The 239,474-nt window shown below is 36.6% G+C and overlaps 1 protein-coding gene across 1 annotated transcript; it reads left to right on the forward strand.

Annotated features, from left to right (window-relative positions):
• Positions 1-1,818: 1,818 nt before the first annotated feature.
• Positions 1,819-150,108, forward strand: LOC149790382 (uncharacterized). Its single transcript, XM_089972429.1, has 4 exons — positions 1,819-2,314; positions 145,132-145,252; positions 146,868-147,154; positions 148,244-150,108. The coding sequence occupies exons 1-4, from the start codon at positions 2,194-2,196 to the stop codon at positions 148,318-148,320; spliced, it is 606 nt and encodes a 201-aa protein (XP_089828555.1). The 5' UTR covers positions 1,819-2,193; the 3' UTR covers positions 148,321-150,108.
• The last annotated feature ends 89,366 nt before the right edge of the window (positions 150,109-239,474 follow it).

The raw sequence follows: 239,474 nt of genomic DNA on the forward strand, positions 1-239,474 counted from the left end.
TTCAGTTATAATGAGCTACGTATTACTTGTCCAATAAAGATTTTGTTTGAATATGGGACATGATAAAGTACAAAATTATTTTCAATATTGAAAATTATAATTCTCTCTTCTTTTCACTTCTTTCCTGGAGCGGTGGTAACTCATTTGGTAGAACGCTTAACTGGTATTGCAAATGACGCGGGTTCAAAACCTGCCAGGGTCGGCTAAGTCTGTGTTGTAAAGCGCTTAGAGTTTCTAAAAATTAGGCGCAATACAAAGTCCTCATATATGTATCTATATGTATATATATGTGTGTGCATATATATATATATATATATATATATATATATATATATATATATATATATATATATATATATATATATATATATATATATATATATATATATATGTGTGTGTGTGTGTGTGTGTGTGTGTGTAAATATATATCTATATATATGTATATATAGATATATATATAGATATATATATATGTATATATATCTATATATATCTATATATATGTATATATATATATCTATATATATCTATCTATATATATGTATGTATATATGTATAGATATACATATATATATCTATATATATATATATAGATATACATACATATGAATATATATATATATATATATATATATATATATATATATATATATATATATATATATATATACATACTTTACATTGACATATATATACATATACATATGAGATTGTTGTGATAATGTATATAATGTATGACGTGATGTATATATATCACTGTATTGAAAAATTGCACTAAAACAGTGTCAGAAACATGAGCTCATATTTGAAGCACATTTGTACAGATCTGAAGGTGTGGTAGCACCTGTGTTATTTACAGCTTCTGGAGGCCAGCTGATCTAAATGGGTAGTACGACTACTTCTGACTATAAATACATCGATTTTATGAAAGTTAAAAAATAATAAAGAATTTAAATGCAATTGTAAAATGCATAACATAAATTATTTAAACGGAACGGAGAAAATGTATGATCTTCAGACAGAAACTGATAAAATTAGATCACTCACATCTATGAAGTATAGTCTCGACAATCGTTAGTATGTGAGAAAGTTGAAAGTAGCTTCCCGTGGGTCTGAGGTTCTTCCCGTAGGTCTGAGGTTCTTCCTTCATCAGATACACTTGCCGGCATGTATAGCTTATCACGTGCTGAACAACTGCGTTACACCTTAACAAACGAAAACCAGACCCTTACAACTCGGTCACTAAAAGTAAAAGGAAAGCGATATTTGAACTGATAAGGAAAACAATTAGCTCCAATAATTGCATTTTTAATTGACTAGTCCTGCAGAATTATTATCAGCAAAAACGTATATATGTCTAGTAAACAAAGCAATATTTATGAGAGCCAAACTGACAGATCTTTGGGATAGCCTTTGTGGCTTAGCTTGAAGGCATTCCACTCGTGACGAGTGCGGTACGGTACTGGTTCGATTCCACTGTAGGATCAGTCAGTTTATTTCAGTAAGGCATTTTCATTGCCTCGGTATGATAGAACATTCAAAAAAAATTTCTTCTTCGTCATACACACACACACACACACACGCTCATACACACACACACACAGGCTCACACACACGCACACGCACACACACACACACACACACACTTACACCCCCCCACACACACACTTACACCCCCCACACACACACACAAACACACCCACACCCCCACACCCCCACACATTTGTGTAAGTTCCACTTGGATTTTTAAAAATAAAAAAACCCAGTAATTCCAGCTCCAGTGCATTCTTCTATTACTCTAAACACGGGCTCAAACTATATATGAAAGTGCGTCCGATTAACATAGCTGCAAGGAAGGTCGTCTGCTACTGTCACGTTCCAAGCGGGAAGCTGATGTGAACTGAAGCGAATAACAAAAATTGATCGGTTTTGGCGAAACTATTGAACATGAATGTATCAGGAGATGAAATTTTCCCCATTGCCAGTTGTAACATTTGTTGCAATCCACTGAGACAACCTCGATGGAATTAAGTCATAATGGAATTTGTTCATGATTGAAGCATGAACAGCGAATTTCTCGCATAGAAAAGACATACGCAAGGCTTTGACATATGCTCGATTTATCGCGGAAAAATATTCGCTCTCTGTTTGATCGTTGGTAGTTTATATCTGTGTTCCCGAGAAACTGGCGATATGAAAATGAGATATCATGGTGATAATGTATCCATAAAACTAAAGATGTATTCTTGTTTCACCTTCTGGACACGTGCTGTATTGATTCTAGCGATTATTTGGAGTCCATCCTTATATCAAGGTAAGATGTTTTTAACGTCATTTGTCATTTACAGGTGTGCCGATTGACCCCTTAACGGCATTATTTTCTTTTGTACAGATAAATAGTTTACACTGCGTTTGGGATAGGTTCTAGCATATTTTCATGTCATTTTAAATTATCAATTTGCAGCTTTCTTTCAGAAATCACTTAAATGCTGCATACAATAAAATTATTTTTGTTACCAATTAAAAATGAAACAAGATGTGCTTGGTTTGTAAGCGATTTATTCTGTAACAAGTAGAATCACACTTTAAGGAATGTAGAACGAGGGTCAAGATAATGCAATGGTTCAATTACTCGCTTTGCACATCTCAGTTACCTGGCAGCGTCATGTCTGAGGTTTACCGGTCACTCATGAATGAGCGCAATTTCGTTTTTCAAAGCATTCTGGATTCCTTCAGTGAAAATATTGTGGAATGTTATCGCTTGTTTCCTCTAAAATTTTGAAAGAAGGTTGGCAGAATCTGTACAATCAGTTTATTTTTTTATTATGAAATCCCATCAAGAGGGAAGGGATATATTTTTTTTTAAAATTTTATTTCAACCGATCTTTGTCGAATGAGAAATGGGGCCATACCTATCCATTGGTCACCGGGTGACACCATCAGAAGGGTTGACACGAAAATGACTGTCTATAAAAATTTTGAATTCTTGTGCAGGAAGGAGGTCCATGGGGGTGACAACATGAGTTACCGCACATGGCTGTCTATATAATTTTAGAATTTTTTTGCAGGAAGGGGGTCCATGGGGTGACACCATGAGTTACCACACGTGACTGTCTATAAAAGTTTTGAATTTTTGTGCAGGAAGGGTGTCCATGGGGATGACACCATGATTTACTGCACTGGGTGACTCCAACCCTAGTGACGCCACTGTCTACCAATAATGAATGAAAATGAGGTGAAAATGGACTAACATAAACCCATCATACTCAAATGTTACACGACCCTATCCCCAAATAGAAAGAAAAGGAGCTGTAAAAATAAAATGATTTTATGACTGACAACAGGAATCTAGGACCAGCTGTTGAATATATGTGGGTGGTCTTCATCTACCCACTCCCCCACTACACAAAACAGTAATTTCATTCGTCAATTTTTAATATCTAACCTATCTTATGTCACTTGCTTTGGCTAAAAATAAAAAGTAACACAAGAAAGAGTGAAACAATAAGCTTTAAAAAATACAATAATTTATTTCCCTGGAAAAATTCTGTAAAAATTAAAAAAATGTGAACTTATGGTTTTATAGAATCAAATCCAAAAATAATCCAAAAATAATCCGAGAATACAATTTTAGTAGTCCTAATAACAAAATATTCTACTGATTTCAAGTTCGAATCCCGACGAAGAATTCAAGATGGAAGACGATGACGTATGCTGCAATCTATAATGTTGAAGTCGACAGTTCCTTGTAGAAATAACAATTATCACTCCAGTTTCTGATAGCTGAATAACTTTTTATTAAAAAACTGTCCTTGTTTCACAATATTACATGAGCACACGTATTTTCCAGAAAAATAATGGAATTAATCCTTTTGAATCGAAGTAATTTGAAATAACTCCAAACAAAGTAATTTGAAATAACTCCAAACAGCACAACATACAACTGACAGTTTAACATCCCAGCCTCTACTGAGATTAATTCTCTAAAACATGGGTTATATGGGCTTTCTAAAACGTAACGAAGAGTCACGTGATCATCTTCTGGAAGTTTATAGAAGCAAGTACTTGTCACAACTCACGTTTACCCAGTGTGACCCTGACGAAAACCAATCATTTTTACTCTCAGAAAAAAATGTTTATATCTTAAAGAAAAAGTTCCATCATGACCTTGGAAACAACCAATCGTTTTAAAAAAAATATAACTTGTTTACGAAGGTAGCTACAAATTCTGAAACAAGGTCAGGATTTAGATCAACATCTGGTGTTTATAAACTAACAATCAAAGTCAAACTATTTTCTAAAAGAAGTTTCATCTCTAGTGAATAAATTTACATTACAATATCATTAATTTAATTGAAATAAATATATATTAAATCAGATATAATTAAATCAAATATACGTAACACCTGATCGTCGCCATGGGTTCAATAACATTGTCATCTTGTTCAAACCAAACAGGAGTTTCTTGACTGGCATGGTCGCTATGTTTGAGTGGATGAGTTCATTTTACAAACAACAGATGCAATATAGTTTACCATCTTCGATAAGCTCCAAAAGTACTAAAAAGTAATATGTGTAACTTGGGCACGGCATAGAACTTCACATTACGTCGTAGGTTCACATGAAGCGAAACTGTGGGAAAGTTATATTAAAAATGTCCATAGGTTTAATATGATGGGGTCCTGATTGCTTAGGTATTTTCCACCTATATTTAATAAAATTGTATTTACGTTTGATTTTCCTCATTATGCTGTCGGACCTAATGGTCTTGGGGGTTTTGATTGCATAATATTTCTAAGTTTGTGTTCAGTTATTGGCTACTACTCCTAATTACTTTAGTGAGTTGTAGTCTTGGACACTTTGTGTGGCGGGGTCTGATGGCTGTAATTTAAGCCACCGTATATTATCTACGTGTGTCGAAACAGAGTTATAGAACGTAATTTATATGCTTTTCCCCATTTCAGTCATGCAGTAGAATGGGAGTAGGGTAGGGTTGGCTAGACACGGTGTTAGTAATTTATTTACTTATTCTGATATGGCATATTTAATTACATTAAATAATTTCCGTAAGGAGTATGGATATGTGTGCTTGGTATGATTTACATGTTAACTATTTACGTTGCTTAGATATAGTAAGATAAATGACCTATTTACTATTGACACTGCTTGATGTGTGTTATTGACCTTTTTCCTATTGACATTGCTTACGGTGCATGTTATTGACCTGTTTCCAGTTGACACTGCTTGCTGTATGTTATTGCCCTGTTTCCTATTGACAGTGTTTCTGGTGTGTTATTGACCTGCTTCCTATAGAAATTGCTTGCGGTGTATGATATTGACCTGTTTCCTATTGACATTGCTTTTAGTGTATGTAATTGACCTGTCACCTATTGACATTGCTTGGTATATATTATTGACCTGTTTCCTATTGACATTGCTTTTAGTGTATGTAATTGCCTGTTTCCTACTGACATTGCTTTTAGTGTATGTAATTGACCTGTTGCCTCTTGACATTACTTGGTATATATTATTGACCTGTTTCCTATTGACATTGCTTTTAGTGTATGTAATTGCCTGTTTCCTACTGACATTGCTTTTAGTGTATGTAATTGACCTGTTGCCTCTTGACATTACTTGGTATATATTATTGACCTGTTTCCTATTGACATTGCTTAAGGTGTGTGTTATTGACTTGTTTCCTATTGACATTGCTTACATTATATGTTATTGACCTGCTAGTTGATTGCATTGCCTGGTGTGTTAATGACTGTTTCCTTGGTCCGACGTACGAAACTCTGGAATTCGTTCTTAATGTGTCCAATACGCGTGAGCGATAATAAGCCGAAATTACCAGACTGACTTCTTTTTCTTCATCAGCCGATCTGTCTTCCCCGCTGCTCTCATCAGGTCTGACCGCAGTTATACATCGTAAGATTATATTGAGTTAGAAGAGTATAGGATGCCTGTATCGGGCGTCTTTGCATATATTTAGCTGATTGTCGATATTTGTTCCGGTTACTTCCATTAAATTTGAAGTTTTCATTGTTTGACAATTTCTTTGATAAAGTACAATATGTTGCTGTAAGTCGTGTTAATGCTAATATTGCTTTCCGGAAATTACTGGTAAATAGGTGGAATTCCTTTTTTCTGTTGTTCTGTCTTGAAGATGTTCCGTTGTCCTTGATACTAGGGGAATATATTACATAGTTACTACATAGTAAAGTTCCATACGAAATTGGTGCCATTTTATAAGGTGGAAATATCGGTCGTCTCTGTCTGGAGTGAAATAAAAATATCACAAAGCATATCCTCCTTTTCAAACAGCTTAAAGTAAGATCTCACGTAATTTTCCTGGGTAAGGTTATGTTCATGGGGTTTGGTACACAACGACATATCATCTTGGGTGAATTCTGTCTTGGTCACGTTGACGTATTGGAACTCGAAACGTTTTTGATAGACGTCTGAGTTAAGATCCGCAGAGCTGACGATGGCGATAAGCAACTGTCTTTGTAGTTGACATTCGAGGACGTTATCTTTGATCTTGTTTGGGAGTCCAGAGTCAATAGTGAAGGTTTTGACTTCCATTCGTTGTAGAGAATGCATGGCTGTCCTTCTGCTGAGAGTTTGACTGATGTCGTTTACCATCATAGGTAAGAGCTCCACACGCGGAACGAAAAGTCTGACTTCTTCGATCATAGTTTTGTACTCGTAAGCATTCGTGATCAAATGGTACACGGTACTACATCGATTTAGCTTCAGAAATACAACCACTCCGTTCAGCAGCTACTTGTTTTGCAACCACATGTCTAAATGCAAACGATACATCATTTCTGAACTACTTCATAGTTAGATTCTCATTCGACGTTCATTAAATCAAACATTGTGAGGACCATCATCGGAAGTCAACGCTTTGTCGTTGAGCTAGTTTGCGTTCGAAGAACACGCCCACTTCGCTGAACAACGAATGCAAAAAATTATTGATATGAACTACTCTGGCATTGTTCCCTGGATATGTATTGTCCTTTTCGAGAGCTTTCACAAGAAAGTATAAGAAACGGTTGAATGTTGATTTTAATATGGTGCTACCGTACAAACAATCAGATTTTAATACATCTAAACAAAGTCCTCGTTGTCGAGCGATTTTCTCGATACAGATGATACATGTCATAATTCACAGCAGAACCATGTAGTTTCACGGTGATTTTCCTTTGGAACATATAATATTTAGATCTCCTTTTATACTAATATTGACACTTTCAAAATACGATTTACTGACTGGAAGCTAATGAGGATGTACAGTTCTCGATGAACGTGATACGTGTTTCCTCCTTCATCCTAAGCAGCGATGGCAGATTCCACTTTGAAAGGAATAACTTTCGGCAATGGAGCTCGTGTGATTCTCACGATGACGTTGCACTCAGCAATATTAGAATACACAAACAACAAATTCAGTAAGTCGCTCAGTTCAATTGTGGTAGTTTTTTTTGTGGCTTCTTTGTTTGTTTGAATATCGATTCTTGGATTATCGAGTTGTTATAAAGCTACTTTATGTTTATTAAATAAAACGTTTTGTTTGATGTTGTATGTGAATAATGCTTAATTGCAATTGACGTGTTGTCAGAGTCAACCATCGTAACACTTCATAGAGACTAGTTTCTAGCAAATTTGAACGTAATTGTGCCTTTTAGCGCCTGATGGAATACAATGGAAGTAGGAGGAGACTGAATGGAAGTCACGATGGATATTGTTTGTTATGCAATTTTTATCGAACAACTAGTTTGTAAACATGGGGTCTGTTTTTGTGGATATTACAAGATATTGGCGATGTTGATTTATTTATTGTGCACTTTAGAGGACGGTTATTAATTTGTAACTTGCATGAGTGGGATGTAAAGGGAAATGTATCAGCCCCTTTAAAAAGTTATAGGAATTATAGAATAGGACCAATATATGTTCCTAACAATAACAAAATAAGACGGCCGTACAGTCTATTTCCATTAAGAGAACTTTCTATTAATAGATTATCTGATATCTACGAGAGTGGGGAAATCAAAGATGAATTCCATATTTCATTAAAACACCAAAACTATTCAGAATTACAATTTAAATATTTCTAAATTACTTTTACGAATACTTTTAGCTGATGTAATACTTTGTAATAAATTTGATGAAATACTTTGAAATAAATCTGATGAAATATTTGGTAATAAATCTGACGAATTACTTTGTATTAAATCCGACGAAATATTTTGTAATAAATTTGATGAAATACTTTGTAATAAATCCGATGAATTACTTTGCATTAAATCCGATGAAGTACTTCGTAATAAATCTGAAGAGATAATTAGAAGAACAGCACATTTCATATAGTTTGCCTATAAACAACGAAATATCGTTTGCGTCTTCACTAATTATGTATATTCTGTCACATATATGTGATAATTTGACTTGCTAAATTGCTACCATATAGTGTGTGTGTGTGTGTGTGTGTGTGTGTGTGTGTGTGTGTGTGTGTGCAATTTTGTACTTGGGTGGATTGGTCTACACAAAAAATAGTTTTTCTTCCTGTGGTGTTCTATGAAGGGTCACAAGTACGTATCCATGAATTGTTTTAGCTATAACATAATTATTGCACCAAACGATGATATAGACAGTCAAAGAGAAAGAAGAAAAAAGAAAGCAAGAGATAACGGTAACAAAAATGTTACATTGTACATTGTTGATTTCAAGTAGCTTTAGTGTAATACAAAATCATGTCGGATGCAAACAGTGTCAATACAGTCATAATTAAAATATGTATAGATCTAACATCTATTTCATAAGAATAAGATCAAGAGATTCGGATGTCAGAAGACAGAAAAGAAAAAAATAAATAAAGATGAATGAGATGCAGAAGGGCATAATGAGGGAGAGTGCTTATAGTATTTCCGTATTTTAAGTAATTAAATTTTACATTAAAAAAGGAATCTCGATAAGTCGAGACTGAACTTTGACACACATCAAAAATTATTTTTACGAACAAAGGATGCTCCTATTGCACTCAGAAGCAGAGAACGCGCGAACATGTTAAGACTAAACAGTCCATATAAAGACGAAAGGTATGTATTTTTCCTTAGAGTATACATAGCTTCTTCTTGAAGACGGCTTCGACTGGGACCGTCCGTGTATCCGTATACAAAATACAGACAGCATCGACTGGGTCTGCCCATTTATCCTTATACGAAATACAGACGGCATAAGCTGGGTCTACCCAAATATCTGTATACAAAATACAGACGGCATCAACTGGGTCTGTCCGTGTATCCGCATAGAAAATACGACGGCATTAAATGGGTTTGTCCGTGTATCCGTATACAAAATACAGACGGCATCGACCGGGTCTGCTCATTAATCCGTAAAGAAATGCAGACGTCATCGACTGGGTCTGCTCATTAATCCGTAAAGAAATGCAGACGGCATCAGCTGGGTCTGCCCATTTATCCGTATACAGAATACAGACGGCATCGACTGGGTCTGGCCATTTATTCGTATACAAGACACACACAGACACACACACACACACACACACACACACACACACACACACATATATATATATATATATATATATATATATATATATATATATATATATATATATATATATATATATATATATATATATATATATATATATATATATATATATATATATATATATACTGTTGATGCCGTCTGTGGGTGGAAACTGATGATAAACTTGACTCATAATCTGATAGTTGTGAGTCCGAGAGATGCTCTGGCGAGCCAGAGTCGGCTGCGTCGGCGTCTCGTTGTGAAAGAAACTTAACTCCTATTTGATCTGGGATGATAAATTTAAACAATCAACCCATTGTTATTATATTTCATATTTGTTTTATTAATATCGTTGGAGATGAACAGTGGCTAATTGTATTTATGACTGAAAAATGGTTTGAAAGATAAAGTCAACGATTCATTTTACGTACAAATCGGCATTCCGACACTTTGATTATCCTGGCGGGGAAAATATTTCAAGAATGATGTCACTCGATTAGTCAGATCAAGGATAAATAAGAGAAAACGTATGCTGCACTTGATTTCTTTAGCAGTAATATAATTTACGACAAAAACAGTCGATTTACTTTTAAAATCGGTACATGTCTTCTGGAAATTATTTACCATGAGCTTATTTTACTGATAACAATTCGCACCAATTTGCCCCCTCCCCCCTTTTTAGTTTTTGTATGATTTAGTATAATAACTGAGATTTTATTGTTAGTAATGGAGCAATTTTGGTTATTTTTGAAAGATTATTTTCATATTTAAATTGAATAAGAAGATGGGGTCGCCATTTCTGATCGTGGACAATGATAGGACCAAAAGTGACTTCTTTAAAACAAAAACCATTCCAATTAACCGGCTTTATCTGGAGTTTAATCGCTAGTATCTAATTGAACTCTAATGTAAACGGCACACATTATTTTAAACGTAAGTGTCTAATGCAAACGGCACACAGTATTTAAATCGTTAGTATCTGGTTGAACTCTAATGCAAGCGGTATGCAGTATTTTATTCGTAAGTGTCTAATGCAAACGGCACGCTGTATTTAAATCGTTAGTGTCTGATTGAACTCTAATGCAAACGGCACACAGTATTTAAATCGTTAGTATCTGGTTGAACTCTAATGCAAAAGGTACACAGTATTTTATTCGTAAGTGTCTAATGCAAACGGCACTCTGTATTTAAATCGTTGGTGTCTAATGCAAACGGTACGCTGTATTTTAAACCCAAGTGTCTAATGCAAACGGCACGCTGTATTTAATTCGTTAGTGTCTGATTGAACTCTAACGCAAACGGTACACATTATTTTAAACGTAAGTGTCTAATGCAAGCGGTACACAGTATTTAATTCGTAAGTGTCTAATGCAAACGGCACGCTGTATTTAAATCGTTAGTGTCTGATTGAACTCTAATGCAAACGGTACACAGTATTTAATTCGTAAGTGTCTAATGCAAACGGCACGCTGTATTTAAATCGTTAGTGTCTGATTGAACTCTAGTGCAAATTGAACACTGGATTTCAATCTTCAATGTCTAATTGAACTCTTATAAGATAAAAATTCTCTTTTTTCAGATTGCATATACCATACATCTAAATTAAAGTATAAATATAAAATAAAAACATTTTAAACATAACAAAAATTCATAGATCTTTTATGCACAAATATACAGACACATCTACAATTACAGACTGTTGGCATTGTTCAGAATGAAATTATGTAAGACATTTTACGAGTACTTTGTTTCATCTATCAGTAATCCGAGAATTTAATATCATAGTTCAACAGATATTTCAAGATACAATTATTACTATTATATATTCTTGTCATCATTGAAAACACATAATTTCTCATTAATTCTTCAAAACTGAATACGCGACAGATTACAAACATACTGGAAGCACGGTTCCATCTTGGAAGGCTTAATGGAAAATTGTTATAACCAATAATCCATTTTTATTTCATACATTCACTAAAGTTTGTCCACAGAGGAACACAGTTCATTGTGCAGCAATAAGATTTAAATAATCTGATTTTTATACTGAAAGAAAAATTTCAAACTTTACTTAGAAGCATGTTTAATTAAATAAACCGAAGCTGTAATATCTGATCATATCTTCATGATCTGACCGATTGGAGCTTAAAATATGATCCAAATAGCTATCACGGTTGGTATATACACAAACATGGCTGTTAAAATGTACAGAGAAATTAGATGATAATTTGAAAAAAGTTGACTGAAAGACTACGCATACCGATTGTTTTCATTATTATAGATTTTATCATTCCCGAATGCGTATCGTTCACGTGTATTTGATAATTTCCTTAAACCTGCATCAAAATGATTAATCAGTGATATATCATGAGAAAAACTAACATTGTTAAGAAATAGCAAATTAGGTGTCAACTGTAACCCCACGTGACCCTGACCCAGCTCATACAATGGGCAAGAAACCTCCCTGCCTCACCCCATTGGTTATATGGAAGGAGCCATATTTCTCAGTTCCCGAAAGCAGGTAGAACGACTGGTTGCTATACCAGATGACTATAGTATGACAGGTATTTGAATATCAAGTAACCTTTTAAAGAGTGTCCAATGACTGAGGCAATCAAATGCTTACTTGGGTCTAAAACATGCAAACACAAAGCAGCTGCGTTCTACATAACAGCTGACATATTCCTTTAAAGGATTTGTCTGTTGTTTCTTGCCTTTTTATGTTTTTTTTTCTTCAAAAAATCAAAACAGCAAACAAACAAACAAACAACGGATTATCAGAGATTCTGATTTCACATCGTTATATTACACTACATTTAAATATTTTTGAAAAAAATGTCATAAGAGCTTTAGGTCTATAATTATTTGTGTCTTTGTGACCAATTTCCCTTTTCAGTAGCGAGATAATTGTAACTTTTCTGTAATTATCTGGAGCAAAGTTTATGTAAACACATAATCAAAAGAAATCATCAAAAGGACATGAAGTCTACTATCTGAAAATGTAGTCTCTGTCTGTCTGTCTCTCTATCTATCTATCTATCTATCTATCTATCTATCTATCTATCTATATATATATATATATATATATATATATATATATATATATATATATATATATATATATATATATATATATATATATATATATATATATATATATATATTCCCCCACATATTTCATACACAAACTGCACACATAATTTCTAATGCAAACTGCACACTACAAATCGTTTCATTTAAATCAGAAAAAGATCCTGACTTTTGTCGTTACAGTTTACCTTGGCACTTGCTTATCCGTCACTTTTCCAGCAACTGCATAGTCACCGTTAGCAGGTTTTGGTTTCAAGATTTTCATTTGCACATATTGCACAGACATATTCTAACCGTACTTAACATGAATCATTATAATACTAACACATTTCATTCTGTGACTCGCGTATTTCTCACTTTGACCTTGGGATCAAGAGCACATTCATAGAAAAGGTGAGATAAAGTTTAGCGAATAGTTTTTTAATTATATTTATTTCCTAAACCCCTTGTGATCAGGCTTTTGTTTATAGTTTTTTCTGCTTATTTTTTTGAACGCATTAATTGCTTTTGTTGATAGTTTCGTTGAATCACCGTGAAGCTAAGACTGTTCTTCGGAAATATATTCGCTTGCCTCTTTGATCTTGGGATCAAGGTCACAGTCACAGAAAAGGTGAGACAATGTTTAGCGTACAGTTTTTGTTATTTTTATTTTCTAAACCCTTTGGTGGGTTTTCTTCGTTTTAAAGATGAATCATTACGAAGCTGAGACAATTCATTCTGCGATATGCTTGTGCAACGTTTTGATCTTTGGGTAAGGTCACTCATTTTATAGCAATACTTCAATGTATGCTCGCCATGTAAACACTGGCCTACTTGTTAATAATTTGCGAAGCGTATGCAATGATAAGCCTAGGCATTGTAGGACAACATCATTTTCTTTGTATAAAAAAAATCCTGATATTTGAAAGTAAAATTCAACCAGTATAGAAGTGCATTTGTAACATTATATTGCACGTATCGCGATACAGCGGTGGAGATACGATGTATCTCATCACGAGTAATACACTGTATGTACCTGCTTATCAGTTTGAGTCCCATTGCAAACTGCACAGTCCCATATTTCTGGGTCTATACAGTTTGCTATGAGTAGTTGGTAGAAAACAAAACACAGTCCCTATCTGTCAGCGAATTATGAGACAGCAGATAGGGGTCTGTTTCTCTTGCACATGGACTCGACTTATAAGCGAGTATATTGGTATGCCATATGCGCATTCTTTCGTATGGTAATAGGAGACATTTAACCTTTCGTAACACCGTTTGTGGAACCCAAGAATCATGGAAGACAAGAGGAAACAAGTGTTTTCTTATTATTTGTGTTATTAAAGAATTATCAATGTGTATGAAAAATGAACTTTCGTCCAAACAGAATGTACAAAACAGAGAATGTAATTTATTGCATTAATGCAGTATCTGTGGCCTTTAGTATGTCGGAGAAACTAAAAAGCTACACAAAAGGACCAATCCTCACAGATCTGACTAGATAACAAAGAAGCTGGACAAAAGTCCATTTGTAGAACACTTCTTTTCCTCAGGCAACACTTCCAGTGATATAGCACCAATTGCAATTGCTCACAACCCCAACTAGAATTCCGAAACTAGAAGAGAAAATGAATTTTACTGGATATGCCGCCTTAGAACATTGAAATCATGAAGACTAGATAAAGAATATTTTCTTTTTCATTTTGTTCACCTGTAACTACTAATAAAACAATGAAGTTTCTGGGATATAATTTACGTTTACACCTATTTAAATAAAAGATATGGTGTTCCTCATCCATTTGTCGATAGAAAGAGACACATCATCGTCAGTCAAGCCGAAGCCAACTAGTCAAAAGTTAAAACATTTTCAAACTTTGATTCTAGCAGAAATAGTTTTATAAACATTTATAATTTCAACGCTTTTTTGTGTTTATTGTTTTGTCTTGTCTCATCTCAGTTTTATCTTTGCCTGTGACAAAGCGCCCAGGCTAGTGAGAAACTGGTTTTGCGCTGTTTGCGTTCAGTTTATTACTTATATAGAATACTTATCTATCATTATGGTTATTATTCTAAGAATAATTGTGAAAAATAAATATTGTTTAATAATGACTCATGTTTTATAAATTGTATTCTTTATAGTTGAGTTAATTAAAGAGGAATATTTAGGTCACATTGCGCCCGGAAAGTAATGTCTTCATTCATCTACTTGAATGGAACTTGACTTGAGACCTTCAGTGTTGGTACTTTTATCATAAAAATAAAATATTTCTTGCATAAACCAGGATAATATTTCATATCCATCGTCTGTGAAGTTCGCAGTGTAATAATGACTCAGTGTATTTAATTGTGGGAAATAATTCAATGTCAAGTACTTACTTTAAACATGGATGGATTAGACATGGGGATAATATAGATTCTAGGTTGATTTTTGCGACAGTTTCCATTCGCAACCAATGAAAAATTACCAGTCTGTAGAAAAGTTTCTTGTGACTGGCTGGTAAGAAATTTTAAACTCGAACTCTGACTCGAACGTTTTAAGATCTATGGATAGATTTCCAATCTTTTTCTTGTTATACAGAGTTCCATGAAACAAGTAACTTAAACATTAAGCAGACATTAAACCAGTTTAAGCAATATAAACTTCAGCACAACTTGACGATGGAGGAGTAACAGTCTATACTGTAGACAAGGGGTTGGCAAAATCCGGCCCGCGGGCCAGATCCATCCAGTGCCCTAGTTTTATCCATTAAGTTACATCATGGGGATTTAAAAAGCACTTATCCGGCCTTCAAACTAGAGAATGTTGCCCATACCTGCTTTAGACCTTACCTGTAGATAGGTCACAGAGTTAAGTTCCATACAATCTGACTTAATTTATAGCTACAAAGTTGTATTATCATTTTTTAGTTAATCTTTGTCCATCGGATTGTTATAAAAATTGTCAGTAATATTGATTAATTGTGTTACATCATTGTGTACTGAAGCGGATTCGAGTTAAAAATCAATCATTTTGATATTGAAGTAATGCCATAAGTAAGAGGATTGGATCCTTCCAACTTGATCAGCTTCCTAAATGACATCATTCGAGTACTACTCAATATGGAGGAAGTGAAACTTGGCTCGAAGCGTTAGAATAACAACAACGAGTTTAAGACCTTATCTTCTATTTAAGTATGCTTTTCGTTACCAGTTCCGCGCACTTCTGCAAGTAGCTCTCTTTTAAGATTTCAATGTAGCGGCTGATATTTGATTTAATTTGTCCTATTTTATTATCTAGAGTTGCAAAGAGAAAAACGAATAGAAAAATGAAATAATCCATTCCAAGGCTATGATCTTCACGCCACTTATGAACTCCCTCAATTTCTCGGTGTTTCCGTGTTGTTTGTTTGTGACTGCGCCCCGTATATATACCGTATATATACCCCTTGCTGTTTTCTGTCCCGCGGCTACCATTGTGGAATGGCAGTTTTCTGCGACATCGAAAGTTTCACGACCACCAACGTCAAATGTCAGTTTTCTGCCATACTGAAGATCCCGCGACTACCATCTTAGAGTGGCAGGATTTTTTACACATTGTAGGCTCTACGAATACCATCGTCGAATGGCAGTCTTCTGCCACATTAAAATTTTCACGACTTCTATTGCGGAATGTCAGTTTTGTGCACATTGAAGGCTCTGCGAGTGTCGTCGTAGAACAACAGTTGTCTGTACATTGAAGGTTCCAGTACTACAATCGTGGAACGGCAATTCTCACATTTAAGATCCAAGTTGACCATGCATGATAGCAGGTTTCTAAACAACGAAGTTTCCCAGGCTACCATTTGAAACTGCCTTTTTCTGTTACAATGAAGGTTTTACAACTACTTTAAAGAAATGGCAGGATTTAGTTTACAAAGTGAAGGTTCCACCATTAGAATTGTGGAATTGCAGTTTTCTACAGATCAAGGGGTCTAAGACTTTCATTTGTAGAATGACATACTGTCGCAATGAATTGTCAACAATAGCATCGTGGTCGCGCAGTTTTCTGACACATTAAAGGTTCAAGGACAACCATCTCTTAAATTATCACAGTTCTCTAAATGTACTAATTCTAGTCGATTTTCTTGTCTCCTAAGAAAACAAACTTGCATAATTTTGTAGCAATTATTTCTAATCAGTTATCGAGGCATGGATCAATCATTACTTTCTTTGTAGAACCTTACAGTCATTGGTTGGTAATTTACGCACGATTATTTGTGTACATTACCGTTGGCACATCATGTTGTCTGATCAATTTATGATTTACTTGCTGCGCTAAGTCGATGTATTTGTTGTTGCATTAGAACGTGATCATATTGATTTCCACTAGAGATAAAGACATGCTATATTTTCAGATACGCCACCGTTAGTATGAATGGACATCACAGGATGATGTAGTTCAAACTTCATATTAATAACTTTGCACAGAAGTGTTGACATTTATTTAAAATTATTTTTTGTCGTAAATGTTGATTCTTTTCTTCTTTTGGTTTACAAAATGTAATCAGTATTAATTTACCTAATATAATTTTCATTTTGTTACAGTTTATAAACCTATTAGTTTATAATGTTCTCACATTTGAAAATTGAATGCGCTTTCTGATCGGTTTAATATCAATATATCTGGCAATGACTTCCACGATACACATTACAATACGTATTAGACTCCATGGCTTTCTATGCCTGGTGCACTCATTTGTTATTTATATTCGAAAATAAATATACCAAAATCAGTTTGGCCTTTTCCCCAATTGGATACTCGCATTCTACAATAATAATGGCTTGCCTGTTTAATAAATTTTGTGTATTTCTTTAACTAGGTGATCATCCCCATTATGTTTAGGCATCTGAGATCAGCCCATATTATGCAAGTCCTGCAGACTGGGATAAAACCATATTATTCAAGCCTTGTAGACTTGGATCAGCACATAGTATACAATTCTTGTAGACTGGGACCACTGTGAACTGGTACCATAGTATTCTGATATTTAGATTAGTTTAGTTTGGATACATGTAATTGGAAATCAGAATATTTTCTTCATGCTTGGAATAGCCTAACACAATTCTGCTTAATCATTGATCAACCGAAATACGCTATGATACTGGGATCAGGATAGTACAGATTCTACTTAAAAAAGGATCAAACCAGAATAGACTCTTAACGCTGGGAACTACTTAGAATTCAACTAAATCTGAGATCAATCTAGAATAGACACTTAACACTGGGAAACACTCAGCATTCAACGAAATTTAAGATCAACCTAGAATAGGCACTTAACACTGGGAACCACTCAGCATTCAACGGAATCTAAGATCAAACTAGAATAGACACTTAACACTAGGAACAGCCTAGTACATATCGGCATAATCTGGTATCAACAACACTCTTATACTGGGAATCATGATAGACACATGCAGTGTGTTTCATGCTGGCTATATATAACGAGTAGTACCAACCACAGAGAAAGGCATTTTGTTTTATTTTACGGAAGTGAAATTGTTTTTATTTCAATTTTATCATCTTGGTAGAATATTTGCAATGATTGAATAAAGACGTACGGTGCATTGATCTTGACGGAGAGAGACAGAGAGAGAGAGAGAGAGAGAGAGACTCGTGTATTTTATTGTGTTTCGTCTCATATAAAACATGTATTAAACATTTATTGTTGCATGTATGAGGCTATTTTTCGACTAAAGGTTCCAAACAGCTTACAATAGGAACACGTTTACAATGTATCCTGATTTTTTGGCCTATATATACTAACTTCCAAGTTTATGCCTTGGTTATATCATGTTATCTGTATATCAAGATGCAAGCATCATGGAAACTAATGAGCTTTGAAAGTCAAGTGTTTTGTATCTGATAACGAGCTTCATGCTCCAATTCACACGTTAAAAAACAGTAAACCCATCCACTTGATCAATAACCTCGCCATCATTTTGTAGTCGGATGGTAACATACATCAGTACTATGGGTGCTGTAACTGTCTTCCTCATTGCTTCATTTCATGTACTCATTAGCTCCTGTTACTAAATAAATCCTAAGCCATTCATTATATTTTCACTTATCACCAAGTCTTGTTTAATAATGATCCCTGCATCGAAGTATTGATAATCAATCAACCTTTTCCAAAAATAGACACTTTAATAAGAATGTACGCCAAAATAATGCTTAGTGTCACTCCGAAGCTTGACTGCATCAATTTCCTGTTACAGACTGCTTTCCAGGTGGCGCTCATCTCTTCTAAAAACCATTGCTACCGCGTGCTTATTCTTGCTTTTCCACATATTTCAACGAATTAGTAAAAAATAACGGGAAAAAACAGAAATATTAAGGCTAACACCAGACGTTCTAGTACTGTAAGGTTTAATTGGTAAACATTTCACTTCAAAACTCAACGCATAAATTACTTATATGTGAAAATTTCAAACGAGGCTGACATCGGGCCAAATGGTGTGCGCAGCCCATATCGTTGTAAACATAGGTCAACAGGGTAGAAGCTTATTTTTAGCCACAATGACTAGTCCCTTGTCATACTTCTACATATAATTACATATGGGTGGTAGCTACACACAGTACAGGAATTGGACTATTAGCCACCCCGCTTATCATTCGGACCCCCTCTGCCTTTTTAGTGAGTCAAAAGATATTACTCCAGTATATGTCGGCAAAGTAATTTATAAGAAGAATCATCTATTTTTGCTTCCCCGCAAAATAATAAACCACAACTATCTGTACCACTTAGGATATTTCTAGGATTGGATTGAACATAGTACTGACTGAGAGGCTAGAATAGCAAACAGTTAGACGCGTTCGCAACTTCCTGCTCTATCCTTGTTTCGTAAATAGCCGAAGAAACCCGAATGGTAGATATCGGCATACATTCGAGATCTGATTTGTTGAGATGACCTTGAAGTTGCGAAAGACTTCTTATGTGAGGCTGGAAATTGTCCTTGACGGAATCCATACTTCCCCTCCAAAACCATTTAACTTTTTGCTTAGTTGCTTCACATAATATTCTTTATATACTTTCAGTTTTTCCTAGAATCGTAAGCAACCACGTTCTTTTCAATATGGACGTTGAACTAATATATATATATATATATATATATATATATATATATATATATATATATATATATATATATATATATATATATATATATATATATATATATATATGCGCGCAGGAATGTACATAAATCTGATGAATTGTGATGTTTCGATGATGGTCGTATTATCATAGTCTCCTTCAGCCGTCATATATGTTCCATTTAATCGAATAAAGTCAGGTTGGACCTTATAGTTTGCGAAGCCCAATTCGCAGCGGTGCCCGGCGGGTGCAGTTACTGTGGTACGCCTAAGCGAGCACGGGAACCCGATGGCGCAGGGCCCAAGGAAACTGCCTTGCTAGGCTTGCCCAAAGACCTGTCCTGAAAGAAGTTCTCAAATTGTTGTAAAGACGTTGAATAACATCTAAAATGTTTTATTTTTCAATTTTCTTTTCTTTAGATCTCGTTTGCTTGCATTGAGCCGATTGGCAGTTCGCAAGTATATACATGTACATTTTAGTCTGTTACATAAATTGACGTTGGCACGGTTGATAAAATTAATATTGTATCAATCAGATGTACATAAATGTATGTATGTATGTATGTATGTATGTATGTATGTATGTATGTACGGATGTATGTGTGTATGTGTGTGTGCGTTGTGTGTGTGTTTGTGTGTGCGTGCGTACGTACGCATGTATGTATGTATGTATGTATGTATGTATGCATGGATGCTTGCATGCATGCATGAATGTATAGGTACGACTCTATGGTTTTAAACTAAGTAACAGGAAAAGCAAAAGTAGCATGTTTAGCAAAATTCAGCTAACATTTTATTTCCGTAGAATACTTAAAAGGAGCTTACTGTGTTGTGAATTAAATCACAAATAATCCTAAATGTTCAATCACTAACTCTAACAGTATCAAATGTATTGAATGAATTCCAATAAATTTGAATGTACTGATATACCAATATGTTTTAATTAGTTTACGCACCTACCGTCTTGATGCATCAAAATGATATAATCCAGATTGGTATTGAATGAATTCACTGTAATCAGGACACAGTATTTCATTTCGAAAAGTCAATGAGCACCTTGTAATTCCAATGAATAATTCAATAAATAATTCCTCTAAAGTTATATCGGAACACAACTAAAAGTGATTCCATAAAAATGATATTAAAATATTATGAATAAGTTTGTTTATCACAACCTTATATGAAAACCTAAAAAACAATAGGTTGACCAGGATATGGGTCATAAGATTGCTTCACCTCAGCAATTTCTGATTCTTGATTTCATTATGTTAAGGACAATAAGGGTGTTTTGAACACTGACTACAATACATAAAGAAGGAGCTGAAATAATATACACTTCAAAGTGTTGCAAAGCCAATACCAAAGCCAAACATTCCTTTTCGTTTGAGGAATAATTTCTTTGGTGCTCGTTTAGTGTTTTAGCCAAATAGCACGCTGAATGATCTGCGTCATTTTTATCTTCTTGAATCAATACTCCAACTCCTACATCATGAACAGACCTCTTAAATGATTGGCTAAAATTTGGACCTGATATAACCGGTATACCTCTAAGTACGGCTTTTAATTTCTCAAAAAGCCTCCTGACGTTTATCAGACCAATAAAACTTGCATTTCTTACTAAACAAATTGGACTGGGGTTCATCAATTGTGGAATGTTTTCAGCAAAATGTCAAATAATATCCAGCCATATCTGAACATTGTATTAGTCCCCTGTTTACTGAAAGGCACTGGGAATTCAAAGATATCCTTGACATTAACTTCTACAGGTTAAATTGTCAGAGTCTCACAATATGTCCTAAAATGTAAGACAAGCACGGCAAAATTAACTTTTACCGAAATTAAGTGTTAGATTTCTTTGCATCTCTGAGTCCAACAAAGAATTTCAGTGCGGTTTCCAAATGATCTTTCAACGTATCTTAGTATATGATAGCATCATCGACGTAAGTGTCACAATAGACCAGATGTTATCATATTCATTAAACGCTGGAATGTTGAAGGAGAATATTTCGTACCAAACGGCATCACTTTATATTCAAGAGATCAAACTTAGTGACTTTATTGCATTTCTATTCTTATCAATGCATTCATCGATTTTTTGCATTCGAAATGAATCTATTTTTGTGACACTGTTGACGTTTCGATAGGCAGTACACAAACGGAAACGTTCGCTAGTTTCAACGCAAGAATACACGGTGAACTCTTGTTACTTTTACTTGGTTTTATGAAATCATTCTACAGCAAATAAAGAATTTCTTTTTTTCCCCAATTCCTGCTTAAGCAGGTTCGTCCTGCACGGATGCACAGATGCAGTTTCATAGGTGTAGAATCTAAAATTTTAGCGTCATCGTACATTGTGTTTGATCTTGTTGGATTTTCTAGAAACAAGTGCTATATTCACTTAGTTGCTGTTTTAGTTCACTCTTCCCTTGTGGCTTTATATATGAAAGTTTCTGGTCCAGATGTTTAATGTTTCTAAATTCTTAAGACTGGATAAACCAAATTGACCATAGTCGGATTGAATTCCATCGTTTACATCTTGATTGTATTCGATAGGTATAGTTAAATCGACTGATTGATAAACATGGCTATTTCTATCAAATTGCTGTGTAGCATATTTATATGACAAAAATGTTTCTGTTTCTCCCCCTCCTCCCGAGTGTTATTGAAATAATTTAAGTCACCGACTTTCTTTTCAATTGTACAAGGACAATTTTACATAGCCTGGATCATCAGGTTGTAAATGTCTTTCCTTTGCAGTTCTTTCATACCTTCACTTCATTTTTGACTGCGTAGAGTGACGTTTTTGACGGGGTACAGTGGATATTAGTTCTTGGTACTTTCACAAACCTTTGACAACTTATATTTGAAATCAGAGATATAGTCAAGACGACTAAGTTCTGAATCTTTGTTTGAAAGAATATTTTCTTTTTTCATAACTTATTTGGTCCACGTACACTATTTCCGAAACTAGTCCGAAAGGACTAAAATCTAATAATTCTGAAACTGATTAACTAACAGCAAATGAATACCCTCATCCCAATAGTGTCTTGTATCAAATCAATATAAAAAATCATATTCTTCAAAGCCTGATGAGATCTTCGTAAAGCTTGTTGACTTTAGGGTGATTGGCAGAAGACAGACATACACTGTTGGGTGTCTAATTTATTTAAATTCCAGACATAGAATTCGATCCTTTGATCAGATTGGATAGATTTGGGAAGGTCAGATTGTAAAAACAAAAAACTTTATTAAAGTTTTACTATTGTTTTGGTTTTAATATTCCTCAAATGAACTGGCTCTGGAAATCGTATGGATGCAAACATTACGGTAAACTTTAGATTGTAATGTACCTGATTGTTCTATTTTTGTTAGTGACGTTTAGTTGGAAAGACGACATTGACGCCGAAACATCGGAGGAGGGACAGGCATGCACGTTTCAAACATTGTAATATAAAAGAGAGGATCTGATTTCGAAATATCACTGTAGATTCAATATGGATAGATTTAAGTTTCTCCACTAGTTAATATATTTATATATGTTCCCTCTCATCATGGACTGAACAATTTGAACACGATCTAGAGGTTGATTCAGCTTTGACAATGAATTAATTATCATGGGAAACTACAGTATTGATTTCCTCTCCGATGCCAACAGTAAATTGCTATATATGATACACCTTCACAACCTTGCACAGATAAGTGCGGCTCCAACAAGTGTAACAGCCTGTAATTCTATCCTGATCAACTGCATCTACACCACCTACCCTAACAACCTCTACTCGATAACCTATCCTGTTTCTCTATTAGTAATCGCAATCTCATATGTCCAACCCGTAAGCTGCAGAGCGCAGAGAAACAACACAACAACAATTAACACTCTTATATGTAATTCTGATGCTTTAGAAATGGAGTTCGTTTTGAACTATCTCAAAATATTAGCTCATTAACGTTCTATAATATAGACCTAGATTATGACGTGTCTTTCTGGTACCAATGTTTTCTTACTATATAAAATAAACACGCTCACATATAAATTAAAAGAATTAAACGATCAAAACAACCAGAATGGTATACTATTGAAATCACTATGGCGCTAAGTAAATGAATCTACTATCATAAATATAAAAAGCTTACAAATTACCGTTTATGGAGGAACAAAGGCAAACTAATCAGTGCAAAACGCAATCACTCAGCTGCTCAAAAGAAGCCATTGCCTCAAACTATGAGAACAGATCCATCTGGAATCACATGCGAGAACTAACTTCAACGAAACAACTACCTCTAATTCAATGTGAAATTATGGTTCATAACTCTTGTTATACCGATGAGGTCGATATTGCAAACCAAGTGAACCTCTTTTTAACAAATATTTCGCAAACACTGGACATGTCTTATTTTAAGGAGCCTAACATAGACAAACGTACTGCCTTCAGAAAGGATACCCGATCATGTTAGTTTCGATATCTCTCTAATTACGATAAATAATACCATTGATATTCTCAATAAAATAGACACTAAAAATCAGTGGGTATAGATGGAATTCACCCCATATTTATGAAAATGACGGATTTATCAATTAGTCAGGGTAAGAAGTAATTAACTGTAGTATCACTTCCCATAAATTTCTAGTCATTGAAATTAGCGAACGTATTCGCAGTTCATAAGGGGAAGGAACAGAAGGACCCATCTAACTATCGACGCACATCTATTCTGTCTTTGCTTTCAAAATTAATGAAAAACATGTCAGCAAGTAAAAATTATCAGATGTCTTAATAATTAAAACCTAATCCGTATATATCAACTAGGTTTTCGACAAAAATATTCAGGTCAAACTGCACGGACGAAAGCTATAGACCAGTGGCTACTAGCTATCGTATCAAGTGAACTTACTAGCAAAATTGATTGTAAAAAAGCATTCAATCTGGTTGACCATTATGCATTCTATCTGGTTCACCATAGTGCATTCCACCTGGTTGACCATTCTGCATACCACTTGGTTGACCATTCTGCATTCCACCTGGTTGACCATTCTGTATACCACTTGGTTGACCATTCTGCATTCCACCTGGTTGATCATTCTGCATACCACCTGGTTGACCATTCTGCATACCATTTGGTTGACTATTCTGCATTCCACCTGGTTGTCCATTCTGCATACCACTTGGTTGACCATTCTGCATTCCATCATGTTGAACATTCTGTGTCATTAAAAGACTTTCTGCGCACAATTGTTTTCTTCAAACTCAGTTGTTTGGTTCATGGCGTATCTTACTAACAGACCCCATGTTGTTTGCACCTTGACACTCTATGCATCTGGTAAATCTCTCGACTCCATTAAAAATAATCTTGAAATTGACCTCAACAACATACCGCTTTGGTGGCAACAAAACAGAATGCAAATTCATGTCTCTAAAACAAAATAAATGGTTATCCACTAACATGGATCTACTTGTAACTTGAAATGGTTTAGACTTGCATGGTGTTAAAATTACAAAACCTTCTTAGTACCTACATTGATCAACATCTCAGCTATGATTCATTTATAAATCACATACAAAGAACAACTCTTAAAATTACTGTCGATATTTCTACCTTCCCCATTACTTGAAATTTTATTATTCGGGATATGTACTGCCACTGATAGAAGAAGGTTATACCATATGTGGAAACACATCTAAATAAGACCTATCCATAATTGAAAATTCCAGAAACGGACATAAATGATATTGTGAAAGTTTCTTGGTTTGACTGAAGAGTTTTGTTTAAAATGTGTTAAATTAAATATTTACCATAGACAATTAAAAATCGAAATTAAATGGAATTTAATTTCAAAAGACAATTTTTAACATCTTAAATCCAATTTCCCGAACAAGCCTCTAATTTCTGTTACGACTATATGGTCTAAAAAGTAACTAACAGAAAGAAAGCAAAACCAAAAGGTTTTGTAGAATTTAATAATGTTTTTATTTCCCTAGAATGTAAAGTGAAAATTAAAAGGAACATATAATTTTGTAGAATTCAATAAAAAATGTATTTCTCTAGAATATAAAGTAAAAATTAAAAGGAACCTATAGTGTTGTGAAATAAATCCCATAGAATCCTAAATGTTCTATCAGAATCCAGATATATAGAATGTTCTGAATAAGTTCCAATAATTTTGAATGTACTGATATACCAATAGTCTTGAACGAGTTTACGTACCAACAATCTTCATTTATCAAAATGATATAATCCAGAATGGTTTCGAATGAGTTTACAATAATCTCAAAATAATATTTTAGTCCGAACATTAAACGAGCATTTTGTAATTCCAACGAATAAATTGAATAATGATTCCTCTCAAATGATACATGAACCCAATTAAAAGTCATTCCACAAAATGTATGTATGTGTTTAATCAGTGTATCCCCCAGGGGTGTAAAATTGAGGGTATAAACAAAACCCTAGGTGTAAAAACTGGGGGTCAAATAAAAAATGTGGGGGTCAAAAATGTACTTACAAATTTTCATACGACTCGTACTTTTTCAGCTTGAAATAGGATATTGCAACTTGCACAGCATACTCTCTCTCTCTTCCTCTAAACATACAAATACACCAACATGCACAATTAACAAACAAATGCATTGTCCATTCAAAGAATAATTTTATTAGTTCATTTTTCTTTTAAAGTCGTACGTTTAACAGTCTCCTCAACAATATTATAGCCCAACACATTACATATAAGCCAATACAAAAAGCCAAATAAATATTTTTAACCAAATGGGAGTTAATTTACTGCCTTTCATCAAATGGACAGGCTATTTAAGCATATAAGTAAACTCATTTAAACATTAGGTACATATCATTAGAGAGTTAATTTAAGCATATCATTAAGAGCCATTTAAACAGTATAAACCTATCATTGAGAGGCTATTTAAGCATATGATTTAAAATGATTAAACAGTATCGTTCGTACGCCTTTAAGACGGTAGAGCAGCGCTTTTGTACTGGTCCAGAACTGCAATTTTACGAATATATAAATTACTTTTAAATAAGGCCAATCATTCAACAGCTTTTGCTTGAATATATCGACACTTTTGAGATCCATAATTTAGATCTGGTAAAGTTAATATGTCAAACATTTCAAATTTTATCTTTCGGAGCACATTTACAAGCTAGTATAAACATTTATATAATGTAAAAAGTGCATCTGAAGCTTGTTCAGCTAATGTTTGCTGCGCACGTGTGAAGAACCATAAATGTAAATGCAGTTCCAAGTAACACAATTTTATTAATAATCTCTAATACTAAGTGTTTATAAATAAAAATTATCGTCTGCTTTACTTCATCTTTTACGGAAAGCTACACATTTTCTTATGCTTGCATTGCTTTTAGGGTGCTACTTGTCACAACATGTACGAGGAGAATGTACGCCATTATAAAGACCACATTTGACTCGGAAGTATAATCAGATTATCTGTGTATGCAGAATACCTATGTTAATACCTTGAACAACGCTGTAAATAAATTCTAGCCTCATTGATCTCAAGGGTTAATCCACTTGGGTGTAATTTGGTGTTTAACACTTTTTGTTTTAATTGGGGCATGCTTGTCTAAGGCTGCATGGAACATCTGATACCATTTGTCTAAGGCAATGTTGACATTAGCTATATTGCATACTGATTTGAAGGGTTTGCAAACTAAATCATTTAAGAACATTTCCTCATCAAACTGTTTAAAGTCCCTCTATTATATTTAAATGTGTTGACCATGTTTAGATGATTTCAGAACATGTCTAGTTATACAGACTGGGTAGTGGTCACTCAGTGCATACACTGGCACATTAATTTCACTTATGTTTTCAGGATTGTTAGTATAGACATGATCAATGATAGTAGCACTTTTATCTGTTACTCTAGTTGAGGTATTAATTAATTGAGCAAAGTTGTAAGTTTCAAAGTTACTTATCCATGTTAATGGTGGAGTTTTCATGTAGTCAGTGTTAAAATCACCTAATATTATAGTTTCTAAATCACTTTTCATAATGCTTTTTGAATTTGCACCTCAACTCTATCAATCCAATCAGCTGTGAAACTAGGTGGCATGTAAACTGAACACCAGAGTATTGGCTTTGATTGGGCAAGGGATACTTCAATCCAGATACTCTCTACCCCAATAATCTCTAGATCAAAACGTCTGTTATAACTAATGGAACTGTCTACATAGAGAAGAATATCCTCGCCCCCATGGATTCCATAATTTTCCTTTAAAAGTTGAACCCCTGTATTTGGAGAGTTAAGTCATCAGTATCATCAGAAAGAAAGGTTTCACGTAGACCTAGAATACTGACTGATCTAGTTTGCTGTAATATTAACTTTATCTCATTCAATTTAGGGAGGATGTGTTGAATATTTAGGTTGATTACTTGCAGACCTCTTTTGAGGAGGTCAAAGACATGACGATTTTGATCAGAGGATTGATTTTTAGACAAGGTAGTATGCAATGTATTGTTTTTAGACTTGACAGATTTCTTTTCATCGCTTGATTATTTACATAAGCACATGAAGAAGATAACATACAAGATGTGTCTGTTGTACCACGTGTAGTGGATACATGAAAAGGTTCAATATGAGACTGATTTACATACATACAAGAAGACATTGATATATTAGACACTTGAGGAGGGAGAAGTAAATTGAACAGTATCACATAGTTGTTTACATGTTAACAAGTTGCACTTTGAACAAAAACCAGATAGTGCCTGAAACCTGTTTATATAATTATAATTATGACATTGAAAAGTATACACCTACTCTAATACATTTTGTTGCTGGATATGTGTTTCAAAGGCATGTAGATCGTTGGCTTCTACCTATTTGTATGTGTACAACCTTTACTTATGTCTTAGTTCGTTACAAACATGGCAACGAATCTGTTTTCCATGCAGACACCGCTATGTTACATGACCGTGCTCTTCACAATACAAGCAGTTGTCTGACTCATGCCTAACCCTTTTTATAAGTCTAATGTACTGGTCTATATTCTTTACAAGCATAACAGTACCGATGTTGGACAAGTGGATTCGGTCTCGCTGGTATAACTGTTGGTTCACTCGATTGTCTTTGATGAAGGTCCTGTATTGTGGAACAAAGTGTATTTGGAAATTTTCACAGAATGTACTTAGTGTATCCTTTAGTGGAGTCATAAGTACATCCCTTCTTGACCGTAGACCTGAGGTGATTATTTTACACTCTATGTTTTTGGACCTGATGGCATACAACAAGCTTTCATTATCATCCTCAATGCCGTTTAAAGATTGGCCATTGTTGTAATTATTGGAACCAATGAGAAGAATTAAAATATGATATGGTGACATATCCATTTCCAATATTTGTCTGTAATAGTGTTAATAGTTGCACCCCTGTGGATTTATACGTCAGTTTTGTATAATCCTCTTGTTCTTAGTCCTTTGTTTATTGATGATCCTATGAGAACCTGTCTTTAATTATGTTGCTGATTTTGACAAGTGGGTGATTCAGATGCATTGCTTGGACTTCATGATTTCCATGACTAGACTGACTGAGAGTTTAGTGACTGTTGTATTTAGTTTTTGTATTTAATTTAGCTTCAGGCTATGGGTAATTGGAAGTTGTCTTTAGAGCAGTTCCTTCTGTTCGTGGATTTGATTTTGAGTGAGACACGTGATGGTCAGTGCTTACAGTATGTGCTTTGACTGATTTTTGGCTCTGCCCATCTAATACCTGTAGATGAGACTCATCTTGTTTAATTGGTGTGGTTGCATCTGTTTGTGTGTATAATGATTCATTTCTAATAGCTGGCTTTGGTATGGTCTGAGTGCCCTGACATGCTCTTGTATTTTGGTTTATTAATTTCAAACTCGTGCTATCTACCATTTGCTGAAAAGTGTTGATACAATAATTTACCCATTCTGTGTAGCCTGGCTCTTGTACATGAATTTTACCAGTTATTATGTAGAGAGGTACTATGGTAGAATCTGTATCCATAGATTTATAGACATTAAATATTTAGCAGCTTATCCAAATTTAAGCAATATACCAGATTTGCAATCAAACTAAACCCTTTTATCAAAATAAACAAAAACACAAAATATCTTTTCAGGAACTAATATAATGTTTGAACAGTTTGTGTCATGTAAAAAGGTTATAACGTCCAATATTGGCTAACACCAACCTGAGAGTCGAAAACATACCGCAGGCTACGCAGTAGCCTGATGTTTCTAATAGCTGGCTTTGGTATGGTCTGAGTCTAAGTTATTTTAAGTTTTATTTATTTCATTTTTTGTGTGTTTTTTTTCCGCTGTTTTTTTAAAGGACGTAAATGTGTTCTGATTTCTACTGCATGTAAATATTCCTGCTGGCGAAAGCTCTTCTCAGGGCATACACTAATTAAAATGTGGATATTGATATTCTGTATCAAAACAGCTCGCTATCATTGCCTAGACCAACGGATGCAGGATAAGAGATCTGCTTGTGCCTCTTGTTCATCTTTTATGACACAACTGAACATGGTCTTGTCTTGTATGCCACCCAGAATCACGATATTCATCTTGATTTTAGCAACTAAATGGCTCATCAAGTCACCATCTTAATAATATCTATGCCAAGGTCAGTCTGATCCCTAAAATTAACATAAAATGTTGACGATAACGTGTGTATCCATTTCATTTATACTTCATGGTCAAATGCAATGTTGGCAACCACCTTCACATCACAGCCAATAAGAACTTCATAGTTCTGGAACTCTTACCGTCTAGTATATTAATGGCATTAAAAATGCACTTATCTTCGATAATACTCACGATATTAAACAAATACTATAACACTAACCCTCGTCGATGCTAATGATATGAAACATCAATTATAGGACTTACCCTCGATGATGCTAATGATATTAAACAACAATTATAGCATTTGCCCTAAACGATGTTAATGGTATTAAGCAACAACTATAATACTTGCCATCGACAATACTAATAATATTGAGCAACAACTGTAACACTTGCCTTCGACAATGCTAATGATATTTGGCAACAACTATACGACCTTCGACTATATTAACGATATTAAACAACAAATGTAGCACTTACCCGCGACAATACTAAAGACAAACTACAACTTTACAACTTGGTTTGACAATTTTAATGGTATTAAATAACTATGACACTTACCCTAGGCAATGCAAATGCCACTAACAATAACTATAACACTTGCCCTCCACAATGCAAACAACAACACATACCCTCGACAATATTAATGATATTAAACAACAGATATAACACTTGCCCATGACAATATTAATGATATTAAAAGACAACTATATCACTTGCCCATGACAATATTAATGATATTAAAAGACAACTATAACACTTGCCCTAGATGATGCTAATGATATGAGGCAGCACATAGAACACTTGAACTTGACAATATTAATGACAATAAACAATAATAATGACACTTGGCTTCGACAATATGAATGATATTAAACAACTATAACACTTGCCCTTGACAATATTAATGACAATAAACAATAATAATGACACTTGCCTTCGACAATATCAATGATATTAAACAACTATAACACTTATCTTCGATAATACTAATGATATTAAACACATACTATAACACTGACCCTCGACGATGCTAATGATATTAACAACAAAATTATAACACTTACCCTCGACAATGCTAATGATATTAAACAACAAAATTATAACACTTACCCTCGACAATGCTAATGATATTAAACAACAAAATTATAACACTTACCCTCGACAATGCTAATGATATTAAACAACAAAATTATAACACTTACCCTCGACAATGCTAATGATATTAAACAGCTGTAACCCTTATCCTCGACGATGACAATGATATTCAACGACAACTCTAACACTTACAATCGACAATGCTAATGCAATTAAACTGTATGTATGTATGTACGTGTACGTATGTATGTATTTGTGTGTATGCATGTATGTATGCATGTATGTGTGTATGTATGTATGTATGTATGTGTGTATGTATGTATGTATGTATGTATGTATGTATGTATGTATGTATGTATGTATGTATGTATGCATGTATGTTGTTCTAGGGTTTAACGCCATTTGTCAGCACAAGATAGGCTATACATGGCGGCCAGTGTAACTGGTGGAGGAAAAACCCTGGAAAACCCAGGGAAGAACCACCGACCCAAGGGAAGCTACTGACAGACTTTCCCACGTACCCACGCTAGCCGAGCCTTGGACTCGAACCCACGCAGACAGAGGTGAGATCGCAGTGATCCGGAACGCATGAATGTATGTATGTATGTATATATGTATGTATGTATATATGTATGTATGTATGTATGTATGTATGTATGTATGTATGTATGTATACTTTCTGGAGAGATGCAGACAGCAGCACCGCTCCGGTGGTCTAAAAGTTAGAGCGTCCGCCTCGGAAGCGGGAGGTCCTGGGTTCGAACCCCGGCCGAGTCATACCAGAGACTTGCAAAAATGGTACTAACGGATGCCTCGCTAGGCGCTCAGTATTGAGAGGTTAGTGTTGGGACTGGTCGGCCTGTGTCAGGATAATTAACTGTGTGGGACATAATGCTACATGTCGAGAGCATGATGTCCCAGTGCTAGACATCACTGTAAACTACCCCACTGCAAACATCGTAGCGATATGACTGAAAACTTATTAAAGGTACGTTAAAATATCCTAATCACACACACACACACACACACACACACACACACACACACAGACGCACACACATAGACACAAACACACACACACACACACACACACACACAGAGTAGCATCAATCTGTAATCGTTAATCAGAATGTGGTATGCTATTCTGTGCGGAAAAGGAGAAATGAGAATCATAATGTAGATATGCATTCTATATACTTGCATTGATAAGTAAATAATATTGTTACAAAGGTTTAAAATTAATTTGAAAATGATGAATACAAGCCAAAATTGGACTATGGTACAGGCATTGTATCTAGTGTACATATATAGTAGTAAAATAAGTATCCAAATAATATTTGTTAAAATTTATATATATCTATATATAATTTTGAGGACTTTTTATAGCACCTAATCTTTAGAAGCTCTAGGCGCTTTACAACATTACACAACACCTATAATATAAAAACATATATAATGATATTATTACAGAAAACAAACACCATGAAATTAGAAAACATTTAAACATGCTGTAAATATTTAAGGTAGGTAACATTATTAGGTCTTTAAGTTTGTTCTTGCAGTCGAAATAAGTGAGTTTTATGAGCACTCTTGAATGGGATCACTGTGTATTTGTGTATAAGTTCAGTGGGCAATTCATTTAACGTTGCTGGGCCCTGATACACAAAAGAACGTTGTCCGTATGACTTCGTTTTCGTAGTGGGAATAATGAGTATACGATTGTCAGAAGAGGAAGTATCTTGCTGGTGTGGATACATGTGTGAGGTTGGATAGGTATGTTGGACTAGAGTCCGTCAGTGAAACGTAGCACAGAGAACAAATTTTGTGTTTGATTCTGGATCGAATAGATAGACAGTGTAGGGTACAGAGCAGCCGGGAGGTGTGCTCTGATCGTGGTAGTCTAAGTATGATCCGAGCAGCTGTGTTTTGAACTTTTTGAAGTTTCTGAGTTGATATTGAGATGAACATGAAAGAACTGAGTTACAATAGTCCAGTCTTGAAAGTACTAATGAACATATAAGTGTTTTAGGGGCATCAACTGAAAGATATTTTCGAATGGGGCTGATGCGTCTCAGCTCAAGATATGCAGCCTTGCATATATTCCTGACATGTTGGTGCAACGTGAGAGTACTGTCCAGAGTGACACCTAGGTTTCGTACTGACTGTGTGAATTTAATGTTGGTGTTACTGATATTTTTTGTTTGAGGTAAAGGATGTGACTGAGAAAGTCTTTATGTTGTGATCAGAGTGGCCTCAGTTTTATCATCATTCATATGTAGCTTGCTACATGTCATCCATGATTTCACATCAGAAATGCACCTCTCTACACATTGGATGGTAGCATCAACTTCAGTTGGGTGGCTAGATTTGTATATTTGGGTGTCGTCAGCGCACATTTGGTGAGACACTGGATGATGATTTATGACACTTGAGAGCGGCTAAGTGTACACAATGAAGAGAACAGGTCCAAGAACAGACCCCTGTGGAACACCACAACATAGATCAACTTGGCTGGAGTTTATTCCATTGGCAGATACAATTCGTGTCCTGTTGACCAAGTATGACTTGAACCACAGTAAGGATGTATCATTAATGCCAAATACATGCTGGGGATGGTGAAATAATATATCATGGTCTATTGTGTCAAATGCTGCAGACAAATCAAGGAGGGTGAAGACTGTAATCTTTCCGCTATCCAAAGCAGAGCTAATATCATTAACTACTTTTAGAATAGTAGTTTCAATACTGTTTCAAGAGCGATATGCAGATTGTACATTGCGAAAAAGACTGTTTGAATTCAGATGAGATACGCGTTGAGATAGAACAACCGTTTCTAAGATTTTTTATATGAATGGGGGATTAAAAACTGGGCGCCAGTTCTTTAAATCGTTATGGTCGAGTGTTGGTTTCTTCAGCTGAGGCTTTACAATGGCGGTTTTGAAAAATGAAGGGAATTCCCCGGATGAGAGAGAGGTATTACTAACATCAGTTAGTGAAAGCAATACTGGATCTAAGCACTCAAGCAGCAGTGATGTTGGAATTGGATCATGTTCACATGACTTTGGTGCACTCTTCATCAGAATTGTACGTACTAAATCCATAAAGACAGGTTCAAATGCTGTTAATGACTGTTGCTGAAATTCTGTATCACAGCTGTATGGTGACGACGAGTCAATTGAAATTGTGTTGTCATGCTTATCTCTAATGGTTTGTACTTTGTCACGAAAGAAATTTGCAAACAGATCCGGAAGGTCAACTAGAGAGAAGATAGTTGGAAGTGGTGTACATTTGTTCCATGACATTAGCTTGTTAGTAGTCTCGAAGAGCTCTTTGCAGCTGGAACTTTCCATGATCATAGTACTGTAGTGGGCTGATTTTGCTGCATGGACTGTTTGTGACGTTCTTCTTAGTGGCTTCATAGATTTGCTTATGAATAGTGAGTCTGGTGGAAAGCCAAAGAACTCTTAGGTTTACGGCGGTCTCTTTTAGCAGTGCGAAGCTGGTCCCTAACACTGCTATACCATAGAGAAAACTATTGAATGGATACTCTGCACTTGGTGGCTGGGGCATGTTTGTCAATCAATGAACGCAGGCAGTTATCGAGTTGTTCTGCTGTAGGAGGTAGGCAAGTTATTTGGTTTGCTTGGATGTCATGCATTAGTTTGGTTCTATTTATCATACGGAGGTTTCTCTTAGTAGCAAATAAAGGTGGAGGGTTAGGGACTGATACGTCAAGATGGCATATAATGCAGAGGTGATCTGAAGCAAGTTCGTGGGATACCAAGGAGGAACATATAATATTGTCATCAGGTCTTTGAAGAATCCAGTCTGAAATGTGACCATGTTTATGTGTGGGTTGGTTAACTGACTGTTTGAGGTTGAAAACATTAATAGAATCTAGAAGCTTTTATGTGTTTGGGTTTCCGGGACAGTCAAAGTGCAAGAATAATCAGGTTGCCACCTATCAAATTTCCATACTCCAGGAGATTCGGAAACTGCTCCAAAAAGAGAGAATCAGTCAGCTTGATTTTTCTACTAGGAAGAGGGCGGTATAGGCAGAAAAAATGGACTGACCTTTGTTCCAGTGTATGTGTAGTTTGGGATAGTTCAAACGATGTGTGGTAGAAACTGAAAGTTGTGGTGTGGTTAATACGTTTGATCATGGAGTTCTTTGTGAGCACAGCAATTCCACCTCCGCGAGAGTTACGGGGAAACGACTTGATGGAGCAACCGGTGGGTGTTAGATCCTCTCACTTGGGCTCATCGCCTGATATTTTTAGCCATGTTTCTGTCAGGAAAAAGACGTCGATATTCTGATTGTTGGTAAAATTAACTATTTCTGTGCTTTTTTTTTCCGGTTGTCCTACTGACTGGGCATTGAATAATGCAATACGAAAAGGTATCTCTTGGATAGCTGACACAAAGTTTGACGAATTAATAGGGATTTGAGATAGGTTATCTAACTTAACGGTCGAATTTTTAAATTGTCGAGCCGGAAAGGGCTTAAGGGAGAAAACTGGAATTATACGTCCTGTTCTACGCCGGCCAGATTTGAAACAACTTTTCTTTTTTTTCGCTTCTGTTTACATTTAAGTAACGATGAATGTAGTCCCAGTTCGTTTAGTCTAGATCAAAGTGTAGTGTGAAGAGCCAAGGAGTGACAATTTAAAGAAATAAATAAGAGTCCTTCATAGCATAAACGGGTTGACTGGCGAGAAGCACGTGATGGCGGTTTGTTCAACAACAAAGGAAGTTGTTGCAGTGGAGCAAGACAGCTGAGAAAAAGCCTAATTGTTCTCGTTTCCAAAACAAGGAGATGAAGAAACACATACGAACTGAACAGCCAATGCATGACGAACACAATAACATAGGCGAAGACAGGCAACAATCACATATATCATGATAAACAGCACAAAAAATCCAACAGCTGCTTCAAGCCGGTTAAGCGATAGCGGCCATCTTGTAATATGTGTGTATGTGTGTGTGTGTGTGTGTGTGTGTAAATCAAGCAACTACGTTGAAGTTTGTCAATAAATTTGATTTTCTATTTTGTAAATCTAGTATTTAAAGTTTTCTTGTATAAATTTTACTCGTATAATAAGTAAAAATAATTTATAATGAAGTGTAAATTAACGTATCTTTTTATTGCCATAAGCATATCTATTAAATATCTATTAAATAATTAAATAATTAAATGTTTGTTAATTTTTTTTCTGGCGAGGGAAAAGGATTATATCCAATAAGTATTTATAATGAAACCAACAAAAATATTGATGTTATTAATTAAAAGAAGATAAGCACCATCATTATGTATGAATATTTTCTTTTTGTTATATATCTTTAGTAAATATGTATACACAATATATATGTAGAATATGATTGGATATTGCTAGTAATGGTGAACTTTTGGAACAACATTATACTATTTACCATGGGGTTGACTGGAAATTACAAAGTACAATGTAATCTGATTGAAAACATAATTTTTTATGATGTGCGCTGGTTTTGAAACGATGAAAAGTTAATGTTAAAAAAGGTAGACATACAGAACAAATTATTGAGCAGCGCTATGTAGTTTCTTATATAATGTTGTTATATGCGGTGGATAAGTCGTTAAACAAGTATTACATGGGGTGATAATGCGGTTTAAATTTTCTTTAATTCAGAGATGAGCAATTTTAACAAATGCAGCAGGAATGTGAACAACAAATGTTGATAAAATTAACTTTACTAATGAAACAGTTTGCCGTATTTGTGATAAGAAATTAAAAGTCGATGATAAGGTTAGAGATCATTACCGTATTGTTGGTAAATTTAGAGATCTCGTACATAAATCTCGTTACACACAACTTAAAATATATCCATATGTAACTCTAGTTCCTGTAGTATTTCATGAGTTACACTGACATGATTTAGCAATTTCTGCTTTGGGGCATCTGCTCCGAATTTGTAAGAAGAAAAATATTATGAGATCACCTAATAGCCGTTCAATTACTTTGACAAAAGATAGTTCTAAATCGACATGTAAACACAGACCAGACAGTGTGGAATTTAAGTAACTTACTTAAGTGTGGCTTTTCTTATCATAACTTAAAAATACATATTGTAAAAATGTCGAATTGTAATATACGGATGCTGATAGCCTTGTACTATACTTCAGCAGAAAATATACAAGATGACATGAAATGGAACCATGGATTATATATGGGTGATTGACAGAGGGAATGCCTGTTATATCATACATACAATAAAATAGTTTTTAGGAAACTTTAAGGATAAATGTAATGGAAAAATAAAAAAAGATTTTGCTGAATTGCGGCCTTAAACACGCTTTCTAATGCATGGTGATAAATTAATATTGCAAAAAGGTTAGCAAATTAAGTTCCTAAAAATGAGTTACAGATTACAATGAACATGAAATCATTATTTGAAAAAGAAAATAGGAGAAATGTGCTATAGTATGTATTGTATGAGAAACGAATGCCATGACGTGGGATTATATAAAATGAATTAAGTCAATCGTCTCGGGGCACAAAAGAGTACGTCAGAGAGGATGGAAATGGCAACATTTGCTTATGCAGATAAAAATATAAATTAATGTACACACATCATCTAAGATTATTTTTAATGGATATTTTGATCGTCTATTTCATTAAAAAATAATGCATATGCAATAAATACAGAAAATCAAATTTATTGAAAAGCAATAATATAGTACTGTGATGAACATCCATTAATTAATTTAAAACTATTTTATATGCATTTATATTACAACTATATAAGTACATTAAATAAATAAAATCATTATATATTTGTATATCTTGAATTGCACTTTTATTATTTTTAAATTTATTTTGTAAGAGCAATATTTAACTATTTATTAGATTGATTTTGATTATAATATGATAGGAAATTTTGATTAATATGTCTTTGAATTTAAATTAGCTGTATTTGGTACCTGTTAACTATAGTTGAAGATATTCACATAGCTTTGTTTTGAATCTGTATTGACTTTACTAGAGTACAGTCAACTCCGCTTATATGCATAACCTCGGGACCGGACCCAAGCTATGCATATAAACGGAGTATGCATTTAAGCGGAATTCATTTATATTTACAAAGAAAAATGGACCATACTTTCGCTATGCACTTAAGCGATTTCTGCAATTAAGCGATGTGCATTTAAGTGGAGCAGACTGTATTTTAAAATAGTCTTAGTACTGTATGATATTATTTGAAAATACTTTTAAGATATCGCAATAAAACACTATAAGCATATTATTGGACAGGATATTTAAGCATATAAGTAAACTCATTTGAACATTAGGTACATATAATTAGAGAGTTAATTTAAGCATATCATTAAAAGCCATTTAAACAGTATAAACCTATCATAGAGAGGCTATTTAAGCAGATGATTTAAAATGATTAAACAATATCATTCGTACGCCTTTAAGACGGTAGAACAGCGCTTTTGTACTGGTCCAGAACTGCAATTTTACGAATATATAAATTATTTTTAAATTAAAGGCCAATCATTCAACAGCTTTTGCTTGAATATATCGACATTTTTGAGATCCATAATTTAGATCTGCTAAAGTTAATATGTCAAACAATTCAAATTTTATCTTTCGGAGCACATTTGCAAGCTAGTATAAATATTTACATAATGTAAAAAGTGCATCTGAAGCTTGTTCAGCTAATGTTTGCTGCGCACGTGTCAAGAACCATAAATGTAAATGCAGTTCCAAGTAACACAATTTTATTAATAATCTCTAATACTAAGTGTTTCTAAAAAAATTATCGTCTGTTTTACATCATCTTTTACGGAAAGCTATACGTTTTGTTTTGTTTGCATTGCTTTTAGGGTGCCACTTGTCGCAACATGTACGAGGAGAATGTAAGCCATTATAAAGACCACATTTGACTCGGAAGTATATTCAGATTATCTGTGTATGCAGTCATAAACAGTCGCAGCATACCTATATTAATACCTTGAACAACGCTGTAAATATATTCTAGCCTCATTGATCTCAAGGGTTAATCCATTTAGGTGTAATTTGGTGTTTAACACTTTTTGTTTAAATTGGGGCATGCTTATCTAAGGCTGCATGGAACACCGGATACCATTTGTCTAAGGCAGTGTTGACATAAGCTATATTGCAGACTGATTTGAAGGGTTTGCAAACTAAATCATTTAAGAACATTTCCTCATCAAACTGTTTAAAGTCCCTGTATTGTATTTCAATGTGTTGACCATTATTAAATGATTTCGGAACATGTCTAACTATACAGACTGGGTAGTGGTCGCTCAATGTGTACACTGGCATATTAATTTCATTTATGTTTCCAGGTTAATTGGTATAGACACGATCAATGCTAATAGCACTTTTATGTCTTACTCTAGTTGACTTATTAATTAATTGAGTAAAGTTGTAAGTTTCAAAGTTACTTATCCATGTTAATGGTGGAGTTTTCATGTAGTCAATGTTAAAATCACCTAATATGATAGTTTCTAAATCTCGCTTTCGGAATGCTTTTTGAATTTGCACCTCAACCCTATCAATCCAATCAGCTGTGAAACTAGGTGGCATGTAAACTGAACACCAGAGTATTGGCTTTGATAAGGTAAGGGATACTTCAATCCAGATACTCTCTACCCCAATAATCTCTAGATCAAAACGTCTGTTATAACTAATGGAACTGTCTACATAGAGAAGAATAATCCCGCCACCATGGATTCCTTAATTTTCCTTTAAACGTTGAACCCCTGTATTTGGAAAGTTAAATCATCAGTATCATCAGAAAGAAAGGTTTCACGTAGACCTAGAATACTGACTGATCTAGTTTGCTGTAATATTAACTTTATCTCATTCAATTTAGGGAGGATGTGTTGAATATTTAGGTTGATTATTTGCAGACCTCTTTTCAGGAGGCCAAATACATGACAATTTTGATCAGAGGATTGATTTTCAGACACGGTAGTATGCAATGTATTGTTTTTAGACTTGACATATTTCTTTTCATCGCTTGATTATTTACATAAGCACATGAAGAAGATAACATACAGGATCCGTCTGTTGTACCATGACCACATGTAGTGGATACATGAAAAGGTTCAATATGAGACTGATTTACATACATACAAGAAGACATTGATATATTAGACACTTGAGGAGGAAGAAGTAATTTTGAACAGTATCACATAGTAGTTTACATGTTAACAAGTTGCACTTTGAACACAAATCAGATAGTGACTGAAACCTGTTTATAGAATTATAATTATTACATTGAAAAGTATACACATACTCTAATACATTTTGTTGCTGGATATGTGTTTCAAAGGCATGTAGATCGTTGGCTTCAACCTATTTGTATGTGTACAACCTTTACTTATGTCTTAGTTCGTTACAAACATGGCAACGAATCTGTTTTCCATGCAGACACTGCTGTGTTACATGACCGTGCTCTCCACAATACAAGCAGTTTTCTGACTCATGCCTAACCCTTTTTACAAGTCTAATGTACTGGTCTATATTCATCACAAACAAGACAGTACTTCTGTTGGACAAGTGGATGCGGTCTCGCTGGTATAACTGTTGGTTCACTCGATTGTCTTTGATGAAGGTCATATATTGTGGAACAAAGTGTATTTGGAAATTTTCACAAAATGTACTTAGTGTATCATTTAGTGGAGTCATAAGTACAACCCTTCTTGACGGTAGACCTGAGGTGATTATTTTACACTCTATGTTTTTGGACCTGATGGCATACAACAAGCTTTCATTATCATCCTCAATGCCATTTAAAGATTGGCCATTGTTGTAATTATTGGAACCAATGAGAAGAATTTAAATATGATATGGTGACATATCCATTTCCAATATTTGTCTGTAATAGTGTTAATAGTTGCACCTCTGTGGGTTTTTACGTCAGTTTTATATAATCCTCTTGTTCTTGCTCCTTTGATTATTGATGATCCTATGAGAAGAGATCTGTGTTTAACTATGTTGCTGATTTTGACAAGTGGGGGATTTTGATGCATTGCTTGGACTTCTTGATTTCCATGACTAGACTGACTGAGAGTTTAGTGACTGTTGTATTTAGTATTTGTATTTAATTTAGCTTCAGGCTATGGGTAATTGGAAGTTGTCTTTAGAGCAGTTCCTTCTGTTCGTGGATTTGATTTTGAGTGAGACACATGATGGTCAGTGTTTACAGTATGTGCTTTGACTGATTTTTGGCTCTGCCCATCTAATACCTGTAGAAGAGACTCATCTTGTTTAATTGGTGTGGTTGCATCTGTTTGTGTGTATAATGATTCATTTCTAATAGCTGGCTTTGGTATGGTCTGAGTGCCCTGACATGCTCTTGTATTTTGGTTTATAATTTCAAACTCATGCTATCTACCATTTGCTGAAAAGTGTTGATACAATAATTTACCCATTCTGTGTAGCCTGGCTCTTGTACATGAATTTTACCAGTTATTATGTAGAGAGGTACTATGGTAGAATCTGTATCCATAGATTTATAGACATTAAATATTTAGCAGCTTATCCAAATTTAAGCAATATACCAGATTTGCAATAAAACTAAACCCTTTAGCAAAATAAACAAAAACACAAAATATCTTTTCAGGAACTAATATAATGTTTGAACAGTTTGTGTCATGTAAAAAGGTTATAACGTCCAATATTGGCTAACACCAACCTGAGAGTCGAAAACATACCGCAGGCTACGCAGCCTAATTATCGAGTCTAACTTATTTTAAGTTTTGTTTCTTTTTTTCCGCTGTTTTTTTTAAAGACGTAAATCTGTTCTAATTTATACTGCATGTAAATATTCCTGCTGGCGAAACCTCTTCTCAGGGCATACACTAATTAAAATGTGGATATTGATATTCTGTATCAAAACAGCTCGCTATCATTGCCTAGACCAACGGATGCAGGATAAGAGATCTGCTTGTGCCTCTTGTTCATCTTTTATGACACAACTGAACATGGTCTTGTCTTGTATGCCACCCAAAATCACGATATTCATCTTGATTTTAGCAACTAAATGGCTCATCAAGTCACCATCTTAATAATATCTATGCCAAGGTCAGTCTGACCGCTAAAATGAACACAAAATGTTGACGATAACGTGAGTATCGATTTCATTTATACTTCATGGCCAAATGCATGCAGTGTTGGCAACCAACTTCACGGCACAACCAATAAGAACTTGATAGTTCTGGAACTCTTACCGTCTTGTATACTAATGGCATTAAACATGCCCTTATCTTCGATAATAATCATGATATTAAACAACAACTATAACACTTATCTTCAATAATACTAATGATATTAAACAAATACTATAACACTGACCCTCGAGACGATGTATATCATATTAAACAACAATTATAAAACTTACCTTAAAAGATGCTAATGGTATTAAGCAACAAACTATAACACTTACCCTCGACGATGCAAATGATATTAAGCAACAACTATAATAATTTCCATCGACAATACTAATAATATTGAGCAACAACTGTAACACTTGCCTTCGACAATACTAATGATATTTGGCAACAAATATAGCGCCTGCCCTCGATGATGCTAATGATATTTGGCAACAAATATACCGCCTGCCTTCGACTACATTAACGATATTAAACAACAAATGTAGCATTTGCCCGCGACAATACTAAAGACAAACTACAACTTTACAACTTGGTTTGACAATACTAATGGTATTAAATAACTATAACACTTACCCTAGGCAATGCAAATGCCACTAACAATAACTATAACACTTGCCCTCGACAATACAAACAACAACACTTACCCTCGAAAATACTAATGATATTAAACAACATATATAACACTTGCCCATGACAATATTAATGATATTAAAAAACAACTATAACACTTACCCTGATGATCCTAATGATATTAAGCAGCACATAGAACACTTGCCCTTGACAATATTAATGACAATAAACAATAATAATCACACTTGCCTTCGACAATATCAATGATATTAAACAACAACTATAACACTTGCCCTTGACAATATTAATGACAATAAACAATAATAATCACACTTGCCTACGACGATATCAATGATATTAAACAACTATAACACTTATCTTTTAAAATACTAATGATATTAAACAAATACTATAACACTGACCCTCGACGATGCTAATGATATTAAACAACAATTATAACACTTACCCTCGACGATGACAATGATATTCAACGACAACTATAACACTTACCCTAAACGATGCTAATGATATTAAACAACAATTATAACACTTACCCTCGACAATGCTAATGATATTCAACGACAAAATTATAACACTTACCCTCGACGATGCTAATGATATTAAACAACAAAATTATAACACTTACCCTCGACGATGCTAATGATATTAAACAGCTGTAACCCTTATCCTCGACGATGACAATGATATTCAACGACAACTATAACACTTACCCTCGACAATGCTAAAGATATTCAACAACAACTATAACACTTACCCTCGACAATGCTAATGATATTAAGCTACAACTGTAACACTTACAATCGACAATGCTAATGCCATTAAACTGCAACGATAAAGCGACATCCCGTGCCATTCAATGCCATGTAAAAGATTGTGACTCACAAAATGGTGATGTCAGCTGTCAAGATGCAAAATTATTCTTTGTAATTTGAACCCAATACCGACTATGGGTGTATGTATGTATGTATGTATGTATGTATGTATGTATGTATGTATGTATGTATGTATGTATAGATTTAACCCGATCCTTATTTATTTTTCATCGCGAAAAAGTGAATCAAGGAAGAGTTAGTAAAGATATGGGCTTTTCGTCGTGACACGTGACACATAGAGGTGTGATTACACGTATTTACCTGTAGGACGGGGTTGGGGTGACGAAGTTATTTCCAAATCATGTTGCATTCATTTTCGACCGCTTCCCTCAACGCCGTGAAATAGAATATTGTACTCTATCATGGGGCATAGAGTTGAATCCTTCTTTAGTTTTGCATAAATATTTTTACAATTTTTTTCGTTGATCGAAACATCAATGCACACTGACCCCACATTCCAGTGCCTCCTTAGCCCCAATAAATATTACTCATTAGAACAGCATCCTGTCCTTCGGCATTTAGAGGTCATGAAAAATATGTGGCAACCTTAATTGTATTCGTTGTTCAAAACCAAAGCTTAGAACCTTGTTTGTAACTTCCAGTATGGAACAAACAGAGCAGTTATTTAAGTAAAAGATGACGTAGCTTAAAGAAAACACTTTAAATCAGTAAAATACAAATTGTTTAAAATGAAATCAAATATAATTAGGTACAATGAAAATGATGTATCAACACATTTCATGAATATTATGTAAGTATCCGTAATAATACATATACTACTGTAATGGTAACGTATTTAGAGTATATCAATAATGAAAGCGGGTGTAATAATAGGGATGATAATAGAATGTGAAAGATCAGGCGCCAAAAGGATGAGGACATAATACGTCTCCCAACCCTGCTTTCGATTCGTCCAGGAACTAAATTTGTTCTGGAAAAAGAGCCAGTACCGTATAATTGCATAGGCCGAAGAGAGTTTTGCATGTGAAGTGCTAAGAGCTCATGCATATATTATGAATGTAAAAATTAACTTGTGCCTTTAGCGTCTTTCCATCGATTTACCCATTAGAAGGACTAGACCAGGAATCGTATGTCACTAAATAAATCGTGGCCATGGTATTGCAATGATTCAGACACTAACGCTATGCCTGAATAATGAGAGATAAAGTATGTACCTTCAATCTCGCTGAAGGGTAGACTGTGTTTCGCTTACATTGCCTTTGATTTAAAGTAATGAAGTGAGAAGACTCCGACCTGACGTACGTGGTTCAGATTCTTATATTAAAGGTTCGGTGCATCAGTATATTTTTCCAGTTTGATATTTATAGAGGATGTACAACATTCCTTATGTTAACGCGAATTGGAATCTCATTTCATACGAGTCAAGTTTGGCACTTCCGGTAAAGTTAATCGCAATGATGACTCAAACATGTGAATAGATCCAGCCAAAAAGGGAAGAACCGTTCACTTAAGCTGATTAATTATAATTATCTAGACCTTGCATATTTTGTTTTTCTCCCGGAAAGAAGCCTTTTATAAAAATGAATGATACCAATTGCAGAAAGGCTGTACGAAAATGTTTGCATGTCCTTAAAACTGAGTTTGCATCTGTACAGTGCAGGTACCGTTTGCTGTTTTATTTATACATATAACATAAAACTTCCACACGCAGTTCTGATACTTTACAGGCTTATTAAATAGACGAAAAACCAATAGCAGAGACAAAACCTGCATATCACAAGTATTGTGTGATATCATGTGCACACGATGAACAGACACCGCGTTACGTCATTCAGATTTGTGGCACTACGCCACGTTCTCCCTCTAAGGCACACATCGTTCGATCAGCTGAAAGTAAACTCTCACTCCTTTTTCTATAAACGATTTTTTCCTCTGCAATAATATCTAAGTACAACATTGAGCACGTCTGCAGACTTATAACAGGAACACAATAAATGTGACTGACTCCAAAATCGGATTGAAAGGATTACTCAGTTCTCTCTTTTTATGCACACTCAATTGCTCAGTAGACCCAACGTAACAGAATACACTAATTATTTTGCGTCCAACTTGCCTAATCATGTGACCTAGCCCAACCAATGGGAAGTTGATGTACTCTTCTAGAAACGTCGAAGCCATAGGCGTCATTCAAGTGTTGTCATTAAGAGCATCATTAATAATTGTCAACACATATGTAAGCATCTATTTATAGGTCCTATGCAATACTATGCTCTTAAGAGATTCAGGTCATGTAGACAAAATTAACTTAAGATATTTTGTACAATTTACCGCAAAGAATACATTTAAAAAATAGATAAAATCATGTACGAGGAGTTAAATTACAGAACTACGTAACAACTTATATTTTTACTGTGATGACCTAGTTTTGTTCAGTCATTGTTTACACCCGTTGTTTTGCACACCTAAGTGTGATTTGTACAACATCCACGACGATCTAATGACTTATGATATTAGCCATAACATCCACTTAATAAGTGTAAATACATGTATAATACTTCGGTGCAAGTCGCCGACATATGACCTGCGATTTGCTTTAAAAATAATCTTTTCAGTTTTCTCAGAAGTTCAAAGAGCTAATTCATTATTTACAGAGAGTGCATGAAAGTAACAACTAGCACGTTTTCCCATAATTATACTGAATCTAAAGACTTCTGCGCTTGGTAGAAGTCTAAAATTGCGACACCTCAGATCCTTCCGGAAACAGAAAAATCGCTTTAAATTTAATAAATTTAATACAGAATTGGACATATTTGAACTGCTATAAATCACATGGCACAAAATGGCTGCACATGAGTAGGACGATATATAATTCACAGTTTGGTTAGTGCGGAAAATCATACGAGTTTACGATTTACGACCACCTGCAAATAATAAAAAATCGAGTATTACCAATCCACCTCAAACGCATCACATCTGTCGTTGACAAGGTTAACAAGTGATTTCAGTCAGTCTCGCTGCCATATTGATTTACAATAAAAGATACAAGACCGTTCATGGACATTTCAGTATTTCATAGCCCCTAGGTATCGATTTTAATATGTGGACTGTTCATTTAAATGCTGTTTGAAAATTACGTTTATTTTCTCTTTAATTACAGTGTCTTTCTCAAAAGTGATTGTTCTCTTTGAGTACATCGACTGCTTTACTAAATGATGAGAACTGCTCCATAGTAAATAATTATTCATACCAGAAAACTGTCAAAGACAAGTAGTTGGACCGATATGCATGACTACTACACGATATGATATTTTACAAAAATTGATGGTTCTAGACGACGCAAATTGTCGCTGGAGTGATTGCATCATAGCGGTTTGTCCGGTACCACTCAAAGCTCCAAAGGTGTACTTTTTGTGCCAATTGAATCAAATGTTCAAACCTCAAAATTAGTGTTCAGAAATAGAAAACTACTTCCTAGTTTTACGGTGACTAAAACCTGGAAACGAATAATCGTTCCCAATTAAAACATCTAAAAAATGTGACACTTCTCCATAATCTGTTTAGCTTTAGATCGCTTTAATCTTGGATCGGATGTCTCTAAGCAATCATTGAGGTGTTACGAAAGACTTTGTTTCTCCAAGCATACATTAAAGTTTTATGTAAGACTCTCGTGTTGTATTTTAATGAAGTTTCATCTAAAACTCAGATAAAGGAGAGCAGACCTGATCATATGTGTAATGGAGGGAATGACTCATGAATACAAGCCAATGTCAAACCCTTATCGACCTATCAATACTGGAAACAGAATCCAGCACTTACTCTGAGTGCCGTATCAACTTTTTGAGTATTAAGCTTTGCTTCATCAAAAGAATGTTTGCATAAGCTGTGTTTCAATCTTGCGTTTAAAACTCCAAACTTTCAGCAATGTTTTCTGGCAGTATTGCTACTTGTAACGAAAACGATTTCTGTATGTATCATATGTTTATTTAGGATTATTTTATTCCATGAATTTTCTCTATTCTCATGTTAGAACAATTGGTTTTACTATTTGCGTGAATTTTGAACGCGTTCTGTGTATTATCTCTGCTACCAGGTACTTGACTTCTTCAACGTTTTCTGCGTATTATCTTCGTTACCAGGTACATGATGATTTGTTTTGAATTCGTTCTGTTTATTATCTGCGTTACCAGGTACATCATGATTTGTTTTTCAACACGTTCTGTGTATCATCTTTGCTACTAGGTACTTGATATTTTTTCTCAACGCGTTTTTTGTATTATCTTCGCTACTAGGTACATGATTTGTTTCTGAACGTGTTCTTGGTATTATTTTCGCTACCAGGTGCATTATTTGTTTTTGCACACGTGTGATTCAGTATGAATAGAACTTGTGTCGCTTTTAGGTATTAATAAATGTTCGTACGCTTTTGTTTACAGATCGGCCTTAACATTGTTTGTTTTCTAAGGTGTTTATTTCTTTCAATTGCGCCTGGATCAATCAAAAATTGACATTCCGCCTAAAACGTGACAAAAAATGTTAAATTTGTCATTTTTTCTTAATGCTAGAACTTTGCAAAATTCACTTTAACATTGTATACTTAACATAAAGCTCATACCTTTTATTATGAATTGAAAGGCAAGTAATTCTCTACAGATTTCAAAAATCAACGAAACACGTCAATAGTCTTTTTAACTCAATGCGACTTCAATCACTACGATTTGAATTGTACCCTGGACTCATCGATAGTGCATATAAATACTTCATGCAAAAAAATATTAGCATATAGTAAAAAGTTCATTCATATTTTCCTTTGGGCCCACGAACCATTAACTTGTAGCTACGATTTAATCAAGTATCGTATGCGTGACTTAATGTCTCGTCGATTCGAAAATAGTATACCACACTATACTTACAGTATACGGGCCCTGAGGAAGGTGCATACTTGCAATGGAAGGCAAGTTTCATCATGACTGATTGCTTCATTGTTTATCTATTGATTGTATTTTTTTAACGTCTAGTTCTTTTTACAGCTTTGCGGAATATATAATTTGCTACTCCCTCTCCCATTAAAATAAATTACTCAAAATAGTGTTATTGGATTTGGCATTCCCGGGACTGGTATTTGCTTCTTGTTGCATGTCTGTTTCAGTTACATCATTCTCACACACAATTAGTTAGCAGTTGCATCATTTGCTTCGTTGATCAACAGTCTTTATTTGATATTGTTTGTGTTGTATTCAATCAAAGCTCACTCAAGCCTCTAGATCGCGAGCGAAAATCAGACCAATCCGCATTTCGCACAGGAGGCATTGTAATTGATGCAGCCATAACATGCAAGAAAGAAATCAGAAAAAGAATTCCGCAAATTTCGAAATCGCATGTATATGTCATACCGAAATAACACTATTTGATGTAATAAAGAAAAGAAAAACAATGTAAGCAAACATTCTCCCATACCCAATTAACCCTAAAACCATTTTGATCTCACCCGTCAAGGCCTCAAACATTTAAAACTTACTAGGGGTTGTCGATGCTGTGAAATATTTATTATTGACATTACGATAAATGTAGGGAGATACTGTGCTGAGATACGTACGCTAGCTGGCAAGGAAACGAAACTGTTCTAGAACCAATTATTGACGGGCTAAATAAGGCTCTAATCGTGTTTTATTTTCATGAAATTTCATCTAATGCTGAGATGAGTGAGAACACGAAAGGGTGTGCGTGTTATATTTTTTCGTAATTGATGATTCATGATCACAGATTAAGGTCTTCTCCATACTGACCTGTAAAACATACAAACAGAATATTGCACTTGATTTTTGTCTTAACAATGAAATCTCAGCAACTTTGAAGCAGCAATCATTGTACTGGCTGAAAACTATATGCCTATTTGCAGATTATACGTTTAACTCTAGCCATTAATATTTTTTGTTAGACTTGTTCACTATCTATGAAACGAATAGTCAAGAAAAATTGACGAGTAAGGTACCGGCACTAACGTCTTCTTTTAAGGATTGTATGCATGGGAATTACGACATCCATCTGAAACCATTCTGCAGATAAGCAGGCTTAGATTATTCTGCAAAATGCAAAACCTTACCGCCAGACAATTTTTTTTCTTTTTAAAAATACTAAAAACAGATATTAGAAAACGTCTTAAAAAACAAGAATACAATCTGGCGTTTTATGTGCATACACGTGTGTTGTTATATATGGTGTTATTTAACTGAGAGAAGCACATACGTATGTGTCTTCATATATGGTGTTATTTAATTGAGGGACTCGTATCAAAGTTAATAAACTATTACAAAATTGTACAAAACAATTATGATATAAGTGTATGATCGATGCGATTCTACTAGTATCTCGCCGTTATATCAGTGTCAAGATTAATATTACGTACCATGTCTAGACAAAATCTAGGCAAACCACAACTGATCAATACTGATACCAGATTAGGAAATATTGATCGAACGACCAAGTCTGAGTCACAGAAAATGACATGGTCATGAAGTATAAATATAAAGCCTTTGTGCATATCAGTTGTTCAAAGCGTCATCATCATCTAACTGTTGGCCGCTTTGTTGTCTTTAGCAATATAACTACGTGCATGCCCCCCCCCCCCCCGCCTTTCTGTCTATGCCAAGCGTCATCTAAAAATGGTAAAATCAATGCATGAGGCAACGTCTTAAATAACGTCTTAAATAAATCTCATGGTCATGTATATTACGATCATCTTTAAGCAGGACGGGTTCTCAATAAACTGGATGTTCTCCAAAAATTGGATGAATGCCCATTTAAGAGCATGTCACTTCCGATGATCAATATCGAGCTGTCGCTTTACGAAAATATTATGTAAAACATTTGGATTTGAGAGTCAGATGTAATCTGCTATTGATTTACTGTCATGTTTTCCTGAGTTTTACTGTCACAATTTGTCATTTTGAGATCATTTCACTTGTTGCAGAACTGCTAAAAAACGAAATAACTCGTAAACAGTATCTGTAAAAAAAATAGTCATATTGTTATTTGTATGAGCCAGTTGAAGCATGGTTCAAAACACCTAGAGCAGGTGCAGAATACGTAAACGTTTAGAATAAAGCTGGGGAACGTTTTGGGGGGAATTAATTATTTCCAAAGCAACCGATTATATTGCATTTAATTAGTTAAAATTCTTTATTCCTTTCTTTGAGTTTTCAAAAGTTTTGCTTAAGAAGAACTAAGATTTTGGATAAATCATTTTTGAAAGCGAGATTCACACTTAATTGAAATCGGAACAGTTAAAGGTAATATTTCAAGCCTGAAAATGAATATACCGATTCCACAGATTCTTGGATGCCCGTATAAAAGTATATATGTGGATTTCAAAAATTTTCTTTGATTAAGGGACGAATGTCATTATGCTTTATCTAAAAATTCTTGGATGCACGGATGCAAGTCACTATGCTGATTTTAAAAATATTCTTAGATGCACAGATGAAAGTCACTTTGTCGATTCCAAAGGATTCTTGCTTGCACGTTTGAAAAGTGAAAATGCGATTCTCCAAACATGTATACAATGATAGTTATATGCGCACGAATTTCGTCATTCTTTTGTATCATATCAACCCTTGTCAAATTGATAGACCATTTGATTGGTACAGTGTTCAACGCAAAATTATTGTTCTTGAAATAGAATTCAAAATGTCTATACATTTGTTGTTTAAATAGAATTCAACGTGTCGGTATATTTAGTGTTTAAATAGGAAAGTAGCAATTACATTTTTGTTAAAAAGCATTTTAGTTCAAGAGTGTTGTGGAGGTACGTTCTATTACATAATAGAACAAAAATAACAGTCGGTGCAACAATGGGGCAAATTAAACCCATCCGTTTCAGAAGCAGGAGGTAAGCAAAGGGTTTCCTTCAGTGGCTTTCTATCCTCATAACATGCTCGAATTGTTATTAAGCCTTACCTATGAGTGTTCTTCGTATGTAGCAGATACAAATGGTAAATTAGGCAGATTAGCATTCTAGTGGGCGGGACAATTTTGCTTACCGTTTTTGCAAAATATAGTGGACATTTCTTCATATTTTGCAGAAGCCAGTTTCAAATGAACTCGGCAAGATGTTAAGATGTATGCTATGGCATATACGTGTGTGTGAAATAAGTGGCGATAGAATGAAAGAATGACTACAAATGAAATATTGGTATCAATTATTGCACGCACTACAGTTATAGAAATTAATTCCAGCTAATTATCTTGTCGCAGAATAATCCTTAATTAGACTGGAATCTGTTATTAGAGTCTGTAAGCCGTCGACAATTATCTCGAAGACTGATCGAAGGTCAGCAGGTGTTCTCTTTATTATATGCCCTCAATTGCTGAGCCAGAAAATTAACGAAGCTGTTAACACTGGTAAACTTAATCCATTTGATTTCCAATAATACTACAAACTTGCATGTTATGAAGTTTATTATAATGCTACGACACGGCCATAGTCACATGGCCAATTCGTTAACAACTTTTCATCACTTTTGAGATTGTCGGATTTTGGGTTTTAATGTACTTCCCGAATCTTGTCACCCTACCCTCCTTTGTATTTCCTTGTTTGATCATTATTCTTGACTCTTCTATGTGAGGAATTTGACAGGCTGGAAATGTAACATTTATCACATGATTGATATGCTATTTTGGTTAAAATCTTATGTAGTAAAACGCCGTAACGTAAACAAATGACGTCATGACATCATCTGCGGCGAAAGCATAATGACTGAGTTATCCAAATGTGTTATCAAAACATTTTTCTACAGTATTTTGAGGGTTTGTGAAATAAAATCCGTCTTTTTCACCACGTGATAATAAAATCTATCAATGCTTGTTTCGCAAATTCCATTTGAAATCTACACTTCAGGAAACCCTACTTAATATATATTTTGAATCTTGACTTTTGAATATATAATGTATTTTCGGAAGTGGAGAGAGTTCCTTGTTAGAACGTGTATTTCCGTACAGGGCCAAAACTTCTTTTCGGACCTCAATGTCTGAAAATTAGAACATCAAGATATAATAAATTTACAGGGATCCCATAGTAGGGAGCGAATACTAAAACACCTTTTTCACATGGTTATTTTAGGGAAACGCATAGTACTAGTTTAAGGTGAATTTCAACTCAACAGCTTGGAAGTATACATTGCGACGGACAGACAGAAGGGCTAAAAGAAAAATATTCATTAGTTTGATTTTTGTTAGTTGAGTAAACCGTAGAAATGTTAAGCAATAACTAATATAACAGTTAGAGACATGATGGATAAACGCTCATTAAAGGTTTTGTCTGACACAACTTGAACTTTGATTAAATGAAAGTTAAAATTGGAACAGGTGCTTTAAGATCAACTATTTTTTACTTTAAGATTATTTTCATTTAAAAACCTATGCTTAAAGAGACTTTGAGAGCTCAGTAGAATAGTTTATAAATAGTATAGCTGATAGAAGAAAATTATTGATGATGTTATTGGAATTATTCTATTAAAATGATCACGTCATCGAAATATAAAAGTTTTTCGATTAAAATAAAGTATAGTGGCAGTGTATTCCTTACGCGTGCAAGCTTGAGAATCAAAATCCCCTTGAACTGGGTGTCAGAATGAGTGAAGAAAGCAAACACTGGTGTCCAAACTAGGGTGAAGTTAAACATTTGGTAGTCTCTGATGCATAAATAACTGTAAAGGGAAACACTGAGTATCATCATTAATCGCACCACTGTAAATATTGTAAATACTATAAGCTAGATGGAAAAGCGTTATTTTTTATCACCGATATCAACAATAAGCGTTGAAGCATAACAATGATCATGTATATACAATGGCTAAGTATTATATATTGGAAATAATTGAAGAGAAAACGTTTAAATATAAATCTAGTGGCCCTATAACATTTATTTGTTCTCCTTCTACATGCGTTGCAAAACAAAGGTACACAAGAGGTATATGAAGAAAATTATGAATGTATAGAAAAGGAAATCGATACTTACGTGAATAAATATAAGAAGCGGAGAGATAAAGAAGATATAGGCGTTATTAAATGATTGCGAAGCTATACATGCACGATCAAAACAAATAGTAAATTTGAAGCAATGTCTGATTTATTTGATGCATGCAATTTGGTGACATGTAAGCAATGGAACTGAAGTTTAAAACAAGCGGTTACCATATCCTTCTCCTTCAACTCAATTGAATGCGTCAGTTAGCATTGCACGCAGATCAAAAAATAAAATAAAATCAATTCAACTAAAGAAAAGATTATTTTAAATACAATGTGCTAACAGTTTTGGCTAGCTACACTATAAGATTTGGCACTGATGACTCCGTTAAAAGAAACAAAACACAGTGTGACATAGTATTTTGGCAAAGTAAATTAAAAAGGCAGTATGTCATCGACTGAATAAAAACTATTTTTCGGGATTTAATAGATCAGAGTGCACCAGGGTTAGTAAAATCATTATATTTAAAAGATCCATGTGTACCAGGGTTGTAAAATTGGTATATTTAACATATCAGAGACTGCCACAATGAGTAAAGTCGGTATATTTAACATATCCAAGTGTACCAAAATGACCACAGTCGGTATATTTAACATATCCAAGTGTACCAAAATGACCACAGTCGGTATATTTAACATATCCAAGTGTACCAAAATGACCACAGTCGGTATATTTAACATATCCAAGTGTACCAAAATGACCACAGTCGGTATATTTAACATATCCAAGTGTACCAAAATGACCACAGTCGGTATGTTTAACATATCCAAGTGTACCAAAATGACCACAGTCGGTATATTTAACATATCCAAATGTACCAAAATGACCACAGTCGGTATATTTAACATATCCAAGTGTACCAAAATGACCACAGTCGGTATATTTAACATATCCAAGTGTACCAAAATGACCACAGTCGGTATATTTAACATATCTAAGTGTACCAAAATGATCGCAGTTGGTGTATTTAATCGATCTTTTATGTAATTCGCATTTTTTTTATGTAAAAGTGTTGTTATTGTGATTTTGTTACTTGTTGGAGTATATTTATTAATGGTCACTCTCAGATCGAAAGAGAGATAATAGAGGTGTCATTATGGACCCCATCTGCAGAATTACTGGGTTTGAACTGCAAAAGGACGTCAGAATCTGCAGCAGCGTGATGCATTATAACCTACACATTAGAACTACACATCAATCATATATTTATATTACTGTATCCAAAGTTATCAACTTAATACGATTCTAAAAGTTTTCATTTGAGCTTGATGCAAATAGTTGAATATCAAATGAAGTAAAGACAGACAGACAAAATATACTAAAATATTGAGAGGATTAAGTATTTCTAACTAATACCTCAATCATTATGTCGTATGGACAATTTATTAAATGTTGGGTCCACGTCAGTCCGTTGCGTATTTATTCAATTTATGAGCGCACACCTGTGTCTGTAAATGACAAATTTTGTTATATACGCCTTTATTTCTCATATTTGTTAGACAATTCAATAAACATAAAAACCTGTCTCCCGTCTTCTCTCTCGTTGGTTTACATTAACAACCTAAACGTGATGTGAATGCATCTCAGTTTTCTGATAATGTTGTATGGTATTAACCGCGTATTGTATGAATATAATTGCTAATGCGTGCGGCTTGAAATGTCGTTTCCCAAGCGTTACATACAGCTGGGAACCATAATATTTTTCTTTAATGTGAGAATTAAAAGCATTCACTGAGAATAAAACACAGATTAATTTTATGGAGAATATAAATTTACATTGTAGTAATATAAATTGCATTTTATAAAAAAATCCCTTGAAAATGTAATGGTTACAAATCCGAGAGTATTAGGATGAGCAAAGGCTGTATATTTTACAGAGTAGGAAATAACCGGTATACTAGTTTCACATCGCCTTCAAATATGAACACTGTTGATAGAATGTAAACTACGCTTGCCTAATGAACACATATTTAACAGTGCGGATGAGGGAAATGGCTGTGGATATTGCTTTTTACAAGACAGTAATATTTTCTCGTTTCACGAGACAGTATGTTTTATGTTTACTGGTCCTCTCTTATAGTTAATGTTGCCCGGATGTCGGCAGTCGACTCATCGTTTCCCTGAAGATTATATCAATAGCGTAGCAAGTAAACTGTAGGCTATGTAAACACTTCCTATTTTCATCAACTAGCTCTCTAATGACGGCACAATGTCTTTCACATGGTCTCAACTATACTGAATGTGCAATCACTCCGTTTTACTTATAGTTTTTAGGTGGCAACTTATACACCACCTAGAATACATATAGGAAATTCATCTACAATAAGGTATAGGCCACGCTTCGTTCGAGGCCGAGGTGGGAGGGGTCAAAAATATCTTCCTAGTCGAGATATTTTACTTCCTTTCATCTCAAGATAAGTAATTTGTTTACAATCTTATACTGGATATAGTACGGTGGGATTTTTTGCTATGAATCGGAACAACATATTTTTTTCAACTCTTTGAGGACGGAAAAATCAAAGAATCTTAGGCCACTGCTCCATAAAATTAAATTGTTGGTCTCTAATGCAAATGCGTTATATCGTGTACGTATCGCGGTATGGTCAGAAATATCGCATTAGGCCGTGGTACAAAGTTTTCGTAGTACAAGTTCTAGACACAAGGATGTTTTAATGCCAGATGGTCCACGTAACGTTGAAATGCACATGAACAAATTCAAGGACGGTATGAAAGCAAATAACGACCATTGTATAAATATTGATGATGAGTGTTTAAAATACAATTAACAATTTATGTTTCTTCGAGCAAAGATTACTTAGTGTAAATAACCAACTTCATCTTTATCTTGTTAATTTGCAATAACTAGAAATATGTACGGGCATCTACTGAATCAAGTACTCTTTGTGGATCTAGAAACTTAAAGATTTACACAATATCAGAGGTTAAACTGATGGCATCAAAGTGTATTCTGATAGATGTCGTGTCTATTAGTCTTTTTGCATGTCAAAAAGCTTTTCATGGTAACTTTGTATTAAACAAATATAACAAGTAATTATCGTAGTTACGGTAATAATGATTCCCAGACGCTTTCAGTCGGAAAACTTTTATATTTTATATTGTGTAATACCGTGTAAGAAAATAGTTCCATTCGCTACATTATTGTCTGGTCTTTGTCGATAACCCTACCACAAATGATTCAGTTGTAATTCTCGTCTTTTTTCGATAGCCCTACTACAGCTGATTCAGATGTGAGTCTGGTCATCGTCGATAACTCTAGTGCAGATGATTCAGATGTGAATCTGGTCATCGTCGATAACTCTAGTGCAGATGATTCAGATGTGAGTCCGGTTATCGTCGATAAACCCACTTCAAAGGATTCAGATGTTACTGTATCAAACTTAAAACTCATCTTAAAATAAGTAATAAGCATTGAAAGCTTACTTGCGTCGTATTCGTGATAACTTGCGTCGTATTCGTGGTAACTTTCGTCATATTTATGGTAACTTGCGTCGTATTCGTGGTAACTTTCGTCATATTTGTGGTAGCTTTCGTCATATTTTTGGTAACTTGCAAGCTGTTTTTTGAAACATAATTCATAAAGATCATTTCAATTAGTACATCAATAGCTGATATTAATTTGTGAAAATTCGTAGGATTTGTATCACGTGCATGGATCAAAGTTCTAAATGTTACACAACCTTCGTTTTAGGGTATATCGGTTGTGCATACAGTTTTATGTCTAACATGATAAGTATTCTTTCAAATCTTAAGATTCTTGCTTTAAGTTTCATGAAACTATTTCTGATTCTTGAACAAATAGTCCCAGTGTGAAAATTCCAAAAATTCTAGAGTGAGACCTGTACTTGATGGGTAGCAAACCAGACTAGTGTTGTTTGCTTTTCTTTGTTAGCCGTGAAGACCATTCGCTTGCCAATAGAACATAAAAGTCACGTGTGACGAATGGAGAATCTTTGCAGGCGACATATTGTCATTAATGCTTTATTAATTCAATGTAATGGCCCAAGTGACCTACACATAGCCATTATTATAATTGTAGTTTAAGACAGATTTGGTGCCGCAGACCCATGGGTGTAATTATATGACGAACCCTATAATGACATGGTGTACCAGTAAACTCGGATACTAGTAACTGATGGCAAGTAAAGAAAGACTGAATGTAAAATCAAAATTACGGCATCACTATAAACTCAAATCTTAAGTTTTTTGTTTAAGAGTATACTAAACAAATAAGGGTAACATTTATTTCTTTTTAAAAAAATTCACACTTCTTTACAATTATATTTTCCCTTGTAAATGGTAAGCTAGATGTATTTTTTCTTTGAGTTAAACAACTCTTTTCGTTAAAAATTAGTTGTCCTTCCACTGATCGATTCAATGACAGAATGGGCAGATTTAAAGGTAAACGTATCACCTAGGTCATGTTCAGTAAATGTTTTATGCAAGCAAACTGTCTTTTCAATCAAGATATACGGTGCATATTAAACATCCGGCAGAATGAAATATCGAAGGGAAGTTTATACCGTAATTCTTATGAAGTTTCAATCGATTAGGTCTGCTTAATTAGCGTTAGTGGCTGATCGATTTTGTGTGCATTACAGATTTTGCAAAGACTGGCGTTATAAGTGCAATTTCGGTATTTTGTCCCTCATAATTCTTGTTGAAATTTCATGCAATCTCTTTGAATTGCATTAATATAACCGTTCATAAATTTTCAGTGTTATATATGCATGCTGTTTATAATGTTTAGGGAGATTTGTGCTAATGATGACTGCCCCGTTAGTGAAGTTTTTGTTTATTGTTTTGACATTAACTAGCTACTTTGGTATGTGCATATTACTGCCAGATCCATCACTGATATAAGTATATCACTACCAAGTCTATCACTGATATTTGTATATCACTGCCAAGTCTATCAATGATATATGTATGCCACTACCAAGTCCGTCACTGATATATGTATGTCACTACCAAGTCTATCACTGATATATGTATATCACTACCAAGTCTATCACTGATATATGTATATCACTACCAAGTATGTCACTGATATATGTATATCACTGCCAAGTCTATCACTGATATATGTATATCACTACCAAGTCTATCACTGATATATGTACCAGGTCTATCATTGATATATGTATATCACTGCCAAGTCTATCACTGATATATGTATATCACTGCCAAGTCTATCACTGATATATGCATATCACTGCCAAGTCTATCACTAATATATGTATATCACTACCAAGTCTATCACTGATACACGTATGTCACTGCCATGTCTATCACTGATATATGTATATCACTACCAAGTCTAACACTGATATATGTATATCACTGCCAAGTCTATCACTGTTATAAGTATATCACTGCCAAGTCTATCACTCTTATATGTATATCACTACCAGGTCTATCATTGATATATGTATATCACTACCAAGTCTATCAATGATATATGTATATCACTACCAAGTCTATCACTGATATATGTATGTCACTACCAAGTCTATCACTGATGTGTTTATATCACTACAAAAGTCTATAATCTATACTTGTATATCACTACCGAATCTATCATTGATATATGTGAATCACTACAAATCTATCATTTATATATGTATATATCACTACTAAATCTATCTTAAAACAAGTTCATATCTTTAAATGATTGTTTTTAGGCAAAGTAATGCCTTTATTGAGATAAAAAGCCCATATTTGATGCCAATAAATTTACGTTCGTCTTTGCAACCATTCTTTTTGTCCATTTGTAAATTCCGAAAGAGACTGAAGTAATTGAGAAGTCTTAAATTTCCATGAGAATAAATCTGCTGGAAAGTCATTTATTTGTTATCCATTCTTATTGTAAATGCCAGAAAGACTGATATGACCCAAACAGAGTCAGAAGATTTCAGTCGGTTCTAATCGCTGTAAATATACAGATACAGACATGGAAGAAAATTGTTAGATTTGAAACCTAAAATCACATAAAGTTATCTGTAATGAGAAAAATTCACGAACTAGCCGATTTTACCTTGAACTGCTGAACTTATATATTACAAAAAAATTTAATGTTTATGATAGAGTGTGGGAATGTTTGTCTCTCTTGCAGCTATATAAACACATCCCAATTAATTCCTGGCATGCAACTCGCACGATCTGTAAATATGCAATTATGATGAAATTGCATTGTTTTTAAAAATCCTTTTGCGAAGTTAAAATAAAAATAGGTGATGGTGGAATATTACGCTTCCGAACTTCTGACAGTCATTTCAAAATATTGTTGGCACAGTCTGGTATGTAACCTATGTAATTTCTACTGGTTATATTTCACAGTGCAGGGTCTTTGCATGACACAATGTAATGCAATAAGGTAGTCCTTAAGTCAAGAACATGTCATGTAAGAAAGAAAGCGATGCAAATGGGGTAAAAAAATAGGATAGACTTTCACGATCCGAACAATTAATAACGTGTTTATATCAATTCTACTTTCAAGGTTGTTATTTTAAACTGTATATGACACTCCTAGAAGATAGAGAATATAGGGGTAAAGCCGAATTAAAATTGTTTGGGTAAAATTCATACAATTAAAACATTTAAAATCATCGCCAGTAGGCTATGTTATAATGACCAGTTTTGGAATCTTCATAACTGATGCACAGTTTTCTGAATTACATTATAAAAGATGACGAAACAAATTCTTTCAATGTTTATTTTAAATGGATTTCTTCTGCTTTTATATGCTAATTTTCAAAGTGATTTCGTTACCGAGTGAGTGGATTAATAGATATCTCTTCTACAAATTTTAAGGAGGAAGCTGATATATTTTCTTCGTGACCTGGATCTATCCATGTACCTATGTACCTACCTATCTATCTACCTATCTACCTACCTACCCAGCTATCTACATACCTACCAATTTGTCTACTATTGCTATACCTATATATTTAATTAGTTTATAATGCTTTAGAATTTTGAAAAAGGTTAAGAGCGACTTGACATTGCGAACTATTATTATTTTTGACGATGAATATAAAAACCATATGACGTAGCGGATTCATTTTGCACTTTTCCAATCGCATACAACTGAAACCCGCTACATGTACACTGTTCATCAAAGAGAGCGATTGTTCATTTTTTATTGAAAACATTTAATATACATGTGGTATATATTATGCAATTATTTGAGGATATTTCAGAGATAAAAACTCATTTTCATTTGAATTTAAAAGACATATCACTATTTTTGAGCATTCCTTTTTTAGAAACATGATGTTCAAGTAGTGAATTTGTTGTTATTAGCCCATGCTTAAATCCGGGTTGGCCAAATCACTAGATATATTAAGATCGCGTGAAATTAGGAAGCTTACCAAAAGTTCATACCAGTTCCAACATTCGATTTGAATGTACTTGTCTAATCAAGTTTGGTATACCCAGATCGCAGTAAATAAACTGCAGTAATAAAGACATTCAAAATTTCTTAAATTATACATTTCTTGGTCCCACCATAAAACACTCACTGAACTTAAACTCCGTCATGAAATATCAACATCCACAGCTGGTGATAGAATTGGAGCTAGACAAGCATTCAAAAGTTAAAATGTTCTTACTTCTATTAAAACTGCATACTCACAAACACAGTCTTAAGGGGAAACACAGGTTTTGTTTTTGTTTTGTGTTTTTTCGGCACTGCAACACAAGCAATTATTTAGTGCCAAGGCAATTTGAAGTAAACTGCCTTGTACAAAGTAGCTGGAGTAAAGTGCTTTACCCAAGGCACCTGAGCTGATCCAGAGGTAGGAATCGTATCCTCACTCATATGGTTCCAGCCGCCATTAGTGGCCTTGTATTTAAACTATTTATTCGCTGGAATATAACGTCCTTTTATAAATATTCTTGGACATAATCATTAATTGGAATTATAGAGAATTCTGACAAGGCCATCTTCCATTATATTATTGTGATTAATTGGAAAACTGTTCGTACAACACATCGTTGTTGTTGTTTTTCTTGTCTTTTTAATTGTTCATACCTTATGAAATACTCGTCTGTCCATTTCATTATTACATTCAAGACTACAGACACATCAACGCTTTCAGCGCTGGATCTTGTTTCGAACACTACTGGAATTTAATTAGGACTTTATTCGTGAAGGCTTGGTGATATAACCTTTTATAATATTTGAGATTTAATTTGCAACACTGTAAGTTCTGTTTTAATTTTTACTTTGTGTTCTAGGGAAATAAATTATTTGTTGAATGTTCAAAAAAAACATGTTGGTTTTCGCTCCTTTCTAATACTTAGTTTAAGATCAAATAATCGTAATTTCGTTTGTGTGTGTGTGTGTGTGTCTGTACGGTTGGAGAGCATTTTGCAGATGGTATAGTCAGTTTTGCACTGAAAAATTTGTCCAGCAATAAGGTATCCGTCAGTTTTATAGGGAGTGTTATATGGAACTAATGTGAACTTAACACGATAGATGTCATCATGGGGTTCATGTGAGTTTAACATTCGTGTTTGGATTCGTATGGGGATTACGGGAATTTAACATTATGTTCGAGACATGTGGTCCACTGTGTAAATTTTAACAGGATATAGAAGGACAGACAAATCCATTTAATAATAGATAGACACCTTTTTACACATTGGCAAACAGTGATAACGCTAGGTATGGATCTATGTTTGGTGTGTATTACTGAACTAAGAACGTACAATTGAAATTACGATTCTACTTCTTTAGACCAATAGGAAGTTTACTTGTGAAAGCCTTGTTCAAAATGAATTCATTCTTATTCCACTTTATGGACATTGTTTATTTTATTTTTGGAGAGAGAGAGAAAGAGAGAGAAGAATCACAAAAGACTAAAACATTTATTTTCAAAATGAACGCATAAATAGTCTTTTCTTAACTTATATATTTAAGAACGGTGACGACTAGTACAGTCCATCCACTTCATGGACAATGCTTAAGTTAGAATTCACACAATCAGTGAATGGATAAAAATGTACACTCTACAATACCGACAAAAGATTTAACAGCGAACATATTTAACGACTTGATGTCGTTGATGAGAGATATATGGATTCCAATGTTCTATCACGGTTTTGTCTCGCAATCGACTTAAACCATGTTGTGGAGCTTAAAGAAAAACAAAAATGGCGATAATTACGAAACCACTATTCAACGTTTTCGTATGCAGGGTATGTGGTGACCAAAACAAATCAATACATTGGCAGAGTGTATCAAAGACATCTTTGATGAAGAAAATGCACACAATAGTGTCTACACACAGTTGAGTCAGGTACTTGTACATATTGTACACACAGCTGAGTCAGGTACTTGTACATATTGTACACACATTTGAGTCAGGTACTTGTACATATTGTACACACAGTTGAGTCAGGTACTTGTACATATTGTACACACAGCTGAATCAGCGTCTGGGAGGAACGTCAGTGCACCAAATGATTTCTAAAAAGGGCGAAACCCCAGCCTTTCATACTACTCTGCTGTGATTTTATTAGGCAAGCATATGGTGGCGATCAATACACACTGCGAGTAAATGTGCTTTTGATTGATAACAAGAGTTTTAGTTTTAATTTACTTTCTTTGCTTTAAATCCACGCTGTTTCTTATTTGTGTTCGTAACTGTCTGTGATTTTCCATTTCCACCAGCACAATCTCCAACTCAACCGTACTGATTATTTTGTCTCCGATTGCGACTGAATACAATTTTTTGATCGGTTTGAGATTCCCTTGTATGGCCGCAAGTAATTCGGAATAGACGTGTACGCGTGAGCGCAGATGCATTGAAATTATTTGCTAGCACCACCAGAGTCACCAGTTATTATCGGTTTAGCTCCAAGAATAATACCGATTGGTACACCTACGATGGTTTTTGTTGTTGTCGTGATTCCATTCAAGCCAAGAGCAACAGTTGCTGATTCGGCAAGAACACAACTATTTCTGGTACATAATCAGAATCAAAATATCGCTTATCATTTATCAACATTCCCATTTAACCGCCTGCGCCTTTAGTCCCCGGTTAGGATAAACAATAATGAACCGGACACGCGCATGTTTAAGATGTGACTTTAAGGTCTGTCAAAAGCACGAACAGCAACATATGTGAAAATAAGATATTAGTTTGTTCTTTTCCTTCTTTGATTAATATTCTCGTAACTGAATTTACCCCACATGATGGTGCGGGCTCCTTAGCAATATGCTGTCAGTGAACTCAACCAAGTTCTTTACTGCACAATTGCCTTGGAGCCTGACAATGGCATCTTAAATGTCCATGTTAGACGTTTTCAGTTTAACAGTGTGATCTTCAAACATCACACGCTCACATGGACACAACAACAACACGGCTTGAAAACTCAGAAAAATCCGCTCAGATCCACTTCAGCACTGTGTCGTGACTAACGCCCGTAAATGTTAATATACATTTATTGTATAATGCCACACGTATGTAAAATCAAAAAGTACTCGCAAGGTCGGTGACCGCTCCAGTGCATGCAACGCTTTAATATTTAGATGACCGCATATGGCACCATCCAATTCAGTTTGTACTGGTAAATTTGAATAAAACGGTTTTCATTAACTGTGCAGGCTACTAGTGCACCGGGATAAATAATTAACAGCAACAACTGGCGGTGCAAGTCCATGCGAGTCAAAATACAAACTATGTTGTGATCTTATCACGCATGCGACCCAGTGAGTGGCAGGGACTGTTGATGAATTCAGACTGACGATGCCAGTTTCATGTGTGTGTGGCAACATCAATGCAAATTAACCTCGCATAAAAAGACCACGAAAATGTTTGATTGATTTTGTCATCACGAATAAACCAAGATTGGTCAACAGAGGATTCAACTATGTGATATTCTGCGATCGGGTATTTTGTGACTATAAGTTCCAGTCAAATCAATGGTGAGAAACTTATATAGGTCCGATGTGAACTGCGCAAACCTGTCACTAAATTGATCACACGTGTGGTCGGCAGCACACCAAATACAATGAATTTTCCCAAGGTTGTGTGCGTCAAAACCTCGAAATATCATCAGCATGTGACTGTTATCAAGGATCACTTTAGCCACAAGGGGCTCTCCGTAAGTCAAATAATTCATGTCCATGTGTTTATACTGCTCTCGTTAAAGTATTTGTGGGATTGACTTGATTTTCAAGAGTTACATCGTCGTACAAAACACGATTGTTTATGTTTGCATCCAAAACGTTAATAGTTAGGGTTTCGTCAATGGTAGAAATGAAGTGGATAGAAGCGTTGTTACCACTTCTCAACGATCTTTTGTTAGTCAACACTTTCTGAACACATTTAAACATTATAACACGGTTGATCATTAGCCAATGATCAAGTACAAACAAATAATCCCAAACTAACCGTCGTCCAACCATATTCAGCAACAGTTGTTTCTTTTTTACGGATCCAGCGGGGCCAATAATTAGCACCCGAACTGAGTTTGGAAACTTGGTTTCGTCACTTTGCTTGGATGGTTTAGTTTTTGTTTGTGCGACAAAATCAATGACAGAAACATCTTCGATATTTCTCAAATATTTGACTTTTTCAAAATCATCTGAGAATTTTCTGTTGCGTGAAGCCATTGAATATATAATACAATATTTATTAATACGATCATGTCTTCATATTGTGTGTTTTGTCGCACGAAAACACGTACCGAAAATCCGACTCGAGTTCAAAGAGATAATGGACAAGCAGCGATTACTGGAATTTGTACTCGATGTGGAACACAAATGTTCATGTTTATCAGAGAAGTTTCAAGCGGTAAAAAAAAATAAAAACGTCTGCGGGGGTGAAATCGCACCTGAATTACCAAAACTACCAGGGACACCATCGAATAAATATCTGGGTAGAAACAAGTACGCACTAACCATTGTCGTTGTGGCCAGTGGATACAAAGAAGCAGAATCATTGACATTAACAGATTCTGCATGTGTCGCAGGTACACTTGAGTGCATTTATGCGTGCAGCCAAATCACATGGCCACGATTGTTACAAGTGGATCCTGACAAGGAGTTTCTCGGATTTGTGGCTGTGATGGTGGCCAAAGATCAAGTTAGAGTACGTGTCGGACATGCCTGTGTACGTCGTGACCAAGGTAATGTGAATCGGTTTAATAGCACACTCGCGGTACGGTTATTCGATCGCTGGAATTGTTGATGAGGCCGTAGCGGATTGGGTAGCACGATTTCCATCAGTCATATCAGCATTGAACAATGAATTCACACGCACGACTGGATTAAAACAAGCCAATAGGATTTGAGAAAAGGCTGTTACTGATACTTAGAAAATGATGTCAGAGCCAGCACCATAACAATCACTCGGCGACAGGTTTGTTCAGTATTTTGTATACACCTGGAGAGCTGGAAGGTGGGCAACAATGCCGTGCAAGTGATCCCGTATGATGCTTGAACGTCTTTTCGATTTCGGAACGGATTGATACTGCAAAACAACAAACACGTTACTGACCGAGGACATCACCTAGTAGACCAAAACCTAGTGGACTTTGTTCATATAGCTGTACATTTGTGTGCGGGGAATTACAAACTTTATTCGCATGATTCATAATTTTTTCCTGATATTCCTTGATGGAGCAACTCTGAAGAAAACGCTTCGATTAGTGGCAACTGAGTTTCAGCAAATTTGTTCCAGTCGTTCGTGTGCAATAAATATTACACATGATGACATGTTCTGTGTCAGAGTTCGTATTTTCCAAGGCAGGCAACGTTGAATTTGCTGTGTACCAATCCCATGGAGCTTCATATACATACAGGATATTATCTAATTTTCAGAAAGTATCGTTAATTATGTGTTTAGCCTTCTCCGGTAATCTATCACATTAGCCTTTATTGGATAATATTGGGTAATATTCCATTCATCAATCGCAATGATGATGCTCCACAAAATGTAATTTTGCAACTTATTTAGTGTCTTGCAAGTAAGATATTTTGCCACGCAGGATCGTTCGAATTTTAATACTAAAACGATCTTCCTGTGCAAATAAAAATGTCTTCAAAATAACCATTCACTGAATGCTGCCATTTCCATGCATGTTAGTAGTGAAGTGGGATAATATAGGGTCTAGGGGACTTTAATGTTAAAATAGGGTCTTTGTACCGTAGGGTCTATGTAAATTTAACATGGAGAGCACAGAGTTTGTACCGTAGGGTCTAGGGGCATTTAACATGGGGAATGGGACTATTGAGGGTCTAGGGGAATTTAACATGGGGAATGGGACTGTTCATGGTCAAGGGAAATTTAACATGGGGAATGGGACTGTAGAGGGTCAAGGGAAATTTAACATGGTGCGACTGTATAGCGTCAAGGGAAATGGAACATCTTTTTTTTTTTAAAAAAATTGTAGGCATGAAAGTGAATTTCTTTTCGAGACATTGGAGTGGCCCTGAAAAGGGCCTTTGGTTTTTTTTTCTTCTTCTTCTAATTTCTTCTATTCCTCCACCAGTTTCTTATTTTTTTCTCCTACACTTTTTCTCTTCTTTTCTTTTCTTTCTTCCTCCTTTTTCTTTTTTTTCCTCCTCTTTCTGCTTCTCATACTTCTCTTTCTTCCTCTTCTCATTTTCTTCCTCCTTTTCAATTTTTTCATTCCAAGCTCTCATCCTTATCCTTTCCACTTCATCCTCCTTCTCCTCCTTCATTTCTTTCAGCAGATCACTGATTATTTCCTTTAGCTTTTTTATGTTGTTGATCTCCATCTTTATTCTATGTGGACTATAAGAATAGCGATCCTCGTCCAGTTTTACTAACATTTGCTCAATTATGCCCAAATTGTCCAAAACGTCTTGTAACTTCTTCATTTTATCAAGGTGGTTCGAAGCCATCTTCTTTATTATTCTTTGTAGAATGGCTCGAATGACGAACGTTGTGGGTTCTTATATAAAAAGCGCGGATGTGAAGGAAAACACCCCCTACTTTTCTCTTCTCATATTATCTACTATCCACACTAACGTAATGAGACAGAAAAAACGTAACCATAATCTACTATCCACACACGGTAAGCAGCAAAATTAAACCCAAAATATACTATCCTCACACGACAAGCAGCAAAATCAAACCCAAAATATACTATCCCCACGCGTAAAGCAGCAAAAAAAAAAACAAAAAAAAAAAAACATAACCATAATCTACTATCCACACAAACGTACGATAGCACTTACAAAATCCAATAATCTACTATCCACACCCTTGAAGCAGCAAAAAACATAGCCATAATCTACTATCCCCACATACGTACGTTAGCGCTTACAATCACACACATACATAAACACATACAATTATACCAGGAAAAAGGAGTCAGTGTTTATTTTCATACTACTCCACATTCACACATTGGCAAATAGATTACTATTTCTTTTCTAGAGTATTGGGTAGCCCTGAAAAGGGCTGTTTGTTTGAACTCCAGATGCACGGATCTAATACTGGCACCTTCCTGGTCTGGCACCGCACACGCATCTCCGACTCCAGTCTCCTTGCCAATTCACCCGTGTCGCTGGAAGCGCAGAGGCGGGTTGAGTGGCTTCACTATTCCAATCTTCTGTCTCTGGAATAGTGAAGACTTCCCTTTCTCTTCTTCTATTTCTAATTCTAGGATGAATTGGCATGCTTACCTCCTGTTGTGGTTGTGGCTGTAGTGCAGCTACAGGCTAGGGAGGTGTCCTTGCCTCAGGTGTAACCTTGCACACAGGGTTCATCATAGGGTGACAACTGATCTCTGTCTTTTTTCCTCCTCTTCCTTCTGTCTTCTCTCCTCCTCCTTCTTTATTCTTTCCTCTTCCACAATAGCCTCCGCGGCCAGTTCATTCAGTAGGCGCCTGGCATATTCCAGGTGCATCTGGAGTTCTAACAGTTTAGCTAGTCTTGTGTTCATTGTCTTGCTGTTAACAGGTCAACGATGGGTAACCAGACTGCCGACTAGTTTTGTATTTATACGAAAAGCACGGACGTGAAGGAAAACATCCCCTAAGACACAAAACTTACTTAGATCATGACCATAAAAAAGCGCGGACCTAAGAGAAACACTCACTCACTTCTTATGCTACCCATCACTATGCTAAAAAGTTTTGACAAGCCACTTAAAGAAAATACTTACACACACACACACACACACACACACACACACATACACACACACACTTTTTTTTAAATAAGATAAAGAATTCATGTGCTTATACACGAACTCCAATTTTTTAACTTATTATAGGCAATCGATTGTTATTTCTTTTCTAGAGTATGGGGTAGCCCTGAAAAGGGCTGTTTTTTGGGGGTTTTTTGTGTTTTTTTGTGTGTGAACTTGAAGCTATGGCCATCTTTTAGGTTCTAAGTTTGCGGCCTCCTCTGACGATAGGCTTTCTCCCAGGATAAGGTCTGCTTCTTCGGAAAGAGAAGAAGAACTCTTTGGTATCGATACGACAGTCGACAAAGCCTCTGTCAGGTTCAGGTTGCTGCTGCAGCTGTTGTTGCTGTTTCTGCTCTCTCTGCTGTTTCTGAAGTCTGTACTTCTCTGTCCATTCTTCTTTCTCCCTGTTAATTTCTTCTCTGAAGAGCTCTTCTATCAGGTCTTCAGTGACTTTTAACATTCTAACATTCTCTATCTCTTCTGGCTTCGGTATCAGACTGTGTCTGACCCTATGCAAATTCACGTAGGCTTCGTTTAGCTTAGCTAGTTTGGAGCACATCTTCGTAGGAGGATGAGTCGACAATAGATGTTCAGACTGGAGATTTCCCCGGTTTTTATGGTCAAAGCGCGGACGTGAAGGAAAACATCCCTACACGGTTTTCGAGTTGGAACGTTCAAATAGTGTCATGGAAGGGATAGAGAGAAGTCAAAGAGCATGAATCATGATTCCTATTGCAAAACAAACCACAAGCACATTTTTTTCTTCAAAACACAACATTTTTATTCAAAATCACTTAACACTAACATTAACCAAACAATATAACATTAAACATTTTTTTCAAATAACAAACATTTTTTTCTCAAATAACACTCTATTTTGAACAGGGTTGACAACGTTGTCAATGAAATTGGAAGTCATTAGGCCATTGATGGACACTACGTTTCCTAGCTTGAGACAAAAGATAAGCATAATGGTCACAAAACCATCGATCTACTTTCACATCGTTTCTAGAAGAAGAACAAGGATCAAAATGAGTCACTAAATGTTCTAAAGAATAGTCCAGACTGCGATGATACAGAAAATACACACAGTACTGTCCACACACCAAGGAATCTGTGCCTTGTAATTTCACATTATTGAATCGTGTGGTCTGAGCATTTCTTCTCATAAAGTCAATGATATCGTCTTCCAAAGGAGGCAATCCATACGAATCAAAATATTCCACACATCCTTCTTGAGGAAAGTAGACGGCTACCCAGTGTCGTCCGTGTTGATCACATAAGCTTGATGGTCTTGAGGTTTGCGATGAGGGAGTTCATCTTTAGCACATACGACAGGATTCCAAGAAGCAGTGTACGAACTGTGGTTCAAAAGATAATAAAGTTCCCAGGTATCCATGTTTTGTGTGATTTTTTTTCTTCACAGGTGATAATAAGTGATCAATTCGATCCTGATTTTTTCTTGGAAAATGTCTGTCAAGTAAAGGGGTACGAGCTCCGACTTCGGACCCTGGTTCACGAGAGTTTCGATGCGACGGATCTCCAGAGGCGTTAATGGAGGAGAAGAATATTGACGCAAGCCTTTATACCACTGATCAAACACGAATTCTATCTCTATGAGACCCCAAGCTTTTTCCAGATACTCGTCCAATTTTTCTTCTTGATTCAGCATCAGACATTGATCGTGTTGAATTTGACTGGGATGATCGTTTTGACATCCATACCAATCTTTCTTCATCAATTCCTTTATTTTATCTCCCAGGACTGTAGCAAAACAGGAGACTAAATGGGCTTCTTGTTCTGACCATCTCGACTTCATCATAACTTCGTCGTCTTTGTCTTGGGATTCTTCTTCCACGGTCTCCTCACATTCCATGTCCAAAGTTTCTCCACTAGGTAAAGAGGGATAACAGTCTTCCATGGCTTCTAATAATCTAGAATGACTTCTCTCAAACTGTTGATTTCTATCATATTATCGAATTCTGCATACGGGAGGACGTTGACCGTCTGGGCTAGAGGATCTGCAAACTGAATTTCCACACGAATCTGACCGGATTTTATAGGGTGCCTTGGTCTGGAGTGAAATCAAAAGCCCACAAAGCATAGCCTCCTGCATAATCTTCGTATGTAATACCGTGACTGGTGTTGGTTCCTAACTGTTCGGTGGCTTCGTACAGGGACAAGTACGACCTCAAGTAATTCTTCTTGTCAAAGTCAGGTTCGAAAGGTCGGGTACACAAGGTCTTGCCATCGCGACTGACTTCGATCTTAGACACGTCAAATTGTTGAAAGTGGAAAGGATTTTGATTGTGGACTACGTTGAAAGCTGTATTCTTGACCATACCAAGGATTAAACGTTTGGGTAACTGTCCTTGGAACAGATGATCTTCGATCATGGATCGATGTCCAGTGAGAATGGTGAAGGTTTTCACTTCCACGCGTCGTATTGGACACTTGGCGGTCGTTCTGCTCAACGTGTGACTGATGTCGTTTCCCACTTTAGGTAACACTTCCACACGTCGTACGTAGAGTCTGGCTTCTTGGATGATGGTTTTGTAATCGGCACTATCACCCACTAAATGGAAAGCGGTACTGCTCAGATTCAGTCTCAGTCGGACATTCACCCCGTTCAACAAATACTTTTCTTGCAACCACATGTCCAAATGCAAACGATCCATCAGTTCTAAACTCTGTCCATTTTTGATTTTGTCTCCTCGTTCTACAAATCCCTCATTGTGGTCTTTCTTTGTATCAATTTCGGTTTCGTCAAACTTGTCCACATCGTCAGCTTCCCATACCACACAAGCATTGAGATGAGTGTTCTTGGCATTTTCCAGGTAGGCACGATAAGGGTAAGTATCCATGCTGCTACTGACTAGTTTGTTATTCAAGTACAAGTCCACTCCGCTCAACAAGGAATGCATGAAATTGTTGACGGGAGCTACTTGATCGTCATCTATAGCACCTCCTGTCTTATCTAGAACTTTGACTTTCAGGTACAAGTAACTGCTGTTCAGATCGATATAATCTGCGGGCTGTCCTTTGATTTCAAACTCGATGGGAGCGTAATCCGTCAAAGAGGAGACGGGATAAAATTCCACTCACTGAGATTCTTGCATAGTCATCATGGTGGGTGGCATGGCAAACAGATCAAGTTCCGACTTGGAACAGGCGCAAGACTCTCGGTGCATCATTTTTTGCTGTTTCTCAATATTTTAATAATCAAAAACGTCTAAGTCTCGAACGGTTCTTCTTTTCTTTGTCTTTCTAGCTTTAGAAGTGTGAAATACGGTCAAAGGGTGTTTTCTTCGTCGTCTCTTTCTGCCTTGTCCTTGTTGTGGCGTCAGGGAAGTATGAATGCCTGACTCGGCAGCGTGCAAGGCATTTATAGATGTTTCTCGGCGGCCCAAAGGTCTTTGCCCGTTGTAGCAAGACATTTTTGCCTGCTCTCAAGAAGGCTTCTTTAGGGTTTTGTTTGTCGATGATGGCATTTTGGAGAAATTCTTTGCCTTGCGTCAATGCCGCATCTTTCAAGGCATGCAATCCGCGTGTCACCATCGGTTTCAACACGGGGGCCACCGAACGAAAGGCTGATTTTAACATATCTCCTAAACCGTGTCCTCGCTGTCGAGCAACGCCTCGGTACACTGGATACATGACTTACGAATCGTTTGAGAACCGCTTTCGAAAAAGGAGTTTCACCGTGACTTTCCCTTTGGTGAATGGAATATTTTGTCCCAGATCTCCTTTTATAGCAATGTTGACAGTGTCCAAATAAGACTTGCTGACGGGCAAATAATGAGGATGTACAAATTCGCGGTAAACGTGATAAGTGTTTCCACCTACCTCGTCAGCGTTCGTGGCAGAATCCACTTTGAAAGGAATGACACGCAGTAACGGTACGGAGGTGTGTCCCACCACGTTATACTCCACCACATCGGAGTACACAAAGATCAAATTCAGTCCTTGGTTCAGTTCTACCGGGGAACGAAAAAACTTGGTAAAAGAATCGTTGTCGGAAATGACTGGCAATTCATTTTTCCTGATCATTTTCATCCTCATCTCCATTTCTCCAAATAGCATGTCAAACAATTCAGGACAAAATAAGAAAGACATGATTTTACCTCCGTCAGATTTCATCAGGCAGCGACGAGCTACTTTGTGGTACTCCAGGGTGACACTTTTTTGACACTCTCCAAAGCTTTAAGAAACACGACATTAAACTTGGAGGCTGTTTGAATGCGATTTTTTCGTAGGGGTGGAGAAGCTTTGGACAGGACAGATACCATGTCCCCATGTTTGACTAAACGAGGAGGCAGTCCTTTCCTTTTCTTTCCTTAGGGTTTAGAAGAGGGATGTTTTCTGGAGGGTGACATCTTTGAGTCTTCAGGAGCACCAAAACACTGATACCCTACTTTGTCACAGACCTTTTTTATACTGGAACGCGTCGCCACTGATTGTCTTTACGTCGTATTAACTTGAGGACAGGCATGACACGTCGTGCAGGGGTATGTAACTGGCTAAATCGAGCCAGTTTTTGCTTGGACAAATCCAGTAAACTCTGTAACATGCCCGATCTCTCTTGGACTTTGATTTTGGGAGAAGGTACTTTGTGAGCAGCGGCCACTGCCGCTAAAGAGGAGGGTGCTGCCACTGGAGAAATTCTTGGTGTCATGAACGGAGAAGTTCTTGGTGTTATCAACGTCTCCAAGTACTTATCAGTTCTTGGTGTCGTCAACGGAGAAGTGAATGAACCTGAGGCTACCGGAGACGCGGTCACTGTCCTTGCAGGTCATGGTTTGCGAGTGTAAGGTTGTGTCCTGGCCGAAGTGCCTCTCTTGCGACTAGTTTTCTGTGGGCTTTTCTTTTTCTGTGGACTTTTTCTCTGTTTCTTTTTCTGGGGACTTTTCTTTTTCTGGGGTGGTGACCGGAAAGAGGAGGGTCCCGCCACTGGAGACGTTCTTGGAGACACGGGTCTCCTTTGGGACCTGGTCTTGACACCGTGGCTCTTTTATTTTTGGAGCTTAGTTTGGCTTTTTTCTTGGGGAGAAGTTTGGGAGCATTAGGATCCCATCTTAAGAGAGAGCGAATGATGACACCTCCTAGAGTACCGCTCCCTCCAGGTTTCAAAATGATTTGTTTTCGGGTGACGTAACGGATGCAATTGTTCTTTACGTTTGACTTGTATTTTGACCAGTTCCCTGTAAATGCGTTCTCTCAACTCCACAGGCAAGCCACGAATGTTCTCTTGTAAAGTATCCATTCAGATATATTGTCCTACTAAAAAAACTTTTTTTCTCGTAGACAATAAGTGTACTGTCTACACAGACATGGTTTTACTTCAGTGTCGAATCTAAATGGTTTAGTCACCAATTCGCACATCACAGTTCGTTCAGAAGTTTTCTCTTCCACTAAGGTGCCATTCTGTGAAAGATGTTGGTATTCCTTTTGCTCTTCTTCCTCTGAAATTCGATTCAGTAAGTTTTCCTGGTACCAAATAGAATCATCAATAATAAACCAATCGTTTGAACCAAGGGGTAGTTGAGCAATGTCTGACCACTGGAACACTTTCTGATGAATCAGTCCTCTTATACCATTCAGGTACCAGTGATTTAAACACCGGCGACGTAACGGATGCAACTGTTCTTTACGTTTGACTTGTATTTTGACCAGTTCTCGGTAAATGCGTTCTCTCAACTCCACAGGCAAAGCACGAATGTTCTCTTGTAAAGTATCCATGAATAGGTCAGTCAGTCAGTACAACTGAATTTACAATCTTCTCCCAGAGTAAAAGTAATCCACATAGTAAGTGATTTCTGACCACTACCACTCAGGATAACGTCCAAGAATCTCACTGAAATCTTTTGATGTAAACGGTCTAAAGCGGTATAATAGGATGAATGTACCCTTGATCCAGAGAAATCTAACACATTGATTGACTTTTTTTACTTTCCTCTTGTGAATTTCTCGGCACAAAAGTTCTACAGTTACCCATTGAGATTTCACTCTGGCAAGTCCCTGCCAAACTTCCTTGTAGATCTTCTCTTGCAGTTCCTTAGGCAATGATTCAATATCATTTTTGAAATGAAGTTTAAATACTGGTCTCGGTGATGTCTAACATTTGACTCCTAGCCAATCTGGTTTCTTCAACGACATGGTAAGTTACTTCAATGTCTCGGTCCCACTAAGGGTAAGTAATAACAATTCGGTGACCATCGAGCATGTTCTAGGTAGGCCGAATCTTGCGGTTCCCAATGGTGAAGTGACACACCAAAACTGAAACACTTGACTTTATCCCCTTCGCCCAAGTAGAAAAATCCGGCTCTGGCTAATTCTTCGGGGGTCGGTCCTCCCAGATACTTAGGCCATTTTCCTTTGAACGATTGAAGACGATTTTCAAAGTCGCAGTATTCAGACAAACGCACAGGAAAAGAATATTCGTCTTTCAAAGGATCTCGATGAGGGTAGGGTGACATGGACAGGAGTTTGCTCAGGGCTGGATGACATCCGTAGGGTGGTAGACGTGAAGGTTGACATCCACATTTAAAATGATATCCCATGATGCTTTACGGCATCAGTAAGGTCACAACATACAGCATCGCTCCCATCGCAAGGCTCACAATCGCACTCGTCTGCAAACTCCGTTACGCAATTGCAATGGTAACCGTATGGACACTTGCAGTTTCCTTCCGGACATTTTGCGTCGCAATGCATGGGTCTTATCCATCCAATATTAGTAACACTATGGGGAGGCAAAACGTTTTTATAATCCCCAAAACTGGAATGTTGTCTCTTTCAAAGGATTCATCTTGTTCGCTTGATCTTGGTAGTCACAATGAACTATCGATCTTGCCTATGGTTCCTTTTCATACTAGTCGCAATGAAGTCTCAAGCTTGTACATCGTTCCATTTTTATGTCTTGTTTTGGAAGGTACCGTCTCTAAGGTGCCGTCATAATTGTACTTAGTGTAATGGGTGGAAAGGCCATAGAAAGGTAAGGACAGTGCGGAGACCATCGAGTATATTCCAGAATAGCTGAATTTTTATAGATACATAGATCCATTCGTAACTTGAGGCCACAACTGAAACACTGTACTTCGTATCCCAATCCAGTCTCAGGTCCCAAGTAGACAAATCCTGTTCTAGCTAAAACATTCGAAGTAGGTAATCCTTCCCTGTCCGTGGGCCATTTTTTAAACTTTTCCAATCGACGGGCACAATCACAATAGTCAGGCAAGATGACTGGAAAATAGTTGGGTTTTAACTTGGAGTTCTCATTGGGTTTCTCACTCGATTCTTGCTGTGGCGAAGTCATTCTTCTGGTGAGTGGCTATCCATTTACAACCAATGTTTTATACCAACATGTCCATACGGTAAAGTAAAGTGATTGGAAAGTCGCACTCGCTTCTGGTACACGATTTGATAGACTTTTTCCAAGGGTCGACTGACGATGTGGTGATTGGGTAAACGTACAATCTTGTTTGGTTGATAGGTGGTCACTTTAAAGTTGTCATCTTTTCCAGTGTGCAAGGCTTCTTTCAATACGCCAAAGTTCACCACTCAACTGGTACGATAATTCAGAGTCAATCCTTTCACTTTACACTTCGTGTGCACTTCTCCTTGTTTGTCCCGGTATTCGTAGCCGTAATGTTTAGGACCGCCACTTGCGAAATTTAAAATTTTCTCGTCGGGGTGCTCGTCTGTCCAGGCTCCTAAACGGTCTCCTTCAATGTCAGGGTGCTGTTGACTCGGGTGATCGATGTAAATGCAACTGTCCGCGTCAAAGTACAGGACGCGTTCCCCTAACAGTTCTAAAGCTTCGTACAATTTTAAGCGAGCATGAGCTGTCACGTAAGCCGCAATGATGATATTTCGAAATTCGTCGGCTTCTACAAAGTCCAGCTCTTCTTCGTAATTCACTAAGATCAAATCCTCGCGAACGACGTCCACGTGTTTCATGAATTTGGTTTTGTCGTGAATCATCTGGAAGTAGCGGGAAGGTTCTGTCAAATATTCCGTCTTGGGTAAACACGGTCGTTGTGCCATTTTACCCCACAAGCAAGTTAACATCACTTTGGCAAACGATCGCCTGCCTGCGTTTTTCTCGATGTGGTCTAAAGTAATGCCTTCTTGTGCCCAGTATTTCTCTTTGAATGTCTTTTGGTCTTCGGGAGTGTGACACCAGGAAGGATAGCCACTGGCTTCTTGCTTCAGTTTCAAAAAAGCATCCACGTAGTCGGCGAAAATGCCTTTCTGAGTTGGGTCACCCTTGTGGTATTCTTGTGTCTTGGGGAAGTGACAAATTTCATACACTTGTAACAGTTGGTATCCCATGTCCAGAGCTTTGAACAATTCCACGCTAACCCACGTACCCGTCAAGGCACGTTCTTCCTGGGTGTGCTGACAAGGCTGGTCTTGGTTGCACGTTTCGGCACAAGTACGGCACAAAGTAAACATCAGTTTATCTTGACAATGGTGAGGTAACACGGGACGGTACAAGTCGGTGGGAGGCAAAACTTTACATTTGATCAAGCCTTCGTATTGTCGAATGTTTTTCATGTCGATGTGTTCCGTTAAAAATTGCGGGTGCCCTGCAGGAAAGCGATAATATTTGCACACGTAGGGATACAGCGAACACACGTCCAAATATCTGATTTCTTCTCCTTTCTCTTCGTCGGCTTGGTACAGCAAACAGGTGGCATTGGTTCTTCCTCCGTACAAACTATCCCTCGGGTTCAGCGGGTCCACGAACTGGTAGCTTTCCACGATACGTTTAAACACGGGATCGGTTTTCAAACGGTGATCGTATTCGTGTTCCCACATTTCCACCACTTGGTATCCTTCCTGTTCTAACTTTAGGCGTCGCTGACAAGTGGCCTGGTACAAGTCTTCCATGGTTCGATGTAAAAACTGATTTTTAGTGCCACGGTTAGGGTAACAGACGGGACATCCGTGAAATAAGCAACCGTTTAACTCGTACACAATCTTGGGGTTTTCTAAGTCCCAGCCATCGACCGAATACGTTCCGATGGTCTTTTCGCCCCCTCCGTTGCGGGCATGCTGAATCCATTTGTCTTCCTTGTCGCACAAGTAATGTAACCAGCGTAGGGCTTTGACCGAATATTGACGTTTGACATAGTTGGTCGTTTGAGGACTGATGACAGCTACGGTGTTTTCAGGCATGAATTGTTGTCGGTAAACTAAGAAACATGCTTTGGCAATGGTACAAGGTTCTTTCAAAGCATCGACCCCTCCGTGTTCCATGAACAGTTCTCGAAATTTTCCACAGCAACGCCGTAAAATGTCCACGTCGGAACGACAATACTTTAGCATTTCTTCCTGAAAGTCAAAAGGGTCCAAGGAGTGAGCCTGGTACCAAGCGTAGAAAGCTTCTCGTTGTTCGGTACGCATGTTGTCGGGGTCGTAGTCTTTAGCCTCAGGCAAATGGGGTAAAACGGCATGTTGATTGGCATCGATATTGAAAAAGTGTGGAAAGTACCCTTTAGCCATTTCTGTCATTCCAAAAGTTTTAGGCATTCGACTCAAAGGCATGGCCAAGTAACTCATCGAATCTTTAAACTGTACTTGTCCGACTTGCATGAAAATGATTTTGGCTCCGTTCAAAGTGACTTTAGGACGTTCGGTGCCATGTTCCGTATAGTATCTGAGAAGAAACTGTCCATCGTATCCCGAGAAATTGTGAGCCATCACCGTGGCATGACGATGACAATCTCCGTAACGTTCGATGTCCTCTTGGCTCCACGTCTTGTCGATGGGGTCTAAGACCCATCGGGCAAAATCGGCTAGCGTGTTCGGTCCCCGAAAGATTTTTTAACGTCCTCCAGGAATCTTACTGCAGTGAGGGCAATGACTAAAGATAGGCTCTTGAATGCACTTCTCACACGCTCGATGAGCCACGCAGAAATTAGGAATATGAATGCCGGTATCTTGCATGCATTCGAAATCGAACAATATGAAATTGCCTTTCTTCTTTTGACCATCCTCTTTCTCTTGTTGGGGTTGGTATTTTTGCATGTAGCATTGATGTTCCAAGTCCACGATTCGGTGACAAATGTGATATTTTTTCTTTCCTGGACATACGTGTGTCTTGGCATTATTGGTAAGTATGCCTTGTCCCCACGTGGGGCACAATCTCAAGAGCTGAGAAGGACATTTCTGCTGTGAACCTTGCGTCTTGAGATGTTGTTAGTAACAGGTAGGACTGACAAACGTGCGCAGACAAGCAGGACAATGCAATCGTTCTTGTCCTGGGTCCAGACAGGGTTGAGAAGCCAAACATCCTAAGCATTTCGATCCACAATGTTTGTGTTGTTCTCGATTGTTATAGCCATAGTCACATTTCTCACAGTAATAACCATATCCCAGGAATGCGGTGATACTGGTAATGGCATCGAAATGTTCATCGTGATGATAGACGTGAATGTATTTTCCATCTTTAAAATCTCGGCCTCGAAACAACAGAGGCCCGCGTACTTCATGAGGGTGCACTTTCAAAGTGAAGCGTGGAGCTAGGGCATCTTGCAATTTTTGCATCTCAGGAATGCCGCAGGGTGTGTCTTTGGACAGACCGGCTTGTTGTAACAGAAGTTCTGCTTCATTTCGTTGTTTGGCTCGGTCCGATTGTCGAATGTTCTCCCAGGCTCTTTTCCATTCTGCCGTGTCGTTTTTGTCGGCATAGGTTAGTCCCACCACGATAGCCCTGGCTAAACACATCTGGTCTTGAGATTTGTGAATTTGGACGAGGCTATGCTTAATGCTGCGAAGACCGTTCACCAATAAGACCTTTTTGCGTCCAGTTCCTTGAGGAGGAGAGACGTGGGTCATGTCCAGTGTGGCTTTTCCATCGGTGATGTCAAATTGGTCATTAGATTGTTGCACGTGTTGAATCTTGTCCATGACTTTGGAAGGGGTCAATTCTGCAGGGCTGCTAAACTCGATCCAAACAGCGGATTTCAAGCCGTCGTGTTGTATGGAAAGTCTCAAGCGATCGTATTCTTTGGGTTGACATTGGTGTTTGAGTGTGGTGAGCAAAGAATCCCACATCTCGGTGATGAAGCCCTCTGCTTTCTCTAACGGTACGTCGGACTTGAAATCTTTAAACTTCACCTTGTATTTGTAAGCCGTGGTTCTAAATTTTCTAGAGGAGCGCTTTTCCGTCTCTCAAATGTAATAGTACTTTTCAGGGTTGACTGGTGAACTTGGGCTAGGTGCAGACTCTCTGGGTTTGGATTCTGGTTCACTCATGTCCTCTTCAAAATCACTGGCATGAATTTGTGCCAAGACTTCATCAATGGTACGAGGCGATAGATCACGTTTCTGCCTCTTACTTTCTTCTTCTTTCTTCTCGATTGGATTGGATCGTTTCATCTTGACTGCAAAAAGTCAAATGACTAAAGTTTAAACACCATGGGTCACTTTATAGCCATGACAGACCCTCGTATATAAAGGGTGTGTGTCTTGTCCTTCCACTATTCATTTCACTCTCAAACCGAGCAGAACGATGGACGAGACTACACAGATCGAACTTTTCATCAGAGCTTTGCGAGGGGTCATCAGAATATTTTCTTCAGACCAACCGAGGGACTACTCACCCTCCTTTCGAGATAAAAGTCAAGATACTTGCTATATATGTCAGAAGAAAGGGCATTGGTCTTCAGAGTGTCCAGACCGTCAAAAAGCAAAACAGGGGCTAAAAGAGACAAAAGTCAAGATACCTGTTATCATTGTCAAGAAAAAGGACATTGGTCTCCAGATTGCCCTAAGAAACAACAGGAGCAAGAAGAAGAAGAGGGGAGTTATGGAGAGGAAGAAAAGGAAGAAAGCAAACAGGTGAAGAAACAGAAACAGGAGAAAAAAAGAAGGGAAGAAAGTGAGGAGGAAGAGGAGGAAAAAGCTGTGAAAGTGAAGACATTTTAAAAAAAGAGAGAGTGAAGACAGAAAGAAGAAGAAGAAGCCTATGAACGTTTTAAAATGTTATGTGGTGTTGTGATTTGGATTGTAAAATGTATATCATAATAAACAGTCTATAAAACGTAAGTGTCTCTTGGTTTTGATTTTCAGAATAAGAATCTACACTAACGCACGCACACATTCACACGTACTATAGGGGCAAAAAAGGGATTTTTGAGTTGTAATTGATGTTGGCCATTGAAATATTATCTCTTTTCGAGAGATATGGGTGGCCCTGAAAAAAGCCTTTGGGTCTTGGTGGGTTTTAAACAACAAAATTTAGGAAGCAATCAACTTTAACTGCCTTAAGCCTTTGCCACGGCCAAGGCGTACTTCTGGACTGCGTACTGTCGATGATGATGATTTGGTAGAAATAATTAAGGGTGGTATGGTAGGTGATGTCACAGGGTTGGGTTGTTTAGCTCGGGAAGGCCTTTTTCTCTTCGGTCGTAATAAAGAAGTCTGATGCATTTGTTTCAGACTCCTTAACTCCGCTAAAATGTCTAACAGTATCGTAACCGTTTGACTTTCACCCTCTTGTTTCTTGGCTGCTTCTTCTTGTTGTTTCTTTCTTACCTCTTCTTCTTGCTGCTGTAGGAGAAAAGCTTGTTCCGCTTCCTTTTGCTGTTTTATAAATTTTTCCAATTCTTCTTTCTGTCTCTGTTTAAAATTCTCCACGTGTGTTAAAGAAGGAGAAGGTGGCGAAGATACTGGTTCCGGAACAAATTCTTCCGAAAGAAAATCCACAAAATCCCAATTCACCTCTTCTGGAAGTAAGTCCGGGTTCTCTTGGGTAGTCTCCACGGTCGGTGCACCCCAATTAATTGTCTTCTGAGTTTGCGCCATGTTTATGCTCACTGTGTCGCATGGATTGACTGCACACAAACGCTAGTGCCTCTATATAGGGAATGTGACGTCACGGACTTCTCTTTTCCGATTGGACGAATGGTGACAGAATTATTTTGTAACGCCTGTTTGGATTGGTCAATGAACTCAATCCGTTTCGATCCTCCCTCTCCCTATAAATACTCGCAGTTCGCTGCATATCTTCACCTGTTCTCGTCACCAAGATGTGGACCGACGTAGAATCCTCAACTCTCGTCTCGTCAATGCTGTTTAGAACGGACTTACCCATGTACGTCCGATCCTCGTGGGTCATTGTCAAGAGGACGGATACCTGTGTGTGGAAAAGAAGAATATACGTAGAAAAACAAGGTTGTTTAAAGAGAGTGATGATCTACGGTCCAGAAGTAACACAGAGTTTAAGGACAAGAAGAAGACCTCAACGATGCCCTCTATGTTAACAGTATGGTATGTTAACATAAAACCAAAGCCCTTTTCAGGGCCACTCCAATGCCTCGAAAAGAAATTCACTTTCATGCGTACATTTTTTTTTAAAAAGATGTTCCATTTCCCTTGACGCTATACAGTCTCACCATGTTAAATTTCCCTTGACGCTCTACAGTCCCATCCATGTTCAATTTCCCTTGACCCTCTACAGCCTTATCCATGTTAAATTTCCCTTGATTCTCTACAGTCCAATTCCCCATGTTAAATTCCCCTAGACCCTCAATAGTCCCATTCCCCATGTTAAATTCCCCTAGACCCTACGGTACAAACTCTGTGCTCTCCATGTTAAATTTACATAGACCCTACGGTACAAAGACCCTATTTTAACATTAAAGTCCTCTATACCCTATATTATCCCACTTCACTACTCATATTTCTCATTGTAAAATATGGATAATTTAGCAAATTAAAGTCCAAAAGCATTTGCCAGCTCTTGAACATTCTTGTCACTGACGTCATCAAACATTTCACTAGTTTCAGACATAGCTGGCGAGTTTTTTTTCATTTGGGCATATAATCTTTTATGCAAGATATTTTATAGATTCCTTTTGGTTTTATTTGCCTCAAAAATCTGTCCCAATTTATCTCGTTCTATTTCTAAGGTCACTCCCAAGTTAGCCAATTTATCAATGTGCTCCGGATATTTATCCATGAATGCATATAGCATCTTCTGGGCAAGAATGGTAAACCTGTATGATGCATTCAATCTATACAGCTATCTCAGTTTATCCGTCACAGTTTTGATATTCAAATGATTTGGCAGGTTTATGCCACTGTTTGAAACTTCCATAAATTATTTCAGCATACGCTCTAATTGAATGTCCTGGCTACTGTTTGGCATTTGTATATGAACCTCCACAGGCATTTGTATATGAACCTCCACAGGCATTTGTATATGAACCTCCACAGGTACTTGTATATGAACCTCCACGGGCATTTGTATATGAACCTCCACGGGCATTTGTATATGAACCTCCACATGCATTTCTTCAAGTCGACTATATATTTCTCTCTAAAATCATTGCTGTCGAAGCTTTTCCGCACTGTGTTGTTCTGTTCCAATCTCTGCTCATATCTCCATTTATTCCATCTATGAATTTCATATTTTATTTCATTATTTACTCGATCCGAGCAATTCTGTACTACTTGATTAGAAATATATGGGGTATATGTTCGTTAGTTTTCAAGGACGAGTGTTGAATTGTAACCATGGGTGTTTTTTTTGTAAGAGTGACATACCCTCTTCTCCCTTGGACATCAGTTTTAAGAGTCAAATGTGTGGAATGATAAGAACGTGTTTTTGCTGAGTTACAGATAGGCTAAACATTCACCATGCTGAACGATAGTTTCTAGTATAATACTAGTATAATAACTTAGTGTCACTATGTGTCTTCCTCTGTCAAAATAATGTTTTCTAGGGTGAGTTATCAAAGTTGCAGAGGCCTTGAGTAGCTTTATGGGTGAACATATTTTTTGCGTGTGATATATATATATATATATATATATATATATATATATATATATATATATATATATATATATATATATATATATATATATATATATATATATTGTTGTTGTTTCATTTTAAAAGAACTCCATTTGGCAAGGCAGAAGACAATAAGGGTTTCTACTTTTCAAAAGTGGTTCCTAGTGCGTGGACTGAGACGACCTGACAGTAGTAAAGTGGGCCACCCTAGCGACAATGGAAATTAGCATTACAGAGACCCCTGGGCCACTCTAGCGACAATGGAAATTTAACATGGAGAAAAATCGTGGGCCACTCTAGCGACAAGGGAAATTAACATGGGGAATAGACTTTGGGCTTGTCTAGCGACAAGGGAAATTGAACATGGGATTTTTTGTTTGTTTTTTTTTTTTTTAAAAAATTTTTTAAAAAAATTTAAAAAAAGGGGTAGGCAATGGAAAGGCTATCTCTTTTCGAGAAATATGGCTGGCCCTGAAAAGGGCCTTTGGGTTTATGTTAATATTAATATTAACATAGATGGCATCTGTCACATCTTCTTCTTCTTCTTAAACTCCTTCTAACTGCCGGTCCATACACAAGTACTCTCTTGAGACATCCTTGTCTTTCTATATAAACTCTCCTCATCCATAGACTAGTATCTGTCCTATCAACAACAGTCCACTTGGACCGGACATACATCAGCATGTCCGTCCTGAACATCATTGTTGACACAAGGGTTGAAGATTGAACGTCGGTCCACATCTTGAGGCTCCGAGAACAGGTGAATCAATGCAGTGAACTGCGCTTATTTATAGGGACAGAAAGGATTGAAACGGATTGAGTTCATTCACCAATCCGAACACGCGTTACAAAATTCAGTCAGCCCGCATCCAATCCGAAGAGAGCAGTCTGTGACGTCACGTGGCCTATATAGATTCGCTAGCGCTTGTGTGCAGTCAATCTATGCGACAGTGATTCAACATGACGGAAACTCAGAAAACGATCCATTGGGGTGCAACAACAGGGGAGACCGCCCAAGGGAACCCGGACTTACTTTCAGAAGAGGTGAATTGGGATTTTGTGGATTTTCTCTCCTCGCAAGAATTTGTTCCGGAACCTTCGTTACCTTCTTCATTACCGCAAGTGGAGAATTTTAGACAGAGACAGAAAGAAGAATTGGAAAAATTTATACAACGACAAAAGGAAGCGGAACAAGCTTTTCTCCTACAGCAACAGCAGCAAGAAGAAGAGGTAAGAAAAAAACAACAGCAAGAAGAAGTAGCAGCAAAGAAACAAGAGGGTGAAAATCAAACGGTCACGGTACTGTTGGACATGGAGTTAAGAAGTCTGAAACAAATGTATCAGACTTCTTTATTACGACCGAAGAGAATACGACCTTCCCGAGCTAAACACGTCAACCCTGTGACTAAGCCTACCGTACCACCCTTAGTGATTTCAACCCAATCATTATCATCATCATCAACATTACGCAGTCCAGAAGTAGGCCTTGGCCGTGGCAAAGGCTTAAGGCAGTTAAAGTTGATTGCTTAAACTCACCCCTTCACCATGAAGAAAAAGGCCCTTTTCAGGGCCACCCACATTTCTCGAAAAGAAATACAATTTCAATTTGCCAATAACTCAAAAAAACCCCAAAAAACAAACAGTCCATTTTACCCCTATAGTACGTGTCTTTGTATGAGTGCGTGAGTGTACGTTCTTATTTTAAAATCAAAACTCAAAGACACTTACCTTATATCATTAATTTATTCTTTTATCCATTTTTTACAATCCAATTCACAATTCACAACACAACACTTTAATAAAAAGTTCATTGACTTCTTCTTTCTCCTTGTTTAGTCTCTCTGTTTTTTGAATTTCTTCACCGTTTTTTCCTCATTTTCTTCCCTTCTTCTTTTCTTCTTCTCCTGTTTCTTTGCCTCTTGTAAATAGAATTGCCTTCTTTCTTCCTCTTCTTCCTCTGAAGAATCCCTCTCTTCTTCCGAAGAATCCCTCTCTTCTTCTGAAGAATCCCTCTTTTCTTCTGACTCCTCTTGTTTCTTTTTTGGGCAATCTGGAGACCAATGTCCTTTTTCTTTACAATAATAACAGGTATCTTGACTTTTGTCTTTTTTAGTCCCTGTTTTTGTTCTTTTCTGACGGTCTGGACACTCTGAAGACCAATGCCCTTTCTTCTGACAGATATAGCAAGTATCTTGACTTTTATCTCGAAAGGAAGGAGAGTAGTCCGTAGGCTGGTCTGAAGAGAATTTTCTAATGACCCCTCGCAAAGCTCTGACAAAACGTTCCATCTGGTTAGTCTCTTCCATCGTTGTGCTCGGCTTGAGAGTGAAATGAATAGTGAAAGGACAAGACTCACACCCTTTTTATATACGCTGGTCTGCTATGACTATAAAGTAGCTCATGGTGTTTGAACTTGAGTCATTTGACTTTTTGCTTTCAAGATGAAACGATCTAATTCATTCGAGAAGAAAGAAGAAGAAGAAAGCAAGAGGCAGAAACGTGATCTATCGCCTCGTACCAGAGCTGAAATCTTGGCACAAATTCATGCCAGTGATTTTGAAGAGGACATGAGTGAACCAGAATTTGAAACCTCTAAACCAAGTTCACCACCCTTAGTCAACCCTGAAAAATACTATTCCATTCGAGAGACGGAAAAGCGCTCCTCTAGAAAATTTAGAACCACGGCTTACACCTACACGGTAAAGTTTAAAGATTTCAAGGCCGACGTACCCTTGGAGAAAGCAGAAGGGTTCATCACCGAGATGTGGGATTCTTTGCTCACCGCACTCAAGCGACAATGTCAACCCAAAGAAGACGATCGTTTGACACTATCCATAGATCACGACGGTTTGAAATCCCCTGTTTGGATCGAGTTTAGCAGACCCGCAGAACTAACCCCTTCCAAAATCATGGACAAGATTCAACACGTACAACAATCTAATGACCAGTTTGACATCACTGATGGTAAAGCCACACTGAAAATGGCCCACGTCTCTCTTCCTCAAGGGACAGGACGCAAAAAGATGTTATTGGTGGACGACCTTCGCAACACCAAAACAAGTCTCGTCCGAATTAACAACCCTCAAGACCAGATGTGTTTAGCCCGAGCCATCGTGGTGGGACGAACCTATGCCAACAAGAACGACACGGTAGAATGGAAAAGAACCTGGAAAACTATTCAACGATCCGATCGAGCCAAACAACGAAACGAAGCAGAACTCCTGTTGCAACAAGCCGGCCTGTCCAAAGACACACCCTGTGGCATTCCTGAGATGCAAAAATTGCAAGATGTCCTAGCTCCACGCTACACCTTGAAAGTGCACCCTCAGGAAATGCGCGGGCCTCTGTTGTTTCGAGGCCAACATTTTAAGGACGGAAAATACATTCATGTTTATTATCACGATGACCATTTCGATACCATTACCAGTATCACTGGATTCCTGGGATACAGATATTATTGTGAGAAATGTGATTATGGTTATAACAATCGAGAGCAACACAAACATTGTGGATGGAAATGCCCAGGATGTTTGGCCTCTCCACCCTGTCTGAGCGAAGAACCAGTGCCTTGTTCGACTTGTCTGCGCACGTTTGTCAGCCCTACCTGTTACCAACAACATCTGAAGACACAAGGTTCACAGAAGAAATGTGCTTGTCAACTCCTGAGATTGTGCCCTACGTGTGGACAAGGCATACTTACCAACAATGCCAAGGCACACGTATGTCGAGGAAAGAAAAAATGTCACATTTGTCACCACATCGTGGACTTGGAACACCAATGCTACGTGCAAAAATACCAACCCCCGCCAGAGAAAGAGGACGGTCACAAGAAGAAAGGCAATTTCATCTTTTTCGATTTCGAATGCATGCAAGAGACCGGCATTCACATCCCTAATTTCTGCGTGGCTCATCGAGCGTGCGAGAAGTGCATTCAAGAACCTATCTTCAGTCATTGCCCTCACTGCAGCAAGATTCCTGGAGGGCGTGAAAAAATCTTTCGGGGACCGAACACGTTAGCCGATTTTGCCCAATGGGTTTTAGACCCCGTCGACAAGACGTGGAGCCAAGAGGACATCGAACATTACGGAGATTGTCATCGTCATGCCACGGTGATGGCTCACAATTTCTCCGGATACGATGGACTATTTCTTTTGAGGTACTATACGGAACAAGGCACCGAGCGTCCTAAAGTGACTTTGAACGGAGCCAAAATCATTTTTATGCAAGTGGGACAAGTACAGTTTAAAGATTCGATGAGCTATTTGGCCATGCCTTTGAGTCGAATGCCTAAAACGTTTGGAATGACAGAAATGGCTAAAGGGTACTTTCCACACTTTTTCAATACGGAAGCCAATCAACACGCTGTTCTACCCCATTTACCTGAGGCTCACTATTACGACCCCGACAACATGCGTACCGAACAACGAGAAGCTTTCTACGCTTGGTACCAGGCTCACGCCTCGGACCCTTTCGACTTTCAGGAAGAAATGCTAAAGTATTGTCGTTCCGACGTGGACATTTTACGGCGTTGCTGTGGAAAATTTCGAGAACTGTTCATGGAACACGGAGGGGTCGATCCTTTGAAAGAAACTTGCACCATTGCCAAAGCGTGTTCCTTAGTGTACCGCCAACGATTCATGCCTGAAAACACCGTAGCTGTCATCAGCCCTCAAACGACCCACTATGTCAAGCGTCAATACTCGGTCAAAGCCCTACGCTGGTTACATTACTTGTGCGACAAGGAAGACAAATGGATTCAGCATGCCCGCAACGGAGGGGGTGAAAAGACCATCGGAACGTATTCGGTCGATGGATGGGACTTAGAAAACCCCAAGATCGTGTACGAGTTTAACGGCTGCTTATTTCACGGATGTCCCGTCTGCAACCCTGACCGTGACACTAAAAATCAGTTTTTACAACGGACCATGGAAGACTTGTACCAGGACACTTGTCAGCGTCGCCTAAAGTTAGAACAGGAAGGATACCAAGTGGTGGAAATGTGGGAACACGAGTACGATCACCGTATGAAAACTGATCCCGAGTTTAAACGCCTCGTGGAAAGTTACCAGTTCATGGACCCGTTGAACCCGAGGGATAGTTTGTACGGAGGAAGGACCAATGCCACCTGTTTGCTGTACCAAGCCGACGAAGAGAAAGGAGAAGAAATCAAATACTTGGACGTGTGTTCGCTGTATCCCTACGTGTGCAAATATTGTCGCTTTCCTGTAGGGCACCCGCAATTGTTCACGGAACACATCGACCTGAGAAACATTCGACAATACGAAGGCTTAATCAAGTGTAAAGTTTTGCCTCCCACGAACCTATACCATCCCGTCTTACCTCACCATTGTCAAGGCAAACTGATGTTTCCCTTGTGCCGTACTTGTGCCGAAACGTGCAACCAAGACCAACCTTGTCAGCACAGCCAGGAAGAACGGGCCTTGACGGGAACCTTTGTTAGCGTAGAATTGTTCAAAGCTCTGGACATGCGATACCAACTGCTAGAAGTGTACGAAATTTGCCACTTTCCCAAGACACAACAATACCACAAGGGTGATCCCAGTCAGAAAGGCATTTTCGCCGACTACGTGGATGCCTTTTTGAAACTGAAACAAGAAGCCAGCGGCTATCCTTCCTGGTGTCACACTCCCGAAGACCAAATAAAATTCAAAGAGAAATACTACGAACAAGAAGGCATCACTTTAGACCACATCGAGAAAAACGAAGGCAGGCGATCGTTTGCCAAAGTGATGTTAAATTGCTTGTGGGGTAAAATGGCACAACGACCGTGTTTACCCAAGACGGAATATTTGACAGAACCTTCCCGCTACTTCCAGATGATTCACGACAAAACCAAATACATGAAACACGTGGACGTCGTTCGAGAGGATTTGATCTTGGTCAATTACGAAGAAGATCTGGACTTTGTACAAGACGACCCTTTTGGAAATGTCATCATTGCGGCTTACGTGACAGCCCATGCTCGCTTAAAATTGTACGAAGCTTTAGAACTGTTAGAAGAACGCGTCCTGTACTTTGACATGGACAGTTGCATTTACATCCATCACCCGATTCAACATCACCCTGACATCGAAGGAGACCGTTTAGGAGCCTGGACAGACGAGCATCCCGACGACAAGATTCTAAGTTTCGTCAGTGGTGGTCCCAAAAATTACGGCTACGAATACCGGGACAAACAAGGAGAAGTGCACACGACGTGCAAAGTGAAAGGACTGACTCTGAATCATCGTACCAGTCGAGTGGTCAACTTTGGGGTATTGAAAGAAGCCTTGCAATCGGGAGAGGATGGAAACTTTAAAGTGACCACTTATCAACCGAACAAGATTGTACGTTTACCCACTCACCACATCGTCAGTCGACCCTTGGAAAAAGTTTATCAAATCGTGTACCAAAAGCGAGTGAGACTGCCCAACCACTTTACTTTGCCGTATGGACATGTTGGTATAAAACATTGGTTGTAAGAGGATAGTTACCCACCAGAAAGATGACTTCGCCACAGCAAGAATCGAGTGAGAAACCCGATGAGAACTCCAAGTTCAAACCCTACCATTTTCCAGTCTTCTTACCTGACTATTGTGATTGTGCCCGTCGATTGGACACGTTTCAGAAATGGCCTACGGATAGGGAAGGATTACCTTCTTCGCATGTTTTAGCTAGAACATGATTTGTCTACTTGGGACCTGAGTCAGGATTGGGATACGAGGTACAGTGTTTTGCTTGCGGACTGAAGTTACGAATGGATCTATGTATCTATAAAGATTCAGCTATTCTGGAACATACTCGATGGTCTCCGCACTGCCCTTACCTTTCTATGGCCTTTCCACCCATCACACTACGGTACAATGTTGACGGTACCTTAGAGACGGTACCTTCCAGAACAAGACATAAAAAACGTAAAAAAAGGAAAGATGTACAAGCTGGAGACTGCATTGAGACTAGTATAAAAAGGGGGCTATGGTCAAGATCGATAGTTCATTGTGACTACCAAGACCGAACGAACAAGATGAATACTTTGAAAGAGACATCGTTCCAGTTTGGGGATTGTAAAAAAGTTGTATCTTCCTCTAGTGTGACTAATACTGGATGGATAAGACCCAGGCATTGCGACGGAAAATGTCCGGAAGGAAACTGCGATTGTCCATGTGGTTACCATTGTAATTGCGTAACGGAGTTTGCAGACGAGTGCGATTGTGAGCCTTGCGATGGATACGATGCTGTACCTTGTGACCTGAGCGATGCCGTAAAGCATTATGGGAACTTTGTTCTCACTGCCCCTATCATGGAAAGTGATGCTGTGCGTGTCAAACCTGAGGGATGCGAAAGCGATGCCGCTCGTCCTCTTAGACATTTTACCGGGTTTAAAGGGAAATGTCGACCTTCACGTTTACCTCCCTACGGATGTCATCCAGCCCTGAGCAAACTCCTGCCCATGTCACTCAACCCTCATCGAAACGAACCTGTGAAAGACGAATATTCGTTTCCTGTGCGTTTGTCGGAATACTGCGACTTTGAAAATCGTCTTCAATCGTTCAAAGGAAAATGGCCAAAGTATCTGGGAGGACCGACCCCCGAAGAATTAGCCAGAGCCGGATTTTTCTACTTGGGCGAAGGAGATAAAGTCAAGTGCTTCAGTTGCGGTGTGTCACTTCACCACTGGGAACCGCAAAATTCGGCCTACGTAGAACATGCTCGATGGTCACCGAATTGTCATTACTTACCCTTAGTGGGACCGAGACATTGAAGTAACTTCTTACCATAATAATCTGTTCATGGATACTTTACAAGAGAACATTCGTGCTTTGCCTGTGGAGTTGAGAGAACGCATTTATCGAGAGCTGGTCAAAATACAAGTGAAACGTAAAGAACAATTGCATCCGTTACGTCACCGGTGTTTGAACCACTGGTACCTGAAGGCTATACAAGGATTGATTCAATTGAAAGTGTTCCATCGGGCAGACATTGATGAACGATCCTCTAGTTTTAAAAAGGATTGGTTTGGTATGGACGATTCTACCTACATCATTGTAAACGTACTGCATCGAATTCCAGAGGAAGAGTTAACGAATTACCAACATCTTGAACACAATGTCAACTTGGTGAAAGAGGAAACTTCTGAACGAATTGTAATGTGTAGATTAGTGACTCAACGATTTAAATTCGACACTGAAGTAAAACCATGTTTGTGCAAACAGTACATTTCTTGTGTCAGACCAAAGAGGATTTAGTATGACCTATTCATGGATACTTTGCTAGAGAACATTCGTGCTTTGCCTGTGGAGTTGAGAGAACGCATTTACCGAGAACTGATCAAAATACAAGTGAAACGCAAACTCAAAGTGATTCGTCCGTTTTTAAATTATGCTATGTTCCAAAGTACAAGAAGACTGATCATGAGTGGATATTACATTAGGCACAAAGGTAAACGAGGCTATTGGACACCACCCAACGATTCCAAAAACAGTGTATATACTTATGGATACTTTACAAGAGAACATTCGTGCTTTGCCTGTGGAGTTGAGAGAAAGGATTTACCGAGAGCTGGTCAAAATACAAGTGAAACGTAAAGAACAATTGCATCCGTTACGTCACCAGATCTTTAACCACTGGTACCTGAATGGTATAAGAGAACTGATTCGTCAGAAATTCTTTCAATGGTCAGACATTGTTCAACACTTTGAGGTCGCTAATGATCGACATGTTCATAATTATGGTTACTTCGAGATTCACCTACAGCAATACATTGAGGAAGACAAGTTAAAGGATTAACAACATTTGTTACGTGGAATCTACTTTGCGGAAGAGGAAACTTCTAAACGAACTCTGACGTTTCGGTTACAGTATGCAAGATTTAGATTCCCTACTGGAGAACGAAGATCTCTGGCTAGAAAGTACGTGTATTGCATCCAAAAAAAGAGAATATAAAAACAGGCTGCCATGCCACGGTTTATGTCACATGTCATCCAACAGATTCCGTGGAAGGAACTCAATGACCATATTCAAACCGTGGATCATTACCATCAATTATTACAAGAATTTTATCCATTCAATTTGGGACGACAAGTGGTGTGTGTCTTAGTGACTTGTTTTCTGGGATTTCGTTTACCAGCCGATTCTTTGTGGACTCTTTACGATCAGTACTTACCACCTCAATGGCCTTAAATGGTCACGAAAAACTCCTTTTGCTCAAAGCCTTGCGTTTTCATCTGGATACTTCTCGACCTCAACAGGAAAAAAAGATTCGTCAACTTTTAGCTACCCAAGACGTGTATGACGATGTGTGTGTAGCTTGTGACTTACATCCCCATTGGACAGATGTCCGTGCCTGGAAAGAATGGGGTTTTGAGGCTTGGACCCAAGAAGTGGCCCAGTATGCACGAGAGTTGTTCAAGGAAAAAAGTTACTTTTCAACCCGTGTTCGTGACGGTGCCAGAAGAACCCGTCACCCAGGACAGGACTGTCGTGGACAGACCTGAAAGACCCTTTCGGGAGGACACTTGTGTGACCTTACCCCCTACTATAGAACTGGTTAGAACATTACCCAAAACATGTTGTACAGACACTTGTGTTTATTCCACGTTCATCGTTATCATGTGCCTTTTATCCTTGTACTTAAGCCTTTGGCTTTTATGTATTTTTGTCTTTCGTATTCATGTTTGAAAAAAAGAAACATTCAATAAACGTGTTCTGAAAAAGTATATAAACTCTTGTCTTGTTTGTTTTCGTGTCACAAGTGACATTTCTCACACCATGGCTACCTCTACTGTCTCTGCTCCCTCTTCCTCTACTGTCAAAGTCATCGACGAACACTTAGATCGTGCCAGTTGGGAGGCTTTGTATCTTCGCCATCCCTTTAACATGCTCATTGCTGGACCTAGCGGTTCAGGCAAAACCGAATTCGTCAAACGTTTGATCGAACATAAACATCATTTGATCGATCGGCCACCTCCACGGATCGTGTGGTGTTACAAAGAGTGGCAATCGGCGTACAACCTCTTGCGAGAAAGTCAAGGCGATTCCATCGTGTTTGTGGAAGGCATTCCTAAAGAAGACGACGGCATCGTCTCTGATTCCCGTCAAACCCATTTGGTCATTTTCGACGACATGTTAGGAGAAGACGAAGAAGAAATTAAATTGTGGTTCACGCGCAAAGGGCATCACCGTAATGCCAGTGTCGTTTACATCACCCAAAATTTGTTTCAACAAAGTAAAGCCCATCGCACCATCAGTCTCAATGCTCATTACGTGCTCTTGTTTAAAAGCCCTCGAGATAAATCGCAAGTGCAAGTCTTAGCCAAACAGTTAGGAACGCCTTGGCTGACTCAGGCGTACGACGATGCCACTCAAACACCACACGCCTATTTACTCGTCGATTTGAAACCTACGACCCCCGAGGATTTGCGATTTCGTACCCACTTGTTTCACCACTGGTGCCAAGACGGAGGGCCTGTCCTGTACACGTCTCCGTCCTCGACTTCATTTCACTCCCCATGAAAAAATCTATAAAAACCTCAGACCCTTTTTCGTCTGTCTCACACAGTGTGAACATGACGCCCCTTCAGTCGCATCTTCCCGTCAAATTGATTCGTGCCTTGTATGGCATCAGTCGAGAAAAAGATCCACAAACACGAGCTCCTGTCTTAGAAGCTAGTCTCAAAGAAGTCTTACGATGGTTCACGGTGACGGCACGTCAATTACTCCAAGGAATCATTCAGATTCCTCATCAAACCAAACGCTTTTTCGATCGAAACAAAGTCGCTTTGGTCCAACTGGCTGATCCCCGCATCGACACTCAAACCAAAAAACAAATCATTTTGAAACCTGGAGGGAGCGGTACTCTAGGAGGGGTCATCATTCGCTCACTCTTAAGATGGGATCCTAATGCCCCCAAAGTTATCCCCAAGACAAAAGTCCAACGAAGCCCCAAGAAGAAAAAGAAAAAGACCAGGTCCCCAAGAAGAATAACTTCTCCAGTGGCAGGACCCTCCTCTTACCAGACACCACCACCCCGGAAAAAGAAAAGAAGCCCCCAGAAAAAGAAACAGAGAAAAAGTCCTCAGAAAAAGAAAAGTCCACAGAAGAAAACTAGTCGCAAGAGAGGCACTTCGGCCAGGACGCAACCTTACACTCGCAAACCACGACCTGCCACAGCGGTGACTGCGTCTCCGGCAGCCTCACGTTTATCCACTTCTCCGTTGATGTCACCAGGAACTGAAGAGTACTTGGAGACGTTGATCACACCAAGAACTTCTCCGTTGATGACCCCCAAAAGAACTTCCCCAGTGGCAGGACCCTCCAATTTAGTGGCAGTGGCTGCTGCTCACAAAGTACCTTCTCCCAAAATCAAAGTCCATGAAAGATCGGGCATGTTACAAAGTTTACTGGATTTGTCCAAGCAAGAACTGGCTCGATTTAGTCCGTTACGTACCCCTGCACGACGTGTCATGCCTGTCCTCAAACTGATACGCCGTAAAGACAATCAGTGGCGACGCGTTCCAGTATAAAAAAGGCCTGTGACCGAGTAGGGTATCAGTGTTTTTTAGGTGCTCCTAAAGACTCAAAGATGTCACCCTCCAGAAAACCCCAAGGAAAGAAAAGGAAAGGACTGTCACCACGTTTAGCCAAACATGGGGACCTGTTATCTGTCCTGTCCAAAGCTTCTCCACCCCTACGAGAAAAACTCATTCAAACGGCCTCCAAAGAGGTCATCGATACCGTGTGCGAATGTTGTTTGAACGTTTTGAAAGGCACGATCCCTTTGTCCAAACACCAGAAACAATGCTTAAGCAAACATCGTCACGTTCTTCGCCAAATGGTTCGAAAGAAAATTCCCATTCGTCAAAAAAAGAAGATGTTAGTGCAACGTGGAGGCATTTTGCCCCTCTTGCTAGTCCCCATACTGAAAGGAGTCTTGGGAACCATGTTGGGAGGACTGGTGGGAGCAAGATAAAAAGGCCTTCGAAAGTCCCAAGATCTCAGAATCGACCCCTGACAAACCCATGGAAGGACGAAAACTAGCTTTAGTGCCTTACAAACGATGGATGGAATACCATCGGTGGCAAGAACAACGCACCCCGCATTTACCTCCCAATCCCAATTTGAGCGAGATGTCCCAGTTACAACACGAATTGCAGTCCTTGATGGATCGCCAAGATTTGTCCGAAACAGAAAAATCGCAAAAGTACGGTCAACTCTTGCAACGACTGCAACTCTTTCACCAGAAAGCTTTAGACGAAACAGCTCTACCCACTTTGAAAGATTTTAAGACCTTGATGAAAAGTCCAGCACCATCACCAGTACCAGCACCAGTACCACCAGTACCCGTGACCAAGACAGAAAAAGGAGAAGAAGAGGAAGGGTTTCAAACTCCACCAGAAAAAGTACGCAAGTTAACAACACCACCTACCTCCAGAATTGGATGGATTAAAAAGATGATGGCCACCCCTTCTTCCTCACAAGAGAAAAAGAAAGTGAAGACAGAAGTGAAGACAGAAGTGAAACAAGAACCGATATCCCCCGCTCAGACATCCTTCTCCTCTTCGACACCTATTGCCGGCCGCACACGCAAAGCATTGCAATCCAAGAAAGTACCCCAAGAGAAAAAGAGTAGCATCCTCCAAGAGTGGGTGTCTTATTAACACACCAACCAACACAAAAAATGGAAAAAGTCTTAGCCAGCATTTACTACGATCCCTCTCATCCTGCAGGTTACGCAGGAGTTCAAAAATTGTATCGTGCTGCCAAAACTCGACTGAAAAGTCTCCGTTTACCTCAAGTGCAACGATGGTTACAAGAACAAGCTACCTACACTTTACACAAACCCATTCGACGCAAGTTTGCCAGAAGTCGCACCCGAGTGGAAGGCATCGATCATCAATGGCAAGCCGATTTAGCCGATGTCTCTCACTTGGCCAGCTACAATCGTGGTTACAAATATTTGTTTTGTGTCATCGACGTCTTTTCCAAATTTGCCTGGGCCGTACCCTTGACTTCCAAATCGAGCAGCGAGTTAGTGCGAGACCTGCAACGGGTGTTGAAACAAAGCGGTCGTCACCCTTTTCGATGGCAAACGGACAAAGGCACCGAATTTCTGAACCAAGCTTTCCAAAAAGAATTAAAGAAACGTGACATTCATTTTTTTACCACCGAGAATCCCGAAACCAAAGCCAGCATCGTGGAACGTTTTCAACGCACTTTGAAAGAACGCATGTGGAAATATTTTACGCATCACCACACTCTGAAGTACATCGACATCTTACCGCACCTGGTGCAAGCGTACAACCAATCTTACCATCGAAGCATCGGACGTGCCCCGCAAGACGTGACTCCCGACAACGAAGTGCTGGTGTTTGAGCGTCTGTTTGGTACGTCCCCGACGAGGGCTGTCCCCAAGAAAAGTGGAGTGTTGGCCGTAGGAGATTGGGTGCGCATTGGCAAAACCAAACGCACTTTCGACAAAGGTTACTTACCTAATTGGACGACCGAATTGTTTCGCGTCACTGGACGAGTGCATGGCCGTCATCCTGCCGTCTATAAATTGGAAGACATGAACGGAGAAGTGCTCAAAGGAACGTTTTATTTGCCCGAGTTACAACGTGTCACCAAAAAAGAAGACGTGTACGACATCGAAAGCATTCTCGAACGCAGAACCCGTAAAGTGGGCAAACGACGTGTCAAAGAAGTCAAAGTACGTTGGAAAGGATATCCACCCAGTTTCGATTCTTGGATCGACGCTTCGCAAGTCATCGACTATAAAAAGAAGAAGTGACCATCATGCCCTTTCATACAGCAGACGCAGCTACGTCGACCAGTCCTTCTTCACCCAGTTCTTCTGTGCAAGATTTACAAAAACAACCCTTGTGGGTGTGGTGTGGAGAACGTGTGCCTAAAACGCAAATCGTCTTTTTCTGCCAAATCTTCGTGGTGTATTGTGTCATCGGGGCAGCCATTGCCAATTTGAGTTTGCAACAAGGAGACAAACAATTGTGGACCATTTTATTGAGCAGTTGCATCGGCTACCTGCTTCCCAATCCCTCCCTGAAATTCTCCTCGAACGGGAACGTTGTGTCCAGTGCCAGTGCCAGTCACCACTCCAACCACAATCAGAACCCCATTTTGGGCGGAGACACGCCTCTGACGTCCATTAATAACCCCTCGGACAGCCACAGAACTCTGGAATTATGAGTCACCAAAACCAATTTTACTTAACCTTACCCAGTGACAGTTCCATGGAGGTATTTCCCCACAACACGTTGTGCTGTTACACGGTCAAATTACCTCAGACCATCCCCTTAGATCACGAAGCCCATTGGGAAGTGGCTTTAGTGGAAATGATTCACCCGACCCAAGTCCTCAATGTCCTTCCCAATCAAAATGTTTTTGATGTGGAAGTTCATGACGAACAATTGCAACAGTACTTGGATACCTATGGCAAATATGACAAGAAAACCCCTGGCACAAAAAATCAAAAGTACACCACCTATCACTTGTTCATTCCCCCAGGGTATTATTTTAGTGGTCAACATTTGGTGAGCACCATTACCTCCAGGTTTAATGTCGTGTTTCTGAAAGCTTTGGAAAGTGTCAAAAAAAGTGTCACCATGGAATACCACAAAACAGCTCGTCGCTTCTTGATGAAATTTGACGGGAGTAAAATCCTGTCCATTTTATTTTGTCCTGAATTGTTTGACATGTTGGGCGGAGACATGGACATGAGAATGGCCATGATGAAGAAAAACGAATCACCCATCGTTTACGACAACGAGTCTTTTAGCAAGTTATTTCGTGCCCCGGTAGAACTGAACCAAGGACTGAATTTGATGTTTGTGTACTCCGATGTGGTGGAGTATAACGTGGTGGGACACACCTCTGTACCGTTACTGCGTGTCATTCCTTTCAAAGTGGATTCTGCCACGATCGCTGACGAGGAAGGTGGAAACACTTATCACGTCCACCGTGAATTTGTCCATCCTCACTATTTGCCTGTCAGCAAGTCGTATTTGGACACGGTCAACATTACTATAAAAGGAGATTTGGGACAAAATATTCCATTCACCAAAGGAAAAGTCACGGTGAAACTCCATTTTCGAAAATGGTTCTCTCACGATTCGTAAGTAAGTCATGTATCCAGTGTACCGAGGCGTTGCTCGACAGCGAGGACACGGTTTAGGAGACATGCTGAAATCGGCCTTTCGTTCGGTGGCTCCGGTGTTGAAACCGATGGTGACACGCGGATTGCACACCTTGAAAGATGCGGCACTGACGCAAGGCAAAGAATTTCTCCAAAATGTCATCATCGACAAACAAAACCCTAAAGAAGCCTTCATGAGGGCAGGCAAACATGTCTTGCTGCAAACGGGTAAAGACATTTTGGGCCGACGAGACACACCTATAAATGCCCTGCACGCTACCGAGTCAGGCATTCAGCAAGGACAAGGCAGAAAGAGACGACGAAGAAAACACCCTTTCACCAGACTTCAAGCGAGAAAGGCCAAGAAAAGAAGAACCGTTCGAGACTTAGACGTTTTCGATTATTGAGAAAGAGAAAAAAATGATGCACCGAGAGTCTTGCGCTTGTTCCAAGACGGAACTGGACCTGTTTGCCATGCCCCCCACCATGATGACCATGCAAGAATCCCAGTGGGTGGAATTTCATCCCGTCTCCTCTTTGACGGAATCAGCTCCCATCGAGTTTGAAATCAAAGGACAACCCGAAGATTACATCGATCTGAATAGCAGTTACCTGTATTTGAAAGTGAAAGTGATCAAAACGGACAACACCAATCCAGGAGGCGATGCTAGAGTAGCTCCTGTCAACAATTTCATGCATTCCTTATTTAGCGAAGTGGACTTGTACTTGAATAACAAACTGGTCAGCAGCAGCATGGATACTTACCCATATCGTGCCTACTTGGAAAATCTCTTGACGTACGGAAAAGAAGCCAAGAATACTCATCTGGATGCTTGCGTGGTATGGAAACCTGACACAGCAGGTGTAGGCACGTTTAGCGACACAGTACTGACAGAAGATGACAATCCTCACAATGTGGGGTTTAACGACCGTCGTAAGAAAATTCTGCAAGGGCGAAGTTTAGAACTGATGGATCGTTTGCATTTGGACATGTGGTTACAAGAAAAGTATTTGCTGAACGGGGTGGATATCCGTCTGAGACTGAATCGCAGTAGTGCTGCTTTCCATTTGATGGCTGCTGCTGATGCCACTTACAAAGCCATCATCCAAGAAGCCAGACTCTACGTGCGTCGTGTGGAAGTGTTACCTAAAGTAGGTAACGACATCAGTCAGACATTGAGCAGAACAACCGCCAAGTATCCGATACGACGCGTAGAAGTGAAAACGTTCACCATTCCTGCTGGACAGCGATCCATGATCGAAGATCATCTGTTCCAAGGACAGTTACCCAAACGTTTGATTGTTGGTATCGTCAAGAATTCAGCTTTCAATGGTGTCTACAACGAAAATCCTTTTGAGTTTAAGCATTACAATGTGTCCAAGATCGAAGTCAGTCGCGATGGCAAGACCTTGTGTACCCGACCTTTCGAGCCTAACTTTGGTGCCGCGAAGAATTATTTGAGATCGTACTTGTCCCTGTACGAAGCTACCGGACAGTTAGGAACCAACACCAGTCACGGCATTACGTACGACGATTATGCAGGAGGCTATGCTTTGTGGGCTTTCGATTTCACTCCAGACCAAGGCAGCGACGAGGGACATTTCCACCCTATAAAATCCGGCCAGATTCGTGTGGAAATTCAGTTTGCGAGTCCACTGGATGCAGGGAACACAGTGAACGTCATCCTGTATGCTGAATTCGATAATACCATAGAAATCAACAGTTTGAGAGAAGTCATTCTAGATTACTAGAAACCATGGAAGACTGCTATCCCGCATTACCTAGTGGAGAAACTTTGGACATGGAATGTGAGGAGACCCTGGAAAAAGAAGAAGTAATCATGATGAAGTCGAGATGGCCAGAACAAGAAGCCCATTTAGTCTCCTGTTTTGCCAAACACTTGGTCGACAAAATAACAGAATTGATCAAGAAAAATTGCTATGGATGTCAAAACGATCATCCCAGTCAAATTCAACACGATAAATGCCTGATGTTGAGTCAAGAAGAAAAATTGGACGAGTATCTAGACGAAGCTTGGAGTCTCATCTCGGACAAAGACGTGTTGCACCAGTGGTATAAAGACTTGCGTGAACATTCTTGTCCACCATTAACCACTCAAGAGATCCATCGTATCGAAGCTCTCCTGAATCAGAGTGAGGAAACAGAACGAATAACCGTTTATTCGTCAGACATTTTCAAGCAAAAAGTCAGGATCGAATTGACAACTTATTATTACCTGTGAAGAAGAAGAAAAAACACACACACAAAACAATGGATACCTGGGAACTTTATTACCTTTTGAACCACAGTTCGTATACAGCTTCTTGGAATCCTGTCGTCTGTGCTAAAGATGAACTCCCTCATCGCAAACCTAAAGACCATCAAGCTTACGTGATCAACACGGACGACAGTCATCTCCCAGGAACCCACTGGGTAGCCGTCTACTTTCCTCAAGAAGGATGTGTGGAATATTTTGATTCGTACGGATTGCCCCCTTTGGAAGACGATATCATTGACTTTATGAGAAGAAATGCTCAAACCACCCGATTCAATAATGTGAAATTACAAGGCACAGATTCCTTGGTGTGTGGACAATATTGTGTGTATTATCTGCATCATCGCAGCCTAGTGACTCATTTTGATCCTCGTTCTTCTGCTAGAAACGATGTGAAAGTAGATCGATGGTTTTGTGACCATTATGCTTATCTTTTGTCTCAAGCTAGGAAACGTAGTGTCCATCAATGGCCTAATGATTTCCAACAGTGGAAATCACAATTTCATTCACAACGTTGTCAGCCCTGTTTAAAGTAGGTTGTAAAATGAGAAAAAAATGTTTGTGATTTGAAAAAATTGTTTGATGTTATAGTGTTGGATTATTGTTAAAAAAATGTTAGAGTTGTTGTTGTTTAGTGTTAAGTGATTTTTGAATAAAAAATGTTGTGTTTTGAAAAAATGCTTTTGTCTTTTGTTTAGCTATAAGAATGTTGGATTGATGCTCTTTCATTTCTTACTATCCCTCTCATGAACGTTGCGGCTCGAAAAACCGTGTGGGGGATGTTTTCCTTCACGTCCGCGCTTTGACTTTAAGAACCGGTTTGTTCCCAGTCTAACCATCCATTGTCGACTCATCCTCCTACGAAGATGTGCTCCAAACTAGCTAAGCTCAACGAAGCCTACGTGAATTTGCATAGGGTCAGACACAGTCTGATACCGAAGCCAGAAGAAATAGAGAATGTGAGAATGTTAAAAATCACTGAAGACCTGATAGAAGAGCTCTTCAGAGAAGAAATGAACAGGGAAAAAGAAGAATGGACAGAGAAGTACAGACTTCAGAGACAGCAGCAACAGCAGCAACAGCAGCAACAACAACAACAGCAGCAACCTGAAGCTGACAGAGGCTTTGTCGATTGCCGTATCGACACCAAAGAGTTCTTCTTCTCTTTCCGAAGAAGCAGACCTATCGCCAGAAAGTCTATCCTCAGAGGACATCGCATTCTTAGAAACTAAAAAAGAATGCCATAGTAAACAAAAAAACAGCCCTTTTCAGGGCTACCCAATACTCTAGAAAAGAAATAACTATTAATTTGCCAATGTGAGTAGGTAGAGTAGTGTGAAAATAAACACTAACTCTTTTATAAAAAATGTGAGGGTATGTGTTTGTGTGTTTGTGTTTGTAAGAGCTAACGTAAGTTGGTGTGGATAGTAGATTAAAATGATGTCTTTTTTGGTGTTTGAGGTGTATATTTGGGGTTAGATTGGATTGCTTTGCTTATGTGGATAGTCTATTGAAGTGATTTATAAAAAATTTTACAATAGTGATGGGTAGCATAAAAAAGTGAGTGAGTGTTTCTTTTAGGTCCGCGCGTTGTTGTTGTTTTTTTGGTCATGATCTAGGTAAGATGAATTTTATGTTTTTAGGGGATGTTTTCCTTCACGTCCGCGCTTTCAGTATAAATTGAAACTCGTTCGGCAGTCCAGCTACCCTTGTTGATTGATCAACACCAAAAATGAACACGAGACTGGAGAAACTGTTGGAACTTCATGTGCATCTGGAATATGCCAGGCGCATATTAAATGAACTGGCCGCGGAAGCCATTGTCGAGGAGGGAAGGATAAGAGAGGAGGAAAGAAGAAACAAAGAAGAGGAGGAGAGAAGATATAAAGAAGAAGAAGAGGAAAGAAGATACAAAGAGGAGGAGAGAAGATACAAAGAAGAGGAGGAGGAAAAGGAGAGAAGAAGAAAAAATTTCAGAATCCCAGAAACCGAAAATTGGGATTCTGAAGCCACATATCCTGCCTCTGCTCTCTCCCCCCAAAAGGTAAAAAGTAACTGGGGGATAAGATGTGTATGTGGCGCCAGGCCTGGAAGGTGCCACCATTAACCAGGTGTCCATGAAGTTCCAAACAAAACAGCCCTTTTCAGGGCTACCCAATACTCTAGAAAAGAAATAACGATCGATTTGCCAATGTGTGTAGGTAGAGTAGTGTGAATATAAACACTAACTCTTTATTAATAGTGGAAGTGTATGTGTTTGTGTGTTTGTGTTTGTAAATGCTGAAGTAAGTTTGTGTGAATAGTAGATTATGGGTTTATTTATTGATTCTTAGCGTATGTAGAGAGTATAGTTGTGGTTATATTATATGAAATGAGAAAGTAGGGGATGTTTTCCTTCACGTACGCGCGATGTTAGGTCATGATCTAGGTAAGATCAATTTTATGTTATTAGGGGATGTTTTCCTTCACGTCCGCGCATTCACTATAAGAACCCACAGTGTTCGTTGTTCAAACCATTCTGCAAAGAATAAAAAGAAGATGGCGTCAAACCAAATGGACAAAATACAAACCTTGAAAGACGTTTTAGACAACTTAGGAATAATGGAACAGATGCTAATAAGACTCGTTGAAGACCATTATTCCTATAGTCCCCATCGTGTAAAGATGGAAATTAATAACTTAAGAAAAGCAAAGGACAAGATTAGTGGTGTCATGAAAGAGATAAAGGAGGAGAAAGAGGATGAAGAGGAAAGAATAAGAATATACAAATGGAACGAAAAAATTGAAAAAGAAGAAGAAAATGAAAAGAGGAAGAAAGAAGAGGAGGAAGAGAAGAAAGAAGAGGAGGAGAAGAAAAAAAAGAAAGGGAAGAAGAGTGTAGGAGATAAAATAAGAACTTGGTGGAGAAAAAGAAGAAATTAGAAGAAGAAGAAAACCCAAAGGCCCTTTTCAGGGCCAGCCATATTTCTCGAAAAGAGATAGCCTTTCCATTGCCTACCCCTTTTTTTAAATTTTTTAAAAAATTTTTTTTAAAAAAAAAAAAAACAAACAAAAAATCCCATGTTCAATTTCCCTTGTCGCTAGACAAGCCCAAAGTCTATTCCCCATGTTAATTTCCCTTGTCGCTAGAGTGGCCCACGATTTTTCTCCATGTTAAATTTCCATTGTCGCTAGAGTGGCCCAGGGGTCTCTGTAATGCTAATTTCCATTGTCGCTAGGGTGGCCCACTTTACTACTCCTGACTGAGACAACCATACTGAGAAAAGTGAGGTTAGCAAAACAGCTAGATTTCTCTGTTGCATGAATGAGAACCATAACGTATATGGTTGATTAATACAGCTGAATTAATAAGGTGACAAGATAGAAAGTTGCTGACAAACATGCAAGGGCTAGGCACTCTGTCGAGGATTAATCGATGTTCTCGTTCTGTGCATGATTATATACCAGATAATCAATAATTTATATATTTGGAGTTTTTCACCCATCTAATTAATTTCTCTATGTATTATGCACGGAACGTGGTTTGGGCTGCAAATGTTCCATCAGCCGTAGGTGAATACCATCATATGACATGTAAAGCATGTCATCATTCTCCTTTCGAAACCATATGGTATGTGAAGCAGAGGAGGGAAATAGATAATCAAATGTAAGGACTTAAAACCAGCAGGGATAGCGTATGTAGTTGCGTATATGTCGAACCTAAATGCAAACAGAATACATCCTGATCTGCCATCGCATACTGCGTCTACAGATTTGTGTCAATGCAGTTTGTTAGGAGTACAAAATACAACAAACAGCAGAGACTCTGGTCGGCCGCGCCATTATGCGGCGGCAGATCAGCGTCTATGCTGTTTGCATTTCGACTCGGCTTATATCTAGGTCTATGCAATTTGTAGTTGAACTTGATTTATAGACGAGTGCATATGGTGTGCAACGGTATGTAAACCAAGTGTTTCCTCTGTGCAACGTATGTGAAACATATTTACATATATATATTACGCTTCAAAATATTTACTATTTCAGTCTTTCAGTACAAGTAAAGCGTTTAATTTGCGTATGACTGAATTATTCCTGTTTAAAACACAATCACGCATACAAACGAGTAAAGACATCTGATCAGCGTGTGTGGTACACACAATATGCGAAAGATTAAAATATGCTGAAACAAAACATATGCTCGTCATACGTGGCTACTCTTACTCTAAATATGTTTTGAATTTTACTTCTAGTTGGCACCAGCCACGATTTGTGCCGATGTACCGTTAAACGCTACCACGAATACATTTATACTATGTGTTGGTTCAGAGCGATCTGATAGATGCAGAAAATCAGTGCATCTGGTAATGATATTTTTTATGCATTAATGTTAAACGTAGACTGGTTACAGCCATTTAAACATACAAGCTATTCTGTTGGAGATATATATATATATATATATATATATATATATATATATATATATATATATATACATATGGAATTTGCCTAGAGAAGAAAGGTTTAAGCAGGAAAATATTATTTTAGGTATTTTAATAACCAGATATGAAATCTGAGCCTCCAACAAACACCTTTATAGAACCAGTTGTGGAGAAGTTAAAAGTTGCTTGGAATGGTTTTCATTTGAGAAGTTACCAATCTCCAGATGCGCCAGTTCTTGTCAGGTTAGCATTGTTATGTGTCGGTTGTGATAAACCAGCAAGTAGAAAATTATGTGTCTTTTTAGGCCATTTTGCCACAACGGAGGGGGGGGGGGGGTAACAAATGTACTAACGCATTTTTAGGTGGGGTTGGAGAGAAGACTTATGGTGGCTTTAATTTATCGGAGTGGAACTTGAGAAATAACTCATCACATTGAAAATTAGTGCAAAAGGTCATGAAAGCAAAGACGAAAGGTTCCAGAGAAGAGTTTGAAAGGAAATATGACTTACGTTGCTCTGTTCTCCTTGAATTACACTATTTAGATCCAGTTAGAATGACCATTCTTGACCCTATGCATTACCTTTTCCTAGGAAGTGCTAAACATATGTTGAAAATTTGGAATGCAACAGAAACAATGCGTGATGAACATTTAGGCATGATACAAGAGAAAATAGAGCTGATTCAATGCCCCTCTGATGTTGGAAAACTTCCACACACATTTGCATCAAGTTTTGGTAGTTTTACTACTGCAGACCAGTGGGAAAAACTGGACTATACTTTTCTCAGTGTTTGCTCTAAAAGATGTGTTGAAATCAGAGGATCTAGAATGCATGCGAGACTTTATGAACAAGAACACCGACAAATTCAAATATCCAGCTTGCCCAGAGACTGTTGTTGTCGTTTTGTGAGAGATTTGAAAGGATATACGGGGAAGACCGAGTAACACCTAACATGCATATGCATGCTCACTTAGATCAGTGTATTAACGACTTTGGACATATATATTTCTTTTCGTTTTTCAGTTTTGAGAGAGAAAACAGTGTATTGGGTTCAGTGCCCACAAACAGAAGAAATACAGTGGATATTGTTTGCAATTTGAACATATTGAATGACTTTGGATCAGAATTTAATAAACTGTTTGGCTTAGATGAGTCACGAGACCGTAAATTTCTAAGTGAAATGGGTCGAAAACCAGATTTTGAATATATAAAAATGTCGTCTAGGAATGTATACTTTCAGAATGCAAATTGGAGATTAAATGATGGAATTATCAATCCCTATAGACTTGAACTGAGGTGGAAGTTAAGTATCTGTTACTAATGTATGGTGTACTGTATCCAAACAGTATGATTTCTACAGAGTCTGTGTGCAGTTCATACAGATCTGTTAGACAGGAATCGATATATGGTAGTATATTGGGTACTAAACATGGAAGGAGTTATAGATCATCAATGATACTGGCTCATTGGTCTGATGGAGATGGTAAGATTGCTGGTTGTAATATGGTTGACTTGACCCCAGCCAGGTCAGATTGACAAACTTTTGATACACAATGTTTTTGGATGGGAAATTGTGTTTGCATTTAATAGAAAAATTTATTTGGTTTGCAGAATTAGATGAGTCACTTAAAAATATGTATGGGAAGTCACCTGAAGTTTGGAGAAGTGATACATTTGAAAGAAAGGGACCAGCAATATTTATACCTTTGCAAATAATTAAGTGAAAGTTTTTTATGCATACAAAACAATCAAAAGCAAGAAAGTCATAATTGTCTGCCCTCGTGATAGATATATTGTGTAAGATAAAGGGATTTTTAGGTATTCAAATTAACAGGACATTATTACCATTTATATGTTTAATGGACTAGTGATCCGTTTCTAAGTGTTTGCATTTTTCTTTTAATTGTGACCACATAAACTGATAAGTGTCATGAATTAAAACATCGTGATGTAAATGACTAAACATGTATGACTTTCATATTCAGGTCCTGATTAAGTAAATGAAGTATTATTCAGCTGTAAATTTGCTGATGTAGATGATATGCTTATTGTTGGCTTCTTAAAGGCAAATTGTGCTTTTGATGGAAATACATTTCTATATCTGCTTTTTACATGAATAAACCAGTGAACAGTTAAATGTTAGTTGTTACAAGCAAATTCTTATTAAATCGTACACACACAATATTTGTGTGAAACCATGCGAACGCAATACTTTCATGGAACTGGTACTCAAAATCGTGTGTGAAATCATGCACATGTACAACTTACATGAAGCCGGTACACACAAAGCTTGTGTGAAACCATGCACGTGTGTAACTTACATGAAGCTGGCACACATAAGGCTCGTGTGAAACAATGCACATGTATAACTTGCATGAAGCTGGTACACACAAAGCTTGTGCAAGACTGACATGTATAACTTGCATGAGGCTTGTACACACAAAGCGTGTGCAAACCTGACATGTATAACTTGCATGAGGCTTGTACACACAAAGCGTGTGCAAGACTGACATGTATAACTTGCATGAGGCTTGTACACACAAAGCGTGTGCAAGACTGACATGTATAACTTGCATGAGGCTTGTACACAAACTTCTGTGAAACCGTGCACGTTTATAGTTTACATGGCACATAGCGATGTGCGGGCCATTGGTCATAATAAAAATATCAGTTGATAGCAATGAAAAACTAAGCACTTGACCTAAAAAAAAATGTTCAGTTAATCGGAAATAAGAATGAAAAAAGTCAGAAAATAGTTTTTAGAAACCAGTTGTTCACTTCATTCGCCATTTATGATAAGATAACATTTTCTGAACAGCTGTAGATTTGTATTATGTCAAGCAATGATTTTTGATAATTTTCTTTCTTTCGTTTGAGAAATGTTTGAAAGAATGTGTCAGCATTTTTTTTCTCAGAAATTGTGACAGTGGATCATAAAAAAATTATTCTTTTCGAACAGATTTTATTATGTCATGAAAAAAACATATGAATAAATTTATGTCCGTCTGACTAGTCAAAAGATGTCAGGTGAACCATTGCATTCCTATCCTAGAAAAAGCCCTGTCATGCATTTGGACTTTTTTGGGGTTCAGGAAATTAATGAAGGATGGTCCAGCATCCAAGGGAAACTTGCATATGTCTAAATCTGTGTGTAAATTGTGCTACAAAGAGTACGCATACAAAGGTTAGAAAAAATCATGTGTGAACAGAGACTATTGTCAGTTTCCAACATGTTATGATTCATACCCGACCATCTACGTCACAAAATATTTACCTGCCATAATGAGTACAATAAAAAGAAAGGGAGATTAGAACACATTGACTACATTTTCTCAATCTTAAAAAATGTCCTGGCCGTTGAGTATATATATATTTTATCTTTTTTATTATATTATGTACAGATCGGAAGCTGACTATAGTAGATCTGCTTTCAGATAGTGGTTGTTGTTTCGGCTAATATAAACGTTTCTTGAACTTTCTGTCACGGAATTGTATAAATTCTTTTATCTATTAAATACATGTACTCGGGTTTCGTTTTTTTTTGTGCACAACGATACCCGATGGTGATTTATGTATATTGGGTTGTATTTCAAAATAGTGAGTTCGGTTCATCCTATGCCGCACGCGTGAAGTGCTTTCGATAGGAAGAACCGAATGCCTTCAGTACACAGAAGATATCTGTGTATAAATACCTCACCGTAGGTAAAACTCTTTTCATTACGGATAGTCTTGTCAGTCAGCGGTCTACTATAAGGACTTGCACATCTTTAGCTGTAGAGCTGTTCGGAGTGTCCGGAGTGTGTAGAGCTGTGTAGAGTTGTCTGGAGTGTCCTGAGTATCTAGGGTGTCTAGAGTATCTAGAGCGACCCGAGCGTTCAAAGTTATCAGAGTGATCGGGGGTCGACGTGGCGCAAGCTGTAAAGCCAACCACTAGAATTAACCGTAGCAGTCATGGAGCTGAAATAAAGTGTTCTGATGACGGATTGTATCTCCATACATATGGATCTACTTCAGATATGGATCTACGTCAGATATGGATGTACAATCTTAGTAGCAAGTTCCTAACAGCTCTTTCCTTTCAGAGTATTATTGTTGCAATATAAACAAATCATCATCGGGTATCATTGTACACAAAAAACGAAACCCGAGTACATGTATCTAATAGATTAAAGAATTTATACAATTCCGTTAAAATTTCAATATCTAAAACTTTAAAACCTAAGTTTTATAGTCATGAAATCATGTGTTCAGTTTGAGGATGTATCTTATGTAACAGCAAATAAAAGAATGTTTTATGTGTGTCGCAGTAGTTCAAATTATTTTCCAATTATCAGTGTCATGTTTGACACATATCAATCATCAGAAACTTAACCTACTATTAGGCATTTATGATTTTGTGGTTGTTGAGTTAATATCTATGAACATTTTTTTGTTTGTTCCAATTGAAATGTAAAATCTTTTGATCGGAATATTAGTAAAAACTGACTAAACAAGCAAAGCATGTTTTTATATACTTTAGCGATGGAAAAGCCACATACGAATGAATGAATGTGTTTAATTAAGGGCTTGCAACAGTATTTCAGTTTCATAAAGCCAATCAGCCATAGGCAACTGATTTCATTTAACGAAGTTGTGGAACACAAATAACATAAAACAATAAAAGGTAACAGTTTTATTTGGTTAATCGTATGTATATCGATAAAAGATTTTTCATGTTTATTTATTAACATTCTAACCTATAGATCAAAAACATAGCTGTATAACTAACAAAAATGAAACTTTGCTATCGGCAACTGAATTTAATCGATTATTGTTTGCGTAAAACTGATTATCAGCTATGAAATTAAGACCGATTCCCATCACTAATAGGACTGGTGCGCATAAAGCTTGTGTGAAATCATGCACGTGTATAACTTACATGAAGCTGGTACGCACAAATCCTGTGTGAAATCATGCACGTGTATAACTTTCATGAAGCTGGTACGCACAAATCCTGTGTGAAATCATGCACGTGTATAACTTTCATGAAGCTGGTACACACAAAGCTTGTGTGAAACCATGCACGTGTATAACTCACATGAAGCTAGTACGCACAAACCTTGTACAAAACCATGCACGTGTATAAGTTATATGAAGCTGGTACACACAAAGCTTGTAAGAAACCATGCACGTGCGTAACTTACATAAAGCTAATGAACAAAAAAACTTGTGTGAAACTATGCACATGAAAACACAAAACGTAATAAAACTGTGCATATATATAACTTGCATGGAAGAGGAAGAAGTAAAGGACCATTATTAATATTTAAACAACAGGGCTAATAGTCAGTGAGTTTTGCCCGTCACCCCTGCCGGGGTATAGACCGAACGCAAAAGATCGTCAGAGGCTTCTGTCTTGTGCCATCCCCTCGAGCTGACTCCAGGTGTGACCCATCTTAGTTATGCCTGCCTCGTTTCTACATCATGTTACTCTTTATTGTAACATATGTTTGTAGCCTTATAGTTTAAATGTTATCATTTACAATCGAGTTCATGTAACTTGTTTTCCATAATGGTTATGCTAAGGCAGTGCTTACGTTGGAATATAAAATCTAAGAATCACATAAATATTCTCTCAATGAAGTTTTCACCAAGCAAATTACTCATTCAGAACTTACAGAGAAAATACATTGATTTCAAGAGATGGAAGTGATTAATGTGTCATCGATTAGTTGTTAGATATTTTTGGAAATATCAGGATTCATAAAATGTATTTCCCAAACTAAGATTTTTTTTTTAAAATAGCTATTTAACTCCTTTGTTGTTCTTTTATAAATGTTTAGTCATTATCACGTATAAAGATATATTGATTAAGATACTGTTTGATTCTGATGTTGACAGTACATTTTGATGTAATGATTACACTACGTTTTTTAAACTATTGATCATTTGTTATTGTTATCATTTTTCACTTTGATCGGGATTTATTGTAGCTTTACTGGAAAAGTCAAGTCCCATTAAACAAATCTGTCCATAAGTGAAATGAAGCCAAGTGGACAAACTATTTAAAGTCTGTAAGCATGTGGCAAAAAGCTTGCAGTTTAGTTTGGATTTAATATCTGTAAAGCCACACTTTCAATGCCTTTTATTTTTGTTGTTGTTGTAGGGTTTAAAGCCATTTTTCAGCACACGATCCCTGGAAAGAACCACCGACCCACGAGAAGCTACTGGCAAGCTTTCTCACATACCCACACTGGCCGAATCCGAGACTCGAACCCACGCAGACAGAGGTGAGATGGCAGTGATCCGTAACGGAGAGCGCTTTGGGCCCCTTTATTTTTGTAAAGACAACTCAACTACATTTCAGAGCGATCTGATAGATACAGGAAATAGGTGCATCTGGCAAAATTCGTTCGATTTTATTAATGGAGATCTTGTATTCCATCTCGGATATATCCAGGATAAATTATAACAGGTCTTTCTTCTATCCCCAATTTAGTTGTTCTTAAATCCCCACCCCCCACCCCATTATGTGTCTGAAACTTACAAAATGCATGTATCAAATCGAGTCCGTTTTATTAGACCCAATTTGATGAAGATAATGTAGATAATGGTATTGATCTGGAATTCAGATGACTGACCATGCTATGTATGTATGTCTATATGCCATTCTGATTTATATACGTCATTCAAGCTACGTAAGTGATTACTCTGCATCCTATAGTTCTATACTGGGAAAGGATTTGTAGATTGAGAATCTTTTCCTGTGTAATTTCAGCTATAACGTAACATCTCATAATATTTGAGATGCAGCTTTACATAATTTTACAGCGTGTGAGTTAGATTAATGGTGCCATCAATTAGGCATAGTGGAATCGATCTTTTCAGTGCATATGTGCAGTGGCGTGATACAATCCATCAACCGTTGAATCAACTTGAGTAGCTTAATACCGTCCGTACCCGTGTATAAAACTCATTCACTTGTACTCAAGGTGGGTGACTCCCCCCCCCCCCCCCCCATGTAGAATAATACCAGATCCACAATGCTGTAAATTCAGATGTAACATGCTACCTGAAGAAAATCGTTCACTGATGATTTTATAACACTTAATTTAGGTTATATTTAGCTGTAATTTAAACTCGTGTGTCTCGCTTGAACAGGAACTAAAACTTGTATAACATGTCTGAGATAAAATTGTGTATTCTTTAATTTCATTAATGGAACTCACGGACAATAACGTTTTAAATTAGTATGTAAACAGGTGTAATATAATCACATAGTTGGCACACTTTACGTACAGTTTATGCCGTTTAATATTGTTCATATGTCAACGTGTTAGCATATCACTTTATATGAACCTAATTGGTAAAAAAAATGAAATTCTTACAGTATTCTCATTAATGATTGGATTCAACAGTGTACATTTTCGTAGCCCCTCCTTCCATAACCATTTCTTTTTTTAGAATTATTATCATTAATTTGGTGGCCATCTTCCCAACCGATTGCACAATGGGCACTGGGATCAAAGGTTTACGTCTGTCGGAATATGACTAATGCACCCCACAGGGACTCGTTAGAAATGAAAGGAAGAGTATCGGTCAGTGGAGAGGAGGATTAGTGTTTCCAGACTTGTTACTTGCACGCCACTCCCATGACAGGAGTAGCTTAAATGTCAACCTATATGAATAAACTCATCTCTCTTGAGAAAAGAATATAGACAAATGCCTTTCCCCCAACCGACAGGAAGTTATCGAACAACAATATTCTTCCAAATCAAATAATGCAAATATCCTGTCACAAATACATTAAATATAGAATTACTACACTTAGCAAAATGCAAAATCTTTGGTGCAGATTTAGTACAATTACTGCAACTAGTAATCATCCCTTCATATGAATATCCATCAACTGGAGTACTACACTTTCCTGCCATATCCAGTAGTTCATTTGAAATGAAAGTTCAAGTGGAATCGATACACTTTAAGTGCAAACATTGTAAAAAAATTTAATCGAAATCCATGTATATGGCACGTCAACTACTCTAATCTGACCCGAGTGAGCTATATGACTCAACACAAGAATTTCCATCTGATGTCCAGTATTAAAAAATGATGTTGTTTGTGTCAGATGTTCTGTTGATTTGGAAGGACAGTTGCTCTTCGAATTATCCTTTGTTTAATATCTAGTTTAAAATGCTTCTGGTTATAGATTTACATAACGTTAATTCAATTCAAGTCTTGAACTATTTTGTTTACGCGCAAGAATTGAAAGATGTAGCGCCTGACCCAGAATAAGCTAAATAAATTCACCTTCTTTATTTCTAAACTCTTTCCAGTATAAAAAAAAACTTGGTGATCAACATGATCTCAAACGGTAACGATTTAATGTTAATTTGTAACTGGAAATTATTCAACTCGTTTCATAACAGTGAATATAAATATTATCCATTTGAGGTTATATATATATATATATATATATATATATATATATATATATATATATATATATATATATATATATATATATATATATATATATATATAAAACTGATGTCACAACGTAACGCTCTGTACCGACACTTAGGTTTGCTATGGTTCCCTAACCCTTGTTCTTATTAGGATTGATTTAAATGGGTGGAATATAAGTAGTTCTTGTAACCAGTCAAGCTACTTTTGTACAGATTCACGAAGACGATGAGCAAAGGCTTAAATGCTCTATAGGTTAACATATTTTTTCTGAAAGGAAAGAGCCGTTAGGAACTTGCTACTAAGAGGGTACATCCAAATCTGAAGTAGATCCAAATCTGACGTAGATCCATATCTGACGTAGATTCGTATCTGACGTAGAATAATACTCTTAAAGGTCAGAATCTAAGCGTTCGGATTGAAACCGCGAGTACGACGAATAACGTAGATTCAGAGATTCCTTTGTATTATGCGCCAACAGATCTGGGTCTATTCTGTTCTTAGTTGGATGCGTGCTGTATTGGTTATGCACAACTCACACAATATATAGTATATGTGGTTCAACACTTTAGTGGGTTGGAAACCACTGTGGTCATGTTCACCATGCAGAAAATGATTTAAACCTTATTTCTCACAGATGCCCACCTAAGGTGGAATTTGCTCAGATATTAAGTTAGTTTTAAAAAGGAGCCACGCAACGCCTGTAGATGCCACAGTCTCTCTTAAATATCACGCCACGCAACGCCTGTAGATGCTACAGCCTCTCTTAAATACCACAAGTGACATTTCTAATTTTTGAAACGATATCTTTTTAACAGTTTGGTTTAAACGAAATAACATTTGCGCATTTTACTCAAGGATCTCTGTATAATTGAATATTATCATTGCTATTGATCATGTTCGTAGATAGTACATTATTTACATCTGTTCAATTTGGTACAATTAAGTAATATACTTTGCATCGTTAGTTGGCACAAAGGGCCGGTCACTACATGTATTTAATGGAGGTGGAGGGAATGTTAGTGCCAGAAATAACATTTAAATTCGATCAGTCATACAATGTTGTTCTCAATCACGAGACGAACACATTGCTCGAAAAAGTTGACTAAATCTTTTTGAGTACGCTAAACATAATGCCTTGCACTGATAGTATATCCCACACTTCTCCCACCAGCTGTAGCGTATCCACTTCTTTACAAACCTCCAGTCTCAAGCTGTGGACAAAATGACAACCAAAAGGTATAACAATGACACTGAGCACATTTTAACCTGTGACCACACAGGTCTTTGAAACTCCAAGGGTTTTAACCTATGACAATCCAGATCTGTGCAAACCAACGGTTGTAACTTATGACATTGCAGGTCTTTGGAAACCATGGGTCGTTCTTCTTCATGTTGTAGAGGTTCTTGATGGTATTAGTGGCGTTTTCACCGTCGTTTGCAATGTTTATCGTTCAGCTCTGTTTGTAATATATTGCACACACACACACACACACACACACACAGAATCCACAATCGTTTGCGTCGGAGTTGATAAGTCTTTTCCAAGCCTCTAATCTACTCGGCTATCGGTGGTCAAAAATCCAAGGGCATCCTATTTGTACTGATCATCAGTCGGCCAGAGGAATGGAGAATCTTTATACTTTGTACCTCTATATCCAGAGAGTTGGCTTTAAACATGGCATGCATGGCGTTCCGTCTAGATAACTGTTTATTTGTATTTATATTGCGTATAAACGCATTTGTATAGATTGAAAGAAGTCTTTGCATTTCATTCAGAGGTTTGAAAACTTACGTAACTACCCCCCCCCCTCCGTACTTAAACAAGATAGTAACCCAAGTCTTTCAATAAAATGTACAATGTATACTCTTTTGATCGCTCGCAGGTAGCGTTAATATGTTATGCAATTTTGTGAGGCTAATTTAACTTTGACACCTTTGATCTTCCGCTAATAGGCACGTTTCCATTGTACAATACTTTATGGAATGGTTTTTAATTCGAAAGGCAACTCTTGGAATGCTTCTCGTTGAAATTTTAAAAAAAGTATTCATAGAAATTTCGAAAACTTCGCAGAGTATTGAAAATCTCATTACAGAATCCGCTATTTTCTATTTTAAAAGGAATGCAACAAGAGAAAGAAACGTCGTTGAACAGACAAGACACGGTTTTTCCTTTCCCATTTAAAATTTCCTTTTTTGTGATCAGAAGAACAAATTGTAAAAGCCGTACAAATGACACCATTAGTGTGTGTGTGTGTGTGTGTGTGTTCATGCTAAGTTCGGTATGTTTAGTATAATTACTTACTAGTTTTTACCAGGTGTAAATAATACTGTCATTCAGTACTGAATCATTTGTCCCCTGTCTTCACATAAGCTATATTGTTTTTGATCATACTGCTGATACACAAGAGCGTGTGCATTAACAAAGAAATAAGCATGCATATTTGTCTAAATCAGACATTTTTATTTTCATCGCTACGATCGTATTTTGAAAAGATCGATAACCGCAGTAATACCTTATATAACTTTATCGATCACTCCTTACTACCATAAATCCGATCTAAGATGCCTGACGTATATTTGATAAGTAAATTCCTTGTCTGTATACAGATGTCCTGTTTGATAACGAACCATAATTGTAACCATTAACGAATTCCTACGTTTCCAAAATTTGCATTATTACGAATAGTTGAGATGTTTGAACGGCTAATCATTCAAGAATGTGGGTGGTAATATTTATATATTTGTTACATATTTCTGGTGGAAACTGAGGGCATTAGTAGCTTTATTTTGAAACGCAATCACACATTTTAACATATTCAATTTGAACAGTTAAAATTCTTATAAACTTACATTAGGCCGACTTCATAAATTTATCATCCATACTTACAGCTCGAATACTATTTTGCATTTTCATTGTTTTGTCAAGATTGTACATCTCAATAAAATTTAACAAGCGATACGAGTTTTGAATGCACAGTTACACTGGAAATCAATGAAATGTTGGGAAGTGGGAACTCGTGTATAACCACCAAATGTATATATATATGGAGTGCGATTACAGCCATAATTCTATGCATGTATTTTCTAATCTTCCTTGATGCATTATTGTAAATGGCTGCTTGCAAATGCTACTTTCTTAATTATATCAATGAATATTGTATTCTTTATGGATGCAAATTGTGCGTGGCAGTTTGCAAGTGCTTCTTTCCTGTTGCATTATTGTCAATGGCTGCTTGCAAGTGCTACATTCATAATTCTAGTAATGAATTTTCTATTCTTCATTGATGGAAACTGTAAATGGCTGCTTGCAAATGCTTAGATCTACTTTCCTTCTGCGTCATCGTATCTTGCAGTTTGCCAATTACTGAACTGGTTCTGTAGTGTGTCGTATGGCAAATGCTATGTCAGTTATTACAAGTTTTAGTATTTTATTTATAAGTTTGCTATATGACAAGTTACACAGACTGCACCTTCTAAAATCATGATTATAATGTAGCATAAAGCACGTTGCAAGTTAGCATCACGTAAGTTAGCATAAAATAATGCCTCATTACAACAGATGGCGCTGTGACACGTCAATTTTTTTACTTTACGACTACTCCCTTGACCCTAGCAACAAGAGGTTGTACCACTTTACGGCATGTTTTGGGCATCTTATATAAAATATCATTCATATTATATTAGAGCATTACGGTCAGCTGATTTATCAGAGTATTAACATTCAGAAGATACGTGGCATGCAAGAAGCACAAAACAAATTAAATGTATCAAACTGTATGCAATTAGATTAATTTAAACAATGTTATAATTCCGCTGATCCTTCCCTCTCCATTTTATTTGAACATTTTGTGGGTGTAATTTACCGCTGCCGCACGGTAGCATAATAAGGTAGCCTCGTACAAGCAAGGTTTAAGGTCCTAATTTGTTTATATATTCTCATTCACAATGTAATCAGTTTAGAGCATGTTTATTGTTTTAGAGTGCAGTGCAAATTCTGGTTTTTGTAGCAGTAAATAAAGACCTTTTTAGGTTTGAGCAAATTGCAGATAATTGTACCTCAAACCCATGCTTTCTTTCTTGTTTATTCACAGAGAGAGAGAGAGAGAGAGAGAGAGAGAGAGAGAGAGTGATTTTTGGATTTTTTTTAACGTAGCTCTAACAATTTTTCAGTCATATCGCTACGATGTCTGCAATGTGGCAGTTTATAGTGATGTCTAGCACTGGGGCATCATGCCGCAGACATGTAGCGTGATGTCCCACCCAGTCACATTATCCTGACACCGGGTCGACCAGTCCTAACACTAACCTCTTAATGCTGAGCGCCAAGCGAGGCAGCTGTTAGTACCGTTTTTGTAAGTCTTTGGTATGACTCGGCCGGGGATCGAACCCACGACCTCCCGCATCCGAGGCGGGAGAGAGAGAGAGAGAGAGTACATTACAGAGATGATGATTTTGTGTATTCTCTTATCCCTTTGTAATTATTTTTTCTACTGTTAAGCTGCAGTTTATAGTGGCAGTTTGATTATAAATATAACGTAAATAATCAAATTATACAGAAGTCTTATATATGTATGACATGGATTAGTATGAAATAGCCAGCAAGTATTGTCACTAGTTGTCTGTGACAAGTATCTCATATCTCCAATTTCATTTCAAATATCCAATTCCAATACAATAGCAAGAGGCAAATGACTTGAAACAAAGACATCACACACAAAGCATATACTGTAGCATAGTTATATGCTATGAAATATATTTTCTTTATCTAAACATCAAGAACATTTCCATATAATTATGCGATGCTTTGTTTCCACAGATATCAAACTGGAAACTACATTTTTTAGTATTTAAAATCGTATTCATCTATCTATGAAGCGATATTTATAGTAGAGATAAGATGATTGATTTTAAGGTACTTCACTCATAAAACATCAGACTTCTTTGGCAGCAATTATAAAAATATAATATACTGAATATAATTAACGTTGCTACCGCTACCAGTAACCAGCTCATTTTGTTATTATTATTACTGCTGCAATACAGTACCAAACTTGCTTGATACATTTAGATATGAACTTAATGTAGTAGTTAAAAAGATTAATACAAATTTTACATTTATCTTCTACAAATGTGATTGTTCTCTGTTAAAAGAGTAACCCCCACCCCCACCACATACTTTTCTAAAAACTTGTAAAGTTTTTAAGGCTACTCACAGCTCAGGCTGTTGTAGCATCCATGCCCCCACCTCCACTTAAACATCTTTATGTGTCTGTGATTTTATCATTATTATTAAATATAAGTTAATATTGTTATGCCACACAAAATATCAGCACAATACAATGTGCAATAAAATACTATATACAGTCATGTGTTTAACTTTTCAAAGGAACTATAAGAGAAAAATAAATATTTAATGTAAACTGACATTAATATAAACAATATTGTTAGATGAATTAGTCTAAAACAAAAATTATCATACAGGTTGGCAATCATAAGGAACAAATACCATGAATTGTCTCGTTACATTGTTTTTATAGATTTATTTGCCAATCTCTTTTGTTTTTCCACTTCCACATGAATAAAACATGAATAACGACAAGCTTTTCACACAATCTGGCCTTTGGATTGGACATACACTCACAATTGCAAATTCTGAGGAATTAAAACCGTACATTCTGGATTGGCGAGACACAATTTATTTTATATACCACATACATTTGTAAATTATGACTTAAGAACAGTCAGGTTGTATTCCTTAGTGCCTGTTTCAAGTATTAATTCCCAGAAACACTCTATTACTAGATCTGTATTAATTGTACAAACTGTACAAATATGTTCACTTTTTGGAGAATGTTTTGCGGGCAATAAAATAAGTTGTTTGTACTTGCTATAAACAAAAAACCATGAAACGGATTTTATTGTATTTCCTAATTTGTTATTTCGGATACTTTGACCTTCACAAAACTATTATATGTATGAACCTGAGATGAAATTTTAAATTTGGCCTGTTATCCATAATATATGTGCCTCGGAACAATGAATAAGTTAAATTCCATAATTTAAATGACTTAATCACTAAGCAGAGAGAGAGAGAGAGAGAGAGAGAGAGAGAGAGAGAGAGATTCTTAAGTTAGTTTCATCACATAATAATAGAAACCACTAGCTAAATTCTGATTACAATTGTAAGATATATAGCAGAAAGTAGCTGCTACTTTATAAGCATGCAAGACGTTTTAATGTGAGCTAAAGGCCCCCATGTACTACTATTTCTCAGAGAAGACAGAAAACTGGGTTTCAGAAATTGAAGTTTGTGAAAACTGGGGTCATTATGAGACAATGGAGACACCTCATGTACCAGCTGGTGATGAGTAGTCAGTGAGCAATCAAATTGTTGTTGTTCCTAATTCGTATAGACAGGAAATTCACAGTCTAGCCCATACACCTCGTAAGATGGTCGTTTTGGTGTCAGTAAGACTTATCCCAAAATCCTGAATCATTATTATTTGCCGAAAATTAAAAGTGATGTTTATAAGTACCATATATCTTGTCACACTTGTCAAATGGTAGGAAATACCAGTCAGAAGAAGTCTAAGGCACATCTACAACCTATTCCTGCATTTGACCATTTGACAAGCCATTTAACAGAAAAATGGTAGACTGTCGGTTCCTTACCTAATACCAAGTCAAGCAACCAATACTTGTTGAACATACAGTGTGCGTCCTCAAAATTTCCACAGGCTATTTCTTTGAAGAATATCAAAGCAAAAACTGTTCTAAAAGTTTAGGCAATGTTTTATAATACTTGTTTGCCTCCCAAAATCTGCCCAGCTAATTTTATGTTTGATTATTTCCAACAACTTATGCATGAATTAGACATCCAACAGTTCATTTTTTTTTTCACCCTGAAAGTAATGGGGCTAGCACAAGACTGTCCAGAAACACTCTCACCTACCCAGAATACACGTATACAATTACCGGTATATTGAATCAAACCTAAAAAAAAAAATACAGTGAACAGTAACATCCTGCATTGTATAATTATCGAGTAAGATCAGGAGGGTGTGTTTTCATACTGGGAATTATCACCAAATGAAAGACCCAATGATTACCCTAAAACAGCATGAGACTATCCTAAAACACCCTCAACTACCAAGGATACATGTAGGTAATTAAATAGAATAAAACCAAATTAAAAAGACAGCGATCGCTAACATTCTACCCTGTATAATTATCGAGTAAGATCAGTAGAGTTTTTTCTCTTGTTGATACTTGCTGAAGGAAAGACCCTAAGACTCTCCCAAAACACGTTCATCTACGCAGGATACATGTATACAATTAAAATAACTTAATGAAATATGCAGTTTTGGTGCATTCTCTCTCTCTCTCTCTCACTCTCTGATCATATCATAGATAATTCACTAAAACAATCGAGTTCAGCATCATCTATAATTAATATTGTACAATATCGTTTATGATCATATGACCCTCCTTGGGTAAATTTGCCAATTATTTTTCTGACAAGAGCTTTCGGGAGTTTATTCTCAACATCAGTTTTATAAGGATTTTCATCATCAGAATATTTCTTTTGTTGTGGTAACCAAACTTGTTTCTGCGGATACTATTATATAATTGTTTCACTTACAATCGATGATATCAATATTTTTACATCAAGCATATGCCGTAATAAACCTATTATAGCCCAATGTTTTTTCGGAAAAATGTTTTCCAAACCAAACAGCGACAATTGGATAAAGGGTTTTCGGTGCAAATTCGAATGACTCAATGCAAAAAAAATCCAGTTAGGTCAAAATCTGGTAAGGTTCCGTTTATAGCAACTCTGGTCATCTCGTGTGTTGGATGTCTGAATCTCTTAAAGTATTTAGAACACTCTCCCATTGCAAGAAAACATCCAGGATAACATGCAACCATATCAACCGATATAACATCCTTATAACTGTATCCTTATATTCCATAAACCACCGTGACCGTATTCGACACAACTCGATATTATATCATCGAGAAAATCAAACCGCATAGGCTTACACAACTTATTCTCTATAGCAAAATGAGCCGCAACTGACGGAATCATAAAACAATTACTGAACAACTTTGTATAATCGTGAAATGGGCCTAATTTGGTCCTCTTCTAAATTTATACTCCTTGGCATAGAAGTTTCTCCAGATTTGCAACAACTGGTGGAAATTAATTATATGAAGAAATTAACAAAGGCAAAACGAATACTGGCAAGCTGGAGTCAAAGACATCTGTCAATAGTTGGCAAAGGAATTGTTGTAAAACCTCTTGTTCTGCCCATATTTATGCATCTTTTTTCAGCACTTCCAAAACACATCAGTAAAAGTTGAAGCAGAACTAAATCGGACATTATTTAAGTTTGTATGGGTGGAAAAGTAGAGAGAAAAAAACGTGATATACTAGTTTCCCCAGAAAACGAGGGAGGACTAAATATGATACACATATTTAATTTATTAGGTATATTAAGATAAGATGGGTTAAAAGATTGCTGGAAACGAAAAATGGAACGTGGCAGAACTTAATACAACTATACTCAAAAATAAAAAGGATATTTGGATTTTAGGGAGAAGGAAATTAGAAGAATTTAGTAAGTTCCTGAAAACACAGTTTTTGGAGAGATGTAATTTTGGCAGTATCTAATTGGATAGAGGAACCACGAAGTCCTAACGAGTACCTATCTATCCATGAGTATTTTAAATTTTGTCTCCCCTAAAATGTTCTATCAATACAAATCCTGGACAGAAGCCGGTTTTGAAATTGTGAATGATTTAATAGATGATCACGGTAATTTAATACCTTTTGAAATACTAAAACAAAAAACGATGATTTCTTGAAATATTTCTACTAAATATCCAGGGCCCCGAGTGGCCGAGTGGTCTAAAGCGCTGTCCGTTGCGGACCACTGCCATCTCACCTCTGTCTGCGTGGGTTCGAGTCTCGGATTCAGCCAATGTGGGTATGTGAGAAAGCTTACCAGTAGCTTCTCGTGGGTCGGTGGTTCTTTCCGGGATTTTCCCGGGTTCTTCCTCCACCATTAATACTGGCCGCCATATATGGCCTATCGTGTGCTGAAAAATGGCGTTAAACCCTACAACAACAACAACAACAACAACTAAATATCCAAAATTTCAAAAGCATGGAAAGACGCCAGAAGAAACCATTTTGTACATAATAATTTTGATAAGCAGGAGGATAAAATAATGAACTTGCAAAAACAGAATTCACTCTAGCTTGTTTACAAACTTCTTTTAAAAAATCTAAAAGGCAACATACTGCGAAGCAAGAAACTTGGATGCAAGTATTTAATAAAAATATAAGTAGTGAGGAGTGGTCTGACATTTATAGCCGCTCGAAATACTGTACCAATGATACCAAGTTGATCTCTTTTAACTTTAAATTAATTAATAAAATAATCGCTACTAATGATTTTCTGAAAAGAATAAACATATTAGATGACAACAAATGTACTTTCTGTAATAGTGAAAAATGAAATTATTGAGCATCTCTTTTATGACTGCAGTATTACTTCACAGTTTTGGTACCGTTTTATTAAGTTTTCGCACCTCTTTGCCCAACTATTGTACATTTGTCCAAAAAATAAACATTCTTAGGAAGTGAACAACTGGACAGTTTGGGTAATTTCCTGCTTATTTTGGCAAAATATTATATTTATACTTGCATTTTCAATATAAAAAATCTTTCTATTTTTGATTTTAAACAAATAGTTTCAATGCATAAGAACATTGAAAAATAACTGCTAAGGTAAATAAAAAAGAGGAACAATTTCTTTAAAATTGACATCAATAATGAACATAAAACTTGTACCTGACTTGATGGTAAACAGAAACAAAATACTGTAATATCACAAAGTTTATGTCACATTGATTGTGTGCCATATGCATGTGTGTATGCGTGTGTGTGTGTTTTATTTTTCTGTAGATTATATTTATTATCCCAAGATTATCTGATAACCAGAAATGTTTGATCGTAAGGGTGACATTGTAATGTTTCCCTGACCCACTGGTCAACCTATTGCGGGGTTAATGAAAAATCATGATCGTTGGTGTATATTATACGCAAGATCTTTCATTTTTGTATGAAGAAATTCTGGTCGATAGATCTCATCATTAGGTCTTACAAACTGATCAAATTTATTTTCTTCGATACAGATGCTGCCATCAGGTTTAAGTAATTCGTCGTGATTTTCATCAGAACTCGGAGAAAACCATACTGATACATTATCTTTCTTACTTAAATCAAATATATCTAACGGATCTACCACTTGGAGATATTATTATAGCAGAATTCCAAGCATGAGTATTATGATCAACAATATTTATCGGAGCTCCTTTCGATAAATAGTTTGACTCGTATAATACTTCTCCTGTTATTGTTTTTACCATTAATGAGAATTTTAGTATTTCTTCTAACTTACCAGCATCATTTATTGTAGCTCCTTTATCTTCGACTGATTCAGCCCATTTGTTTATCTTTTCACGTCGTAGATCTGTTAGCTGATTTCCACGTATCGCGTGTGTGAAAAGTTCTGTATCTCGTTCGGCTTCAAAATTTATTTCCCAAAATTTCATAAGATTGAGATCATGAACGCTAGGTTTATCATTTATCGGATATATTGCATACATAACTGCAGTCACAGGATACGCTTGTTCATAATTTATCAATGCCAGTCAACATTCCTGGTTTGGAATTTGTATTTAACGTAACAATATTTCCATTGTGAAGACGGACAGGGTTACGTTGGTCACGGATAATCCAAGTATCGTTTTCCGCGGTATCTACCGCTACAATAAATTTTACTCTAAAAAAATATCTTTCATTGTCGAGATAATTAATAATCGTCGCTGCTCGTTGGTCATTAATTTTAAGCTCGCCAACAATTTCTGCGTCGCGTATAGTTCTGAATGTTGACCACACATGAGCTCCACCATAGTCGCGAAATTCTTTCTCGGCGCCACGAATACTTTTAATCAGAGTTTCCGTCGGATCAACCAGAGCTCGGCAACGCAAGTCAGGGGTTCTTCTGTGAATACTGAATCTAGCTTTAGAAGGTTCGATTGTAGATAATCTCTCAAACTCTTCCATATTATAATTATGGTAAATATATATTTGAAGTGAAGTATAATTATATATTATAATTTAAACGAAAAATAACTATAAATGGCTCATGATTGGTTCTACAACTCCATGTAACAAATCCTGCGTAAACAAATTCTGTGGACTTCACCAACAAAGCGTACGAAGAGGGAGTCGAGGACCAAAACCGTGTTTGAAATGTGGTGTTGGGGTTAGAGGAGAAATGCAGTTATGTGTGCAATGTGGTTGTAAAAAATACAGAGAGCTGAAATGATATTATGATTAAAAAAATAACGCCGGCAATGCCAAGGTCATAAAAAGCGCCTAAGACTATCTCCCCAGATTTTCAAAATAATTATTTAGACATATAATATTATATAAAATGAAGATGAATTTCTGAAACATCCAATCATCAAGAATTATAAAGCATCTCGTGATGGTATTATCAGGAACTGTCGACCAAAAAATCAAGTCGGTAATGTCATTAATACTGGTTATCTCATATTCAGTGCTGGAGGTAAATAAAATGTATCTTTGTCATAATTTTATCTATGAATGTTTTCATGGACTAATCGAAAAAAGTTTTGTGATCAATCATATTAATTCCGATCCGAAAAATAATTCTTTGGGTAATTTAGGAGCTATACCAAAGAGTCAAAATAGCAAATTTGGAAACACTTGCTGTAATGATAAGAGCGCCAAAGCAGTTATATCTACAAATGTAGAGACAGGTGAAGAAATAATATTTAAATCAATGAATGAAGCTGGAAAATATTTTGAAGTTTGCAGGAGTTCAATACACTTTGCCGCAGATAATATAACCAAATCGGCGTTTTCAAAGAAATATAAACAAAAAATATTTCGGTATCTTCCATTGTTAGATACAAATACTCCTGATGAAGGTAGATAACTATGTCGGATAAAAGATAGAGCGATTAAATAGTTATCTGGTCTGTTTTTGACAATACTATTCGCTTATAAATAAATTATCAATTTTTGGTTCTTTTTGCAAATAATGTAACCAAATCGGTATTTTCAAAGAAATACAAACAAAGGTATCTTAGTTCAGAGTATGACTCTATTGTAAGACAGACAAATTCAACGTCAATGACTTTGTCATTCGACAAAGTGAATGTATATAACTCTATTAGGTAAAATATTTCCATAATATGCCGTGAAAACAATTTTTCTTACGTTGATAACATGAATGGGTGTTACAAGTACGTAAACGTATGACGTTCATTATATTAACTATTAGGTCGATCTCGAATCTCCAGTTGTATCTTCAGTTTCCATCCAGAGGTCTAATACGTGCCAGAGGAGAAACCAAGATGTGTGGAAGATGTAGAGGCGCAGTCGGAGAAGTCGACAGCAGATCACCTTGGAGTATATTGGAGGGAATCCGAACATTATGTAAATGTGGAAGGCTCGCGTCGTCGAGGCTGAGGCACTGTAACTGTCACTGATGGCATCACATATTAAACTAATCTGCATCTTTGATATCTTGACATTGTATGGCGCGATATTGTATCCGGACTTTCTTGAACATGCTCGTATGATTCTTTGATCCGGAGGATCCTCACTGATATCGGCAGGCCAACCTGAGAACCGTTCTCAGCGACCGGCACTCAATATTAACCGTGTAGTGTACATATTTAATCGAGATAAGAGAGCTGAGTATGGGCTCATGTTCGCTTATATAGATTTTAGTCTTTCGTGGTCACCAACGAAGTCCACTTTCAATATCGGAACTTATCATTGATTGAATCAATTTCGTACGCACCAGTGGGAAGTTCGTCAGCATTCCAGGTACCTTCTCAACCGCCTTCAGCCGAGAACAAGAATGAAGCCTCCAAACGGTCGTGATCGAATATTAATCCAGCTGTAATAAACGCTCAACGACGATAGTGTGATCTCGAGTGTGGAGATTCCTCTCCGGTAAATGTCGGAAAAACCGCGCAGAATTCCAGTTTGGTTGACGAGATTGTAATCATTGAGGTGACGTTCTGGTTTCTATTTGCAACCACACGCTGCATCGCAGCATCCAATTTATCTAAGACTCAAATTATTTTAACAGAAAATGCCTAAGAACTCATCATCAGTGTTATATACATAATTGATGGATTCAATGAGTTTGTGAATTATCGAGCAAATTGTCTTTGCGTCCACGGTGTCGTCGGTGAGCAGCTGCTGTAAAATCGATGTAGCATCATTGATAACTTCTTCTGGTGTGTTTCGCCTGCGTGAATCGATCCCACAAATATTTCGAACATATCTCAAGTTCATGGACATGTTGCTAGTCAGTGACCACACAGTGTCAACAACGGGTAAATATTGCGCTTTGCCGATACCATCACCTTCCCTTATTAGGCGTGGCCTACGATGCTGATATTTGTAGTCTTCAACGGCATGATTCAAATTTTTCCAGTGCTTACCTAGATGCCGCATATTGATTAAACCTATCCCGAAATACGACAACCCACTTTTCAAATTCTGTGTCTCTGCACTGAATTAACTTTGCACAGAAATGTCACCATTTTTCATTGCTGCGTATCCTTTACAAATAGTCTTTGTCACTGCCAATGAATGTATTGTCGTGCATACAGGTAAGTGCCACTGATATTTCCATATACTGTACAAAGAAGGTATCTCTCTAACTGAATCAACCTTAACGGTGATCACTAATCAAAATATGACTTTCCAAAAGCTACGGTCTTATGTGATTGATTGACACTATGTGTCACGCTCAGTAGTTGAAATCATCTCGAGTCTTCGATACGTTTGGAGCAAGAATCGCAAAGTCCTAAAATTTTGTAGGTCTTTTGTTGGAATTAATATAAAGTCACAGAACTTTAGATCTTAATTTAGGTCCATCTACAAGACTGCCGTATTTGATAGCGAAGCATATATTATTTTGGATTTTGACCTTGATCTTGAGTATCTTGCAAATTGCTTTAAGAATACAGGGTTATAAGTTTTGAGAAATATAACAATGCTGGGTGCAAATAATTTATCGGTTTTCAGAGGAACCATTATTTTTTGGGATATCTATGCAAAAATGAGTCCCTAAATAACGTAATATAATAATGCAGATGGACTGTTCAATCGATGGTTGGAATATGACAGTTGTGATTACATTATTAGATCTGGTGGTCCCGACATTTATTGTTTATACATGAAAATATTCTACAATCCTTGCTAGAGGTAAAATAAAATGTCCTCCAACGTGTTTTGACTTCCTGTAGACATACTGATTTTTCTGTACTAGGTAGTCACTTCTATGTTGTGAATGTGTGCTAAATAAATGATGGGTTGCACAGGTGATGCATTATTTTATGCAATATATAAATCCCTAGGGCTGAACAGAAGTTTGATTCTCAGTAGACTCGTTTACATATAAAACATAATGCATATCGAATTGGTTTAGACAAAGTAATTTTGTACGCTAAATTTAATTCCGTACAGAGAATGGGTCACTCCTGCTGGCTGCATATGATAAACTGGTTCAAACCAAAGCACCATTTGAAAACAGAAATCTAATCGTTTATTACAGCGAGGGGTGTCAATGCGAATTAGGCTTGTACCAAACTTCAGGTACTTTATGTCCGTACCAAGTGATTGGTTACGACCATCCGTTTACATATAATTTGGTCCGTACCAAATTAAGGAAAACAAATTGGTTTATACACTAGATTTTAAACATTATTTATTTTCTGAACTCGTCATGGAATATGATAAAATCGAACAAGACATATCGAAAATTGAACACCAAACATAAGCTTATTTTGAGGTCTCTCTCTTATAAACGAATCCTATTTAAAACGTGGATCATGTGAGCATAGGATTGCAAACACTGAAATATGAGATATTAAAAATTAGTTGAACATACAATATTGTAATATTATCAAAACAGCAAAATTATAAGCATTGTGCAGCAGAAACAATGTCACTGTATACTTGCAAATAAAGAAATTATGAAGAACGAAACGAAACATATCAAAATGCTAGCACTAATAGAGACGGGTATTAGGTAAAGAACTTCAACTTCAGCTCAGGAGGTATGTATGTAGTAAATAAGTGTGAAGTCATAAGTAGTGATTAAACACATCTCTTAGTTGTAATTATTTGGACCGCCTTCAGATTTTCCTTCTTGATCTCAAGCGATAGCAAAGGGTTTCCCAATGATATCGAAGTTATATAATATGGGGTAACGCTCCTGTTGCTCTTGTTTGATGGTAGCATATTTCGTGCAATCCAAGAGAAAAGGCTTCGTGGTTTAAGGTGAACATATATTGATAAATGACAAATTGTTTTTTTAAACGCTCGCCGTTTACTAAACTTCAACACAGTTGAAGTCTTGTGTGCATAAACTGTGCTTTTCTTTCACATTGTTAGTAATACATCCGGTCCTTTTCTAGATTCCGTTTAAGTGTGTTGTTAAAGATGCACAATGAAGGTTTGTTTCAAATTTCCAAAGAGAGAAGCTTCCTTTCTGCAACAGACGGTAAAAATAAACCTGGCATAGAGTTGTCATGGCGAATGGCGTTTGCACGTTTGTTCTATCACAAAGTTACCAACTATTTAGCTGGTCGACACTTGCCTCTTGCACCGTATTGAGGGTCTTTTTGTCTCCTCTTAAACTGTAATATATGATGTAAATTTTTTTCCCTCGCAAACTATCCTACCTGCTTTAGATTGTATTTTGTCTATTACATCTATTTTCATACTGTGTGCAGTTACCCTAAATGATATCTCCAACTCTAAAAGAGGACTTATTAAGGTGAAATAAAATGCTCTCCTACTTTTCTATCACGCTTGAATTTAAAAACTTGGTAACATGTCTAACCGTTTCTACGTTTTGGTAGTTATTTCATATATATATATATATATATATATATATATATATATATATATATATATATATATATATATATATATATATATATATATATATATATATGCCAAGATCAGATTCGTCCAGTGTTAGTAAGATATTAGTGTTTTGGATCTGTCTAATAAGGTCAAAACTAAATCAGATTCAACACGGATGCACAATGTTTGGTTCATTAAACCGAGGAACGAAACCCCATGTGAAGCATATCTTCAGATATATATATGGTGTAGACAATATCATCATCATCATCATCATCATCATCCATCGTTTTGCAGGCTTGCCAATCAATCGTTTCAAACTCCTCCCCAAAAATCCTACAGCATATAACCGATCAAATTATTTATCCGGAAGATCTTATCAAATAATATCTTACTTTGACATTAAACGACAAGCAAACAAACTGAAGATATCGTCAAATAATACCTTACTTTGATATTAAACGACAAGCACGCAAATTAAAGATAACGTCAAATAATACCTTACTTAAATAACAAGCAAACAAACAAAAGATAGTGTCCAACAATTCCTTACTTTGACATTAAACGACTAGCAAACAAGCAAAAGATAGTGTCAAATTATACCTTGCTCTGACATTAAATGACAAGGCAACTAAAGTTAGTGTCAAATAATGCCTTACTTTAAAATTAAATGACAAGCAACCAAACTAAGATAGTGGCAAATAATACCTTTCTTTGACATTAAACAACAAGCAAATAAACTAAAGATAGTGAAGGAAACAAAATACCTTACTTTGACGTTATGTGACAAGCAAACAAACTAAAGAAAGTATCAAATTGTACCTTACTTTGACATTAAATGACAAGAAAACAAACTAAAGAAAGTATCAAACTCTATCTCACTTTGACATTAAATGACAAGGAAATAAACTAAAGATACAGGGTCGGATCTTGGGGTGATGTCCGGTCCAAAATGTATCAACTGTCCTGACTTTCTTCGAAAGGGCACCAAAACAAAAATGTACATGACTGTCTGTTTACTCAAGTGTTCATAATACCCAATAAATGTGCCCAAGAATAAAACAATGATCAAGTTTCACGTGACAAGTGTTTGTAACTTTGTGATTGTCTACGTTTATTTTAGCCTGGAAGAATCAGGAAAGTCAGGAACCACCCCCACCCACCGATCCGGTCCTCAGTATAAATAATACCTTTTCTTGACATTACAGTTACTAGTGTTTTATTCTGTGTCAGCACACATATGAAACGTATTCAGCCGACTTCGACCAACAATAATGCAGCTTGCATTGCCAACTATGCCAGTGCAGCTTCGCAGTAAATCACAGGACAAGATAGAGACTTCAGATAATTGTAGCCCCACATATATATGAGAGAGAGAGAGAGAGAGAGAGAGAGAGAGAGAGAGAGAGACAGGAGGTTTCAAAGAAAAATTACTTGACATTCAATTCTCATTAGATTTATTGCCGATCAATGAAGTCGTGCATTTCTTTTTCTAGGCTGAATATAAAGTCAGATAAGGTTGATTCTAATTCGCTAGTTGTTTTTTCCTTACGTGTTTTTGTTTCTTAGTCTTTTTGGTTCTTACGGTGTCTTGCAAAATGCAATTCCCATTCTTTATTCAAGTCAAACGGACGTACTCCCAAAGTACGTGCTCGATTTATCATTTCTTTCTTCCACGAGAAGACAAAGAAAATAGCTTGATAACAATCATTTATATCGATATGATATATGGTGCTTATGGCATGACCTTGAACAGGACGCTATTATTGTCACCATAGTAACGTCAGCAGATTTGATTTGTACCGCAAATGTATGAAAAAGACTGATCTGCAGCGAATCTTGAAATTTATGCTTGCAAGACATGAACGAGGATGTAGCTAATAACATTGTGCAAATATTAAATCACGTGTTTTAAAATATTCCGTCAACCGACAAAATCAATTCCAATATGAAAATCTATGTCTGCATTTATGATAAGATCCCAAAATGTCCAGATTGGTTGGATCCGCGACGTTACGAGTTGGGCCAGCTATTATTTACTATGTAGATACAAGGTTGGAAAACAATAATTTCTCCATCAAACATGAACAGCAGCAGCCAAAATAACAATAATTACTAATACTATTATTACTACTGCTAATAATAGCAACTACTATTGATACTATCCCATATATACCATACTACTGCTACTACTACTTCATATAGTAACAACAGTACTACTACTATTACTACTACCAATACTACTACTAATACTAATACAATGTTATTTATCATGCAAAATACGATGATAATGGTAACTTTGATTCTTTTAATGCGTTTATATCTGCTCTTCATTCGTTTCACTTATCTCACATGATTTGAAAGAGAATTTTGTATTCATTGGCGGCAAATGTAGGAACGTTCGGCAAATTATTCGGAATTCTCCAAGCAAATGCCATCTTTGACCAATGTTGATCACACTGGCGCTTATAATGAGTTCATTTATTAGCATTATATATGTAATATGCTCTTTGAAACAGATTTAGTTTTATTTGATTAAAAAAAAAAACACAAACAAAGGAAGTGACGAGAGGAAAAATTGGAAGACGGGACCTGAAGGAAATAAAGAAGTTAACTGGGCTAGAGGATTATATTTTGTAATTATTTTAAATTTTCAATTTACTATGTTCCAGATTCAACTAATATTTGTTGAAAATTCAATTTATTGTTTAAGCATTCGACTTGAAATCTTAACTGTAAGGATAAGACACACAAGCCTAATATCCAATATGACGTCTGTATGAAAGAAAAAGGTTGTTAGTGAAAAATGTAACGGATCTGTTCTAATATTAGATCATATGAAAATGTTTAGCTCTAATTTCTTGGCCTGGGTCAGTTAACATGGTGTGTTCTTGGGCAAGGCAATTTAGTCCAATTGCCTTAGTACTAGTTAATCTGCTTGTGTTGATGTGCGATACAGCACCAAACTAAACCATTAATGTCTTAATTTTAAGGTTCATTGCTATTTTTTGATGAAAAGTCGCTACTGCCTAAATCTGATCCAACATACGCTGTAAAAGTATTGTTCTAAAAGGAAATAGTAGCTTTCGTTTTAGAATGTACCTAACGTGCTTCTTGCCTCTACTTTATGAATGACGAAATTACTGCCAGAGAATGGTTCATGGAGAGTTGATTTAAAAGCAACGTGGTTTCCTTGTTATTAGCATTCAACTGCACGTTAAGTCCGGGCCGCTAGCCGCTGAGTTGCCTAAGGCGCTCGTTTGTGCAGACCACTGACATCGCTCCTCTGTCAGCGTGGGTTCGAGTTTCCCGGGGGTAGCTGATTCCTCCCGTGGTAGTCCCGGGTTCTTCCTCCACCAGATATACTGGCCTCCATGTATAGCCTATTATGTTCTGAAAAAATGGCCTTTTATGTTTCAGAGGGTCAATATTTATTTGAAATAGATTATGATGATAAGGAAGTTCCTAAATATATGACCGCTTTCGGTCTACCTCATGCACATATTTTTTCGCTCCATGCCCCATAGTCCCCCCACGCTCTCTCTCTCTCTCTCTTTTTTTCTCTCTCTCTCTCATCTATTTATCACTCATTCAGCCACGTAAAGTCTACAAATCGATATTATCAGAGAATATTAATGTTGATCACATGATATCAATCTCATATTAAGGAGAAAAGCTGTACTTTTTTGGCAGCATTAAAACGAATTCTATCTACTTTAGCGCGTTTTATTTGATTATCATCCTACAATCTGATATATTGAGGCGTCCACTCGGTTAATGGACATATACTAATGTCTTCATTATTAATGCATAAAATAAGATAGTCCAATAGGACATTATCATACTTACATCATCATCTTTTTATGACAACCTCGAAGGTTTAAGAAGGCATATATGGTTATCCGTGTCCGTCTGTCCACTTTCAGTCCCTTCGTCACAAACTGGTTAAGTAAAGGTTTACGGTCCAAAGAACGGGTATGGCTGGGCATTCGTGTTGTATTAAGAAACTTCTAATGAAATGGGATTTACTATATAGAAAATTGGAGTTCTGGGAAGGGAATCTACTTCACATTCAAGGTTTCGAGCTCACAAACTGCTCTGTTTGAGCTAAGTTTTCTACCAATATATGATGGTTTTCCAAAAAATGTCAGCATCTGAACACTGTACTTTTACAAGACCAAATAACACGAGGTTGTGACAAGGTGGATTAAACTAGAGCAGATTCTTCAAAAACACCCTGAGAGATGTTGCTCTACGTGCAAAGCTGTCGGATACACTTTCCTCGAAACTCTTGAATAGGGTGTTAAAAATGGGTCTTTTTTGATACTATGTTTACAGGAATGAAATGTAAATGACATTAGCATCGTATAAGCGGAGCGGTACTGTCTGTAGATATCATTGCCTACATCTATATTGAAATACAGAAGTCTGAGTTATACGTACAATGCTGTCAGATACATCTTGGTTAAATCAGGATTCCCGGACACAGTACATCCCAGTCCAGTTAATACTGACATGGCCATACCTATAGCACTTTATTTGGAAAGGGGGGTTCAACAATGCAACATATTGCACAGGGAGCAAGTCAGCGTAAAGCAGCCAGCTGTCTAATACTCATTCGTTATGGAAATATTGTTATTATATCTTCAGTTACAATCAATCACAATCATGGAGATGGGAAATATGCCGTTGTATTCTACAATTTACATGTAATTGCTGTATAAGTCTAGATGAGTAGAGATCGAAAACATGGTCAAAGCCCATGTCCATCAGACCCATGCGATCTTAAAGGAATATAACGTGTAAATGCTGAACGATTATTCAACGTTTTGTCCTGGTGTTTAAGTATAAACTATAGTTGATAGGTTGACACTTACATGTGTAGCAAGACAAAATTAAAAGAACAGTCATATGGAATGCGCTCTTGAACGTAATCACTATATTCGCGAGTTTTCTTGAACACCTGTTACATGGTCGAGGATTATAGACTTGTGCAACTGCAATTTTTCATGCAAATTAAGCATCTATACAGCCATCCTGCTTTAATTTTATATATGTGTTGAAACTAATTCCATAAAATGCTTTTGCTTATAGTATTCCCCAATCTGTCTTTTCCACCACTGTGAAGTTGTGGCTAGGCTTTCTTCTTGAAAACTGCTAAGCTACATATTAATATTAATTTATACCCATGTTTTCCTTCCACGTGCTTTGCATGTCCATGTCAATTTGTACAATGAACATTTTAAGGCCTATGCCGTAGATGAAGTATTCGTCTGTTAAGTATCATGTCTTCTGCATTTTGATTTACTGGTAAATGCAAGCCGACAATTGCAAAATCATGCATCACGTTTTGCATCTGGTGTTCGCTTTCCATAATTACTGCCATTACTAGCACGTTTAATGTTTTCTTTACCATCATCAAAAACAAAAACCTGATTTATGTTGTATTCATTTGTAGCTCAAAATTTGAACTTAATAGGATCCATTTTCCCTTTTCTTTCGATTTAAAGCATCCTGTGTGGGATAAATGTATTATCTATTGAATTAATGACTAGATACAATCATTTCTTGGGTCATGCAGTACGATTACATTGACTACAGATGTTCCTTTCCCCGTATCTGCTAATGAACAAGCTACGTTTCTAATAATTACAGTACCTGGCAGTATCAAAGGGTTATCGATTAACCTTGTACCAGACCTTCCAAGGTAGAAGGAGGCTCGGGTTATATCAATACCGCGATCGAGGACTACTTCTCATTCAGTCTGTATACATGTAAATGCAAGCTCTATAAGTAACTAATATAGCTCAAATATTCGTTGAAAAATTTTGGGCTGTAGCAAGTGATTGCATTTGTCTGTAGTCAAGGATTGAGATGTCACTAGCGGGCCAGGTGTATTTGTCTACAAATTTCATATATTACCATTTTAATCAAAGTATAAAAATTATTACATATATCACAATTACTGAAACTTATAATAAAAGTCTATTATTTTCTATTTATTTATGTCACGTATGTGTCATATAATTTGGTTGTCATTTAAATAATTTATTTCAAATACCGAACGCGTCAATAGCCTTATCTGCCACATGTCGTCCAATATGACTTTTGGACGGCGTCATTTCAAAATTTCTCATAAGGTCTATATAAAGACACATCTGAATGACCATAGTACAGGGATAATGTATGTGTTCGATAACACTGCTCTAGCTATAGTACAGGGATAATGTATTTGTCCGATAGCACTGCTCTAGGCATGTTATTGTGTACGTCCAATAACACTGCTTTAGCCATAGTAAAGTGTTAATGTGTACGTCCGATAACACTGCTTCTAGCCACAGTAAAGATAATGTGCGTATCCGATAGCACTGCTCTAGCCAAAGCTTTCTCCAACGCCATTAATTTATTCGGAAATCTTGGATTTCAGCACCTTAAGTTTCTTTATTATAGGCAATAACGTAATCAGGCAGAACCGCCTGTGTGGTTTTGATGTCCTTTAAATTTTTTTTTAAATATAATGACCATAAGGTCCATTTTGAACAAAAGCTGGCATTTGTCTGGCACTCCAAACCCTGCATGTGACACAGATTCCTACCCACGAAAAATTTAAAAGGCTTGACAGTAAAACAAATCAAACCCTAGAACTTCTATGCTTAAAACTTCTTTTTAAACTTCGTAAACCGTATATATACCAAAGTTGTCCTTGTCATATTATGAGATACCTTTACTGGAATCTATGGAATCCCTTTTCATTCCATTAATACAAACTGGTCATGCATTCGCTTCGTTAAAATACTTGTTATTGGCCCTCTCTGGTAGCTAGCCTACAACGTTGGCAAGATAATGTCCGAGGCCGGTGTATGATCATATATCTGAGTACGTGGAATGGAGAATATGAAACAGTGAACCAGACTTTCACTCATATGGAGGAAAACAGTTGTATGCATTCTAACGACGCAATTATCAGCGGACATTGGTGTTGCTGTCTGTGGTACGGTCATCAGTGCGCTCAAGATGCGGATCTCTACTATACCGAATCGACATGGATTTGGATTCTGTCAACGTTACTTATCACCAATATGCACGCCTGGTGCTAAGTTGTCAAGTGGATCTATACCATTCTTTTTCCATAGTAATTTACTTTTGAAACAGCAGTCATTATTAAGGTAAATTATTACCTTATTCAACCTATAAATTCGTATGCATTCCTTACAACTGTCGTTTTCAGGCGCATACTAATCAGGAGTAGAAATTTTGCCTCGGGTATTCCTGAGTTATTGTTAATGATAGAAGATTATATTTGTGTGTCACATGTGACTAATGTTTCAATCATTAATTTATGTAAATATCCATTCTGCCCCCAATAGCTCTGTGTACTAAGGTCATATAGTAGGGTACAACAATTATTGTCAGTGTAGGTGCATATATCTACATAACTAGACCCAGAACACTGATCCAGTCTTCATCAATGAAAGAAACTCAGTTACGTTATTTGATCTAAAAAATACCCAATGTATTGTAGCTCAGTGAAAATATAGAGACCAATAACTGTGCTGTAGATAAGATTGATGAGATCAGCTGTTCATGCATGGTATTGTCTTGCTTTTGTGAGTTGGCTGTGTTTTGTATACTAATTTCTTCTTTCGAGGTGAATTTTTCCATGTTTTACGTGATTTTATTCATATTGAAGGGTCGTAGGAATACTCCACCCATTATAATACGAATTTTGCGTCAGACACGAGTCAAAATGTGTCCAACACAAAACTATGATTCTGATGGTGGAGTTTTCCTGTGCTTTAACAAAGCACAATTGAATGATTATTTGTTCTCACATTTCTGAAAGGAAAATGGGGATCAAAGTTACAATGACGTCGTAACTTCTGAATCAACGTTAAAAGAGAAAAGAACCCATTGAAAGAGCCCTCACCTTAACATAGCGCTCAAACACGTTATGTGTAAACTGAAGATTACGTAAAACATATAGATACTATAAAAGAACAGCGGAAGAGACCGTCGAATTGATAGGAATGCACAGGGTCCGAATTGTGTATTGAATATATATTGTGGATTAATATAAATGTGAACACGTCAAAGCTAAAATACACTCTTAGCTCTTAGATTAAACAGGCCAGACATCGAAATAATACAGTGCTCGATTCAGCTTTGATCTTGAATTGACTTGAGTCAGAATCAGTATCTAGGTCAGTGCAATATAGCCTGTTTGCTGGACACAAACTTCAACTGCTGCACGTTTGATGATAAAAATGTATTGCAATTAATTATCAACTTGATTGCTGTGAATTAATGTTCAAGTGTTAAGGTGGACATTAGGGAGTTTTTGTCAGTTTGTGTGCACTATGATCACAGTAAAATGTTATGGATTGAAATACGGCATTCACATGTTGAAAGACAGAAATTCTTCATCGTCATTTTACACTGGATCCAGAACGCAATCACGCAACGTAAGGATGTGATAAGTGACAGAGTTTCACGACGAGACCAAACAAATAATTCGAGTTGTGAGATTAGACAAGGTTCCACGACGGGACCGAGAAAATAATTCAAGTTGTGTGAAGAAACACGATCCTACGATGGAACTGAGAAAATAATTCAAGTTGTGAGAGGAGACCAGGTTCAACGACGGGACCGAGAAAATAATTCCAGTTGTGAGAAGAGACAAGGTTCCAGGACGGGATCCAGCAAAATAGTCTCGTTGTGAGACGAAATGGTTTTCCATGACGGAACTGAGAAAATAATTCGAGGTATGAGAAGAGACAGAGTTCCACGACGGGACCGAACACATAATTCGAGTTGTGTGAAGAAAACGAGTTCTACGACAGGACCGAACAAATAATTCTAGTTACGCATTCAAGTGATTGAAATTCAAGGTATCGAAGTTTCACTGTAGTTCAAGAAGATAATTCCATCTACGTTTTCAATTAAACGTTTGTGGCCAAATAATAGAATTTCTGCTATATCTGATTATACAGTGAATAATACCTACTAATGCAGTTCTCATCAAAGTGAATTCACTGGCATATTCTGACTGAATACACTGGACAACAAATTTTTACAAAAGTCATGTTACTGAAATAAAATTAGTCAATTCTTATCAATTTTTATGTGCTGAACACGAATATGACAGTCAAATTGCAAAATTGGCTCTAGTTTTTTTGTAACCTGCAAGAAATTAATGTTTACATAACGAAATGCATTCCAAAAGTAAAAGGTCAACTGTAATAGCCTACCTATAAAAAATCAAGTCATTGACTACATCTTAGATTTCTTCGCCTGTCTCTTGTACAGCTGTTCGGGAGCATCTCTGAGGAGTGTCCAGCAGTAGTCAGCCAGCATTGTAGTGGACCATTTTCCCTGGTATCTTTGTTCCATTGTTGCGATATCTTGATGAAAACGTTCGCCGTGTTCATCACTAACAATACCACAGTTGCTAGGAAAGAAATCCAAATGGGAATGAAGGAAGTGAATCTTTAGAGACATATTGCAGCCAAGTTTCTTATACTTCATCAACATGTCTTCTACTAGTTCCTTATAGTTTTCTGCCCTAATATTTCCGAGGAAGTTTGTAGAAACTAGGCGAAAAGCATTCCATGCTTGTTTCGCGTCACCTTCCAGCAAGTTGTTGAACCGGTCATCTTTGAAAAGCTCTCGAATCTGAGGACCCACAAAAACTCCCTCTTTAATCTTTGCTTCGCTGAGTCGAGGGAATTTTTCATGCAGGTATCGGAATGCTGGCAAAGTCCGGTCAATGGCTTTCACGAAGTTCTTCATCAAACCTAGTTTGATGTGAAGGGGTGGTAGCAAGATTTTCTGAGCCTCAACCAGAGCTGGGTGTTGGATATTCTTCTCTCCAATGGCTACATTCTGCCTGTGAGTCCATTCCTTCCTCATGTAGTGCATTTCCCTTGCTCGGCTATCCCACTCGCATAAGAAACACATGTATTTTGTATATCATTGCTGCAGTCCCATTAAAAGGGCAACTACCTTCAAATCACCACAGAGGTGCCAGCTGTACTTGTTATACTCAATGGAATTCAGTAGCTGCCTTAAGTTATCATATGTCTCTTTCATGTGGACAGCATACGCTACTGGAATAGATGGAAGAATGTTTCCATTGTGCAAAAGCACAGCCTTGAGACTCAGTTTCGAAGAGTCCACAAATAGTCTCCATTCTTGTGGGTCATGAGTGATTTTTAAAGCATTCATGAGGCCCTCAATATCGGAACAGAATATCAGATTACTTTCCTTTCTGAAGAAAGGCTCCAATTGCTGGTGGCGCTTTCGATATGCAGTAATTGTGACATCTTCTTCTAGAAGATTCCATTGTTGGAGTCTTGATCCTAGCAATTCTGCCTTGTTCTTTGATAAGTCCAAATCACGAATCAGGTCATTTAGTTCTTCCTGTGTTATTCTGTGTGGGGTTGATGATGCACCACAGTGAAAATCTGGATCACTGCATGCTGATGGACCAGGAGAAGAACAGGTCGACTCACCTTTGTCTTCGTCAGATGAATCAAGAGAATATTCTGCTGGAGGTTCTGGAATAGGAAGTCCCTCACCATGTGGAACTGGTCTCAATGCAGACGGAATGTTTGGGTAGACTATTCTCGACTTCTTTCGCTTCGTTATTCCGCCGGAAAGAGGAGGAACCAAGCAGAAGTAACAGTCATTTAGGTGGTTGCTTGGCTCTCTCCACACCATTGGGACTGCAAACGGCATTGATGACCTTTTGCAATTCAACCACTGTGAAAGCTGTGTTGTACATGTAGCACATCATATATGCGGAGCCCAAGGCTTGTCTTGGTCACCAACCTTGCATCCGAAGTAAAGATGATATGCCTTCTTCACTTGAGAATTGATACTTTTCTTCTGGTTGGCAAATGTCACTTCCCCACAAATATAGCAAAAATTGTCCGCGGTATTAACACACTTTCGAGGCATTACTGTTCTTTATTGTACGTAAATGGATAAAATAATAAGTTTTATGTAACAGTAGCTTGAATTGTCTCGCACAACGTCTAAAATATTTTAAATGCTGAACCTATCTGATTGGGCTTTATATAGTACACTGCTTACGTCAGCTTCAGCAGCCGCCTGGCATTAGTATAATAGGCCTACACATGTATAGTACACTGCTGACGTCAACTTACTTCAGCAGCCGCATGGCATTAGTATTGCATTGCATCAGAAAATGATGCAATCAACTGTGGATGATGTGAGCATGATGGTATTATGCAATGTTACATCATTATTCCGGATGTTGCTGCAGTCCTACTGGAGAAATTTACACAGTGAAACATAGAAAATGAGGTATATGAATATCTTCAAAACGAGAGCCAATACAAATTTTTCACGGTTATATTCGTGTTCGGCACACCAAAATACTACAGATTAGGGCCTTTTCAAGTCAGTAATGATTTCACTGTTGACCAGTGATATACACAATTTCGCTCGATGCCTTCCTTGACAGAGTGAAACTTGTAATGGCTTGCACGATGCCTTCCTTGACAGATCGAAACTAGTAATGGTTTGCTCGATGCCTTCCTTGACAGACTGAAACTAGTAATGGTTTGCTCGATGCCTTCCTTGACAAATTGAAACTAGTAATGGCTTGCTAGATTGATGCAGAGGGGATTAAATACAGCGTGTATTATGTTCCCAAAATGAACGGTTTATTTTCAAGAATGTTCCTTCAGAACTCTGTTGGTTGAAAGACTTGTGTAAAAATACCTTGTAAGTGAAGTCCACAAATTTCAGTGTCAAGAGCAGGTTATAATTATACATCGTGTGAGCGCAAAAGAAAAGTGTTGGCTATTATTACTGAATTTCTATAATCCGCAGTACTTACCTATGACTGATTGTAATTACTAAACGAAGCTCAATTCATGACCAGACTTAATCTGGAGGCACTCTAAGAACGAAATTCTATTAGAAATGATAGAAAATGGTTACCCAGAGAAGAAAAGAATATTCTGTTATCATAGATAATGAAGCACATTGATACGTATCTCAACTTAGTTTTTGAGTAAGTTTGGTTTAACATTTCCTGGTTTGATTTAATATTTCCTGGTTTGGTTTAATATTTACTAGTTTGGTTTAATATTTCCTGGTTTGGTTTAATATTTCCTGGTTTGGTTTAATATTTCCTGGTTTTGGTTAAATATTTCCTGGTTTGGTTTAATATTTCTGTTCGCTGCTTTTGTTGTCTGCTTTTTAAAATTTTTGTTTTTTGAGGAAGTAAAAAAAAAAACATGATATTACAAATCGTGATCCGACTTTATAATCTTTGAAGCCGGTTAATCTAATGCAGTGTTTCTCTTAGTAATTATTTCATTATAAAAAGAGAGATCTGTCGGTGTTTCTTTATGTAAACGATCTATGTTTAAGTTCAAATTTGCGTCCTCGTTAGTTAATCTTTCGTTGTTTGGATAAATGAAGTCTTCCGTATGAGCAATATTACCTTTGCCTGTTCTGTTGGTTCAAATAGGTTTTAAAAAAGTCGTTCTAAAAGTTGCGAAAATTTGCTATGCAATGGACGTCAAACTAAATGACATTCAAACTGAACAATCCAGTCAGACCCACCGATGTTTGAATGACGATCTCGTTCACATGTTGGAATAGGGCAGGAACCACATAATTGCAATGCGAGCTCACTACCACTGCGCGCTGGGTTCTCAATTGCACTTGTCATTTAGAGGCATTAGCTTTTCTCACCCATGCAAATGATAAGTCTAGCTGTTTTGTTACGTTCGGTTTTGGACAGAGACAAGGAAATCCCAGTCGCGGGGTTACATTATGTCTCCCCCCCCCCTTTTTTTTTCCGGCAAGCATAAAAGAAGAAAATGCAACCTTCAGCAAAATAACGGACACAAAGACTGCTTTCAACGCCTCTTGATTTCAGCGATATAGCACAACTGATGATTCATGCCGAGCTGATCAATTATTTAGAGCATGGATTATTACTGATTCATAATGCTTTTATGGGCTTGTCTAGACACTGCCATGCAATATGTAAGAAGAGGATGATTGATTCTACATAGCAGCTTAAGAAATAGGGCTGGCTGTGACTTTAGAACCTTGATAAATCTGAATCACTATCGCCGGAGTGAATGTATCTAACCAGGCGAAACGACTGCATTCTTTGTAACGAGAACCTTCATCGATCTGTCTTCATTTCATAAATCTAAGACAGTTTTTTTTTCTCCAATCATCTCGACTTTGTTTTCAAGCTGAGATTACAAATATATTTCTTAGTTGCTTCTTTCAAGTAGATAAAACTTGTAATGGGGGGGGGGGTACCCTCGGCGCTTGTGTTAATTCCCAAACTTCAAAAGTCCGGTTCTTTAAAAAAATACCGATCATTTTAATTTAGACTGTATGGGATTGCAGACTACAATAACGCTTTACTTACCTCTGAAATTGAAGAGCGTGGCAACGTGCAAGTGCTACGCACCTTCGAAATTGAAGATATACCAAAACTTATGTTAACACACCTTTGTGAAGAATTTGACGTACTTCAAATTACAATTAAGACAGGTTAACCTTAGCAAGCCATCTAAAATAAATAAAGTAAAGGGGCCAGGTGTTTGGAACTATTTTGTAAGACTCAACATAGTTTTGTGTCCGCAAAGCTGGTCTTAGCGGCGACGGTGCAGAGGGTGATAATCCATTGATACTTTTGAAGACAAATGCAGAGATATTCCGTGCGATCCATTCATTTACCAAAGCTATTGACTTGTTTTCTATTACATTTCCCTCAGTGTCTTACCATACTATTAAACGGTTGGATGGATATGCGGCTTCATTTACAATTGTCATATAACTGGGTGCAGGATTTTCATGTGGTTTGCTTTCTGTATTGTAGTAATATAATACTTGGCCCATTGGCAGCAATGAGGTTTATTTGACAAATGAATCCTTAAATGGTATATGAAGTCTGGCAGCAAGAGAGGAGAATACGCCAGGGAATGCTGTCATTAGTTTCGCATTTAATTATTGCTGTGTCATAATGACAACAGCATTTTCGAATCCCTCAGGAAGACGAATAGTGATGCGTCTGCCTTACTCTCCGATCAATGTCACTGTTCTAATGTTTATGGGTTTTGTATTTGCATATTGGTAAGAATTCCATGAAACCAGAGCATTGCATACCTTTTTATGCGTTATTCCGAAATCCCATAAAACCACACTATTGCATACCTTATATGAGTTGTTTCGAAATCCCATAAAACCACAGTATGTTATACCTTTTATGAATTATTCCGAAATCCCATAAAGCCACAGCATTGCATACTATTTTGTAAGTTGTTCCGAAATCCTATAAAACAACAGTATTGCATACCTTTTATGAGTTGTTCAGAAATCCCCCAAAACCACAGTATTGCACGCTGATTTTTAAGTTGTTCCGAAATCCCATAAATCCACAAAGGGAGAATGGTAAGATTTGACCAAATGTGAGTACCTTGTCGAATGAAATGACTTTAGCTATGTATGTATGCATGGATGCATGGATGGATCAACCGATCCATCGATGGATGATAAAGTTACACCTATCATACAAGGGAGTGTGAGATTTTTCCTTATAATAATAATAATAATAATAATAATAATAATAATAAAAATAATATTTAATAATTAACGGGTCATTTCCAGCCACTCGGAAGCATTTTAGTTTGTGGTGTTGCCTTGTTTTCTTTTCAATTCTTGTGTTTATTTCCTTTCGTCAGTGCGCGGAATCGGTGCTGAGCACGACGGGGACCCTATAGCAGACATACAAGTCACGTGTAAGAACGAAGACGAGGCCCTGAACCAAGCGGAATCTCGCAATGACAGCTCGAGTGTCTGCCGGTAAGTCGAAGACTAAAATTTAAAAAATGTACACTAATTTCGACATTTACTATATTGGCGCATGCAATCACCAAAGTAGCCAAAGGCGATTAAATCCTGCAATGGCGATTAAATCCTGAAAAGGCAATTAATTTAGTAAAAACAACATAGCTAGCAATTGATTAGTTAAGAACGAGTGATGACTAAAATTGAATAAGAGCAGATCCAGAGCGGAAGAGTCCATAGTGCTACCCTTTTCTCATGCACGATTTGGTGACAATGTTAGAAACTTTTTGTCCGACGTTGCATCATTCGAAGCATCTTTGGTAACAAAGGCAATTTATTTGATTGCAAACCTCTGTAAAATTATAACAAAATGTCAACAGTGTTTATCATTTTAATCAGCAACTAGAATTTAGATAAGCACATGCTAAAAGTGATATACTATACACTTAATTTCCAACTAATAATAACTGGACTGTGGGAAAAACGAATGTGCAACATATGCTGTTGCTGCAGAACATTTCCAGATGGCGAAAAGAAACTAAATTTCAAAAATAAAAAAATGCTTCAACCAATGTATGGATACCCATCACCATGCCATATATGTGCGTTTGTTTGATGTTTGCCTTTTATGATCTTTTTCATTTCTTTTAACACTTTTATTTTGCTGCAAGTAACATATGCATCGTCCACCGTCTTGATCTGTTTCACGTCCTTGATTCGTGCGCCATATCTTTCTCGACATCACGCAGTTGTTTCAAGAACATGACGTCAGAAAAATTGTATCATCATCATCTGCTTTGTTTGGACAGGAACTTGGAATGTTGATTAAGAAATATCTGAAGAAATTAGACTTCAAAAACTTATTTAAATTTTTTAAAATATGTAATGAAGATGTCGAATTTACTTAATGCCATATATTCTTCACTTTTATGGCCCTGGAATCTGTGCTAGCTGTTCAAGCCAGGGTCACTTCTGATGTCAGGATAATGTGACCGGGTGGGACATCATGCTACATGTCTGCGGCATTATGCCCCAGTGCTAGACATCACTATAAACTTCCATACTTTAGACATTGTAGCGATATGACTGAAAAAATTGTTAAAGCTATGTTATTAATCCAAATCACAGACACACACAAGCACGGGCCGCTTTTCACAGATTGGCTTTTTGCCATTACTGTCAACAGAAATCCTAAATCCGGGTCTTTTGAGACAGCAAAGGCAATGCAAACCTTTTTTTTATGTCACGCGTGTTTCATATCTCATGTTTGGAAAGAGATCGAATGGATTAGTATATAAGTTTACAATTTGTCAACTAGCATATTTTAAAAAATGAAGAAAAAATCTGTTGTCAAATAGCCTATAGTACAAGTCACACGGGTCATATAATATTAGTTTAAGTGGCCTTTACGTCAGGGCCACGAACCATAGACGAACCTCCGGATATAAGCAAACTTTGGCACGCTGCGTAAAATGTTAAATTGTAAAGGATTTAGAAGGATGCGAAGCAATTGTCAGCGATGAATCGACTTAGATCATTTTATTATAAATACGATGTTAAAGTTGGATGATAGCTTTGCTTCTTTTACAAAGATGGAGTCTCAATCTGACAATTAAATGATTTATTGCAGAAGTTTTCACGATTTCGTTCAATGTGTGGGAAAGAACGTTCCAGAATGTATCGAAAAGGTAGCAGACCAGTATCACATCTTCACTCTTCCACCCTGGAGCTGTAACATCACGCATGAACAGATAATTCAGTATCAAGAACTAGCCACAAAGGGATGTGGGCAGGTAGATGCACAAGCGACCAATTCCACTACAGGCGAAATTGTCCCGGGCGAGTCTAATGACAAAACAGGACATCAATCGCACCAAGGACCAAATACTAAAGATAGTACCTCTGACACCAATGCATGTACGTATTTAAATCTCTGGCAAATATCTTGAAATTAGACTCGTTGTATCTGAATCAAGACCTAAATCATCCATATTGCCATCATGAAGAACCCGTCTGATGACGACATCAATTTATAATGGTTTCAGGCTTTGTTTACTAGTGACTAAATATTTCCTTCAGCCTATACTTATGAACGTGATAGCTAGCCGTGTGTTTACTACGGTTCGTATTACACGTTGTGCAGATATAAATTTGATTTAAAATACCTTGGTGTATCTAAGATTCATTCCCACCGTAAAAGTAGACCTTGTTAAGTTTCAACTAAATAATAAATTGTTAGTATATATATATATATATATATATATATATATATATATATATATATATATATATATATATATATATATATATATAATGTTTCTGATCAACATCTTGATTACAAGAAGTTTAACGTTATCGTCTGGTTTCATAATGGCAAAAAAAAAAAACCCGTGTAATGCATTATATCTTAATTTTGGACCCTGTATACCGCCAATTAAATTATACTAAACTAAATCAGCATTTACTTAGATTTGGCAGTAGGATGATATAATGCTGTCCAAGTTGGGTGAGTTGTTCTGGGATTGAACATTTTCAGCTGCATGACCAGTGGATCGATCTATGATCAATTTGGATCTAATTCTGAGGCATTCCAGCTATTTTGTTTATGTTATATGTTTTATTGATAAATCAGACAGCCTATCAATCATCCGACGGGAACGGTCCAGTAAAAATATCATCGGATCATGATGCCATACCTAATTTTATACAATTATTAGTGTTTTTAAGTAGAAAGTTAACATGAGATGAACAGACAAAAATTATTCGATGTTAGTATTGCTTTGTGATTTTCTTCTTAAAAGATTATATATATTTGGAACAGAATCGATTATCATATACCACAGGACTATATAAAAATTGATGGATTTAACAACATTGCAGGTGCTAAAGTGAATAGATATTTCATCTATCAGTAATCGGCTCAAAGAAATTGATTCTCGGTTATAAAAAAAAACAACAGCCGATTCTTGACACAACTACAACATTGTTGTTTTCTCTGTGTTTCAGATTCACCATCGCCAGTGGGTCTGATCTGGATTCCCTGGATAATATGCCTATGGACTATACGTCTTCTACCTTCTTAACCATGAATACCTACTAATGTGTGATAATGTAAACCTCTGATTCCAATTATCTCTTTTGATGCAAAATGACACATCTCTGAGAACAATAAGTACGAACACCATTTAGATTAGGTCAAATAGTAACTTATTTACCATGAACACTGGACTCGTTCAGTCAGATTCTCGCATGGCTTTGTGCAGTCTCCGGCACAGCGAGAGGTCTGGTTGAACAAGACAATAATAATGTAGTTCCGCTTAGACGTTTTTTGGGCACCGCTGCAATAGCGGAATGTATAGAACAAAACTAGTTGCTTTACAAGTTAAACAGTGTAGTAAAAGTCCACATAAACCTGCATGTCTTTCATTTACTTGGGTCGACAGTTATTTGTTTGTATCATCATTTGAAATTCCATGGGATGTCTGAAATAGACAACCTATGAAAATTAATACTTCTGTATGATCAGAACATTAACTTAAAATGCCACAAATCACACACAATTGCTCAATCTTAAAATATAGATAAAAATCACGATTTAGAAGTTACTTTTTTCCAAAAGTTCACTTAGGTAATTTTAACACATAAAAATCCCCAAATAATGGCTTCTGTTTTGTAATTTAAAGTTCAAAAAGAGACATTGGTTATATTGATTTAGTAATCTTCTGAGATGAAAGACCCCAGTATGGTACTCTCAAAATCAAATCATTCCATATCATTCTCAGAAGAAAGACAAAGTTTGGGGCTCTCAAACCCATATCTATCCATACCATTCTGGCATAATAAATACATAAAACTGTAGATTCTTTACACCCGATCAAATAGACAACACATTCTTTTTTATAAGTTAGAGTTACTGCTGGGTAAAATCTCTTTGAATTCTTATACCTCTTGAAAGATGCGACATTCATTTACAGAACCACAGTTATAGCTGTTTCTCTACGTATATTGCACATCGGACCGTGAACGATGTCAGCCCAGAACTGCTCTCTATAATAGGTTGATAGGTCAGTGTGCGAGGTTCCAGTGAAATCATATGTAGATCGGTGTTGATGCTGGTTGTGTGATGCGTTATGTTGGTCTCTATTCTAAAGAGACAATCTGTTCAGACCCATAGCTGCCGTCGCATAATGTGCTAATAGATCTGGGTCTATCCAGTTTGTTAGGAGTAATCATTGAAACAAAAACAAAAAAAAAAAACATTTACCCTTATCTACCAGCGAATTTTGTGACGGTAGATAACGTTCTACGTTGTTTGCAGCTTGACTGACTTATAAGCGAGTAAAGTCGATGTTTGACTGACTTATGAGCGAGTAAAGTAGGTGTTTTTCACCTAAGGAGTAAAACTATTTTGGGTGTCTGCAATTGAATTGAGTGTTCTTAGAGCTAATTTGCTTGTTGTGATAAACATGTGTCTGAGTGTCGGAGGTTAGGTTAATATTGTGCCGTCATTTGAAAAGCTTTATATGATAGTGAAAGTAAGTGCAAGTACTTCTGATTTATTTACTGCAAATGTTACTCGCTTTAATCCTTAGATAAACCCATCTGCTTCATGTATGTGCAGATAAGCCTCTCGTGTTTGGAGCGCAAGTGCAAAAAAAGATGTTTGCTTGACTACAGTAAGCAAATATTTTACTTATAATTCAGCGGGGGCTAGTATCATCAAAGACTGTATGTAGGTGTAAAGAATTCCACTCCATCTAAACTTTCTATAGACCTCTGCTTTTCTTGGCATGAAAGAAACAAACATCTTTAGAATTAGATTTCCAGCGCACCAGAAAATATAATTAAAAACGAAAGAGCCAGTTTCTCTTATAACATATCCACGCAAACTCCACTAATTGGCTGTCACAGTTAAATAAATCCAGCAGTTTCGAAATTATCCATAATCTCTCCACACACCTTTTGATAGTTGTAAGATTTTTGTACAGACTTGAAACTGAGTGCTTAGCTCCTAAATTTATCTCTTACCTATCTCCTCAACATTCTTATTCTCCAGAAATAATGAATCATAAATAACGTACTTTAGATGTTTTCCTCTTGTATTTTCTATTCGCAGAAATGTTACTGTTCAAACATAATTTCCCTTATGATGGCAAAAAGAACGAGTAATCAAGAACGGATTAAATGTAAGATCCTATTTTAAATCTACAAACCTTTTCTTTTCTGTTTGAACCACTTTAAAACTCAAATTAGACTATCGTTTCGGATTGAGTGTAGCGGCGGCATTCCTCTTTAATCTTAATATTGAACAACTTGGGATGACTCGCCGCGCACAAAAAGGTCACCAGCAAATATATTTTCGCGTATTTGATCTAGTTTTGCCTGATTATTACAAGTTCTGTGCTACTGTTATGTCCAATTAGTACCTTACATACGTACGATGTTCTTGCTGAATCGGAACTTATAACTAATCTATTCGATTTCAACATACATGTTGAAACATGCAGAAAATATATAAGGTGCTTAAATAGTCATACGCAAGAAAGACAAATACGACTGTCAATCCGAAACAGTAATACTATAAACATGCCCTTTCGCGTGTTATTTATCATTCTTGGAATTAGTGATATTAAATAGCTATATTTCTGATTTGGCAAAAAATTATATTTTCGTCTGTTGTTAATGGTGGTCTAATTCTTTCCATAGAGTGATCATTATTCTTTTGTAGGAACACAAAATCCACGAAAAGTAGTAAATAGTAAATTCACACGATTTTATTTTAAAATAACAAATACAAGAATTCCAAATAAGTTGATATGTCATAGGACGTCCATAAAGTGTTAAAATAATTTGATTGTATGAAAAAAGGTATTACTTTGTAATTTGTGTGTGTAAAGTTTAATCACTATCAAGTTAGAACTTTGACTTTCCTTATGGTAAATGGATTACATTAAACTTTGAATATATAAGTGAACGATTATGCACTAGAAATAGTCACATTTAGGTGATGTATATTCTATTGATGTCATCAAAACATTGCAAGACATCGTTATAATAGAGCATTCGGATTTCTTTTGAAGGGAAGTCACTCCTAAGTCGTGGTTGTTCCTAGGTGGCGCGAGTACACTGTATTTTCTTGACTCTTTATGTTTCACAAGATTCTGCTGATGGGCAAATCGTGTGAAACACGAATCATAGTGCAGATGCCATTGTAAAACTGGCAAAATGCCAGATCTTGGATAACCACGCCTCCTCAGTAGTACACGAGTGTCTGTAAAACTTGATCTTTGCTTTCAGAAAATTTTATAACTTTGTTACAGATAATTTTTTGGTAAATAATTAAAATATCATGCACGACGGATACAAAAATAACGTTATTAATCACTGAGTTGATGCATCTTGTACAGAACACACTGTTTATATGTTTAGCCATTAGGGCAGTAAACGTCCTCTTACACTGTCTGTATGTCTTTCCATTCGGACAGCAGACGTACTCTTATAATGTCTGTATGTCTATCCATTAGGACAGCAGATATCATCTAACACTGTCTGTATGTCGTTCCATTCGTACAGTAGACGTCCTCTTACACTGTCTGTATGTCTAGCTGTTGGGGCAGTAGACGTCCTCTTACACTGTATGTCTAGCCATCAGGACAGCAGACGTTTTTTTACGCTGTCTATATATCCAGCCATTAGGGCAGTAGACGTCCCCTTACACTGTCTGCATGTCTAGCTCTTAGGGCAGAAGACGTCCTCTTACACTGTTTGTATGTGTAGCCATTAGGACAGCAGAAGTCTCCTTACACTGTTCATTGTCGATATATCCAGCCATTAGAACAGTAAACGTCCCTCACACTGTTCATATGTCTAGCCGTTAGGGCAGTAGACGTCATCTTATACTGTCTGTATATGTCTATCCATTAGGACAGCAGACTTCCTCTTACATTGTTTGTATGTCTAGCCATTAGGACATCAGACGTTCCCTTACACTGTCTGCATATCTAGCCATTAGGGCAGTAGACGTCCTCTTACACTGTCTGTATGTCTAGCCATTAGGACAACAGACGTCCTCTTACACTGTATGTCTAGCCATTAGGACAGCAGACGTCTTCTTACACTGTATTCTAGCCGTTAGACCAGCAGACATCCTCATACACTGTATGTATGTCTAGCCATTAGGACAGCAGATGTCCTTTTAGATAAGCCATACACATTAGATGTAATTATGTAACTGGTCACAAATTGCACGGAACAAGGTTGGCGGCCCATAGGTAAAACCTGACTGGTACCTGGATGAAGATAAGTGGAATTTAGAGATTCGTCAATTAATAAATGATCACCATTTCACTTGACTGAGTCAGATGTTGTACACTTATCCATTGAATGAATGAAGGTCTAGATTTAGGAATAATAAGCTGAAATATGTGATGATTATTTGTTCTTTCTGTGATTATTCCTTTCAATTGTGTAAATAGCATGCACAGATTCACACACACACACACACACACACACAAACACACACACACACTTTTTCTCTCTCACATACACACATATACAAACATACACACGCCTGTCAGTATGTTTAATTTCCCAAAAACATTTATAGCAGTTCATTGATTAGTTGTATATTTATGTACACGTGTAATTTTATAATTAGAAAGCTTCGTGTGTGAGAAAGAACGGTAAACGTGTTAACGTAAACATTTGCATGTGGGTAAAATTATGTTGTCGCTTTTCATGATTTGTGTCACCGAGTTAGTGGTGTTAGAATGATATTCCCTCTTTTCTGAAGAGGATCTAGCATTCCAAGTGCAGACCGGACCCAACAAATCTCTCAGTGTTCCATGTTAGTCTTACTGACTTGTGATATTTTGCCTATCCTCTCAAAACCTTTTTGGTGCAAGGTTTTCGTGCATTTAGATCATTATAAAATCAAATTTATATTTAGTAATAATTTTGTCCCCTTCCTTATTCTTGTCTTAAATTTAACCTGTTCATTTTTGCTATCTTCAAAACGTATTTTCACAGAATCGAACATTTGAATCACACGGGATGGAAAATGGACGTGACGAAACACTTTCCAGTGCTATAAATATGCGGTTGTTACTTTCACTTGATTTGCGAAAAATCTGCAAAAGTAAAAGTGTCAGTAAATGTTTATAGCCAAGACAATTTTTGGAATGGAAACAAATATGAGAGAAATTTGTATGTGCTGCAAAAATTCATCCAATGGTGTGTATATTTATGGGAGCATTTTCAAGTTTCTAACATGTCATATGCACGTTAGGAAATATACGGAGATTTTGCTGTTATTTATAGTTAAATGTATGCGCATTGTTTGACTAAGAAAAAGTATTGTCTTAAATGTTGGTTTCAAGTCACCCACAGTCTAATATAAACGAGGAACATTGAAACAAAAGTCGTGAAATTATGCTGCACACACACACACACACACACACACACACACACACACTATTTTATGTGCGTTCGATGTTATATTTGCCGTTATTATTAAAATAAAATCAGCATTTCATGTGATAATTTGTGCATATAGTGAATATCTCTTTATAATATGACACAGCTATCATTGTCAATATTTGTACTGTAATTTGAAAGAAAAAGAGCACAGCTTCAGTATTTTGATAATAATAAAAACTTCATGAACCATAATGACTACGGCATTAGTTTTTCTCATGGTAAGCTCATAACAGAAACGTGCACTATTCGTTATTAAATCCTTCTCTGTTCCTTTTCTATGTCTGTCTGTCGAGCCATATATATATATATATATATATATATATATATATATATATATATATATATATATATATATATATATATATATTGAATGCATGATAAGGAAATTAACCTGTATTAATTGATACAGTAACACTTCAAAATCGGGATCCATGGATAGTTGTTGCAAAGCATAAGCACAATCGTTACAAAATATAAGGAAGACATTTTGGAATCTTGCGATTTTCTTTTTCTAAAACTTTTGCGATAAAACAAATTGTGGGGCAGGGAATGGAATGATTAAGATTCAGACTAAACAGTATACATAGGAATTACTTTTATTCTAACATGAGATAAAAATCAAAATAAACATTGTTAGAAGTTCCCTTTCCCAAAAGGTTACGTTTCTTATTCTTAAATCACAAAGCATATGCCGTTTAGATTTCTGTTTTGTCTTGTGTTGAATGATGCAAGTTTAGAAAATATACAAACACTGCCTGACATATTAATTTAGATGAAATATACAAACAGAAACTAACCTCTTATTTTACAGCAGGAAATCAATATATTTCGGATTTCTGATCACGTGTCTGAAAGTTCAGTTTAACAGATTATTGTTTTGCAGACAGCCATATCGCGGTAACAACAAAGGTGTCTCAAATCACCATGTTAGCAATCCGTGCGGTTCACCAGTATTCAATTATCATTGGAAATTATTATACGTATCATATCGACAATAAATCCATTACGGTTAAGGTCATCAGGTACAGCATTAGTGTGCCTTTGTTTAAACGAAAGGCATCTATTAAAACCTAATGGATTTAACAATGTGCTCTATTTAGCATATTTAAACGGAACGAATCATTGGTTTTGAATTATTTAGAAATATGTCGAAGTGTAGTTCAACAAGGCACTTGGATCAAGTATAATCATATCGAAATTTTGTAATATTGATATAATAAAAACATACACATAACATCGATATTCACGAACACATATCATCGGTATACACATACATGTAACATTGGTACACACATACAAATAACGTCAGTATTTACATATCATCGGTATACAATTAAGTATTAGAGACAAATGGGGCTTCTGGATCACCTGTTTATCACTGCGTAATAAACGAGTGAGCAGTAGAGCCTCAGTGACACTCTGCTGCTGTGTTGTGGGGTTCTGGCTCACATTTTTCCTTCTGTATCACTTATTTCGTCACTGCGTGCAATAATGTTCATGTGCGAGTGCGTGAATACCATCGTTGGAGTAGCGTTTATCGTTGAAGGAGTCTAACTCTTTTTTTTTTAATGAGTAGGATGATGAGTTGATATCATTGTGATCGGACAGTTCTCATGGAATAGTAACGTAAATGTTCTTGTAATGACTGCCTGTAATGATTTATTTTGGCAATGTGTCCAGTGACCTTTTCTTTTTACTCCTTTGGATTTTGTTTTGATAGTACCATCCTCGAACGTAACGCAATACATTTTGGATCGAAGTCCTATGAATTCTGTGATGGGTATTCAACAAGCTTGATCTTTGAACTTTCCATGTTTCTTTTATTATCTTTACAGTGAATTGGGATTGTTTCTGGATAATCGCTAAGATCGAATAGATCTCGATGGAGATCTGAGTTGACGTCGTCCGTGTGAATTTCATAGAGAAGTAAATTGGTATATGTCATCAGTAGCTTGAATTTATCTCCATAGTATCGTTTGATGAAGTCGTAAAGAAAGCATTTTAGACAGATCGCGAACGACTGGACCGACATAGATGGGTTTATCGAGAATGTGATGCGTTTTTCTAGATTCGATGGTGACCACTTCTTCGTCAAAGATTTTCTAGCTGACGAGGCATCGTTGGCCACCTGCTTACATCGTCGTCGTGGGTTATTGACGATTTCGATTTCCTTTCTGTGTTTGATGTTTTCCATGTTTTTTCCAAAGATGCTGCTGTTCATGAGTTTAAAGAACTTTTTATCGAAGTCCGTAGTGTCTTTTGCACGTTGTTAGTCACTGAAGTCGACGTAGGATTTGATTTCATCCATGGAGATTGTTTCAACTTGAGAGTTCGATGAACTTGTTTAAGAACGAATCCATGTTGAAGAGCTTATTCGAACAGACGATAATATAACTTGTTGTGTGTTTTGTGATTGAGATTAGGCACAAGCTTTTTGATCTTGGCGTTTCCGATTCCGAATTGTGCATTTTGTTCTAGTTGTCGGGACGAAAGCATCGAGGGTGTGATGAGGAGTGATTCAGCGCAGAAGGGATAATAGTTATGATCGTTGTGGAGACGGGATGGATATTCCAGACTGACTTCGGCGAAATAGCCCCATGAGTCCTCCTGATATCCTGCATGTCTTTCCGGGAGGAATTGTTCTCCGGTGATCCAGCTGAACTCTCCTACGGGAACGGATTGTGACATAACCCATCCTTAGAGATTAATGTCATCGTGGAAGCGTGCGTGGAGCGTTGGGTGGGATCATGTCTGGATCTTTAAAGAGTTCAAGTTGTACTTGACTCTTCATACGAATGGCATCCAATGAGATGCCTGGTGAGGAGAAATACCGAAGTGGATCGAGTTGACAATGATCTAGACAAATATGTGTGACATCCGAGATCGTTACACATCTTGTTCGCGTACTGGTATTATTCCTCTGTGATGTGGGAAAGATATAAGTGAAAATAAAAGGCCTCAGGAGCGGGTAATGAGGTTTCATCACGCATCGATGAACTTTTTTCTTGATGCATGAACTTAGGGCATGTTTTAGCTAGTTATCCTAGGGACGACTCCATAAACTGGAACATTTCGATGAAACCAAAGGAACCAATCGAAAACGACGTCTTTTTCGAAACCGTTGGGGATGCACTTGATTTGAGTTCCCACTTCAGCGAGAAGTGTCTTGACTCCTGGTTTGCTAAGCGCAGCGATGATAATGTGTCCATCGTATCCTCGTAGATTATGAGAGATGACTGGAAGGAAGTCTGGATCTTTGAAGCGCAGATTACAATCGACATAAGCGGCTCCTCGATAGTGATAGGCGATATGACAATGATCACTGACCTCTTATCATAAGGTTGAAAGTACTCTTCGCAGATGTTGCATTGCTGTGCTGAAGTGTTATGTTTTAGCTGTGAGGAGGTGAGTGGATTGAGTGACGTTGGATATTTTCATTCAGTGACTAGTTGCTCAAAGAATGAAACGACAAAATCCTCACTTCGTTGTTGCTGATATGACGAAGGCAAACATTCATCAGCAGAACAACAGGTTTTATATCCGATCGCTTATGTTATGATTGAGTAAAGGAATGGATTGGATCTGGAGAAGGTCCATGTACTTTTTCAAGGATCTCTTCTGAGTCAAAGACGATGTAAAATGTGTGCACTTATTTTTGTAGTGGTATTTGAACTGTTTTGTTCCATTACGTGGCATCTGAACGACTTGTATTTCTTGACAGTATCCTTACGAGTTGTTGTTGTTGGGATTGTGGAAAGAATTGCAAGCAGCGATAGCAGAAATATCCGTGATATTTATGCTGCGTGTATTGAGATCGACATAACCTGCTAAAGTTCTTGAGGTACGCGAAAAGGTTTTCGTAATACAGTAAATTGATGATGAACTATGAGGCTGTGGGAGAGATCATCAGTTGATAGAGCACGAGCTGCTTATCGCCTGTTTTCTTGTCATCGAGTCCAAAGACTTTGAGGGAGAGTCCCTCGTTAAGCGCTTCTAGTTTACAGACGTCTTTGACAGACGCAGGAAAGGCGATTTCCGTGATTTTGAGGGCATCAAAATACGGCTTGTCCTTAGAGACTCCATCAGCATTGTCCTCAGCGGAATGTAGTGCAGAAAGGATAGCCCGTACGAGACAGTAGTCATCGTTGTTTTTAACATTGTTGAAGACTTTTATTAGATAGGAATTGTTTGGGTAGTGAATTTAGAAGTTTGAAATGAGACAGAATTGACTCCAGCGAGACCTATACTTATTCTAACTTTTGATAATCTTCGGTGCGTCGCCGGATAAACGACCAGGTGACGTCAACGATAGGACTAAATTCATCAACGCGATGCATGATGGGAGATTTGGTTCTGATCCACACATCAATGCTTTTGTGTTCCTTGACCAGATGGACTTTGAGAACGATTGCAAGTCTGATGGCCGTTTGTGCGCGCAGTTCTGTTTAGATGGTAGGCTACAGCATGCGCTGCAGGAGTGTTTGGTTGACTCCAAGCTAATGGATATGGAAATGCTCGAAAATGAATCCTTTGTCACCTGTATGTCTTTTCAGTACCTCTGGGTGGTGGAAAACGCATGATCGTATCTCGTTGTCTTTGAAGGGATTGTAGGCCGATTTTGGATTTTTTTCTTCTCGATATCAGCTAGACGTTATCGACTTAGGAGTGGATGCTGAGTTTTTAAGTCTGAACGTTTTTTTTCCGCGAGTGCTTTGTCTTTGTCTCGCAGTTTATTAAGGTACTGTTGATCGGTGAGGATCTCTCGTCCTGCTATCGCCTTGAACTCGTTAACGAGCTTACGATGGACAGTTCCTCTTTGCGTCTTCTTAAGGTCTATTCTGACTCGTTCGATGAGCTCATGACAAGCGGCATTCGATCTTGGATAGGGTACTGGAGTACCATGCATCTACTGAGCAATGCTCCTGAGTCGACGAGCAATATCATTGCGAAGGATAAGCTGTCTTCCTGGATCCGATTCCACAGGCAAGATTTTAGTCTATCCTTGAAATGACAGAAATGCTTTATAATATAATTCTGTCATTTCTTCAATTGCTATTATTTCCACAGACAGATGAGAGCTTGACCTCGTGATCTTTCCATTGCTTGTACGCCTCTTTCACAGAGAGGATTTACCCACATTTCATACTTTGTTTAGGTTCTCGTGTATTCCCGTTGTCTGCTTAAGCACATGCTAGTCGTTGTCTGCATACGATACGTCCTTTCTATACGTATCGTCGAACGGCAACTGGTACAGCTCCGTAGCTACGTGCACGATTTTCACAATGATCTATACTAGACGAGATTATCCAAAGTAAATATCTGAAAGTAACTCAAGCCATGATTGGTAGGTTCTGCCATCAGTCCCACAAATTTAAAAGCGACGTACTTGGTATGTTTGATCATCCTCGTGAACTTCATCAGATTACTTCCAATTATGGTGCTTTCATTATACAGCACTTAGGTAGTAGCATCCGATTTAATGTCATTGATTCTCCAGGTCAACTCACGCTGAGTTTCTGTCACATGTCCACCCAGCCGAAATTTGAAGATCGAGACTGGCACAGGAACTTGCACTTGCATCCTAAAATTGGAGGTCATTATAGCCGTGGCGGTATTATTCGCAATTAGGTTCTGAGCACATAGAATATAAGTCATGTGAGAGGTATTGTGATGCGACGACTTTGAGACAGAAATTCCACAACGATTTATCATCGCTGCTGGTAACACGGGAACGTGGCCATCGTTTTCTTGACGCGTCGTTTGTACATGTACTATTTGGGAGTCTCCTCAGTGTCAATCACTGAAGGATAGTCGGTGATGATCAGTCGTGCTCCCGTGGCCCTAAACACATTGCCCGTGACCTTATCTGCGCTTTTTTATAAGCGTAACTTTTCATATTTCCAAAATCGCCTAGGTATCATCACTCGAATAAGTCACTGTGGGAAGGGCTTTGATGCTGTTTCCCGAGAAGGTGATGACTTCCGTCATGGTACCTCCCGTCGTGAATAATTTAGTGCTTCCAAACGAATTGAGCTTTGAATAAGAGATAGTCTCAGTGTTATTGGTGATGGGCCTCGTGGTACGAAGCCCGTACAACTTTTGATTTTGCATCATGGTCGCTCGGTACAGAATAATTTGGCTATCATTGACATCCATTAGATCGTATTAACTGGAGTTATTGGCGCAACATTCTTCTTAACGGAGATGGGTGTGCAATTTCCAGTCGCATTTCTATCAATCCAGATGGAACGATCGGAAGTTTCGAAATGATAGACTCCCCCACACCACGTGGATTCTGAGCCGTCGTTCCAGACGTCTGAGAAGACATCATCATATCGCTCGTCACGTGACCTGCTACGGAAAATGTTTGCCACTGCGACATTGCCACTGATCGTATCATCCGTTTTATCGTATCTACCAGGCAGCGATACCTTATTGTCAGAGGTTCTCACGGGGTGAGAAGACCCAGGACCTGATGAAGGAAGTCTATATAAGCTCATGTCACCCAAGCTGAGATTCTCAGTCAACGTTCCACCCGTCAGAGACAATTTAGTCTACGCGAGGAGGTTTACCTGAGACCATCACGGGACATGTCCGGATGTGGATAACTCAATTCTTCGAGATTTGAGATTGTGACCGCTCATGCTGAGATGACCCTGTATGGATCTCCGGAGCGACTGAGTTTACCATCTTAATTGACTGAACTTCCCGATTCAATCAGCGTACCAAAGAGGTGTACGACATGGTATATAGAAAGTGAACATCATTAACATCGACACAAAAGAAATATCCAAAATATCATCCGCATCATTTTTTATGCCGGACTGATATTACATGGTCGTGGGTCCGACCGGTCGAGGTAAAACTAATCAACTTCTGAATCTCCTGCTCAGTGTTATGCTCAAATACGATCGCGTCATGATTTACACGCTTAATCCTCATCAAGACAAATATCACACGCTGCATGAGTTCGGAACTACCGTGGTAAGGATAGCCAATCCAGACAACATCCCACCCGTAGAAGAACTCGATTCGGATAAACATAAGATGACATTACTCAGTCGTACTACGATGTACCCAAGGACATCCGATGGCATATGGGATGTTTCGTGCTTTGTTTAGGACTTGATAATCGTGACATCGACGAGATCGTGAGAGAACACTGCCGTGGCATCACCGCCCAACAATTCGAAGATTACTATGCCGCGACAAGGTTGGGTTCTAAACATGATTTTGTGACCTTTCATCACGATGTGGCAACTGTCCTGGAACCCTATCGCAAGGGCTTTGGCGAATTTTACCTTGCTGATTAGTATAACGATATCGTTCGAGAAGATCACCAGTCATCGTCATCAGGAGGATGTTCTCAGCGCATTCTCCAACACAAAGTAGGACAACAATCCTTTCAGCACGATGTGGTTGGAAAATTGTTCAAGCCTATTCTGGCCATACTCGACGAGGCCAAGTCGACATACGATGTCAAACAACATCAGTTACTGGACACGGCCAAATCGACTCAACATCAGCAGTAAAACTTGCCGGAAGAGCTGGTGAGGGCAGCTCCCGAAGTTAGTGTCTCCGCGATGATTGCACAAACCGAGGCCGAACTAAAGCAAAACACCAAAAATGAAAAGGCCAAACTGAGGAAACTCAAGCAAGAAGAACAAAACACGAGAAAAGATTTATCGCAGATGGGAAGAGTGTTGGGAGCAGGAGAAAAAAAAAAGACCTATTACCGAGAGCAGGTGATTCATGCTGAAACACCTCATACGAAAGAGACGATAGAGAAATGGAAGGCAGAAGCAGACGCACCGACTTTTCCAGAGTTGTTAAAGATAGCCAAACAACGGCAGGAGGAGGAACAAGAAAGGAAGATCCATCGTCTCTCAGAGAAGGACTCCGTTATGGAGGTAGCATTCACTACTTTCGCACTTCCGCCTAGATTGTCTCGCGACTCAAGGTGATAATCGCTTCTAAACAAGCGTGTGACTCGATAACGAAATAGTAGAAATCCTCTTCTGGATCAAAAGCTGGTCACGTCAAATCAGTTTCTCATTTTGTATGAGGACTTGATATAGACCTGGACGATACTACACTGTTGTTCGATTCCCATCGGTCACGTCCACGGTGAGGTACAATCCTCCGCTAAAACTCGACCAGCAATAGTCGTACGAAATCGCATTGATCTCCCCCGATAACTGGAACATCTTCTTTCACGTGACCGCGAAAAACAATAGATTTCCCTAGGCGGATACAACATCATGGACATCGCCACGGAAACCTCCCGACTGATCACCGTGAACCGAGACGTGTCGGCCAACATTAAAATAAAAAAAATTACTCTACGCTCGTACTAACATCACCCTCTCGGGAAATTACATCGTGCGATTCGTCATCGCTAATTCGATCTGATCTCTCCTGGGGTTTAGCGCGAGTACTTCTCTTACACAATGCCTCCTCATCAACTGCTCTATCGCACATGCATCGTTGTCAAGGTGGGATCAGCCTTCGACGTATTTTATTCCACATCGATGAACGTGCATCCAGGCACACTCATGCAAATTCATCCTAATCCTTTCATTTACTATCTCATCACGAACACGTACGCCCATCTAGGAAATTACCATGAGGCTGACCGATCAGTTTGGAAATACCGTCGATAATAACCATGAAGGAATCAGCTACTACCTGCATGTACGTCGATAAGCGGAATAAAAAATGTTAGAATATAGAATAAGCAGCGATGAGACCTTCACGTGTACATCGACGTAAAATCGTAGGTAAACTTTTATATACGCTGTTTTCTTCCGTATGAGTAGCCCTTCCAGGCATTGCCACCAATGCAGCTCCAATCGTTCTCAAGGCATCCTCTGCCGTGAGGATGGCTGTCGGACAAAAAAAAAATAGGCAGCAAAATCATGACCGTGGCCACACCCACTCCGATGTTCGCAAATCTGTCTAAACAGACTCTTCAAAAAACCTTCGCGGTCCTCAGTGATATATCTGAAAGAATTTTGCAGGACCTGGATAGAAAGGTACAAAGTACACAAACCTTCATGATTGCTATAATGTCCGAATATGGATTAAAAAAAATTAAGGTAATTTTTTATCACACTATTATAGCATAGAAACTTGCATTCAAGATTCACTTCCGAATATCATCGTCTCAACGATGATACGCCCGTGGATGATTCCACTACCGAGTACGAGTACGTGCAGTATCAGGACACGAACACAATGCGAGCACCCATCTAAAAATAGAGACGAGTGACGAAGATGTGTACCTGCTTCTCCATAAGGAAGGCCGCAGAAAATACAAACTAAAGCCAACCCACCAGCGGACAATGTGGCCAATGCGAAGATCACGCTCCAAAATAACGAGTGGTCGTTATTCAAGTCCACTCAATATCAGCTGAACAATCAGACCGTAGAAGAAATCAATGGCAACTTACCTCAAGCTTACCTGAACTTAATCACGAACATGTGGTGGTTCAGAGATACCTATACAAGAGCTGCGATGCGTTACGAATTTCCTGCAAATTCGGTTGTGCTTCGTTCAGCAGCTGTGGCAGATGGAGGCAATGTGACTGGAACACTTTTCAGAACCAATTTTGCTTTCACACGTGTTGCCAACTACAGATTTGAATTTGCCGCTCGAAACGCTCTCACCGATATTAGTCACGAGAGCAGCATGTTACTTCCTCACAGAAGTATCTTTGATGTATGTCGAGGTATCCATACAATCTGCAGAGTTGTCAAACATACACTGGTGCTGAAAATTGACTCTCCCGCTCAATACATGCACAGATGTGCAGATCCTGCCGATGAGCAATTTATAATGACACAGTTATCGCTGTGGATTCCCAAAACTACGCATTCAACGGCACACATGCTCGAACTGGAATCGACGTTAGCCAGATTTACTAAGAAACTGTATTTTGAACAACACCGCATCTAGATGAAACAATTTCTCGCAGCTCAAGCCACCACCTCATGGAGAGTCGCCACAAGTCCAGGCAGCGAACATCCCAGGAATGTCATCGACGCGTTGCATCTGACAAATCGGCGAGTAGATCAAACAGGAAACAAGCACATCTTTAACAACGTCGGTCTGTCTCACATTTTCGTTCGCATTAACTCCTGACAATACCCAGAGCGAGAACTCAAATGCAACTTCACCGTCGCTACCTGAAATTAATTTCGCGCTTACATGATGCTTATGAAAGCCATACAGAAATACCCAGACGTGGATACAGACACGCATATCTCGCTGGACGATTTATATCACATCTTTCACTTAAATGTCTCCAAACATTCTGAACGTCTCAAAGACTCTCTTTCTGTCATTAAAATACGATGGACTGTTTCTCCAGCTGGTAATAGTTACCTCTGTTACGCTCTAGTCACCTCAGACCGATTCATGACGTTGGACATACTCGACGGAAAAATGAATATCCTTGTATAGACAACAATGCCCAGAAGAAATTCATCCTGAAGTGATGGTTAGGTAATAGTGGATGCCATCATTCCTTTTGTCAAGACCCTGGCTCCCAGGTTATTTGTTTGTCTTTGCACCGTTATGACTGGCTGCAACCACGGGAACCATGGTCGGAGCTACTCAAAAAGCGGCCATGGGTAACGGCATGCATGGCAGCAGAGTTTACGGAAGAGGACGGCAAAAACGAGTGACCTCATCCAATCGCGGTTACCGTCGCAAATCACGGAAAAGATAATAGCATTTCATATAACAACATGTCGTCGTACGTTTCAGTCGAAGTCTGATGTCACCACAGCAGAAGAAAAGTATCGTTGTGGCAGAAAAACACAAGAGACCTGTCCCCATCCGACTGAAAGTGTCAGCACTTATATGACCAGATCGGGTCATGCTGACACGTCGTCAGGCGACTTCTATTGTTAAACATAAGGCAGCTCGGAAATGCGTCATTCTGAACTTGTCTTCATCTCAGCGTCCATACAAGGAGGATTTCTCTGGCCCTGTTAGCGGGGATCGTCGGATCCTTACTGCCAGGATTGCTCGGCTTCGAAAAAGTACATAGAGTCATCGCGTAGACGTAGACGAGATATGGTCAGCATATCTCGTTGATATGAGAGATTATAGTGTGTACAATGATCGTTTCTGTTATCTCATGAGAGTCATCGATGTATTCAGTAAACATATCTCAATCATTCCTCTCAAAAACAAAAAAGGAACTTCTATCGTAGAGGCTCTAGATAAAATAGTAGGTACACGAAAACCTCATAAACTCTGGGCAGATCATGGAAGTGAATTTTATAACATAATTGTCTCAAATTATCTTCAGAAGATAACATCACCTTGTACAGCATTCATAATCCCCTCAAAGCCTCCGTCGTCGAACGGTTTAACAGAATTCTCAAAAATCGCATCTAAAAAATCACCAGTGATAATATTAACCGGTACTTAGATTTCCTGCCAGACATCGTCGACCAATACAGTCATACCTGGCATCGAAGCATTCGAATGACTCTAGCGGAAGCCTCTTCGAGTGATCAAAAACAACAGGTCGCAGAGCCTTATATTTTAGATCCAAATTCAAAGTAGTAGATCACGTCAGAATCAGGTGACAAAATTCCATCTTCGAAAAAGGGTACACTCCTAACTGGACTGAAGAAGTCTTCGTCATCAATACCGTTCAAAAAAACATTCCAGTCACCTGAACAATTCAAATGGTGGATTCCCACAGCTTCCTTGACTAGAATAGCGCCTCGCCTCCGAAATAATCTTATCATCCTCACCCATCCAGCTCTTCCCAGAGACTGTGTTGTATCTTGAAGCATGCTCGTGAAGACCCATCTTCTAGAAGATACACTTGAACACATACTGAAATTTTATGAATTTCTCACGATCCATCAACTGAACTTGAGTCACATTATTCAATCAAAAATAAAACTTATTTCGCTGAGACTCCGACAAATGAAAACGCTTCAACTTATTTTAGATGCAATCCTGCTGACTCTATCGCTGCACCGGACGCTGATGAATGTGACTACGCTTCACCCCCTCCCCCTCCTCCTCTTCACTCTCTTCACAATAAATGATCTCAGGCACATAGCTCAAATCCTTATTTGCATAAGCTATCAACTTTTTCGCACTCTTCAACCCTTCCTGAGACTCATTCTCACTTAATTCAAACACTAGATCATTGCTCTCCTCACTCAGTCCCAACTTGTCTACACTCCAGGGATAACACGGACGAGACATCTTCGCTATACTACAAAACACATCTCTTATAAAACTGGAGTCACTTTTATCACTTAAACAGATTACCTCTAGAAGGAAATAAGTGATACACATGGAAAAATGTGAGCCAGTACCCCCACAACACATTAGTAGAGTTTCATGGAGGCTCTACTGCTCACTCGTTTATCACGTAGTGATAAACAGGTGATCCAGAACCCCCATTTTCTCTACTACTTACGTACACATAACATAGGTATACACATAAAAGATAACGTCCGTATATACATATACATAGCATTGGTACACACATGCAAATAACATTAAGTGTACACATAACATAACATCGGTATACACATACACAAAACATCGGTATACACATACAAGATAACATCGGTATACAAATACACATAACTTCGGCATACACGTAGCATAGCATCAGTATACACATACACATAACATCGATATACACATACAAATAACACATAACTATCTGAGACTTTTAATTTTAATATAACGTATGATTCGTCTGGAAACAAAAATTAAATTATTGTCAACCAGTTAGCCTTCACATTTCTACATATGATTATTATATATACCATGATACATTGGCAAGTTCCGTAGCTTATAAAACAACGACCTGCCTATGACACTTATAAATTATTGCGCATAAAAAATATTGACAATACTTGCCCACTATGTTTCACCTTTAATAAGGGAATATTTAATTTTTCAAGTCAATTAAAAAATATGTTGTGACCATGGTCGCACTGCCTTTTGCAAGTCCGCTGCCACTTTACTTTTACAGCCACATTAAGACGTATAGCAGAATCTTGAATGGTTCTGTTGGAGTTATTAGTATACCTTTCATGAATATTTTGTGGTGTAAAGCACAGTCTAACAAAACGTCTAAATATAGATCTTAAATGTTTTACTGCCCGACTGACTAGTCCGACCCCATTAGCTGGCCGCCATTTTCATCAAAAAGCGACGAAAATTGGTCCTCGAAGAAATTATAAACAGCATAGCGTACTTAAGAAAGGAAAATGGCCAACAGATGCAACTTATTCTACCCTGTCATCCAAAAATGACTAAACTAAACATTGCTATTTATATTTCAACAAAGATATATATAATCTACCAATCAACTAAATCTCAAGTCAAAATAATATGAAACAGAACTACATGTTAAGAAACAAAATCGACCAAAGAACTACACAGAACAATTAGAACACACTTTGGCGGAGCAAAATAGGTAGGGAGTCTGTGGAGGTCTGTTATCTAGTGCAGGTCAACTAGTATACTTTTCAGTGAACTTAAAACAAAATTAATTAATGTTTCTCAAAATCGAACACTAGTAAATAAACAACAACCAAAAAAAACCACCCAAATTCCTTTGAAATAGGCACACCCCACCCACCCACAAAAAAAAAACAACAAAAAAAACAGAATGCAAAAGAAACCAAGGCAGACCAAGGACGTAAAGGAGAACGATTCTAGAGAAACTGAAAGAGGCTGGATGGAGGCTAGGCTAGGCCAGGATATAAGGTCAAGAAAGGACTGCATGATGGGATGTCAGTAAGATAGAGGATTCAGTATACTGATGTCAGTAACGACCAGGATTAAATATACTGATGTCAGTAACGACGAGGGATAAGTGTACTGATGTAAATAACGACGATGATTAAGTATACTGATGCATGTAACGATGAGAATTAAGTATACTGATGTCAATAGCGATGCGGATTAAGTATACTGATGTCAATAACGACGAGGATTAAGTATACTGATGTCAGTAACGACGAGGATTAGGTATACTGATGTCAATAGCGACGCGGATTAAGTAAACTGATGTATGTAACGACGAGAATTAAGTATGCTGATATCTGTGACGACGAGGATTAAGTATACTGTTGTCAATAACAACGAGGATTAAGTATACTGATGTCTGCAACGACGAGGATTAAATATACTTATGTCAGTAACGACGAGGACTAAGTTTATTGATGTCAATAACGACAAGGATTAAGTATACTGATATCGCTGTGTATCCGATAATATTGCAAATTAAATCCGAGTTTACCTTAAAAGTCCATCGTGACCATTACCTGTCGTCATTCTTTGGCAGGAGAAAGGACTCACCATTTTAGATAAATAGTCTGATCCCAGTCAATCCAAAGGCAAATGAGAACGGAAGACATTGGAAAATCTTCCGCGTGCTTTTCCACCCTAAAACGAGTGGATCATTCAGGCTCATTCTGCTTATTCGTGATATCTTTTACTCATTGTATAAAGAATGCAAAGAATACGTTAGAACGTTTACTGAATTTGTCTATATTTAAGTACAATCTTTCAAACAGAAATGACTTCTTTGTTAGAAAATGTAATATAAAGCCATTCATTCCGACGCAGATGCGTCCTCCTTACCTCAGCATTATTAGAGGAAATTAAGTATTCCGCGTATAAAGTGATAAGAATAAGAAAATTGTCTCCCCACGAGGCCCTGCCGAGCGGGGCGATAAAAATGTAATCCCGCGACTGGGATTCCTTTTCTTGGTACCAACACCGATAATAAAAATTCTCACCCAATTTCTTCCATTTAAATTAAAAGAACAATGTACTTTTGTAATATAGTCAGCCGATTCAAAACACATCATTGATCATGTAATATTATTACCTCTCCCACTGTATAAAGGATATCATGTTTGGCACTCTTTTATGAAAATATGAATAATTATTTACGTAGAACCTAGCTATAGATGTTGCTATTTGAAAAACAAAAATCAAAAAACACAAGTTATAATTGTTATGTTTTGCAAGGAATTGCATCATGAGCGTCTAGAGACACGTGCTTTTATTTTTGTGAACGCAAAATAATACGATTGTGTTAATGAGAGATAGAGAGATAGGGTGCTCATTCGATTCCAAGTACACACATTATGCTGGTTGCCGGTTTTGCGGAGAGCGTATGGACTTTTATAGTGTACATCTGGAACAGTGTTTTATGTTATAGTTCGTTCCACACAGCATCGACAATTTTATCCTATTTGTAGCTGATTAAATATCAGGTCAGCATCATTAAATCTACATTAAAGTACATAATTCGTTTCACACGAATTTTTTAAAATTAATTACATACTTTTAGCTACATTTAATTAGGCTAACCAGAAAATTTACTAAGTTGCAGATAGGACAAAATTCGTCATGGTTTGCGTAGTTTTGGGCATAATACCCAATAACTCAACTTCGTGTGCTTATGCGTGTCTGTCTTTCTCAAAATGTTTTGTATGGTGCGTTATCAAAGTTTGAGAGACCTTAAGGTACTTTATGAGTGCATTTAGTTTTGTTATATATCTGTTGTTGTCGTTTGACTTCATAACAACTCTTTCAGGCACAGCAGAAGACAACAGGAATTTCTTCTTTCTAAAAGTAGCTCCTGGTGCGTGGACACCACGGCTGACACGACCTGACAGACAACCAGACTGAGATAAGAATAACAAGGTTAGCTAAGGAGCTAGATTGCTCTTTCTAACTGGTGAGAAAAGTGTATCCATGTATAACACTTGTACGGAGAAAAATGAGAACAATAAACAAACACACACATACACTTGCATAAAATGCACACAAACAAACACACACACACACACACACACAGACACAGACACACAGACACACAGACACACACACACACACACACACATATATATATATATATATATATATATATATATATATATATATATATATATATATATATATATATATATATATATATATATATATATATATATATATTTTATATGCACTTTTTTTATTTAACATTAAATAGTCGGATATCAAGAAATTACTTTTTCTAATTACGTGAAATTTTGTACAGAAAATTAAAACGGTGATATGGGGCAAAAATGATAGTGAATTACTGATATTACTGAATTTTCCACAAAACTTCCCGAACAGAGAATTTCAGTGTTTACAACGCAATTTTGAAGTGAGTTATGGATGGTAGAGAAGGTTTGTTTGTATTAATCTATTAAAAACGTGCTGCCTTTAATGTTTAGGGACTCATCTGGATTTTGAAATCTGTTAAAAGTTTGACTGGGTCAAGGCATTGAGGCATGTTGATTTTCTTGTACAAGGTGAAAATGCAGTAAAATCTTCTATATTGACAAATACATCAAGGCATTTTAACCTGTTTTTAAAGAACACTGTTTATAAAGACCACTCTCAGGTGGTCCCTTTGAGTGGTTTTAGTACTCAAGTTTTAATTTATTATGAACAGTATTTTGTGTTCGTCATAAGGTAGCTAACTCCTAAGGCTCTACAGTTAATAAAAGTAGAGTTGTTTCTCTTATAATGAGGAATGCTTTGCACTATTCTCTCTTACCCTCAGTTCGTTGTTATCTCTCAAATAAGTATAGTCATTGCTCACTAACACTTCTGACTGTGGTGTTTACTTATTGGTTGGGCCGGGTATTGATTGCTTTCACAAATATTTCTCTGCCCCTTCTTATACTTCTTTTCTTTCTTCTTGTCTTTAATTTTGCAGAGCTTGTGTATATTAATAATAATAATAATAATAATAAAGGTACAAATGCTTGAGGTGGGGTACTTGGTGTGGAACAAATAAACAAGATACTAAAAATGCCATGATCCTTTAGCAGTCGACATGAAAGCCTGCGCTTGGAATCAAACGTAAAACCTTACTGAGGCAAAGCAAGTTCATTCCTTCACGATATCAAGAACTCTTAATAAAATAATGTTCTGTGCAAGTATTAATTTGCTGAGAGAAATGTGCCCGTAAATTCTTGCAATGTGTTGGTGAGGGAATATATGAAGAAAAACTATACATTTTTGCAATGATTTCTTTCATAGCCTATCTTTTTGTATTACACGCCACGGGTAAGGACGTTTTTACGATTCATAACCCACATTCGTGTCTATCAGATTTATTGATCAGGCGACGGTTTGATATTTTTAAGTGATGCTTCTAAAGCCCTCTTCTGAAAATATTTGAGGAGAAGGATCATTTAAATATCTATTTTGAAAAGGACTAATCGATCATGCCTGATAAAAGCACTACAAACGTATTAGCTGTAAAGATCGCGCTATTCATGTAGCGAACTTTGGTAACATATTAACGTCTCACGTAAGCTCTCTTCGACTGTAAACGATATATGTTTGATAAATTGTATTTGTTTGAAGATGTTAAACACAACAAAAAGCACAGGTAGATTGGGCTAATTCCAAACAACCAATTTGGGATTATTTTGAGAATTTTAGGAATCTAACCTGTCAGAGTGATAGTATATTTTCAAGACACTTTGCCTTCACAAACTTAAGATAAAAGGGAAATACTTACTCCGTTTTTTTTTACAAAAGAGTCGAAGATTTCACTTTTACATATTTAACAAAACCCGGAGTTAAGTGCTTGAGTAACCCCTTTGAATGCCGATGTCCTGCAATATAACATTATGGCATGCAGTTATTTCTCAAAAGTTTGGATGAAAAAGATCCTCCAAAACAATTTGAACGATTCCATTTTGCAAAAAGAGAGGCCTACTTCGGATTATTGATTAAAATTATTAAACTGTTAAAAGGATGCAGCAAATCTTTATTATAATGAAATATTACAGAACTATCGAAATGTTACTAATTATGTGGATGTAATAGATATATAACAGTACTTACATTGCATTAACGACGTTGCTGTATCGATTGAATGAAAGTATTTGATTGATAACATTAAAAACTAGTGTACATCTCTCTATTAGCAGATGAAACTAAATAATTGGCAAAACTAACTGAAATAATTAAAGTGATTCATAATACTTAAACAAATTGTTAAATTCTTGCATGGGTTCCTAGGATTTCATTAAATAATCTTCCTAACTGACTTGCGAAAATAACTTACGAATCCTTTTAAACTAAGGTTATGTATGTTAGTCTTTATTTACTAATATTAAAAACAAAAAATGGTTTATCTCAGTGTGAGGAAACGATGGTAAATGTTGCGAGATCTTTCATCTATTCTTCGATGCAAAACATATTTTTGTTCGTTTATTTAAAATAAAAAAGTAGTGCTGAATAATTACTCTGATGTAGAGGATTGCACAACAAAGGAGCATTATGAAGTTACTAATATCTCTAACTTGAAGCTCAAATAACACAAAGAAGAAAAAAAAAAACAAAACAGACTTGTGTAAGTATTATTCATGAAAATTAGTGAAAGTTTTACGATTATGTTTATTCTGTACATGTGTGTGTCTTCTATGTGTGTGTGTGTGTGTGTGTGTGTGCGTGTGTGTGTGTGTGTGTGAGAGAGAGAGAGAGAGAGAGAGAGAGAATAAAACAGTGTCATAACTTCATCCACGAAAACAGTGTCTGTGACACTCAAATATTTTACATACTGTAGTGGGTGTGTGCCCACTCAAATATTGCGTACCACAGTTTTGTAATTTTACAAGTGTGCTAAAACCCTACTCAAATTCCGAATGCGACCACTTGTTTCCTAGTATCGAAAATTCTCATCTTCTTGATCGAAATATTATTTCTTAGACTATTTTTTATCAATAAAAGGGTCAGAGATAGAGCACATTTCAAAAGAATTCCATATAATCCTTTATCCTTGATCACCGACACTGACAATTTTTTGCAAGATATTGAAAATCAATTTTGCAGGTAGCAACAGGTAAAATACATTACAAAAATGTGCAGTAATTTGTTCAAGTATGCAGAGAAGGGCGAGAATGTGTTAAACGGCGCCAACTAAATCTTGCGATTGCAAAATTTATGTTGCGAACCACTTTAAAATGAGACACGTGAGAAGCGTAGAGTCATGATTTAGATTTTCTGATGCTGACAATTCGACATGATCATGCAATCAAAATCAGTATTACTGTGATATATATATATATATATATATATATATATATATATATATATATATATATATATATATATATATATATATATATATATATATATATGCTGAACGATTTACTTAAGGGGGCAGTTTCCATACATCCTCGCAGATCACTCGAATATAAGGTATCCATGCAAATGATAATAATCTTCATCGGTCCATAGGGAATGTGCACCGTTCCGGAAAGTGATAAAGTAAAGCGAGCGTTTAAGATCGGTGCCATACCTAGCAAATGTTTGTTAAAAAACTTGGAAAATTGAAAAGATTTTCCTGTATTTTTATGTTGGAATAGCGATCATGCATCTATTGCCTGAAATATATGTTCGCCAGGTTCATCGTATGTGCTGAAAACATCGGTCTTCTTTGTCGAGCTTCCCTAAGCTCGGGATTAAGTGAACCTTTATGCAACGAAAAAACAATCAAACAGCAATACATAATGAGTGTATCATTGCGGTATTTCTAGATATCACAATTAATCATTGTAAAATATTGGTACAAATATTGCCGATACATTCGAAATTGATTTGGATTTAAAGGACCTCGTACAGTGGTCTATGCACATTCTAACTCAACTCGGCACCCATTACAAATAAAATTGTGTATGAAATTATAGGCTGTATCACACTACGTCTATCTTTATGATCACAGCATCGCTGATTTTCACTGTACTGATGCCCTCCTTCAGTAGTGACCAAAACACTGTTCAGTAAGGGTCTTGTAAGCCCATTGATAAATGGTAGACAACCTGACGTTTTCCTCTTCTTCACTGCATGCTTGCCACTAGCTTGCCTCGATTTTTGTCAGTGTAGCATGGAATTGGAAGCCGTACCATGCTCACAACATCGGTTCAGGCGGTGTTTCGTGCCTCATCGGTTCAGGCGGTGTTTCGTGCCACATGGGTTTTAGGCGGTGTTTCGTGCCACATCGGTTCAGGCGGTGTTTCGTGCCGCATCGGTTCAGGCCGCATCTGTTCAGGTGGTGTTTCGTGCCGCATCGGAGTAGTCTCTCCGTTCAGGTAGACGAAGCAATTACATGAATTCTCTCTGTGCCTTTCGACACTGTGGCAACCAAAAGGTAGACTGAGAATCATTATCAGTAGATTATTGAGAGGATTAAAAGCACTATATTGATGTGACCCTACCCACCCCACCCCACCCACCCCCCGAATGCGTTCCAACACTACAATCAAGACGCGTGTGTCCGCTTTGGCTACAACCACCACGATCCGCGTTGAGAGATGCTTGTTCGTGAGCCATTGTCATTGACCATACTGCTATGAGAGCCAAAGTTCCATCTTCGCCTGTGCTGTCCACATTTGACTACGAGCAGAATCCAAACCGGTATAATTGGGCACACTCGCTTTCACATACTCAAGAAGGTGGAGCGTTCTTTATCGAAGCCAACTCCCGTTTGTGCTTGGCTTCTATTTTTTAGATAGAGCTGTAAATAAGTTGTTTACTAGTTTTAAATTCAGCCTTAATAATCAATCTGTTTATAAATTTATGATAATTTTCTGATTCGACGGTTGGGAATTGCAACATAGGTGACGTGGGTTGTATTTGGACATAAGTCAGGTATTGTGAAATAAGTCACATAGATGAACTGCGATAAAAGGTTGTAGCAGAGTTGTGGAGATATCCATTAAATAAGAAAAATTGAACAATGTTTCTTATTTCTTTTCCCACGAAAATTCGGCATTTGCTTTTCCATATGAACTTTACCAATATAAAGTGATTCAATTTGTTATGAAAATTTTCCCTCAGTATTCAAGCGTTTAATGAGCATGATAACATATGGCATAGCTAGCCGTGATGCGTACATAGATGACGCCATCACATACAACAAAACAAAATTCTTTTCTCCTATGTTAACCGTAGAGTACATTTCTCTATGATATCTTTACTCCTAATTTTCTCCATGATATCTCTACTCCTAATTTTCTCCATGATATTTCTACTGATCATTTTCCCCATGATATATCTTTGCTCATTTTCCCTATAAGATCTCTACTTCTCATATTTCCCCTGATATCTCTACTCCTTATTATCTCCATGATATCTCTACTGCTCCTTTGCCCCATATCTATACTATTCATTTTCCAGTTATATCTATACGGCTAATTTTCCCTGCTGCATGGTTGTCTCCATGATATCTCTACAGCACATTTTCCGAATGATATCTCTACAGCACATTTTCCCTATGATATCTCTACAGCACATTTTCCCTATGATATCTCTGCAGCTCATTTTCCCAATGATATTTCTACAGCACATTTGTTTTCCATCGTATATCTACTGCACATTGTCTCCATATCTCTAGTGACCATTTTCTACATTATATCTCAGCTCTATAAATAAACTCGTGGTATAACTCTAAACTCACTCGCCTTGTTATAACCATAAGCTCAGTTCGGCTGTCAATTTCATTTTTTACGAAAAGGTATTTGTACATAAATGAAAATTCGTTGGAAACCAATATTGTATTCTACATTGACTTCATTATATACCTAATAACAACGAAAAACGTGTGGATGGCGAAAACACTGGTGCAGAGCATTCATGGGACACAGAAAATCGTAATATTAACCAGAATATGTCCTCCATCGCGCATGTCATGACAAGAAATAAATAGTTTTGAGATAAAAATTTGCCCTTTAAAAAAGCAACAGTTCTTTGCAGGCATTAATTTAAAAATTAACTTCTTGATTTGTGTCGTTTGATAAAAATACTAACTGAGGTCTTTGCATAAACGTTCTATAACATTTATCGGTTCAATGTTTAGTTCTTTGGTAAAAATTCAACCTTGGGGTATATCACAGGCTTGTAGCTCACTTTGGTCTCTTATTGAATTCGTTGGTCATTCCTAGAGTCTGGCACTAAAACGTCACGCTTGCAGAAATGATATCAGTTAGTAGCACAGCCCTTAAATGGCTATCTCCCCCCCCCCCCCGACACACACACACACACACACACACACACACACTCGCATATCCAAACAAAATGCATTTTATCTCTGGAAAAAAGACTGAGCGTACTGTACAAAATGTACAGCGGATGCCAGATCCCATTGGACACATTTTGTTAGAGCTATCTCTGATGCATCCAGTGTTGTTATAAACATAATTTAGATACATTTATTTTTGTCATATTTTTTATCCCAAGCAATTCACTACTTAGCACATTGTAATACATAAGACAGGTGAGAATATATTGAATTTTTTTTTGCTCTCATTTATGCAGATCTAGCATCCAAATCTCTATTCTTAAATTATTTGAGGAGAATTATTACAATATATATATATATATATATATATATATATATATATATATATATATATATATATATATATATATATATATATATATATATATATATATATATATATATATATATATATATATATATATATATATTCGAAAGTCTAATCGATCAGACTCGATAAGACACAATACATACATCTCACCTGGAAATTAACACCATACGTATAAGAACTTTGGCAACAAATTAACGTCTCACGTAAGCTCGCTCGGTTGTAAACAATATCTATTTGACAAATTACATTAGGTTGGAAATGTTAAAGACATCAACTAGCATAGGTAACTTGGACTTATCCCCCACTCTCTGAAACAATTTGGGATTATTTGGGGAATTTGACCTGTCAAGGTTGGAAGTAAATTTTCAAAACACTATGCCCACACGAAGGATAGATGAAAGGAAAATCCAAACTTCATGATTTTTAGAAAAGAACGGAAGATTTAATTTATAGATATTTTACCATACCTGGTAGCAAGCGATCTGAAAAACCCATTGAGTACCTAAAGCTGAAATCGATGCAACTCTCAGTCTACTGCATACACATTCCAAGTTTTTATCTAAATCAACTTTTACATATTTTTCATGACATTGCTGATTATTTGCAGCACATGCAACTCTAATCTCCATGTCTGTGTGTTTATGCAGGAACTGATTCGTGAAATCTTCAGATTATCAAAGAGAGGCACATTGCCTATCAATTCCATCAGCGATGAAGTAGAGAGCCTGTGTATGATTTTTTTCCTTGCCCAATTGATACACGAAATTTAAATTTATACCAATAGATGTAATTATTTAATTTATAATGTATTCTCAAGTTTAACTTATTTAGCATTTTAAAACTAACTAGATTGATTTATTATAAGCTGAACTGGATAAAATTCAATAAATTACTTATCTTACTTTATGTAGGTAAATTAATTAAAATTTCCTTCAAATATGTCATTGATACTCGCTTGTAAGTCGGCGCAATGTGCGACGGCGGATATGGGTCGCCATAGTTTATAGCTGGACTTGACGTATAAGCGGGTATAGACGGTAACTGAGATATTTACGAAATTTCAGAAGTAAGTAAATTACCAGGATCAATTATTTCATCTTTCAAAGCAAGAGTAAGTCAATCGTCCTTAATTCACAATTTTATTATATCTAGAAGATCAACTGTGTGTGTGTGCGTGTGCGTGCCAATTTGGATATTTAACTTAGCTTTAACAGTTTTTCAGCCATATCGCTGCGATGTGTGCAATGTGGCAGTTTATAGTGATGTCTAGCAACGGGGCATCACGGTGGAAACATGTAGCACGATGTCCCCACTCAGTCATGGTATCCTGACACCAGGTCGACCAGTCCTAACACTGACCTCTTAAAGTTGAGCGCCTATCGAGGTAGCTGTTAGTACCATTTTTATAAGTCTTTGTTATGACTCGGCCGGGGTTAGAACCTGCGACCTCCCGTATCCGCGGCGGACACTCTAACCACTAGGCCACGGAGCGGTCCAACTGAAAAGTAACCGTCCTCGTTTTTAGTATGTACATAGTTCGAGTAATCTGACCTATTCCTTACGTATAGGCATAAATATGTGTATGCATATATGTATGTATGTATGTATGTATGTATGTATGTATGTATGTATGTATGTATGTATGTGTGTGTGTGTGTGTGAGAGAGAGAGAGAGAGAGAGAGAGAGAGAGAGAGAACAAAATAGTGCTACATCATCAATCACTCCAACTTCTCTTGTAATGCATTCGTTTTGCATATCTTTGTGGGCTTAGGCCCACTTATATATCGCGTACCTAGCTTGTGCAGTTTACAAATAAATGTACTAAATAACCACTGAAATTCCTAAAACGGCTCCTTGTTCCGCAGTATCGTAAATTCCCATCTTAATGATTGAGAAATAGTTCTTGTTGTAGACAACTTTTTGCCTATTTAAAGGTTCGAGGTGAATCACAGATTACAGCATTTCAAAAGCATTACGTACATTCTCTCAGACCCTTGATTATCGATAATGGCAACAAATCGTGCATAAGGTATTTGCAATTAATTTCGAGTCGAGTCGGGTAAATGGCATTTAGAAAAGGGTGGAGACTTATTTAAATATGTGTAGGAAGGTGACCACATGTTAAAAGACGCCAAGTTACTGTCACTTGTACTCTTTGGGTTAACTGATTTGACAAATACCACTTGAAAATGAAACTCTCGTTATTGAACACTTACGTACTTTTCAAAAGAATTACAAAGTAAAAAAGTGTCCATGAATTGACTCAACACAGACACCTACACACACACACCTACACACACACACACAAAACAACACGTATTTACTTGTTCCATCGAAATCTTTTTGCATATTATAAGCGAGAGATTCTGCGAATCAGCTTCATCAACATTATGTGTAAGGTCATGCAGGTGTGTTCATAGGAGCAAGAAAAGAAAATGACTCTGAGTGTCTTCTACGGAGCAAATTTATACCAAATTAATGGTGGTACACATATATTTCAGTACTTTATTCTTTCTTTCCGTAAAAGAATTCACATGCAAGCACCTGTATACCAGACATTAAAACATCATGGCAGTCTGTTACTAATTGCAACAGACCAAGATACACCCTTGATGTAATTTACTTGCAAGAACCTCTATACCAGTCATCAAACCAATATGGACGACTGTTACTAATATGGAAATCTTGTTCAATTTTCAATCAGAAAGAAACCCGGAGAAGCAATAAAAAATCAGTAAAGATGTTTTCATCTGATCTGCTGTATTGAACATGAAACAATAGCCACTCCTATTTCGTTTAAATCCACAAGATTACTCGCTAACAGCAAATACATTTCATTATTCCTACTTCGGATAGTGCTATTCATGGATAGTATTATTTGTATTAAAATATTACTCCTGCCAGCTATTATCAAGCAGTCTTCTATATGAATCCATGGATAGTACTTTCCGTTCTGTCTGGTGTATGTTTATAATTCTCTATAATTAATTCTATATACCTTGATTTTTTTCATAGGAATCCGGCATGACAGTGTAGATACATTATAATTAATTACTGGGTCGTCATGCGAGTGTGTCTGCTACATACGAGTGCATATAACACCAATCGAGTAACATCAATTTGGTGATGTGTGCTTAGTCGGGAGGGAATATGGGCTCGTGTGTGCAGGCAAAGCAATTGGTGCCATTTACCCGAGGCCCTAGGTTCGAATCTCCGTAGAGTACGAATTAAAAATTCTCCTACCTGTATGATAGCATTATTTGTATTAAAATATTAACTCTGCCTACTATTATCAAACATTCGTTTTTTGGAATCCATGGATAGTACTTTCCGTTCTGTCTGATGAATATTTATAATTCTCTCTCTCTCTCTCTCTCTCTCTCTCTCTCTCTATATATATATATATATATATATATATATATATATATATATATATATATATATATATATATATATATATATATATATATATCCAGTTAAATCAGACATCTTAATTATGAAAATTTTGGGTATTCGTGAACTATTGTTTCTATTTTCGACCTAAACAACACATGAAATAACACTCGTTAACTGCCAACTCTGGCTCTTGGATTGCATGTTTTTAAAGCACATACTTATCCTCAGAAACTGAGACCACATCACCTATTAATTTTAAATACTTTTGCCACATCCAATTAATGGTTTAATAAAAGTGATTTTGTATAAATTTAGTTTCATTTGATCTTTCCAGAAAGTCCTAAAACTACGGTCTCAGCTTTACTTGGCTAGTTATATCAGATAATTTATTAAAAAAACAGAAAAGTAATAAAAACACACTCACAAAAACTGAGTCTGTTTTTCTTGTTGGTATCAGAATTTACACCAAGATCACTTAACAGAGGTGTCGCAATTTTGTGAAGTATCAACCTGATTTGTTTTACTGAAGATTGTTTCATTAGGGGATTTAGGATCGCCAAGAATAAAACAACTTTGCACTTTACATTTGAAAGGAAATTTAGTATTGAAATAGCATTTAAATGGCGGAAACATTGTGAGGTTGATGAATAATTACAGACTGCAACATTCGTATTGAATGTAATCAATGTAAAGACTTTTGCTTATCATATCCTTCCGTGTGCATACGGTGTATTCTCTCTTCACTTGTTGGAAATTACATTTTTCAAATAATATACCGATCGATTATCCACTTTAAATAATAAATGCAATGCACTTCCTAACATGTATTGGCCTAAGGAACTAAGCATGGCTTTAAATATATGAATACAATCATTTTCACATTCCTTCCTCTTGAGAACCTCGAGGAATGTAGTCAGTCGCGCACTAAATTCACACAGAACACTTACAAATAGCTTGTGACGCGATTAATAACCGGCTATATAGATATGAATGATGGTTGCTGTAAATTATATTTACCTCAATAACATGGTTCAAATGTTGATTTGGTTGAAGGATGTCTACTGTTGCTTAATCTCAAACAAAGATGATAATTGCTAGGGAAACTCGACATAAGGTAAATCGACTTAAAGTGCGTCAAAAAGAAAAGTTTCTCTTCAAGTAAATTATGTTAGTTGATTTCTATTTTGGTTTACGTTTTTCTTTTTCACAAGTCGTTGAAGATGTTTGAAACAAGTGAAACTGTTCGTCCTAGCTGGTCAAAATTAAAGCTGTAAAGGACACAAAGAATACCCCATTTAATGTTAAAGTCTGCGTCGCTTGCTACTCAAGGTACTGACTGCTGCCACGCATTCTTTTCTGATCATGCAAAGACTGGCAAAAGCCTTGATGACGACATATGTTGCTTAGGGACCGGTTACAAAAATTGATTATCTACCTAAATTGAGGATGATATATAATAATCAAGATTTATATGCAGCATACAAGCAATGCCCGATCATGATTCAGGTTATTATAGTATCCGCACACCCTTACGTTTGTTTGACCCCACACCCACACCCACCATCAGTTTCTTCAGGCAGCCCATTTGCACGTGACAGTTTATTGCCGAGATAGGTGAACTTGTTCGCTGCCAGGAGAGTTTGGTCATTTATTGTGATAGCGGGATTTACGAAAAGCTTTCCTAGTGTTGGTTTTCAACTCTGTCGTTTTGATACTGGTTGTGAAACTGTCACAGGCTGAAGACAAATGGTCAATCCTTTGTTGCAACTCAGACTCAGATCTGGCATTCTATGAACAGTCGTCATCATGCTGGAGATCGTGAACAGTCACTTACTGAAACTTTGTCTTTGTCAGAAGTCTCCTCAGATCAAAGAGCTTGTTATCAGTCCAGTGACTGGTGTCAATCCTAATGTCATGGTCAGGAGGGCATCTGTAAACACGATAGAGAACATCACAATGAAGAGGGTTGGGACCAACACGCAGCCTTGCTTCACTCCATTGGTCGTTCAGACTGGTTCAGCTAACTCGCCATCATCCACGACACAAGCGAGTATGCCATCATCGAGTTGCAAATCAATAACGATAAATTTATCAGTGCAGTTAAATGTTGCATGATCTTCTAAAGGCCCCCAAGACCGACTGTGTCAAAGGTGTTTGTGCGGGCGACGAAAATAGGAAACGGAAAGGAAAAGAGAAAATTAGCTGATACATATAAAAAGGTACCTCCTGTGTAGATAATGTCTTAACAAGGTAAAAAAATGACATATCAGATGAAATGAAACAAAGACAACATTAAAGACTACATGCTGGTCTATGAGATTGTAAATAAGATAATCGACAATTAAAACTTTTTTTTAAACATTTCATTCAAAGAAGGAACAGCAGGGAATGATGCGACTACTCAACTATGTACATTTTATAGAAGGAATTTTTACCGTGTTGAATTTTTAATAATCCATACAGCCTTCAGTAACAAATAATTCTCACAACATTAATAAAAATAAGTATGTGGCGAATCATTTGTACAACATTTTGGGGAAGTAAAAACATGTAATACTCTGCCGATATAAACACATTTTTCAAAGCCATCCACTAGTGATCGAAATTTCAGCTATTGAAAAAACGGTACAGTTGCACCTTTTGTGACACCTTTGATGACATAGCCTCCTGAATAAAGAACGGTGCACCTCGTTACTCTGCCTCTAATGAATCTCTTCTTCAGAGACGGTTCTGCGAACGACGATGGAAAAACAATTGTGCAATGCTACAAGCGTCACAAAGAGAAAGAGAGGCAAAGAGAGATACAGATAGATAAAGAGACAGACAGACAGGGACACAGAGAAACCGATAGAGACAATGAAAAAGAAACATCAAATTCAAGAGATGCAAATATTGTGTGAAACAAAAGAGAGGAATATTGTATTGCATTGTGGAAATTAAATGTTAAGAAACCGAATTCAGCATGTGAACGTGAAACAAAATATCGACGATCAATCTATTTTTACACTAATAATTAGGTTCATAACCGATATAATTTGTTGATACATATAAATAAACCACCCACTAACATACAGTACCTTTACATGATCCTGCAATTTTCACTTGTCACTCCAGTAAAACAAATATTTAACGAGATAAACATTATTTTTTAAAGATACAAACCACTAAACATTTGTGAAAACAACACTCAAATTTAACAGTGATGAGAAAATACAGATCGGAGTTTGACCTGAACGTTTGGTAGAATCAACTCAAACTGGTAATACGGACCGTACCGCTCCGGTGGCCTAGTGGTTAGAGCGTCTGCCTCGGACTTAAAAAAAATGATACTAACAGCTGACTCGCTAGGCGCTCAGCATTAAGAGATCAGTGTTAGGACTGGTTGGCCTGGTATCAGGATAATGTTACTGGGTGGGACATCAAGCTACTTGTCTGCGGCATGATGCCCAAGTGTTAGACATCACTATAAACTGTCACACTACATATATTGTAGTGATATGACTGAAAAATTGTTAAAGCTACGCTACAAATCCAAAACACACACACATACACGGTACGGACGGCAACATCTGGTTGTGTGATTTCTAATTGCCGTTTGATTGACCAAAATGTTCCATCGAGACGAATATTTCCGCATGCGGCTTCTGAAGGAGTACACATACTGCATCAGAGTTAGCAAAATCAATATGCAAATTTCCTGTTTATTTCGAAATGAGACAGCTGCTGTCTGAATATAAAAGACTTGTATCTGATAACGATAAATTCAAATTAAATGACAGCAACATATCTCAAACAATTTAATTTAATATGCAACAATTGTAGAATTTCATAACATCAGAGACTGGAGGTATCTCAAGGGACGAAACGAGTGATCGCTTTATAATGGGCCAAAGGAACATACAACTGTGCAGCTTGGTTTTGGGGAAGACTAATTTCTATGTTATGTTAACTGCTAAGAAAGTAAATACATGAACTGGTTTGTACTGGAGACCATGCTAAGAAAGTAAATACATGAACTGGTTTGTACTGGAGACCATGGCCAGCTGATAAAATGTAAATTATGGTGGATACCTCATGGTGATGAGTGATCGGTGAACTATCAAATGGTACTTCCAAAATCGTATAGTTAGGAATTCATAGTTTTTACCATAACACTCCTTTGGATGGTCATAAAGGTATCATTAAGACTTAAACAAGATCTTGAATCACTTTTTGGGGACAAAAATTAAAAGTGATGTTTTTAAATACTGTAGAGCTTGTTACGCTTGTCAAATGTAAGAAGACACCTTAGCATAATCTGCAACTTATTCCTGCATTTGACAAACAATTTGGCAGAATAATCGCGAATTGTTTCGGTCCCTTACATAGGACCATGTCAGGTAATCAATACTTGTTGACCATAATGTGTGCGTCGACAAGATTCCTAGAGGCAATTCCTTTGAGGAATATTAAAATTAAAACAACAGTAAAAACTTTGATAAAACATGTTTTACTCAATTGTGCCTTCCCAAATCTGTCCAATCTGACCAGGGGTCAAATTTTATATCTGGAAGTTATGCATGAATTTTCTTCCAGCAATTCAAACATTCTGTCTATCAACCTGAAAGCCAGGAGACTTTAGAAAGATCTCATCAAAGTTTAAAAAATATGATTCGGTCTTATTGTTTTGATACTTGAAAAGATTGGGACGAAGGTATTCGTATACTGGTTTGCTGTTAGGGAATCAGTTCAAGAATCAATCCCATTGAACTAGTATTTGGACCAAAGAGAAACTTCTTTCAAATGAAGATATATAAATCAATCTCCTCGATTATGTTTCCAATTTAAAGTAAAATTTGTAAAAGGCTTATGAGGCTGAAGAAACTAATTTGCACTCTATACTCTCCAAGCTAAATCATGTTGTCCAAACGCAGTTGAAAAGAAAGTAAGTGTCAGAAATAAACGTAAGGTATCGCAAAATCACAAAGGAAAGGAGGTGATAGAGTTCTGGCTCTCTTACCCATACCACTAAATACTCTTCAAGCTAAATAATATGGTCCATACGCAGTTGAAAAGGAAGTAAGTGCTTTAAATTATATCATCAATACTCGAGGTGGGTATGTTGATAGAGATAGCAACGTTAATAATGCGCAGTGAGGATCTAAGCGATGGAATGCAATATGACTGTAATAACTTATGAGTAAGCAATCTTCGAAATTCAGAAAATATGAATAATCTGGACAAGAAACGTTCATGTCTGCATCAACAAGAAAAGAACGAACTAAACAAAAACTGCTACATGAATATGAGCACTTTTTTCCATAGTTTCCTTAGCGAATAAAATCAATTTACCATGGCGTTTAATTTCTAGATTACACACCTGTGAAACAACATCTATACAGGATAAACCCTCTCCAAAAGGAATGTTTGAAAAAAGAAATTCAGTATTTGCTGGAGAATGATTTTATAGAACCGAGTAAAAGTGAGTGGAGTTTACCATGCATACTTGTAAGGAAACCAGATAATAATTTTCGCATGTTCGCAGCCTATAGAAAGGTGAACAGTGTAACCAAAACAGTTTCATTTCCATTGTCAAGAATCGATGACTGCATTGATAAAATTAGAAATACAAAGTATGTCATCAAATTTGACCTTCTGATGGACTCTGGCAAAATCTACTGACGGAAAAGTCCGTTAGGCATAACATTTTCGTCTTGTACTTTTCAAAGTCTAATGAAAATGATTAATTACATCTGTTTTAGATAATTGCGATGCTTACATCGATCATGTCATCATCTGCAACGACACATGAAGAGATCACCAAAAGGCAATTCGTGAATTCTTTGACAGACTCACTGATACAAATTTTGACAATTCATTTATCCAAAGGTCGGTTTTGTCGTGCTTGAGTTACATTCTGTGAAATATCGTGGGACATGGGCAAGTTAAACCTATAGATGCTAAGTTCAAGGCTATCTCTGAATTTCATGTGCCTATCAGTAAAAATCAACTGATGTGAATTTAAGGGCATGGCTGGACAGTATAGGAAATTTGGTTCCGATTTTGCCAGAATTGATGAACCACTGACAATTTTACTGAGTCAGAAAACCAAGGTTTATTGGACTGAGGAATGTCAAGAGGCCTTTGATAAGTTAAATGCCAGGCATAAGAGTCCGCCAGTTCTTACAGCTCCAAATTTTAGTCAATCATTTAAAATGTCTGTTGATGCAAATGATGCTGGAGATGGTGCTGTATTGATTCAAGAAGACAAAATCAGTGTCGATCATCAAGTAAGCTATTGTTCTAAGGAATGAAATAAGCACCAGAGAAATTATTCAACTCCCGAGAAGGAATACTTGGCTTGGCACTGCAACACTTTGATGTACATATCAGTTCAGCTCCTTCTCTGATTATTGTGTTTAGTGATCACAACCTACTTACTTTCATTGGCAAGGTGAAAAACAAAAATCAGAAATTATTAAGGTAGAATTTGATATGGCAGGAATACAATATTTACATCAGGCGCGTAAAGGAAAATACAATTTAATAGCAAATACAAGTTCACTTGTACAGAAATATTCAATTGTTTTATGTATACTGTGTGTTTTTCATAAGATGTCATCTTATGTAAATTTGTATCTCATGTTCAGTGGACGAATAGAAAAAAGAGCTTTATTGCACGAATCTTTACTTTTCTTTAGGTAGCAAGTCTTAAGATTTAACTACACATTTTTAAGTTTCTGAAAAGGGACACCCCCACTCCCAAAAACGTTTTTAACATAGTTTGTAGAAATATGCCCATTAACACTCTCTAGGAAGTTCACGCCTGCAGGCAGTCATCCTCGGAATTTGATTGCATTTAGTCACCACAGGGCAGACTGACCAGACACAAAGACAATGCTGAATTGTCAACGTATACTCTTGACACTAATATGACGTCACACTAACTTCAACTAACGACAATTCATTACTCTCATCGCATACTCTTGACACATATATCATGTCACACGAACTTCAGTTAAAGACAAAGCAGTAATGTCAACGTTTACTTTTGACGCCTACCTTATGTCACACGAACTTCAACTAAAGACAAAGCAGTAATGTCAACGTTTACTTTTGACACCTATCTCATGTCACACGAACTTCAACTAAGGACAAATCAGTAATGTCAACGTTTACTTTTGACACCTACCTCATGTCACACGAACTTCACCTAAAGATAAAGCAGCCCAACACACGGTCTTACTTGTATGATCTACAGACTTGGCTGAGGGTGAATTACGTTAAATCAAACAGAATGTCACTAAATCACCTTGCAACTGGAAGTATTATTATTTGATACCCATACCTGTGCTATTTTCAAATGGACACTAAATACCGTGTTTGAGAGGACAAAGTCCCATTTAATGTTTTCATAATTTCCCATACACCAGTCCACCTTATTAACTATGAATTTGATTTTCTGGGATACCCGTAAATAACTTTGAAAGACCTAGTTCGCAAATGAGCGTAAATATTATTGGTTGATGAATGTCTTTTCAAATACACAATCAAAAAACGTCTTTGGTTGAGCATATCCCGTTGTAAGATACCTGTTCTTACAGGCTTTTTGTTCGCTAGAAAGCGCTCTGTAAAATGGACAACTCACTAACACAACTTATACTGTAAATATTAAACACGCTAATTTCATTATATTGTTATAAACACTGTTAATTTGAAGATGGAGTAAGGTTAATTGAAATCCATATAATTATCACCAAATTTCTTTTTAAGCACGTCTTAAGCAATAAATAGCAATTAAATATATTATTTGAGATTAGAAGTTTTAAATTTTGCCGTTAATTTATTCTTAAATTTTGGAAAATTTGGAAGCAAACAAAACCTATCTCCATTCTTATAGCAAAGGAATAACTTGTGTAACTGATATAGTAGGACTGATCTCCCTTGACAATTACTTTCTGTTGTGGTTTTTACAAAGAATTTCTGATTGGATTAACGTGGTTTTGCACGATAAAGAAATCACAGTTTGACCTGTGAAGTCGAGTGTTTTTTTTTTTGAACAAAATTTAAGGGATCCAGCTCCGAAATACTATAGATCAGGAACACTTGGATACAAATTATGAAAGTAATGACAAAGCCAGCATTTGAATTAATCCGTCAATCATTGTTACGTCATATGTTATGAGTTGGCGTCGTCTTTTATGCTACAATATATTCAGGTTTTAAATTAGCTACTGACTCTGTTAGATTGGACATTTGAAATATATTTATTCGCTCTCAATTTCTGGTAAAGATATGCAAGGCTATAAGAATTGTTTCTTCAGTATTTGACGACTCTGTACTCTACAGGCTAATACAATGGCATACTTTACATAAAGGTTTTGAAAGTGTACGATATTCAATTCATCATTTAAATTCTCTCTTGCCTTCTTTGGAATGATATCACGATCTCAATGTGAAATGATAGATTTGTGTCCAAGATACACAAGGCGGGGTCGTGTTAGTTCATAGGGCACGATGTTTGGTGCAAACTTGGTAAACATGGGGTCATTTGTTTCAGCAACAAGACTTTGTTACCTAGAGGGTGACATTAAAACAGAAACCTTGTCACCTCCTTGTGACCGGACAATCTGACATTTCCCATCCAAGGGAGGTCTGTCCCCAAAATAGCTCTGTTTGGTATCTGTTGGATCTATAAACTGGAATTTATACCAATACTGACTCATACTTGCTAAATAACAGACGCCTTTTCCATAGACTGTTGATTTTAATTATGTACTTTCGTGTACTTTGTACACTGTGCTCTGTTCGAAAATGGACAATTATTCTGAAATGTAATTTTGTTACCATTATATGAGTGTCATACTGCTGAAAGTCTGCAGCTTTCCCAGTCAACCGACACTCTCGAAGAACTTGAGAACTATGGTGTAATCTCTGAGATGGGGAAACAGAAATAAACAAATCCTCTGTCGCCCATCCTCTGAACTGATTCTGCCACAATTGTTTATTATATGTAATTCATATCCATGAGGAGCTTCCATTAAAATGCCAACAAAAAAACTGAATATTAGTTTATTTTAAATAGCTTTCCGCAAGAATCGCAAAACTTGTCATTGACTGAATTTGCGTGAAATGTTTTATTCAAAGATGTCACTCTTACAGCACATGTCACTCAATTCTACGACAAACGCTGAGATGTTTTAGAGCAAATCAAAGGATCAACATTAATAATGACAATTGTTAAGTATGGATTTTTACTCTCATCACATCCATAATCATGTTTGAAATAGACGCAGCAATCGTAGATTGGAGAAGATTTCATTGTCAGCCGAAATTAGGTGACTATCAGAATTTGGATGTAGATCCTGTTACCGAGTTAGACTGCAAGGTTGCCAAGGCAAGGTCACACATTTCAGGTTTGAATATAGACATAAACACAATAAATATGCAAATTTCTAACAGTTAAATTTATTCAGATTCAAAGAAGTTACGCTCTCTTGGACCTGACCGCACGGTGATGATTCTACTTCCACTGTTTGAGGTATCAATGTCCGCAAGAAATCTTAACGAAAATAAATCACTCTATCTTCTTATCAAAACGTTGATTAATTTGGATAAATACATTATATGCAGAAAATAGCTTTTTAAAAGATAATTGATCGAAATTATTGTAAAATTTCGTCACGTCTTTATCGATATTGTAATACAGACGTTAATCGCATTAACACAGAAAGAAAAGAAACTTCATAAAAGTCAACCGTTTAAAAAATATAATCAAAATAAAATCTACACGTTTTGGGGAGATACATGGATATATTCCCCACGTGCAGTGAAAACCTATTGTCAGTCATGGCGTGTCCACTTGTGAAAATGCAATTATTCCATTTCACCTGTAAAATATTTCCTTCTATTCAATCTACTACAATACCGCTGATATCTTCTATAGGCTCGATACTTTTGCAATTTAGTGTTCAATATTTTTTAACAATGACTTAATTTTTCCATATAATAAAACATAACTCGAGTGTTTTTTCACACCGCCCCGCCCCTCAGTTCCCCTCCCCGCTCTCCCGCTTCTTCCTCCCCCACTCTCTTTCTCTCTCTTGGGTATGAACGTTCGAAAAACGGTGCAAAGCATGTTTGTGTTGATATGATTTTATTTTAAAATACCACCTTTGCTATATCTCGCGTCTAATATTGAACAACCAATTATTAACGGTAGAAATAAAGAAGTCACAAATATCATTATGAAAGTGTGGATGCTTAAAGGGGTATTCAACAAGAGAAAGTAGAGACCGTCGCGGCAAAGACAGATTCTCCAATCAAAGAATATTGACCAGATAAATATTGCGGGGTGTGAAGACATCAGAATGTGACAGTTACTGCCGATGAAATCAAAAGACGATATAGGCATGACATGCATACCTTTTACATGGCAAATAAGAGTCTTGTAGTATTAGGACATCTGGAGAGACATATTGTGTAAAGACGACCTTAATTCTATATGCATTATGAGACAGAATACCGCGGATACTCTGTGATAAGTCCATACAGATGTAATCAGCATAGACCTTGATTTATTGTTGCATAATGCTGATCAAGTCCAATTAACCACACAGACCCAGATCTGACGGCATATAATGGGTCTGTGCAGTTTTCAGATGGCTCCAACTTATGCGAGAGTATATACAGGAATTCGCTAAGATATCGACCTCAGAGCCGTGGTTGGGGGATAGGGGATCACTTCATTTATAATGTGACATTAAACATAATCGTTAAATTTACGAGACAAACCTTACCTGTATATCTATTCGCCTGTTATTTGTTGTCATAAATAGATTGTACACATGTCTAACCCCACATACATCACAGACCCAGATTTTAACCACCAATAAGTAGTATAGATAAGTTAGTTTCTGGACCGACCACCGAGGGATCCTTTATTCCAAACTCTATGCCACTCACGAATGAAAAAAGAAATACTAACGTAGAAAACTTGAGTAAACTTGAAAAGGGATTTTCCATTTGCAAATAGAAATAAAGGATAAAGATCTGACTATATATAATATACAACAACAAAACAATAAGAAAATTAAACTACCCACTGATGGTGGCTTCACAGGACTATGGTTAGATAAGCTGATTATGTAAGACTTCTACTACAGCAAGAGAAAATCAAATACATTAATAATTAATGTGTGTATATATATATATATATATATATATATATATATATATATATATATATATATATATATATATGTATATATATTCTACAATGATATGCTTGAAAACATTCAGTTTTACCACGCAAGTAACTACGAAAACGATATGTCATTGCTTTTAACGATGAATAAACTATTATGTGGTCTTAGAAGTAATCAATATACATGAAACAGTATTGCAGGGGTATTTAAAGTCTGTAATTGACATGACTATCAAAAAGGAAATGTAAAAATGATTGTTTGATTAACCAAACTTTTCACTCATTGAAAGATTAATTTAATTATACACACCATATCAGTTCAATAAGGCTGATTTTCAGGACACAATAATAAATGTATGTCTGACGATTTATTTAATTAATCTCCAGGAGTTTTAAACATACATTCGCATCTCGTAAGGCTCTGTTGTAATGCTTATTGTAAATAAGTGTTGTTTATAATGGCAATAACATTTACGATGAGTGATGACTTGTTTCTATTAAATCTAATACAGTCTTTGTGTTTCCTTAACGTGTAGCACCAAAATGTAATCGTATAATCAGTATTTTTAAAAATGCATTTCTTTAATCATTAAAACGTTAAGAGATTTTCTTTTTCCCCACGTTATCTGTATTTAACCAGAATAGATTTAGTTGGAATTTCTGAACATTTACTTGAAACAAAAGCAAAACAAATGTACATTTTATTTTCTATTTATCTGCACATGAAATGAATTATTTAACAATTAGTCACTGTTCCATGCAATATATGATCATGTGGTTTTTCAAATCAAGCCATAAACAATGATGATCGTTATTAGCACAAATATTACTAATTTCAATACGTTTTTTTGTCATCAAAAAGTATAGCTAATTTTAGTGTGTGTTTTGTTGTTCATCAAAAATAGTTTGTTTCTTAAGTAAACTGTTGATCTAATGTACATCCCTTTCAGTAAAATATTTTTCTTCAATCGTTAACTGTCATCATTATTTTCGCTCTATTGCTGAACTGAAATACTTTTCAGGATCAGTTTCTGTCGTTTTTATAGAGCGTATAAACTCATTTTATGCTCAGTCTGTCTGAATCTTGTATAAAGTTTATTAACTTTGTATTAGAGCTTTAATCAATAATTCTCAGTCTCTGATATAATCGTAAATGAAAGAAAAATTTCATTCTTTTTTTTTTGGTTTTAACACTGAATATTAGATCAGAATGAATTATATCGGACTGCATTTTAATTTTGTGACACACTAAACGGATGGCCCACGTGGTATTTTCTCTTCCAATTTGATGTCTGAAACATTCAACTTTGAGTTATTGCTTCAAAAACCTTTAATCTTATGAGATTTATCATGCCATTCCTGTTCATGTGTCTTCTTCTACCACCTTTTTTTAACATTTCACTAATTGATGGATTTGTTCGATTCCTCTCACTCTTCAATTGGGTTTGATTTTTAAAGTTAAAATAACATTGTATTTAGGTATACTAGCGCTCATCTAATTGCAAGGCTGACTGTGTTTAATGTATTTTGTTACTTAATTATTGTACCTAGTCGTATCCATATCAGATAGCCAGTCGTTATCTGATTGAAAGAGATCGAAGTATTCATTTGCATAGTTTCTATACCAAAGTTTAGTTGGTGAAGATCTTAAACGAATACTTTGACTAACTGTTAGAGCTGAGGTTAATTTTGCATGGTAAATAATGTTATTTCTGTTGTTTGTTTCACTTGACATTTTTTGCCACTCCATTGTTTTTCATTTAGTAACAGAAACGAGCGAAAGCCAACTAATGTTTGTAAAATTCAACAAATAATTTATTTGCTTACAATTCCAAGAGTAAATTTCAATAGAACTTATAGTATTGTGAATTAACTTCCAAATAGTCCTCACAGTTTTATCATTAGCCCAAATGTATAAAGTTCCAATTGAATTACAAAAGTGTTCCAAAATGAATCCCAATATTGAATGTGTTCATGTACAATTAGTCCCGAATGTGCTAATGTACCAGTGGCATGGAATGTGCCGAGGTAAACGGTTACGTGGTGTATATTGTGACGTAAGAATCGTAATATTAGGTATATACATGGAAAGACCTCAGTAATCAGACTCATTCCAATATTGGAGTCATCCTCAGTTCTTGTGTTCCTGTTGTAAGTCTGCATACGTGTTTTATGTTGTGCCTGGATATTATTCCAGTGAAAACGTGGAGACAGAAAGTGTTCAGTATTTGGGAACCGTTGTGAATTTTTCGGAGAAAGTCACGTTGCTTGGCGGACCAGTACATTTCCGACTATACAGACCTCTTCATTCATTTATAAGTTTCATTGAACTTTACCAGGAGTATTCTGGATTCATATCATAACACTATAAGTTCCTCTCACATTTTCATTGATGACTTTGACAATTAAATTCTCTGTTAAGGTTCACAAAACTTGCTGCCTTGTATCTTTCTGTCACTTAGTTTACGACAATAGAGTCGTAATAATGATCAGAATATTTGATCTACAATCATGGACAAATATTAGCCAAACAAAATAAATGTGTATGGTAAGATAGACCATTAAATATATTGGGACTAAGGGAAGTAGATCCGAAGGTCTTGGTCAAGTTATGCCGATCTACAATTAACTATTGTTTTACTGTGTACGGATCAACCTGCAAATGTTACCTGCATATGCTTGATCTGGCAAACAATCAGGGACTTAAACATTCTCTAGATGCATTTGGAACTGCTCATTCACAAAGCCTTTATATCCAACGACTAACATTGGGTCTCCTGTATACTAACAAACTCATGGCTTAATATGTAGTCTTTAGGCCAAGTACAACCCCTTGCATACTCATAAACCAAATTTCATTCCACCTTTTGTCATACAAATTCGTCTTCACTCAGAAATAGCAAATATTAATGTTGGAGATACTACAAAATTCCATGTTCTAAACTATCATATTGCTTATTAACATACCCAATCAAAAACTTATCTTTGATCTTTGCCATTTAAAAACAAATCCTCAACAAAATTTTCTCTAATTTTTAGAGTAAATTCAATGAAACCCTGGCCTCATATCGTAACCATCGTCCCGGTCTACAGACTGTTCAAAGGTGGAAACAAAGTTGGAACTGACACTGGAACAGCCTTATGGAACCATCTTGAGAGGAGATAAATCCTGCAGAAATTACAGCCATATTCAAAGTTTTGATCTACATTGAAACCCTTACAAACAATTTTTTGTCATCTTTTCAGATTCCCTTTCCACATTGAAACCATGTAAACACTTAAATCTGACAACTCGTAATATTCCAGATATAACAGACACATGATGAGGTCATTCAATCTGGTAAAACAATTCAGTACTGAAAGGGCATACAAAGCAGCCAAAGCTGCCATGCGGCCAAAGTTTCCGAAAGGAAGATTCCATATACTGACTTCAAATATTGTTCTTCATACTTGCTAAATTTGTGGAATGAAAACTCCAAAAACTTCAGAACAGAAAACCCATTTTTGGAGAGTGGCATTCCTGGCGTGATGATGTGACATTGTTTCGATCGCATATAGGTTACACAGGTATAAAATTGTGCATTCTTCCTGAAAGATAATCCTAGACCGGCGTGCAATCCATTCCAGCATCCACTGACAGTGGAACACATTTTGTGGTCTGTGTCTACTCGCACCCTGTGAGACGGAATATATTTTGATGTGGACTATTTATGAAGAACGTGTACGTTGATGTACCATCCGAGAAATCGTAAACGTTTTGCTGGAATGCGGTTTATATAAACACTTTGGACCATATGTTTAAAAGACTTTGCATTTGCTACCTTTATCTTTCCCTGTATATACGATTTACAGAATTTTAACTCTTTTACCATTCATATTTTATTTTGTACTTCATGTTAACATTTATTTGGAATGGTTCATCTCTACTGACATTTTGTGCAAATCTTCATTTTACATTTTACTAATGTTTTCTTGTTTTACTTTATTGTCTATTCTTTGACAAATTGCTGCAGACCACTAATCACTTGCTAGTATTATATTCTTTACAACGGCTGTTCTAAAGGTCTGTTACTAAATGTGGTTTAACAGGTAGACCCTGCATTTCATGGGGAATTTCCAAAGATCTGTACTCAGACTGAGATAAACGTGTTTGACAAAACCAAATCAAAGATTACTGTCAGGTAGAAATCAAGTTATTGTTACACAAGGCCAAGTCCTAAATACAATTCTCCATGGCATGTAATGAATAAAAGGGCTACCAAAACAATGCAAATTAAATATACATAACATATCAATCATCAACTCGTTTTTGTATAAACCTTTTTGTAGATGCATCAGATTTGTCAGTGGGATGTTCTAAATTTGGAACACACTCGGTTTTTTAGGTTTAGTTTAGTTTAGTGTTTATTGGTTGATTTAGCGTTTCGTCTTTTGTTATTTCCTCTTGCTTGAATTGAAACTAAAATCAACAAAACATTTGTAGATATTGTGTTATTTATTTAGAAATGAAATGTCTGTTCTAAAGACATATGAAACTGGCATAACATTAATCTATGTTTTGTGAGTTGTCTTCTTTTATTGTTTTTTTTTGGAGTGTCTTAATAGTATATCTTTGCATTTATTTACATGGATGTTAAAGACTATGCGAGAAATCACAGTGAAACAAATACTTAATAGATATGGACTATAAACAGTATAGAGTGAGAACCTTTACTTAATTATTTGTATTGTTTACTTGATGAAGGAAAATGTAATTCTTGTTTTACTAAACGGTCCGCACGCAGCATTTGTTTAAGTAGTTTAAGATCTCAATCAGTCTGAAGTACTCGGACTTATTAAAACATTGCGTTATGCATCTGACATTCATTATCTATGATTTCTTCATTTGTTCTTTGAAATTTTTCATGCATATGTCAAGATTATAGAAACCATCAGGAATTGATATTGTCAGGGTTTCATTCTTATCGTGTATATAATATATTGTTATTATTATTATTATTATTATTATTGTGGATCATTTAAAATATTAAAATATCTAACGCCAAGTCTATTCTCTTAAACGAAATGTAAAGTTTACCAACTCTGTTATCAATTAAGATTTGGAAAATGTATGTCTTTCTAAGACTGTCCTTCCACAATACCGTAACTTGGCGTTGCTGTTACGTAAACTGGCTTCAGTTTTTACGTAACTAGAAAAGAAAACGAGTTATACCCCATGATTATTTTCTCCAAGTCCACACAACCATTTGTTGTGCACAGTAACTATGATATTAAATTGATCACGAGTTACATCATTATCGCTAATTGGTAAAACAAGATCAAGATCATATCATTAGTAATTAATCTATTTACTGCAAATTTAATAATCTGATCGTGTTTAGAAACTTGATTGTATATTGGCTTGATTTATAAATCTTTTGCAACAAACCCAAGTACAGTTTCACCGAACATGTAAAATAACGAGGTACAGGTATTGTAATGCCCACAGCTCTTAAGCTAACAACCCCAAAACCTGTTCCACCATAAACACTTGCCATACCAACCTCTACAAAGTTAGAAATCTTATATGCTGTTTTACATGTTATCTTGCATCTCTCTAATGTTCAGTCACTGTAACTAAATCATTCTTAATTTTATTCATTTTCATTAGCAAGTAATTAATGGTGCAGGTCAAGGTAGTTTGGCTGACAGGTAAACAGATTAACTAACTAATAAACTAATTTGGCTGTTAGTCTCCTTTGAGATAGATAGGCAATCGTAACTGGTCCAAAGATATGGGAATAATCAATTTCATTACTTATTCTGGACCCACGTTAGTTGCGTTATCTATTTTAAAATTAAAATAATCCTCAAAACATGTTGCAAATTACCGTAAGAGTTGAATTAAATGCTGGATAGTAATGTTTTTATATTATTCATTTCTCTTGCCATTTATCAATATATATATATATATTACATTACTTGTAGTTATGGTTGTATGACTCTGCGGCCATGAAATGGATTTAACTCTTTTGACTCCTTTGAGAATATGTTAAAAACCTTCGTAATCAATACCTCTTCATAGACTGTTTTAGTTTGTTAAATACATTCATTTGAATATCCCTATTCATATAGTAATAAATGTTTTAGGGTACCAAGGTAATACCGTGTAAATCATCAGATTCTACCAGATCTAATTCTCTCAAGTTGCTTTTGATCTATTTATAAATTGTTTAAAATGGCTGACGTTTGTTTTGGTCCAGAGTTTGAAGGTCTTCTTACGAAACGTTTGATACAAAAACGTGTTGGAGGTCAGTTTAACAAAACGTATACTTTACTTGATAACTTGTCATAAGTTTTTAGTATAAGGGTAAAAACATAATATCGTATCAGTTAACAGTATTTGTAGTAATACAGATGGATGTAAATGATTGGACACAATATTTTGGATACAAAAAGTAAAATCCTCGCGTCAAAAAGATAAGGTTACTGCAGTATGTCTAGAGTAAGTAGTTACATTAGGAAAACTATATATCTAGAGTAAGCAGTTACATAAGGCTCACTATATGTCTAGAGTAAGCAGTTGCATTAGGCTCACTATATGTCTAAAGTATGCAGTTATATTAGGCAAACTATATATCTAGAGTATGCAGTTACATTAGGAACACTATATGTCTAAAGTATGCAGTTACATTAGGCAAACTATATGTCTAGAGTAAGCAGTTATATTAGGCAAACCATATGTCTATAATATGCAGTTACATTAGGCAAACTATATGTCTAGAGTAAGCAGTTACATTAGGCAAACTATATATCTAGAGTATGCAGTTACATTAGGCAAACTAAATGTCTAGAGTAAGCAGTTGCATTAGGTAAACTATATGTCTAGAGTATACAGTTACATTAGGCAAACTATATGTCTAGAGTATGCAGTTACATTAGGCAAACTATATGTCTAAAGTATGCAGTTACATTAGGCAAACTATATGTCTAGAGTAAGCAGCTACATTAGGCAAGCTATATATCTAGAGTATGCAGTTGCATTAGGCAAACTATATGTCTAGAGTAAGCAGTTATATTAGACAAACTATATGTCTAGAGTAAGCAGTTGCATTAGGTAGACTATGTGTCATGGGTATGCAGTTACATTAGGAAAAGTATATGTCTAAAGTAAGCAGTTGCATTATGCTAACTATATGTATAGAGTATGCAGTTAAATTAGGCAAACTTTATGTCTAGAGTAAGCAGTTACATTAGGCAAACTATATGTCTAGAATATGAAGTTACATTAGGCAAACTATATGTCTAGAGTAAACATTTACATTAGGCAAACTATATGTCTAGAGTAAGCAGTTGCATTATGTTAACTATATGTCTAGAGTAAGCAGTCATATTAGGCAAACTATATGTCTAGAGTAAGCAGTTACATAAGGCTAACTATATGTCTAGAGTAAGCAGTTACATTAGGCTAACTATATGTCTAGAGTAAGCAGTTATATTAGGCTAACTATATGTCTAGAGTAAGCAGTTGCATTAAGCAAACTATATGAGATCGTATATACTATATAGTAAGGAGTTGTTTTGAATCTGAAGAGATTAAATATTTTGACATAACATAATATGGAAATGAATGAAATTATCAATAAAATAACTATCAAAAGTTCAACAAGTCACACTTAGGTGGAAGGTTCAAACTCTTGTTCAATAAAAAATGTATAGCAGTTGTTACTCTTTTTACTGACATTGGTATGATGGTATGATATCAGTAAATCGTGATCTAATTATATAAACGTTTTAAATGTTTAAGAACAGGAGTAGGCATGAAAAGCATTGTGGACTATCTGTTTAACTTTGCTAAAAAATAATAAGTTAAAGTATCTTTGCCTAGGATAATGGATAGTGTAATAAGACGGCTGCTTACATTAACTGGAAAAAGTTGTTTCTAAAAACTTATAATGCCAGTTAATTAATTCTCACATATATTGGCTTGTTCTCTTGAATGGTACTAATTGTAGTGACAAAAGGAAAACAAGTATCTAAGTAATACATTTTATCATGGTATGCATATGAGTCACAGTCATGTTGGTATAAACTTCAGTTTTGACATGAAATTTTTAATTCATCTTTAGCAGTAAAATCAGAATGTATGCTAGTTGTTTCCAGTTGTGCATGAGCATTTAAAATAGATGTTACGTATGATTCAATGCTCTGACTTAGAATCGATATTCTTCCAGAGTCCTGAGCAGAAGACACAGACTGTTCAACAGTTTTGTTTTACTTGAGTACCTAACACACATATCCTATGCAACACAACATATATATTACATATGACCCAGCGTTTTGTGAAATTTTGAGTGTTGGTAGCATATTATTTTCTTAAAATTCTGAGTGTTGGTGACCTAGTGTTCAGGAACAAAACTGAGCGGACTGATTGTAAGTGACCAGATGGTTGTGGAAAAGGATTATTTTTATATTGTGGTGGATAGAGTATTTCCGAATAAAAGAAGAAAATACCGATAGGAGTGTGTTAGCCTAAGTGATTTTATTTATAAAATGTTTGGAAGATGGTAGATAAGATGGCGTAATGCTTGAGAAAGACATAAACAAGTGATAGGACTGTGGTTGGGCCAGCATGTACGTAGACTGTATTCCACATAATAGTTCTATAGTTGCTCTTTCCTTTTTATTAAACCCTCTCTACTGATTATGAATTTCTGAGTTCAATTTTAATATCGATTTTCAAACTTTTTCAGTGTCACAGATTCACACTTGTTTACCAGTGTATCAGAACAAAAAGGGGCTGGGGGCGTTTTATAGCAATATCCCTGATAAGTGAGGTATTTAGGGATCAGTGAAACTCCATTGTGTCGGTATACAAGCATGGGGTGTCATCTGATGGCGACGGTGGCATTCTTCAAAGAGATCTTAAAGAGATTCCTGCGGTTAAGGGAATTTGTGATATAAGATTTTTTTCGCCTTGACCTAAGTCGAGCGGACATTCTCCAGATCACCTTGTGTCACAGAGTCATTTTACTTAATGGCTTCAGCACGAAAACTTACTCACGGTCACAGCAAAGTGAAACAAATCACGTAAGTCCAACAGTACCAAGTGGCTGGTTTAGGAATTTAATCCTTGATTTTGGTAAACGTGTAGAGTAGCTTCAGTATTTTGATATAATTTCACAAGTGTGGTATGTTTTATCCAAACATAAGGATTATAGGTCACTGCTCCCCTTCTGCGAAATATCCAGCACATACTGTTCAATGCTGGGCAATGCATGGTCCAAATGTTATGCATCGGATGAATTAAGAAATCAAAACCAGCTAGAGACATTTACAGTAGACAGTCCGGTGGAATGCTGATGTCCTTCAGCATACGGTACATACTGTATAGTGTACCATATCAAGCAATTATTCCGACTACAATCGAGGCACGCTTACTCTATCAACTGGTAACTAAAGACAAATTTCGTTGCAAGTATTTAATGAGAACGTTTGATAATGCAATAATATAACATGCAGTAAAAGGTGGAAATCATATGACAAAATTGTATTTAATGTCAGGAGACCAGATGAACAAAATAACCTGCTGATCAAAACGAAGAAAACTAATCTGAGAAAAATCTGATTAAAATAAAACAAGATTTAATGTAAGAAATAAATGGGAAACGTAACACACTTTTACAACTTTTATTGGTTATCATTGGCTTCAAAAGTTATTTTTGTACGAGGAATCTGGTTGGTCAGCCAGCAGACGTCAGTCGAGCAGTTTTGCTGTTGTCTGGACTACGGTTATGAGGGTGAATATTTCAGATCAGTGACAGTATGTGAGGCATATCTCAGAAAGAAATGTAAGATCGTATTTGTCTTCAACTCTTGACATGTTTCTTGCTTTTCTTACCCTTATACTTTTCAATTTCCTATCGATATAATCATTTGTGTTTAACAAAGAAACTATCGACGTCCTTGGTCTGGAAAAAAAACAACATTGACAATAATGTTTTCTTCCGTGTTACGACTCTATGGTCATAAAATAAATAACAGAAAGAAGCAAAACCAACATGTATTGTAAAATTCAAGAATTGAATTATCAATGTTATAGAATGAACTTAAGGGGAACTTACAGTATTAGTAAGTTAATTAAAAATAATCCCGTTAAAATTCTATTCAAAGTCCGAAGGAATGAAATGTTACATATAAATTTCAGATCCGAAAAGGTACTGGTCCGTCAGTAATCGTGACGTTGTCAGCATAACATTGTCCCTGGTCCGTCAGTAATCGTGACGTTGTCAGCATAACATTGTCCCTGGTCCGTCAGTAATCGTGACGTTGTCAGCATAACATTCCCCGAACTTTGAATAATTCACAATAGTTCCAAATAATATCATAGTCCAATGCGTACTTTCTGTCTAAACTGAATAATCCAAACAAATTATTTTCCTCTCAAATAATATCTAAATACAACATAACATACATTTACAGACTTGATGCTACAAAAAGAAATACAAAAATTAATAAGAATAAGAAAACTGCCCATTCCTTGTTATTCATTTACAGGCAAAAAAGCTAAAACACGCATAATATCACTACTACTTACGTGACATCGCAAACTCACATGATTTAAACCATCCAATGAAAACTCACCTAATTCTTCTAAGATACCACCTAACCGACCTGTCCAATGGGGAAAAAGCTGAATTTTTTCAACATATTTACAATTTTATTGTTGTTGTGTTGTTGTGGGGTTTAACGCCATTTTTCAGCACACGATAGGCTATGCATGGCGGCCAGTATTAATGGTGGAGGAAGAACCCGGGAAAACCAGGGAAAGAACCACCGTTTACAATTTTAATTTTAGTAACTGTCAATACATATATAAACATATATTTATAGAGCCTATGCAATTTTACGTTCTTTAACATCTTACAATAGACCATATGCACGTATATTAACACCAGATATAGATAATCACTACAATTTACAGTCATGAATACAATTTATTTAAAAATATAGATATACATGACATCCGATCCAAATAGAGTTCGAGAATTATTTCACTAAGAATCATTTAGACATTTTTCAGCCTTTGCGTGAATGTATGAAAAAATCAAAATGTATACGGCAGTTAATCTTCATTTGTACACCCTATTTTAGAAACACTTCTTGCAATTGGTCGTGTGACATGAAAAAATAGCCCAAAGACTTAGAACCTAATTTGCTGGTACTGTTTCTCTTGAAAGAAGAGTTGGTCGCAGTGGTCAGTGATGTGCAACGTGTTAGTTGCACAAAATTTAATTTAGACGAAAAAAGGTTTTCTGAGATGATGATTCTGGATCGTTGCTTTTGAAAAATAGTTCATATAAGCGTTGTACTATGTAATTTGGAATCGAGAGAATTTTATTTGCAAGCTTTTAACGTTTGAAGTCCATGATGGTGAATATTTTAAGTCCTGCAAAAATAACTGTTGGTCCTTATTTAAAACTCAGTTTTCTGTTTAAGTTTTAAGTCAATTGTAAGTGTTCGTTTTATTTACATTTTTCTTTATTTATTATAATACAACTTTAATGGATTTAAAGCTTTTCGAAGCCACCGTGAATGGCAGCCATGGATGCGCTTAAAATAGCGGAATGGTAAAGTTGGTAAACTCCAGGCATTTCTTTCTTAAATATGAATATTGGGTTTCGGTGTATCAATCTATGGAGTTTATATAGTTTAATTTTCATTGTGTTTATTAATGGGTTCTGGCAATGGAGATTTCAAATATATGATGTTATGCAGCGTGTGTTTTCAATCTTCCATTTATGACAAGAAAAACAGTTCAATTTTGTAGTCTTGTGCAAATATGTTATGATAATCTACTGTTTTCGACTAGGTTACATTGTATTTATTATAATTTTTACGACTTTAGAAATGTTATTTTTGAACTGATTCAAGTTACTTATAAATATTCATGTTCAACAAAATCAGTTACGATGTCATTTATAAATTATTGTTGCTTTTGATTATTTGCGAAGAATTTAAATTTAAGGATTGCTAACGCTTCATTTATTGGCCCGCAGTTCAGAGTTGACCCATTGCTCTCACTGCTGGTTGTGCAGTACCGTAACTCTGAGAATTCTGCAATGTCCGCAAAAGCGTTAACACATCTGATGATTTAACACCTCACTTTTTCTTTGATCTACTACTTGGGTTCACAGCCTACTATTTGCTGATTATATTGGAAAATATATAGAGCTTATTAAAGCCTGTACTGCGGGCAACATTCGAGAGCTTTGTAAACACCCAGGTGATTAGAAGAAAAGTCATAGTTATTATTTTGGCGGGTAACATAAGAGAAAATACTACCATTGAATCTGGATAACATCAGACCAGTATATAAGACGAGGGTAATGTATATACTTTGCCTATGTGTGCGATAATCGCCTAGCAGTATTTTCTTTATGTATTTATTTTTCATTTGAACTGTAGAAAACTGACGTATATCTGAGAGACAGACGGACGAGGATTTGCTTGGATCGAGTTAATATCGGATATATTTGAGTTACTTGAGTTTATCACCCACACGATCAAATATATCCATTTTTCAATCGTGACAAGCAATTTTGTTTCTTATGTGCTCAAACGTATTGGCTAGCAATATGTATGACAGGTTCAAGCAGCAGATTTTTTACGGGTGGGAGCAGATAGCTGAGTGATACAATAAAATCACTGCCATGTCACATCTGTTAGTTCGGTCTGGAATCTCGAGCTCGGCCAATGTAGGTATGTAAGACAGCTTGATACTAGCTTCCCGTGAGTCTGTGGTTCTTCCCACGGTTTCCAGATTCTCCCTCAACCAGTTAAGCTGTATAGCCTACCGGTCAATCAAGCACAAAAGCTTCTCGTTTGAAATCAAATAAGGTCAAAAACACAAATTAAAGTGTATGGGATAATTAGGAAAAAGTAGTTAAATAGTACGCACTGCAAAGAAAAAGGACCAAATAAAAAAATAAAAAATGAAATCGCTCTAGTTAACTAAGTTATCGAATCTACTGGATATAGGTTTCTGCAATAATATGATTGATGTGGAAAATATAGAAAATTCACAAAATGGAGGAAAAAAGGGGTGCGTATGGAGACTTTTCTAAATGTTTTAACGCGTGGACGTTAGCATATCGTTATCATGTTTGGATATCCAAAGACTCACCCACTCTGTCAATTTCACGTTTCACATAGCTGCTGCAAAGCCCAACTCGAAACGATAGTGCATCGAACAAAATAACATTGAAAAAAGTGTAGGCAAATGTTGCCAAAAAGTGCAATGCTAAATTATTTTACAAGTCGGTCGTTCAATGTTATTTATGAAGACTTTATTGTACCTTGTTTTGTCTTTCTTTTATTCTTTGCGATCAAATATTCGTTTCCTTCGACGATTTCTAAACTTTGAAAGATATAGTTATTTTTATCGAAACATTATTGACGTGTTTGGAATTTGCAATCTTTCGTAACTATATGTCTTTCATATATGGTCAACACACTAGTAAAAACAAACGGTCGCCTAAGGTCAAGTAACACTTCTTATGCTGCATGAATAAGACTCCAGGGCATGTTATCGTTTGTTTTATCGTTTGTGTTATCGTTTGTTTTATCGGTTGTGTTATCGTTTGTTCTATTGTTTTAAGACATAAATTAAGCCAGTTATATAATATAAAATCCTGCATTAAACTAAAAGGAATTTATTCTGGTCATAATGTGTATTACCTTGTGTTGCATTTCAATCTAACAAGAATTCTTTTGCTCTGAAGTTTACGATTCTCTTGAAAAAAATGGAGATATCCTTGAAACATAACCTGTAACAATCTCAGACACAAAGTCTGAAGTTGTGTTCACTATCTGTGGAAACGTAGAGCTAACCTCTCATACAAAGTATAAAATTACTTCACCCCCATCAGCATAATTTGTCATGTATATTTAATTTACATTGTTAGTTTGTTAGTTTTTAATTATTTTTTTATTTCATTGCATGCTATTGTAACGTAACATTATATGTTTAACTTGACTTTGGGTTTAAAATCTGAATTATTAGTAATAAAAGTAAATATGTTTATTTGGGTCTAGGACTAGGTTTTAGAATTTCTTTAGTGTTTTGGAGAATTTTGTAAACATCAGGATCATTCTAGAAGGATATTTTCCATAAGGTAATATGTATTTTTTATATATAGAAAATGCTATTTTTGACCTGAGGTCAAATAAAGAGCTATATACTCTTGTAACGGAATGGATTTTTCAGCCATGCTTTAAGATCTAACACTCTGAAGTTGTATTATATGTTGTGTCCAATTGGGCTGAATTTTATTTCTTCGACTTATTGAATACAAGTGATTATTTTCTCTGGAAATACAAAAGTACTCTGATACAAGGTTTGATAGAGACATTCGCTGGAATTATATTACTGTGATTCAACAAAAGACTGTTGACACATCAACACTCTATAGCTACCACAGACACATCATCGTCTTCAGGTTTTGGAATTATTCTGGACTTTTACTGAATATTATTCAGGACTTTGAATTACATAGATTTGTATCTGTAATTCTCGGATTATTTTTTGGATTTGATTTGCAATACCTTAAGTTCATTTTTCTCATTTTTCACTTTGTATTCTAGGGAAATAAATTATTTGTTGAATTTTACAAAGCTTGTTGCCTTTCACTATTTTATATTACTTATTTTAGGAGCATAGACTCGTAACACATTAAAGAACTTAAGTCGAGATATCGTTTAGATGTGAAAGTCTTGTGCTTGGTTAGGAAAATCCATCTCAGTACTTTGCATGGGGTTTTCGAGTCCTCTTCGTTACAGAAAAAACACCTGCCAATCAATTATCCTAAAGTTTTGTGAACGCACTTCAAGTAAAATAAGTGCTATATTCACCAGTCGACTTTGATAGCTATAAGGTAAGCGCATTTGCAATGATGTTAACTTTAAAAGACCTCTAGAGTTACCTCAGATGTGTAAAACGGTGACAAATGTTCTCTACCCGGATAGAAACCTTAGATATCGTATTCGTAATGCCAGTCTGATTTATAAGCTCGAACGTTGCAAAACGGACTTATCAGCTCGAACCTCCCAAAACGGACTTATAAGCTGGAACGTCCCAAAACGAAGTTATAAGCTCGAACGTCCTAAAACGGATTAATTTGTAGCGCAATATCAAATTGATCGTAACAGTATTGTGGAACTTGCATTGAGAAGACAGCAGATATGTAAAAATATGTCGTATACTATGGCGAACCAGTTTAATATAATATGATATAATAAATAAATAAATAAATAAATAAATAAATAAAAACGCACATATGAGATAATTTACACTGAATGATCGACTCTCGGAATCACCTGATAACCTTTCTAAATGGGACCTTGATAAATGTTACACAGATGATTATCATTTTTACTATTAATGGACTGGACAATGTTTCTAGGACAAACCCTTGTTATTTTTTGGTGCAACAGGTTTTAAATTATTGACTAGTTGAAATTATGCCCAAAGGCAAAGGTTATCAAATATAAATATGCAACATAAAATGAAGTTACCTTTGAAGTTGAACGAAATTGAATTGCTTGGTTTCCTCTGATATTTTATTGCATTGTAAATACTTTTTCCCCAAATTTATAGTATGTATGTATGTATGTATGTATGTATGTATGTATGTATGTATGTATGCTTTAAAGAAAGATGACCTTGCGAAACGTTTCTAACACATTTGGAAGAAGGAGATTAACGTCTGGTGAACACAACATTTCTTAATTTTTGTGTCTGGCTAACCATTAAAGTAGAACTATAGTTTATCTCGAAAATACGCATGTGTCTGTATATTACATTGTTTTCTTCCCCCATACGGTATCGATATGCACTTCATTTATTTAAGTGCACGAAGTTAGTAAACTGGGTACACAAACATATACTTATCCAAAAAATGTGCACATCTAAATTTGAAGTGCAATAAATTTCAACAAATCGACGTTTGATAAGCATTGCATACACTCTCATCATGAACGTTGCGTAAGAAATAATCTCTGTAAATCGTAAAGCTCTGCCATTTTAGTTCCTTAGTTCATGAACATGTTACCAAGGCAAGTAACCAGCGGAGTTAAACCAACAGAGCCACTCATCCATATATACTAGTAAAAGCTGGAACAGAGGAAAATATCTTGATGCAACGTTTTCTGCCTTTGGCACTGAGTAGGATACCAGAACACTAACCACTTGGGCCTCGTCAAACATGTACAAGTTAAATCTTTTGGCCTTTCCAAAAATCCCTTAAGTTTGTTATTCCCTTTCATCTGAACTTCGTGTGGGCATAGTGTCTAGAAAATTTACTACCATCCTTGACGGGTCAAATACTTAAAATTTTTAAACGTAATCCCAAATTGTTTGTTTGGAATTAGCCTGAGCTGCCCATGCGTTGTAGTGGGTTTGACGTCTCCAATCAGATGCGATTTGTCACGTACTTTTTACCGCTGAACAGATTCTGAAGGAGACGTTGATGTGTTACCAAAGTTCGTTACATGACAAGGATTTACTCGATGATCGAACTTAAAACTATTTTGTTCTCATTTTTGTATCGGTCAATTTAAACATGTTGAGGTGCTAAACATGCTTAGATCTAAACACACTGCAGGTTTGTTGTAAAGCTAAACATATTTGGAGAGATCTCTAAATCTTTTACACCTAAACATGTGTAAATCCTAAACATGTTTAAATCCAAATAAAAAAAGGTAAAATGTTCAAAACTCTAAACAATTAAACATTGTTTAGCTGGTCTTGGAGTCAAAAAGCGGACAGAATATGCATTTAGCTTCATGCTATTTGACTATATAGTCTGCAGCGATATTCTAGCCCAAAACTACATTCAATCCAATAAATTAAATGTATGACCTCTTTTATTTATATACTGTTACAACGTGATGCTGGCCTCTTTTATTTAAATGCTGTTACAACGTGATACTGGTCTCTTTTATTTAAATGCTGTTACATCTTGATGATGGCCTATTTTATTTATATGTTGTTACAACTTGCTAAAGGTCTCTTTTACTTTAATGCTGAGACAACTTGATGATTGCCTATTTTATTTAAATGCTGTTACAACTGGATGATGGTCTCTTTTATTTAAATGCTGTTACAACTGGATGATGGTCTCATTTAAATGCTGTTACAAATTGATGATGGTCTATTATTTAAATGTTGTTACAACTGGATGATGGTCTCTTTCATTTAAATACTGTTACAACTTGATTATGGACTCTTATTTAAATGATGTTACAAATGGATCGATTTCAGTGTTTGGCATAATTGTGTACCTAGAAAGACAAGGGGGGGGGGGTAAGTGTCTCCTGGTGGCCGAATATTCCAGATCATCGACATTTCATCTCTGTATGCGTGGCTTCAAATCTCAGTGGGTCAGTGGTTCTAACCCGGGATTTTACGGAAATACTGGCCACCACGTATATCATGTGGTGAAAAATGACGGTTAATCCTAAACAGCAACATCTGTACATGAAACGATTTTGTGCAAAGGTAAATTATACATATAGTTAAAGAAGTGTCAAAGAGGTGAATCCTAAAATATGTTACTATTATATCAAATTGAAGTTGTGTAAAAAGATTTATGTAATATTTGTCTTGTAAGCAACTCACTGCTTAATCATTAGCAGAGAGAACTACCTCATGACGTGTTGGTCCGCTCTAAAAATCAATAATGTTTGTCCGAAATCCTTAAGTTCTGCAAACAGTCGCTTTAAGCAGCCAAAATGAATGTTCTTGGCATCGTCTTGGCGAAAAGTGGAATTTAGGACAAAATTGCACGGTAGTCTTTCGCAAACATATGGCTGCGAGGGTTCCGAACAGGTTGTTCCTATAGAAGCACACAAATAAATTATGTACAAATGAACAGATCCAATGAACACATTTTGGACGTAAACAAGTATTCTCTCTTCCTAAGGAAGGCACATGACACGCTCTTACACGACTTCTGGCAAATGACTATGGTTCCGAACTGAGTGTAATATTATTTTGCAACTGCGTCATAGGGGTGGCGGACACACCCAGACCCAGCTGGGGACCAAAATTCCCATCAAACAACATTTTCATGGGGAGAAGGGGCTAAAGCTTATTGAAAAGCCACTGCATAACACTATGTAACACAATATTTGTTCCTGGGTAGTGTTATTTCGTAATAGCTTATGCCTAAAAAAGTATAGAAAATAGCTATTATTCCCACAAACTTTGCTTTTGTGACAAGGACAGTGATATTTTGAAATTTGCCTATTTCCAATGAGAAAACGAGCCAATTTGTGTCTTTTCGTCACGTGAAGTCACAAAAAAACATAGGAATCAAATCTACATGTATTTATACTAAAGTAATAGCAAAATGACCACAACAGACTTAGAAGTGAGTAGTGTTTTGAAATTTATGATTATACTATAAATCACTTTCACGAATCAGCGCCCAAACGTAGTCTTCCAATCATGTTCTGGTAGCGGTGTTCAAAGTCCAGCATATCCTGGTGGAGTGGAAGCACTCGCCTTGTTCCTCCGAGTACACTCCCATGTTCTCCTTGAATTTATCAAAATGAGCATCAAGGATATGGACTTTGAGGGACATCCTGCAGCTCATTGTGCCGTAGTTCTTCACCAGAGTCTCAACCAGCTCCAAGTAGTTTTCGGCCTTGTGATTGTCCGGAAAGAAACGAACCACTGCGACAAAAGCTTTTTCCAAGCCGCTTTCTCCTTACTTGTGAACTTACTGAGGAATTCATTACACTCCAGGATCTTCTTTATTTGTGGTCCGACGAAGACACAGGCTTTGACATTTGCCTCAGACAGCTCAGTGAAGAGTCTTGAAGGTACTTGAAGGCTGCCGACTCCTTATCTAGAGCTCTGACAAATTGTTTCATAAGGCCCACTTTGATATGCAGTGGTGGCATCAGCCCCTCCTGGGGATCCACCAGTGGCTCCCACTTGACGTTGTATCTCCCCACTGAGAACTCGGTCAGCTGTGGCCAGTCCCGCATGTGGTAGTGCGCCTTGGTGCCGCTGCTGTCCTAAAGGCAAATATAGCAGGAAAACTTGGTAAAACTACATTGGCGACCCATCAGGAATGCCACCATTTTGAAGTCTCAGATGGACTCCCAGCAGTACTCACCATACTTCAAGGCGTAAAACAAGGTATTGATGCTGTTGTAATCCTCTTTGAGGTGCACTGAGTGATCCAGGGGAAGAGAAAGGTGCTTGTTCACATTATGGAGCAGCACGGCTTTGAGGCTCCTGGATGGCTGTCAATGAAGAGGCGCCACTCATTCTGGTTACATGCAATTCCGATTGTCTCGAACAGACAGGTCACATTATGGCAGAGGCAGAGCCCATATTGACGGGAAAAGCTTGGTGACGGTTCCTCTGATCTGCGACTTGCACACTTTATCTGAAAATGTCATCTGGATCTACAACGTATTCCTTGCTCTCTGACTTGCTGCTCTCTTTTAAAGATGGCTGATCTCTCTCTGGAGGAGTGGGTACGTGGAGCTCAGGGCAGTGTGGCACCGGAGCGATGGATGAAGGAAGGTCCGGATACGTGATAGCTGGTGCATTCTTGCCTGTCCGACGTTTGGAATGCTCCACCATGTAGAAGTAACAGTTGCTTGAGTGGTCAGTTGGTTTCCGCCAAATTCTTGGGACAGCGAACTTCATGGGTCTCTTTTCCCTTCTGTACCATCTTACAAAATACATTTATTTCACCGATAACTAATGTGGTTCCCGCAAAAATTTTCACATATGATATATTTTTTCAATAACATCGAAAATTGTTAAACATTTTAAAATTAAAAACAAATTTTATAACAAAATTCCGAGCAACAATTGTTAATCTTACCTTCCAGAGTGTTTTTTGCAATGGTCGCAGGTGATATGAGGTGCCCAGGGTTTGTCTTGATCCCAACTTTTACATGTTAGATCATTTAATAGCTAAGAATAAATAGGAGCCTCGATAACTCATTGGTTAGCGTGCTGAACTCACCATCAAAAAGGAACAGGTTCGAATTCGACCATCGGTCTGGACAGCATCAGCTATCGTGGCAGTATCATGGTGTGTCATCGGGCAAGAAACTCTACTCTAATTGCTTCATTACTAAATAACTCACTGTTGTTTGCTGGATGTTAATCAAGACCATTTTTATTCCATGCATCAAAACAGTTTTACTTTCCATTTCTCAAGCCCAGACAAAGAACGTTCACCTATCTACTCATAGGATTTTAAAAAATCTGCCTATGCAGGTATTACTGACTTTTGGATACTTAGTATTTGCCCACTTTGCCTGTTATTATTGTTTGTATACCTGAAGAACGTCAACTCCATTGCCTATAATCTGCGTATACGGGAATAAGTGATTGAATACATACCAACAGGTATACATATATAGGACTCAACGACAACAGGTGCACATTTCTGTATTACCGATCGTTGCTAAGCTACCACTTTACTCATGAAGTATTTCCTGATATCTCCTGAGAATATGTAAATATCTTCTATTTAAATTACACATAAAGGTGGTGGAAAGGAATAATAATAATAATAATAATAATAAGAAGAAGAAGAAGAAGAAGAAGAAGAAGAAGCATAATAATAATAATAATACTATTTAAGACGATATTATTATTATTATTATTATTATAAAAGTACGCTAGGTCAAGAAGGTATGTGGATTGATGCTTTCAGACAAGTTAGGTTCGAATCTCAGAAGAGGACGAAATACAAATTACCTTTAGTACACAGAAAGGAACTATATTGATAAGTGTGTGTGTGTGTGTGTGTGTGTGTGTTATTTGGAATTTTAACGTAGCTTTAACAAGTTTTCAGTCATATTTCTATGATGTCTGCAGTGTGGCAGTTTATGGTGATGTCTAGCACCGGGGCATCCTGCTGCATTAAGAGGTTAGTGTTAGGACTGGTTGGTCTGGTGTCAGGATAATGTGACTGGGTGTAATATGATGTTATATGTATGCGGGCGTGATGCTCCAGTGCTAGACAGCACTTAAAAATTGCCACACAGTAGACCTCGTAGCGATATGACTGGAATTTTTTAACACTACGTTAAAAATCGAAACCACACACACACACACACACACACACACACACAAATTTGGTAGATATGCATGATCCATGCATTGTATGCAGTCACACCAATCATTCAAATCATACGTCACAACTACTAACTACGGTTAATGCGTGTTTCAAAAGCTTCTGGCAGTCAGCCAACTGACTCTACTTTATCGAACACCGAAAAAAGTCTAATCAGATAATTAGACCAAATGTCATTCAAAGTAATTTAGACCAAAGGTCATTCAAAGTAATTTAGAGCAAAGGTCATTCAAAGTAATTTCGACCAAAGGTCATTCAAAGTAATTGTATGCCATTTGTCTCAACGTGAGACTCTTCATCCAGTAAAGGCAAACATTTATTTATTTATAAATTTATTTATTATACCGCTCCGGTGGCTTGTGGTTAGAGAGTCCACCTGGGATGCAGGAGGTCGCGGATTCGAACCCGGCCGAGCCGTGCCAAAATCTTATATAAGTGGTACAAGAGCTGCCTCGCTTGGTGCTCAACATTAAGAAGTTAGCGTTATCACTGGTTGACCTGGTCAGGATAATCTGACTGGACGGGACATGATACTACATGTCTGCGGCATGATGCCCCAGTTCTAGACATCACTATAAACTGCAACACTGCATAAATCGTATTGATATGACTGAAAAGTTGTTTAAACTACGTTAAAAATCAAACACACACTTTATTTAATAGCATAAATAGTTCTGAAACAAGTGACATTTTGTTGGTCACGATTGTCCAAAATCATTGTCTTTACGAAGACGTTATGTTAGTATGACTTATATAAATAGAACCAACTATATATTTCAGAATGAGACGGTCTTTTTATATCATAGACGGTTCACTACAAATTCAATCATCGATCGCATCGTTCCTAAATTTTGACGTTGTGTGCCGAGAGATTAAAATATTAGCGTAAATGACACCCATATTAACTCCTGCTGTGACAATCATAAATTTAAACGTCCAACCTAAAGGTTTTATAACTTGAAGTTTAAGAGCATATTTTGCTTGCATATAAATATTGAAGTGAGAAGATGGTCTCACTATAAAATAACAAACATAGTCGTGTCAAGATTAGAAAAAAGAAATGTTTTTGATGTTAGGTCGTGGGAAGGATTATATTTTGAGACAGAGTAAATACGGGCGTATTTATTTCATTAATGTTCGAGTCTCGGATTCGGCCAATGTGGGTATGTGAGAAAGCTTGCCAGTAGCTTCTCGAGGGTCGGTGGTTCTTTCCGGACATTTCCCAGGATCTTCCTCCGCCATCAATACTTGCCGCCATGTTTAGCCTATCGTTTGCTGAAAAATGGCGTTAAACCCTACAACAACAACAACAAAAAATGTCATTAATAGTTACGCGTGTAACATTGCATTCTTGCATAAGTGAGAAAACTAATTATCAACGGTACCAAGATTGTATGAATTTCAATATGCAAAATATTTCAGGCCGACCCTGGTGGCGTAAAAGGAAGATCCTGAATTAAAGCGCTTCACCGGTATATCACCAACAGAAAAACCGTCGTTTCGGTGCGAGGCTGGTGAAAGGAAAAATAATCGTTTGTCCCTATAAGTGTTTAATTTGCAGAGCAATAGCCTGTTTAGCTTCCTTGGTCCTGAATTACAGCTTGATTAAATAAAGCGGACCATAACAGTTCTCCATAGCCATTTAAGACAATTATTGTTATGCATATGAGAGATGAGCATTGGAGTCTTTGCTGTTTAAGAACGGAGTCAAATATTTAGTTAATATCCTTTGCTGCCACCACCTACAGCTTCTTCCTTCCAACATATGATATTTTAAATTCTGACTTAATCATGACAATGAAATAACAGTCTAGTGAATGACTGGTTTATTTTTGTTTTAAATTCCAAATTTCGAGTTTCATTTATTGAGTTGTGAGTGCGCATTCCGAGTTATCTTTTTCGAATATGGAATGGAACGAATGTTGGTTTTCGTAATGGTCTTGCAGATAAGATATATCCTCGAAGTCCACATTTTGTCAGCATTCACCGTCATCCATCGGTGGTCATGTTCAAATTACGTTTTCCATTTGAAGCCTGATAACATGTATTAACCGATACAGGTATTTGTGTTCATCAAAGATTAGGTTGGAACTGGTGGTTTTAACACCTATTTTTGTGTCGTGGGTATTATCGGTCACTACTCTACAAGTGGGAAATACAAAATATTTACTAATGTTAAGTTGAACCATTTCGGGACAGGTTTACATGCTCATTGTCGACCTGTATGTGTAGTATTAATTATCATTATACGTCAAAGTACTGAAGACTTATAGAAGAAACTAAGCTAATAAAAGAACTAACTTGGTATTCCTAATCAGCTGACACTTTTAGGAATGGGACACAAATTTAAAAACAGTTTGTTAATCAGACAGTTACAGGTAGGGCTGGGCGTCCGTTTAGAGTTAGAGAGGTCCAGAGTTCGAGCCTTGATCTGGAGGATACAGTCGAATGGAAGCTGGATCCTGAGACCCAAGACCTGTCTCAAAAAGACAGACAGAAAATGTCAGGGATAGGATTGGGTGGGTGGGCTTGGACAGCTCAAGTGGTAGAGCGCTAGTCTAGAGTTAGGGGGTTACGGGTTAGATATCCGTTTGGCTGTAATGTTAACTCATTTTAAAGGAGCTAATGAAAATGTTCTGCAGTAGGAGAGCTGAGTTCGTACTCAATATGAGACGTTGTATGCGAGTTGGACCAGCGATGTTTAATGAGTTCGTACTTGAAACGTTGTATCCGAGTTGGACCAGCGATCTTTAATGCGTTCGTACTTGAGACGTTGAATGCGAGTTGGACCAGCGATCTTTAATGAGTTCGTACTTGAAACGTTCTATGCGAATTGGACCAGCGAACTTTAATGAGTTCGTACTTGAGACGTTGTATGCGAGTTGGACCAGCGATGTTTAATGAGTTCGTACTTGAAACATTGTATGCGAGTTGGACCAGCGATCTTTAATGAGTTCGTACTTGAGACGTTGTATGCGAGTTGGACCAGCGATATTTAATCAGTTCGTACTTGAGACGTTGTATGCGAGTTGCACCAGCGATCTTTAATGAGTTCCTACTTGAGACGTTGTATGCGAGTTGGACCAGCGATCATTAATGAGTTCGTACTTGAGACGTTGTATGCGAGTTGGACCAGCTATCTTTAATGAGTTCCTACTTGAGACGTTGTATGCGAGTTGGACCAGCGATCTTTAATGAGTTCGTACTTGAGACGTTGTATGCGAGTTGGACATGCGAGCTTGAATGGGTTCGTACTCAAGATGAAACGTTTTATGCGAGCCGGGTCAGCTAATTTTAATTGTATTACCCGTTCCTTAAAGGACTCATTTGATCTTTTCTTATCCGTCTGAAGATAGATTTATTTCGACCATATTTAAATATTCTAAAGTTTAGTTTCAGGAAGTAGTTGTGATTGATAGAATCTAAAAATATTTCTCTTTAGCTCTACATTATACGTATTTCAACTCCCATCCTAGCCTTTAATAACGGTCAATTTAAGTCGATAATTGAAATATTTTCATCCGTTTTGAACATTGCATCTTTCATTTTCATAAACTTGATCATGTGCTTTTTCCTTCACTGCAAATTTAGGACATGTAACCCGAGTCGTTTTTGTCTGCACAGTTTGAAACACGGGCATCAATGTCTGCTGCATACGCCCATATTTGTAAGATAAAGACTAAAATTTCAAGTTATTTGTAATGATAATTATATAATAACAGTTTGCTGAAATTGTACCTATACATGACCTAGACATCTACCACCCAAAACTACCCGAACTTAGATTTGTTTTAAAGTTGAATCAGACTTTAAAATCTTAAAATCTGAAATTAGGGTTTGGTGAGATAATTTTTTTTTTTTTTGCTTTCTTGAGAGGCGTGATACTGAGATATTTGTGTGCTTAAAAATGGAAAAAAAAATAAGAGAAGGTTTTTCATTTATGATTTTTCCATTGAACTCTCACAACATCGCCTTTTCGAGCAGTTAAATATTTCAACTCAACTCTTAAATAAGATTGAACTTATTTTTTCTTCAAATTTCCGCTGAAACAAAAATTAATGGCTTTTCAATGCAGTGTCTGAATCTTTACTTGGGACCGTGGCGTAGAAATGGTCCGTTCTTTCTACGTAAGGAATTGCAACGATGCAACCTGCGCCCAATACCGTGTCCGAACGAGCGCGAGATGAGGTTATGATAAGAACGTAACGTATGGACTATTTGAATTAATAACATGAAATACACTAATGTGAAGTAAAATATACAACCTTATTAGAGCAGTATCTTTTAAGCAACGTTGAAATAAGGCAATATCCACAGAGTTATACTAGTTTCTGAGGCCTGCAAATAAACCAAATGAATACAATAATGAGGTCTAAAAAGGCGTACAACCGTTGTCTACGTGGACATGTTTGGTTACTATGGACAAAGTGATGTACTTTCGTCATAGTCATTTAATTGTTTACATATCTATGTGGAAAAGCTTCCCAAATTTGGCGATACTAAAAGCATTTCAATTTGCTACATTGAGATAAATTGATCACACGTTGCATGTGTCCATCTGGAACCAATTATTTCTTTATTTATAAAAACTTAAATAAATAAAAACAAAATAATATGTAACTGTCCAGTGATATATATTTTTCTGTGTCCTGCATGTCTGTCATTAATCCACAGAAAATGAGAAGATGAGAAATTAAGTTGAGGAAGGAGAAACAAGGGGATGAAGACGTGGTGGACAGAGTTAGGAAGATATGTATACACACACACACACACACACATATATATATATATAAATTACACGCACACAGAGAAACACACACACACACACACACACACACACACACACACACACATATATATATATATATATATATATATATATATATATATATATATATATATATATATATATATATATATATATATATATATGTGTGTGTGTGTGTGTGTGTGTGTCTGTGTCTGTGTCTGTGTGCGTGTAATTCGTGTGGTTCACTGATTCGTGAGGTTCAGGATACGTAAGTTATTCGTGTACCTCAATGACAGACATCCTTGACAGCATTTACCACATATATGTGATTCGTGTGGTTCAATGACAGACTTGCAGAACATAATTAAGGATATATATATATATATATATATATATATATATATATATATATATATATAATCCGTGTGATTTAACGTACCTAACAATAGACAAGGTAATAATTACACATTCAGGAAATATGAGTGTAATAAAAACATGTAATAAAAAAGACTAAAGTTATAATTTTATAGTTATCCTCAATGTTGCCAATAGTTTACTTTCTTGAAAAGAAAGAAACAGATTGCTTGTAAATCAGTTCTTTTTTGTATGCTCTTTGTAACATTACCATTAAGTTCATACGTTCCTCGTTGTACTGCAGTTTAGTGGGACAAGAGTGGAGGCAAATTAATGTCAAGTATGTATGTGCTTCTGATTGTACTGAAGCTGAATGGGACAAGGGCAAATTAGTATCAGCTATGTCCATGTTTCTCACTGTACTGTAGGATAGTGGGACAAGGGCAGGGGCAAACATTAATGTCAGTTATGTTTGTGTTTCCCATTGTACTGCAGTTGAATGGGACAAGGACAGGGGCAAATTAGTATCAGCTATGTCCATGTTTCTCACTGTACTGTAAGATAGTGGGACAAGGGCAGGGGCAAAAATTAATGTCAGTTATGTTTCTGTTCCCATCGTACTGCAGTTGAATGGGACAAGGCCCAGGGCAAATTAGTATCAGCTATGTCCATGCTTCTCACTGTACTGTAGGATAGTGGGACAAGGGCGGGGGCAAAAATTATTGTCAGTTATGTTTGTGTTTCCAATTGTACTACAGTTGAATGGGACAAGGGCAGGGGCAAATTAGTATCAGTTAAGTCTATGTTGCTTATTCTACTGCAGTTTAGTGAGACAAGGAAGCCGACAAATCAGTGTCAGCTCTGTCTATGTTGTTCATTACACTGCAATTTAGTGGGACAAAGGCAGGGGAAAATTAGCGTCAGCTATGTATGTGTTCCTCATTGTACTGTAGTTTAATGAGACAAGGGCGCAGACAAATCAGTGTCAGTTATGACTATGTTCTTCCTTGCACTGCAGTTTAGTGGGACAAGGACGAGGGAAAATTAGTGTCAGTTATGTCTATGTTTGTCAATGCACTGTAGTTTAGTGAGACAAGGGCAAGGGAAAATTAGTGTCAGCTTTGTCTATGTTCGTCATTGTACTGGAGATTAGTGGCACAAGGACTGGAGCGAATTGGTGTTAACTATGTATGTGCTCTTCATTCTACTGCGTTTTAGTTGGACAAAGGCTGGGGAAAATTAGTATCAGTTATGGCTATGTTCCTCGTTGTACTGCAGTTTAGTGAGATATGGGCGTGGGCAAATTAGTGTTAGCTATATCTATGTTCCTCATTGTGCCGTATATTAGTGGGACAACGGCGGAATCAAATTATTATCAACCATGTCTATATTCCTCATTGTGCCGTATATTAGTGGGACAACGGCGGAATCAAATTATTATCAACCATGTCTATATTCCTCATTGTGCCGTATATTAGTGGGACAACGGCGGAATCAAAGTATTATCAACCATGTCTATATTCCTCATCGTGCCGTATATTAGTGGGACAACGGCGGAATCAAAGTATTATCAACCATGTCTATGTTCCTCATTGTACTGTAGTTTAGTAGGACAACTGTGGGGGCAAGCTAGTGTAAGATATATACATGTTCTTCATTCTACTGCATTTTAGTTGGACAAGGCGGTGGCAGATTAGTGTCAACCAAATCTATGTTCCTCGTTGTGATGTAGTTTAGTGAGACAATGACGGGGGCAGATTAATGTCATTTATGTCTGCGTTTCTCACTTTACTGCAGTTTTAGTGGTAAAGGGCCGGGGCAAATTAGTGTCAGCTAAGTCTTGTTACTTCATTGTACTGTAGTTTGTGGGGACAAGGGCCGGGGCACATGAGTGTCAGCTATTTCTATTTTTCTCATTGTACTGTAGTTTTTTGAGACAAGGGCGGTATCAAAGTATTGTCAGCCATGTCCATGTTCCTCGTTGTTTAGTGAGACAAGGATGGGGGTGATTTAGTGTTAATTATGTTTGTGTTTCCCATTAAACTGCAGTTTTTTGCGGAACACCAGTACAAATTAGGGTCACCTATTGTTTGTGGCAAGGGGAGCTTTGTTACAACCTTGATTTCCTTTCCTCGTAGAAAGATGATAATAATAAAATAACATTTCATCATTATGTGATATGCACTTAGTAATACATTACTTCCTTTCAGATTTTAAAATATATAAGTACTGTATAACATTTTGTCAGTTCTGAGGAAAAAGATCAGATAAATGGGAGCAACGAGAACAAAAGAAAAGATATATAGATAAAAAATGAACCAAGAAAGATAAAATTATAATAAAATGAAGCATAATTAATGTTGAGTTAAACAGATAACATGCAATAAATAAAGATGTACAATATAAGATTTCCGAAATATATTCATTTAGCTTGTACTTAGATTAAAGATCAGTTAAGTTACAACCGGTCTTTTCACATGCTGCTTTCTGAAGAAATTGACAATAAAGCGAAATGATACGTATTAACATGTTTTGGGTGCGGAGAACGTATGCAGGGTGTAGAAACTGGCATAGAATAGACTTTCTCTCGAAAGATGGATCTTAGTTGAAGAAATCACCAAACAATGGTTTTCATTATGCTAGAAATTATCCCATTTCCACCATATGATGATTCTGATTGTGGTAGATATTACCCTATAGCCACCATATAATGATTCGGATTGTGGCAGTTGTTGTTGTTGTTGTAGGGTGTAACGCCATTTTTCAGCTCAAGATAGGCTATACATGGCGACCAGTATAAATGGTGGAGGAAGAACCCGGGAAAACCCCGGAAAGAACCACCGACCCACGAGAAGCTACTGGCAAGCTTTCTCACATACATACATATGCCGGACCCCAGACTCGGACCCACGCAGACAGAAGTGAGATGGCAGTGATCTGTAACGGTGAGCGCTTTAGACCACTCGTCCACTCGGGGCTCCGAATTGTGGCAGATGTCTTGGACTTGTATAAATCCTTTTATTTATTAAATACATCTACTCGGGTTTCGTTTTTTATGTACAACGATACTCAAGAGTGATTTATGTATATTGTACAAATATTTCGAAATGGTGAGTTTGGTTCATCCAATGCCGCACGTGCGAAGTGCTTTTAATGATAAGAACCAAATACTTCTTCGCACATGCATGTATTGCGGCATGTAGCCGAGTGTGCTGGTGACGGAGTGTGTAACTCCATACATGTAATATTTTAGCCGTGGGATAATTTTTGGGGTTTGTAAAACCCAGTGTGTTTTTGGGACTGTACATATAATTTGTAAATCTGTCTCTTTTGTTTATATAATATCACTATATGAGTGAATACATTTTACTATATGAGTATAATACATTTGTTTTACTATTTGAATAAAACACACAATCTTTCCGTTGTGAAATCGCTGTGAATCATTCACCCCTTGTACTTGTACTGTGTAGGGTAATTTATTTATATTTTCATTATTAAGTCCATGCGTCTTATGTTAATTGATCCATTATTTGGATCATATACACGCACATATTAATCATAATGAATTGCTTATTCAAGTCGTGCGTTATTAAACATTGTATTTGTATCACCATCAAAAGTGTTATGTTGTAAATCCGAAATCACACCCGGTTATCTTGTTACAGCAGAAATTTTCCACTAGCCCCCATATAATGATTCGGATTGTGACAAAAATTATCCCATAGCCGCCATATAATAATTTGGATTCAGGCAGAAATTATCCCATAGTCGCCATATAATGATTCGGATTATGGCAGAAATGATCCCATAGCCAAAAGTCCTCTAATGATATTAAGGTTATGCTTGTGGGGAAATCAGATCATGTGAAACTTTTTTTCAGATATACACAGTGATTCGTCCTTTGTTTTCGAAACTTATATGATATAAAATATACGATATCTGGTAGTTTGTTTAGAATGCCATCATCATCTGCAATTCCTTCTGTTTTCAAATTTTAATCGGGCAACCATTCATTGCTCTCCAATCCACACTTTCTAATACATTCCCAGTGTGCGAGAAAAAAAGCACGATATGTATCGTTGGATTTGTGTAAATTCTTTTCACAAGCGGCAGTGATATTGACTGATAAGCATCTTAGTGACACAGATAACCGTTGTTAAGATCAAGGATCATCATAAAAGAGTTCACGCAATTCTCAATATCCTTTCATAAAGATTAATCTCTTTTAGACCCCTCTATCTATAGTCCTAGGGTTTTATTACACTATATCAATAAGGATTCAAATTGGTTGGCCTTAACCTTTGATTATAACTCAAAGCCATCCCCCTTTGGGCATTATTTCACTATCGGTAATGCGGTTTCCGAGGTCAGGTCAAGAGGAGGCGTTTAAACATTGATCTTCTCATATCAATCGCTTCCAACAGGGGACATCGATACGTTTGTATTTGTCAGTAAATGTTTAAAAGTGCCACTCTCGCGTTCCCAAAAGGTGTTCATCCCAATTCTGAAACTAGACGATGGCGGAGGGATATTTGCTATCAATGGTGTGGTGAAACTCATTTCTGAAACAGCCTAACTAACTTCTAGGAAATGGGTAGGGTTATATTTGTATCCTAAAAGAGAGAAGTTGCCAAATTACATAATGTTACTTTGTCATATTATCTGAAAATATAGGTAATATTTTCAAGTCGATTTGGTAGAATGACTGAAATCTTATTCCTAATGATATGATCAAGATACTAGATATATGGTAATATACAGGAAAACACATCGTGATGGAATACCTTTATCCTATCATGTAATGTGACAAATACCAAGCAAACTCTAAAACAATGCCACCAAAAGGATAAACTAAGACTCAAATGGCACATAAAAGAAAGTAAATTGAACAGTAACAGACAAGTGCATGAAAATTATACTCATTTTTTCACCAATTGTTGGTACATGCTATTTTCAAAATGACCCATTAATCTATACTTGTTTTTCGTTTGTTTCATGTTTGAATATTCGTTTCTTTCGACCTTTTTGTTCAGTGAATCTTTTACTTCAGAAAAAGTTTTTGTAACTTTTGGATTTTGGGTCGAAGGAAAATATATATGGCTTCTATATTAGAGGTTCTATTGCCAACCAACATTTCTTCTGAAATATTAAGCATGGCAGGAAATGCGTAAGCATGACGTGTTGTGGCAGGAAATGCGTAAGCATGGCATGTTGTGGCAGAAAATGCGTAAGCTTGTGAGAGGTCTTGGCTGTTCGAGACTTAGATTATATAATTGTTAATACATTATAGTTAATAGTTTCCTTCTATACCTTAAAACGAACTCAGTATATAACAACAATGTGCCTGAATTTTTTAAAATTTATTGCAACAAGAAATTTGATGTGTTAAACCAAGCAAGAATTATTTCGTTATATCCATGTATAAAATCTATACAAAGTGAAACATAACCTTTTAACTGTAATACAAAGTCTGAAATTTGTTGACCTTGTCGACATTAAAATTTAATCAAAGTGGAACATGTTAAATCTCAAAATCCGTATTTCTTAAACCAGATTTACATTTAGTTATAGTTTGTAGTGATAGATCCTTTAAAATAACAACGAACTAATCATGGGTTAAATGTGAGCCAAATCTCTCAGTATACAAAAAGCTCATCCAGAAAATCCGTCTCTTTCATAGTTAATGTCAGTTATTGATAAGCACTGCTAAACAATAACTCTTTCAGCACGCACTTAAAAGTGACTTTTTGCGGGGCTCACCTTACGCCCTTTACGCGAAATGGTCAGCTGTGAATACCCGCCATTTTCTTTTTGTAAAAACGCTCACCACAACTGACTTCTTGTTTTGATCCAACGATAAGAGATGTAGTTCCGTTTCCTCAGCATCGATGGAAACGTCTACGATTCTGATCATAAACGTTCACATCAAGCAAATATTAAGGATGAACTGGAACATTCCAATAAACGGACTAATTCTAAGCGGCGTATTAAACGGAGGAGTGGCAGTAAAGTGTCCTATAGTCTGCGGAAATTCAAATTCAGGAACTGAGAGTGTATATTATCATAAACCATTTCATTCAAAACAATCTCTAAAAAAAAAACATCGATATAGTGTTTTGATGTAACAATATCGATATAGTGTTTTGATGTAACAATATCAATACAGTGTTTTTGATGTACTAATATCAATACATTGTTATAATGCATGGACAAACAAGTTAGTAAATCTAACCTAATATTTGTGATACATGACATGTACATCACAATCACGTGTTTCCTCCCCTACAACTGATATGTACTTCAGTCATATGATTTGTATGCACAATTTATTTCCAACTGCATCGTAAATGTAATAGATAGAATGTCCGAAATGATACACATATGTAATCAACAGAACATGACCTCAGGTACGCAGATGTAATCAACATAATGTGACCTCATGTACCAAGATCTAATCAACATAATGTGACCTCATATACACAAATGTAATCAACAGAATGTGAACTTATGTACACAGATGTAATCAACAGAATGTAACGTCATATACACAAATGTAACCAACATAATGTGACTTCATATACACAAATGTAATCAACATAATGTGACCTCACGTACCAAGATGTAATCAACAGAATGTAACCTCATATACACAAATGTAATCAACAGAATGTAACCTCATATACACAAATGTAACCAACATAATGTGACCTCATATACACAAATGTAATCAACAGAATGTGACCTCATATACACAAATGTAATCAATAGAATGTGACCTCATATACACAAATGTAATCACCAGAATGTGACCTCATATACACAAATGTAATCAACAGAATGTGACCTCATATACACAAATGTAACCAACATAATGTGACCTCATATACACAAATGTAACCAACATAATGTGACCTCATATACACAAATGTAATCAACATAATGTGACCTCATATACACAAATGTAATCAATAGAATGTGAACTTATGTACACAGATGTAATCAACCGAATGTGACTTCATGTACACAGATGTAATCAACCGAATGTGAATTCATGTAATCAACATAATTTGAGCACAGATACAAAACCGTAATCATCAAAATGCGAGCTCAGATACACACGTTGTCAAATGTGAACTCAAATACACAAATGGAATCAATAGAATATGAGTTCAGTTACACAAACGTAATCAACAGATTTGAACTCAGCTACAAGAACGTAATCAACAAAATGCGAGCTCAGATACACATATCTTGGCTAATGTGAACCCAAGTACACAAATAGAATCAATAGAATATGAGTTCGGATACGCAGATGTGATCGATTAAAATGTGAGTTCAAATACAAAAATGTAATAAACAGAACGTGCCCTCAAGTACACACACACACATACACACACACAGTCATCAGAATGTGACTTCAGGTACTAAAATATAATCAACAAAATAACTTTGCATTTCTTTTTCATGTTTGGAATATTACTACTGTATTGCCAATATAAGCTCAAAATAATTTTACATTATCCAAATTTGGTTGTTTGAAAATATCCCATGCCTTCCTTGTCCCCTACATTCTCATTTATATTCAACTTATCAAATATATTTTGGGCTTTACCATACAGCCGAGTGTACGTTGGATGTTGAATTGTAGCTTTACCATTTAGCAGAACGTACGTTGAACGTGCAAGTGTAGTCAAAGAGTATCACTTGAAAATAATCATTTTCATCGGTTAGAGTAAATAATGTTTTTGTTAGGTATCGACCGCTTGGTATTTTAGGAGAAAGAGACCTCCAAATGACGAATTTCCTAGTAGGGAGTTAAATCAGGAAAATACCTATGTATGATCAGTTTCCTTGCATGATATTTTATGAGAAAAAAAACTGTCAAGATCAATTTCCTTGGAGGGTGTTTTATGAGAAAAAGACCTCAAAGTGATCAATTTCCTGTAGGGTGTTCTATGAGAAAAAGACCTCAAAGTGATCAATTTTCTTGTAGGGCGTTTTATGAGAAAAAGACCTCAAAGTGATCAATTTTCTTGAGTGGCGTTTTATGAGAAAAAGATCCCCAGGTGATCAGTTTCCTTGTTGGGACTTTGAGACCTATTCCAATAAGTGCCAGCACAAGCTGATCATAAACAAATGTACAGGACGTGTCTTGGTGGAAATACATTTGGAAGCATTCCAATCCCGTCTCAGATAATGAAACTCTTATGTCAGATTATTTAATTTTCAGAATATAAATAAATTACATACACCTAGCTTTTATCTATTAGGTACAAACAGCGCTGCAAGGCGATTATATATATATATATATATATATATATATATATATATATATATATATATATATATATATATATATATATATATATATATATATATAGATATAGATATATATAACTGTCCTAGATGTGTGTTGGGTAAGACTGCGATAAGATGACATCTGGCCCTTGACTTTTATGATGTAATGTAAGCCGCTTAAGTCATATTTGTGTAAAAACAGAATAAAAAAACATTTTGAAATAAGTATTTAAGTTCTGAGTTCAAAACGTTCTCAGTTTAAAATGTGACTTCCACCACGTCAAAAGTTAATAATTTCGATGATTATAACGTAATTTCATCTTTTCCTTACATTAGTGATAAATAAGCATTACATGATCCGGAATATTATTTTAAAAAATATGATGAGAAAAAATATAGATCATACTTTATTTAAAAGCTTAAATACATCCATAAGGTGTTGTTGAAATCAAGAGGCCAAGGTGGGTCCATTCAATCATTTGACTTGTAAAGATTCACACTGACGTTAAATTCCTAATTTAGATATAACTGATCCATTAAACCTATTTATGGGAGCCTTGAATCTGTTTCCAAAATTTCCATTAATCCGTCAAATGTCTATTGATTTTAACCCTGCCTTATACAATCCTCTCCAATACGTACACCTTTACTGTTGATGAATTTCATACACCTGTCATGCAGTTGACAGTTGAAAAGATTGATAAAAGAAATGTGTGCAATAAACATAGGAATAAAATTAAAGTTTGCTTTCACAATACGTAATTTGTGAAAGAACTAGAATCTGAACTCTGTGGAATACATGGTTAGTTTCGATATCTCACGAACACATGTCTATACAGCATGTGTATAGACGTAATTTGGTGAATTATATCAGTACTTTCAAGGAACTTAATGATAATACCTTTAATTGTGTTGTATTATGAAATTTATATTTGTCTCTGTGTGTACGGACAGGTAATAATTTAGCATTTTTATTTATGCTTTATGATATTTAAAAACGATAGCTTTAACATAATTCACTAAAAAAATATTCACGCGAAGTAAGTATAGAAAATATCAGAGTGACCATTCTCAAATATTTGAAAAATGTGTATCTTTGTTTTACAACGTGCAGACAGGAACTACAACCCACTAGAATTCCGGACCCGATAACGCGTTTCGCGGCATCGTGACTTTTCATCTTCATGAATGTGAAATCTGTCCTGTTTTGGATTTTTTTTCCCGAAGAAGGGCATAGGTGAATCATAGATTACAGCATTGCAAAAGAGGTAGGTTAAACCTTATTCCATTGATTGGCAACTAATTGGGCTCCAGGTATGTGCAATTAATTATTAACTGGGTTCAGGTAAAATGTGTTTGAGAGAAGGGTGGGAAACCTTTAAACGCATGTTGAACAGTAACCACGTGTTTAAAGGCGCCACTTTGCTTACACGGTAGGATTAAGAAAAAAATGACAATCATACCACTGAGCGCACCACTTGAAGATGAAACACGTGTTTAAAAACACAAGCTTAGTTTCAAAGACTTGAAAATGGGGGTATTTTGACTTCAAATGCTCTTTAATATATTATACAGTCTGTACTACTTCCAACTGGGCATTTTCACTTTGTTGGTCAATTAGTCTGAAACAGGTAACTGCGCCTGCCTGTAATACTTCCAACTGGGAATTTTCACTTTGTTGGTCTCTAAGTCTGAAATGGGCGATTGCGTCTTTAGAATCATATAGGAAGTGAGAAAGATATTGATCCTAAAATATTTTACTATTATTATATGCTCAGTGTTTTCCCCGTTAACTTTACATTGACAGAATCGTTCAATATTCCCCGATACTGAACGCGCGCGATAATACACATATAGCATTCACGTGAATAAACGAACTACTTTATTTTGTAAATAAACAATGGACTCAGACTCCAGCACTTTTGATTTGTAAACAAATCATGTACACTCGCGTAAGAGGCTCTTTACGTTGTGGTTGTTTATTTGTTTCTGAATGAACTAAAACATGTTTCGTAGACTGCAAGTTTAAACTTATGCAATATATCTAGAATCATGCGTGATATTATGTTTAGAATCTAACGTGATAGTATATCTAGAATCTTAGGTGATATGAGATCTAGATGATATGTGATATGATGTAAAGAATCTGGTGCGATATATCTAGAATCTTACATGATATGATATATATAATCTTATGTGATATATAGAATCATATGTGATATGATATATAGAATCTTATTTGATATATAGAATCACATGTGATATGTTATATAGAATCTTATTTGATATATAGAATCACATGTGATATGATATATAGAATCTTATGTGATGATATCTAGAACCTTAAGTGATATGATATTTAAAATCTTACTTGACATGATATAGAATCATGTGATATGATATCTAGGATCTTATGTGATATTATATATAGAATATTATGTGATATGGTATATATAATCTTATGTGATATGATATAAGGAATCATATGTAATATGATATATAGACTCTTATGTGATATGATATCTAGAATCTTATGTGATGATATCTAGAACCTTACGTGTTATGATATCTAAAATCTTACGTGATATGATACAGAATGATATGTGATATGATACCTAGAATCTTATGTCATATCATCATATATAGTTATATGTGATATGATATCTTGAATCTTATGTGATATCATCATGTATAATTATATGATATATATATATATATATATATATATATATATATATATATATATATATATATATATATATATATATATATATATATATAATCTTATGTGATATGATATCTAGAATCTTATGTGATGATATATAGAACCTTACATGTTATGATATCTAAAACTTTACGTGATATATAATCATATGTGATATGATATATAGAATCTTACGTGATATGATATATAAAATCTTATGTGACATCATATCTAGAATCTTATGTGATATGATATACAGAATCTTATGTGATATGATAAATAGAATCATATGTGATATATATATATATATATATATATATATATATATATATATATATATATATATATATATATATATATATATATATATATATATATATATATATATATATATATATATATATATGATATCTAGAATTTCATGTGCAACACGATCATTAATCTAGATGACGAACAGCTTGTGCATTATAGCTATTTTTCGCTCTTTATGACTAATTACGTGAATCTGAGATGCCGAGATTCCACAAAATGGCATATTAAATCTCATTATTGTGACTATGCTCACGGAAATATTTTGGTATTAGAAAAATGGAATTCGGGACCAATACCTATGGAATGCGTATGCAAAGATATGCATGCCTTCTGAGCAATACCTGACACACAAATATTTTTTGGTAAAATGACGTACTAAATGCAACTATTACAACTTGTATAATTAAGTATAAGTGGCATTATATTTGTCAGTCTGAACGTATGTGATAATCGTCAACATCTACCACAAACGTGTTGCCATCAACATCATTAAAATTATTTTTTTCAGCTTTTCATCTTTAATATTGAAGCAATTTTTGCAAGGTTCAGTGACATTTTAATTTAATAAATGATAATGCATAAATCTATTCAAGGAAAATAACAAGGTCGAGAAATAACTGATGATTGTTCAGAGTGCTTGAGAGAAGTGCTAAAAGTCGCATTAAAGGGTCAGACGTTTGGGCACGAAACATTAAATCTTTGCATGGACATGATAATTTCAACCTGTATTCTATGAATACTTTTCATGGCCATGACGTGTTCTATTGGTGAAATCTATGCACAATTTTTATGGATATGAATCATTCAATATGTGTACGCCGTGAAAACCTTTAATTAACATGAATTATTTAGAAAGCAAGATATACGATAACCCCTTATTCTTGATGCAGAATTAACGAGCAAAGAATAATCAGCAAACACTTTTATAAATGTAACAAAACAATGTATGGTCTCTGATCAGGGTTCCAGTTTAAAGGCACTTTTGTCGATTTCTGAGGAAACTTCATATCGGGACGATAATCAATACAATAGAATTGATAAAAGTCAGGTACCTAATGACTCCACACAGATGAACATAGTTCCCGCCTTGTTGAAACAAGTGCGTTATTTCTGTATGTATCCAAATAGTTTTGCTTGCATTTGTCGTGTTCGACGCCCTACCGAAGAATTTTACTTAGTCATGCAACCAACCTACACAAGACAATAAACAATAACTTTGATCATGATCGATGTCTGCCTAGGTAGGTATTAGTGATGGTTGTTACATAAAATGAAGCAGGTATGCCAACTTTGTCTGTTTTAATTCATTTAGATGATGATGGGCAATCCCGTTACATATAATTTGTTATTGGAGAGGACAAAAGACATTACTTCTTCAGGTAGGTCTGGTTACATTTTTTTTAACTAGTAAAATTTGTGCCTTTTAAGTTTCACATTGCTTCGTGTCTGCACAACTTTTGTTTATTTGTTTAATCTTTTCCAGGCCACATTTTCATACTGTTTAAGTTTCACGTTGCTGCATATGTGCTCAATTTTTGTTTGTTTGTTTAATCTTTTCCAGGCCACATTATCATACTATTTAAATTTCACGTTGCTTCATATGTGCTCAATTTTTGTTTGTTTGCTTAATGTTTTCCAGGCCACATTTTCATACTATTTAAGTTTCGCATTGCTTCGTATCTGCACAAATTTTGTTTATTTGTTTAATTTTTTTCCCTGACCACATTTTTATACCATTTAAGTTTCATATTGCTTTATATTTGCTCAACTTTTGTTTGTTTGTTTAATCTTTTCCTGGCCACATTTTCATGCCATTTAAGTTTCACATTGCTTCATATTTGCTCAGTTTTGTTAAAATTTGTTTAATCTTTTCCAAGCCACATATTCTCCTCAACGTCTATTCAAACTCAGACTCTAGTTACTTCAGACGACATCAAACTGTTTCATAATCATGAATAACTTCCGACATTAAACGTACAAATGAAAAGATGCAAACCTTAAAATTCATCTTTACAGATTAAAATACAGTATCTGACTGAACACATCCGAACTGTAAAATTTGTCCCAGGCAAAATACGTGTTCATGAATGCATTTAAAAGCTGAATTTGAGTACGTACTAACAATGAGGCATTTTGTGAATCCTGTACGCTGTTTATTGCAAAGCCATAAACATTATGTCCAAACACTGTATATAGTTATGGCATATTCCAGAGTATACAGTATGTGACGTGTTATCACTTCATATTCACATAGGCAAGCATTAAACAATAATGTGTTTACTAAGATTTAAGCAAGAAACAAACAAGAGCCACTTGAAACGAAGAACAGTTTGATTGCAAGAACAGGAAGCTTACTCCGCAAAACGACGTACCTGCTCGTTGTCGGATATCTTGTTTGCAAATTATACCAGTATGTTATATATCAAATTAAACACTTTGAACGATTGCGGAATAAAAGGCAATCTTTAGGAAGTCAAAAGTAAACGAGTGCCATTAATCCATTGCCACCAGCGACGAGATAATTTAGAAGGAATCCGATATTCGTCAATTTATCTATTTTATGATGATAAATATTAAATGGCAAACTCACCTTTATTGGTTTTTATTTTGGCAATAAAGACTACTATCTGCATAGTTCACACCAAATGGACAAGAAAAATGTTAGGGCATGTGTTTGGCTATGAAGGGACTTCGATACGATTGACATTGTGACCTTGCTATCCAGGTTACAGACTGGTTTCATGCGTTTTATCATTTTGTAAATAAACAAATTGCCTTAGGTGAGCCGACTACTTTTGGTTTCTTTGTCATTTACAACCGCAAATTCCCAAAATGTATAAATTATCCATTTAAAGGTATATATAAGACCATTTAACAAGAACAAAATCCTCTGTCAGATTATTTGGGAAATATTAGAACTAATAGCTATCTCCAGCAGACAATTGGCTAAAAAGACCACATAAACAAATTCAGGTATATGTATGTAAAGTGGTTACGTTTTGCTATTCCTTTATACTCATCACTCGATGCAGAACACAGTCTGGGTTGTTTGTAATAGTTTAGCACTAGAAACTCCTTTTGGTGATTTATTTTTGCAATTCCATTACAACAGGCAAATACGGAGCAACACATACGTATGATATGTAACTTCAAATCTCTATATACAATCATGAAAACTGGTCATTCATCAATGTTTCATTCAACACTCATACTTTAATAAAAGCCCTAATCCAATATTGATAAAGTACCAAGGACTCAAACTAATGTTGCACTACAGAGAATTTTGGGTGATGGAATAATTTCTTTCGTTGAGGAAAAATGTTTGAAATATTTTATTTGCCATTAGCATTCACAATAATGCATGCAGCTTTAAAGAAAACATTGATTAAATATTTATAGTCTAAATCCAGGACATGTATTCCGTATCAAATTATATGTACAATTAGTGACACCAGGAACACTCGAGATCATATTTGCCACGTCTGTTGACTCCATAGTTGTCATGACTATACAAAGTACAGTATTATCTTTAATGACGACTGTTGACTCCATAGTTGTCATGACTATACAAAGTACAGTATTATCTTTAATGACGACTGTTGACTCCATAGTTGTCATGACTATACAAAGTACAGTATTATCTTTAATGACGACTGGTCACAGTGGAAGAGCAGATTAAAATATTTTGTCCTACTAAAGTTATGTATGTATGTATGTATGTATGTATGTATGTATGTATGTATGTATGTATGTATGTATGCATGCATGTATGTATGTATGTATGTATGTATGTATGGGCAATTTGTTGCATGTGGCCACGACGGTCTTTCGGATCCTACGTCTCTGTACTACACTACACTATATGCTTAAAAAGAATTTGTCACACCAGTCAATAAAACTTCAATTGTACAAATATACAGAAAAACCTACCAGAGACCTTGACTAAGAAATGATCTAAGTAACTGTATGCTACTGACAAAAATGTATGCAAATAAACAAGTAAAAATAACTAATTAAAATGCTTCTTGGTTTCAAAGTATTGATACGGTTTCTTCTTTAAGGTCAAATGAACGTACGCATAAATGTGTTGACAGGAATAACCTCGTTTTGGCAACTTTTGTCGAAATAGCTTGTTCTTCAGAGGACTTAGCATGATTAAATGTCAAACTCTTTGATATTACTATGTGTATATTGCTCCTTGATACAACTATATGTAAATTGCTTCCTGATACAACTATGCATATTGTTTCCTGATACAACTATATGTATATTGCTTCCTGATACAACTATATGTATATTGCTCCGTGTTACTACTATATGTTTACTGCAAAATAGTCTTTTCTTACCAATAATAGTTCAGATGAACGTTTCAATCTTTATTTAGGCAATTCGAACTCATACCTTGTATGTCAATTAAGTAACGATTGCCGTACAACCGTGTATGTCAATTAAGTAGTATTGCCGTATAAACTTGCATATCAATTAAGTAAAAATTACTGTACAACCTTGTATGCCAATTCAGTATTATTGCCGTATAAGAATTAGACTTGTACACAATGAGTGCGAAGATTTCCATGTTAAATAACATAGGTGTGTCAAAACGAATACGGTTTGGTCATGTTAGAACATAAGGAGGGCACTATCTAAGGACAGACTCTGTAAACATGGTATTGTTTATTTTGAGCAATAGTTACAGGTTAAACAGGTTGATAATTTATATCGACAGAGGAAATTTTGTAACACAGATATGAGAGGTTTTTTTAAGATTTTACAAATTACAGAATGAAAACATTCCCATTCCACGCTGAAGGAGTGAAGCGACAAACTTGAACTGAAAGATCTTAGACCCATTTCTTTGAGTGCATAATTTTGGTATGTATTTGGCTAATGGCTTTGGGGATGAAGCGAGGACAGAGTGGTTCAATTATCATGAAGGATTTCAGAGGAACTAACTGAGTGACAAAGAAAACATAATTATTACTCCTTTGAAACCAACCTATCTGTACATAGTTACTTTAGCATAACATTTTTCCCTGATAGTCTTGAGTTGCAACATGGTAAACTAAACTGAAACAGTTACAGTTTCACCAGCATTTAAACCAGTTATTCTAATATAAATTATTGATGCATCTTTGGTCTATCTAATTTCTAGAATATTTAGAAAATAACTTTAAATAGTATGCTAATTATATGGGCGTATTTGAGCTAAGTGTTTTTGAGAAACGTTGAATCGTTTTAAAACTAACAGGCGATTTAAAGGGAATTGTACAATTAAATTTTCGTTGATAAAGGTACATCAACACACAGATGATCACAACACTTGAGTGAAAATTGGTAGGCAACGCATGTATATGTGTGGACATAGTGATGATGTTGATTTAAAGTAAGACTATACAATCACGAAGGCGTTACATAATCGCGTGGAAAAATACAAGAAACATTAGCAAATTATAGAAATTTTGTACTATTGTGCAGATACCAGATTATGCAGGTGCAGATTTATGGAAACATTTTGTTTATTAAATGTCGAGGAATCCGCTTTTATGGCTTAATTGTGCGTCTTTGGATATAAAAATAAAATATTTCATTAAATAAACAAAGGCTTGTTGATATGTAACTGTACATGCAAGACTGTATCATGTAAGAATGTATAGTACCTAATGAGTCAACAGAGTACTACCAGTTTCTTTCCATGGACGTCCGTCTCTATTCAAGCACCAGAATATAGTAAATAAAAGAAGATAATAGTACGGTTAGAAAAACACGCTTCCTCTCAAAAGTAATTAGTTATTATTTATATACTTTTCTTCGTTGTGTGTGCGTGGCTTCTTGTAGTCATTGTCTGTTGTTCGTAATACAGTTACGCCACAAAATACTGTTCCAACTCACGTCCTTTCCAATGGCATACAAACCAAACAGTTTTGTGTCAATTTACCGGGTATCGAAGGAGCTGTTTACAATGGCACGCATGTGCTATAATTCCAGAAAATTGAAGAAATACGTATTTACTGATGGCAGTACTAACAATATTTCACTGCGGTATTTTAAAGTAGACGATAGCACACCTAAGACAGACTTCAAATAAACTTTCCACGAATAAAAAATTCATTAGTTTGTTCTGTCCACAAACGTAACTTGTAAGATGCTGCAATTCACTAGAGAAAAAATATTTGTTTTCCTTTTTTTCCTAATTTAAAAACAGCAATAATACTAAAATACATTTATGCCAACAGAACCGAAAAACCTAAAACCATGAGGATATATAAATTACACGCAATAGTATGGCCGATTCTTGAAGTGATTTGAAATCTGTATTGTACGTTGATGCAAATAACCGCAATGCATTGTACATTTGGGAATTCATAAAATGTGGTACTTGTTTTAACTTTGTACAAAGACGTCACTAGTTGCATAAAGTGGACCATGTAAAACCGCCCTTCCTTCGAGAGAGACAAACGTCAAATAAAAATGAAAGCTAGTGTCTAGGGGTTATCCTTTAACGTCACGCTATCAAATGTAAATGAGGTGCTACGATGTGGTGTAAATGCCAGTTCGATGAAAGGAATGAATATAAATATTTGTTTTACACAGGGCCAATTTGTTCCAAGTGCTGTAGTGACGGGCTGATGAATTCCTGTCTCTATATTATGTAAATGAGGCAATATGAAATGTGCCAACCTCTATCATATAATTTAAAATGAAAGAAATAAGTAATACGTGTCACATGTTATTCAAGGTAAATAAAAAACAATAGCTATGGAATACTTTTAGCTTTCTATAAGTACATTTATAGAATGATATATTATATTACCGATTCACTGAGAAAGACCAAACTGCAATACATTGAAAAGTACGAAAAATATTATAAAAAAACCCCAAAAGAATAAGCAAAACAAAACAAATAAACAAAACGACAAACAAAAAAAAACAAGCAAACAAAACAATTGAAAATCAGTTGATAAGCAACGAAATGGATTCGTTTGGTTAGAGTTACCTTGGTCTAGCCCGGGTAATTTATAACATTTTGAATGTCATACAAAAACGTAACGTAGAACTTGAAATATAGTCATGACTGAGTTAATATTTATATGTCCTTAACAAACTTAGAATTGACTGCTTTAAAATTATATTTTTTTGTTTGTTTCAAGCTTCATATAAAAACAGGTTCTGCATTGTCCATGTCCCCAGCAACACTGCTATCCATGTCGCCAGCAATACTGTGATTATTAGGAATACATGTACAAAGTCACTTAGTTTTTATATGTTCTTTAGTTTACAATTTTGATTTTTCTGGTGTATATAGGATTCCAAAATACAGTTGCACCTTTAAGATCAACAAAGTTATTATTAAATAGCTTCTTTGCACGGTGTCCAAGCAATGGACGAGTTTAATTGTTTACAATTGTACAACTCTTAGATTCGAAAATTAAAGTTTGAAAATGCAGAAATTTGAATGAGGCAAACAGTCAATTCAATGCAATCAAAGCTAGACGGTTTATTACAAGCGTACGCGATAAACATCGCTTATAATAAAGTTATAGTACAAGATTTGTGTGAACTTTTACTGAACCAGCATTGAAACTGACTGATAAACCACGGGTAACTAAGATAGACTTTGCTAAGATCAACGCACTATACAGTCCAGTTGTCGCAGCCTTTGCTAAGATCAATGCTATGTATAGCCCAGTTATCGCAGCCTTTGCTAAGTTCAATGCTCTGTATAGCCCAGCTGTCGCAGCCTTTGCTACGGTCAATGCTCTGTATAGCCCAGTCGTCGCCCAGTCGTCGCAGCCTTTGTAAGATCAATGCTAGGTATAGCCCAGTTGTCGTAATGCCCAATCTCCTTTAGAGTAGCCAGCATTGCACACCTCTAGCAATGTTATGTGGTGTAATACTTTAATTGCGCCCGTCTTGCAGTACTCTTTGGCTTAATACGTTAATTGCGCCCTTCTAGCAATGTTATGTTGTGTAATACTTTAAATGTGCCCCTCAAGCAATACTCTTTGGCTTAATTACTTTACTTTGTGCAGAGTTCGAATTTCTTGGTATTGTACTTTGACTATTTCTCAAAGTCAACATTTGTGCTAATGGCATGGAATTGTGGCAAGAATTAGTTAAGTTAAAACGCAATGATGGGAACAGAACAAACAACATGAAATTGTTAGCTGCAAACCGAAGAGAATAAATGCAGAGAATGCACGAAACAGATACGTATATGCACGTAATGACCCAAACATAACTTAGCAAAGAGGGTTTCGCTATTTACAATTTGTTTTTGTTATTCGCATCTTATTTTCAAAAATAAATCTATTATTTTTTTAATAAATTATATGAAAATGTGTGTCTTCATTTTTTGTTAAAGAGATGTTATTATAATTAATTCAATGTCATTTTATATTTTTAAAAATGTTTGAAAGATTCTCATTTTTGTATCTAGTGTCAGAAAATTTTTGAAACGTCATCAACCTGTCATTATCGATTTTAGCGATGTATATATCGATTAGATACATGTCAATATCGAGTATGTACCCCAAAACGTTTTTGTCCCATTACGAGGAGAAACAATAACAAAGGCCGCATTCAGACAATGAGTCTTCAATTTTATTAAATTGTAAGAAAAAGCAGATTCAGTTTCAAATTAAAAACTGTCCGAATCTAAAATCCTATTATACTTAAACACGACTTTCATTCAGTTACACACTTCGGACATGATGATCCAGTAAATTGACAATGACACCAACAGCCACCCCACCCCACTAGCATGCAACTGCGAAAGGTATATTATTTCCATGTCTCAATACCATACTTTTATCTCTCGAAAATCAGTTACTTTCACCTTGTATAAGATTTTGAAATACCGATAAACACTGCGAAACAAATATGATTATGGTTTAAGAATAAGCAAAGTTCTAATGTAGCCATATATCAGGACATTGTGTCAGTTCTGGAGACTCTCCGTAATTCGCAAGGGCGTTATCCTTAACATTGGTCAGTTTGCTAGACTGTCCGTGGTAATTCGCAAAGGCGTTATCCTTAACTTTGGTCAGTTTGCTAGACTGTCCGTGGTAATTCGCAAAGGCGTTACCCTTAACTTTGGTCAGTTTTCGAGACTGTCCGTGGTAATTCGCAAAGGCGTTATCCTTAAGCACCCTCTTAGTATGCGTTAACAATCGAGAGCGACACATATCCTCAGTAACTTTTGTTAACAGCATAATTTTATGTAGGGTGTGTGTTAATATGATTTGGAAATAATCAAGGTCTTCAACATGTCAACAGCCCATACAGTGTTCCTAGTTACTGACATTCAGTTCTAGCATAAACTGGCATGTTATAATTTCTTCTATTGATATACCTCTCAGTTTTGGAGATGTGCAACTGAAGACCTGCTAGGTCTGTCTTTTGGCGATTGATCCTAAACACGTTTTGATCAAGAATTTGTAAATGAGACAATTTTCCACAAACATTTTGATCAAACAGATAGACTTGTCATTTTTCTAAAAGTTTGCTCATGTTAAGCTTCATCTGAAAATAGTATAAAGTTCAGTATCAATAAACAATTAAATAGTTAATAATCCTTTCCAAAAAAAACTTGACGCCTTCTTTCAGTGATGTCCTCCAGTCCGTATTGTTGCTATAAACGAGAGTAATGTCAGGCCACATATCAACCAAAACTGAAATGTAATTGTATCATCAAAAGATTTCGCCAAAGCGGAAAAATGGGTGAAGGCAAAGGAATTGTCTAGTAAATTTTGCTAAACCTCTTCCAAATTATAGACGTATATTGTGGGTCATTGTAACATATATACATACATTTCGTTAAAATACATTTATTGCATTATATATTTGGTGAGTGTGCTGTGAATTAGGATGTTCTGTGTAACTGGTAAAATTGCTTTCAGTGGTATTTGTTGATGAATATAGGGTCTGTATTTATGAAAATAAGTTTATCTACACATTAATTCATTGATGCAGCATAACGGTTCATCAAAAATGCTTAAGATAGCACCTAGGCATCATGTATGAGTTTAACATTGTGATCAAGCAATGTCTATCTTTTATGGTCCTACTCAAATTCCACTTGCTGTCCAATGTTTCGCGGAGACCGAAGTTCTCACCCTGACGAATGCAAAATCTTTCATGATGAAGCCCAATTTTTCCAATAAATGGATCAAGGTGAATGTTATGGATAATAAAATCTTCGAGGACTATTGCTGATTTTACAGTGTATCCATAACAAAATCCTCGAGGACTATTGCTGATTTTACAGTGTATTCAAAATAAAATCTTCCAGGACTATTGCTGATTTTACAGTGTATTCAAAATGAAATCCTAGACGACTATTGCTGATTTTACAGTGTATTCATAATAAAATCTTCGACGAATACTGCCGATTTTACAGTGTATTCAAAATAACATCCTCGAGGAATAGTGCTGATGTTACCGTGTATTCAAAATATATCTAACCAGAAACAAACAACGATCCCATTTCAGCCATGAAAACTGAATCTTAACGATCAAAACAATCAGAGTTGAATCATAATATCATTACTATCAATTAATCAATCTATTACAATAATCAATCGATTACAATAATCAATTAATCAATCGATTACAGTAATTAGTTTGAGTTCAGTTGAATTAGCAGTATGTATTTTTTCTTTATTTCTTAAAATATCAGATCTTTAAAAACTCCATCGTGCATAATTTTTAGAAGCAGACAAGTGCTTGAATTTAACGAGATTATCACCAAGATAATTTCAGTCCGAAACAAATCTTGGTCAGTTTATTCATTCGTTTTAAAGAAGGAAATTCAACTTTATGATTTATATTTTAACCAAAAATGATTTTATCTTCCTTTTCACGCCAGTAAAAGAAAAACGTAGCAGGTCTAAATATTGGCCATCCTGGTGGAATGGTAAATTTTGCAACTTTACCCCACTAACAGGGTCACAAATCGGTTTCAAACGTTTAGAACTATTCAAATAAATGAATTACCAACCTTGAGAAAAATGAATTTGGATTCTCAGCTTTGCATAAAAATATAGATTTTAAAACCAATGCAATATCGATGAAAGGGTCAGTGAGATGCCCATAATAGTTTCTTGTCTCACAGATGTGGACATTACTTGATGGACATCGAAAAATTATA

The sequence above is a fragment of the Sinohyriopsis cumingii genome, chromosome 10 (assembly GCF_028554795.1).
Source record: "Sinohyriopsis cumingii isolate HCF-2022 chromosome 10, ASM2855479v2, whole genome shotgun sequence".
Taxonomy (NCBI): domain Eukaryota; kingdom Metazoa; phylum Mollusca; class Bivalvia; order Unionida; family Unionidae; genus Sinohyriopsis; species Sinohyriopsis cumingii.

Excerpts from the sequence above, each read along its gene's own strand:
- LOC149790382 (XM_089972429.1), top strand. The coding sequence starts at position 2,194 with ATGAAAATGAGATATCATGGTGATAATGTATCCATAAAACTAAAGATG. Across the intron at positions 2,315-145,131 it reads GAGTCCATCCTTATATCAAG|TGCGCGGAATCGGTGCTGAG; the intron begins GTAAGATGTTTT and ends TCCTTTCGTCAG. Across the intron at positions 147,155-148,243 it reads TACCTCTGACACCAATGCAT|ATTCACCATCGCCAGTGGGT; the intron begins GTACGTATTTAA and ends TCTGTGTTTCAG.